The sequence below is a fragment of the Ctenopharyngodon idella genome, chromosome 7 (genome assembly GCF_019924925.1).
Source record: "Ctenopharyngodon idella isolate HZGC_01 chromosome 7, HZGC01, whole genome shotgun sequence".
NCBI classification, from domain to species: domain Eukaryota; kingdom Metazoa; phylum Chordata; class Actinopteri; order Cypriniformes; family Xenocyprididae; genus Ctenopharyngodon; species Ctenopharyngodon idella.
Window position 1 is genome coordinate 26,122,290 of NC_067226.1, and position 232,384 is coordinate 26,354,673.

Below are 232,384 nucleotides of genomic sequence, written 5' to 3' on the forward strand. Positions count from 1 at the left end.
AATAATGTTAAAGTTCTTCTAAAGGTCCCTTGGTTAGACGTGTTTTCTAAATATACATAGTATAACAATATGTCACGTGCAACTGAGTATTTTCATTGCTGGTAATACAATTGGTATGAGTTGTGAGAGGTTATATGTCTAAATGAAAGTGCAGAAATTAATTGAAGCAGTGACTTATCACTCAGACATACTTGTGCATTTCTGCTGATTCTGAAGTGGGTCAAGATGCAACTGTTCATATCCACAATCACGCTGAGACGCTCCCTTTCCATGTGTTGTACTTCTGGGAGGACAAGGCCTATATTCTCCACTCTGATTTGCTTCATTATTGCTGCCCACCCTATAAGCTGCATGGAAATCATTATTTTCATTGTGCAAACTCAACTTGACAGCTGTAATCTCAAATACTTTATGAGTCTTTTAGAGATTTGCAAGACCCCAAATTATACTCGTACTGTATACCAAAATCAATTTTTTTAAATAGAATTGTTTCTATTTATATTTCTTAAGGATGTTTAGGAAAAACATAACTGAACAAACTGATGTCGTGAGTTATGAAAGGGCAACATTTATACATTTTAAATAACATTTATCCCAAGTATTCACGTATTATTAGGAGGTAAAACAGAAGAAGACTCACTATTGACTAGCTCAGGCTCAGCTCTGTGTTGTTTAGGACGTCGATATTGAGTCGCACCAGAGCCGGATATGAGCTCAGTTTCTTGACCCCCACTGAACACACACACTCTAATCAGTAACAAAACAGTCAATATATTCTATACAAACAATATGTATAATATAATCAACCGATCACATGCTTCCCAGGTCAAACTGGACATTATACAGTGTATACAATCTATACAATATGATACACTGTATAATGTATAGTATACAGTGTCTCATTACATCTCTTACAGTGATAATATACTGCTTTTACAAATATTTAGTATAAAAGTAGGATGAAATTACTATTAACCCAGAGATTATTAACCCTCAATCTGATTGAGACTGTTGTAAATGCATAAATATCTGGATTTTAAAAGAATTTTACCTGAGCTTGTGACGCCTTACAAAGATGAAAACAGCAGCTATGAGAATGAGAAGAACCAGGACGCCACACACCAGTACAGTAGTTAGGACAGGAGACAGTCCCTGAGTGGAATTAGCTGTTGTGACAGGAAAGAAATCAGCTTTTGAAACAGAAGTGGAATCGGCTATTGAGACAGGACTGGAATCAGCTGTTGGATCAGGACTGCAATCGTTTTTTGGAACAGGACTGGAATCAACTGTTGGGTCAGGACTGGAATTGCCTTTTGGGTCGGGAGTGGCCATTGTAGTGAATGGATCTCTTCCTGAAACACACACATAAATATACATTGCCTTATAAATGATTAATACAGAGTGGTTGCATTTACAGTACTATTGCTGTTGTAACTTGAATTCTTCAAGATCAATTGTCTTTTTAGTAAGAAGTCATATTTTTAATAAAAGTTCCTTATAGGAACAGTTTAGAGAGACTTGGGCTTAAAGGATTAGTTCACTTTCAAATGCAAATTACGTCAAGCTTTACTCACCCTCAAGCCATCCTAGGTGTATATGACTTTCTTCTTTCTGATGAACACAATCAGAGATATATTAATAAATATCCTGACACATCCAAGCTTTATAATGGCAGTGAACGGGACCAATGAGTTTGAGCTGAATAAAGTGCCTCCATCCACATCCATCCATCATAAACGTACTCCACATGGCTCCGGGGGTAAATAAAGGCCTTCTGAAGTGAAGTGGTGCGTTTGTGTAAAAAAAAAAAAATCCATATTTAACAAGTTATGAAGTAAAATATCTAGCTTCCACCAGACCACTAGAAAGTGTAAAACTCTCGCAGTTCAAAAAGCTTACGCAATGTACGTCTTCCCTATTCAACTTACGGAAAAAGCTTAACTGACGTGAAGTCAGTTCAGTCTTTTTCGTAATTTGAATACGGAAGGCGGTCTGGCGGAAGCTAGATATTTTACTTCATAACTTGTTAAATATGGATATATATATTTTTAGACAAACGCATCGCTTCACTTCAGAAGGCCTTTATTTACCCCCCGGAGCCGTGTAGAGTATGTTTATGATGAATGGATGTGGATGGAAGCACTTTCTTTAGCTCATACTCAATCATACTGATCCCGCTCACTACCATTATAAAGCTCAGATGTGTCAGGATATTTATTAATATTTCTCTGATTGTGTTCATCTGAAAGAAGAAAGTCATATACACCTAGGATGGCTTGAGGGTGAGTAAAGCTTAGGGTAATTTTCATTTGAAAGTGAACTAATCTTTAATGTCGCCATGAAACAGAAGTTGCTTTTCTTCCCTATTGTGACGTAAATCCGAGTGAAACGGCTTCTTGAACAAGAAAAAATGTAGGGCAGTACTTGATTTTGACCATGGGAAATTGATTGTGAGTCATGTGAGTGACAGGTTGCCCCGCCCTTGTGCTAGTAAACATGTCATCAGAGAAGAGATATCACTGCAAGAGGGAGGGGAAGTTATTTTGATTAAAGAACATGAGGGCACACTGATTAAAAAAAAAATTGTGTACTTCGGATGAATCATTTATAATAAATACAATATTCCATAAAAAAATAAGAATTGTCGAATTTGATTTCATTTTTAATTTAAAAAGGATAGTTCTTCCAAAAAGGTTGTCATCATTTACTATAACCTTTACCTGCATGCTTATTTTTTAATTGAAAAGCAAAATCAGTCCAAATCGCTCTTTCCAAACAATAAAAGTGGGTGCTTATTTATACAAGCACAATAAAAAATATTCCATACAATTTTTTCTTGCTTGAAAAGCCACTTCACTTTGATATAACTGTTTTATGCCGACTTAAATTTTTTGTACGAGTATGTTTAGCTGGCAGAAGAATTCTAAACACAATTTATGCTTGTGTTTACACAAGATGCTTTACTAGTCATTGTTTCACCTTTGCAACTCCATCTCTCTGTTATCCTGTATTACAGACACATGACCCCTGCGGTGGACCCCACGTCCCATTTGATTGACACTCCATCTCCACAGAACCGTTCAAACACACTACTCTCCTTGACCCTCCTGCTGCTTGTAACCCCAATTTCAATAAAATTACCAAAACATTATGGACCAACTGGATTCCCAAACAAGATGCCCAAGAGCTTCTACTGGACCTAAATTTTGCCCAAGAGGACCAGAAGCCTCTTTATATCTATGTACAAAATCTAACCAAACTCAGAACCAAATGGAATTTCCTCAAATTCCATTTGGTTCCATGCAAACATTGGACATTTCATGAAGAACAACTGGATCAATGCAATGAAAGTACACTTACCGCTGTAAGAAAATCCCAGGTAAAAGCCATTCTCAGAGACGTTTCCCAAATAAAGGCCCTTAGCATGGCTCAGGTTCTCATCCCGAGGAACAGCATTGACAGGAAATGGATGCTCGACTGTTCTCCAGAGAACAGGTCTTTTTGGTCTTCTAAAGTACGGATTCTGAGTTTGGTTAGATTCTTACACATAGATATAAAGAGGTTTCTGGTCCTCTTGGGCAAAATTTAGGTCCAGTAGAAGCTCTTGGGCATCTTGTTTGGGGATCCAGTTGGTCCATAATGTTTTGGTAATTTTATTGAAATTGGGGTTACAAGCTTGGTAGATAGAGTGTGCATAGTCCTTTCCGAGCTGCATTTGTGTTTCCTTCCACTTACATTGACCAAAAGAGAAGTGAATCATTATTTTGATTCATTATTAAACATTTACCTTTATTAAATAATTCATCAGTTATGATGATACATGTTGTAATTTGTCTATTATCTGTACATACAGAATCACTGTTCAAAGGTTTGGGGTCAATAAGATTATTTCTTTACTTTTTTGAAAGAAATGCATTAATTCAGCAAGGGTGCATTAAATTGATCAAAAAGACATTTATAATGTTATAAAACATTTCTATTTAAAATGTACATTTTATTTATTTAAAAATTATTATGTGACACTGAAGACTGGAGTAATGATGCTGAAAATTCAGCTTTGCATCATAGGAAACAATTACAATTTACATTTATAATCAAAATATTTCACAATATTACTATTTTACTGTATTTTTGGAAGCCTTGGTGAGCATAAGAGACCCAAAACATAAAAAAAAAAAAAATGTCTAAAAAAGTAACAGAGATGACAGTTTATTTAGCCTTTAACTATACTTGTGCTCAAAGTCACACACACACACTGGATTTTTGTTGGTGTTAAGAAAATGCATAGCCTATTATAAAACATTTAAAATTGACTAGCCTTTCATCAGGTCATTGTTTATATTCATAAAGAACAAAAAAACACACCCCTTTAGTGGAATGACCATTGTAGTCTGCTCTGTTTGCTTGAATCAAAGATTTCTTCTAAAAATAAAATGCACTTTTTTTTAATAGTTATTTCATTTCCATAAAAAGCACACTGATGTGAAGCCTCTGTCTTACCTCTGATTGGTGTCAACTGTGCTGCGGTGACAATCCATAAAATGTAAAATAAAAAATAGAATATATTTAAAAGCAGGTTCATTTTAGTCTTCTTCCTTTATACTGACATATATAGAGGTGTGTAGTTTTTCACCATTACTTCCTAATAGAGTTCATGCTTAAGTAGGCTAGTGCTTGCTTATCGACAGTTTCAGTTCAGTTAACATGAGCGCATGTGCGAATGAATCAACTTTTTGGAACAGTTTCATTTAAAGGGTTAGTTCACCCAAAAATTAAAATTATGTAATTTATTACTCATCCTCATGTCGTTCCATATCCGTAAGACCTTCGTTCATCTTCAGAACACAAATGAAGATATTTGTGATGAAATCCGATGGTTCAGTGAGGCCTCTATTGCCAGAAACAAAAGATTCGTAAAGTTTCGAAGCTTCATGAAGTGGTGTTTTGAACAAAAAGTATTCTCGTCACTTTATAATATTAAGGTTGAACCACTGTACTCACATGAACTGTTTTAAATATGTTTTTAGTATCTTTTTGGGCATCTGAAAATGTTAATTATCTTGCTAGCAATAGAGGCCTCACTGAGCCATCGGATTTCATAAAATGTCTTAATGTGTGTTCTGAAGATGAACGAAGGTCTTACGGGTTTGAAACGACATGAGGGTGAGTAATTAATGACATCATTTTCATTTTTGGGTGAACTAACCCTTTAAGGATTCAAACGAACCGATTCTCAAAGCATTCATATTCACTCGAGAGTTAAAATAATCACATGAAGGACCCTTATTTTAATTATCCATAGAACTTATTAATAATAATTGTTTTATATTTCCTTCTTTGATTTTTGTTGCAGCGGAACACTTTAAAGGTCATCTCGGGACCCTTTGCATGAACACATCCGTTTATACTCGATTAGCCTAGATGAACTTGTGAAACATTTATATCATGTCAAAAAAGAACACGTGAAAAAGTATGCCAGGACAAACATTTTAGTGATGTTTCAACTGAAACTACTAAATATTAGTTTCAACCAATTAAATGAATCAAATTGCACCAATGAATTGATTTGCTAATGAGTTGTTAACTGTAGTCAGTAGGCTACACTCGTAAACCTGCGACTGTCATTTAGTCTGGGCCAATTTCCCCCAAAAAAGCTCAAAATATTAAGGTAAAAAATAAAATGCATTAAACATATAACAACAACACATTATAAAACTTGTTAAGATATTAGGTTAAAGGCTGTCATCATTATTTGACCCAATTACCTATTTTGACTCGTGACTCATTTGATCATAAAGTTAATTTTTTTTTCTTTTGCTGTGATTTTGTTTTTAAAATAAATCCAGTTTCCTTTTTGATATTTTACAATCTTTTTAAATTTGATTTATAAATTTGATTTAACAATTCGAATTTATATATTATTTATAGCCTATTTATAAATCAAAAGTTGTTTTAACTATATGATTCAGTGTGGCTGGCTGCCAAGTGCCAAAAGAAAAAAAAAATGACTCAATGATTCAGTTCTTCTTCTCATTCCTGGTTAAGGTTTTGTGTGTGTGTAGATGTTTTGAATGATGTGGCATATATATATATATTGAAAGAGTTTAAGAGAACTCGCCCTTATGAACTTGATTGCGAAGTGAAACTTCCGGTTAGAGTTCTACTAAATCTGCACTTTCTGTTACTGAAGTGCAGAGACATTGGGACCCTTTGCACATACTGAATCTGATGATTAAGGCATGCTTTCTTTAAAACTAAACCGCAAAATGTACCATTGTAGCCTACATACATAGATGTTCCTGTTCAATGACCACCAAGTCTGGATGCAGAATCTTAAAAACAATTTTATTTCCCAAAGACATGTCAGCTGTAGTGTGTTAGCTGACATCAGGATGTCTCAAAAGCAATTCACTGTTCAACCAATACAAATAACATCAACTAATAACATTTCAAACAAAGTGTAAACAGATAATATCAATGCAAAGAGCTGACAATCTCTAAAACAACCAGTCACTCAAAAATAACCATCACACACACACTTTAAGGGAGAAATTCTTGAAGTGCTTATTCACTGCTGAGAGTATCTGCTTCTGCATTCTGTACCATTCAAGGATGAAAGATTATGTTATATAGGCCTAATTATAATCCTAAAAAAAATTTTTTTTTTATTCAGATATTTTAAAACTAAAATGCTAACACTCAAAGTGCATGCACACGCTCTCTTTGACCAATTCTATGCATTTTATAAGTCATGTGATATTAAAGTAGGGTTCTTAAAATAGAACAGACAACCCCTTTAACAGTATTTGGAGAGGGGTCATAATATATGGAGAAATTTTGTGCAAAATGTTGTCTGTGTTGTTGACATTTATTTATTTAGGTTAGTTAAACATTTGAATTGCATAACAGAACAGAACAAAATCTCCATGTAACGGAGCAATGTCTTTTAAAATTGCCTGATCCTTCTTTCAAACTCTGCAAACTTATATTCTACGTAGCTTTGATATGAGATATCTTAAAATCACTGTGCAGCAACTGACTTGTACACACAAGTTAAACAATGAAGTAAATAACACTGCAAAGGCCACATGTATATTATTTTTTACTGAAAACATAAAACAAGAAGTGCTTACAGGACACTTTTGACTAACTGTCTATTTAAATTTTTCAAACAAAATATTCGGAGACTAAAATGTCTCTAAAAGTTAACAACTCTTAATTCACCCGAAATGAGCATTCATGCTGCTTGATGAGGACTGAAGATTCATCTAGTCACAGTCTACTTGTCATTTATTGTAATCTGGTCCACACACACCTCAATAGTCCATCAGCACAGTGTTTAAAGGGACGGTCCTGTATAAAAGCAGGTGCACAGCATCCCTCACTGCAACACACACTTCTCTTTCCGACTTCCATACTTCCTGCGCCTCATTTCTAGACCTCTCTCCAACCTCTCGTCCTCTTCAAGAGCCCTTGAGGATGACAACAGAGAAAGAGTTAAAAAAAAGAGAAAAAGAAAGAATAAGTGGGTGGTTGCCCATGCAAAAGTAGTGTCACATTGCTAGGGTGTTGCTATGCTGCCGTTCAAAAATTTGCGGTTGGTAAGATTTTTTTTAAAGGGGTCCTTGATTATGATTTCACTTTTTTAAACTTTAGTTAGTGTGTAATGTTGTTGTTTGAACATAAACAACATCTGCAAAGTTATGACACTCAAAGTTCAAAGCAAAGGGAGATATTTTCTTTTACAGAAACCTCTTTTAAGGACTACAACAAACGGCTGGTAGGGACTACAACAAGCTCTTTCCCGGGTTGGTGGCATCACTAACCCTAAAATTTACATAAACCCTGCCCCCGAGAACACGCAACAAAGGGGGTGAGGCCATGTTGGGCTGCTTTAGAGAAGAGGAAGAGTTGTTGTAGTAGAGTGTTGTTGCCATGCCGTCATTTTACGCCGGACTGCTTCACAAACGAGGGTCAATTCAACGCTGGATTTGCATGATGGATTTGCAAGATTAACATGATGGCACATGCTAGTCGATGAGTTAAATCGACTCCACAGCAACTACATAAATTTATCCTCTAACTATTCAGAATTGTCCAGATGCATTCTAAAAGTTGTAACTTCTTCCTGAATCTCTCCATCAGTGTCTGACTCTGGTTTGAACAATGTAAGGCTGAACACCGTTACTGACAATCGTCATTTTGGCTGCGTGAGATTCTCCAGCTTTGTTGTTGTTGAGCAACTGAAGCATGAGCTGTTAAAGCTCCACCCTCTTCTTGAAAGGGGGCAGGGAGCAGCAGCTCATTTGCATTTAAAGGGACACACACAAAAACAGTGTGTATTTGCTCATACCCAAATAGGGGCAAATTTGATAAGCTATAATAAATGATCTGTGGGGTATTTTCAGCTGCAATTTCACAGACACATTCTGGTGACACCAGAGACTTATATTACATCTTATCTAAAATATCTAGCTTTCGTCAGACAGCCTTCCATATTCAAGTTACGAAGAAAGTGTAAACTTGGTGTGGCGTCAGTTAAGCTTTTTCCGTAAGTTGAACAGGGAAGGTGTAGGATGTAGCTTAAGATTAGAAGACTAGACATTTTACATCATAACTTGTTAAATATGGATATTTTTTTCAGACAAATGCATCACTTCACTTCAGAAGGCCTTTATTAAAGGGTTAGTTCACCCAAAAATGAAAATTCTGTCATTTATTACTCACCCTCATGCCGTTCCACACCCGTAAGACCTTCGTTCATCTTCGGAACACAAATTAAGATATTTTTGTTGAAATCCGATGGCTCAGTGAGGCCTCCATAGCCAGCAATGACATTTCTTCTCTCAAGATCCATTAATGTACTAAAAACATATTTAAATCAGTTCATGTGAGTACAGTGGTTCAATATTAATATTATAAAGCGACGAGAATATTTTTGGTGCGCCAAAAAAAACAAAATAACGACTTATATAGTGATGGCCGATTTCAAAACACTGCTTCATGAAGCTTCGGAGCGTTATGAATCAGCGTGTCGAATCAGCGGTTCAGAGCACCAAAGTCACATGATTTCAGCAGTTTGGCGGTTTGACACGCGATCCGAATCATGATTCGATACTCTGATTCATAACGCTCCGAAGCTTCCTGAAGCAGTGTTTTGAAATCGGCCATCACTATATAATCGTTATTTTATTTTTTTGGTGCACCAAAAATATTCTTGTCGCTTTATAATATTAGTAATAATATTAGTTATTAGTTATATATTATAATATTAGTTATATATTATAATATTAGTTATAATATTAGTATTGAACCACTGTACTCACATGAACTGATTTAAATATGTTTTTAGTACATTAATGGATCTTGAGAGAGGAAATGTCATTGCTGGCTATAGAGGCCTCACTGAGCCATCGGATTTAAACAAAAATATCTTAATTTGTGTTCCGAAGATTAACAAAGGTCTTAGGGGTGTGGAACAGCATGAGGGTGAGTAATAAATTATAAAATTTTCATTTTTGGGTAAACTAACCCTTTAACCCCCCGGACCACAAGTTTATGATGGATAGATGTGGATGGAGGCACTTTCTTCAGCTCATACTCATTGGTCCCATTCACTGCCATTATAAAGCTTGGATGTGTCAGGATATTTATTAATATCTCTGATTGTGTTCATCAGAAAGAAGAAAGTCATATATACCTAGGATGGCTTGAGGATGCGTAAAGCTTGGGGTAATTTTCCTTTGAAAGTGAACTAATCCTTTAAAACTCTGATATTCTGGCTGTTTTACATAGAAGAGTCGTAGACCAGGAATCCACAAAAGGTACAGAGTATATCTTGTGAATGAACCTCACCCTCTCTCTTTGGCATCAATGTCATGCACAAGCTCGTCCCTCTGGTTGACTAAAGACACCAGCTCCTGCAACAACAGCTGCTCTCTGGTTTTATGAGCCTGGGTTTTCTTCCATTCTTCAAAAGTAACACAAAAATTATAATAGTATAATGAAGATAGCAAGATTTCATCATGCAACTGATAAAACTACTTGATGAGAGGCAAAACATCTTTAATATTTAAAAACACATGCAGATGCTCCTAAACATATGTGTATTGTGTACATAGATTTCTTAGAGATATAGTTCTCCATTTTATCACCAGTACCTAAATCTGCACTTTCTGTTACTGGATTTCAGAGATGTTGAGACCCTTTGCACATACTGAATCAGATGATTACTGCATGCTTCCTTTAAAACTAAACCGCAAAATGTACTATTGTAGCCTACATACATAGATGTTTCGTACCTTCCACAGCCATTAGATCTTGAAGTTCTTTCTTCAGCAGCTCAAACCTCCTCTCCAAACCTTGCTCTTCTTGTCTGTCACACAGAAGGAATGATAATTAGCAAGGTGTCTTAAATCAGCCACTGTTCAAATAAAGGCCATTATCTAAATGAGTATAGTGGAACACAAAAAGTAACTGAAAATAAGTGTGAAAAGACATACAGTAACTGTAGATGGTCTTGTCTTCTGATCAAAGCATTCTTCTTGTTGACCAGGGTAAACCACTCCTGAATCAGTGTCTCTTCTTCTACACGATCACTACCTGTAAGTGCATGATAGTTCTTGAACTTCATCAAGCCTCACAAATCAACTGCATTGTTTGTTTTTTGTCATTTTTAGCACACTGCATCATAATCTATGGCACAGCACAATTACTCTCCCTCACAATTACTATATATATATATATATATATATATATATATATATATATATATAATTTATTGATCACTGAAGGATCAACTGTAGAAGTGGTCTGTGTGCAAAAACATTGGGAAATAAAAGGTCTGCTGCTAGGAACAATATATGGGAACAAGAATAAACAGTGGAAAGTACCAAAAATATTATTACATACAATTTTTTTTAAAAACAGCATAGTTGGGGACTTTTCACCAATATTCCAATATTTATTCATAATGTATTTATTTATAATGTATGTATATTAATTCATAACGTATGCGGATTCAAAAATAATGGTGGCAGAACGCCATGGTGGAGCTAAAAGAAAAGATAAGTGGGAGAATTCCCATTGGACCTATAGCGATAAGAAAAAAGGTATAAGAAATGAAGTTTTGCATTGTGCAGATCAGATGATTAGCTGGCATCTCACTTTGTTGCATTGCAATAAAGATTATTTTCTGAGCCCTGGAACTTCTGACTCTGAGAGCTTTCTTTGAGACCAAGCAACTGAGGGAACCGAGGAACAACTGACACTCTATACTCATGAAATATTACAAATGAAAACTTTAACTACTGTAATCAATGACTTACCAGATTCCATAAGTCTTCTGAGTTTCCTCTCCACAGTGTCTGCTCTGCAATCGATCTGCTTCTGTTCAGCCTCCAGCGCCTGTATCTCACTGAGCACATATTGACTGATATCCTGCAAATAGACATAAACTTCATAAAAACACATGCAAATACTTAAACCCATGTATATGCATTTGCAACCTTTTCAAATATTGTTTTGGAGCTATCATGTACAAACCAAACTATGAAAGAAATTTAAATTTAGGCAATATTTCAACTGACGTTAATAAGTCACAAATAGAAAAACAATGAATGACCTGGTTTTCTCCTGCAGTTGCTGCTTCAACAATTTCTACGTTTCCAATACAAACAAGACAGAAGAACATACATGCAATAGTCAACAACATTTTACAATAGTTTACAGCAAAAACAGACTTTTTTTTTTTTTCCATAATTTCTTATACTCTGCAGAAAACATGTTCAGCATAGGTCATCAATTTAACAGTGTAAAAAAAGTATTTGAATTTAAAGTCTTTGAAAGGTGTTTTGAATCAAATCTTACGTGACGCTGAACCTCCTCTCGCTGCCTCGGTTTCTGCTTGGACTGATGCAGTCTGGGTAAAGACATTATAAAGTACAGCAGCTCAGTAATATTTACTGTTTATACAGATTAACCAGTTATATGATAATTGAAAAATAATTACCCTCACAAAGAAGAGAAAAATATATTATGCTATAAATAATACAACCTAGTCCCAAAAACAATATCTCTCTCATGACACAACACGAATCACAGATTCACAAACATCAGTTAAACAGAGAGCACACAGTAAACACGTATCATCACAACACGCCTGCTAGGTCCTGAGCTTTATATAATGATCCTGAACACTGTTCATGTTCTGTTGAAATGAATTTCATGAAAAATGCATTACACTAGAGAGTACACAGACCATTAACAAGTCTTATATCACACATTATACCCTTTTAGAGTCGTGAAAGCTGTGTGATATTATTAAAAAGCACATTACAGACAATACTTGCAATGGTTAGCTTTTAGCTTTCATGCATTATAGTTATTATTAGTCATTTTGGGTAGCAAAGACCACACTATTAAATTTAAAGGTACACTATGTAACTTTTGGCCCTCTAGCAGTTAAAAAAACAAACCGGCATGCATTTTGGTTGTGCTTCAGCTCTATGGGACTGTGCGGATGAATATGACCCTTCACAATAGATAATGCTTTTTAATGAACTCTGTTAGAGAGCTACATATGGCAATTTATCTGTTCAATAAAATACCTTACTCAGCCGCTGAGTAATAAAAACACCATCTCAGCGTCGCTTTTACAACATTTCAAATCCCACAGTTCTCATCATCTCTGAAAAGCCAAGCCAATGTTGATTTTCATTTTATTATGAGCTCTGTCGCATCAACCTTTCTCGCTCGTTGGGTCAACTAACCTATGACACTCCCACACCATACACAAGTCAAAGGAGCTGGAGCAACTTTTCTCTATTTACAGATATGAAGAGACACACACGGGCGAGTGACGTATGTACACAATTTCCTGCGAAAACCATACGTGATTACCAACGATTACCATAGTGAATCAGAGTAAGACAAAAACACATTTTGGGAAAAGGATTGATGATGTATTGACTCAATTCATTTTTGTTCATTTTGAACAAAAAAAGGTTATATAGCATACCTTTAAATACAGACTAACAATCAATATACACTAACAGTCAATATTTTGGAATAATTAAGGTGTTATTGTTTTTTTAAAGAAGTCTTTTATGCTCACCAAGGCTGCATTAAATCAGTAAAAAACAGTAATATTGTGAAATATTATTACATTTTAAAAGAAATGTTTTCTATTGTAATATACAGTGCACAGCATAAATGAGTACACCCCCTCTGAAACTTCTGAAAGTCAGCAATTACTCAATTACTTAGAAGACATGTTAGGGTTCTTTAGAGATATAATGTTCCAGCAAGTCTGCTTAATCCATTACCAAAGAAGTATGTCAAAATTATTTAGGAAAATAAGATTTTCTTATCAAGATGATAAAATGTTGTGTAGCAAAAATGGGTACACCCTCCTAAAAGTTACTAAATAAAACGAAATAAAGTTTTTCTGGTGTAAGTTTAAAGCAATGTTTGATCAACAGGTAAGTATGTTGAACCAAAACATTTAAAGAGAAGTCATTTCTTGACAAATAAAAGTGTTATGTAGCCCATTGAATCATTCTCAGACTTAATGCTGACAACAATGGAACCACTTGGGAGAGAACTGTCAGGAGACTCGTTTCTTAGCACAAAAGAGGACAGTGGTACAAGAGGATTACCAAATCATTGTTTTAAGTGTGAAAATATAGCAAAAGTAACACAGAAATTCAAAAACAATGGACTTGTGACAAGGCCCCTGAAATAATCAGGCCTTCATTTTTAAGCTTTCATTTAGTGATGAAGGATTTTTTTACTAGACAAAGAGCAGGAGAAATACCAAGCGAGTGTCTCAGAGCCAGCAAAAGCTATGAAAAGAGTGACTGTCTCACAGAGTAAGATGCAGCCTGCAGAAATGGCATGCATGGTTGTTGTTCTCACTGGAACTACCTACTGTAGCCAAAGCACAATAAAGTCAGTTAGCCATTTCCAAAGCCCATATTTACAAAATATAGATTCTAGGAATCAATACTCTGGTCTCATGAGACCAAATCAGTCATTTTGGATCTAACAGCATCCAAAATGTTCTGGTGTTGCTAGAGGATGAGTACAGTGAGAAGTGCCTGGTTCCCACAGTAAAGTTCAGTGGTAGTAAAGCTCTTATAGAGGGATGTATGAGTGCTGAAGGTGTGAGGGAGTTGTGCTTAATCAATGCTGTCATGAATTCCCACACCACTGTGTAATTTAATACACAAACTTGAAACAGAAGATGTTACCCTTTCCTCATTCCCTGCATTGTTGGGCATTTTTTCAACATGAAAAACCTTCTGTGGACATGTATTGCACTCAGTCTTAACACTCTTGAGCACCTGTGGGGGATTCTGTAGAGACAAGTTGAGCAACACTCCCCATTAAAGATCAGGGCATTTAAGGAGCTCATCATCCAGGAGTTAAACAGGACAGATGTGACAATTTGTCATGAACTTGTACACTCCGTGCCAGGAAGGGTCAGAGCAGTATATTCAAAATTATGGAGGGCATACTAAGTATTAGAATATTATACATTTGTTGAATTAAATCTAGGGTGTACTCATTTCTGCAATCCTTAATTTAAACAAAATTGGCTAATTTACTTATTTTATGGCTATTAATGACATATATTTCTCAGTTTTTATTATGTATATGTTTAATACAATTTAGTTTTGCCATCTTTCCATGAATTGTATTAGTGATCATAAAGAAGATACATCTTTTGTATTTGTTCAGAAGGGGTGTACTCATTTATGCTGTGCACTGTATGTTCAAATGTAATTTATTCCAGTGAAATGTCAGCATCATTACTGTAGTCTTCAGTGTCACATGATCATTCAGAAATCATTCTGATATACTGATTTGATCTCTTATCATGTGATGTTGAAGACTGGAGAAATGGCTGCTAAAATGCTGCTAAAAATGTAGCTTTGCCATCACAGGATTTAATTACACTTTAAAATATATTCAAAAATATTTAAAACATTTCTTTTAAATTGTAATTTTTGATCAAATAAATGCAGTGCTGGTGAGCATAAAAGCCATAAAAAATAATTAATTTCATTATTTTGAAATTAGTTTAATTATGTATTTCAAACTTTTGACTGGTAGAGTATATTTTTAATGTTTTACCTCTGTACCGCTCTGCTGTTCGTGTGGTTCTGGCTCATCCAGTGACTTCCCCTGCAGCTTTGATCTGCGTTTTCTTACAAGATCTGCATCCTTGACATGAGAAAAAGCCTTTGAGGAGTGAGTTCTAGGTGGTGCCACCAGAGGCTGAGCAGCCCCTGAATCTCCAGCCTGGCTCTGGCCCGGCGTTCGCTTGGTTCTTGGAGGTGGCACCAAACCACCAGCCTTTCCCTCCCTTTCAGGGAAGCTTCCATTCGTCTCTAAAGTGATTCCGCTGCTCTGAAGCCTTTCGGCACAGTAGCGAGCAGCGGCTTCAGGATCAGCTTCCTCCCTCTTTTCACCAACAGCATAACTGGACTCGCTGCTGTTCTTCTCGATCTGAATGACACTGAGCTCCTGGCCCATGAAATAGGTGCGGATCTGGTTGAGATACGTCATCACGATTAGCCTGTCGGGCACTGCCAGCAGCACCATGTCAGAGGGCTCTATCAGCCTGGAGATGCCCAGTTCAGCAAAGCCATCAAATGCCTATGAATAGAAGAATCTTTATTTTTACCATTTCCTGATCACAGGGGGAAAAAAAGTAATTATCCAATATTAAAAGAGGTGGATCACCTTCTTGTTGTTGCGTTTAATGTCATACGGATCCAGCATTTCATAATTCCTAAAGACAAAATGACAAACAAATAAACAAAATATTGAATAAGACTAAGTTGATCAACTATACAAAACCCGTGTAACATTTATGAAATAAGCCTAATGCCTTCTTCCACATAAAAAAAAAAAAAAAAAACACCCACACTTTATCTGGATGGAAATGATGCAGGATGGCACAGAAAGCAAGGCCGTTTCTCCATGAGGTGCTGAAGTTTGTGATTCGCACACCCTTGTAACCTTGTGTGACCTTTTGGCACCATTCCAACAAAGACTGACTTGAATTCACCAAGGTCATAATCTGGATTTGAACACAGAAAAAATTAACCACCTGCTCATTAATATCACAATGATAACAATCAACATAATAAAAAATTAGGAGATCCAATAACCTCTATTTCATTGGTTGGCGATGTGTGAGCTGTGGAACTTCCCTGAACGTCCATGGCATCTGCTGCAGCTCTTCGTTTATTACGAACAGGCACTGTGGGCTCAATATTGGCCTTTTCTGAAGCCTCAAGCTGATTGGCTGATGAGGAACTGGAAATGGAGATGTCTTCTGGGAAAGAGGCACTTAAACGTTTCTTCACACGAGGCACTGGAACAGGAAAACTTGAGGAATCTTCAGCTGCTTCTTGTCTAGATAGAAGAAACAAAAGAAATATTAAACAAAACTGCTTTCTACATTAAAATAAACCAATATTGCAAAAGCTATTCAACTCATGTAGATATATCTCTTTCAAGCATAAGAAAAATTCAGAATTAGTTACACAATGCATGACAACAAAATTAAACAAGCACCAATGTCTTCATCTTTATCATACAATCATTTATTTGTATTTACATTTTGCAATTTTTTCATAAAAGACAAACAGTTTAACTTAAAGGTTGAACATTTAATGACTAAATTAACTATACATTGGCATTGTTTTTGAAAACCCAACATTATTATTGCAACATTATAGTGAAACTACAAAGAGCACCTCTAGTGACTAGTTACAGCACTTATACAAAATAAAAACTTGCATGTGTGATGTCTACAAATGTGACAACAGTCAGTCCTACGAAACTTACCTGGACACATCTAAGACAACACATGTGTCATCTACTGTGTCCATGCTCAAATCAACCTCATCATCTCCAGAATGTACAGCATCCTTTTTGTCCTCAACACTTTGATCTTTTTCAATTTGTAGCTCTTTCACAGGAGACTTCTCCCCAATGTCCTCACAATGTTCACCAAGTGGAGCACCAGTCTTGTGTATTTCACTGTTAACTGCCACATCAGGAACTATCTGCCCAATGAGGTTTAAATCAGACTCCTTTCTGTTTATCTCTAGTTCCTTTGCAATTGTGGTGGTTGAAACCTCAAGGCTCTCCATCCCTGATTCTGCCCTTACCTGTGTGGGCACTTCACCAGAACATTGTTTATTTTCTGAGAGAGGAAGGACTTCTACATCAAGTGAATCTACAGGAGGTGGTGGACAAGTCAAGGGATCAGTGAGATCATCTGGAAATGAGCCACTGAGACGTTTCTTCACACGTGGCACTGGGACTGGCAGACTAGAATCTTGATGGTCTTTTGTTTGAAGAACACTGTTGTCTGAATCTGCTTGAGATGCAAGGGTGGATGAAGGGGCTGGAAGATCATCTGGAAATGAACCACTGAGACGTTTCTTCACACGTGGTACTGGGACTGGCAGACTTGAATCTTGATGGTCTTCTGGTTGGGGAACAATGTTGTCTGAACCTGCTTGAGATGCAAGGGTGGATGAAGGGGCTGGAAGATCATCTGGAAAAAAACCACTTAGACGTTTCTTTGAACGTGGCACTGGGATTGGCAGAATTGAATCTTCACGGTCTTCTGGTTGGAGAACAATGTTGTCTGTATTTGCTTGAGACACAAGGGAGGATGAAGGGGCTGGAAGATCATCTGGAAATGAACCACTGAGACGTTTCTTCACACGTGGCACTGGGACTGGCAGACTTGAATCTTGATTGTCTTTTGTTTGGAGAACAATGTTGTCTGAATCTGCTTGAGACGCAGGGGTGGATGAAGGGGCTGGAAGATCATCTGGAAAACAACCACTTAGACGTTTCTTCACACGTGGCACTGGGACAGGCAGACTTGAATCTCGATGGTCTTTTGTTTGGAGAACAATGTTGTCTGAATCTGCTTGAGATGCAAGGGTGGATGAAGGGACTGGAAGATCATCTGGAAATGAACCACTGAGACGTTTCTTCACACGTGGCACTGGGATTGGCAGAATTGAATCTTCACGGTCTTCTGGTTGGAGAACAATGTTGTCTGAATCTGATTGAGACACAAGGGAGGATGAAGGGGCTGGAAGATCATCCGGAAATGAACCACTGAGACGTTTCTTCACACGTGGCACTGGGACTGGCAGACTTGAATCTTGATGGTCTTTTGTTTGGAGAACAATGTTGTCTGCATCTGCTTGAGACGCAAGGGTGGATGAAGGGGCTGGAAGATCATCTGGAAATGAACCACTGAGACGTTTCTTCACACGTGGCACTGGGATTGGCAGAATTGAATCTTCACGGTCTTCTGGTTGGGGAACAATGTTGTCTGAATCTGCTTGAGACGCAAGGGTGGATGAAGGGGCTGAAAGATCATCTGGAAAAGAACCACTGAAACGTTTCTTTGAACGTGGCATAGCCACTGGCAGACTGGAATCCTGATGGTCTTCTTTTTGAAGAGCAGCTTGGGTCTTTCTTGCCTCTTCAGACTGAGACATATTGTTGACGACAGAAGACAATGTGTTCTTTATTTCAAACTCTTCACTGACTTCATCAACATTGCTGGTTTGAGCTTTACTCTTCTGCCTCTGAGGAGCACATAATTGTGTGACTTTTGGAGGCAATAGGGGAACATTTTCTCCATTGTTGCCATGACATGATGCTATTATTTCTTGGGGTGTGGGCTTCTCTTTGGGTACTGGTGAACAAATCTCAATTTTGGATAACTTTTCTGCTGCTTCTATCACTGAGGTATCATCAGGAAAAGAAGCACTTTGGCGTTTTTTGGTCCGTGACGATGGGACAGGTACATCCATTTCTAGAAATGTACCTTCATCTGCCATAGCTGAAGAACTTTGGATGGTGGTGAGTGCTGTACCTGGCTGTACATTGTGTGAAGTACTTTGAGAATAATGTTCAGTTTGTTTTATGACACAGGTGTTAGCTCTCTGAGCATTTGGCTCAGCTGGATTGGAAACTAGCTCTTGAAGAATATCTTGCCTCTTGGTCCTTCTTGGTGGCAAAGGTTCTTTTGAAGCTGAAACAGCAGTCTGTTCTGCGATAGTCTTTGGGTTATAAGGGTTTTTTAAAGACGGTAAAGACATAGGTGTTTTTTCTTCACACAGCAATTCGTCCTTAGTCCGTTGGATGAAAAGAGAGACTTCGTGCACAATACGATGTTGTGGCCTTAAGGACAAAAATACAGTATCACTACATTTATTTTTGTGTTGAGATCTGTAACGAATACAACAGCTCTCTATAGACACACTTATAAACCACAGTCAACTTATACATACTTTTTTTAGTAAGCAACATTACTGCATAAAGTACATCCAAGCAACATTACCACTGCATCCGTCAGAAATCGCATACCTTTGCAACATGCAACAAATAAATTAAAGTCAGAACCAGGGCTTAAAAACGAAAAAAAAATTCAATCGTTCCACTCCGAGCAGAATCTGTATTTTAACGTTTCTGTTCCAGCGTTCCTTCTGTATTATAAACGTTCCGAAACCGGTTTGATTAGAAAAAATAACGGTTAATAACGTTTTTTTTAAGTTTATTTTTTATTTTTGCATGTAGCCTACTTATTATTATTATTATTATTATTATTATTAATAATAATAATAATAATAATATGTACAGCATTTTATTTATTAAAAAACAAAGAGAGTGTATTTGCTGTCTTAGCCAATATAGGCCTTATCTTTTATAACAAGATTCTGTCCAAATGTAAACCTATTAAACGAAAGGAAAAACAATGGTTTATAAATTAAAGTATTTTTTCAAGATATTTTAATGTTTGCTGCATGGTTAAAAATACCGACGCTATTCCTGAGAGGAAAAAAGATAAGTCGCATAGGCCTATATGTCGCATTTTATTATTACATTCAGAAATAATGATAATAAAGGTTATCGGTAAATAAAGTAAAATGTTTACAAATAGCCTAGTCTACTTTGTTTATAAACATAAGTTATGAACAAAACTGCCCTATATTATTTTACCCAGAACGGCTCTGCACTCACTGTAGAGCCTGAGCGCGGGCATTTCACTCACGTTGGATGCGTCAGCGTCACATTTGCATAGGCTGTAGCCTACTATTTGAATTCGTGATTGGTTGACTGCCAAATCAAAATATTAAACGGAATGATAAAATAACGTTATTAATCGGTTAATGGCCATTTCAAATTAGCGTTTCTGTTCAGAACGATTAAATTTGATTTCCGTTTCTGGTTACGTTCCGGTCAAAATTTCGTTCGCTTCCGGTTTTCGTTTTCGTTCCTTGAACCGGTTCAGAGCCCTGGTCACAACAGCTGCGGATTTTGTAATAACAGCATAGATCTCAGCTCACAATCTTAGCTGAACAAACAAATGTCTTTAAGGGTGCAGTGTGTAATTTTTTTTGTTTTAAAATTCTTTTTCATCCCAGTTTATTGTGCAGATACAACAGTATGTAAAAACTGTGGCAGTTTCAAAATAGTTTCTGTCTGTTTACGGCATGATTTGGAGGCTGACAACCCTTTTTGCCACAATCATTATTTCTGCAATTCCATTTGGTGCCACTAGGGGCATTGACATAACACACTGCACCTTTATGGCAAAAAGCAAAATTAGACACATGGACATAAATATTTTGGGGGGGAAAAACAGCCATTTCAGTGCAAAATTTTTGCAAATATGAGGGGGGAAACGCTAAAAGAAAAGAAAAAGAATATAGCCATGCTGCCGTTTGCAGGACTCTGCCGTTGTTGGGTTTGAATGCAACACTCTTGATGAACTCACCCCTCCTCTCGAAATAGTGTGGTTGACACCTCATCCTTCAATGTCTCAAACACTTTACTTTCTGTCACAATCTCATCATTACCAGCTTCCTCTTGAACAGAAGTTGTACCCTCTTCAACACGTGTGTTGTCCTCTTCTTTAGTTATCTCATGAAGGTCAGCCTCCGTCAAGGGGGGCCACTTCCTCATTAGGCAAAATTCTTCATCTTCAACAAACCAGCTTTCAGTCTCTTTTGATGACAGCGATGTTTCTGAACAACCACTAACCAAACGCCACATGTAGGGTTCAGCAGAATCGAACACCTCAGGCTCTGCTGCCTGCACGGGCCCTTCCAATGAATAATCACATCCACTGGCCATGCGAGTCCCGCTGCCCTCAGGATCCACAGAAGATGAAAGGCTGCTGAGAGGATCTAAAGTGTCCGTGACCGATCCAGAGCTAGAGGGCTGCAATATTGCTGCAACTGTCTCATAACTAAAAGAAAGCAACACTTAAAATGTGAAAAGTAAAAAATAAAAATGTTTTCCAAACAATAAACTGGAAAATATGACATTAATAAAAATGAAAATAAATTACTGTAACAAAAGAACACATTTGAATATGGTTAGGAGTAATTTTATTGATTCCTAATTACATTTACTAACTAATTATTGACCTAGATAGATTTCAAGTGTTTTTAAAATAAAAATCCAAGCCAACATGCTCAATGTTTTCACTTAATTATGTACCCTCTACTTACCCTCTGTGAAAGACATCAACTATACTCTTAACAAGACCAGAAGATTCTTCTTTTTCTGTGGAAGTATCATCTGCCTCCAAAACCTCCCATCCTAACATTATAGCAGTCTCTCCTGGCTCTGCGGTATCATGGATTTTACTAGTAGACTGCTCCCCGACATGTTGCTCTTCTGGAAGAAACTTCTCCTGATGGTTTTCAATACTGATACAGAATAGTTCACTAGTTAAAAGTGAAGTCTGCAGGGTCTGTGATGCAATTCACGTGCACCATGCGTACCTCTCACGTGCATGCACCGAAAATGTTTCAGGTACAACATCCAGTGAGATGATATAATGATGTTAGTGAAAAAAGTCATATATTAGTCAGGTAATTCAAATCATGTTGAGCCATGTTTTATTAGATAATTTTGAATGACACAATGGGTGTTGTTTTTACATGAACAAGCTTGCATAAAGCTCCCATAAAGCCAAATCAATGTCAAGAAATTATAATATAATATACATATATGTAAAATGACTAAACTAAAAGAAATGTGGTCTGCATTCATGTAAAGCAAATCAAACAATGTCAAAACAATCTATTGCAAATGCAGTGATAGAACAGAAATAAAACATGCTATGTAACTCACCCTTCAACCAAGGGCATCTCATGAAAACTTCCTACTTCTTAAAAAAAAAAAAAAAAACATTTCTGAGTATACATATTGCCCAACATTCAAGCCTCACTCTAATAATGGTTCTCTTACCAGTTCCTGTTATGTCCAGTGTTTGATTCCTTTCTGATTCTATGTATTGGGTAAATTTGACTTCAAATTCAGTGTGTTCTTGGATTGGACTTGATGGAAAAATTGCACATGTAGAAGCATGTGGGAAATCAGGAAGCCTTGCTTCAACTGGGGAACATGGTACTTCAGTGACCAGGTTATTGAATTCTATTTCATCGGTCGCAGAGAATGGAGCCTCTGAAGAAGGTGGCAAGACATCTGTCATCATGTACTCTTCTTTTTTTAGCCTTTCCAAGCATGGAAATCCATAATTGCTGGCCTTATTGGGGCAGGTAGGAGTAAGTAAGAACATAGTTTTTGAATATTCTTCATAATCCTTTGTACAGCTTAAAGAAAAAAGTGGTCTTTCTTTAAGAGGTTTGACCCATAAGGGCTTCTGAGCAAACCATATTCTTTCTTGAGACTCTTCTATGGGCATAGATTTTACTGTAGGAACACCTATGATAAAAGAAACCACTGGGCAAGAATGAAAAAGGCTGACTATGTCTGGTTCTTTACTGAGATAGAATTCCTGTACTTTAACCTGAGGTAGAGAGGGAAAACCAGGTATGCGTGCTTCTCTGGGGCAGGTGGGCACTAGTGTAAACATCCTCTGCAAAATATATTTGTCTATTTCCTCATATGGATTTGCTGAATTAAACTGGATAAGCAGTTCTGATCTTGTTCTCAATGGCCTCTCCAACAGGGGCATTTCATCTGCAAACCATACTCCTGTGTTTATTCTCTCACTTGATGAGAATCCCATAATTCTTGAAGTCTTCGGAACACACTGATGAAGACCAACCATGTTAGGAGGAAGTGTAACTTTGCGACTAGGTGCATATGGGAATCCTGGTATTCTTGCCTTTGATGGACAGGTTGGAGCCAATGCAAACATTATTTCAGTTAATTCATTGAGCGAATCTACTCTGTCAATAACAACAACAGGTTGCTTTTTAAAAGATACATTGCACAATGTTTCCTTGTCAACGGACCAATCTAAATGCTCTCTTTTAGAAGAAAATCCAATAACATTAGATTTCTCCGGGCAAGCTGGAAGCATGTGTAGCATTATTGGTTCGGGCACAGATGGAAAACCAGGAGCACAGACCACTGATGGACATGTAGGTGCCAGAGCAAACATTCTATGACTGTTTTCTTTGCACATCTTGTCCATGTCCAAAACAACAGGAGGTTTCTTTAATTGACTTGACCACAAAATGACTGTACTCATAGGCCAATTGGACGTCTTTGGGATCTGGATGCTCGGACAACCAGCTATATGTGAAACCTTTGGGCAAGAGGGACAAATGTTTTGCATGTTCGGCTCCATCTGTGACTTAGGATGTGGTCTAGATGGAAAGCCAGGAATACATGATGCTTGTGGGCACGTTGGTGCCAGAGCTATAATCTGTGAGTCTTTTTCATCTTTACTGGGGTCGAAAATATCAGTCTGTCTATCTTTGAATAAATTGCATAAGATTATTGATTGATCAGTAATGCACTCTGTGCCTTCAAGGACTCTTAGAGATGGACATCCAGGGATTCTAGAAAGCACCGGGCAGGATGGAAGAAACTCCAACATATTTGGCTCGATTTGGGTTTCAGGGATAGAATCTGGAATTTGTGCAGTGTTTTCTGATATGAAGTTTAATATCTCATTCACAGGCCTGGAATCGTCCCTTAGTTTAGATTCAGCAATTATAGACTCTTGAAGATCTAATTCTTCACATGATTGAGTAATTATTTCTTCACTGTTTGCTGCAGATGGGAAATTAAGAGTTGAGGATGGCACTGTGACCATCACCATCTCTGAACACTCAACTGGGCTATCGATGTCTAAAACTGGCTTTGGCTCAGGAAGTTCTTGCAATAATGATGGTTCAATGCTCAGCCACTCCTGATGATGCTGTTCCTCTGGAACTAAGGTCTCTGAAGATGTGTCAACAACAATGGATGTTTCTGGGCAAGATGGACATGGGGCCTCTGTGAGTCTTTTAGCAGATGGAAAGCCAGGAATTCTTGCTTCATTTGGACATGTGCCTGCCAGGGACACCATATTTGCATCATAGGGGGATTTGTCCAAGTATGGCATTAACAAAATATTTTTTGTTGATTTACATGGTTCTTCCCAAATTATACTTAAATCAGTAGGCCAGTTGATTATGTCTGTTTTGCATATGCTTGAAAGCGCTCTAGATGGACATCCAAAAACTCTTGAGAACAGTGGACATGATGGAAGAAGATCTACCATGTTGGGTACACATTCTTGTTGCAGTCCTGTAGGCCAATCTTTTGTTGTAGAAGGGACCAGACTATTGTGATCTTCTGTAGTCTCTTCTTCTTTCTTTAAAGCATCAGCAAACTGTTCTGTTATGTCTTGTGATCCGCATAATATACCTTCATCCACCTCCACGTTTTCAGTCAGAGTGTTTCCGTAATTTTCAGAAGGTGGAATCTGAGCACTTACGCTTTGACAGCTGAGAAAAATAAGCATATGATCAGATGTCATATGTGAGGTTGTCTGACAATACAAGATGATTCGACTGCATGCATCATTCCATTTAGTGGCAGCCAATTCATTTTCAATGAATGTGTCCTCCTGAACACTTCATGAACCAACTGATATGCTTGACAACTATAGCAAGGCCTAAATTGTCTCTGCTACACCTTATTTGTTGTGCCTAGTTTTCATACCATTATGCACTTATGATTTTAAAGGTATAGTTGACCCAAAAAGGAAAGGGTCAACTATGTAGGGTCCACTGACTTTCATTTTATGTGGGGGGAAAAACAGACATTTTCCAAATATTCTCTTTTTTTGTTCAACAGAATAAAGAATTGCATATGGGTTTGGAACAACATGAAGGTGCATAATGTAAATGATTACAGATTTTTCATTTTGGGGTGAACTACGCCTTTAGTGGATAAATGTTATGCAGACAGGAAATGCAATTAAGGCAAGGCAAAGCAATAAATTAATACTCTATCTAATGTTTCCTTGCAAAACTCACCTCTCCTCAACAGTCAGTAATAGTGGCATGTCTGGTATGGAGTGCCACATTCTGAAATGCATTTTCCTAGAAACAAGTGTCAAAGTATTTCATGCACTATCCACTGATGTGCAATACAAAATGACTTTTTTGTGAAACAAACACTTGGGCAATTCTGAACTTACCCCCTCTCCAGAATTCCCTTTTGTCCTTCCTCACAACTTGCCCAAAAGTTGACATTCTCCTTGGTCTTCTCTAATGCAAAACTACTGTCAGACTTGTTTGCACTGAACAGGTCTATTTCGATGTCTGCTGAAGCAAGCACAGTTGAAGTTTCTTGTTTATGGCCAACATCTTCTGTAAATGCTCGACTATTATTTGTCTGATAAAGAATATGTGGAGATTCTGAATATGTGGATGGAAACCCAGGTACATTGGACTGCTTTGCACAGGATGGCATCATCATAGCCATGTCTTCTATGTGAAAATTCAGGTGATTGTCATTTGTTTGATTCAAGTTTGTTAAGGAAGAACATACCATATCAGACTCATCCCTTGAGGTTCTCCTGTACAGTTGCTTTGCATCCAGTGGCCATGCACTTGAATCCATTGCTTCATTTCCCAAATCAACAAATGGCATACCTAATACTTTTGTAAAACGCGGACAAGATGGCATGAGGGAAACCATATCTGGTGCCTTCTCAGTTTTTAGTCTTGGGGCAGATGGGAAGCCAGGTAATTTAGCACTGGTTGCACAAGTTGGGCGCAAAGCTACCATATCCCTAGTGATGGCTTTATTAATTTCTCCGTACTGAGGTGGAACGGTGTGCATGGACTGACACTTTCTGCTTAATTGTTTAACCCATAATGGCCTTTCATTTTCAGGCCATTGTAATTCCACTTCAGATATTATGCTTGATTGCATCCCAGGTACATTTGAGACTGTTGGGCAAGAAGGGACAAGATGAAGCATTAATTTGGGCTTTGGTGCAGATGGAAATCCAGGAACATTTGCTTTCACTGGACAACTTGGCAAAATAGCATACATTTCTTTAAAACTCTCTTTGTCCTGATAAGCAATGTTTAACCTCTCAGATGTGGACATTGGCGAACAACTTCTCACAAAAAAACCTTTCTCCTTTAAAGGCCAATTATTTACCAAAGCCTTATCAATTTCGCTTGGGACTAAAGAGGGGAAGCCTGGAGTTTTAGCTGTCTGTGGGCATGTTGACAGAGTACCAGATATTATTTGTGTTTTAGGCATGAGCCATGGTGCAGAAGGAAATCCAGGTGTACTTGCTTTTCTAGGGCAAGATGGTATCAATGACAGCATATTGTTAAAAACTGTAACTTCATACTGAGCTGGATATGGACAGATTAAATGACATGGCTGAGATTCTAGCGTCTTCACCCAAAATGGATTAATGTCCTTTGGCCACTTCTTAAGTGAATCTGATGTGCTTGCAAGAATTTGTATAGTTGTTATTCCAAGGACACAAGAGGCTGTTGGACATGAAGGTAGGAGTTTTGTCATACAGAATGTAATGTCTAGTTTTCGTTTTGGTGCAGATGGGAAACCAGGAGTCCTTGCTTTTCTTGGGCAAGATGGTACTAAGTTCACCATACCTGTTAACTGATCCTCTTTTAATATGTTTACAGCTTGAGGCAAACTGGACTGGTTCTTTTGTGCTATTATCAGAGATGATTCATTGTTGGATGGCCATTGTTGGATAATATTTTGACTGGCAAGCTCTTTTGCAGATGGAAATCCAGCAATGCAGGAAACATTCGGACAACATGATGAAATCTTGACCATACTTGGTGTAACTGGTTTTGGAGCAGATGGAAATCCCGAAATCTTGGGTGCCGCTGAACAAGATGACCTCAATGAAACCATATTTCTTGCGGTTTCAAAATCGATCTTCATTGAAGACATTGGCAAAATTTGTTCCTTACTTTTCTTCAAATAATATACTAAATTCTCTTTAGGCCAGATTTCATCTGTCCAAATGATTGGATATCTTGAAGGAAAACCTGGAACTACAGATAAATCTGGACATAATGGTAGAAGACTGACCATATTGAAAGGCAAAGATGGGAATCCAGGGATGCTGGCAGTTCTTGGGCAAGTTAAATGTTGTGATATCATATGTTCCACAGTGCTCCGATCGTACAATGAGCAATCCATATCTTGAATAAGTTTTGCTGGTTTCTCTTTTTGAAGGTACTCTTTCAGTACCTTCACAGACCCATCCCAAGGCCACTTATTGTCTTGAAAAATTACAGATGGCATCCCAGGTACAAAAGCAGTTTTCGGACAGGCTGGAAGAAGATATATCATGCTGGGAAAAGAAGATGGAGAGCTGTCGACATTAGCCTCTTCTCCTTCATATGCTTTCTTGCAGATGGGTAGAACGCTGAATTCCTGGTTCATTCTAGGTAGTCCATCTACAAACAAGTCTCCTTTTTGATTTTCAACTGTATCATCAGCCAATATGGATGGTGACCAAGGAGAATGGGACACTTTTGGGCAAGAGGGCAGCAAAGCGGCCATGCTTTTGGCGCTGAGGGACAGGGACATTAGAACAGAGATCAGAGGGAGGATGTAAAATGGACTTATGAATAATAATAAGCGAATGGACCGCAACACATACAGTATATGCATTTTATATGAATATAGCATAGTAAGCTTTAAATGTAACACAGTAACTATATGCTAGCAAATATTACGGTCGGATGCAGAACATACTTACCCTTCATCAATGTGATCTGCCTGGGACATTTCTGGACTTGAGAGCGGCTGTGGCACAGATTCTGGGCTGACATCTTGCTCTTGTATTTCCGCTGGTTGAAAACTACTTTGAAACAACTCTGTCTTGTCTTTACAAGGAATCATCTTGTCTTCTGTCTGCTCATGTGCAGCTAAGTGTAAAACGGCCAGCTCAGCAGAGCTCTGTGAATTCTCTGACTGATTGACCTGGATCTCAGTTAATGGGGCGACGAATGTAGGGGCTTCAGCAGGTTTTGGGACAGTTTCGAGGGCTGCAGGAGTGGATACTCTATCTGTATCAGACAGCTCTGATTTTGGCAGCTCAAAATGTGTGACATCAGTGACATTGGGTGACGTATGGTCAGTGGGCAGCAGAGAGGTCATGCTCTCTGGTCTAAGAAGAAAACACATCAGAACTGATGAGATGTGCTCAGATGATACCATGAAAGAAAAAGTTTCAATTATACTGCATGGCATCACCTTGAACCAATGTCAATTACCTTTCTCTGAGATTAATAGTGTTAATGAACACCATGCCCTGTTTCATGCCCTTGGTATGAACATAAAAATGCTCATACATTATTTTTTCCTCTGTTCACCACAGTGTGCCAACTTGTGTTTTAGCATGCAAACTAATACAAAAAGAAAATTAAGTGACTACCATACAATACAATGAACACCATACAATACAATGCAATACAATACAACAAAGAAAATAACAAAAATAAAATAAAATACAGAAAAATACATTAGGTCGTTATTGTTGCATCCCAGATTAAAAAACAAAACAAAAAAAAAACCAAGAGTGTTTGTGTTCACAAAGTCATCCATATTAGTAAATGCAACACTAAGGTATTCCAGGTATTGATACCAAATTGTCAGTGCATTTTTGGTGTCAACCAACAGCTTCACTCCTTTAATGCACTTCCTACTGACATCAACCAATCAGCAAGATTTTTCTGCATATTACTCACCTTCTTGCAGGCCGTACAACCTCAAGTCCAAAAACAGGCCGTTGCTTGTTCATAGTGAGCTCCATGTTTGGTCTTTGGTTGGCTATACTGATGACTCCGGCTCTGCGAGGGTGAGGTTCATGGTTTTGAGGAACATCTGAAGGTTTTGTGTTTGCATCCTCATCAGCTGTAGAGATATTCACAGAGATCACAAAAGAATGACTAATATGTCAATGAAAATACTCAAATTTATAAACAATGGAAGGTTAGCTATAAGAGCAGCTGTGGTGTATACTCACCAGTACACACAGTATTGGGATATTCCTCCTCTGCTAATACACTTAACTGTCTGTGTTTCTCTGAAATATAATATAACATATAACATATATAACATACAGTATAATTTGTTATATCTATTACAAAATATTAAGTACAAAATATGTAGCATCATTCAACAAGCATTCTACTGATGCATTGTTAAAGACCTCTGCTAAAGTTAACACAGCACACAATATAGAATTGAGAGAAAGCGCAATCCTTGTACGTGTTTGTTAAAGTACAGATCTGCTTGAAAGATCAGTATTTTACAAAATTCATCCAAATCATACAAGCTACATGTATGTATCAATCTAACATGTAAACCATGCATCTGTTATGATATATCTCACATCATACACTACCGTTCAAATGTTTGGGGTCACATTTAGAAAAAACATTAATAATTTTATTCAGCAAAAAAATTATAATTTTACAAAACATTTCTATTTCAAATAAAAAATGAACTTTCTGAACTTTCTATTAATCAAAGAATCCTTAAAAAAATCATCAGTTTCCACAAAAAAAATATTAAGCAGCAAAAAAGATAACTTTGATAATAATCATAAATGTATCTTGAGCAGCAAATCAGCATATTAGAATGATTTCTGAAGGATCATGTGACACTGAAGACTGGAGTAATGATGCTGAAAATTCAGCTTTGCATCACAGGAATAAATGACATTTTAAAATATATTCAAATGGAAAACAGTTGTTTTAAATTGTGTAAAATTTCACAATATTACTTTTTTTTAATTGTATTTTTGATCAAATAAATGCAGCCCTGGTGAGCATAAGAGACTTAAATGGAAAGTTCACCCAAAAATGAACATTTTGTCATCATTTACTCACCCTAACCTGTATGAGTTTCTGCATGAGTTTCTTTCTTCAAAAGATATTTTAAAGAATATTGGTAACCAAACAGTTGACGGTAGTCATTGACTTCCATAGTATTTATTTCCTTCTATGGCTACTATCAACTGTCTGGTTACCAACATTCTTTAAAATATCTTCTTTTGTGTTCAACAGAAGAAAGAAACTCATACAGGTTTGGAACAACATAAGGGTGAGTAAAAGATTTTGGGTAAACTGTCCCTTTAAAATCTAATCCCACACTTTTGAACAGTAGTGTGTTACTGAGTAGTTTTGTTCATGTGTCCTCCAGGGGGCATAACATCATGTCATTTAAGACTTGTTGCATATAATGAGTTATCTGATTGTCATTAATAACCCCTGTTTCATTTTTTTTTTTTTTTTTTTTTTTTTTTACAGAAGATTGTACTATTGATATTAAAACTCCTGTATGTTTATGGAAAAAAATCAAACAAAAAAACACTAAAACTTAAGTAAAACTATAAAATATTGTTTAACTGAATGTTGCTAGTATCAAAAACATTGTAAGTTAGTCAGAAATACTGACTGATTTAACAGTTTTATAGTTATGATGGATGTATGCAATACACTGGAAAGAATGGAATGTTTGGCCTTTTGACGGTGTACTGCTATGCAAGCAATGTTGGAGTGTAATCTAAAACAGATCTCACTAGCTCAAGCCATGTTTAAATCCTGTTCTCTGTTGATCGATATACAGCACACAACGACAGTGTGAACACACAGAATGAGAATGAAACACAGATAAAGGTTCAGACCAACATATGTACCTGTGAGTGAGTCAGAGGAAGGGACTGAAATGGAGGCAATAACAGGGGCTACAGTGGTTGTTTGGGTATAAATGTGGGGGTCAGGGATCATGGAAGAGGGTGAAGGAAGAATGAAAGGAGAGGTATAGAAAGGAGAGTTAAGGGCATCTACAGGAGAAGGGGCTATTGGCCTGCGCACATTAGGTCTAATCACTGTGGGCACAACCTGATGTCTCCATTCGGACGTCTGGAACTCTGGGAGAGGCTCTGAGGTTGGCAATGACCAGATGAGAAAGGAAGATGATAGAAAAAGGAGAGAATGATTACAAGGGAAGAATGGAGGAGGAGGAGATGAGTGCAGAGAGGAAACAAATTAAAGGGTTTGGTTTTACCCCAAAATATGTTTTTACTTTTATTCAGGCTCATATGGAAGTAAAATAATGACAAATTTCAACAAAAAACAGTGTGAAATATCTCAATTCGAAATATATTCTCACATCCTGTTGAATGGCAGCCTCCCAAAATGCAATTCTTGAAAATTCAATGCATTAAAATAAGGGTTATCATAGTTAACTCAAACTAAAACCATAAAAAAATTCTTACTTTAAAATAAACGTTAACTGAAATAAAATAGTTTAATAAACAACTTAAACTTATTTTATTTCAGCTATTTGCCAAAGCAACATTTTTCACTTTCATTTAACTTGATGTAATAAAATAACTAAAACTGAAATAAAATTAATATAAACCAAATATACATTTTAAAAAAAAATCATAAAAATGACAAAACTAAATTGCTAATACTTTAAATGATATTAAAATGAAAACAGAAAATACAAAAATAAAAAAACTAACTATAGTAACTCAATTATAATAAATTAACACTGATTAAAGGGTTAGTTCACCCAAAAATGAAAATAATGTCATTTATTACTCACCCTCATGTCGTTCTACATCCGTAAGACCTTCGTTCATCTTCCGAACACAAATTAAGATATTGTTGATGAAATCCGATGGTTCAGTGAGGCCTGCATCGCCAGCAATGTTACTGCACCTCTCAAGATCCATAAAGGTACTAAAACATATTTAAAACGGTTCATGTGACTTCAGTGGTTCTATCTTAATATTATAAAGTGATAAGAATAATTTTTGTGCGCCAAAAAAAGCTTTATGAATCTTTTGTTTCGAATTAGTGATTCGGATCTCTTATCAAACGGCTTAACTGCTGAAATCACGTGACTTTGGCGCTCCGATTCACTGATTCGATTCGTGAAGCTCCAAAGCAGTGTTTTGAAATCGGCCCATATAGATATTATTGAAAAGTCGTTATTTTGTTTTTTTGGCGCACAAAAAGTATTCTTGTCGCTTTATAATATTAAGATAGAACCACTGAAGTCACATGAACTGTTTCAAATATGTTTTTAGTACTTTTATGGATCTTGAGAGGTGCAGTAACATTGCTGGCAATGCAGGCCTCACTGAGCCATCGGATTTCATCAACAATATCTTAATTTGTGTTCCGAAGATGAACGAAGGTCTTACGGGTGTAGAACGACATGAGGGTGAGTAATAAATGACATTACTTTAATTTTTGGGTTGAACTAACCCTTTAAAATGCAAGCAATGTTAATACAATGCATAGTTTTGTTGTTGTTGTTTTTGGGGATTTGTGTGATTCAACATACTTTTTTGTTTTAAAGGCATTTAAAGGCATTTGTCATAATTTTACTTCCATAGGCTCATGTCATTCCTTTCTTTTCCAAAGCCAACAGGTTTGGAATATCATAAGGGTGAGTAAATGATGACAATTTTCATTTTTGAAAATATGCCTTTAAAAAATATGAACTTTGACTCAGACAGTGAGTATTAGAGCTTTCACAATATTCATGCTCCATTGAAAAGGCATCCGAAACCCTTACACAATGCAGATGACTTTTTTTTCATCTTAAACTCAACAGATGAAAACTGATCAATTTATTAGTTTAACACATGCAAACGAGTTCAGAGCAGTTTTTCTAGAGTGTTTGTTTGTTCTCTACCTGGCTCAGAGACAATAGATGCTGTGACCACAGGACCAACATCAGGAGAGGAACACAGAGGAGCATCAAAAACAGCAAGATGAGTAGAAACACAGGGATAAGGGGTGGATGAAGAACTAGATGAAGCAGTAGGAGCAATAGAGAGAGAAACCAATGATGCTGAAGGAGGAGGGAGGATGGCAGCTGACAGGGTTTGAGAGCAAGAAGTAGAGACAGACTCGGTGCTGAGCATCTCTGAAGGAGCAACACTGGGAGATGTTACACCAGGATTGGAAGTAATAGTGGAAATATCCATTGGTTGAGGAAGCACATGGGATGAAGACAATGTGGGAAGGGGGGCATTCATTAAGGGAGAAGTTTGTGCAGGCAGAGAGGGATTAATTGAGGCTGGATGACGCTGCTGGTTAATATGTTCTGCAGAGGTGAAGGGAGCAGGACACAGAGTGGGGTGCAGCTTGGGAGACCTCCACTCTTTTTGCCAAGATGCTGGTGTTGACCATGGTAAATAACAGAGGTTGGTGAATGACAGAGTGCATGTATGAACAGATGGGGAAACAAAGGGGGAAAAGAGGAAAGAACAAGGTATGGTTAGCATTGATTTGAAAATGTTAACATAATAGTTGAACAAAATATGTAAAAGGAGAGAGAAGGGGAATTGTAAGTGTTTAAGACTAACATTTAATCAAAGACCCCATTCATGTCTTTAATATCCAGTAGCTTTTAGTTAATGTCACAGCCATTGGCTACTTGCTTTTGTGGAAAGAGGTGGTATGTTTAAACTCATATTATGGAAAATCACCAACATTATTGGTCCATATTTCCATAAGAGATATACATAAATATCACAGCTTTACTGCATTTTTGATTAAATAAATCAGGCTTGGTGAGCATAAGAGATCTCTTTCAAAGGCATTTTACCAACACCAAACATTTGAACGGTAATGTATCTGGAAATTTTGGTCCAAGTTTTAGGAGTATACAAGTATATAAGTGGCCTCAAAGCAGACATGGACTAAAAGCTATGAATCTCTCATTTTGATTTCATGGGGTCCTAACATCAAATATGCATCTTTTTAAATCATTTTCAGAATGTTAGGAGCTGAACGTGAAAAGTGTGGCTCGAAACGACCTTTAAAACCAAATGGCATCTAATCTGAAAATGTGTTAAATATGAACATCTGCCTCATGTACCTGTCTCAGTGGCAGAGGGCATGCTCGTAGGCTTTGTGAGGGCGGAGCCTGGCTCAGCCAATGAGGCACGATATATTTTTGAGGGCCGTGGTGCAGGTACAGTCATTGAATCATGAGGGGAGGAGCCAAATTCAAAGGAGGAGGGGTCAAAAACAGAAGGGGAGGAGCGTGAAGAGGGGAAGCTGTGAGGTCTCCAGGTCTTGCTACGAGCAGCAGATAGAGTGGCTAAATTAGGGAAGAAAACGATGAGACAGAAAGGAGAAGAATGAAGAAAACAAGATCAAATAGAAGCAAGACAAAGCAACAACAGCACAGGTAAAGTTTTAAAAAATGAAAGACCAAGTGTAAATAACCAAAAGTATGCCAGCTACAAAACAATTACAACCCTAATTCCGGAAATGTTGGGACATTTTTTAAATTTTAATAAAATAAAAACTAAAAGACTTTCAAATCACATGAGCTAATATTTTATTTACAACAGAACATAGATATCATAACAAATGTTTAAACTGAGAAATTTTACAATTTTATGCACAAAATGAGTTCATTTCAAATTTGATGCCTGCTACAGGTCTCAAAATAGTTGGGACGGGGGCATGTTTACCATGGTGTAGCATCTCCTCTTCTTTTCAAAACAGTTTGAAGATGTCTGGACATCGAGGTTATGAGTTTCTGGAGCTTTGGTGTTGGAGTTTGGTCCCATTCTTGCCTGATATAGGTTTCCATCTGCTGAAGAGTTTGTGGTCATCTTTGATGTATTTTTCGTTTAATGATGCACCAAATGTTCTTTATAGGTGAAAGATCTGGACTGCAGGCAGGCCAGTTCAGCACCGGACTCTTCTACGACGAACCAATACTGTTGTAATAGCTGCAATGTGTGGTTTTGGCCCACAGGACACGACGGCGCTTCTGGACCATGTTCACATATGGCTTCCTTTTTGCATGATAGAGCTTTAGTTGGCATCTGCAGATGGCACGGCGGATTGTATTTACCGAAAGTGGTTTCTGGAAGTATTCCTGGGCCCATTTAGTAATGTCATGGACACAATCATGCCAATGAGTGATGCGGTGTCGTCTGAGGGCCCGAAGACCACGGGCATCCAATAAAGGTCTTCGGCCTTGTCCCTTACGCACAGACATTTCTCTAGTTTCTCTGAATCTTTTGATGATGTTATACACTGTAGATGATGAGATTTGCAAAGCCTTTGCAATTTGGCGTTGAGGAACATTGTATTTAATGTATTCCACAATCTTTTTACGCACTCTTTCACAGATTGGAGTGCCTCTGCCCATCTTTACTTCTAAGAGACTCTGCCTCTCTAAGATTTCTCTATAATTAGCTATAATCTCATGATTATAGCTAATCATGTTACAGACCTGATATCAGTTAACTTAATTAGTTGCTAGATGTTCTCCCAGCTGAATCTTTTCAAAATTTCTTGCTTGTTCAGCCATTTGTTGCCCCCGTGCCAACTTTTTTTGAGACCTGTAGCAGGCATCAAATTTGAAATGAGCTCATTTAGTGGATAAAAGTGTAAAATTTCTCCCTTTAAACATTTATGTCATCTATGTTCTATTGTGAATAAAATATTGGATCATGTGATTTGAAAGTCTTTTAGTTTTCATTTTATTCAAATTTAAAAAAAAATGTCCCAACATTTCCGGAATTCGGGTTGTATTTACAAGCTACAGCAACCATCTTTTCTGACTTGCGGGCAACACTCATTACCTGTCTGGGTTACATCAGGTAGAGGGGTCTGCTGAGGGGATGAGGAGGATTGAGCAGAAGAAGAGGAAAGAGAGAAGGGTGTGCTAATCCCGGGAAGAAAAGAGAGGGGCCGCGGGAGAGGGACTGCACTGCCCTCAGCAGAGCGACTGCTCTCCAGTAACTCAGAGTTAGCAAGACCTCCTGACGGCCTTTGAGTGACAGATACAGCAACTTAAAGGAAGAAGGAAAATTGACAGTATGATAAGAGATAGAGGGGAAAAATAACAACAACAACAACAAAAAAGAAAGTAAAGCTACAAATTTTGTAAATCTGTTGATCTGTGTGTTTTAATGAAGGCAAAAACACCCATTAGATTGAGGTAAATAAGGTTCATTAGATCAAGTTGTGACAGGGCAGGAATGGTAAAAGTCAGAAGCTGAATAAATAGCTAGTTTGATGAACAAATTCACAGGGTGCCTCAGCAGTTGCTATGGGGATCTATTGCTTCCTTGAACAGCAGCCGTAAAATTCATTTGTTGTTTTTATGGGGCAGTTTTCCAAAAGTCAATTAAGACTCCTTTTAATGAACTTAGAAGTCAAGTGTGTAAAAAAAAAAAGTAATTCTAGAAATGTTCCACGCTTGATACCTCTGCAGAATAAGAAACAATTTCAGAAACAGAAATTTCTAATCAATTCTTTGTTTATATCTCTTACGTTATTTAGAAACAGCTGTCTTTAGAATTGTATTCATGCAGGAATTTCATGTAGATATTCAGCATAAATTCAGTTAAAAATAAGAAATAGTCAAAATGTAAGATATAAAGTTCAAAAACAATAAAACAATCTTACTGACCCCAAACTTTTAAACCATGGTATATAAAGTTATTTTATTTTATTTACTCTATAAGGCAAAAATGTGCTTCCATGGTACTATTTGCTTCTTTAGATCTAAAACCTTTTGTAATTACTTGCTTAATGCACCTTTGAAACAAGCCAAACTATCTAAAAATATTAATGATGAAAATAAGTAATAACAGTAGAGTGAGTTTGTGGGTGATCTATGAGGTACAGACTTGTACACAGTGCAGAGATGAAGATCAGCACAGATGTGTGAGGGTCTGCTGCATTGCACTGGGTGGATGAGTGTTTGTACCTGAGCCAGTCGGCGGATGGAAGATTTTGGGCAGGGCAGGTGGATGAGCGCGTGTGAATGCAGGTATAGTGAAGGCGTATGGGGAGGGGCGTGTCTGCGGGAGACTGCCGGCAGCACGGAGGGGTTGGACACAGGAAGTGGAGAGGGGCGGGGCAGAAGGGTCAAGAGCAGTGACTGACAGGGGGCGGTACTGGAGAGGAACGTTAGGTGTAATGAAGGAACAACTCATCCGATCCGGTTCAGAATGAGCTGAGAGAAATGATGATGATCATGGAGAGGAACAGACAAAAACAGAGGAAGTAAGAGTGGATGTGTAGTTATTTAAGTATAGTTAAGAGGTTGCAGAAGAAAAAAAACCCCACAAAGACAAAGAGGAACTCAAATCTCAAAATCTCAAATGAGCAAGGAATAATTCAGAAGAGAAAAAAAAAGAGAAACCAGGAAGAGATGCAGATCTCAGATAAACTCTCACATTCACAAACTTATGACCACTGGTATGCTGAGGTCATGGGAATGTGTTATGCAATTTCACCCACTTTCTGACTCGGACAGATACAAAACAGGCCCAAAAATTCAGTCTGCCCAAATGCTGTATAGCAACACGAGTTACAAAATGCATTGTTTCTAATAACTTATTTATAGTACCTGATAAAACATAATGAAGAAGTGAAACTTTTGAAAGATTTGAAATGGTTGGCGTGATATTCATGATCTCTTTAAATTTCTGTTTTGGGTTTTAGAAGTAGTAACAATATTGTGTTTAATTAATATACAACTAAACTAATATACAATTGAGTGCACTTAAGTGTAAAATTTGTATTTTGGATTTGCATTACTTGCAGGGGTGAAATGGTTCTTGTACAAGCACAACATTTATACAAAAATACCCATGGTTTATCTATAAAATATTATAAATATAAAATATAAACAATAAGAAACATATACAATTATATTTTTTCTAAATGTTTATATTTTACAATTATAAAATTAGATAGACAGACAGACAGACAGACAGATAGATAGATAGATAGATAGATAGATAGATAGATAGATAGATAGACAGATAGATAGAGAGATAGATAGATAGATAGATAGATAGATAGATAGATAGATAGATAGAGATTATAAATGATAAACAACAAACAATAAGTATTATTTATAAATTGGTGCATTTTTCTACAGCATATAACTTAATAAAGGGGCTCACTGAAAAACAAAAAACAAATAATGCAAATGAATGGATATCAGCCAACTACAGTTTAAGATGAACAGTTATCACTACCAAGCCTCAAATTTTTTAATCATTTACCAATCTGAAACCGCCATGATACAAATCAAGCAGTACAAAATTTGAATATTAACACCTCATAATACTTCAAGTGAATATTATCATCCCAAAACTAAAATTTTGATTCTAGTGTAAAGGAAATATTTCATGGAAATATTGGAATAGTTGGAAAAAGAAGCCAGAGCCGTTAGAAAGCTACCTGTGTCAGAGGGACCTGTGTCTACAGCAGGTCTCCAGGCCTTGTCATGTATTCTCCTAGCAGGAGGAAGAGGAGCTGAGCACGGACCGAAAGAACAGAGCGACAGACAAAGAATGAAAAAGACAGAGACCATTTGAGAAAAGAATGACCAAAAAATGAGTCTAAAATGTGAATGAGACAAAACATTTTGAGACTCTATGTTAGTCATTGCCAAAGCTACTTTTAAATCTGAAATACATCATTAAACTGGAGCAAATATTAAATTCAGCTCAACACAGCCAAAAAAACAGCAGTTCTAAAAACAGCAAACAACCACCAGGCTATCTACCTCCTAGCCAAGTCACCTAAAACCAGGAAACAATGCATAAAAACTTGCCTTTCAGAACAGGAAATGCCTGTTTCTAAACTTGTTTCCAAACTTCTGGTCTTAGCTTCAAGGTACATTAGTATGCGTACATAAGACTGTAAGTGTGTGTCAGTATTACCTATTACTGCTGTGGCCATTTTCACTGCTGCACTCAGTCTTTTGTCCTCCTCTTCATCACTGTCATTGAAGTCATCCAGGTTTCCAATATCAGACTGCTTCCAACTCATCAGACTCGCCAGACTTTGCATGTCTTCATCACTAAATACACAATACAGAATACAGCACTAATACTTATTGGTTCTCAACCTTTTTTGACTCCAAGGCCCCCACTGTCCACAACAACATTCAAATATAATATTGCAGTATTTATTATAAATGATTTATCCATGTATGCGATTATTTTTTTGTTCATGTGCCATCGTAATCTTTAATTAAACTGGTCGTGACATGAGAAATCAAATTTGCCTTGATATTTTGACATATAAGAGGACTTTTACCATTAAAACATCCTGCAAGTTTCAGAGCTTAAAAAGTCCTCCTCATTATAAACAAATCATTTATTTAATCAAGCTCCAAAAACAGCTTGTTTAGTATTGAGGAATCTGTGACACATTTGCATATGACTGCCTCCTGAGAAAGACATTGACGAGTAGTTATACATCACTGCACCACAGGCCCTGCCCACTGGCATTCAGTTGGTTAACGGCTGACATTTGATTACACTGATTGTGAGCGTCAAGTCAAAAGCATATAGAACCCATTATAATTACTGAAGCTGTCTACACTGGATATAGTATACAGATGCGCATTCAGTTTCTGACATACTCCACGCACTTGGGTCTGTCGACAACAAGACAAATGGAAGAGTGAAAGAACGTTTGCTTTGAGGCGTTCAGTTTAAACAGGTCGTTTGCGTCTCTGTACGGACTTCAGAGGGATCCCAGTGTTGGAAACAAGTGGATGGATCGCGTCTGAGGATTATATGTGTTTTTTTGTGCAGGAAACTTTTTTAATATTATAAGTGAACCTCAAGAAACATATTAAAACAATAAAAAAAAACCCTTTAAAATAACTTTCCCTCCTTGTGCAGTGACATCCCTTTTCTGATGATGTGTTTACTGCCACGAGAGCGGGACATCCTGTCACTCACGTGAGATCGAGCAATAGCAAAACACAACCATCCAAAAAAAATTCCAGATGGATAAAATCATGTCCTGCCCTACATTTTTTCTTGTTCGAGAAGCTGTTTCACTCAAATATACTATGCTGGCTTACTAAAATAGACTATAGATAAGTAAAGTAAATACAATTGTATTTGACACTATATATGTCTTGTGCTTGGACTGATGTTTCTGCATCATCACACAGATCTAGGATCAGAAACACACCTTCCTAATGGAACAATGAAAACATCTGAACTCACGTAGCTTTGCCCTCCTTCAGAAAGACACAGGACAGGGTGAGTTTAAGATTGGCATCCAGCACTTTCACAGACAGAGGCTTTAATGTAAGCGCCAGGTCAAACTGAGCCGGGGTTGCACTCGCATACTTCTTCATGTTCACGTCCACTGACGCTAAAACTTTTCGTTGACCCTTTGTTTCCTGTGGATGTTAGGATGAGATGGTGTTAGACTACTTAAAAACAGTGTACTGCAAATTGAGGCTGTCTCTTGGTAGGACAAAATATTGCAAAAGAGCAATAAACACAAATGCGACAACCATAAGCTTAATAAACAGCAAAAAAAAAAAAGAGTCAAAACAGAAGTGTTTAAAGTGCTAACAGTACCTTTAATAAAAGTGGTGAGATTACAAAGTACACACACTCACATTCTCTATGATAAATGTCCAGTCTTTGTCTTCAAATTCATCTGCATTTGGATCCTATAGGGAAAGAAAAAATTGCTGACATTGGTTTCATTATTTCACCTCATGTTTTCAAATTTCAATAATGGACAACAGACATGAATCTGAATAATATTTATATAACAATGACCAAATGCAGGTTTATTATTTGTATATTAAAGAAATGTCACAAATGACCTCCATTTTACATAGCCCTGAAGGGACATGTTGATTGAAAAATATGAAATGGGAGGGGGAAAAAACATTTCAATGCATTTGCGTTCTCTCACAAAAGTTTTGTGTTCCCCTGGGAAACCTTGTGTTCACATGCAAAATACTTTGCGTTCCCTCAAAAAAACTTTTGCATTCCCCTGAGAAATGTTGCATTCGCTTGGGGGAATGCAAAACATTTGCAAGAGAATGCAAAAGCAATGACATAAAGTTTTCCTCCTATCTCATATTTCTTTGCTTCACTATGTCCCTTTGGGGGCTCCGTACCATTTCCTGTCACAAACATTACTGTTCAAAAGTTCTGGGTTGGTAAGATTATTTAATGTTTTTGAAAGAACTCTGCATTTATTTGATCAAAAAATACAGTCAAAACACTAATATTGTGAAATATCATTACAATTTAAAAAAAAAAACTGTTTACTGGTTTAATATATTTAAAAATGTAATTTATTCCTGTGATGCAAAGCTGAATTTTCAGGATCATTACTCCAGTCTTCAGTGTCACATGATCCTTTAGAAATCATTCTAATATGCTGATTTGATCCTTAAGAAACAACAAGAAGATCCTTTTTTTCAGGATTCTCTCAAAAGAACAGCATTTATTTTAAATAAGATTTTTTTTTGTAACAATGTAAGTCTTTACTGTCTCCGTTTTGAATTTAATATGTCCCTGCTGAGTAAAAGTATTAATTTCTTTAAAAAATAAAAATCTTACTGGCCCCAAACTTTTGACTGGTAGTGTACATGGAATTATTTTTACATTTTAATGCTTGCTATACCTTAAAAAGAGTGACTGTGATGTCCACACTCTCAGGAACCTGCCAAACCACAGTCCCCCTGTATGGGTTCTTGATACCCGGTTGCCAGCCATGAAGCTGATGATCACAACGAGAATACTGCTATTAACAAAGTTGGTGATACCCAAACTTATTATGGTTACACAATGAAAAAACCCAAGTCTTAACATGCAAACTGTCTGGACAATGATTATGCATGTTCTTTCATGAGCAAAATCATGAATAATAATGTATGAAAGGACTAGGCTTCTATATCAATGCAATCATTCCACTGTATTTTTGTAACAAGCAGAACTATGTGTGTTGAAAGTATGACTATATCCCATTGCCACCAATTGTTTTGTGTGTGCTAGGAGGAAGTGTTTCCTTCTGCTGTGCAAACAATTATCAATATTATACTGAGAGTTATTTTCCTCTGTAAATTTCATAAAGATTCAAGGTTGCACTTTATTTTACAGTACTTGCACTTACATGTACATGGGGAACAGGACTGTAAAATAAAGTGCTACCAGATTCAATTTATAGAACACATCCTGACTTTAACAGCAAAATACTATCTAATCTCACGTCAAACATGATTGAAAAACCGTTATTTGCTGTTCTGCACTTATAGCTGTGCTCTACCTTTACTTTCGAGTAGCTACTAAAATATTTTAAATTGGTTTGGCAGCACTTACTTTGATAAATATATTACACTGGTTTCAGGTCATATTTGTATCACTTTGGATAAACCTGTCTTGTACACAAATAATTGTCAAGTAACCACAGTCATATCTTCATATAGCACTTGAAAATGCAGAAACAGATACAGTAAAAACCCACATCCTCCTCTTACCTTGGTGCAGATGCGTCTGTTTCGCCTGGTCCAAACCACTCGCAGTTTGTCTGGCTGCCTGTGAATGATAAACAACACAAAACAAAACACATTACAATGCAGAAACACAACAGCTCCTGTTCTACACTGAAAGTAAATGTAACACACTATCATTTAGCTTGATTAGTGCGCATGTAGCTTTGCTTGAAGCTATAATGCACTTCACAAAGAACTGAAATATGAAATGACACATGAAACAGTGAAAATGTAATTAGGATTTTTAGTCATACACTTAGAATTCTCCAATGAATTGCTGTAAGGAGGTTAAGCATGAAGAAGGGGACGACCATCATGTGCACTCAGTTTGGTTATTAGGTTACTCATCTGACCCACATACAGGAAAGCATTAGCCAGCTTCATTGCATGGAATGCTGGAGCTTCTTCAAGAGCAAGTGAAATGTTCTTGTTCCTGTTCTAACACGATAACATCGTGTGTAATGTGAGAGAGTAATCACAGAAAAAATAGATCTCTACTATTTAAAAAGGTAACTGAAAGACCAATCATGGGATGCAGACAAGACAGGCCAACATCCACAGCATGTGACACATGTTAATAAAAGGTTAGTTCATCATTTACTCACCCTCATCTTGTTCCAAACCCATAAGACTTTCGTTCATCTTCAGAACACAAATGAAGATATTTTAATGAAATCTGAGAGATTTTTGTCCCTCCATTGACAGATATGCAACTACCACTTTGTCGCTTCAAAAAGTTCATAAAGAGATTGTAAAACTAATCCATATGAATTGAGCGGTTTAGTCCAAATTTTCTGAAGAGACACGATCGCTTTATATGATGAACAGATTGAATTTAGGATTTAATTCCCATATAAACATTCATCAACAAACATATCAGTTAAACGGTAAATGGAAGCTCAAACATGTTTGCTTGATGTGTGAGAACCAATGAGGTTCATTCTCGTGTGTTACGCAGCAGGTTTGAGCTTCCACAAGAACCAATGAGGTTCATTCTTGTGTGTTACGCAGCACATTTGAGCTTCCGCAAGAACCAGTGAGGTTCATTTGTGTGTTACGCAGCACATTTTAGCTTCCGCAAGAACCAATGAGGTTTGTTCTCGCACGCCAAGCAGGTTCGGTTGATCTTCTGTTTATATGTTCGCTGATCAGTGTTTATTTGTGAATTGGTAGTTGCTTAGACTGTCAATGGAGGAACAGAATTCTCTCAGATTTCATTGTGTTTTGAAGATGAACAAAAGTCAAGGGTTTGGAACGACATGAGGGTGAGTAATTGTTGACAATTTTTTTTCATTTTTGGGTGAATTAACCCTTTAAAATATGTCCATACCAACATTCTGGAGAAGCACAGCATATAACTTGAATAAATTAGATTAAAATGGTCATATCTTGAGGAATCTTTTAGAACAAAAGAGTTCATTGTAGTAAGAAAAAATGCTGTAATTTTCCTCTCAAAACTTTCTCTCCTAGTCCAAATAGATCATTTATTGAAACAATACTTCATTCTATTCTTCCACAACTTTCAGACATCAGACAAATGAATACTTGGCCGCCCATATTTAAACACCAACAATACCTATTCTGTATGATTAAAATCAGAGATTGACATTACTTTTGCATAATTTCTGGTGCATACTTTTTGCATGCAAAAAAACCTTACTACTAACATTACAAATGGACATCAGGTAAAATAGTAATAACAATAAATATTTTACCCTATATTAATAATAAAAAGATTACCTTTTTAAAAGAGGAGTGCAAGTTAATTGTAAGCTACAATGACTGAGGTATGAGGCGGGTTTCCTTTAAGCGTGGTTGTGGGAAGTATAACCCGAGACTTGTTCTACTTTTCCCCAGTGTGTGTTTACGTCAAACTGATCTCTCTCTCTTTCTCTTTCTCTCTGAATGGAGGGTGTGGTCTCTCCTTACACTAACACCATCATATTAGCTGTTTATATTACACAAAAACTATGCCATTTCCTCATGGAAGTGTTTTTGGTTCCAGTGTCTAATTTTTAACCTCTTTTTCTGTTTTTTGCCAAATTACCTATAAGCTATTTCCCAACAGCCATGCTTGAATACTTGTTTTGAACACATGACAAAAGGGAAAGTGTTTTGTCTGCATTATTAATGTAATAACACAAGTACAAGCTATGACCAACCATACACTATTTATACCTGCAGATGAATATATGCAGTTATGCAACTCTCATATCATCCAGGCTGTTCCTATAATCTTGGGATATAAAGCTACATTATTTGCCATAAAGCACCCTTTTCAGGCATCCCATGTAACCCACCTGTAACATCTATCACTCAATAGCACACCTGGAAAAGTGCTGATGAGTCAAATAAAAGGGACATAAAGTGCTTCTATAAAATAATTTCCTCAAACTGATGAAAACCAAATGACTGACATTAGACTGTCTACGCATGTTAACATGGTTTTTGAAGTCATAATAAAGGAAAGGAAAGGTGGAGAGAGAGAATCACAGGCCTCTGGGTCTCATATTGCAGGTCAGTGTCGGCAGCAGCTGTGTGAATGGATGCAAGAGGCCAAGAGACGTGGTGACAGAGTCATGGGGTTCACAGAAATAGACAGGGAAATGGCATATGTATTGATATAAAGCTGCTGAAGCACTGTGCTGCCTCTATAAAACTGCATAAGAAGGGAATCAAGTTTTATGCCCACAAACAACAATTTACACTTGAGGTAGCCTACTAGATGGTGAAATGTTTAAACTTAAGTGCATAAATGTTACACTACACGTTCTTTTTTAATGTTATGTAAAATAATAACACTAAGATAGAACAATTTCCAGAGATTAACGGTTTTATCTTGTAACACTGACCACATTTAACATTCATTGCTGAGTCATTTAACTGTTAGAATCAAACAAGCTGTTCTGAGGTCAGTCATTGAGTCATTAAGTCATGTGACTACACAGGACCACAGAAGTCAGATGACATCATCACAGCAGCTAGTCGAATCTATCCAATCTCTTACATTTTGATGAATATACTGAAAAGTTGATAATATAATATTATCCGTAAATGTTCCATAAAATACACTTTTGTCCAAAATGTTGATGTCATTATGATTTTTTTTTTAAAGAAACTAATACTTATTCATCACGGATGCATTAAAAAGATCAAAAGTGACAATAAAGACAAATATTTGTGGTTAATTTGACCTTTCTATTAATCAAAAAATCCTGAAAGAAGTATCACAGTTTCCACAACAATATTAAGCAGCACAACTGTTTTCAGCATTGATAATAATAAGAAATGTTTCTTGAGCAGCAAATCAGCATATTAGAATGATTTCTGAAGGATCATGTGACACTGAAGACTGAATCTTACCAACCCAAAACTTTTTAGCGGTAGTGTATACAATACTGTATGTCTCAACTGTCAAAAAGACAACATTGTACAGTCTTAAAGTGAACTTTTTTCTGCCAATAATAAAGGCAATTAATGCGATTTCTTTCCATACTGCCTCTAACTAAATAAAAGACAATTTCCTGTCTTTGTTGGAGGATCACATCAATACTGATTAGAAATATGATTATCCTTCAACAATCATTGTTTTAATGGCATATCAATTACTGAATAAATCTACCGTCACATGATGCTAATGCACATTAAGTTATATCTAATCTAAATTTTAAATAATCTCGATGCATTTAACATAAAGGACAATAGATCACTTTACATATCGAACAAATCATCAACATAATAAGACACAAGTGTCACATGAAAGGTCATTTTGGATTTGTCACACTGCCAGTCAAAAGTCTGGCACACTTGACTGAATTTATCTTTCTAGTGTTCATAAAAATCTTTTGATCTAAAAGTGTATACTTCTAAGCTTGAAAATAGTTTTGTAGACAAAAATAAACTGTGGACTTGATGAATGAATTGGACAGGATATACAGGAAAAGCCAACAAATGCTCAACAAGTACTCTTCAAAACTATTTAAAAGCATCCCAAGATGCACTTTAGGCAGTTGAGAAAATGCCTTGTGCAGTTGAGTGTGAAGAGCTGCGAAACAGAAGCTGGTTAACTTGAAGATGCTCAAACAGGCTATATATGATATTTTTGAAATAGTGAAAGACACAGTGAAAGAGACTACCCCATGATTGTATGGAATATGCATAGCTGAGCTTCATTTATCAACATTTGTAACTGTATGTCCCTCCTGCATCAGCATTAAAGAGTATCACATCAAATGTGCCTATGAAGTTGTGCTGTAGCTGGTAATGACAATGTCCTTGAAGATGCGCTTCATGTGAAACTATCAAGATGACTGTGGTCAGTAGAACTGAAAGTAAAACGGAAGTAAGCGGGGGTACTAACAACAAAACTAACTACTACAAACATAAATGTGCTTGCCAAAGTAAACAAGCCCTCTGATACTGTTAATTCTTAAACTTTAAAGAACCACACCACACTGACAGCTAACTACACCATGCCTACACTGCACGAGCACGAGCTTCGTTGTTTATAATGGGAGCGTTGCGTTCTAATTTTATAGCGTCGTGTCGATTGCTCAACTGGTGTTAATGCAGCTATGTCAAACTTTATGTCAGCGTATGTTAAACATATATAATACTGTATTACGCATTTATAACAACAATACATGACAATGAAAAGAAAAATCGCATTTCTTACCACTTCTTAGTGCACTCTACGGTGAGTTCTTGAAAGGACGCGGCAAACTGAAACTTCGACGCTCTTTTTCCAGCGCGCTGAAGTCTCTTCCAAACCGATGTCATGATTACTTCACTTGTATTAGACAATTCCTCACAGAAGAGACTAGTGAATTAAAAATACATCGTGGGAATTGCTGTGTCACTTCGCCTACCCCCGATGTTTCAGGGATGGCAGGTCCGCGCGCCGCCGCCTCATTCACACATGCTCCAAATGTCAATGTGAAGGCTGCAGAAGATAAGCGCAGACAGATCAGAGGAAACATAACCAACCACTTGGGTTGAACTGACATATCCTGCACTCCCATGGAAGAGTGGCTGGGAGAACAGAAACGCTGGATCACCATTATTATATTCAGTCATTTATCCAATAGGCCTATTATCCAATTATATTATGAAAAATAGCCTTATTATTACATTTAAGTTATTATTGTAGCCATTTTGATAGTCATATTAATATAATAGGGCTGAGGTTTTGATTCAAAAGTCAAGGTCTGGGGAATTCAAACTAAAATTCAGCTTTTGGGTAAACAGTAAATAATATATAAATTATAGCCTATATAGTAGTGGCCAAATCATCCAGCCAAGGAAAATTGACATCTTCACCCTTTATTGAATATAAAATTTGTAAAAGATTTTGTAAGCATATTGCATTGTTGTGCTTGGAGTCAATTGTTTTATTTGTGATAACGCAATGAAACATGTTAAATTGTGCGGACATCATTTTTGGTCAGACTGTCACAAAGAAATTTTGAACATTTTGAATCATGAAATAATAATGATTATGTTGTAGTTGATGTGCTTTTTCCTATGAGCTTTTGTCAGATAAATTCCTTAACCAAGTTTGATTTGTTCTTCAAAAATTATATAAAGAAGATATTTTCCTTATATTTTGCTGGTTTAATCAAACTTGTAGGGTCATTAAAAACAAATATCCCCTCCGGACATCATTTTTGGCCACTATTCATGAAATAATTCATGGAGCAAAAAATGGGACAGCACAGATCTTGCCTTCTATGTAAGGCTTTCTTACCTTGCTGTGGGAAGCAGTTTGTCTTGTTGAAGAGAATGGAGGTTGGCAGGGCTATTCAAAACACTCTGTTGAAGGTAAAAGGTCACAATTACCTTATATATTTATGAGCAGTTTTTACTGTGCTTTAAACAATAGCATGAAACCGCTGACTGAAGTCAACAAGAGTGAAGCATTACTTCTATATCTGATACAGTTGACCGTGAGTTCTTGTTCAGTCCAGCACAGTCATACTGTTTGAACAATGTTTAGGTGTGGCTAAAACAGCAGGTAGATTGTGCAGCAGGTAGCCTGATTCTCTGTTATGAACTGAGATCAGTTTTGTAGACATCATGATCAATTTGCTCATGATCTGGGCTGATCCTAAATCAGTGTGAGGGGGCAGGCTGAAACTTGCCCTTGCGTCTGCTGATCACAGTTTAGATTTGGCATGTGTGCCAAAAAAAAAACATGGGGATCTTTTGCATGCCAAGCAAGATAAAAATCTCTGACGCTCTGCTTTGTCACAGTCATTTATGCCCCATATAAACCCACTGAGATTCTTTTTGGAATATGACAATAGGTTAATTCATTTTAATTTGTTCACCAAGCCAAGAATAACAGAGTGATGAAAGATGGATTGGGAAAGGGAAGAGCGAGACGTAATGAAAACTCATGGATCACGAATAAGGTTCCTGCTCATAGCTGTACACTTCCTGTTAATTGAGTGTGTCGTTGTATCAGTACTTCCTGTTTTCCTGTAGCATTGACCTCTCCATGCCCAAGTACTAACAGCAGGAAATGTTCTAAAAGAAGACAAGCCTAAACAAACCTGAGTGCCATTGGTACATTTCTTAAAATACACCACATTTTCATCCAGCCATGAAGATCACGATTTAAAGGGTTAGTTCACACAAAAATGAAAATTCTGTCATTAATTACTCACCCTCATGTCGTTCCACACCTGTAAGACCTTCGTTCATCTTCGGAACACAAATTAAGATATTTTTGATGAAATCTGATGAGTCAGTGAGGCCTCCATTGACAGCAAGATAATTTACACTTTCAAATGCCCAGAAAGGTACTACAGTACAGTTCATGTGAGTACAGTGGTTCAACCTTAATGTTATAAAGTGAAAAAAACAAAATAACGACTTTATTTAACAATATCTAGTGATGGGCGATTTCAAAACACTGCTTCATGAAGCTTTGAAGCTTTCCGAATCTTTTGTTTCGAATCAGTGGTTCAGAGCATGTATCAAACTGCCAAAGTTAAATACAATAATTTTAATACACATTAAATTCATTAAAAAATTCATTCATTCATTAAAATCTTTCCAACCCCAAACTTTTGAATTGTAGTGTACAAATTATCAGCATAACAATTTGAGAGAAACATAAATTTCTTAATTTCTCCGCAGATTCTGACCGTTTAATTAAATGACCTTAAATGAAAGCAGCACCCGAGCTGACATGAACTTCAAATGTCTGTCAGACCTGATGATCATGTGATTCATGTTCTCCAGCATGATTTGAGAATGATCCAAAGAGCATCTTGTGCTTCAGTGGAAGCAAAAACATCTGACCTTCTGTACGAAATCCTGAAGATGTCACAAATGTACTTACATTTCACTATATTTCTGATTCACTCAACATTTCTGTATTTAACAATCAAAATCTTAAAACTTCATTAAATTAGATCTTGAATTTATTTTTAACATGGTTATTTTTTTCTTAGCAATTCTTACAAATGTAAAGATAAAAACAGTTCAAAGTAACTGATTTGAACAATTAATAAACTGATCAAACTCTTGGATCTGTACTATTACATACTGCTCTGCTGATTTTTTTTTTTTTAAATGAAGGACATTTGAGATTTGCCACAAACCCACAGTCCTGATGTCTAATCTCTCATATGTGACATTCATTCTAAGAGAAAACAGTTTGATAATATAAACTTAATTTCACAGGAAGATAACATTTCATGATCTTTTGAAACTCCTTTTGATCTCTCTCTAGGAGTGGAAAACTACATTGTGGTAATGTTACTCCATCTGTTCAAGATCAGAGATAACACTTAGACCACCATTATAAATATAGACATGCATGTAACACCTGCTGACTGTCAATCTGAGTGAAAGAGCAGTTGACAGTGTAAAAGTATTAGGCACTCTGGTAACAAGGTCATAGGAATATACAGGCAAGCTACATCTGTGTAAAACATGTTATTTAATACGTTAAAGCTGTTAGAATGTTAAAAATTTTTGATTTAATGAGTGCTGTACCCTGTTCAAAGAACTGTTGAGGATTTAAAGAATTTGAAGCCAGCAGGTTTAGGAAAAATGTTATTTATGCTTCATGGTCCTCACAGTAAACAAGTGGGGAAGCCCCTATAATTTTTGCAACTCATCTGGGAAGTTCACGTCACGCCTCTTTCGGTCAAGGACTCGAGTCCTGTTTTTGTTAACAGATGTCAGCAGTTCTTGCCATTAGGATAATTTGAGGGGATGCATTCTTACTCATTTGCTATTTTTATCCTATGCATTTGCTATTTTTAATCTTTCTTGGATTTTAAAAATGACAGCTTATTAAGCTACTGTTTCATACAAGTGACTAAAAATGGGTTGAGGTTTCATTACCAAGCACTGCACCAGCTTTACTTCAGTCCTGACCTAGATACAACTCCTGTAACCCCATCAAGAGGACTCAGAAGCAGCCGTTTAAATTTTTGCCCAAAGGTGACGAAAAATAAATACTATGAACGTAATATTCTTATTTTATACTTATGGACAAAAGTCACTGGGTTCTTGTCTTCTTTTAAAGGCCAAACATTATACATGTATAACATTTAGATTTTTCTATTATGGTATTTCAACTAAAGAGTGACATTTTATCACATACGAGCCTGTGCATAAGAAGCATTTTACTGAACTTAAATGCACCCTGAGCTTCAGCACAAGTAGGCTACTGCAGAATTGGACAGTAAATGACCGAAGGCCATAAAAGGAGTATATGACCTCATTGCAGAGTAAGAGGCGGAGCTTGTGAAGTATGTTTATGTCAGACTGGCAGAAGAGAGAGGCAGAGCCATCAGCGCTGGGCACAGAATCTGAGTCACCACCCCACACAAAGACACACCTGCTCCCTGTTGTAAATATGAAGAACAACATGTGAAACACGAACATCTCAGTTTGAATAGTTTTATTGTAGTCTATGTCTGGATCATTATTGCTGTGATTATTATGTTTCTAACATGTTATATGTTTGGGAATAGGCCATATTCCAGGATAACAATGTCAAGATTCATCAGGCTCAAACTGTGAAAGAATGGTTGGGAGGGAGCGTGAAGAATCATTTTCACACATGAATTGACACCTCTGAGTCCAGACCTTAAATTCATTGAAAGTCTTTGGGATGTGCTGGAGGAGACTTAACAGAGTGCTCACCTCTTGCATTGTCAATACAGGATCTTGACCAAAAATTGATGCACCTCTTTATGGAAATAACATCACAACATTCCATTCATTATTTCCATCAAAAGGTGCATGAGAAGTGCTTTAACCCTTAAATCCATGTTTTGCCAATCATTATTTCATATTCGGGTCTTTAGCAACCCGGATTATATCTAACACGGATGGCTCTCTAACTGCCGAAATAGTATAAAACTCTCTTGATATTTTAATAACATTTACAAAAGAATAAAATAAAGCATATTTTATTACATTTTGGAACTTTGAAGGGTTCCATTTACCATCATCACTGTCATCATCACATCGTCAGAGCTCTTCTCCTCTGTACATTCAGCATCCGGCTCATATTTGCTATCTCAACCATATTCTCTATCTTCAAAATCTGCAAAATCAATAGTTTGATCGCTGACAGCTTCAACAGATCCACCATCAAGTCACAATGATGCACAATGATGTCATTCTTTTGTTTTATGTAGTTTATGTTTGTTTTATGTAGTTGTTTTATGTCTGACCGCAGGAGGAATAATCTGCATTTTTGGCGGGGTTTCCCTGGTAAAATTTGCACGCAGGGGCTAAATATCATGTTATTTGTGGTCGCTTCAACCTGCAGACATGAAAAACAACCCGCAGCAACAGTGTTAAAGTAGCCCAATTCTGCAGGAAAACCCTGATTATTACGTACACTATATTGCCAAAAGTTTTGGGATGCCTGCCTTTACGTGGACATTAACTTTAATGACATCCCATTTTTAATCCGTAGGGTTTAATATGGAGTTGGCCCACCCTTAGCAGCTATAACAGCCTTAACTCTTCTGGGAAGGCTTTCCACAAGGTTTCGGAGTGTATTTATGGGAATTTTTGACCATTCTTCTAGAAGCGCATTTGTGAGGTCAGGCAGTGATGTTGGACGAGAAGGCCTGGCTTGCAGTCTCCGCTCTAATTCATCCTAAAGATGTTCTATCAGTTTGAGGTCAGGACTCTGTGCAGGCCAGTCAAGTTCCTCCACACCAAACTCGCTCATCCATGTCTTTACGGACCTTGCTTTGTGCACTGGTGCGCAGTCATGTTGGAACAGGAAGGGGCCATCCCTGGTACCAAGCTTGAATTCACTGAGCTCCTGAGGGCGTACTATTCTTTCAGAAATGTTTGTAGAAGCAGTCTGCATGCCTAGGTGCTTGATTTTATACACCTATGGCCATGGAAGTGGTTTGAATTCAGGTGTTCCATGATTTGGAGGGGTGTCCCAATACTTTTGGCAATATAGTGTACCTCGAGTCACTAACGACCCTATACAGTTTTTACAAAATATTAATTAAAAAAAAAAAAAAAACATACATTCTTTTATATTTTTTTTTTTTGTTATATTGCTATAATGAATAGGAATACCAAGAGGTTTGATATCATTTAAAAAAATGAATGAGGAGGAGGATAGTAAATAACATACCGGGTCGCTGAAGACCTGAGGTATGCGTTTAAGTATTACTGTAAAATAGTAGTACTGAACTGAATGCACTGATTTCAGGTGGTTGAGCCGTTATCAAGGCTACTTTGAAGAAGGTAGAATATAACATTATATGAGAAAGCATTTAATACGGTCCAAAAGTTTGGGGTCAACTATGCATTAAATTGATCAAAAGGCACAGTGAAGACCTTTACAACGCTACAAAAGATATCTCTTTCATTTCTATTTTTTAAAAATTGTAATAATATTTCACAATATTACCATGTTTTTGATAAATAAATGCAGGCCTGATGAGCATATGAGACGTCTTTTTGAAATCATTTAAACATCTTACCAACCCCAAACTTTTCAACAGTAGATATACTTTACTGTTTTTCAAATATTGAAAATAAAACACATATTATAATAAAGAATTAATAAGTGTGCCCAAACTTTGACTAGTAATATGTTGGACAATATTGTTTTTCAAATATTTAATAATGAATAATATATTCATAATCTTTGATTATATTTTTTTTATATTCATATAATCTGTATTATAAATGTAACTTGTTTATAAAACAGATTATAAATATAAATGCATGTACCACTCAGAGCAAGCCCAAGAGTATTGAAGAAAACAAACAAATACCGCCACCTAGTGTTTGCCAGATTCTAGTTACTAAAGCTATTATTGCTATTATTATGGAGGCACACCATTGCTGGATATTGTTTATTCTTCTTACAATGTCCAGTTCCATTATGTAGTGGACGGGGATTGACACAGATCTGGTGTGGAGTTTGGTCTTAGTGAAGGGGGTACATTTTCTTTGGAGGTCGCCATGGGTGGCATGTCAAAGATTGGTGGCAGCTCTATTGTTGGAGTGGCAGGTGAGTCTGAGAAAGCAGGGGAGATTGTGGATATAGGAAGAGTATAATGAGGTTCCTCTTCTGGACCTGTCATGTCCCAACTGAGCACAAGCTCATCCAAACCCACCCCCTTCAGCTCACCCTCCCGTGGTCCTGCGAAAAAACGCAGAATGCCTTGAACCTGCTGCAGTTCCCAGAAGCTTTCCAGAACAACAAGCAGGACAATCAGCCCAAGTATCAGGTAACCTAAATGGTGATTCAATAAATAAATAATTTTAAATATAAACTATAATTAGATCATGAATTGGTTTGTTGACTTGAAAAAAATATGCTTAATCCAACTAAAAAACACTAAGAGGAAGTGTTAGGACTTACAGGAGGTTGCGAACTCCAGCCCCTGACGTGCTGCTAGGCTTTGCGTCCTCCCAGGCAGGTAGTCAACCAGTCCAGTCGTGCTAAGTGAGATAAAACAAAAATACAGCGACTCCAGGTAACTCCAGTTGCTCTCCAGCAGACAGAGGGCACCAGCGGGTATTAGAAAGAACAATGTCGCTGTGCAAAAGGCAAGCACACTGCAGTGCAGCAACGCAGCATGGTTGCGAGACAGTCCCCAGAAGACTTGAAGGTTCTGAATAGGAGTGTGTGTTACCCGGGGCAGAAGGGCATGAGTGAGGCTTGACAGCAGCAGCATGGTGAATGGGATGCCCACAAGACAGTAAACAACACAGAACACACGGCCCTCATCCGAAAGGGGCACAGTGGTGCCATAACCTGCAAATAAAGTGTAAATATATCAAGGACTTTGAAGATATCTTCCCTTTTTGACAATTATTAATAAATGTGAGGGCCAAATTAGCCTACGCTGCATGATATACAAATCACATCAATTATCAGTCATTTTTAGTTAAGATTGAATATAAAAAGATATAAATTAAATATGAAAAACAGATAAAGCTTGTATTGAGTGTGTAGACTGAAATATTAAGATTGAAATACATAATTTTTTAATAAACTATAAATAAATAATGCATTTGGTAAGTTGACTACATTTAAAATGAACAAAAAATTTTTTTATAATTTAACAAGTTCTAAAATATAAATACATATATTATGTATTGAGTGTGTGGACTTAAATATTAAGATTAAAATAAAGAAATACTTTTAACTATAAACTATAAATGAAAAACACATTTGGCTTGACTATATACACAATGAAATAAACAATATATACTCAATTAAACAAGTTCTAAAAGATAAAAAAAATAATAATAAATGTTTTGTACTGAGTGTGTAGACTTTAAAATGATTTACTTTAACCTAAACTATACATTGTTGTGCATTGGTTGACTATACTCAAATGAAAATTCTGGATAAATTGTTCGAAAGAAATAACGAAGGAAAAAGTTCCTCAAGACAAATAAATAATGTTGAAATAAATAACTCCACTGTCCACCTTCTGAGCCGTTTACCAGCTTATGACATTACGCAGCAGATATTAGACTGTAATTGGTCCACAAGTGAGATAATTAGAATATTCGACAAGCAACTAGAGCGGTTAATGTTTGTGTATTGTGTTCAATCAATTCATAGCGGTAGTTTTCGATTTTTAACATCCAGTCAACATCTTAATTCCTATCTGACTGCTCACCTGTGGTCGTGAGGAAGGTAATGACGAAAAACAGCGACGACGTAAAGTCGAAGTTGCATTCATCGCTGTCGGATTTCAGTACGGCCACGCCACGTTTACTCGCAGAAAGCACGTTCATTAACAAACTATCCAAACTGCTTTCCTTAACACAAGGGTTCTCTGCCAAAAAACGAGCTTTTAGTTCACGGATCTCTGTAACGAGCAAATTCTCCTCAGGTTGCTCCAATATCATCAAAACAACAGCACCGATGATAATCAAGAGGCCATAGGCCATCATCATGAAGGTGAACGCGTGAGCACGCAGAAAAGTCCGAACTTTATCCGCAAAAATAGCCATTATTAAACTAGTTTTGTTTGTGTATTGCCTCAGTATGGTAGAATATGGGGTGCTTCACGTGTAACCAAACCTGGGCTCTGACATGGAGAGTTCAACACCATACTGAAAGTTTAATGCAACAGGTCAGCAGGCATCTGTGACACCATCAGCCTTCTCCTGTCTAGTACAACAGAACCCAAACCAATTATGAGGTTGCCACAAACAGGTTCAATAGTGAGATTGTACTTTCCAGTTGTCATCAGAACAGAACTTTATATTTTAAAGGAATTGTTTAAAATTCTGACATTTACTCACCATTATGTTGCTCCAAACCCATATGGAACAAAAACTGAAACATTTTGAAAAATGTATAGAAAAGCGACAGAGTAACCAGGAACAATCAAGCTCAAAAAAGGACAAAAAGCACAATAAATTTACCATAAAAGTAGTCAGTATGACAAGAAGTGTTTTGTGCTCAAAGTCTTCTGGAGCCATACAATAGCTTTGTGATGAACACCGAAAAACTTAACCTACACCATTCTCTTCACATTAGTGCATAATCCAACTTTGTACATTGTGAAGGCATCACTAGCATGATTTTCTTTCATTGTAGGAAAAACAAAACATCCAGGACCTGTTTAACCTTTTTTTTTTTTTTTGTCTCTAAGGCAGTGGTTCTCAGCCAGTGGGCCACAATATGACTTAAAATTATTTAAAATAAGACAAAGGAAACAACTAAAAAGTTATGCCAAGCTCTAAAATATTTTGTTGGGTAGAAATTGTGAGTGGTTGGGGAGGCTTTCAAATATTGTTGTGGACAATGGGGGGGGTCAAAAAGGATGAGATTAGGGGACATAGTGATGGGAAAAATAAGAAATGGGAGAAAAAGTTTTTTTTAATTGCTTTTGCGTTCACTCACAATACTTTTGCATGTAGTATTGTGTTCCCTCAAGAAACTTTGCATTTGTTCGAAAAACTTTTTGCATTGTGATATAGTTTTTCCTCCCACCAAGACATACAGGTTTGAAACAACATAAGAGTGATTAAATAATGACAAATTTAATTTCAAGGTGAACTGTCATGCTTTATATCAATTAAAATGTATAATGATTTAAGAATTATTCTCCAGAACATCTCTTTTTTATACAATTTTTAATAACACATTTTAGGGTTATGCATTAAACATTTTTTGTGCTAAATTAATTAAAGGGGATCATGGCAAATGACTGTTTAAATTTGACATGAAGCTTATTACAGGCCTAAAAATTGAAAATCATTTGCCATTATAAACAGCAGTTTAAATACAAAATAATAAAAAATATCTTGTGAGTACATTACATAATTTATTTATTTTTATAGGTCTACATCATTACAAAAAATGTTCAACAAAAAATTAAAACAAAATTGGAAAAAAAAGGACATTCACTCTCTAAATGCTCTAAACAAGGCAACTGTATAGCAGTCCCTGTAGATTCATCCTGCTATAAGTACAGTAAATATGATCTTAAACTCTGTTTTCAGGTTTCATTATACTATCTGCAGTAGATGCTGACATAACTATGAGAGAATTCAAAGTTGGTGCTACTGATCAGAATTAGAAGAGTTGGAGTAAAAACACGGTTGTTCATTCAAATAATACTTGCCTTATTTGCACAGAGCACATAGAATTTTTCACCTGTAATTACTAAGATGCAGTCAGTAGATGAGATGTCACTGGGTTCACGTTTCTCTAAACGTCACAAACATCGTCCTTGGATTTTAAAGAGGCAGATGAAGTGAGTAATGTGAACATGTCCAGCGGCGCACAGGTTTGCTGACCCTCCCTATGACCGGTAACTTGTGGGCGTAGGCACGAGGTGGGAGGGAAGTAAGAGGCGGAGTTGGAGTAAAGCTCGTCTGGAAGCGTCGTCCCTGACAGCGTCGTCCCATCTGCCGCCCGCCAATGATGAAAGCGAATGCGGGAGGTCCAGCCTGAGGTGGCGGAAAACGGGCTTTAGGGAAAATATCTCGGGATTGGCTGGTTGAACGTCCTGGACGTGATGAAGATGACCTGGAACGTGAGACGGAAGATGAGGAAGAGCGGGCAAGAGATCTGCAGACACGGGACAAAAAGAGACCACCGGTGAGAAAACGCACGATTAATTTGCAGAATAATGTAGTTTTCCACCAGGAATTCTACTGTTAACACGGTTATTTTAAAAATAAGTTGAAATAATGCGGGCTGATGGTTTCAATAAAAGCATATACAGATTAACACAGCTCACAGTGGGTCTGTTTTTAAAGGTTTATAAGTTATCATTAACAATCAGTTCCCCTATAGAGAAAATTAATAGGATTTTTACTTCCAGAACCTGACTGTTGTACTTGGTCATTTGACTCTTACCTCCCTGGGGCAGCCAGACTGGGTGGTTGTGGTTCTGTACGTGGGCTTCCATCTTGCCGTGGGCTTATGTTCATACTGGCAGTGAGTTGGGGCATTTTGCGTGTACTTTCAAGATTAGGGGCAACACTCGCTGGCTCTTTCCTGCCCTCTAGTGGTTGGCAGGGACCTGCATGTTGGGCGCCACCTAGTGGTGGGTCAGTGCTGAAGCGTACAGCCAAACTGTCTCCAAAAAAGGAGTAGAGTTCACAGTACATGGCAGGAAGAGATACAGGAGTCCACTCTTCCCATGGGCAGCCGGCTCCACCTGCTTGTAGATGGCTTGCAATGCCAAGAGGAGGTTCAGAAAGGGGTTCAGGAGGTGGGCTGAGGCCTGGCGAGTTTTCTCTGAACCCAACAGCCCCTGCGGCAGTGCCCGGTAGAGTGGCACTACCTCCTTCTGTTGCCAAGGTCAGACTGAGTGCTTTCATCTTCAACAAACGTTCTACTGCAACCTTCAGGGAGGAAATAAAGTGGTCACAAGATGCGAAACATTAGGGTTGGGAATATGGACTGTTAAGTTTATTATTATATTATTTTACAGTAAAATTCTTGTGTTGATATATAATCACAATTTATGCCAATTTAATTTAGTAATAATAAAAATAATTGTACATTTTTAATTGTTAATTTACAGTACAATTCTTTATAATTATTTAGTCATACTTATTATAATTCTTTTTTTTTTTTTTTATTATCTTTTTTTGGCTAAAATGTCTGGCCCTAATAAAAGATGTCACAGAGACTTCATATCGTAATCATTATTAGTATTTTATTTTATAGTATGATTCTTAATTTTTTATGGTCATATTGATATATCAAATAAAATAAAAAATAAAAAAAATTGTGGAACCCTAGTAACGCAATTCAATTTTTCCCAAATCAAATCATGTGGCCTTAAAAGGTTAGTTCACTCCAAAATGAAAATTCTGTCATTAATTACCCTCGTGTCGTTCCAAACCTGTAAGACTTTCGTTCATCTTCAGAACAAAAATGAAGATCTTTTTGATGACAGAATGCTGTCAGATTTCCTTTCATAGACTGGCTTTGCAACTTCCACTTTGACACTTCAAAAAGTTTATATAGAGATTGGAATAACACACAAGAACAAACCTTTTCCAGAAGCACAAACATGCTGCGTAACACATGAGAATGAACCTCATTGGTTACCCAAAAAGATCTCCATTTGTCTTCTGAAGATGAACGAAAGTCTTACAGGTGTGGAACGAGATGAAGGTGAGAAATTTTCATTTTGGGGTGAACTAACCCTTTAATGGAAGGTGTCATGGAGACTGCATACTGCGTTTCAAAATGTAACAATGTACGTGAAAAAAATAAAAAATAAAAATCAATGAATTTACTGTATATCAACATCCTGAAGAGAAACTTATGCACCATAGTCAATGTATAAAGTACTATGCTTACCAGAATGGCTCCATAGACTTTGTGGCCATCTGCTTTCACCTGAGCGTTAGATACAGAGTAATCATCTAACACAGCTTGTAAATTCGCCCAATAGGCAGGGAGGTGAGGATACAGCACACGTTCAACAGCCTAGGTCAAACACATACACACAAACAGTGTGCGTTTAGTAGTAAAAAGTGTATTTGAGTTTGTCGGTGTTGTGCTGTCTGTGGTTTACCTTCCAGCCGAGAGCATGCAGACCCACTACAGCTCCATAGTGGGAACAGAGAGGTCGAACTGGATCGGAAAGAACTTTCTGCAGAGACAGAAGGATCTGATGGTACAGCCCACTCACAAGATCACCATGTGTCCTACAAGTCAACGTGGGAAAAACCGCCAGTCAGACCAGTTTTATGAACTGGGTAAATTGATTAATTAAAGATTCAATGCAAAGTAACATTTTGTAGTATAAAAGGTTATAATTTTATAGGTTTCATTTAACTGCAGGAAGCTCAAGAAATACCAGAAAATGTGGCTGAGCAGAAGGGCTGCGTAGTCTCTCAGGGTCCAGTGATCATTGAGGGGGTTGATGGAGGCAGCCAGAGGCTCCAGGATGCAGTACATGACACTAGACACCAGACTTCGCACATATGAGCCCAGATACAAGTACGGGTTCTGCACCAAACTCTTCACCATGTGTAGGAGCCTGTTTAACTGGTCCAGATCATGACTTACTGACTTTACCTAAGAAAAAGGAAAAAGAGAAAATCATAGATTATAGGGTCAATGACATGACGTGCATATTTTTTGTGTTTTAGTACATTTAAATAATACATATTATTTTATGTTTTGTTATCTTAAACCCCCAAAATGTCAGGTGGTGCAACTGTCCAAACAAATGAACAGAAGAGAAAACTATTAAAAAGGTAGGTAGTTAATAATAAAAAATGTCCATGTCAGGTGGTACAACTACAGTATATACATACAACTATTTGGTTGTACCACCTGACATAAAAACAGTCAAAAAATGAATTTAAACACTTTGAAATGTTATTTAACAACTGAAACTTGATGAAACACATTGTTCATGCCTCAAAAATATGCATTACATCAGTTTTAAAAAGATTTTTTGAAGCAGTTACAAAAAAGGCATTATTATATGAGGTAAAAATTGAATGACGACATTTTTACTTCCTGGACAAAGCAAACTTACCCCACTGATGACATAAACGAAGTAAGGCAGGAGGGCAGCGATCTTTGAATTGGACTGGAGGTCTAGCAAAGCCACCTGATGGACAAAGAAAAATATTAGTATACTAGCAAAAGAAAACAAAACCGCTCAGTCTCAGCTGTGCTCTGGTGTATGTTTTATATTAAATGTTAAAAATTTAAATTAATGCACTACTGTATTGTACTGGGGTCTGTAGGTTTTTTTTAATGAAATATTATTACAATTTAAAATAACTGTTTTCTATTTTAATATATTTGTTTCTGTGATGCAAAGCTGAATTATCAGCATCATTACTCCAGTCTACAGTGTCTCATGATCCTTCAGAAATCATTCTAATATGCTGATTTGCTGCTCTAGAAACATTTCACCAATTGACCCCAAACTTTTGAAAGGTAGTGTAGGTACCTTCATGAGATGTGGGTCCTCTCCTAAAATGGCTCGTGTTATTTGTTGATAATACTTCAGCAGATCCTCTGATAGAGACTGAACAGCAGTGGGCACTATCAAGAAACACGCTGTCAGTACCTTACAGTTACATGTTATAAATAAACCAACACAGAAAAGAGCTGAGAGATATACTGAATATTTACATTATATTATTTTGATGATGATAATTTTTTTTTTTTAAATAAATGAATAACACTGTGTAATGATTGTAAAGTTTTTAATGTGCTTTTTGAGACTGCTTCAATACTGTATTGTATAGTATGAAATGTTTTTGTTTATACTGGGGCATACAAATAAAATATAACTAATTAATTTTAATAAATTAAAATAAAAGGAGTTTCACTATATTTAGTGAATATAGGCCCAGCCCTGATACAAATTCAACTTACAAATCATTTTAAATAAGAAGAGATTCAGATATTTGAGGTTTACCTGTGCCTTGAGGTTCAAGATTGCCTTTCCCATCAAGATATGACACATTCACTGCCGATGAGACAAAACAGATGACATAAATCTTTTTAAAAATTGCAAGATTTGAATAAATTTCACTAATGATACCTGCCTTACCTCGAACCATCGTCTCTGCACAGCCTTTAGGGATGTTTGTAGCAAGTGCCAACTCCACCAGATTTATCTCCCGATCCTCCACAAAGAAAAGCTCTCCTTCCTTTAGTGGACGAAACGGTAAGGCATCTTGCGCACCGTAGCCGCAAACGGTCTGTAATATATACACTCCATATGTTAAAGTGTATCAAAGAACAACACGTTCACATCACATTAAAAACGAATTCAAAGAGATACCTCAGTATTGCTCCACCGTAGCGCTCGATTGAAGTCTTCCACGCTCAGTTTCCTTCTCTTTGCATGTCTCATAAACTGTGAGCTGTTCTGTAGTGGGGCAAACAAACGTACAGCCTTTGGTTGCTTCTTTGCAGAATGTTTGACATTGTTTACAAAGACCTTTCGTTATAAATGCTTTTTAGAGGAATAAAAACAAATACATACAAAACATCGTCAACAAAAGCTTAAGCTGGAAACACAGACATGTTTTTTGACCATGTCACATTTTAGAGACAGTACAGTAGCACACATCCACACAGCTTTAAAGCAATAAACAGCTGCATAGATGTATAAAAGCAGGTAAAACACAAAAAGCATTCATGCTGATGTCAAATAACAGTCATAAAAGCTTCAGATGGAAACCTTCTTAAAATAGCACACATCAGAATTGCTTTAAAAGAATAATCAGACACGTGCATGTATGGAACATGCAATGCATGCACAAAAACATGTAAAAAAAAATGACAGACGTGAGCATGCAAGTGACTTGAACGGAAAAGCTTGCATGGAACAAAAAGATAGCTTTATACAGTAACATACAATGCATGTAAATATAATGTATTATAAAACCCAAGATGAAAACATTAACTCATATGTGACCTGTGTTGCCTCTCTGAGTCGGTAACACACATCCTCAGCCAGCAGAGCTGCCACCTCTTCGCTGAGCTCCACTCCGGTGCTCTCGGCCATCAGTTTGATGGATTCCCGGGGCACCTCAGCGAAGCGCCGTTCCTCCCTCTCCGTCATCTTCACGTTAGAGAGATCGCTAAATAAATACGCTGTTAAAGTACATTAAAGGTTTAGAGCTAAAGCGACAAGAATGCATCTGCATCAGCCTCTATTCAATTCTCCTCGCTAGGCTGCCCTAGCACACTTGTAATCAAAAATGGGGCTAAAAATCATGCACCGTACCTTCTTATTAGCGATTCGTGACGTACTGATTCATAAATAAAAGTTACTTTCTATTTTGCTAGCGATGTGTCAATATTAGCACAAGCAGCTAAGCTCTCCAGACTGTTTATACAACATACTGGTGAACTTAATGTAAGCACCTGATTGGCCATGAGCTTCGCGCATGCGCTCTTTCTACTAGCGGCGGCGATTTTGATTCACTTTAGCAACCGAATCTTTTGAATCGTTTCACTAATGATTCGTTTAGTAAAATTCCGAAACGAGCCAGCCATTATTAAAAGTGGTCCACAAAAGTGTGCCGAGGTCCTCCGCGGGAAAGTTCAGATAAGATTTAAAAAAAAAAAAAAAAAAAAAAAAAAGTAGCTACACAGCCTATATTTTAAATAACTCAATTTGACATGATTTTAAGACTGATCAGAAATTAGAATTGTTCTAGTCAAAATTCTCTTCAGGTTAGTCAATTTTTACACATTCATAATTGGTTTCACTTTATTGAAAACATAGCCACCTATAAAGGGGTCCCACGGGTATCATAAAGTTTGCAAACCCCCCCCCCCCCCAACTTTGATAACATCCTTACATTCAATTTCTTCCACTACTGACTGAAAGTTAGAAGTTACTAATCAAGAAAACTAGAAGTGGCTATAATCCTTACCTAAACTTTCATGGTACTACAGACATACCATAAACTACAGTTTAGACAAAAACAGCTTTCAAATGCTTTCCATTGGTCACAAGGTAGTATTACTAGAAAAGACAATTGCACATCAAATCCTTTTAGGAAGTTTTATTGAGAGCCAAGGTTGCTGATGTTTCTAAAATAATTTAGGTCATTTAGTTTAAAAAATCATTAGGTTAGAAACATTCATAGTCAGTCCTTCATATATACACAACAGTAAAATAAAGTCTCAATTTACATTTAAGGGGTTTCGTTCAGTCTGTCAAAAATAAGTGGCCTCTGAAGTACAAGACAGACTTGAATTAAGAAAATAAAAACAAATGCTTGAGAATTAGTCTCAAAAAGCAGTTAAAAATAAGTTGCAAAGAGACACTGTACACAGTAACTAATAAAAACAAGTTAAATATGAATTTGGCACAGTACAGTCACAGTTAAAGCTTATTGCAGTTAACTTCTGGGATCACCAAGCCACAGGCGTCACACTGCATCTTGAGGACCAGCATTGGCAGCTTTCTCCAACTGCTGGAGCCTAAGGGCCAGAGGTAGCAGCAGGTCATTCAGATGTTGGCTGCTAAAGGTGAAGGCATTGTTGGCCACTGCTTCTACTGATGGTGGCGTGATCGGACCAGAGCCATCAGGGAACACCGGCGAGGCCAAAGCAGATGGAGGGGAAGAGGAAGGCGGAGATGGTGAAGAACACATTTCGGAGTCGGGCGAAAGAGATCCCGTGTTGGTCATCTGAGGAGGCCAGGATGTGTGGTTCAAGTTGAGACCTTTGATTGTATTAGGAAGCCCATGATGGAACCGGCAACGGGTGCCATAGAGACAGAAACCAAAAGCACTAAAGGTGCGACAGAGGGCGCCGCGAGGCTTCCACTCTTGGGATTGTGACGGAGGCTGCCAGGTTCTCTCTTCCTCCCCACCGTCTGATTCAGAGCCACCCTCGACATGCAGGAAGTGGCACCTGGTGCCAAAAGGGCAAACTCCAAACGCACGATAGGTACGGCACGGTACATTCCTGCGCCGAGGACGGACGGACCTCTGCTCTTTAAGGTTGTGCACAAACAGACAACGGGTGCCATAAACGCAGTAGCCGGCGGTGTGGTAGGTACGACACAGCTCGGTTTTATACTTGGGATGGCGGGAGGGTACATGGAGATCGTGGAGGCCGTGGGCAAACTGGCAGCGTTCGGCATACTTGCAGGTACCCGTCTCAGCATAGCGGCTGCACAGTTCTGTCTTGTAGCGGGTGGAGCAGAGCCAGGGGGTCATTGGGGGTGATGGAGACTCAACCAAGGGAAGCAAGGCCTCAGCAAGGGACAGGCTCCCACTCCCTAAACCCTCTGCCTCAGGGAAGAAAGCCTCATTCTGGCCTTCAGTGGGGAACAGAAACAGGTCATCTTGACTGGTCTAGAAGGAGAAAGAGTTTCTTTTTAGGACTTTACAACTGCCTAGCAAACATTTTATGCATTTTACAATTAGTAGTAGTAGTAATCACTAGTAGTAGTAGTAATAATAATAATAAATAATAATAATAATAATAATAATAATAATAATAATAATAATAATAGAGTCTTACAGTTACGTTGTGATTACATTGTCATTACATACTCTAAAGTGATGGTCTTCAACAGTGTAGATAGATAACTGTACTAATTACACCAAAAAAAAAAAAAAAAAAAAAAAAAAAAAATTAAGCAAATATCAACCTCAACCAGTTGAAAACAAAACTGCTCTTAATTCTTCTAAAATTATAAAACAGCATAAATACTTGAGCAGACCATAGTATTTAAAGGGAGGTTACATTTAAGACATTTTAAATTTTAGACATTAAATTGACTTAAATCCACTTGCTTTATAGTAAGTTGTTCTAATGCTTAGAGTTATTAATGTAATTACATCAGAAGTAACCAAGTTACAGAATTTTAAGAGTAATCCTTACGTTACTTTTTTCAAGTTAAATAATTATTGTAGTGCATTACACCCAACACTGGTAAATAACCAATGTTGGGTAAAATGCACTATAAAGTAATTGCTGTTATGCAATTTTTAGTAATAAATGGACACAAGTGGTGCCAAAAAACAGACAAAAACAAGATTTTTTTTAAAGACAAATAAACAACTTACCTCAAACATCGCTGTGCGTTTTTGGACTGTTACTTTGCAAAACTCAACAGCAGCTCAACTAAGTGCAGAATTTGACGTTCAAAAAGTGACGCTAAAGCAACAAAGACACCTGACTGAACTCTGGACAAACACTTGGCTGCCTTGCCTTATCCCAGGTGAAAGACGCGGACTACACCCTGTGCCTGGCAAGTCCCACGTACCGACAACTGTTCGCCCTTTGGTTTTAAAGCTGACAGCATTCCTTTCCCGCGTCCCCTTTAAAATGTGAATCAGCTGTGAATCGTGAACGTTCAAATCAGCCAATCAGGTTTGACTTAGGTGGCCGTCAATCTAATTTGGAGCCACCAGTGTGAAGCGACGATGCGTTTGTCTGCTGCGGGTGTTTTGAATTTGATCAAATTGGGATATTGCCGTTGCCTTGTAGGCTCTACTGGAATAAACATTTGACAAGTAGCTTGATAGCCGACTTCAAAGGACAATCTCTGAATATACACACAGGCCCATGCCCATCCTGTATCAATTACCGCATCACACCTCGAGCTGTTAATTGAGCGTTTGTCTGTGAAGGGTAGCTCAGAGTCTTTGTGTTATGCTTATTGTGAGGTTTAAGATGGGGATGTAGGCCTACATTTACTCGGCACACAATAAGCAGTCGACCGTAAATTATCCTACTGAACTGATTTTAAGTCAAGTCACCTTTATTTATATAGCGTTTTATACAATACAGATTGTTTCATAGCAGCTTTACGGTGATAAATGATACAGGCCCGGTTTCACAGACAGGGCTCAGCCTAAACCAGGATTAGGCCCTAGTTCAATTAGGGCATTTAAGTAGCTTTTATAAACGTTAACTAGAGGGGAAAAAAAGAAGAAGAAGAAAAAAAAAAAAGCCTACTGGTGTACATCTTGAGACAAAACAATGGCACTGACATATTTTAAGATCTGTCAGTTACTTTCAGTTAAAACAGCTCACACATGCATTTTAGTCTAGGACTAGTTCAAGTTCAGTTTTTCATAAAGCACATTTAAAAACAGCCACAAGATTGACCAAAGTGCTGTACATTAAAATCAAACCGTAAACATAAAGAATAAAACATGAATTTAAAACCAAAGAAATGACAGATAAACAAGACCATGATACAATGTAATAAGAATGGGATATTAGTAGGCCAGATCAAACAAGTGTGTTTTTAAAAGTGACTTAAAAATGGATTGGGAAGGTGCAAGTCTAATCTCAAGCGGCAGATTGTTCCATAATCGAGGCCCAACCACAGAAAAAGCTCGATCCCCTCTACGTTTTAGTCTGGACTGAAGAACTAAAAGGAAATTCTGATCACTGGATCTTAGACTTCTAGTGGGAGTATAAAAATGCAACAGCTCTGAGAGATAACTATAGGGGCTTGGTTATGTAAAGATTTATATACCAGTAAGAGAACTAAATTGAATAGGCAGCCAATGGAGGGCCCTCAGTATGGGGGTGATGTGGTCACATTTGCGACTATTTTGGAGAAATCTAGCAGCAGCATTTTGGACAAATTGTAATTTGTGACTTTGAAATACCGCAATGTTGTGAGTTGCAGTAATCTAATCATGAAGTAATAAAAGCCTGGACAGCCATCTCTAACATTTGAAAAGTGTTTGATTTTAGACAGCAGGCGGAGTTGGAAAAACTGGAACCAATTACAGAAGAGATATGTTTGTCCAATTTTAAAGACTCATCAAGAAGGACTAGTTTAAGCCTTGTCCTTGTCTGTGTTCCTTTTAAAAGGAACTTTCGAAAATAAAGATTTCAAAAGAGTTCTTTAGTTATATAAAAAGTTATTAATAGAAGATTTTTAATCAGCAAAGCAAGGGAGGTTGATGTCGGCTACAGATTAATTTTTATAGAGATGTACAGTACAGTTTATTCAATGATATGTAGCTACTGTTTCGAGGTTTTATATTGCATTTAATTCACACAGCATGTTTTCCACAGTCACAGAAATGTTTTTTGAAATATGCATTTTCAATGTTACATCGCTTAAATCATTTAAAGTTACACAGTCGTACAAACATATTGAACCGACAGTATGCCAGGGCCGCAGACACCTTTGTGAATGAATTTTTAGATGCTTGGAAGAAGCTGCTTATGTCAAACCAGTATTTGCCCACTGCAGACACGTCGTAACTTGAAATATTTTTCCCTGTATTGATCTTTCAGTTTAGATTTGCTTTTCAACATTTACAGAGAACCTGACCTGCCCAGCAGAATTCTAATGAAGCAGTTTTTGACATCTTTGCTTTTATATATATATATATATATATATATATAAGGAGTGCCTCTGTACAAGGTCATGGCCATGATAGAATTCTTACCAAAGGAATAAGACATGGACCAGATGACCTTTCATTCTTTAGATATTTTACCTTAGTTAAAGTTTAAGTAATATTGACATATAAGTAAAAATATACAAATATTAATAACAGATTGGTGTATGCAAAACTTTTGTATTCAAATGTAGCCTATTCAATTTATTCTTTTGATTAATGTCTTTTAGAATCTTATTAATTTCTTTATGAATTCTATGTATTCATTTAATCAGCATTCATCGTTATAATCTTTATTTCACATCATTATTCTTTTAAATGTTATTGATTTCTTTAATCATTCAAATATTTTCTACTATATGCTCTGCTATGTTTGATTATTTCCAAATGTAAGCTCTTTGGTGTCTCTTCTGTGCTGTAAGATCGAGTGGGTTTATTGTCCATCAAAATTGAATACATGATGTTCCTTTGTATTAAAATATGTCTGTTTCCATCTCTGCAGACATGAGTTAATGCAAGATCTGCAGTATTCTTTTAAAGGTGTCAAAACAACACCTCGTCTATCTATTTTATATCTTTGCAACTGTAGCATTTGACTGGCCACGCCGACCTAGCCGTTACACCAACTAACCTTTTCCAAAACAGTTTAGGAGGATGTAGGTTTTCTGCACACACACACACACACACACATATATATATATATATATATATATATATATATATATATGTGTGTGTGTGTGTATGCTCATATTTTGTTCTTCACTACTTTTAATTCTACCTCTCCTTTCTTTCTGCAAATATCTTACTTCTGGGTCCTTCTTTCTCTATACTCTGATCTTCACAATCTTCATCTATTAGATAGAATATTTTTTGTTATAAACTATTGAATAAGATAGATCTTATTTTTGTTTTAAACTATTTGCTGTTACAATTTTCATATTAACTTAATTTGTCTTTACAATTTGACATTTTTACTTAATAAATTTATTCCTTATTCAAATTTGATCTCTGACATAATCAGTCTGCCTGGATCCCATTGCATCACAGAAGTTGTATAAATAAAAAGGTTATGTATCACATTTGTGTCAAGTTCTGTTTTATTCTGAAAGGTGGAGGGGTGTAAGGATTATCAGCTGCTTCAAGTAGTTCCTGTTGGGTCCGACCCATCTCTTGTCTGTCACATGGTCAATGGCATCCTCCAACAATATGTCATGGTGGAGTGGCTGACACCCTCCATGCAGTGCACTAACACCTTACACTCAAAATTAATTCATTCTACACAGTTTGTCAAGGTAAGATAAATAATAGATGATAAATGTGAGTGTGTGTGTCAGCTATTACTCTCACTGGGTTACTCAGGGTTTTGTGGATAAATTCTGAAGATGGGAATAAGTCCTTGCTGATTTCAAACCTGTTTTTCCATGACCAGCACTGTAGTAAGTGATGTTCATGTCTTAGTGATGTTCAGTAATATTTTGCCCTTGTATCAATCTTTCATTGTAGATATTCCTTGTACACTGCAGCATTTAGGATGTGGGTAATATCCATCTCCTTCAGTTTGGCTTGGTTCATTGCCATCTCTCTGCACGTGGTTTGGTATTACGTCATACATGTTGTAGACTTACTCATTTCCTATGAAGACACTGGTTCAGACCTCAGTGACAGGTGTCCAGTGCACTCTACATTTGCACATATGACGGTCCAGTTGGAAAATTCTTTGAGGGAAATGGGTTTGTTAGACTTCTCAGTGGTTACAGAAGCAGCCTGATCCTTGCCACTGCTGCGTCAGATCTTCAGACACCAGTGTAGGGCTCTTTTTCTCTGAGATGGTGCTGTTGATGTCAAACTTCATCTCTCTGTTTTCTGTGGACATGATGTCTTAATGTACTGTATTTGGTAGTGTCAGATGTTGCTGTCAAACTGTATCTGATAATGTCAGATGTACAGTTGTAGAACTGTTTCTGACACACACTGTGTCTGTACCGATAGTGTCTATAAACTTTATGTATCTCTACACCCTGAATATAGACTTGTCTGTACTCACTTTTTACTCATGTGTTTGGGAAAAAATATTTGACGTGTAATTTGACTGTTTAGTTTGTCTCACGTCCCATTACATTACAAGGAGAGGGTGGAGTTTATGACCTATACTGCATTCAGCCACTTGGGGGTGATTGAGACGCTTTGGCTTCACTTTTCAGAACTCGTGTGGCACGCTTGTAGTTGCCAAACAAACAGAATGCTTAAAGGAACAAAGGCTTATTTTCCAACTCCCCTAGAGTTAAACAGTTGAGTAATATCAATATCGGAGTAATATCATTGCGCCTGCTGCACCCATGGTACGGCAGCAAATTTCCTTGATTATTACGCCAGAATGAGAGTATAGTTCCTAGCCATATCGGCCTAGAAAATTGCAACTTTTCATTTTCCGTCGGTCTTAGTACACGATGTAACTACAGAAGAGTCAAGTTTTAAATAGGAAAAATATTGAAACTCTTTGGTCATTTTTTAAGGAGATGCTAACGGTCTAATCAGATTCAATGAACTATGCTAAGCTATGCTGAAAGTGGTACCGCCAGACCCGGAGATCGGCTGAATAGGTTCGAAAACGGTAAAACTCAACTGTTTAACTCTAGGGGAGCTGGAAAATGAGCCTATTTTCAAAAAAAGTGGAGTGTTCCTTTAAGCACATGGACTGTACAAAAGACATGGACCGGAAGTGATGCAACCTATTTTACAGAATACATAAGTTTTTTGCTCATAATGTCTGTTTGCGTTCCACTGTCTCACGCTTGTGTAGGCTGGCCACAGCCTTGTTTTCATTCGCGAAGAAATAAATATGCCGTCTACCATGGCCCACTGCAAGTGCAAATAAATCAATACCCATGTAATTGCTCTGAAGAAAGATGAAAAATTGCCTGTTTAGGACCACAAACAAAAAAAAAATCTTTATTTTCTTATCACAACATACATTAAAGGATACAGAGACACTGGAATATTAAAAAAAGTCTGAGTTGTGAGTTGAAAGAAATTTGTCATTGATTTGACAAAACTGAAATCCTTCACACCCTTGAATCAAACCCTAAAATCAACCAGTCTTCCCTCCCCCAACTCTTTCCCATAATGGAGATCAATGTTAAGGTTTTTTTTTTTTTTTTTTTTTTTTTTTTCTTTCAAGCTTTGCCAAAATATCGTAGGGTCACAAACCCCCTTCATAAAAAACTGGTGACACTTAAAAGGGGACAGGTTAACATTTATTTGTGTCTTTAGTGTGCAGTGCACGCTCCATTTGTTTAAGAAACATTACAAAACCCCTAATGGGGGGAACAATTTACAATTAAATTTTGTGTCGACGAACCTCAGCAAGCCAGGAAATCTGTCAAAAAGCCCAACCTTTCAGCTCAAAAAAGAAAAGAAAAAAGGCGGAAATATGTATCAATATCAGCCTAGTCCCATGACTAGGAAAATTTCAAAACAACTTTTCCATCTCTCAATGGATCTAGTTTACAAAAAAAAAAAAAAAAAAAAAAACGTAAGGGGGAAGAGTATGCATCAATATCAGCCTATATTCGAGTCATTACTAGAAAAACCCAAAAACATCTTTTCCCTCTCTCATTATCTACAATTGCTAAAATTAGCTTCCCAGTAGCCCACAAGACCATTATAACACAAATGCGAGTGCGTCAACATGTTTGGAAAAAAAGCAGAAGTGGAAAACAAACTTTTATGGCTTTGTTCATGATGTTGTTTTATGGTAAAAGCTCAATTATTGAGGTACAAAACAGGCCAAACTGACTGCAACATCCAACCTCCTATAGGAGACCACCTCAAACCTTACATTCATGAACACCTTCAATACTTTCCTAAAACCAGAAGCCTTCCTAAGTCATCAAAAATGTGTTTTCATTCTAAGACAAGCTTTTCAGCTAGAATCCTACAAGACCTTCAAATATCACTGACTGGAGTAGCTACACTGCAGAATTTTTGGATCCATGTTCACAAAAAAAAAAAAAACCAATATTGTGTCTGAGAAGCCAGGTCGCCATCAATAAATGCCAGCCCAACTGCAGATCCATTGAAGCGAGCAATACTTTTGCTGTAATGCCTTCCATGATACCATCTTTCCACAATTCAGCTAGGCCTGAAAGGCTAGAACCACAAGTACTGGCTGAAATAAAAGGAGCAGCGCAATCATTTATTTGTCTATATAGCATGAAAAAGGGTGATTCTGTTTTAACATAAGCAACCTAAGAAATTAAGAAAATGATGGTAAAAAGACGACATACTCCCTCACACATTTAAATCCCATTTTCCATACACACAAGAATCAAACTCTTGAAAAAACCTGTTAATATTTATACAAATAACGACAGAACTGGAGAAAAATAAAGTGTGCTTTTACACCATCTTAGAATGAACATGATTTGCTTTAAATTACACAGTTAAAAGAATTTGCAATTAAAAAAAAGCAACAGGACAGCAGGGCATCGAACCCTTAAACATTAACACTGGGAGTAAAACGCTATGAATTCTGGTGTATGCTGGTGTAAGAGTATGCGGTACGTCATTTTCCCGAGCGCGTGAGCGTGGTTGTGCGTGTGGGATCTGGGGGGACGACAGAAGACGAAGCTGATGATGGTGGGTTTAACATGCTCTGGCAATGGATGTGGTCTACTGGAACGTCGCTCAGTCCTCCAACACAATTGGCTCACTGGTGCTGGAGGGTAAGATGGGTATGGGAATCGGCCGGGGTGGCACGGGAAGTTTGACTCTGACCGGGAGGTGTGGTTTTCTGGCCGCCCGCCTCATTTCTGCCTGAGTGAGGTGTTTCCTCAGGGCTCTGTGAATCACACACACGGAATTAGTCTTAGGAAAAGGCAAACACATGACAATAAGATGTTTCTGAAACATACCTGGTGTCTTTCGTAGCCACAAACACCACAGGATTTGGAGCATCTCCTTGACTGACCTTCTGTCTCTTAATGACTGACTGGGTGGCTGCTCTCATTCCCGATGCGAACGGCCTTCCATTGGTGGAGAAAGAATGACCTCCAGCCTGTAGCCAATGAGAGCGCTTAGATCCATGTACACTATTTTCTACCTGTGAGAAGGTTAATATATATTTGTACAAGATACTTACGTTGTCGAAGGGCCTCTTGCCCAGTAGGGCGGATGCGCTCCGAGGCTGGTTGACCTGGTTACGGTTGATTGGCGTTGGAGCACCTCGAGGTGCTTTGAGTTTCAAAGGAGCTTGAACAGCTAAAGAAAAAAAAAAAAAAAGCATATCAAATGATCTGTTCTCAAATATTTTGCTGTGATTTTTGAGGAAACACTTTACCAAATAATTTAATTTGCTTTTACGTCTCATTTTCCCACTATTAAAAGGTGATGTGTATAATTTAATTTGTTAAAATCATGCTTTTATATCGATATTTTGGTTTTGATTTAATGCTAAAGCCATACCCAATTCTTTAACTATATTGATGAGGGACGGTCGAGGAATAGGGCGGTTCTTCATAGCGCTCTTTGCTGCTTTAGGAAGTCTTATCATACCTAAAAGAGAAAAAGAGGCAGTCAAAAAGAATCTGGAGATAAAACAAATTTTAAAAAAAATCCCAATTAAAAAAAAAAAAAACAAGCGTTTGCTCACACTCTGCTTTGACGGCATTGGCGTTAATGGAAGCGTAGGGGCGACGGGCTGCTCGGCGGGACTGCAGGATGTCCTGGCACACCCGACGGGCGATTCGAGTGAGTTTGGTGGTCTGCAGGATGAAGGTCTGCCGATTTTTAGCCAGAAGTTTAGCTCTTCCTGCACTGCTGGTAAATGGGGACATGCCCTGTACCTCCTGGCGGGTCATGTGACCACGTGGAGCTGCATCCTATTGGAAAGATGCATCATGTTCATTGTTTGGTTTGGCAATTTTCTGTCTTCATTCATCAATTTGTCTCTTTAAAATGACTGGCCTGAAATAAACTAGCCAGCAAGATGATGAACGAAACTAACAAGATATTCTCACTGTTTATTTTTAAGCACTGAACCCTAATATTTTAAAACACAGTAAATATGACACAAAACACAAGACAGGGTTCACATACTGAGCCAGTTCTTGTGGCGCCCTCTAGTTGGGTGGGGGTCTTAAGACCGCCATACTTCTTCCAGTAAATCCAACAGGATGCACAGAGTCTGCACTGCATGTTGGGAGGGCCCCATGCATACCACTGCTGAGACTGGGCAGCTGGAGGAGTAGCAAGTCAAATAGATGAATACACTCATTTTAATGTACATGAATACTTGAGCTTAAACCTAAATATGAGCCATAGATGTGTACAGTGCTTTGAGTTTACTCACTATGACAGCTTTCACAACTGAGTCCTTTCTGGTAGCCGGTGGCACCATTTATGCCAGGTTTATTTCCAGGTGCCATAATCTGGTTGGGGTTGGGCTTGGTGCTGAAGGAGAGAACAAAATTTAGATTTAAACCAACCAGAAAAAAAAAAGAAAAAAAGAAAAACAATCAAATAAAAATTATTTTATTTAAAAAATTAAATTATTTTATTTTTTTGAAAACAGACAACAGAATAGCTAACCTAAATAGCTACTTTTCTGGCTGTGCTAATTTTGTGTACAATAATAGTCTAACATACATTACCATTTCAAAGTGTGGGGTCAATTAGACTTAATAAATTCATACTTTTATTCAGCAAGGATGAGTCAAATTAATCAAAAGTGACAGTAAAGACTGTTACAAAGAAAAATGTATATCACATAAATCCTGTTCTTTTGAACTTTCTATTCAAAGAATCCTGAGAAAACTGTATCACGGTATTTTACATAAAATATTAAGCAGCACAATTTTTTTTTTTTTTATATTGATGATAAAATATTTATTGAGCACCAAATCTGCATATTTGACTGATCATGTGACACTGAAGGCTGGAGTAATAATGCTGACAATTCAGCTTTAACATCACAAGAATAAATTATATTTTAAAATAAATTCAAACAGAAAATAGTTATTTTATTGTATTTTTGTTCAAATAAATACAGTCTTGGTGAGCATAAGAGACTTCTTTCAAAACATTACAAAAATCTTAGACTCCAAACTTTTGAATGGTAATTCTCTCTCTAAATTACATGGGATTTGTGCCTTTATTAATTAAAAAGAACACTAAAGAGACACTGATTTGTACCATATATTTGGAAAGTGCCATTTGTATTTAGAAAAAGGTTTAAAAAAAAAAAAAAAAAAAAAAAAAAAAACAGTGCAGTGACACTAAATACTCACTAGGTGGGGATGTACACCTGCTTCAGCTTGCTGTCAGCCTCTGCTGCCTTTAGTCTTTTCTGGTGGATAAAACAAGTAACTTGGTTAAGATACATTCATATACATGAAGAAAAGTTTACATCAAAATTTATTTTGGTTTGTAAAAAAGCATGCAAAGTTTTGTACCTGCTGAATGTAACGGTCAGTAGTCTTCCACATGTAGTAGAATTGGACCACACTAGCTAATGACTTCCAGGGCAACTGCAGTTCAACAACAAATGTACATTTAAATTGTTTGAACTTTCCCAAATAGTGCAGTTTGTGTGAGAGCAAATGGTCAAGTATGGTGTAAACTCACAAAGTCTTGGCGAATGTCATTGAAGTCTTTGCCGTATTTCTCCAGAGCCTCCTCGAACAGCATGGCTTCTGAGGCGCTCCACTCCTCCATCTCATCCCTGCACAGCACTGGGCCACCCTGCGGCACCAGCGTTGACATAGCCTTGGCGAGGTCATAGCCGTTCTTCTGAAGAGTGTCCATGGCGTGGAACTACAGACAGACAGGACAGTGTGAATCATTGATGTAGAGTTGTCATGGTACCAAAATTTCAGTAGCCGGCACTAATACCAGTAAAAAAATTTTCATTCTCTGTACCAATTTTGGTACCAGAGCAAAAACTGCTGAAATAAGGTCTTTAAATTTTTTTTCCTGTTTTGTCTCATCAGTTAGTTATCACTGTCAATCATCACAGTCGCTGATTCAATCAAGCATTTAAAGGGTTATGAAACCCTAAAACACATTTTTTCAGATGTGTACAGGTTGCACATCAATGATAACAACAATAGCACTCATTATGTTTATTAAGGGGAAAGTGGCATTTCATTCTTCTGGTTTAAAAAGCAAAGTTGAACCAACATCACGAAAAGAAAAAACAACTTATATTGATTGTGAATTGTAATCTCTAAAGTGCAAACTCTGAATTCTGCACTTGCAAAAACTCCTGTTATAATAGTAATAATACAAAAAAACAGTCTTAATTGTACAATGAATCTTTTATTTACATCAAGTTTATACTTTGTTGGTTATAATAAAATGGTGTGTTTTTAGCAGTGTTAAGCCGACTAACTTACTGACTAGCACCTCTGACTGGCCATTATGTTCACGAGCTCAACAGATATGATTTGCTACAATCAATGCTTAACGCTTGTAAAAACACGCTGTAAATAGAAACCTTTGATGCTCAGAAAGTGCTCAAACAAATACGAATGAGAGCGTTTGAAAGCAGCACCTATCAGTGGGTACCGAATATAGCCAATACTACACTATTTTTTTATTTTTTTTTTTAGTACCGACAGTACCGTACGTTTTGACAACCCTACCTAACCCTGCCAGATGTGCATGACTTCATAACTGAAGTCGAGTGAGGAAGCAGGGTATGAACGAGGAATGCACTTTTATACGTAGTTAAGGAAGAGTGATTGATTGAATGCATCCATTCTCTCACCAGTGTGATGTCTCTAGATGCAGCTGCTGCGCTCATGTGCAGACTGGGTTGGCGGATTGAACTGCTGCAGTCTAGTGCACGTGCAAATGTACCAACAGCCCTAAAATGAAAAAACAAAACAAACAAACAAAAAAAAATTAAATCATGCTACTGCACAATAACATTTTAAAGCAGCAAAAAAAAAAAAAGAAAAAGAAAAAAAAAAAGGAAATACTAACCGTGCCACTACCAGGAATTGGTCTATCTGCGGATCCTTCAGCTGGTTATTAGGATCCCAAACCTTTGTCTCAAGCTTCTCCTGCACTCTACTGTCTGAATCACCTGATGATATGGAAAACACTGTATTTACTAATTAACTTAATCGGTTTTGAATTTGACCTTGAACATCCAACAGGCACTTTTTCCTAAAATGCGTGCTGAAAATATCAATACAAGGACTTGAAGTATTAATGCAATATTGTGATAAGAATCACGTCCAAGTTTTCCACATCAAAAGGACCATGTTTTAGTAATACCAAGGCGTAGAGACATTAAAAACCTTCTGACCTTCAGCCAGTTTGTCAGGAATCTCTGCCTGGTATTTGGATCCCACTCTGATCTCCCCCTGGTCAGCCAGCAGGGTCTTTTGCACTGGGTCAAACACCAGAGAGTAGAAGAAACAGTCCTGCAGAACAAGCACACATATTAGACAACACAGACACTTGATGCACTTTAATCAAACAAAAGGTGCTCACTCTGATGAAAAAAGAGAAAATATTTAACATCAAGATTACTGTATATACCTACAGTACTGTGCAAAAGTCTTAGGCCACCATTAGATGTTTTAACAATGGTATAATGACCATATTTAATTATTTCTCAATCTCCTTATTATAATATATAACCACGACTCGGCTCGGGCACGGCAAGGCTCGCCTCGCTTCACTTTTGGTTTGCTTTTCCACTGCAGTTAGTACAGCTTCAGAGTGGGTGGGATTATAGACTGATTGTATAGTTGCGCCAGCTCTACTGCCGTGGATCCGCCCCTCGTCTACCAACAAGTCTGCACCTCGTCTACTGACCGCGATACAGCCATTTCTTTTTTCAAGTTGCGTGCGACAGTCGCTTAAAGCAAGTCGTTTCGCAAACAAATGATACTGCGGTGGCTCTTACTGACTATTTAAATCTAGCGGGTTTGGTGTCTCATGTTTCAAATCCAGTGACGCTGGTAGTGACGATTCTCTCTGACCAATCAGTGATCTGCAGTGTTTACACGTCACATTTAGTATTGGTACGGCTCACTTGGAACCTCCACCAAGGTGGTACTATTTAAGCGAGCCATACCGTTCCATACCAAGATGTACCATGCAGTGGAAAAGTGCCAAAAAGTGAGCCGTATCGAGGCATACCAAACCGTACCATTCAGTGGAAAAGCGCCCTTAGTGACTCCCCTTACACTTGAGCAATAGCAGGAACCGGCTCTCTTAAACCTAAATGGAATGGAAAAAGACTGGAAGGCCAAGAAAACTTTCAAAATCTGATAAGTTTCTCAGAGTTTCTTCTTTGAGAAACTGGAAGTAGTCCAGGAGGTCACACTAAATACTGATTTTTGCTTAAAAAAAATCCCTTTTTTTTTGTTGTATATATTTCCAGTATTTTCTGTTTGTATCTTAATAAAGAGACAGAAAAATAAATATAGATTGTCATTAAAAAAAAATGTATGAAACAACAAAGCTGGTGGTGGCCTAAGACTTTTGCACAGTACTGTATATTTTTGCCATCACAGAAATAAATTGTAATGCTATTTTATCGTATTACTGTTTTTACTGCATTTTTTTAAATCACATAAATGCAGCCTTGGTGAGCATAATCTATCGAAAACATTTAAAAATCATATTGATCACAAACCTTTGAAAGGTTGTTAACATATATAATTTATGTTTGTAATGAAAACAAAAAAAAAACACATACAAATGACAAATTTAATTCAGTACAACAAATACTATCATGACATACAAATACTTTATTTTTTGATTTTTTGCATTACAGTAATGAGTGTTAAAATGAAAATGAGCTTACTGTAGGAAAATAAATGTCAATGCAAAAAGGTAAAAACATGACAGACATTTTTGTCATATTTTGTGAGAGTCACTCTAACAGGGTTGTCATGTTTTGGCTTGTCTCTCAGCTATGGCTTGTGGTAGCTTTGTGACACTCCATGAAAAACTACACAGTGAGTGCTCTTGTACTGCAGGTGGACACTTACCTCTCTCTCCAAGTAGCTAGATAAAACATCAGTCTCATTCAAAAGTGTGACGTTGCATTTTCCTCTGAATAAAAACAATAATGCACAGTATAAATAGAAATGTATCAATACAAATCAAATACCTTACATATGGAGCCCGAGTCTGGGTTCTGATGAGATTATATCATTCAATCTTGAGATGTTGAGTGTATTTACCGTATGTGCGTGGCCGGAAGAGACTCAAACTGTCGAGACAGGAACAGTTCTCTGTGCTTGAGCTGGTGTTTCTGCTGTTCTGACGTTGAAGGCTGCTTGGACTCCTCTTCAAAGTCTCCTAAAATACACACACACGCAAACATAAGTGTGAGGCTAATACCCTCAATTAGCTCTGATGTGAACCAGCTTCCTTTCAGAACACACAGACCAAAACTTAAGTTCACATATCACTTTAGTTTATTAGTAATGGTTGCAATCAATTTCACACTCATTCAGAAACAAATTGAATATCCTTCATGAGATCTGTTGACTTATAAGGGAATAAAACCATTTTAATGCAGGTCAACTCACTTGAATGCATTTTAAAAACATTACTTTTGACACCAGTTTACAATGGTGATAGAGATATTTCTTAAATAGACGCTCGTATAAGATGAGGAGACTTGGCAGGACTTTATCAGACGATCTGACCAGACTCCACCCCTGCACGGAGCCTAAGGAAACCCTGTCAAAGAAGAGGGCGGGAAATCAGACCACACCCCTTTCCATTAACCCCTCCTGCCACCCCGGTGGCCCTGCCCCCTCCTTTCTCTCCCCTTGGCCAATGCGTCCCTGCCAGCTTTACTGGGAAACCCTGTGCAACAAACCTGAGGCACCCATCCCCCCATTGAGCAACAACCCCCCCATGCACAAGTACGCATTTAAAAAAAAAAAACTGGCACAAGCTCTCTTTCACACACACACACACACACACACACACACACACACGCAGACGAGCACTCAAGACACACGTACGACAAATCCATCATACATGCACACTCTCAGAGCCAAATGCGCGTGCACACACACACACACGCATGCATTTAATAACACTTTCAGTCTTTGACAAAGACACCAGCCAGACAGCGTTAACCTAGTGTTAACCCTTTGAGCGCCGTGGCCCGGTGGGTCCCATGAAGGCTCTTTTGTTCTGAGAGCACAGGGCGGATGGCAGCTGAGGATAAGTACAGAGGAGCCCATTCAGGAGGGGGGTGGGGGGGTGGGAGGTGAGGTTGAAGGAGGAAGATGGGCAGAAGGTAGAGAGAAGAGGTGGTGATGTAAATGGGAGCCCTGATCTTGTGTAACAGGACAGTGTTGGTGCTGTAGAGTGCCACAACATAAAAAGGAGGATACGTTCAGTATTAAACGGGCAGCCAAGCTGACACTGGCCTCTCATGACCGCAAAGGATTTGAAGGCTAACTGCCCATGTCAATGCAATAACTTCCTCAACCCAAACCTGACCCTACTCTGGAAAGGATGGGTTAATGCACTGCACTGACATAATTACGACATGTTTACGGCAGTTCACGTACACAGAATTTACATATAAATGAACTGCTGCCGCATGCATACAGGTGAGATTAAGCATCTTTATCAAACATGTGGGATGCCTGCAGCTGTGATATAATAAATATACATTTAGTGATGTGCAAAAGTACAAATTAACTGTCTCCTATTTTGAAAACTGTGTCCTCTGAAGGGAGCATTTGTCGGACACATACGTCATTGAGGCTGCTTCATTTCAGTAACTGACCACAACATCCCAAAGTCATCAAGAAATAAAAATTTATGCTTCACTAGGAATAACGGTCAAGTTTATTATAGGGCTTTTCACACTTGAAATAGTTAACCCTGGGTCATTCTAAACCCCGGGTAAATGAAATCCTAGGATATCTTTATTCACATTTCACACTGCTCATGCTATACCTGGGGTTAACAGTTAGACCTGGGTGTTCTTAAGCTGCCGTTTCACACTGAACATTCCTAAACCCCGGGTTAAAGTCCTTATTTGCATATTTGTGGTGTCAGTGTTAATGACTGGACAAATGCAGCATGTGACTTGTTTACATAAAAGCTCTAGCATTTCGCGTCCTCATTGCTGACTGCAATATCAAGGTTTTTTTTGTCAATGCATTTTATGAAATATAAAGGTAAGACTGACGGTCTCTTCTTCACTCCAACTTTCGATTTTTTCAATTGCCGTTTGACATTTTTCCTATTATACGGAGATACAACTGTTTACATACATTGCGCGGTGTTTTCATGACTGCCCAAAGCATGTAAATATAAGGCACGCATTTGGTTGTTGGTTGCTAAGCATCTAGTTGTAACATTCTAACACCGCATCGTTTCACACTGTACAAGTTTTGCAAAAATGCGGAGTTAAAACTGCAAACTCTGGATCAGGGTTTCATAAACCCAGGTAAAAAGCAGTGCTAACCCCACATCTAAATTACAAGTGTGAAACGCTCCTTTACCCGGGGTTAAAAGCAGTGTTTAGAACGACGATAACCTGGGATTAAGCGCAGTATGAAAAGCACTTATGATTACTTTTCTGAAATAAGACATCCTTTGATGTATGCGCCAAGACAAATGCAACCTCTGACTGCATTTGGCAAAAATCAACTAGTCAGTGGGTTATCTGAATGACTTATCAACTAGCTTGTCTGCATAATTAGGGTTTACCAGAACTTATCAGCAAGTGTGCTCTTATTTCACATTGCGCACTTGCATAGGATGTGACGGTGTTCAAAAGCAACCAGACAGCGTGTAACAGAGCGCATTAGTTTCCTATCATTTTTATTAACGAGTATTCGCACCAGTAAAGGTCTAAAAATTACTAGTACTTAAAAGGGGATGAATTTAGTATTGCAACTTCTCAGTGAACAAATGCAGAGCTCAAAAAAAAAAAAAAAAAAAAAACTGCCCAAAAATCACTAATCTATTGTCTATAATCTATCTGTTGCCTGCATATATTGGTGTCCTTCAGCTAAGTTCTCTGTTTCTGTTGGGTGACTAGTTAACCATCTTGTCAATCCCTAATTATAATAGAAGTAATCTAGTTTTGTTGCCTGTATAGATTGATGTCCGTCTGCTAAGTCCTTCTGTTTCGACTTGCTGGCATGTACACCTGCAGAACTCCACAGAATGCTCCACAGATTTCTGAAGAATGGAAATGCACGTCATTTTAAAAAATTCTACAAATGCACTGCCCCTTTGTGTGTCCAACTAGTAATTAAGTATATATTTTGGCTAATTTGATTACACTCAACCATCAATACAAGAGTGTAGTACACTAAGCTCCACTAAGACATTTTACCATATTTAAAGTAGGCATGAAATGAAAATTGCAATCATCTTTTCTTCCCTATTGTGATGCATATCTGAGAGAAACAGAAAAATAAAAAATAAAAAATTGTAGGGTGGGACTTGATTTTGTCCATTGGTAATTGACTGGATCGTTGTTGTTTGCTAACTGCTGCAATATCATGTGAGTGAAAGGTTGCCGTTATTGTCCCGCTTCATGCTGGTGCACATCATCACAGAAGAGATAATGTTACGAGAAGGAAGGGAAGTGTTTGATGAAAGATTTTGAGGGCACATGAAGTAAAAAAATAAAAAATAAAAAATAAAAAAATAAATGATATGTGCGCAAATAAATCATTTATAATAAACATTGCAAAATTCCATAAAAAAAAAAGGAAGAGTTGATTTTGATTTAATGGTGACTTTAAATAGCAATATTCCACAGATTTTCCCTCAAACTCAGAGTAGAAATTTAATTCTGAGAATAATTATTGGTTATAAAATTATTGAGGAGTATGGTCAACAAAAATCGCGTGCTTCTTCATTCAGATAGAAGAAATCAAATTTATAAAATGCATGGTTATATAATATGCAAATTTGACTTCATTATACATTGGATTGATCCTGTTTGGTGTCTTAAAATCTGCTCCCAGTGTGCATGTCAAAGCTGTAAATTCTGGTAAGTATTTCAATGCAAATAGTACTACATAGTGACACTTCATCTTAAGTGTGAAGACGAGACGTGAACTCAAGAGAAGACTGAAACAGTTGGGTACTCACGTGCATTGCTATCGGCCAAAGTGTTGAGGTTGGCAGATATATCTCTCCGCCTGAAGAGACAGACCACCTTGGCTTCTACATTTCCATTGGCAGTCTTGGGGGAGACATGCAACAAGAAACAGTGTGAGAAAGACTAAATACAAAAAGACCATTCAGCCATTTTCTCTATACAATGTGTGAAATAATGACCTTAAGTGCTATTACTGTCTTCATGTCATAGACTTGTAAAAACCCATCATTTTAGTATAACTTTAAAGAGAACTACTTTCATCAAGTCAAAGTGGGACTGAATGACACTGCCAATGATTTGCAAGAAACTGCATCAATATTTAAGCACCAAAGTAAAAAGTTGTGAGTCCTCCTGTTAATAACTACATTTCTACTCATTTTCCAGCACTGAAAATGACCCACTCTATATGGAAATCTTACTCATTAATGCAACACGGTGTGGGTTAGAGTTGTTTATATTCAAGACAAAACTGAATTCTGACTAACATGTATACATATTGAACAAAGACACCACTTCCATTAGTTTACCCGTCCCACTGAGCTTCATAGCCCTTCAAAATTGAGGTTACATAAAAGTGTTTTAATCCCTGCTCCAGGAAACAGGCCTGTGTCATTCTCAGCATTATATAAGTCTCTTATGGCTGGGTCTTCATCTCAAACAGCCCAGCGTGCATCGGCAGACAACGGCATGATGGCTGAGCATTAGCAATGCACAACAGAGGGGAGCAGGTGACAGAGACAGTCTGCTACACTGTCATGAGTGACAATGCATTAGCAGAGAGCTGGCATGTGTCAATCATCCATGTTCAGTGTAATGTTCAAATCTCTACACATGAAATTGATGATATATGATACATGATTGGCAGACATCAAAAGCCCCAACCAATCACAGTCAGTCTGACTCTAGGCTGTAAAAATGGTGACACATCAAATTCATTATGCATGCTGTAATATTGGTGTCATACTGGTCAAAAATAGCTCATGGCCAAATGAAAGCAAAAGGAAACAACAAAAACCTGCATTCATCAAGAAAAAAAAAACATTGCTTTTGCTTAATTTCTTTAACCCTCTGGTATTGTTCATTTGAGGTTCACACTTGTGTTGTTTGCGGTCAAAAGTGACTGAACACCTGAAATGAACACCTTTTTTTTTTATTTTTAGTAAAATCAATGTAATATATTTTGTTCAATAATATATTTTCTTTTTATTTTTGAGTGAATTTCATGGTACCAATTAATATTTATGCAACAATTATCATAATTTTTTCCCCATTGAAAAAATACATTTTTTTTTCTAATTTTTTAATTAATTTTCAATTAAAGCTGTATTTCATGTTAAAATAGAGACAATGCCTTTAAAATTCAAAATTTTGAAGGCAGATTAGTGCCATCTGGTGGGAGTAAAACAAGAAAAACATCTGTAACCAATAGATTATTATATAGCTCTATATAAAAAGGCTTATAAATTCTCTAGTTGTTTTTAAACAAATACTTATTTTTATTAAGTTGTGGATTTGGATATATACTTAGACATTTGCAAAGACTACTTTTTGTCAAGGTTTAGATTTTTTTTTTTTTTTTTTGAAATGTTGATTTGAAGTGTCAGATTTTGCATTCATTTTACAAGTCAAACCTGAACACAGAGAAAGACATTTTGTTACACAACAATATAACTTTGAAATGAAAAGGAATGCTTTATCAGAGCTATATTAACTTGATTTCAACCTCTTATTTGAGTCTTCTGGCTCAATTTCACCATATTGTTACAGTCACACCACTTCAGTGTTGTGTGTGATAGTTTTGTACTCAATGTTTTAGAGTGTAAGCTCTTGCTGACCTTTTTTTTTTTTTTTTAACTGCACTGTGGCTGAATTATTGATTTTCATTTCACGCATTTGCAAAAAACTTCCTTTGTCTTAGTCACACCAGTTCATATATGTGTGTGTCTATTTTGCACTCTTGACATTTTAGAGAGTGTCACCCCTTCATTGCGTTTTTTTTTCTGCATTGTGGCCGATTTGTCAATTATTCACAAAAAACTCTCTGTATTTTCATATTTTTGCCTATTTCCCATTCATCAAGTCCACAATTTTATGGGGGGGGGGAGAGGCGGTCACATAGCAACTGTCATAAAAGTCACCGAGTTTTGTACCATTCCGATGAAGTAGTGATTTTTAACATTTCCAACATTTTTTCCGGTCTAAAATGACCGAACACCACCAGAGGGTTAAGATTGTTAAGTGATTAGACAGAACATGTTCCAAAACTCACCTTGTTGAGTTCTTCTATTCGGCGGATCAGATATGGGTTACTGGAGGAGTTTTCGAAATACACATAATCTGCAGTAGACAAAAGAAACCATCAGTAAGTGACAGATCACTGAGCTAAAATCTACAAACAAATGATTTTACTTAACATAAGAACTACTTATTGTGATGTAAATGGCACAATAAAATAACATAGAATAAGCAACAAGTTATATGATCCTGGGCTGCGTTTCCCAAAACCACCGTAAGCCTAAGTAATTGTAGAACTATTGTCACTAATGGTCACTACAGTCAACTTACCTCACAAGGCTTTTGAGAAACACAGCCCTGGCTGATAAGTGACAATCTTCCAGCACTGTTTCAGCTGTACGCTCCTATTCTATTGAATTACTTACGGTAAATCAAGACCAAATCCAACTGTAAAACAGTGTCCGATTAGACTCGACACATCGTCCATACCCACCCACCACACCCGAGATTTAGTTTCCATCGGTTGAACTTTCAAAAGAGCATTGGAAAACACTGCGTCATGATTGTGACGCGATCAGATCTCTGAAGTCCTGTAGCTTTAGCCAAGCAGCATGTCATGTCACTCTGTGATCTACACATTGTCTTATGTTGCGTTTGGGCTCGTTCAAGACCACCTACTCTAAATAAAGATATATGATCTATGGTTTACTAATATTTCACAAGTTACAAACAAAAATGTGACGCAAAAGCATGTGTATACTGCTTACACATGCATCGGCTGTGATTTTTCATAGTTTGTTCTCTAAACTAAACAAATATGCTTGTTGTATTCTGCTAGTTGAGGCGTTTTCAACGATATATGACAAGGTCTATCTGTTAATGTACATTGATTTTACAGATGACATTTCATGCAAAGCAGTTATTTTTTTCATGCTATGAAACACTTCTATTATGTCAGCTAAATTAAAAGCACTTGTTAAGTGATGGTCATATTCCCGATATTCACTGTAAGCCAAGCTTTTGAAATTGAAAACAACACCTATTTTATGTTGGTTAAACAACACAAAATAGAACACCTAAAATAACATCTATAACACCTATTTTGTGTTGGCAAGTGGTTAAATAATGTGATAACTTAGTAGCACCCCCTGAAAAAGAAGTGAAGGAACGTTGGACACTTCATGCACTCAACTGTGGCAGCTTTAATTATATAGCAGAGGGGGAGGGGCTTTCAGACTCCAATTATGAATGACAAAATAACCTTATAAATCCATACACTACACGGTTGAGTACATAATGCATAACTATATCATGTACAAGTGCGTCATTTGGGACACAACTTAACTTTTAGTGCGCATTAGATTATAGCAAATGTAATCCAAATGGAAAAATAGGGGAAATGAGCATGACAATTAAATATCCAATATCGACCAATATTGATCAATTAAAAAAAGGTCTATAATATCGTCCGATAAGGGATGTGGTTCCGATATGTTGCGCATTCTTAATGATCAATCCAATTCCAACTAATAGGAACACCTGTTATTTATGAAGTTCTCCACAACCCTTTTCATATATGGAATATTCTAGTTGATTTGATTAATGCTTTTATCTAACAACAGGAAAGTAGTACTCTATTCAAATCCAAAGATAGAGAAAAAAAAAAATGCAGATTCCATCAATAAACAAGAACAATCAAATTTCGTTATTATGTAAGAGTTCCATAATCATACAGAAAGTGACATGAGCAATGGTATGGATCAATATTGAGAACACATACGATGAGGCACGGTCAACAGCCTGTACCCTGAACACATCACTTCAGTTATGTAATAACTCTCTCTTCTGGTCTGAGCTGGTCAGCTCTGGACATTCTGGTAGACGTTGATCTTTGATCAGACTAACGCTTTCTTTTCTCGCCTCTACTCAGCCATGTTCTTAAGCCGTGCCGCAAGGGATACATCAAAATGGAGGTCTCTCTCCCAAGTTCATGAGCTTCATCAATCAGAGAGACAGTGAGGAGAGACTGAGCTGCATGGATCAATAATTTCCCTCAAGGAGAAACAGGGTCTAGCCATCTGCTCTTCAAGCAGGGATGTGCTGTATTGTTAGCTTATGGCATCTGGTGTTCAGAGACACCTAAAAATCCACTGAGGCTTGAGGATACTGACAGGGACAAAAATAGTAGTCAAAGTAAACCCATAGGTGAAATGCATAATTTTTGAGTTATTAGCATCACTAAACAGAATAGCAAAAATGGTGGTTTTCAAACAGGTTTCCTGAACAATCCCCTGCTCTGCCACTGGTCAAAGAAACAGATCCAGTCCTGTTTTAAACCCACAACATCTTTTAAGCCAGTGTTGCTGACTTGGGCTGGTCAGGATGCTGAAAAATCTGAACAAGGTTTATATGAGTTTACACATTTTGAGGAGAAAAATTTCAACTCACAAATTGTTTAAATGGTTGTCACTAGGGCTGGGTAAAAACATGAATTTAAGTTAATCATGATCTTCATTTGACCATTTCAAGGTCAGTCCTGCGAATGGACAGTGAACATTCTTGTTTCCAAATATTTTAGTGAATTTTGAGTTAATCTCTCAAGTGTAAAATAGGTGTTCATTTCAATTTAGCACATGCATGCATCTCATTTGTTATAATTAATATGCATTACATTTATTGCCATTACATTCCTTTAGCTCAAACAGTAGATCATAGTGCCAGTAACGCCAAGGTCTTGGGTTCGATTTCCAGGGAATGCATGAACTGATAAAATGTACATGTAATGTTGAATGCAATGTCAGTTGCTTGCTTTGGATAAAAGCATCTGCTCTGCTCAAGTATCAAAAATGGCCATTTAATAACCCCATACTGCTTGACCACTAGTGTAAAGCATTGAAAAACGCAAACTAAAATGATCTAGCGCACAGTCTAAAGTGCACGGCGCAAATGTCTACCCGAATCCACTTTTACTAGTTTAACGACAGGAAAAATGGTCGGCGCGCCCGGTGCATGGTCTAAAAGGGTTGTCCCTATTCTCTTAATGAGTCATGGGTGTGTTTTGGGTGTAACGTGCAATAAACCAATCAGAGTCTCATCTCCCATTCCCTTTAAAAGCCAGTTGCGCTCGCGCCATGGCGAGCGCAACTGTTTGTGTGCTGCTGCATGTTTGTGTGCTGCTGCATGTCCCTGTGTGTGTAATAAGCAGAGTGTACCCGCATTATGCACCTGCATATAGACGCATATTACTAAAGAGCTCTTTAAATAACAAAAAAAATACTGCGCCATTGACTTTAGACCAGGTTTCAGTTGGTCAATGGCGCAGTCAGGACGTGAAAATGATAACTGCGTTGGGCTGAAACTAGCAAAAAACACCTGCGTCGCATCTGGCGCTGCATTGCGCCGAGTGTATGATAGGGCACACTGTGTTGTTTAATATGATAAAAATATCTGTCTGGCAGTATATGCACATATAGAGCAGGATCCTTATTTAACAGACCACACAATGTCACCTGATATATGCATTTGCCCACATGCACATTGCACATGACCAGAAATTTCTGTCTGCATCACTAGACAAGTATCCTCTTTGCATCTTTATTAGAAGTCTCAATTAACACCCCATGATAAACAATTTAAGCTTCACTGAACCAAAACCTTCTCAATTATAGTCCTGGTTTGAAACACTTCAATTCTCTCTTGCTGACAAACAGCGCAGTTGCATCTTGCCTTGTTTGAACTTAATTCACCACAAAAGAGAAGAGGACAAGTCCTATCCTTCAGCATGCTTACTGTTACAGTAACATTTGCTACAGTTAACTACTGAACAGTGTGCTGTGTTTGCATAGGAGAGTGACATTCAAACCAAGAGTTCAGTGAGCACAAGTGACCCGGACAAAGATGATGTCTCAACATGTATTTTAGTGGTCAACCAATATGGACCTCTTAAAGCCCAATGTCAATAAGCATATCTACATTTAGATTACATTTACTCATTTGGCAGATGCTTTTATTCAAAGCGACTTACAAATGAGGAATACAACAAATGAATGATATCTAGACAGCACAGTGTGCGAGAGGGCTGACAGGTATATAATGCCAATATATGCATTCAAATTATTGACCGTAAATTAATTATTTTACACATTTTAAAATGCACTAAAAAGACTGAAAACAGAAACTTTATTATCCATTGACAAGGCTGCTGGTAGAAAATAAAGTTGTAATGTAACAGAGTCTACATTGTGAAGTGTGTCAGAGTAAAAAGGATAAACAAAAAAGAAACGATGGTTGTTGATTGGATGGAGACAGATTTAAATGTGAGCTTGCAGTTAATTGTAATAAAGGGGCGGGGTTTAAGCAGACTAAATGATTGGAGAAGCCCTGCATACGTCATCAGAGAGAAGTCTGTCATTTCACTGGAAGGTTTTCATTAAATATACATATATAATAGGGCTATATATAATACATAACATTTTCATTAAAAATTATGAGGGGAAAAAAAAAAAACACTTTCACAGAATAATCATTCACAATAAGATCAATAACGTGCATTTAGAAAAATATTAAAAAAAAATTCATTCTGACATTAAACACTTCTGGTTATCGGCCAAGCAGACAGTTATAGTCAGACGTCGACTTTCTCAAAATGGCCAAATATTAACTGATAATTCAGCCTGGCCAGTCCAGCAGACATTGGCTGATATGTTGTTCTATTACTAATGTATTCTAGGAAGCTTAAAGACAAAAACACACTCTGATCAAATGGGTAAAAAAAAGAGCATTCGGACAACATTTGAGTCACAAAGCTTCAGATCACAGAGGTGAAATGTAGGGATGCAAAAGCTTGGGGCAATAATGTGAGGTCAAGTTCAATGACCTTAAAGCAGTACCTGTGCAAACCTCCCAAAACACAGTAAAATACATTGGCAAACTATGAAAAACCATCATTACATTATAATTCTACATTGCAAGATAACTAGTTTCTTAATTGCATAAAAAAATTAAATGACTGTTCTGTTACGAGCAGATGCAGACTTCGCCTTCCTCTGAACCCAGTCTTGATAAACCCTAATACATTTTGACAAGCGTGTAATAACTGAGTTTTTCTACCAGAACTTCCCATCAAACTGCAACTGCATTAAAGCAATCAGCAGCATCTGCTAAAGCAACACAGCCTGACTGCCGTGACCTATTTAAGGCCGATTCCCGGATTTAAGAAAATAAAAGCACTATAATGTACACGGTCACCATGTCACGCTGGTGTAATGACGTTTACGCGCATGCAATATTGTTATAAGGCAGACTGCATTACAATACACTGTGAGGAGCATCACTGACAATAGATTTCAGTGTACAGTAGAGATGACAATGGGTATAAAACTGCAGCTGGATTAACTAAAGCAACTGTTATCAGCTCAGATCACATTCGCATCTTTTACACGTGTATGAGCACAGAAATAATTCACTATCCATATCTGCACTTATATTCCTACTTTTGAACTGAATTAGTCGTTTCTCTTTTCTAGGTTCAAGTTCAAAGTGTCTAAATTTCCTGATATCAGTATAAACGGACAATTATTTGGCTTTGTTTCGTTTCAAACAAGTGACAAAACTGAAAGTCTTTGCATCCTGTACTGTGAGACTCCCATATAGCTACTTCAGCTGTCAGAAGTTTGACAGAATGGAACGGTTCAGCCAACGTGTACGACAAAAACTTGAATGAAAGTCTTGAAAAAGTGAGTAAAAAGCATCATGAGTGAATAAACTAACGGCAGGGTTCTCTCATAATTAGCTCATTTGCTGGCGGCGGCTAATTACTTGAACCAAAACTACGAAGAAAAGAAGAGTTTGCGAACCAGTGCAAGTTTACATATCTAAGTGAATTTAAAAGTGAACTTTAATACATATATATAAATAAAATTGAGTTAACCCAAAAGGCGCCGTAATGAAACTAGCCTAGCTCGCTTAGCAACGGGATTCCGCTCATTGTAACTAAGGCGGAAACAGCCGCTCGCGCTAATGCTAATGCTAACCCCCGCGAGCCTGCTGCTAGTGTTAGCCTCAACAATAATACTCACCTCCAACTCGGTACATGTTGGCCGCCATTCTCTCACTCTCCTAAACAAACGCAATAATCACGGTTTCCCTCGTTGTGTGGACAAAAATGTGTATCCAAAACTGGTGCTGGTTCTTTGTATCCTCGCGTGTACTGGCGTACTTCCCCCCGTCGCGAGACAAAGCCGGGACCCGGCACGGCGCTGCCGCTGTGGCGGGTAAAAGTTTAAAGTTTCCGCTACAATGTTTCTCCGGATGGTAAAAAAATCGCGTCTTTGTTTCGGCGCTGCGATAAAACTCCCATCGAAGCCCCTCACAGACATTCACACTTCACACGAGCCCTTGATAGCCAGCCTATCTCTCTCTTTCTCTCTCTCTCACTCCACTCTTCCTCCCATCCTCCGCTCCCTGCTTCATCCTCCTCTTCTTCACCTCCGCTCTGTTTCACTCACACACATACACACACACATAAACGGGCGCGCGCGCACGCACCCCTTTCTCCAACGTCATCTTCGGAAGCTCACAACGTCACATTCGGCAAACTCTAGTAAAACAGAAACTTGAGCTCCCGTAAATAATATTATCTTTTTTTTTTTTTAATTTAAAAAATTTAAAACATATTCTTTTTCTAAGGAGCACCATGGGGCACACGCGAGACACCAAGCTAATGTGGAGAGACATAACTTTATATATTAAATTGATTATCATTAATTTATTATTATTATTATTATTATTATTATTATCATAACGAATTTTACGTAGATTAAGATGTATATGAGCACATACTGTTACAGCAGTACTTAAAATAATATAAGGAGGATACCAAAATAATTAATCCTTGAATGATGTTTTTCTTTTTTCATGATTTATTGTAATTCACAGATTGACACTATACAGGTGCTGGTCATATAATTAGAATATCATCAAAAAGTTGATTTATTTCACTAATTCCATTCAAAAAGTGAAACTTGTATATTATATTCATTCATTACACACAGACTGATATATTTCAAATGTTTATTTCTTTTAATTTTGATGATTATAACTGACAACTAAGGAAAATCCCAAATTCAGTATCTCAGAAAATTAGAATATTACTAATGACCAATACAAAGAAAGTATTTTTAGAAATCTTGGCCAACTGAAAAGTATGAACATGAAAAGTATGAGCATGTACAGCACTCATTACTTAGTTGGGGTTCCTTTTGCCTGAATTACTGCAGCAATGCGGCGTGGCATGGAGTCGATCAGTCTGTGGCACTGCTCAGGTGTTATTAGAGCCCAGGTTGCTCTGATAGTGGCCTTCAGCTCTTCTGCATTGTTGGGTCTGGCATATCGCATCTTCCTCTTCACAATACCCCATAGATTTTCTATGGGGTTAAGGTCAGGTGAGTTTGCTGGCCAATTAAGGACAGGGATACCATGGTCCTTAAACCAGGTACTGGTAGCTTTGGCACTGTGTGCAGGTGCCAAGTCCTGTTGGAAAATGAAATCTGCATCTCCATAAAGTTGGTCAGCAGCAGGAAGCATGAAGTGCTCTAAAACTTCCTGGTATACGGCTGCGTTGACCTTGGACCTCAGAAAACACAGTGGACCAACACCAGCAGATGACATGGCACCCCAAACCATCACTGACCGTGGAAACTTTACACTGGACCTCAAGCAATGTGGATTGTGTGCCTCTCCTCTCTTCCTCCAGACTCTGGGACCTTGATTTCCAAAGGAAATGCAAAATTTACTTTCATCAGAGAACATAACTTTGGACCACTCAGCAGCAGTCCAGTCCTTTTTGTCTTTAGCCCAGGCGAGACGCTTCTGACGCTGTCTGTTGTTCAAGAGTGGCTTGACACGACAGCTGAAACCCATGTCTTGCATACGTCTGTGCGTAGTGGTTCTTGAAGCACTGACTCCAGCTGCAGTCCACTCTTTGTGAATCTCCCCCACATTTTTGAATGGGTTTTGTTTCACAATCCTCTCCAGGGTGCGGTTATCCCTATTGCTTGTACACTTTTTTCTACCACATCTTTTCCTTCCCTTTGCCTCTCTATTAATGTGCTTGGACACAGAGCTCTGTGAACAGCCAGCCTCTTTTGCAATGACCTTTTGTGTCTTGCCCTCCTTGTGCAAGGTGTCAATGGTCGTCTTTTGGACAACTGTCAAGTCAGCAGTCTTCCCCATGATTGTGTAGCCTACAGAACTAGACTGAGAGACCATTTAAAGGCCTTTGCAGGTGTTTTGAGTTAATTAGCTGATTAGAGTGTGGCACCAGGTGTCTTCAAAGTTGAACCTTTTCACAATATTCTAATTTTCTGAGATACTGAATTTGGGATTTTCCTTAGTTGTCAGTTATAATCATCAAAATTAAAAGAAATAAACATTTGAAATATATCAGTCTGTGTGTAATGAATGAATATAATATACAAGTTTCACTTTTTGAATGGAATTAGTGATATAAATCAACTTTTTGATGATATTCTAATTATATGACCAGCACCTGTATATGTTAATCTGAAAATGTTTGTCTGTGTAATATACTTTTCAGATCTATATACATATGTAGGTCTTAAAAACTTTTAAGGATAACATCATATAAACATTGTAAACCTGTGAATTACAATCTCTCTCTCTCTCTCTCTCTCTCTCTCTCCCTCTCTCACAAACACTTTCTAGTAATAAACAAGAATTGGGGGAACATTTGTTTTGCGTACTTATTAAGTACATTTAACGATCTGAGGATATCAATAAAGAGTTTATTCATTCATTCGACCCGTTTCCTACCAGCTCAAAGACGAAACACCCTGACATCTATAAGTTTCAATACGTTAAATTTACACTGAAAATGAAATTTCCATATTTTATGCATACATTTGTATAATAGCAAATTTATCAGTAGTGTTCACATGGAACATAAGCCAGAATCAGGTTAGGGCAGTGGAAAAGTGGTGCAATACTGCCCTCTGTTGATTTACAGGCGGCATCACAGTCTAAAAAAAAAAAAAAAAAAACAACTCTTACTAGGTGGCGTTGGTGGTACTAAAACTCTTTCACTTCACTTCAGGGGATCACATTTAATTGTGAAACTGAAAGTACACACAGACAAAAAACATTCTTACTTTAAAATTTATTTACTGATTAAAAATAACAAAAATTTCACATTGTTTAACAAGCTGCGAAAAGCTGATTTGATCCATAAAAGACAAGCCTTTTGGACAGAGGACATTTTCCTGATGGCTAATAAAGCAATGATTATCCTGCTGCTCTTAACACAATGCTTCACAGAGACACATGATTTATAGCTAATAATGTAATGACGAACAATTACGCATGTAGTATTTAATGACTAAAAAAAAAAAAAAAAAAAAAACAGCAGTTGATTAAAATAAGCATATGAAAATCATTATGAAGTAAACAAGCACATGTAAACTTGAAGTACAGAGGAAAGCATGATATATGTAGAAACTACAGATTATTTTATTTCATGTAATACATACTTCTCTCATGATGCATTGAAATGACAAAAAATTTACTATTGTGAGAATTATTATTATTATTATTTGCCAAATGTGTGAATTTCACAAAAACTGTTAAGGCCCCAAAATTAAAAGAGAAAAATCTGAAATACATTATTTTTGCATTAAGAAAATAAAACATACTTTTCATCGAACCTTTAACCACCATAATTTTCTAGGTTTTTTATATTTTACTATTTTTTCCTTTAGGTTTTGGAGTGCAATATGACATTTCTTAAAAAAAAAATATCAGACATGTTTTTTTTTGGCTTCAACAGGGTAATGTCAGTTCATGAAGAAATGTAGGTAGTGAATAGCTATGCATTATATCTGACTTCTCAATAGTAAAACACTGTGACATGCTTCACAAAACCTGGCATAACCTTCCAAATGCTTCATGTCACAGCAGATTGTGCAATAAGATATTTCCTCCTTGTTTCATTTCCTAGAATATCTTCATGCCTTTTTTGCTCTCTTGATTCCTGGTATCTGTCTATGTGTTTATGTTCCATTTTCTGGAGAACTGGAGGAAGAGCAGACAGTAGAGGAAGAAGCTAGATGTTCCTTATGGTCTCCAGTCCCCGCCCCTTTAACTCGCCATTGGAGAATGCAGGTGTCTTTCCCACCCAATGACAGCAGGTGAATGTCTTTATGTGTGAAACGAACGTTGGTCACATGACTGCCATGGCCCTCATACTTATAACTTGGAGCCTGACAGAGAAAACGGGGAATAAATTATTGCAGTCTTGCAATATAAGCAAACACTTTTTTTTTTTCTCTTACATATCACAGGAACCTGATACAGTAAATATGTGAATAATTAACTCAGCATACAATATCTGGCCTATTATGCCAAACTTCAATACAATGTTAAGCATACAGAGTCTAATAAGATTTATTGTTTATTTCCATTCCAAAATGATAATTTCTTTGACTCGCAATGAACATTGACTGTGTTCATTGAGAGTGGCAGTGACTGACCTTTGGTTTGGGACATGGATACTGGAACAAATGAACCTTACAGAAGTCATCGGCCACTGCCACCATTCTCTCACTGTGCGAGCGACACAAGGCATTGATGTCTGTCCCATCTGATCCCTCGAGCCACACACCTAGACAGCAACACAGTTACATTTCATTACACTGTGGAATATACTGCATTGCACATGCAGCTGGTGCGAACATACTACTACTCATGAGTTACATCTTAAGTTACACTACGTAAAATTTTTTTACAATACATCATCAATCCTTCTTCCAAAACATGTGTTTTTGTCTTAATCTGATTCACTACGGTAAGCCTGTTATAAGTGTTTATATTTTAGACCTGACGGGACGGTTTTCACAGGAAACTGAGTACATATGTCACTCGCCCGTGCGTGTCTTGTCATACACATAAATAGAGGGAAGTTGCTCCGCCTACTTTGACTTGTGTATTGTGTGGGAGTGGCAGAGGTTAGTTGTCACAATGAGAGAGAAAGGTTGACATGGAGCCGCTAGATCTCAAACCTCCGGGGAATCATGGGTTTAAAAAAAAACAAACAAAAAAACAGAACAGAACAGAGGAGAGGAGAGTCTGCTGGCAAAAAGAGAATGTGACAGAGCTCATAATAAAATGAGAATCAACATTGGCTTGGCTTTTCAGAGATGGTGAGAACTGATGGATTTGAAATGTTTTAAAAGCGACAGAGATGGTGTTTTTATTACTCAACAGCTGAATAAGGTATTTTATTGAACAGATAAATTGCCATAGCTCTCTAACAGAGTTCATTGAAAAGCTTGTTACATGCTTTACAATGAACTCTGTGAAGGGTCATATTCATCCGCACAGTCACACAGAGCCAAAGCACAACCAAAATGCATGCAGTTTTGTTTTTAACCACTAGAGGGCCAATTGTTAGTGTACGTTTAAAGAGAGTTAGACATCTCTTATGTTCACCAAGGCTACATTTATTTGATCAAATATAAAGTATTGTGAAATATTATATTATTACAATTTTTAAATAACCATTTAATTGTATTTTATAAAATGTAACTTGTTCCTGTGATTGCAAAGCTAAATATTCAGCATCATTACTGCAGTCGTCAGTGTCACATGATCCTTCAGAAATCATTCTAATATGCTGATTTGCTGCTCAAGAAATATTTCTTATTAATATTGATGTTTAAAACATTTCTGTTAAGGATTTTTTGATAAATAGAAAGTCTTTACTGTCTCTTTAATTTAATGATTCCTTGCTAAATAAAAGTATTAATTTCTTGAAAAAAATCTTATTATATATTATACACACATACACACACACACACACACACACACACACACACACACACACACACACACACACACACACACAAAAGTTTGGGATCGGTAAGATTTTTAATGTTTTTAAAAGAAGTTTCGCCTGCTCACCAAGGCTGCATTTATTTAATTAAAAATACAGTTAAAATAGTAATATTATTATTACAATTTAAAATAACTGTTTTCTATTTGAATATATTTTACAAAGTAATTTATTCCTGTGATGCAAAGCTGAATTTTCAGCATCATTACTCCAGTCTTCAGTGTCACATGATCCTTCAGAAATCATTCTAATATGCTGATTTGCTGCTCAAGAAACATTTATGATTATTATCATTGTTAATAACAGTTAATAACTCTTTTTTTTTTTATAAGGATTCCTTGATGAATAGAAAGTTCAAAAGAACAGCATTTATCTGAAATACAAAGCTTTTGTAACATTATACACTACCATTCAAAAGTTTGGGGTCAGTAAGAATTTTTATTTTTATTTTTATTTTTTTAAAAGAAATTAAAGAAATTAATACTTTTATTCAGCAAGGATGCATTAAATCGATCAAAAGTGACAGTAAAGACATTTATAATGTTACAAAAGATTATATTTAAAATAAACGCTGTTTCTTTTGAACTTTCTATTCATCAAAGAATCCTGAAAAAAATATCGTACACAAATATTTTGTACAATTGTACACAATAAATGTTTCTTGAGCATCAAATCAGCATATTAGAATGATTTCTGAAGGATCATGTGACACTGAAGACTGGAGTAATGATGCTGAAAATTCAGCTTTGCATCACAGGAATAAATTACATTTTAAAATATATTAAAATAGAAAACAGTTATTTTAAAATGTAATAATATTTCACAATATTACTGTTTTGTTGTTGTTTTTGTATTTTTAATCAAATAAATGAAGACTTGATGAGTATAAGAGACTTCTTTTAAAAACATTAAAAATCTTACTGATCCCAAAATTATGAACGGCAGTGTGTATATGTATGTATATATATATATATATATATATATATATATAAATATATATATTTATTATTGCAGCTATACAGTAGTACTCTACCATTTAAAAGAGAAATACAGTATAACTGCAATAATATATTATTTTTATTTCACTTTTTTAATATATATATATATGTGATCAATTTAAATAAAAACAAAACAGCCAGAGCAAAAAAAACAAACAAGTGAAATTAAAATTATAAAACACTAGTAACAATAAAAATAAAAGGTTTTCTCTCACCCATGACATGGAATCCAAGCACACAGGTATAGGACGCCCACTCTCTGTCTTTACTTTCAAACCGGTTCCTCAACAGCTTGCAGCCGCTGGCAATGTCCCCTTTTTACACAAACATAAACATTCAAATGAATTTTAAATTATATTACTCATTGTCTTCATGAATATGTCTCTGTAGCACACAAGCACAATCCTTACAGTATAGAATTTCATAATCGCCGGAGTTAGACATGATGTATTTTCCATCTTTGGACCAGTCGAGGTGAGTAATGAAACTGGAGTGCCCCTGAAGTTACATTTAGGGAAGAGTTGAGTATTTGCATGACTTATCAAGCATTTTAACACAAACACACTGCCATAAACCACTATAAACAACAAACCACCATAAAACAGTTTTACATCATTTAGGATACTTGACCCAAATTTCTCCCAGCATGCTTTGCTTACTGTGCACTTTCCGAATCGCGTGTAGCGCCGGCCACCTTCAGTGACGTTGTAAATGTAGATGAAGTTGTCATGGGAACCAACTGCCAAAAAGCTGCCATCTATGTTTGGGTGAGCAGTAAAATAACAGTTACTGATTGCAAACAGGCTTATGAGAGCTGCAGAGCAATACGCATGCAGTAAAAGCAGCCACATTAAAACACATGCCCTATGTTCCACAAACAAGCTAGAAACAAAGATGAGCATGAGTGAGCTTTTTTTTTTGTACAGTGATTTTGTTGACCTCTGACCTGGTGAGTATCTCATTACAGACAACTGCTCGTTTCCATCAGTCAGGTCTGATACCACTTCTTTGGTTTGCAGATCCAGTACAACCCATCTATATAGGTAAGGGGTTAAAAACCACCATAAAGCCATTAAAAAGGAAACATTTCACAAGCTCACTGTAAAACTGAAGCTGTAATTGTTATCAGCTGTGCTGTAAATAAATGTTTTACCTTCCAGTACTCAGTCCAACAGAGACAAGAGCTCCGTTTGGGCAGAAATCAGCACACAGACCAGATTCCTAGAGAGATCAATGATTCATTCCAAATCCATTTTCACATAACAATAAATTTATTATAATATTGTGTGGATGTTTAAATATGCACAAATTTCCCACATAAAAGTTTTACACCTAAATAAATGAATAATAATATTGACAATAATGTTTAAAAATATATATACTCATGAGTTTTAGTGGCGTAGACAAAAACTGTATTCTACATACTATTTTACACTACTACATACGCTACTAATTTCTTGTCAATAAGCTTTCCATCGACTGGAAAAAAAATTATATTTCAAAATAAATTAAAACAGAAAACCGTTATTTTAAATTGTAATAATATTTCACAATTTTAAAGTTTATATTGTATTTTTAATCATATAAATTTACTCTTGGTGAGCACTTTAAAAAAAACAAAAAAACTTTTGAACAGTAAAAATATATTAAAATAGAAAACAGTTATTTTAAATTGTAAAAAATATCTTAAAAATCTTACCAACCCCAAAATTTTAAATGGTAGTGTAAGCATGTTCACATGACCAAATAATACTGTTTACTATAACTCAGTAACACCCATATTATCAAATACTTTTTTACTTCATTAACTGATAATCAAAGTTTTTTTGCATCATGCAGCATCCATGCCAATAGACTACCCAGGGATGACGTGTTTTTGTATGCAAAACCCGGAAGCGAGTTAGCATTTTAGCACTTCCAGTTCCATCGCCCTAAAGTCTATGGGTTTTTTGAATGGGTTTTTGCTAAATCGCCTGAAATAAGGTCTGCGGTTAACAAAGCCTCTAAATATTTTCACGTTTTGATCTATGACATAAAACACACCAGTTATAACCTGCTTGTGATTTTTTAAACCTTTATTGTGTCTTAAAAACGGCAGTTGCTAAAAAGTTGATAAAAGGGACTACTTCCTTTGGCGGGGACTTTAGACATCATTATGACAAACAGGACATTTAGACAGCATTTCTCATGAAAAAGTGGATAAGTATTCATACACAGCGCAGATCATAATCTGCGAGCATGTTTTTAAATAAAGTTGTTTTTTAAATAAAGTTTGAGGAAGCTTGGTGGTGGTGACGTTGATCCGCGACCATGGTGTGCTGTAGTCCGTTTATAGCCTACTGTTAGATTTTTATATCTTCCAAAGATTTTCCAAAAGTCAATGGGAGAAATACACAGGCTTTCGATCGAGGGAACCCATGCGCGCTAACTTCCGGGTTGGCCTACAAAAACACGTCATCTCTGAGGTACTCTATTGTGTCAGTATATAGTGTAGTTTAAAGCCAGTGACACGCACAAAAAATACTTAGGGGGCATTTACATGACACCGTTTTGAACTAAAAATGGAAAACTTTTTATGCGTTTTGACTGTTCATTTAACATGACAAAAGTGTTCTGGGGGCCTGAAAATGCGCACTTTTGAAAACGGGTTTCAGAAAGTGCAAGTTTTTGAAAATGATACCATTATCGTCTCTGTGTAAACTAGAAAAACACCAAATTGTGAAAATGATGACAAAATGTGCATGCGTGTTACATGTTCAGTCTATAGGCACATAGTTTTTCTTTACAAAATGACATTGCCAACTACTGGCCAGGCATGAACAATACAGCGTGTGAACGGGGATTGTTTTGAAAATGTTGTCATCTGTACACGAAACCTTTGAAAAACTTTTCCGTTTTTAGTACATCGTTGCCATAAAACATACCCTTAGTTTGCCTTAAATTGCAGTTATAATTTTCTGTGACCTCTCTGACCTCTAGTGTTGTGCACCAGTCCAGTTTGTGGTCCTCTGCGTTCCACACACACACTAGACGATCATTTCCACAGGTAAGAAAGATGTTCTGAGAGGGGTGTGTGGCCAGACCCCACATTTCATCCAAATGTCCCTGACGATTGAATGAGCATTTTTAGATCCACTTAAGAGTGCACTATAAGATCAAAACTGGATAATCCGGTACAAATGCTTAAGACAACTAGTGGCAACTATATTAAGTTTATTTGCATATAAATCCAATCAATCTACCTGTACAATGGCCACAAACCCATCTGAAAATGTTCCTCTCAGGATTGCGTTTCGTGTTGTGCCAACGAGCAGCTCATCTCCATCTACATCTGCAATGGTGCGTACTGCACCAAACTTCTCCGGAATCTAGAAGAACACACAGCATTCAAGAGCTTTTTGATATATAAACTCATACAATGTACTTTCATATAGCTACAAAAATGCAGTTTCAAAAATAATACAGACTCATGTTTCACCTCGCACTCTCTTTCAGGTGCCAGGTCTGCACTCCAGCGGATGATCTTGCGGTCCTTGCCGCCACCACTGAGTATAGCTCCGCCCTGCAGGACGCACATAGTGAAAACGCTGCCTTCGTGAGCACGCGTCTGCTTCATGATCTGAAATGTCTCTGTAATTGGGGAGAGCAGAAAAGGTGGCAAAGTAAATTTAAAGAGATTGACAATATCTATAGAGTTTCAAATAATGAATACAGACTACATTAAAGCAATATTTTAGTTAAAATCTATTGACAGCATCTGTGGCATATGGTTTACCATAATGCATAATTCTACTTATCCCTCAGTTTTAAAAAAGTGAAGAAAAATCCATTGTACATTATTACAGTAATACTTCTGTACTGACACGGTTAGCACAATGACCAAAACAATGACAAAACCGGCAGGGGAATAAATAAAATGAATAGCTTTAAATGCTACAAATGAATTTAATCATCACAACATTATAACATTATGAAAAACTTGCTAAAATTAAAGATTTGCTAATGATTTAGAAAGTTGCAATGTAAAAGAAGTGTTTCATGCGAGTAAGTGTAAGAAAGGGGACAGGGTTTAAGCAGACAAAATGATTGGAGAAGTCGGGCATAAGTCGGTCATTTCACCAGAAGATCGAGACATTTGCTATGATAGGATGTCCCACCTGCCTGTCAACATATGTATTTCCATACATCCTGCTCACGCAGATATCACACATCTTCAGCGCGTTCTGTAAGGCTATGCAAAGTTTTACAGAGAGAGTAACCGAGTGCCGCAAACAAACAGCAGCCGCCTTTTACAGTTCCTCCTGAACCAAGACATTGAGCTTATGCTGCATTCACGTCATGTCGTAATTACCGTAATTACGAGATGGCAACCTGTGATGTTCTACCCTCCTCAGACTTTTTTGACCTGTTTATACGGCACCACTATCAATGCTGAAATCTGCTCTGGTTGTGCGCGTTCATGTGTTTTGGAGGAGGCGTGGCTTAGGAGATGCTCTGAAGGGAGGGTGGGATCTTTTGCGTTCAAAGCTAGATTGCTATTGCTAGCCTCTCCAAAATTGCCCACCCTACCTTTAAATTACCATAATTAGTTTTTAAATTTTAACTTAAAGTGAATACTAGATTATTTAAAAAAAAATCAGTGACATAAGCATACACAATTTAATATCCAATATTGGGTGATATATCCAAATATCGGCAAATTAATGCAGAGAATTAAATAATAAATAAATAATCATAAAAATAAATTGTATGATAACTGATACAGTACTGATATGTGTTGTGAATCCATAGTAATAATTGATCAGGCTATCAAGCAAAAAAAGAAGAAATCATTTTGCATACCCTTTGCTCCTTTTCCTAATGTTTTGATATCAGCAGCTGATTTTCCCCATGTGAGAATGTTCCCCTCAGAGTCTCCCGTCAACACATCACCCGTAAGACTGAACACGAAGCACATGATGAACTTGGGCTTTTTGTATTTCTGTTTAAGACACAATAAACAAAAATCACAAATACTGACAAACGGCAAACAAAAAGTGAATACATTATGAATACATTACTCAATGTAAGCCTTTAAAGCTAATCATAAGCTAACTATGCAGCATGTTACTGTAAAATAGAGCCTGATTTACTATATAATGATATAGTGATGATATCTCATGGAAATACCAAAGTACCCCAAGGTACAAAACTTCAAGTCTGGAGTCAGTTTTTGAAAGAAGTCTCGTACCAAGACTGCATTTATTACATCAAAAATACATTAAAAACAGTAATATTGTGAAATATTATTACAATTTAAAATAACTGATTTCTATTTTAAAGAGGACCTATTATGCTTTTTTTGTGTGATGCTGCTGTTTGAGCTTGAAAAGGTCTGCAAAGTTACAAATCACAAAGTCACTCTAAAGGGAGTTACTCTCTATATCAGTGCTCACTGTTTCTGAACTCCCTGAAACTCCTCGACTGTAATCTTGAGTTTTCTTCCAGGAAAGAACACGTCCCAGTATTCCTCATTTAAAAAATTCCCACCAAAGTCATACACAAAATAAAGGGGACAAGGCCTGGTTGAGTTGAGTTAGTAGTGTGTTGAAACTTGCGGTTATGGCAAGGGACGTGACATTTCTGAAACATGGTCAAAGCGGTTGACCAATCACAACACACTGGTACAGCTGGCCAATCAGAGCACACTGTGTTTTTCAAAAGGAGGCGTTTCATAGAGACAGGAACTAAACAGAGTGTTACTGACAGACTGGGAAGAGAGGTGCTGCAACAATGTCAAATATAAGAAAAATAAGGTGTTTTTTCGAATATGCATGAAAACGTATTATAATAGAGCTAAAAAACAAAATCAAGACTTAGTACAAGGTCATAATAGGTCATTATTCCTTTGATGATGGCAATCATTACTTCAGTCTTCAGTGTCAAATGATCCTTCAGAAATCATTGTAATATGCTGATTTGCTGCTCAAGAAACATTTATTATTATTATTATCAATATTGAAAACAGTTGTGCTGCTTAGTATTTTTTGGAAACTGCAATACATTTTTTCATTTATGAACAGGAAGTTCAAAAGAACAGCATTTATTTGAATTAACTCTACTGTCACTTTTGATCACTTTAATGCATAATTGCTGAATAATAGTATCAATTTCTTTAAAAAAAAAAAAAAAAACACAACAACAAACCCAAATAGTAGTGTAACAATAACATGATATTGTGAGTTGTGTTTTTATTTATTCCCATTTTCGTGCATGGAAAAGCATACGATACCAAATTTACAGTGGAGGACAGTCAACTTGGTGACCAAATATGGACTCACTCCAAAGATGCCCTGTTTCTTGGTCACTGTGCCAGCACTCATGGTCCAGAAGTAGACGTGGGACTTGCCGCAGGAGATGATATTGTTGGTGTCAGTAGGGCTGAACTCCACAGCCAAGACTGCCTCATTAGTGCTCTGAAACAAACACACACAGTCAGGCTTGTTTTGCTATCTTAGTGAGGACATTCCATAGGCGTAATGGTTTTTGTACTGTACAAACTGTACATGCTATCCCCCTACACTACCCCTACTCCTGAACTTACCCATCACAGAAAACATTCTGCATTTTTACATTTTTAATAAAACATTGTTTAGTATGTTTTTAAAGCTATTTTAAATATAAGGACTCATGAAATGTCCTCAAATTTCATGTTTACGTCATAATACCAGTGTAATACCCATGTCATTATACAAATTTGTGTCCTCAAAAATCACAAAAATGCGCACACACACACACACACACACACACACACACACACACACACACACACACACCATGAAGACATATGGTTTTCCACAGTATATATGACTGTGCCAGTGGCTCTGTGTTATTACAGGAGAAAAGCTGCAATTCAACATCAAACATCCTGTCAATCTTCAGCTGCAAAAGCAGCTCATGTCAGTTTAATGACAAAAAATGACTGTAATTGTCCTGTATTATTAAAAGGTGTAACCCAGAAACTGTAAATACCTTTTCAAAGTTCTCCAGAAGATAATGTAATTGCTTATGATTTCTAAATTGTCCAGGCTCTTTAATATTCTTACAACAACCATGTTCTGCGTATTCATCTTAAAATAATTATTGTTTCCAGAATTTCACCAGACAATACTTCTGAAAGGCTTGCGAAATTCTGAATAATATTTACCTCATTGCAAACTGACTTAAAAAAAATAATAAACCAATTCATACTGAGATGAATATCTAGATTAACTCAGTCAGCAAACAGAACTCCCCTGACAAAGCGTCATGCTATTCTAAGTCCAACTGCTTCCTAAATCCATTACTAGCAGCACAGTCCAAAAATAAAACACGAGGAAGAAAAATTACTTCATACAAATGGGCAGTCTTTAAAATGCTCGCAATCACTCACACAAATCTACTATAAAATATTTAGCTGCTCCCATAGCAACCCTGCTCAAACCGCTCATGCAGAAGTAGAAAGAAACATTTAGGACAAAGGGTCACACAGAGATAGAAACTATCCACAATAAAGCTGACAGTTTTACAGAACACAGGCTAGAAGCAGCTGAATATACAGTATATTCAGTTAAGAGCTGCTAAAATAATCACCAGGATAATGTATCGTAAAAGGTAAAACACATTGTGAAACAATTTAGGAATCTTTTGGACATAACGGAGGTTTTTTTTTAGGATATACTGAGCATGTGCTTGAAAAAAAATATATTGTTAGGCTACTAAGCATGAGACTGTAAACTAGATCCATGTAGCATAATGTAGATATTGTAATGGTATAGATACTACTGAGAATGTGTGTGTATGTGAACCTACCTTGACTTCAGCATGCTTTATATTTTTATTCCAGTCCCACACGGAAAGCATGTGTTCATTGGAATCATCGATCACACACAGGAATGTACCAGCATCCTATAGCAAGAAAATAAAAAATAGAAAGGAATTATATTTACATAATAGGTGTTCCAATCACTTCCATGGCCACAGGTGTATAAAATCAAGCACCTAGGCATGCAGACTGCTTCTACAAACATTTGTGAAAGAATGGGTCACTCTCAGGAGCTCAGTGAATTCAAGCATTGTACCGTGAGTCTATTCGTGAAATTTCCTCACTACTAAATATTCCACAGTCAACTGTTAGTGGTATCATAAAGTGGAAGCAATTGGGAACAACAGCAACTCAGCCACGAAGTGGTAGGCCACGTAAAATCACAGAGCGGGGTCAGGGCATGCTGAGGCACACAGTGCGCAGAAGTCGGCAACTTTCTGCAGAGTCAATAGGTACAGACCTGGACTCTAGAGCAGTGGAGACATGTTCTCTGGAGTGACGAATCACACTTCTCTGTCTGGCAATCAGATGGATGAGTCTGGGTTTGGCGGTTGCCAGGAGAACGGTACTTGCCTGACTGCATTGCGCCAAGTGTAAAATTTGGTGGAGGGGGGATTATGGTGTGGGGTTGTTTTTAAGGGTTTGGGCTTGGCCCCTTAGTTCCAGTGAAAGGAACTCTTAATGACAATTTCATGCTCCCAACTTTGTGGGAACAGTTTGGGGATGGCCCCTTCCTGTTCCAACATGACTGCGCACCAGTGCACAAAGCAAGGTCCGTAAAGACATGGATGAGCGAGTTTGGTGTGGAGGAACTTGACTGGCCTGCACAGAGTCCTGACCTCAACCTGATAGAACACCTTTAGGATGAAGTACAGTGGAGACTGCGAGCCAGGCCTTCTCGCCAACATCACTGCCTGACCTCACAAATGCGCTTCTAAAAGAATGGTCAAAAATTCCCATAAACACACTCCTAAACCTTGTGGAAAGCCTTCCCAGAAGAGTTGAGGCTGTTATAGCTGCAAAGGGTGGGCCAACTCCATATTAAACCCTACGGATTAAGAATGGGATGTCATTAAAGTTCATGTGCATGTAAAGGCAGGCATCCTAAAACTTTTGGCAATATAGTGTATATATATATAAGGACTGTCAATAGATTAATTTTTCAATCACGATTAATCGCACACTTATCGTGAAATTAAGCATACACCATTCATCTTGTTTAATGCGTCCATTTTGCCATCATTGCCTATATCCAGCAAAGTAACCATCAGATTGAAGTGCGATTCTCACAAAACTGTATTTTTCAGCTTTTTTCAAGGTAAATTTAGATGTCTTTCTAAAAAAGGACACCAAATAACCAAATATTTTTTCATATAATTCATACATTTATGTACACCAAAGCACCCATGAAAACAATCACAGGAAAAAACGTTTCAGAATTCACAGTGTATAGTATGTGCAACAGCAAAGAGCTTGTTTACATTTTAGACAAGTCAAGTTGCGATACTGAACAGGACCACATGGAGATGCCAAAAGAAACCTAAACCAACCGCCTTGACCTGCACATATATGAAGTACACATCAACATACACAGGACAAATCCAAACATTATCCTGAATGTGTGTGATAACAACGTGAATGTACTGAAATGTGTCTGTACATAAATACAATGTGCGATCAGTGCATTGAGAGCACTCATACATGATTTGTTTGCCCATCAATATAACAGACTCACGCGTGCTTAATGTATGACTCCTGTACGTCACCGCAATCTTCTTTACTTTGATTGCAATCCTCATCCATCAAAACTTTCACAGCAAGAAGCTGGTTTGCTTTATCTAGCCAAGAAACATAGTTTTCATATCATCTGGCCATACAGCGGTGGGATGTTTCAACGTTCCATTCAGACAGGAACAGCGCGATGCGGGAGGGCTTGCGCTCTTCAGATACAATGACACAATATGACAGAGAGTTTGTGTTTTAAAGCGAAACAGACACTGGAATGAATAATTCTCTCTGCCATCTCTGATATAATCAGCATGGACTTTCAGATCATCTAACTGCGTGACGTAAATTACGTTATGACGCAATTTCACATGCTTCCGTATTTTTTAATTATTAAATATGCGTTAAATTATTTTAACGCATTAAGGATTTTGAATTAATCGCATACGTTAACGCATTAACGTTGACAGCCCTATAAATATATATAACTATATATATATATATATATATATATATATATATATATTTTTTTTTTTTTTTTTTTTTTTATTAGACCACCTGTCATAATAAATAGAAAACACAAATATTTTAGCAATCTGTCAAAAACTTTTTAAAACTAGTTTAAAACTAAAAATGTTATTGTCATTTACTAGGCAAATAACAAACTGAAACATCTAAATGTTCTTTATTCACACATAATAACCAACAAAATTATATATTTTATTTTTATTTTGTATGGCCTCCTTTGGCCTTGATAACAGCTTGCATTCTTGCTGCCATTGCCACAGTCTCTGTTGTTGTTGACTTCCACATAGTTTCTAGTTGTTTCCAAAGACTTGCTTTTGATGAAACTTTTGTGCAATCTATCTTTGAATCCATTAAATCCCAACAATAATTATATTTTAGCATTAGAAACACTACTGTTGACTAAAGAGCTTACACATACTGGTGTGGATTAACCATTACAGAAATCACCTGTGGCACAAACATTACATTGGGTGGTGGCCTAATAAATTTGTTAAGCACTGTACATGTTACAATGTTTATTTATTTACAATTAAAATTCTACTATTCAAAAAGACTGACGCAGGCTAAAAGTCAATGTTTCCAGTCTAGAAATGCTTCACAGTCCAAAAGGTCTGGATCCTTGATTATAGTATTATTTTACATATTTTATTTATTCGTTTTTTTGATATTTATACTTTTTGCACATGGAAACAGCACTCTATTCTCTCTGTCTGCGGTGTTTCAACTGGAAAGAATGCAAAATGGGAGGCAATACTCACTGAATTGGAAAACGCTACGGATCCGACACCTCGCTCAAATGTGCCGAGGCCGATCTGCTGCAGTGTCACTAGTGTGTTGGAGTCCCAAATGTGCACAAAGGGCTGAAGAGGCTGACAAACACACATAACCAGCATAAACGCACAGAAAACATAAGCGGGTAATTGATGCACAACATAGACATTGAGTTTGTTTGTTATTTTCCATTTTTTATGACTGTTACACTATTTTTTTAAATTTGTTTTTATAATTTTAATCATCATTTTTCCTTTACAAGTTAAATGAAATGGGCATGTGATGTGACAAATTAATTTTAAAAGGAAAAAATATTACAATTGCATATGAGGCCATGAAATCTACATGCATAAACAATAAAAGAATTTGCAAAATGCAAAATGTATATATTATGTTATATATGTATATATTATATGAAGTATAGTACATCACACTAGAATTTTGACTTCCCAAAACTATCTAAAGTCAACTACCATACTAATTAGTTGCAATGTAAAGCTAAAAAAAAGACATGATCATATCACATCTTGTTAATTAGTGGAATGTGATTTATTCACCTTGCCATCTTTGTCTACCCCTGCTGTCTGTCCAGATGCTACACGCACCTTGTCCGGGTGGATGGCAAGACTACAGGCCAAAAAGTAAGAGGAAAAAGTAAGGACATAATAATCAGAAAAAAATTAGGTGCTCATCTAAATAACTCTCTAAACTCACCATCTGACACAGTCTGTGTGCTTGCGATAATGTCTTTGCGTTTGGTTGCTGATATGATACAGAACCACCACGCACGCAATAAAATAAACTGCTTCTCCAGACGGCAACAGGTAAAGGTTTGCTCGACAGTCCCGTCCCCTGTAACCATAGCTGGAAATAAAAGGATCAAGGAACATTTGCGAAAAACTATGCATTATACAAAGGAAATCTAATTCACTGTGTTTGGCAATGTGAGGTAATATAAGATTTTCAGAAAAAGATGATTGATACTGTTTCAAAAATAATCAAGAGAACAGGTCCTTCGTTCCGAATTTTGCATCATGGGTGCACTCCCCAAAAATATGAAATTGAGAAGTTAAATGTTCAATCCCTATGTATTGGAAGAATATGTCCTGTCTTTCAATAAGTTAATGGTTTAGTTTTCTTTTTTTTTTTTAAGATTTATTTTTGGCAAGTTTTGCCTTTATTATGATAGGATAGTATAGAGTGGACAGGAAGAGAGGTTGGAGAGAGAAGGTCCCGGGCTGGGACTCGAACTCGGGTCGCCCAAAGCACAACAGCGCTATATGTCGGCGCACTGCCCACGAGGCTATTGGCGCAACGTGGTTGAGTTAACAAATAAATATATACATATTTGCAGGTACGCAATAAAATTACATATTTTAATTAATTAATTTATATGAAAGTAAATAAAGTTTTATTTTATTTTATTTTCAATTGTAATACATTAATAAAAAAATAAATGCTAAAAAAACAATGACAAAAGAATTGTTTTAGGATACACCCAGTCGAGATCCAGTTTCTGTGAGGGAAGATCCATTTTCAGCTCCTCGTAGTTTAGAATGTTGGAAGGAATGTACATGGTGATTGGTCGTCCACGGATGAACATCTTGATTGACTGATCTGTAAGCAAAATGAATGTGACTTGAGACATGTGAATGCACAACATGAAAATGTGAAAAAGTTACAATGAGCACTATAGCTTGGATTTTTTCACTTTAGTGGTGCAACATATTATATAACACAAAATTATTATTTTTTTTTTTTTTATGATAAAATTTTTAGGCAACAATTAGTTAGAATTTAGTCCATGATAGAAACCTACTCTGAGTTCCCCTCCTGGATCCCTGAGAACCTGTTAAAAGATAAAACACAAACAAACATTATCTCTGCAGCTGCAAAACACATTAGGAATTCCTGCAGCCCAACTGCACTCCAACTATCTCTACAGGGAGCTCCTATGAGAACACCTCTCTGACTCATCGCTCTCATTGTCTGGACCTGGTTTTGGACTATATCGACAGGGAAAATTCTGTTTTTAACAGGGCTTTTTAAAAGAAATGAGGCAAGCAAGTCAATCTGTGTGTCCACTGCAATGGAATGATAATAAAAGCAACAGCCAGAAACCAATAAGCAAAGTTTGCGTCACAACATCACTGACAACTGAAGATCTTTTACATAATATGGGTTGTTTTGAAGTGAAAGTAGGAATATCTCGTATTCGTTGGAAGTTTTGAGTTTAAACTATATACGACTCCGGCAGGACCGCTATATCAATGTTATCAGAGAGATGTCGCCCAGGTGACGCCGAAACAACATTCCATAAATGTGTCAGTTTCATCCCAGAGGGAAAAGACAACATATGTTTGATGTTGAGCGCAGTCACGATATTTCAAATAAAACCTCCCATTTATTTTTCCCATTCATTAAAGTGCGCAGGTGAATAAATTATTGAAACGCCACACGCACACAAATGAGAAGGCCAAGGCAGGGCTGTGAAAATGTGGTGTGAATTTCTGGCACGCAGGGAAAAGGAAACAGACATCCATCATCCTGGTCAGAAAAGTCGAGTAGTGCGGTTGCTTAACCGACGAGAGTAACTTTCCAGTGTGAGCACAAGCACTCCTGTGTCTAACTGCTCAAGGAAACATGCATAATGAATAAACAAACAAATAAATATATAAAGACTAGACATGAGACCACTAATGGCTTATTATGGTAATTAAAATTCGCCTGTGCTCAGTAACACTTACTCATAAATGTTTATATGCACAGTGACCTCACTGCACCACATTGCATTTGGAGAGAATCTGTCCTCTAATCTAGAATTTTTTTTGTCCGGGATTCATGAAGGTACTGCAGGGGGTCTGTGGATGGATACACTACCGTTCAAAAGTCTGGGGTCAGTACGATTTTTTTTTTTTTTAGTAAATTAATACTTTTATTCTGCAAGTATGCATTAAATTAATCAAAAGTGACAGTAAAGACATATATAATGTTACAGAAGATTTCTATTTCAAATATCTGCTGTCCTTTTGAACTTTCTATTAATCAAAGAATCCTGTAAAAAAAAAAAGGTTTTTGAGGAAAACATTCCAGGATTCTTCTCCGTATAGTGGACTTCACTGGGGTACAATGGGTTGAAGGTCCAAATTGGTTTCAATGAAGCTTTAAAGGGCTCTACACAATCCCGGACGAGAAATAAGGGTCTTGTCTATCGAAACGATCAATCATTTTCTAAAAAAAATAAAAATGTATATATTTTTTAACTACAAATGCTCGTCTTGCACTAGCTCTACGATGTGCCACGCGTTACACAATCACGTTGGAAAGGTCACGTGTGACGTAGGTGGAAGTACGGCGGTAGGGCGAAAAACTCAATCTAATTTTCTTCTCCAACTTCAAAATCGTCCGACATCATTTTACCTTTTTTTGTAAAGGCCATTTGACTTAGTCTTTGCACGTTCACTTTGTAGACACCTGATTGGTACTCCCGCCTACGTCACACGTGACCTTTCCATTGTGATTACGTAATGCGTGGCGCATTGCAGAGCAGTGCAAGACGAGCATTTGTGGTTAAAAAGTATAAACATATTAATTTTTTTTTAGAAAATGACCGATCATTTCGCTAGATAAGACCCTTATTCCTCGGCTGCGATCGTGTAGAGCCCTTTGAAGTTGCACTGAAACTGCAATTTGGACCTTCAACCTGGTGAACCCCACTGAAAACCACTATATGGAGAAAAATCCTGGAATGTTTTCCTCAAAACCTTAATTTCTTTTCAACTGAAGAAAGAAAGACATAAACATCTTGGATGATATAGGGGTGAGTAAATTATGAGGAAATTTTAATTCTGAAGTGTGGTGTTCTTTAAGTAGACACTAGCTATGTTTGTTTGTTTGTTTGTTTTATTTAACAAAATTTAAAACATAATATAAAAAAGTCCAAAAAAAGACTAGTTCATACACATTTCAAAATTGTTGAGGATAAAATACACAAAAAAGCCATTAGGCTTATTTCCATTGTGGTCCTCGGTATCTTAAAAAAAAAATGGACGAACAAATCATTAATGGAGTGCAATTCACATTACGTTCAGAAACTCAGTACACACAAACTTCAAAGTTCAAACATCAATGATAAAACAACCATTTTTTAACTTCCTTTCTAAAAATACTCTCATCTTGTATCTCTTGGATACACCTAGGTAATTTATTCCAAGCAACAGAGCTAGTAAATAAAAAATAATTTTTTCCCATTTCACTCTTAAACCTACAAGGATATATATCATTTCTACTCACCCTTGTAGAATGACAGTGAACCTCTCTTACAAATACATAATATTCTAACAGATACTTTGGAACCATTTTCTTTAATATCTTAAACACCATTACTAGTTTTAAAAAAATTACCCTTTTTTCTACTTTTAAAAAACTAATTTTCTTATAATGTTCCTCTCGCAAATACATCCGTGGGTGTACTTTCAAAATAACCCTACACAACTTATTTTGAGCAGTCTGCAATTTATTTTAATTTCTTTGAAATACCGCTATACCAAAAAATTGCAGCATAATCAAAGTGTGTCTGCACTAATGCACCAGCCAACATTTTAAGAGTTTCCGTATCTAAAAAACCTGACTGTCTTGCTAAAAATTTTATTCGATTACAAATTTTTGAGTGAGCTAAAACAGCCATCTTTTCTCCTGTCAAATTACTATCCAAAACACAACCCAAATATTTTACTTCTCGTTTAGGTGTAATAATTTGATCTCCAACCTTTACCTCTAATCTAAAACATTTTTTCAATTTAGCAGCCGAGCCAAATAATATAACTTCAGTTTTCCCTAAATGTAAAGACAGTTTATTATGGCAAAACCACTTAGAGACCCCTTCAATCTCTCTATTTAATTCATATTCAATAACATCCTTCCTCTCATGAGAGACAATTATTGCTGCATCATCTGCATATAATAAAAGCTTATTTGAACAAGCCAAATTTAAATCGTTAATATATAATAAAAAAAGTAAAGGACCTAATACACTCCCTTGTGGAACCCCATATGAAATGTTCAAACAATCTGAAAACACCCCATTTAAATCTACTATCTGACACCTATTTTCAAGGTAAGACTTAATCCATTTACAGGCCATATTACTAAAACCCATCGCTTTAACTTTTAAGTGCAAAATACTGTGATCGACGGTATCAAATGCTTTTTGCAGATCTAACAGTACCATCTCACTTAACTTCCCTTTATCCATTTCTTTCCTTATATAATCCATTAAAAATAAAATTGTTGTCTCAATGGAGTGTTTTTTCCTAAAACCAGATTGAAACTCATACAATATATTATGTTTGAGAAGATAGTCTTCAATCTGCTCAAAAATAATATTTTCCATCACTTTAGATAAAGCACTCAGAATTGACACCGGCCTATAATTATTACACTCAAACCTACTACCCTTTTTAAAAAGAGGAATAACTCTTGCTTTTTTTAACTCGTCAGGAACCTTACCTTGACAAATTGAAAGATTTATAATATGGGTAACCATTGGAGTAATAAAATTGGCTGAATCCTTAAGAAACTTCACTGGAATATTATCTAACCCTGTTGCTTTCCTACTTTTAAAATTTATTAATTTATTAAAAACATTACTCTCCTTTACTTTGGTAAACAAAAAACCTCCCAGTATAATACCGCATTTAGCATAAGACTCCTTAACTAATTTATCATTAAATATACCAATTTGTGCTGGAAGCTCATTTACCAATTTTTCTGCAACCGTAGTAAAAAATCTATTAAAATGATTTGCTACCTTTGTCTGATCCGATATCAAACTTCCATCTACTTTAAGGCTAATTTTAAAACATTTTATCTTAGTCTTTTCCTGATACCCTAAATCTCTTAATGCTCTCCATAATTTTTGAGGATCTTGCTTCCTTTCACTAATCATGTCCTTAAAAAAAGTTTTTTTTTGCCTCTTTTACCTTATCTCTTACTTCGTTTCTTTTACGTTTAAATACCTCAAAGTTATCATTATTTCTATCCCTTTTAAAAGCCTTAGAAATGTCATTACGCTCCTTAATTGCCTTTAAAATACTATCATTCACCCAAGGTTCAGTCCTTTGCTTAATTCTTATATCCTTATAAGATGCAACCTTATTCAAAACTTCTAAAAAATTAATCTTAAACCTATCCCAGGCCAAATCCACATCATCACACTGCAACACCTCAGTCCAATTAACCTTACTAAGTTTTTCTATAAAATTTTGTGGACTGTATTTCCATCCAAAGGTGCAAATTCAACTTATGCACAAAATTGGAATATTGCATAAAACATTTGCGAATGAAGTAGTGTTTCCAACCCAAGAACAAAATCATCACTTCCTGAGAAACTGGTTCAAAATATTTGTAATAAAAATGGAAGTTGCTGTAATTGGGGAAGAAACTGTGCCTCTTTTTTCAAACATCATAAATGACTTGTGTCTAAGTGTCTCAGAGCACGCAGAAAAAAAACAAAAAAACAATGAACGCTGTCATGTTATCTTGCATTGGGATGCCTGGTGTTTGTTAACGCAGTCATGTGAGATGCTTCTGGAAGGGAATTATACCAAATCATTCTGATGACAGACTTTGGCTTCAGCTGGTCTGCTGCATCATCATTTGATTAGGTTGCCTCTGTATAGTGTATAACACACTTTAAACAAATGTAAATATCTCTCAGATTATACAGCGGCACAGTAAATCCAGGACATGGTAAAGGAAGTAGAGATACACAATGTAACAATCAGCATAATGCAATAATATTATTTATGAAAGTAATTATAGAGGCGTAATGAGAAAAACAAGCGTTATTACATTAGTGGGTTCCTGGGCTGGCTAAGACTGCCTTGGTTAAAATGGTAGATAAAAAGCTGAAAAGTTGTTCCCATTATTATTTTGAATCCATAGGTGTATGTGTGAGGCGTTGATGAGAGATTCAAATATATTATGTTGCTGATTCTTTAAATATTCTTTTCCATTCTTTAGCTGAGGGAAAAACATTTTATTCAAGAAATTGTAACCTGACACTCCTGACGTTGAAACTGACAATTAAAAAACCTGAAACTAACAATGACATGATGACTACATTATGAGTGACATTCAGAAAGGTTAAAAGCATGTTGTTTTCCTAACACATGACAGCTTTTCCAGTAATCAAACGCACTGCAGGGCATGAGAATAGAAAGGAGCATTGTAAACTGCATAAATAGTGTGACAATAAGAAACTGAAGATCTCTATATACAGGGCAGAGGTACCGTGGGAATTTAAGTAAAAAATGGGAAAACATCGACCTAATGCAAGTCTGAATTATGACACAGGCTGCTCAGATAAGAATAATAAAGAAAAAGAAGGAGAGATGAAGTGAGAGATGCCTTACCTGTGCTAGAGATAAGATCTTTTGCCCGGCTATGGAGACAAACACATCAATGAAATAATGAATGAATCATTTAACATACTGAAAACAGATAATATATATTTAAACATGGCAATCACATCAACCCTTCAACACAACAAGAAATGTGTTTGTTTTTTTAACGGCATGTCAGCATCTTTAGCTATTTTATCACAAAAACCATACTTCAGTTATAAAACTACATTATTATAAATTATTATTTCGTTTTTTTTAGAAACTAAAGCTATTTAATACCCATTTTACAATAAATGTGCATTCAAATATTATATAACTTAATCTCTATCGAAAGCATCTGTGGCATTCTGTCAATTTGTCCTAAATCATTTTCACTTCCTACTTTGAGTGCCCCTGTTATGCGAAAATTACCTTTCATGTAGTGTGTAATATAGCTGTCTGTGAATGTAAAAGGTCTGCACAGTTTTAAAGATCAAAGTGCACGACAAATAAAGTTATTGTCTCCTAAAAGAAAACACTCAGGAATCAAACACTGAGGAAGCCTCCAGAGGTGAAATTCAGATTTGTTAATAGGCGTTTCGTTTCCGACACGCGCTGTAAGCGGTAGGCCAATCACAACAGACTGGACTGCCTGACCAATCAGAGCAGAGTAGGCTCTCGGAAATGAGGGGTTTAAAGAGACCGAATCGTTTATGGAACCATTTCAGACACTGTGAGAAAAGAGATGATGCTGAAATGTATATTATGAGAAATGTTATGAGAGTGTTTTTTGATATTGGATGCATGTAAACCTGTTGTAGGAGACAAAATTAGAAACATTTAAAATAGCACAATAGGGGCACTTTAAGTTTAAGAAAAAAAAAAAATGGAGATACTTGGGCCAACTGATAAAACTTTATAAAGTAACTTTTTACATGATATCCAAGCAAGGATGGACATAACACAACTAATCCTACATGGAGCAAACTCCACTGACAGGAAAGGATGATTTAGACAACTTTACAACTCAAATAACAGAATCATTGTAAATGCTTGAACGATAATATGAGCATCACAGTTTTTATTTAAAAGCCTCTAAAAGACTTGACCCAAAGACATCTATTGTATGTGCATTACCACAACAATCTTTCTGTTGTTTCTATAAACTGAGGGATGAGTCATAACGATTTTCTGTGGTAATCGACAGCATCATAGATTGTGCTGATAGAGATGAACTTATTATTTACTCTGAAATATTCACTTATGATAAGTGATAAGTTCAGAGTATGCTTGAACTGAAGAAAACGTCTCTCACCTCTCTAGACTCGGAGACCGTGTGAGTAAGTTTGTCGAGGAGGCCGCTTTCTTAGAAAGCCGCTGTTTGGTCTTGTCTTGGGAGTCCTTACTTTTCTCACTGTTCCTCCTGACCCTGATTTCAAGAAGAGACATTCGTCAGTTACTGCATGTGGCATGAAATCAGATTCACAGAGCGCATGCAAGCAGTAATCAATGCAGATATGAGCATGTTAACATGAACATCACAGAATGTGCTTAGCATGTTTTGAGTTTCCCATCAAGTTTGGACAGCATGCAAATGCACCTACATTATCAAACCCACTACCCACAATCACCCACAATCAATCAATCATGCAGACACACACAAGAAAACCATGCAAAAAAAAAAAAAAAAAATTAGAAATCAGTGAGTTAATGCCACTAGAGTTACAGTGAATTTGCCCCATATACTTATTGTGTGTGGGAGTATGAGTCTGTGCTCAGTGAGGGATTGTTTCCTCTAGCACGCCCTATTTCCTGTTCTTCTGAATACCCTTAGAGGCATCCAATAAAAGCTACACGAAACAGGAAATAACTGTGGTCATGTGATCAATGATGATACTTGCGGTGACAGACAGAGAAGTGAAACGCAGCTGATAAAGAGGACTGTCCACTCTTAAACAATGCGGAAACCCTCACCCTGTCACACTTTTAACAAATTTTTTTATCGTAGTCGGAATTAACAATAAAACATTTTCCCTCAGTTTCACAGAAAAGGCTTAAGCCTAGTCCAAGACTAAAATGCATGTTTGAGCTGTTTTAACTGAAAACAACTTGTACTAACATATCTTAAAATATGCCAGTGTCATTGTTTTGTCTCAAGATGCACACATGTTTTTTTGGCATGTTTATAAAAGCTACTTAAATGTTCTAACTGAACTAAGGCCTAATCCTGGCTTAATCTAAGCCCTGTCTAAACCTATATTAGCCAGGCTGCTAACTCAGACAATATTTGGATATTTAGAGACAGTCTTGTAAACTGATAATGCAAAAATGTTTATAAATATTAATTTACTATCAGATGTGTCTCATTTTCCATCACATCTACCGTTAAACAGTTTGGGGTCAGTAAGATTTTTTTTTTTTTGAAAGAAATTAATTCTTTTTTTCAGCAAGGATGCATTAAAGTGCTCAGAAGTGACAGTAAATACATTTTTAATGTTACAAAAGATTTATATTTCAAATAAATGCTGTTCTTTTGAACTTTTTATTCAAAGAATCCTGGGGGAAAAAAGTATCAGTTTCCACAAAATATTAAGCAGCACTGTTTTTAACATTGATAATAAGAAGAAATGTTTCTTGAAAGAAATGTTTCAAATTAGCATATTAGAATCTTTCCTGAAGGATCATGTGACTTTTTAAAATATGTTAAAATAGATAAATTTTTTATATTATTTTAAATTATAATAATATTTCACAATATTACTGTTTTTACTTTATTTTTGATTAAATAAATACAGCTTTGGTGAGCATAAGAGACTTCTTTCAAAAAGTGTGTCTGTGTGAATATATATATATATATATATATATATATATATATATATATACACACACACACACACACACATTTTGAATTTGTATATATATAGTAGGCTACAAAATAAAATGTGTGTGCATATTGTATTTGTTGAAAAATAACCATTTAAAAAATTATGTGTTTCCTAACTTCATTTTAAATGTAACATATGGTCAGTGTCTGTTAAATCAATGCATGGAACTTGTCATGCATCTGACTGTCAAACTGTGCCAGTGTGGTCCATGGTACGGCATTAGTTTCAGAGTTTTTCTGCACGGGATGTTTTTAAAAAATGCACATTTGTTTTCATTCAGTGCTAATCCAGCAGAAGAGTGACAAGTTACAGACTACCATCTGAAATGGTCTTTAACAATCTTTTCTCCTGCTGAAACTAAACAAAGCATGAATCTTTAACGAAGCAAGCATTGTTATTGTTTTTGTCTGGTGCTCTGTTGCGCAACAATCTGCCGTAAGACTCCAGCACCACAACGTAGACTCGATAACCCTTTTCCCTGATGTCCATGCAAGGATACCAAGAAGGGACGGCATGTAACTATCTGTAAAGCACTGTTTACATGAAACAAAATCCACCCAAGAATTAAACCATTACATTTGTGGGAACCAAGAAGTTACACAGATATTTACACATACCGAAAGACCACCCAAAGCATGCATGCAGATAAATCAGTCAATGAATCAAGAGATTTACTTTATTTATAAGATTAAGTGAGATTATTTGATGGGTTAGTATGATTTTAATGCCCCAGCATGGCTCAATCATGAGCTTTTGTGTTTCTGCAAAACCGTGTTACAGCCAAGATTCCCAGAAGCTGTTTTGACATATATACTCAAGGATTTCGACATTCCTGTCACACCGACAGCTTTTTGTTTTAGAAATGATCTCATATGTTCCGTATTCACCTGAAGGGGAGTCGACAATCTCGATGACATTTACAGCTGCATTTACTGTGGAATGAGGCACTATTCTTGCAACCGTATTAACGGACATGCATACCAATACTGTACCTAAATCATACCATACCTACCCTGCTTAAATCAACACTGCAACTGAACAAACACTTCACGTCAACTGTCCTCCCCTTTTCCATTAAAAACTCAAAGCTAAAATTTCCAGAACTCTGACATCTGCCTCAACAAATCACAATGCATTTCCAAAGTAGTCAAATTATGAACTAAATCCAAAAACACATGTAAAACTTGTTGGCACAGAGCTGTGTTCTTTAAAAGAGATGAATGAATGCCAGAAGTACAATAATTCAGTCAAATTCGTCATCTTGAAGTGCCCTTAGGGATACAAACGTCTTGTGTCTGTTACTACTAAAGTACAGATACATTACTGTAGCTCAAACAGCATTTTAAAAATATCTTTTGCAATGTTATTTCAGTTAATGTTTCTATATGTACTTGAAAGAGTTATAGTTAACGTGTTTTAGTAGTAGTATGGTAAAACATTTATAAATGTGATCAGGTGCATAATCTATAGCTAGACACTTTCGTGCTTTTTACCACAGTTTAAACAAACAAGAATTTTCATAACTTAAAATGAATCAGTTTTAAGTTGTACATCCACTGCCAATGCATCCTATCAAACAAGTAACAAATTTCATACTTAGGGGGCGTCTACACAACTAAAAACTAAAAAAACCTTTTATGCGTTTTGCCTGTTCATTTACACGTCAACGGCATTTTGGGGGCCTGAAAACACGAACTTTTGAAAAAGTGCAAGTTTTTGAAAACAATACCGTTATCGTCTCCATGTAAATTACAAAAAAACGAATTTGTTAAAATGGTGGCCTCATGCGCATTACGTGCTCGATACTTTCACCATCTTGATTGTATTCACCGCTCTGTAGAAGAATACATATGTGCGCAGGCGCGTAGTGTTTCTTTACAAAGTAACAAAGTCGCCGACTACGGCCTGGCATGAATAACACAGCGCTTATAGTCGTTTTCGCAGATCTGTGTGAACGGGAATCGTTTTGACAAAGTTGTCTTCTGTACGCGAATCTTTTTTAAAAACTTGTACCCTCAAACATCTCAAGTAAAACCAAATCTGACCTAAATTGCACGCTACAAATGATTCCTTTATTATCCACTAATGCTTCTATGCAAATAAAGCCCAATCTGGGTGCCAAAACCGGTTTAACAAGCTGTAACTTTGGTTTGTGCAGTAACGCAAGCATTAGTGTTAGGATTAATACCAAAACCAGAGGCAGTGAATTCAAGCAGCCAGCCAACGCTTGACTCCACTTTTGGGGGTCAACGCACAGTGCTTTCTCTCCCTCCCGAATGGGGGAGAGTGGGCCTCCATGTGGGCTGGAGGTCAGCTCTTTTGGGGGGGCCGGCGAGGAGGACGTTGGGGTTTGAGGGCATGAACCCTGGCTGTCTTCACTGCCTTTGCTCAGTTGTTGCTGGAGGGTTCTGATGGTGGTGGGCTGGATGGCGTCTTCTACTAGGGAGCTCCAGGTTTGGTCCTTCTCCCTCTCGTCTTCATCGCCGTCTTCCTCCTCTCCACGAAGCTTGGTCAGAGTTTCATCAGCAAACGGGACGCCTTCAGGTAATGCATCCTCCAAAGACAGACTCTGGCTGGCCCGTGTCATGGCCAGCGGGACGGTCTCATGATTTAGGATCCATGGTTCAGTCTGAGTGCACCTGTCACTAGTGCTCGGTTTGTGGCTGGAAATGGTTTTAGCCCCGCCCTCCCCATTTTCAGCTGTGTTTGAGATATGGCTACAGATACACAAACAAAACAGAGTGTTTGAGATGAAGATTGTCTGAAAATGCTGCTTGTTGGTTAAAGTGAACACAACCCAAAAATGAAAATTTACTCATCATCATTAATATTTGTTGCACGATGGCAATAGCTCAAGCTTCAGTTCTAGTGGGGTTTAAACCTACAACCTTTCAGGCACAGCTCAAACTAATCACAATACAATAATGCAGGCCTGTGGTAAACTTAAAAGAGGAACTGTAATTTACATTTTCCGGCATACAAATAAGAAAATTTCACTGAAGTAACAAAAAATTATATTGAACACAAATAGCACAGTTTTCTGTCTTCCCCTTTTCCCTGGATGCAGTCCACAATGTCCCAAACATGCAGTTTGCCAAAGAATGTTGCTCTGCTTCTTTGTATTAAACTCATGTGGGCATCCAGACTGTTTTTCACAGAGCTTTTCTTCTCAGTATCGTCAAGCATATCTGCAACTTCAGCAAGATGTTACTGCATTTCATTTGTAAATGACAGTTTATTTTAACAAATAACTGTGTGACTGTGACTTGACTTTGTGTTTTCTGTTAATCAGCCCTGTACTACAACTCCACATATAAATGTACTGAGACAGAAAATTGCTGTGTTATCTTTTAAGCTAAATATTAAAGTAAACAACACTACCCAGAATCATCTGTACCTGTTTGATGTGTGGTGAAATCCATCAAGAGAGCTTGTAGACAGTCTGCAAGGTTTAGAGAATCCATCCACGTAACAGGAATGATTTAACACTCGGGCTGCAGCAGGGTTCACTGATGTTGTACACACAAACACACACACACACATGTTTGTTTTTGTGAATTGTGGGGACATTCCATAGGTGTAATGGTTTTCATACTGTACAAACTGTACTTTCTATCGCCCCACACTACCCCTACCCCTAAACCTACCCATCAAGGGAAACTGTGCACATTTTTACTTTCTCAAAAAAACTCATTCTGTATGATTTATAAGCCTTTTGAAAAATGGGGACATGGGGTAATGTCCACATAAGTCACCCTCTCCTTGTAATACCTATGTCATACCCATGTCATTATACAAATTTGTGTTCTGATATGAAAAACAGAAACAGGCATGTTTGGTTTCCATGTTTTATGCAGACTTTCCATATACATAATGATTTTTTATACTGTACAAACTGTATATTCTATCCCCTTACTACCCATCACATAAAACTTTCTGCATTTTTACTTTTTCAAAAAACATCACTTAGTATGAATTATAAGCTTTATAAGTTATAAATTATAAGTTTTCCTACTGGGCACCAAAATGTCCCTACAAGGACAAGGATTTTGTCCCCATAACATAGGGTTTACCAGGACCACACACACAGACACCCATACTTGAAGTCCCTTTATTTATAACTTTAATTTAAAAACAAAAACAAAAAAACAATGCAATAAAATCTGATGTTGCAATAAAAAACCTGTTGCAATAACTTTACAGTAGCACACTGAAATCATTAACAAACCTCTTACCAGCAATCAGTTGCTGCTTAAGCAAGGGTATCTGTTGTTCATGGAGGCGAAGTTTGCGTAAGGCGTCGGCCAGTGAGGACTTCAGTAGCGTTATTTCATCTTCCTGTGCTTGGAGGCGCACCTCCATTAAAGACAGCCTGTCTGGAGATCCTGTGCTGCTTTCTGCTGACACATCATCTAGATGAGAACAACAATGCATAAATATAGAGATCTCACAAAGAACGCGTCTGGGACAAATGCCACAACAAAATAAAAATGTATACTTTTAATGAAATAAAAAAAATAAAGACAGTACAACATATACTACAATTTTGTATAATTACTTAAATACTTCACAAATTGAAAAATATATCATTATTTATTTGCATTACAGTAATGAGATGCAAAGAATCTTAATGATCCTAAAAGGATTAATTTTCTTAATGCATGATAACTGTATGGTTTTGGTTATAAGTGAACTTTTTATAACCTAAAAATGAGCTTCTAAAAGAAAAAAAGAATACAGCTCCTTAATGTCTTAAATTCTAGAATGTAATAGAAGCTGCATGAGAGTCATTAAGTGTCTTAAGTGCAGCAGGTACAGCCTGAATGTTCTGCCCTCTAGGCCTCAACATACTGTGCTTGTAGTATTTAAAAATGGATATATCTCTGTTCTCTTAGTTACAATAGGGCAAAGGGCGCCTTTGACAATGGTATTCTGTAAAAATGAAGACCATCTTTTTTGCATTCCGATTCTGACATCCAACGGCACAACGAGACACTTTTTCTCTTATTCCTTGAATCTCGCCCGTTTACTTCCACTTGTTACCACTGTATTTCTGCCATCACAATGTGCACGCAACTGCAGTGATGTAACTGTGACGTCTGCTCCCAAATGATCTATATGCTAAGTTGACAAAATGATCTTTTAGCAAATATATCCACCAGAATGATTAATTGCTCATTCCACCTATTTTACTAGTCCAAGTTCATCTACCAACAGCCTTGTTAATGAAGTGTCTGTTTTCAAATAATAAATATTGTGTAAACTAATGTGTTCAGCAATTTTTGTACATTTTATTTGGCATCATTAAATTTCAATTAATATAGTTTATCAGCATTGGCCATTAAAAAAACCATATAAGGGACCATCTAAGTGCATGTCAGAAAATCTGACAGTGGGATAAAACAACAACAAAATAAGATTAAAGGGATAGTTCACCCTAAAATGAAAATTTGATGTTTATCTGCTTACCCTCAGGGCAAACGCGTTCTGATGACGGAAGTGATGTCTCGCGCTTATATTTCAATGAGTGCGAGACATCACTTCCGTTGTCAGAGCGCGTTCAGACCTCACCAACCGGATGCGCTCAAGGCAGTTGGACATAGTGGTGTTTTAGAGGTAAAAAAATGATATAAATACTGTTCGGTTTCTCGCACAAACAGATCGTTTCGTGTCTTAGGACATCAATGTGTCGTCACGGGCCGCAGGGTTTAATTTGGATTTGTCTGTGCATGTTTTTTTTTGACTCTTACAGATGGGAGTTACCATTGACAAGCATTATACGACTGACAGATCGCAACGGTTGGAGTTAAAAATCATCATTTGTGTTCTACTGAAGAAACAAAGTCACCTACATCTTGGATGCCCTGGGTGTAAGCAGATAAACATCAAATTTTCATTTTTGGGTGAACTATCCCTTTAAGCATCGAAAACATAAATAAACAGCCAACTTTTTAATCATACATGTCAAGAGAAGCCTTACATATTGGTGTTGTGTATGGCTTTGGCTGACAACCTGCATCAAAGTGATGCGACTCGTATTCCTGATATCCACTCTCACATACTGGCCTCATCCCTACAGTACACACCTATTTCATCATGCTACAATGACCTGGAATCTGGATCTGTTTCTGTCGCAAGATTTTTCAAGCCTGAAGCATTTCTTCTTCAGTGATAACAGATAATAATTTCAACCTCCCCCTTAGTCTCTATTTAAACATTCAAATAGGGGTGGGCGATATGACCAAAATATTATATCACGACATGAGTAATTTTACTTTAAATAAGGTTTTTATAATATCAAAATTTTTGATACTGTAGAAATTTTATAATTTTTGTCAACCAATGTCAATAACAAAAATCTATACTAGCCTGACTAAATAAAAAAAACAAACTCAAGCTTACTGAAGACATGTAAACAGTCAGTGATAAAATAAGAACAAATAAACTCATCAAAGAAAAACAAAATATCGCAATGTAAATTTTTTCCAATATCGTGCAGCCCTAAAATTAAATTTGCTCTTATTAAAGTTACAAAAAGTGATTTCTCTATTGTTGTTTGATTAACATGAATGACAGACAGCAGGAGTATTAGGCTGCTGTCACTTTAAGAGCTGCCCGGATCCAAAATACTGTTACACATGCATTTCCTTTCTCAACTGTTTATGTTCACTTAAGGCAGTGGTTCCCAAACTGGGGTACGCGTACCCCTGGGGGTATGTGACGTGACAGAGGGGGTACGCGAACATTTCATTTCATTCTTCCCCATCTTAAAATAACATTAAAACCGAGCATGTATTTCATGACACAATGACGTAAATACATGACATCCAATCAAAATACCACATCTTTTGCGGTCAAACTGATTAAATCCATTTCCACATAAGCAGCGTGTATATGGGTGCTGATAGGTTACGTCAGAGTCTGCTGTCTCAGCAGCTACATTACTGCCGTTATCGACAATGTACCTGTAGATTTAGCACTTACTAGCATGAAAAACAAATAGCCTGGCACAGACGGTGCATGTAGAGATCAATTTAAGATTTAAACTCTTGATACAACACATATCTTGTTTTTAATGTTGATAATATTATATGAGCAAGAATGCAAATCCAATCCACACGTTTGCAAATGTGACATTGATTTTATAGAACAGTTCAACAAACAAATGGGTAATATTAAGTGATGTTCTTCACAGTATTGTCAGTATTTACTCTATTTTGCAATGAAATAATAGTTCCAACGAAAGCCACAGCAGAACTACAACAGACACAGTGGTGTTATGAATCTGCGGCTTTGAACAAATTGTTCGTGAAAGTCATTGATTCAATGATTCTTTCATAAATACAGCCACTTGCTTCATTACTGAATGAAAGAATGACTCTGTGACTTACCGCCACCTACTCGCGGTTTTAGTATGTAAAAGAACCACTTTGCACGTTTATATCATCATTGCTTGTTTTACTATTGAACTTTTTTTTTATTTAAAACATTATAATTGTTGTAAAGGTATTTGGTATTTATAAAGATAATAAATGCACTGGAAAGTCAATTTAGGGGGCGAATATTGTCCCTTAATGGAAAAGGTGCAGTCTAAGTGGAAGAGAGGGGGTACGCAGAAGGATGGTAAATGCCTCAGGGGGTACTCCACTCTAAAAAGTTTGGGAACCACTGACTTAAGGCATAAATGACTGAATACTTGCAAAGACAGGATTTTGACACATACAAATGTGTGTATATTTAACCGATCAAGGCAAATAAAGCGACAAAAATAACTCAATTCAGTACAAACACGCTCACTGAGCAGCAGCGTCACCTGCGCGCATCTCGCTGCCTATTGCGCTTTAAATCACTTGTTTTTAAACCACAATGTTTAAAAACACATGCAGAAGATCAGCTTTCATGATCACGCACACAGCACAGTAACGTCACGTGAGTGTAACCGTGATAGAGAAGATAGTCCAAAATCTCTACCGGTTCACAAATTTCTAACGGTTAATCATGTCTACCGGTATATCGCCCACAATCAAAATTTATGTTTACAGCAATGCACCTGCAACAGAAGTTATTGGGGCAAGACATTCCAGAGGGTTTAAAGTCGGCATAAAACAAGAAAAAATGTAGGGTGGGACTTGATTTTGTCTATGGGGAATTGATTAGACAGTTGTGGTTTGCTATTGGTCGATCTCATGTGAGTGACAGGCTGTCTCGCCCTCACGCCAGTAAACAGATCATCAGAGAAGAGGGGAAGTCGCTGTAAGAGGAGGGGAAGTTATTTTGATTAAAGATTATGATGGAACATGAATTAGAAAAAAAAAAAAAAAAAAGAAGCGCACAGATAAATCATTTATAATAAACACTGCAATGTTCCATTAAAAAAAATTATTGCCAATTTTGATTTCATGGGGACTTTAAAAGGTAGAAATGAGAAGCTCAGGCAATATTATTCCACATAAAAGACTGTTATTTGAGTAAAATTGCCAAAATTGGTATAAATAAACTGCATTATCAATTCTAGTAGTTGAATTACTCAGTACTGTATAGATAGTTACATCATATTCCATTCTGTTATACTTGTATGCACTGTGCAAACTAGCAGCTAGTAAGTTTTATCACACTAGTTGGTTGTACTTTATTTTACAGTACGTGCACTTATGTGTACTTACCTAAGAAAGTACTGGTAATATAAGGTAACTACATGGGTTAAGGGTAGGTTTAGGGTTAGTTATTACCCAGTTATTGCAATTACTAAAATAAGTACACTGTATGTCCATGGGGAACAGGACTGCAAAATAAAGTGCTACCAACTAGTCTTATATGAACTTATGTGTTATTTTAATTCTGGTGCAAAGCCTTTCCCCATAGACTTGGGTGATTATCATGATTTATTTTTACAAACTGAGCGACAAATCTCATTATTTTCTGTGATATTACAAATCAATAACATTCCTTTGACAATTACACTCTTAGAAGTAAAGGTTCTATATAGAAACCTAAAGGGTTCTATCAGGGGTTTCATATATAGAACCTTTTAGGGCATCATTTTATGGATTTAGTTCTAATTCATTTTAAATTAAATTCTATGAATGAAACTGCATGTAAACACACTGAAATAACCTGTTAAACATTCACATATTATGCAATCATTTAAGACATTTCTCCTTAAATAGAAACTTTTTGGCATAAAGCTTTCTTTAAAACTGAGACAAGAAGGGTTCTGCATAGAACTACATTGAACCTTTTTTTCGATGAGTGTAAATTATAGTGTGACATTACATGTTTCACTCAAAAATTAATGTATCTCTTACAAAGCAAGGAGAGACATGATCTGTTTATTAGACAAGCTGCTGCAAATGATTGACTCAAGTTCTTTGAAATACAACAGGAAGTGCGCACAACCAAAGGTCCAGACATCCTGAACCACAACGTGAGGCGTTTTGTGTTCTTTCAGACAGGGACAAAAAAAATGAAGCCTTACTTTAACTCTTTTTTTCTCTCTCACACACAGAGACTTATAAACAGGGCTATTCAACGCCTCTGGATGAAAACCGTGACTCCTCTGCTCTCTTCCCACAATGGGTTCATTGAAGATGTAGGACGCTCTCATCTAGCTAACATGTTTTTCAGTTTCACAAAACCAACCAGCGTCCAAAACCACAAATACACCACACAGATTTAACCAGGGCCAAAATGCTACGAGCGCACAGCGGCCACAAATATGGACTAACAGTGAATCTACTAAAAGAGCCTGAGAATCATGAAGCACTATGAATGCTACAAATCTTGTAATAGCCCTGTTTGCTTTAAGTAACTGCATATGGTAATGAATCACATTTGTGGACAAAATAAGATCTTTCTGTATAATCAGTTATCCTTTTTGGGTCACCTATTCCTTTAAACAGTGTTTGTCTAGAAGACTTTACATTAAAAAAGGGTTAACAAAAGGAGTTGAGTTATAAACTAAGAATGCTTGCCAACTACAGGGCTGCATTGACGATTTAGTCTGACTTTTCAACAAAATTTATACAGTGAACACAAAAATTAACTAGGATGTGGCAACAGATCTACAGTATATTTACATCAAAGTCAACCTCTGGCTGAACTCCATGTGGGCCAACGGTCTCTTAACAGACTGAAGACAGGCAGATACATGCACAAGAATCAATCAACTTAAGATCTTACATGGATAGGCTAATTTTAATGCAAATCTGCCAAGATGTCATAACTTGTCATTCCATGCTGATATCAAATCAGTTTTTATACACTGAGTATTTCCTTTAATAACATATATAAGTTATAGAAAGGTTTATGAGTGAGCTATAGAGAACTATTTTTTACATAAGTACAAGAATGTTCAAATGTAAAAATCCTATAGGCTACAATTTGCATAAATGCAATAAAGCCAATGGTTTAACAATTACAAACTTGATCATCATGAAATTTACAACACAATGTAAAAATGTAGTAAAACAACAAGATTTACACCAACTACAATTAATCTACACGAAACGGAACTTAAAAACTGTAGCTATGATTTAAAATGCAACTTGTGCCCCTACTGCTGTGTTTTAAAATAATGGGTGAGTAGTATGGAATATTGTTTCCGCCACTGAATAAAAAATAAAAAAAGTATAATTGCAACTTTTTATCTCATCTTTTCTCAGAATTGCGTGATATAAAGACGCAATTGCGAGCTAAAGTCAGAATTGCAATATTTAAACTCACAATTGCAAGTTATAAAGTCTGAATTTTGAGTTATAAAGTCAGAATTGCATGATATAAAGTCGCAATTGCGAGTTATAAAGTCAGAATTGCGAGAAAAAAGTCAGAATTGCAAGTTTATATCTCGCAATTCTGACATTATAACTCGCAATTATGACTTTATTTCTCGCAATTGTGAGTTTATATCTCGCAATTCTGACATTATAACTCACAATTGTGACTTTATATCTCGCCATTCTGAGAGAAGTAGTCTCTTTTAAAAAATTACTTTTTTATTTTTTATTTAGTGGTGGAAACAAGCTTCCATAGAGTAGTTCCCTACAGTATTTTGTTCCTTCATAAAAGGTTTTTTTTTTTTGGTAAAAAATGTTGATAAATATAGGTTAAACGTGTCTTCTGCAAAGTTCAGCATATTACAGTGCAAAAACTCTACTTGCAGCTCCCGCTATTGTGAAATGGGCACAGAAATAGTTAGTGGCATTTACATGTGTGGTGTAAAACAGATCAATGATTCCAACATTAAGACCACCTATGTTCTCTCTGTGGTAGATTCAATGCAGTCACAAAACAAAAGGTCCGAGTTGCCAAGTACATTCTGTGTCAGTACAGCGAATTGCAGTGTAACACAATACGACCCGACTGGTTTGGACCGTAATCAAAAGAAAGGAACAAAGAAGTGCTCTATTTTTGCATGGTAAGTTCATCATTTTAGCTGTGTGTGGGGATTATACAGATTCAATTCAGATGCCCAACATATACAGATCCAAACTATAATTCACCATACTGTCTAAACACCTGTTTGAATGAGAAATACCAAATGGTTTATAATGAGAGACAGATGTCTCAAGAATCCAGTCTTTCCACATTAACTTAATCCATTCTTCCCTTTAATCTGTGAAGTTCCCACATTCTGACTGGTGTAAAACTTCGAAACTACTTCTAGATGAACAGTATAGTATGATGTGATGTTGATATGATGTTTCTTAGATGTCCAGAGTGGTTGTTAGCATGTCGGTGCAGTTGCTAAGATATTCTGGGTGGTTACTAAGTGGCTACTGGCCCAAGTCAGAAAAGCCCACCCCAAGTGTCTATGATATTCTGGTAATAAGATATAACTTAATGCCTCTTTCGATGTCAGTCTATTGGATTTCTTGCCCATTTTATCATCCACCATGAGAAAAATCAAGTTGAAAGCTCAGAAAAGTAATAGCTCAAAAAAAGTTTGAAGTATCATATATCTCCATAGCACAAACTGCAAGTTCAGCCCAAGTTTAATACTTGGGGTTTGGTCAAATTACTAACCTTAAGTATGAGCAATAGTAATAGTCATGAATGCCTTAGAATACAGCAGTAATAAATCCAGTTTGCAAACCTAACAAACTCAGATATGAGTCACATTAATTTCACAGTTCACACACATTAATTTCTGCATTTCAACAGCGTAACAAGTGTTTCTTGGTGGCCACTTAGTCTACTTAAAGTGTCCCTTTTATGCTTTTTCGAATATTTTCTTTCAAGCGAATGTGTAATATAGCTATAAGTGAATGTAAAAGGTCTGCTAAGTTTTAAAGATCAAAGTACACAACAAATAAAGTTACTGTCTTCTAAAAGAAAGAATCGATTCTGAACTGCTGAAACGAGTTGTCAGCAATTACAGTCTCACTTCCTGTTACAAACCTACGTAACAATGTAACAAACTTGCATAATGCCAGTCTATGGTCCTAATCGGCTGCCTGTGAGCAATGTCTACTTTGACCCTCAAACACAGTAGTTGTAGCTGAGACCTGGAAGAGTTTGGTTCATGTTGTCGACATGTTGAGAAGACGCTGTTTTCAGCGCTGCAAATCCACTTTGCATGAACTTAAAAAGGATGAGGACTCATGCTGGAATTGATATGGAAAACCATCGTTCCTATTCATATCATTGTGCATCAAGCACTGAGGAAGCCTCCGGAGCTGAAATTCAGATATGCTAAATAGGCATTTTGTTTCTGACATGCACTATATGCAGTAGACCAATCACAACAGACTGGACCGTCTGACCAATCAGAGCAGAGTAAGCTTGCGGTAAGGAGGGCTTTAGAAAGACTAAATCTTCAAATGAGCCATTTTCAAACTCTTTGAGAAATTAGGTGATGTGTAATGTATGAGAAAATCAGTGGTGTTTTTTGACCTTGGATGCATGTAAACCTATTGTAGTAGACCTCCAAAATCAAATCAGAAAGCTTTAAAATAGCATAAAAAAGGCACTTTAAAATGCTACACGACTATCTAAATGTAGTCCTCTAAGTACTAACCTTATTGCTGCTATTGTGGTCAAGAAGCACACATAAAAAGATATTATACGGGTCTTTTTTTTGATTGCACCTATTAAAATCAAGCCAGTACGCAGAAATGCAGAAAATGCCAGTAGGCTGGTAACGCTGGAACTAACAAGGCTGCGATTATGTGGCACAGTCTGTCTGCCATCTGAAAAAAAGAGTGGGCGAGAACGGCAGAGATAGCAACAGGCAGTAAAAAAGACTTAAATTGGCCTCCATGAATTTACAGTACTGTCATTTTAGAAACCAGAAGCATGAGGACAATTGTTGAACAAAGATCGGTCAGTTTGGCCATGTTCAGACTGCCAGCAAAAATCTTTTTTTTTGTTTTGTTTTGCATATCCAGATTTTTGGACAGCAAAAAAAAAAAAAAAAAAAAAAAAAACACATGAAATCTGATTTTTTAAAAATCTGATTCAACCCACATATGGAGGCTGCTTGAAATGCATTTCCAAACAGATTTGTGTCAGTTGTGTCTCAGTCTGGACACTCTGGCTGCTTAAATCGGATTTCAGACTTTTGCAGTCTTTTCGGTCTTTTGTGTCTCTCTCAACGCGTACACACAATGACAACGTCAAAACTGGTGACGGAAATGCAGGAAGTATTCAAAAGGTGTTCAAAAACTTCAAATGTTATGTCCAAAGATTTCAGAATTTTCCTGAGTGAAAGAGGAGTTCTGCACCGCAACTGGACAGGCCGCTTATCTGGAGAGCGAGATGATGCACCTGCATTTTTCCTGCATCCATTTTGAAAGCCTCGTCACATACACAGGTATGACTACGTCATTACCAAAGCAACCCATGCAAATCTGGACACACAAATCTTCTTTGATTTTTATCACTCGAAATTGATATTGCGGACAGTCTGCCTGAAAAGATTTGTTTTGAGAAAAAAATCTGATTTGCCTGCAGTCTGAACACAGCATTTCATTAACACCAGACCAGTTTCTATCTGAGGGTTTCATAAGGTCTGACAGTTGTGCTTCATGCCAAATCTATCAGACGATGTGAGCAGGCCAACTGCACTCCTGAGCACATGAGGAACCAATTAGTGGTTTGTGCTCATCTGGATTAGTTTTTTTTTTTTTTTTTTTTTGGTTTTTCGTTCAATAGTTTTTGCTTTCTCTCTGCATATGAAAGATTGCAAACGAGCCTTATAGGTGAGAAAGAATGCTTGAGAGAACTCACTCTCACTTGCCAGTTTTCTTGTTTCTTAACTGGTGTGTTTTGTCAATAACTAAAGACTATAAAAAAAATTGTATATATATATATATATATATATATATATATATATATATATATATATATATAATATATATATATATATATAAATATATATATATATATATATATATATACACACACACACAACTATATATACAATTGTACTAAAGTATAATTATATATACATATATATATATATATATATACATTTATTAAATGAAAATTAATTAAAATAATTAATTTTAAGTTTAACTAGGAAATAAATAGAAAGCTAAATATAGAAATATATATTTTTAAACAATTTCTAAACTTAAACTAAAATTAAAATTAAACTCAAAATATAAAAGTAAAATCTGGTCTCTGCAATTCTACTTATTTTTGGTTCATTTTTGTAGTATACTTAGCTTTCATTGCTTTACAAATTTGTGTTTTTACAGAAATATTTTTTCACTAGTATTTTTTCCCCTGACAGTTTCTGTTTGAGATAATAACCTTGACACGAGCACAAAGCAAACAATTAATATTCATAATAAATGTTTGTGAGAGACATCAGTATCTCAGCTGAAAATCTTCAGATAGGTGGAGCCTGAGACCATTGAAATGAGCCCAGTGAGATTTGCAGGGCCAGAGAAGCAGGCAGTCTGTAAATGTTTATGAACAAAGAAGACTTTTTAGCTGAAAACATTTGGAACATTGAGCACATTTAGAGTCACGTTGATATAAGAGAGAAAGTGACAGAGGAAAAGAACCACAGAGATGCAGGCACAACATCAGATTTGTATATTCATGAAAGAGAAACCAATCTGGATTTGGCCTACGTGGTTTCTTTGAACGTCAAAGCCAACCCATGTCCCAAATTACATTCCCTTATTCCCCTTCCGTTTCCCTAAATGCTCTGCTCTCACATTCTCGCTAATGCAAACCATATGCAAAAATGTGTTTATCAAGCTATCAAGTTAGTCTAAACAACTAAAACAAGTGTTGTTTGCACAAATGAAACATCATATAAACATCTTTTATATTACAGGGCTGTTGAATGCTTGAATCTGATTGGTTGATGAATGTTCAAGAGACATGATCAAGAGAGTCAAGAGGCATTTATTTATCATTTGCATAGTAAACACTGGGGAAAACGGGGCATTGAAATGCTTCTTTATACATCACTTGACTTTATACGCTTAAACAGATTTAATTTAGGCTTTTATTTACATATAAACATTGGGGGTGTGGCGAGGCAGTTAGCTCACAAGATGAGACGAGACATGAGATTGAGTTCTCGAGACGAGACGAGATTTTTTACACAGTATTTTTAAGAAATCCTCAATGGCGAAATACATGACTAGAAAAATAGTCTGCAGGTGCATTTGGAATGGTTTAACTAATCATTTTGTAATGAATGTCATTTCAGTTATACTTTTTGAGTATGAATTATCATATGCTGTAAAAGACGAGACAACGATACTCAAGCACTGTAAAAAGTTTTGCCACAAACTAAACTGACTGGCTTCTCTCCTGTATGATTTCACATGAGTCTCTTCAGACCTTAGAACTGCACAATTTATGAGCTTCTACAACTTTTGACCTCCTAACTGAACTCCTTTCCACTAATTGATCATAGAAATAAAAAATGAATAGCATAGTTTTCTTTTAGTCTTAATAAGTGCAAACAATAATTGCAACCATAATCAAAGTGCTCTCTCAATATCCAAAGGGCAAATATAAACCAAATTTTTCTTCAAGCAAGATACAGAGCTAAGAGATGGTTACAGCTACACAGCCCAGCATAATATTGGGAGATATCTGCATGCATCAGGGAGCCACTTTCAAAATGCATGGTATTGAATTTGCGTTAGAATGCGTGCTCGCGTTTTACTTTCGCTTTTGATTTCGCGATCGCCCGTACTCTGTGAATAGCTGAGCGCGCATTCTGTAAGATCAGACATTTTTCAGACGCTTTTAGGCTCTGTTGCACAACGAATCCTCCGCCATGGTCTTGTCAGTCACTTACTCTCGTCATGTGATCAGTGAAATCTGATTCCCGCTGCACTACGTACGGTTCTGCAGCTCGTGTTGGATGAAGCGACCATTATCCAGCTGAATTAAATGTCTTTTATTTCTATAAAAAGCAAAATGACAGTGGAGGCGTAATGTAGCGGTGGCATATTATATCCTAATTTCACCCTCAAACTCCATCATGGCAATATCGCGAGACAGCTTTTCACCTCGACGAGAAATCTTGTGGCACGAGATCTCATCACACCCCTAATAAACATCATTAATGCACACATTAGATATCGTAAATGGAGTCTCAAGCATGTTTGCTTGATGTGTGAGAACCAATGAGGTTCATTCTCGTGTGTTATGCAGCTTCTGCAAGAACCAATAAGGTTTGTTTTCAAGCGTCAAGCAAGTACGGTTGATCTGTTTATGTTTGCTGATCAATGTTTATATGTGAATAAAAGCCTAAATTCAATCTGTTCATCATATAAAGCGATTGTGTCTCTTGAGAAAATTTTGACTAAACTGCTCAATTCATATGAACTTTTTGAAATGTCAAAATGGTAGTTGTGTGGTCTGTCAATAGAGAGTACAGAACTGACTAAGATTTTATTAAAAATATCTTCATTTGTGTTCCAAAAATGAACAAAAGTCTTATGGGTTTGGAACAACATGAGGGTGAGTAAATGATGAGAGAATTTTCATTTTTGGGTGAACTAACCATTTAAGACCATTAAAAGACCACTAAATATTTTGCCATTTTTGGCTTGGCCCATCTTTTTGCCCAGGAGTGCATATGAGCGCCAAGCCTACTTGACAGAAAATCATAAGCAGATATCAAGATAATGTACAATGGCTAGTTTGTTCATGATTTACTGAAAATTTCTTAATGCATTGTTTAATTCTACTGAACTGTTTCCCTGTCTGAAACATAAAAAAACAAATAACTTGCACTCTAAAAAATAAAAGCACAAAGTCAAACAGCTCAGAGTAGCTGTAATCCCAAAGCAAAAGAGCATGCAGAATCTGCAAGCCCAAATAAAATAAATGTTAAAATAAATGAAACACTAAAAATAAATTAAACACTCACGAGCAACTGTATTTCAACCGTGGTTTACAAAACCATATGCTCCATCCAAAACAGTTTAGCTGAACCATGCCTGTGAATCATTTGGTATCCACCTAAAACTGATTTTGCAACAATTTAAACAAACCATGGGAAAATCTGGATTTCCGCAAAATCTAAGCTGAATTAAAATCTAATATTAGTATGTCTGTTTTCACTTTGAGCCATGATAATAATAAACGAAAGTATCATAAGCCCTATGTGGTACTTCTCCACTTCAGTTCGCCCACCTCTCGCTGCTCTCTTTCCTGTCAGTGTTGCGTTGCACCTCTTATGGCTACGGCGGAACTTCCTGTACGGCACTGTCCGCCCCTGCATCTTCATTCTTACTCAGAAACACAAATTTACCTCCCACAACGAGACAAAGAACATGAAAAAACTTGATACAAAAACCTTCATGACTTATTTGAAGAAACTAGCTGGGAGGTTTTGTAGTGTTTCACCAAACAATTTCATCAGTTACGTTTATTTGTTTCTACAGGATAAACAGAACCAAATGAGACTGATTCGATCCAAATTTTCCATTAGAAATGGTTTCATCCAAACCTATTCAGATCTGTTTCTGTTCAGTCAAGTGAGTTATGAAAGAAACATTACGTCTCAACAAAAATTTCAGTATTAAACATGATTAACTCAAGCAGTTCATATCTTCCAAACTCAGACAAACTCTGTACACAAACTATGTAGAGTTTCAAAATGCTATCAAGATCAACGAAATTTAATTTTAACACATCACACAAGAATTATATTTAAAACAGATTCTGTAAATGTAAACCAATTCTTTAAAGTCAACATGAAACAGAAGTTGAGATTGTCTTTTCTTCCTTATTGTGACGTATATCTGAGTGAAACGGCTTCTTAAAAAAGAAAAATGTAGGGCAGGACTTGATTGGATCGTTCAATATTTGTGGTTTGCTACTGCTGTGATGTCATGTGATTGACAGGTTGTCCCGCCCTCATGTCAGTAAACAAGTCATCAAAGAAAAGAAGAGATGTCGTTGCAAGAGGGAGGGGAAGTTATTTTGATGAAAGATTACGAGGGCACATGAATTTAAAAGAAAAATAATGATGTGCATGGATAAATCATTTATAATCAATACTGCAATATTGCAACAAAAAAAAAATGAATCGTAAAATTTGATTTCATGGTGACTTTAATAATCTTATTCAAGGTCCTTGCTTGTATCTCATCTAAAATTTAAAACCTAAAATCTATGTATTTACAAACTACCAAACAAAAACTGCTCCCACAGAAACACAAATTTTCTGACATGTGGAAAGTCAAACACTTTGACACAATGTCAAATTGTCAATCACTGCAGTTGCACCAACCAATTATCTGATATTTTGGCACTCATCACCTCTGACGCGATCCAGACTTTGAGGCACCTGAGACAGAAAGACAAGCTGGGAGAAATTAAGCATCTGTGGTAGAAGCATGATGCCAGAAGGCTTCCGCTATGATATTTACTGCTCTCCACTGGCCCAGCATGTTACCAGACAGTAAACATAACAAAAGCACATGTGGTGTCACCGTTACAGACATCCTTTCAGTGCTGAAAACCTACACTGCAAGCAATCACAAACTACAACACCCTCATTATTACCAAATCAACAAAGCTTCCTAGACAACAAGCAAGCTATGGCAAGCGGTTTAAACATTTATTACTTAAAATAACTAGTATTTATTTTATGCAACTAATATTTGTTTTTAAAATACTGGTAAGTAATCCAACAGTGACTGGTATCATTTTCAATTTGACTAATAGCTAATTTTAGTATTTATTCCAGTTTTTCTTGTAGCAACTTAATAGACAGTATATTCTAGTTGTTACTAGAAGCATTTTTTAATCTTACAAGCAAAGTTTTTAATTGAACTATGAATTAGTCATTCTGAATAGTCAATACATATGACTAGAAAAAACAACTGTAACTAGTGAGGTAAGAATTGTTAGTAGCACGTACTGGGATAAATACCAAGGTAACAGGGTGAAAAGATTTACAAAATAATAAATACTAGTATGAAATGAAAAACTACTAGTGGCTAATTGAACAGATACTAGTCTCTACCGAAAAAAATAATTAATATATTTAATATATAATGTAAATAAATAATAAATTAAAAATTCATTTAATTAACAAGTACTAGTAGTTAATGAAGAGTTAAGAGTTTTGGATTACTTATAAACCTTTATTTATTTATTTATTTATAAAAGTACTAGTAGTCAACCATAAAAAGGAAACTGGTCAGTGCTAAAAATTAACTGTTAAAACGGAAAGAGACAGTGTGATGAGAGAACTATGAAGGCCATCAGAAGAAGCGAGACTTGGCTTGATTTTTTTTTTCTTTTTCTCCTTACAAAAATGACGCAATGAACTGCGGCCGTTGTTGTTGTGGTTGTGTAATTGAAGACTGAATGACATTAAACTAAAATATGATAAGAAAATACATAGAACAATAGATTTTATATTAATTTGATATCCAATAGTACACAAAGGGCTGCGTATAACAGTATCTTCTCAGAAGCAACATAAACAAAACGTTAAAAATAAGTGAAATTGCAACAACTGCAAACGCTAAACTGCTAAATACAATAGTTTCTACAGCTAGTGTTACTTTAAAGCATAATAAATTAATATGGGACCCTCAATTTAATAAGTTATCAGAATTTTCTTTAATTTATTTTTTTATTGGCAGTGTTCTAAGATTGTGTATTGGTCTCTCAGCTTGGCCAGGCCTGTTGTCTGGTTTACAGAAAATTTGTGCACCTTTCAGCTAGCCAGACTTGCCTAGCCAGGCTAGGAGACCAGCAAAGACCAGAAAACAAGTTTAGGCTTGTTTAAGAAGCTGTTTTAGCATTAAATAAAATCGCCTTACCAGTTTTCAATAACTGTGGTAACTATATGTTGTCGGAAACCTGGTTACTATGGTATATTATTGCGAGGAAAGTGTGATATGTCTGTTACACACTGCAATTATCACACACTTCAAACTATTTTGAAAGTGAACAAACTGTCCATTTGTAAATACTGACAGATTGTATTGGCTTAGAAATTATGTTGCCAAAGTGTTTTGCAAAACTAGTTAGTTGGTAAGTTTGTCTGTAAGTTTATCGTTTTTAATTATATTATATAGACATAAACATAGTAAGTTGACAAGGCCAACAGTATTTAGAAAACTCACCAAGACTATTCGTTGATCCATCCATGTCTGAGTCAAACACTCCTTACAGATCTCGCAAATATTGGATTATTCTAGAATATCCCATTGGCAGAAACGCAATACATATCTCCATATATGCTGTCAACAGCATTGCCAGGAGCTTACGGGACCCTCACACACACCAACACACCCGTGGAGGTGCCACTGAAGATTGCAGAAGTTGCTGTAACTGTGAAATCACGAATCCAGGAAATGAGCAGAGAGTGTATCTGTCGCATGAGGCAAGTGCACGCTCTCACGGGCTGGATTTACTCCAGGAACCGCGTCCATGTAAAGTTGATTGAGAGCGTGAGATTTCTAATTTATCCTTCTAACTGCTCGACGCGAAACTGAAATAAGTCGCGCTACTTCCTTTCTGTACAATTCCCCCTCCCAAATCCCGTGTAAAGAAAAGGTAAAAACATAACTTTGACAGCTACATCTGTAGTTTTCATCCAATATCGTTCTGCCATCTAGTGCCGATTGCGTGAATAACACACTGAGGCCCGGAACCAATGTGAGTGGAATGTTCTTCATAGCGTTTCAGGGGGAAGTTGAAAGGCGACGCACCAGGAAACCAGCCGGTGCGTGTTTGAAGGAGACTTGACAGCAGAATGAGATCTGAGTGGATTTAATGGTCGTGAGTATTGATAAAGTATTATTTAGCGTTCTCTTGCAATTTAGAATTATTTTATTGTATAGACTAATTACATTTATAGAAAAATACAGATGTAAATATCATAATAATGTAATTTAAATTATATAATTCTATAGGCTATAATTATATTTCTCTGAGAGATAGATAGATAGATATCACAATAATGTGAATATTATTGCATTATGTAATTACTCTAAGATAGATAGATATTAATGGGTAAATTATTACATTAAAAAAGCAGTAATACTCTGATAGTGATTTTTTGTATGTTATTCCTTTCTAGGTTTATTTCAGCACATTTGTGATTCATCTGCTGTGGTTTGTGATGTCATAATCATGAACGCCCCTCGTCATCTGTTTCGGATCCAGTGCATTGGGTGCGTTGCACGGTTTTTGGGGACGCCTGTACAACGAGTGATCCTGACTGGTGGGGCACATCTGCAAACCCCTGGATCACAGCACAGCAATGGCCAGGTACCTGCTTACCTCTGAATAATGGTGGTTTATAATCTGTGGGCACCTGCATTAATGCCTGTGTTCTTCTGTCGATTTATTTTTTCCCAAGTTCTTGAGGCCATTCCATTGCAGTGCAGTTTGTTCCACGAGTCGTCCAAACCAGACAGAGTTTGAAAAGGCAGTTGAACATCAGACGCAGCATAAAGACAAAACTTTGGTCACACATGATGATTTATTTGAGAGAGCTGCTAGAGACTCAAAGACCAAGGCTGATTTTAACAGGGTCGTGGATGTTTTCAACAAGGCGGACATTCGGCGACGAGGACACGTGGAGTTTATTTATGCTGCCCTGAAGAAGATGCCAGAATTTGGAGTAGAACGAGACATTACTGTTTACAACAAACTCCTAGATGTGTTTCCGAAAGAGGTGTTTGTGCCACAGAACTTCATACAGAGGATGTTCAACCACTACCCGCGACAGCAAGAATGTGGAGTACAGCTTCTGGAGCAGATGGAGAATTATGGTGTGTGTTTGTGTTTTTGTAAGAGAGAAACCAAAACTGGTGCATGGCTTTAATGATTTGCCAATTCTTTTCTTTCTCAATTTTAACAGGTATCATGCCCAATGTAGAGACAAAGGTTTTATTGGCTCAGATATTCGGGGAAAAGAGTCATCCCATGAGGAAGTACCAGCGTATCATGTACTGGTTTCCCAAATTCAAGCACGCAAACCCCTTCCCCATCCCACATGTGCTCCCCAGTGACCCAGTAGAACTCGCTCGATTCAGTCTTACCCGGATTGCCGATGACCTGGATGCTAAAGTAACAGTCTATCAGGTGACTCTTTAACTTACTACTTTAAGCAGTCGTAAAAACCTCAGTTAGCAGTGCATCACTCTAGCAGAACCTGTTCAGAAGTTTGTGATCAGTAAGATTGTTTAATGTTTTGCAAAGAAGTCTCTTATGCTCAGAATTTGATTTTGATCAAAAAACACAGCAAAACAGTAATATTTTGAGATATTATTACAATTTAAAAAAACTGGTTTCTATTTTAATATATTTTAAAATGTAATTTATTGCTGTGATGGCAAAGCTGAATTTTCAGCATCATTACTGCAGTCTTCAGTGTCACATGATCCTTCAGAAATCATTCTAATATGCTGATTTGCTGCTTAAGGATCATTTTGTTAACACTTCACAATAAAGTTCCATTTGTTAACATTAGTTGACATGAACTAACAATGAAAAATACTTATAAAGCATGTATTAATTGTAGTTAATATGATTGATTTTAATAATGTATTAGTAAATTAGTACATTAACTGATTAATAATAGCTTTAGAAGAATCTGTCATTGTTAGTTCATGTTAACTAATGTAGTTATGTAATGGAAACAAATGGAAACTTATTGTAAAGTGTTACTGACATTTCTTTTTAATATCAAGGTTGAAAACATTAATATTTTGTAGAAACTGGCATCCTTTTTTCAGGATAAAGTAATATTATAAATGTCTGTACTGTAATGTTTGATCAATGTAATGTGTCCTTGCTGAATAAAAGTATGAATGTACTGAAAAACAAAATCTTACTGCCCCCAAAATTTTCAACAGTAGTGTACATCTTTAAAGTATTTGGAAATAAAATCTTAATAAATGTATTTTATTTCACTCTTGTAGTATCCATCAACAGACATCACAGAGACAGGAGAAGAAGTTACACTTCCCCATATTATAGGTATGTAGCTCTTACCATTAAGGAATATTCTGGGTTAAATGCATGTCGTCTGTATCTCAGAAAATAATAAGAACTCAAAACTCAGTTTGTAAACACAACATGCTTTGGCATTCTTTACAAATGGATGCTGTCCAACTTTTTGGTATTTAACCTGAAATATTCATTTAACTATAATTTGATCACTGTGCTAAGAACCAAATGTAATGCTTTTATAAGAAACATTTCTATTTTGGAATACAAAGTGTAATACAAGTGACTGGACACTTTTAAATTGGAAATTGGCATTAAAAGGAATTTTAAATACTGTTTGGTGAAATAAAATAAGCACACAAAACTAAGCCCATTGTATCTTGCTTGTTATTAGGTATTCAGAGTCCAGACCAGCGCTCTCTTCTGGCCAAACACAATCCCTGCAGGCCTGTGTATGTGGAAGGCCCATTTCCACTGTGGCTCAGGAAGACTTGTGTTCATTATTTTCTACTTAGGGCAGACCCTATACCGCCTGAGGAAAAGGTACCATAATTGGGCTAATGATGGCATTTAAAGAATTTGCTTAAAGAGGACCAATTATGCTTTTTTTTTTTTTTCCTTTACATTTACTTTCTTTACTATGAAATGTTGTTGTTTGAGCGTGAATAAGTTACAACCCAGCCAATATTTCCATGTGGGTTTTTGATGGGGTGTCACTTGGGACCTTCATGGGCAACCCAATTGGGGGCCAGAAAATGTTTTCCATTGGCTCCACATGGGCCCTATGTATGTTAGACCATGGGGCACATGATGGGTCCATAGTGGGCTCTAAGTGGGGCCCATATAGATGTATGGGCTCACTTGGGTCCCAAATGGGTGCTAATAATGGGGTCAGGGTGGGCTACACACAAAAACCTTATGGGGCCCACATGGGTAATCACACTGGACCCATTATGTTTTTGTTTTTTTTTCCACAGTGAGTGAAAATTGGGCCCCATTTATTAATTTCTTTAAAGATTCCAGTGGGTCAATTAATGAGCTACTATGCATAATTCACTTTCAAACCACCTGTACCTGACTAAACAAAGAAATCCTAAAATCAGCTGATTTTATATGGTGCTCTATATATTTTAAATTACAAGATCATCAGCTTATTAGAAGAGAGCTCCATGAACTCAATTTAGTGTGTCAGATAAAGACATTCAAAACTTGATAGTTAACTGCCAGTATTATCATTTTCATTCTTTACATAACGGTTTAGCTGCGCTAGTTTGGCTGGCTTTAAGTTCGTTAATTCTTGAGTCTGCTGTTACTTAATTCTAAAATCTTTTAAAATTATTTAATAATATAAAAGCAACAGTAAAACTTGGTTAATATAAAATAAATTATACATATCTTACCTTGATAAAGTGTTTTTTTCCCAAATGAGAAGGCGGGATTCGCGGGAAGCACACATGCCAATCGTTTTGGCTTGTGGGGAAGGTGGTGCAAGTGCTTTCGTTTTGAGCAAATTTTTTGTAGATACATATAAATAAAAAGAAATGAGTCATGGATCATGGATTATTATTATATATTAAATTATTACACAATCATATAAAACAAATGAAATACTTCAAATTTAATTAATTTAATAAATCGGTTGAAAATGTTTATACAATTATGGCAGTTACCCATAATGTTATAAACCAAATCAGAAAAAAAAACAATAAAAGTAATTATAGCCTAATATAGCCAAAATGTAGCCCATATGGGACCCTCAAATAAACAATAATGGGCAACCTAACTGGGGCCCACAATCAGCCCATTAAAGTGCTCACTCTGACCCCATGCCCAGATGACACCCATATAACCCAGATAAAACCCATGTGGGGCCAACATGGACATGTTAGCTGGGAAAGCACAAAGTCACTCAAAAGGGAGTTCTTCACTATATCAGTATGCACCGTTTCTGAACTCCCTGAAATGCCTCTGTTGTAATCTTGAGTTTTCTTCTGGGAACAAACACATCACAATTTTCCTCATTTCAAATTAGGGTAGTTTACATGACAACGATGTACTAAATTTTTTGTGTGTGTGTGTTTTTCACATACAAACGACAACGTTAACAAAACTATCCTTGTTCATACGGATCTGTTGGCGATGTCAATTTGTAAAGAAACACTACACGCCTATAGACTGAACACGTAACACGCATGTGCATGAAGTCACCGTTTTCACAAATTTGTGTTTTTGTAGTTTACACAGAGACAATAACAGTATCGTTTTCAAATTGCACTTTTTGGAAGGCTTCATAGAGACAGGAACTAAACAGAGATACTGACAAACTGGGAAGAGAAGTGCTGCAACAATGTCAAATGTGTGAAAAATGTTTTTTGAACATTCAAGCATGAAAACCTATTCTAGTAGAGCCCAGAAACAAAAGTCAAGACTGTAAAAGGGCATAATACAGCCTCTTTTAATACATAATACTTAAAAGAATACAACAATAGATAATAAAATTAAGAATTCATTCTTTAAGAATTTACATTCTCGATTATGTATTAGCATCTGGTTTTCTTGTAGGTTGAGGAAGACTTTGACCCTGAGATGATTGGTCCGGAGCAGAGTCTCTTCTACCCTCAGCGAGTGGAACTCGACCTGGAAAGAGACTTGGGTGATGATGAGAGTTTCTATGTGGACGACGGTGAGACTCGTATTGCTTTGTCAGCTTGGCTTGAATTAAGTAATTTGCATATCACCAATTATATACAATGATTTCTGTTCATTTGATCCTGCAGTGGAAGAGGGGCCGATTTACGCCATGTGTATGGCCGGTCAGGGTGACCAAGCCACTCTGTCTCAGTGGATTTCTGGTCTACAGGAGACCTGCCCCATATTGGGCCAAATCCCCACAGTGTTCCGTTTGGAATCTGGACCTAGAGAACTGCAAACCTCGTCGGATGCACAGCAAACCCCTAAGCAAGAGGTTGAAATAGATCAAATTATTGAAGAGGAACCACAACGCTCACAAGGAGTGAACCAGTGAGAGTCGTTTCACAATGCCATGCATTTTATCAAGAACTCAATGGAGATCTACCAGAGCATGGTAGTTATACATGAATCTAAAATGATGAAGCTCATTGAATTAACTTACCCGATACTGATTGATGTTTTGTCAGTTACACACTATTTTTGAATTGAGATCTGTCTACATTATGCAAAGTTGCTCTATGATGCGTAGATATGTCATAAACTGATCTGGCAGTGCAATAAAATATACATTTCTCCATTGTTTTGATTTTGCGTGCATTTTTTTTTAATCTAATAAAAATATTTTAATGTTTTTTAGTGCTCATTTTAAGTTGGTAAGTATTAAGTGTTCAGAACAATTTTAGTTTTACTATTCTAAGAAAAGTAGACCTATATTTTTAGCCAAACGTCTATGCAATCACTGCAACATTTAACAACATCTCGGTCATAAAAAGATGTATATAAGGCATGCTAAGCTAATTAACACATTTTAAATTAAGGACAAGCAAGCAAAAGGAATTATATGGTACAACAGATGTGGATTGATGAGGGAAGCAGAAATTATTACAAGTTTAATTGTCCTTGTTTTAGACTAACAAACTGTTTGCTAAACTATATATGATCTGATTCTCACTTTTTTTAAAAGAAAAAAAAAAAGCTTTTCAAACCAGTGGTCTATATGTATAGCATTAACACCACAGATAATTTAGCAGGTTAGCTAGTATTTTACTACACGGGACTGATTTAAAATTTTAGTAGATATTTGTCCAACATAAATTACATTAGATTGTACATTTATAAATTGCCATGAGGGAGAGTAATCAATCACCTATTCAGACGGAAATTCTTAAGATCAGTAAAAAAGAACATTATGGAAAGTCAAAGTAGGAAAATGAATGAAGTACAAAATAAAGATATCAGAATAATATATAGTGTACATTATGCAGTGCAACAATTTATTACAAAAAATTTTGAAAAGTGCACAATCTGTACAGATACTGAAAACAAATGGTCAAAATGCAATTCTTATATATTTTCCAGTTGTTTGTGCATGTGAGAATGTTTTTACATACCTGTCTTATTTTGTTACCTCATTTACAGGTCCTGCACGGTTTTGAATATTACCAGAATCTAAAAGTACATTTAATGAGGCTCAGTAGTACATCAGAAAGAAAAAGGTTGAATCAATATTTCAATATTCTCCTATCAAAAAAGATATTAATCTACTACACATGACTACAACAAAACAGATAGTACTTACAAATTGTAAGAAAACAGAATTTTTACACACATTTGTGTAAGGTAAATCAATAAGTCAGGAGAAAAAAAATATTTAAAGTCAGGTTTCAGTGGAACAAATGATAAATATATATTTAGAGTACTACTGGTATGTGTTTAACAAAAGCTATACCCATAATAATAAATAAATCAGCCATTCCTTGGCTCAGCTCTGGTTTATAAAGGAAGTTAATGCAGCAGAATAAATGGATGAGTGAAATGTGTTTCATCTCTTCTGTCTTCTGCCAGTTCACTCGAAGACTTCAGCCTCAACTTTATTTTCAGTTTTAACCTGGCAGTTGAAACTCTGTTCAGAAACATTATTTATAAAATTAATTATTTCTTATTTTCTAAGCCAGACTGAATGTAGAATTTTCGTTACCTATAGGAGCTCTGCATCGCTGTTGAAGCTGGTGGGTGATGGAGTGCTCGCGGACGGCCACCTGTTTATCCCAGGCATCAAGAATGCCTTGACGTTCAAAGTCTCCCAATGATATTGTATTAGGATGAACCTCCTCAATGTGAGCCTTCGCTGCTTCCACACTGAGGGAGTACTGCTGCTCTCCACAAACCATACACACCAACAACAGGTTGACAGGATCAGAGTCCATGAGGTAGACGTTTCTCCACTCAGCCTGTGACAACGGTCCCTCCGTCACATCATTTGGTGCAAAGCTTGACTCCTCTTAAAATGTGATAAAAGATATAGTAATATCAGTTACCAGATATTCATTTAAACTGTTTGGCAAACTGTAATGTGTGTATTAGAAAATGTATTTAAAAAAAAAAACAACCTTTGAGTGCAGTTTGACATGGCTCAGCTAAGTAGCCTAGTTGGTCTTCTGATTTTATGCTGTTTGGAAAAGGAATCAACATTAAATTTGAAACCAAGATCTACATTCAAAAGTTTAAATATAAGTTTTGAAAGAAATTAACACTTTTATTCAGCAAAGACGCAATTCAATTGATAAAAGGTGACAGTAAAGCCATGACAAAAAAAAAAAAAACGTATTAGTTTCCACAAAAATAAACAGCACAATCATTTTCAACATTGATAATACGACATGTTTCAAATCAGCATATTAGAATGATTTCTGAAGAATCATGTGACACTGAAGACTGCCGTAATAATGCTGAAAATTCAGCTTTGCATCACATGAATAAATTATGTATTAGTCATTTTAAATTGTAATAATATTTCACAATATTACCATTTTTATTTTTGATCAGATAAATGCAGTCTTGGTGAGCATAAGAGACCTCTTCCAAAACCAAAATATATAACATCTTACTGACCTCAAACTTTTAAACAGTAGTGTATTAAATGAAAAAAAAAAAAAAGGCAACTTATTAAAAACAATATTTTTCTTTCCTACTACTCACCTCTGAACAACTACTGAGCAGAAACTGGTGATGTTCTGACCCTAGAAGGATTAAAAAAAAAAAAAAAGCAAGGATAATGTACATTAAATGACCTTATTTACAAACATCAACTGTAGTCAGCAAATGGCAACAGCTAATCTTAAACATGGTCCTTGTGAGAGCCATAGCTCATTTGACCAAAGGGAAAAAACAAACACCAATAAAAATAATTACTGGAGGTTTAACATGTACAGTAAATGCATGATGTAGTAGTTGTAGTTTTATGGTGGGGCCCTTCTCTGACTGCAACAGTGGACAAAGGTTTGCTACATTTTGATTGGATCTTGTTGGATTAGCACAAACAAATGTCTAACACCATCAGATAAGGATGCTAGGACAACTGCCAGAGACCTCTTAGGCTAAATCCCAAATGGCACCCTAAACACTCGCGGTCCTCCTACGAGTCCGCACTTTTTGACGTAACGCCGCTTTGACTGCCGGTCAAAGTCCTTTGCATAGCTCGCAGACTTGCAGGCTCAGCTGAAGTGTGCATCGAGGGTACATAGCGGCTGCAAAGGGGGCGCTCACAAGCACCCTTCTAAAACCTAAAATGCTGAATGGGACACCATACTTAACATGGACTTAACGGACATGCGCACACGGCAGCCATTGTAAGTCCACAAGACTGAAAGTGCATAGAAGTGTGCCATTTGGGATTCAGCCTTAGAGGGTAGAAGAAGACCCCTAGGACCAAGCCCTGGAAGGACAGGACTTCTCATTGGTCCACATGCGGTTACTGCCTTTCACGTTATTTGAGACTAATCCCTAAGGTTTAGGACCGAACTGCCATAACCTTAGGTGACGTGTGACCAAAACGCAAAACATATTTGGTGCCTTGAGTGAGAACCCCTACATAACTTGTGCCTTGTGTCAGGTTAAGTTAAACTGCTACATAGTCTAGTAGTCTAGTTATTTCTGCCACCACGTTTAAGACACTTTTTTTAACCTATAGTAATTGGTCAATTTAACCCTTAAATTGCACCTGTGGCATACAAACATTTGAGAAACCGGGGGAAGGAACAGTGAATAAGGAGGCACAACTCCAAAGAAATAAAATTAAAAAAAAAAAAAAGTTAAAAGGGCCTCCTTCCCTGCAAATATTCACAGCAAGTTACTTGGTAGAAAAACTCTGATATCTCACCATCTCTATCTAAAGTAATCTAAATCAGCATACAATGCCTAGGTAAATGTTCATTTCTTTTTTTTTTTCAGATATATTTTGAAGATAAACATGACCATTCACTATTTTTACTGCTAAACCCATCACTACCATGTTGTCCTGAAATGTTTTCCCTATGTTTTCCAGGTCTCTACAATAAAACCGGAGGACAGATATGCCTGGAGCCACTGGGGCCCCACACATGGCCTCTGTACACAGCCCCAAGCCAAAACAGGCCTCCAAAATGTTTCTGTGATATTCTGGTGCTGAGGTATGGCTGGGGCCACACATGGGGCCCTGTGAACACTGCTGCAATTCAAAACAGCCTACCCCCATGTGTCTGTGAAATTCTGGTGCTGAGATATAGCTGGGGCCCCCAGGGGACATAAAGCATGCAGTGTTATTATTACAGGGTTTTGGTGTACCGTGATGTTTGGATCTCAGTGTAAACTCACCCTTGTGTAATTGCAAACCTGTATGACTTTCTTTCTTTGGAACACATAAGACAGTAAAAAATGTTTTGTTCATACAATGAAAGTCAGTGGGTCCAATGTTGACTTGCATTGTATGGGCAAAAACAGTTGAAATGTATTATTTTTGTGTTTAGTAGAAGAAAGGAAACCATATAGGTTTGAAACAACATGGGATGAGTAAATAATGATCCATTTACATGCATGAGCCCCTGATAGCGAAGAGCAGATCAGTTTGCACAGTGCAGTGCAAACCACAAATTGGTTAACAGATGTCACAAAAGTAAACAAATGCATGATCAGTGGGATGTGTGCGTGGGTATCGCAGTCCCACTCAAACTCACAGCGGTACTGCACTTTGCACTGTTTTTTTGCTTTTGCTTTTATAACAATCTGTAAAAGAGGGGGATGTTACTGCTGGTTTTGAAATTATTGTGCTTTTGTTTGCAGCCCTTTCTCTATCTGCAATTAGACTGCCATTCAAAAGTTTGGAATCAGTAAGGTTTTTATTTTATTTTTTTTGAAAGAAGCCTCTTATGCTCTTATAATCTGCATTTATTTGATCAAAAATACAGTTAAAACAGTAAAATTGTGAACTTTTTTAATATTCAGATTTGCTGCTCAAGAAACATTTCTAATAATTATTAATGTTGAAAGCAGTTCTGCTATTTAATATTTTTGTGGAAACCATGAAACATTTTTTTCAGGATTCTTTGATGAATGGAACAAAAAACAACAGTATTTATTTTAAACAAATCTTTAGTAACATTATGAATGTCTTCACTGTCACATTTGATCCATTTAATGCATCCTTGCTGAATAAAAGTATTCATTTATTAAAAAATTTTTTTACTGATTGCAAACTTTTGAATGGTAGCTACTGTATATAAATAAAATTAAATAAATCTATAAAGGTCTAAAAAATCTTTACCGAAGTCTGGCCTTGTGGAGGGAGCATCGTCTGGCGTAGCTTTCTCTCATTTGCTGCCTTTCTAGCTCTCTGCTTCTGTTTCTTGATCCTCCATTGCATGCGTCTTCTACGTATAACCTCCTGTGGATCAACTTGTGGATTTGGCATGGCCACTGTCTGGCTTCTGTTAGTTCTTGATTTATCTGTCAGCTGTGCCTGTGGACCTGCAGGTTTGGTGCACCTTCTTGTTTGCTTCTGAATGGGGATCTGTCTGCATATGGAAGCGTCCTGGGACATGGCTAGCAGGAGAGTTGTGCTGGGTGTCTGAGTCTGTGAAATCAGTGTAGTTTGATTACAGAAATGATTCTAATGAATTAGTTCTTGTTAGTGAATCAAACACATACAACTTTCAACTAACTGTAAGATTTAAATCTGTGTAGTTACTGACTAGCTGTTCATTTGACAACATATAGTTAACGATAATGACATTATGCAGTTTGTCAGTGGTATTTTATTGAACTAAATAAATGAATGAAGTGGTACCACTGTTTTTTTTACTCAGTATTTTTGTTTTATCTATAATTAAGGCCAAAAGGACTGTGAATAGTTATTAAAAGTCATATATGTAAGCATTACTGGTAGAACAGTTTTAAATTTATTTATTATTAAAATTATCTCATTATTTGTCAACCAATGAAACTGCCCCCCATTAAGGAACTGGGGATGGGGAAAAAAAAAAAAAAACACTCACTTGACCCAGACCCAACATCAGTGCTAAGCAAAAATATAAATGAAACTCACCTGTGGAGCCAGACTGCGAAGAACTGCATCTTTGTTGGCTTTTTTGGCCCGCTGTTGTCTCTTCATTAGCCTCCAATACTCTCTCTTTCGTTGAAGCTCATCACTCTCACCAAGCTGCTGCTTTTGCGAGGCCTGTGAAGGGCAGGGCTGCTTGTGATCTGCTCCATCATCACTGAACTTCTGGGTGTTTATGCACTGAGGTTGCACAACCACTGGAGAAAGGGCATGACTTTCATCTGCAGCCTGCAAGTTATTAGACTTATGATGGCTAGTGTCTTTAAAAGTTAATGCTTGAGGACTCATTTTGATATCTTTAAGGCTTGTATCCTCTGAGACATCACACTCTAATAAGACATTTTGTTGTAAGGTAACATTTGGCTTTGCATCTTCAGATGTAAGGTCATCTTTAGTTAACAGAAGAGGCTCATTTTCACACTTAACATGCATTCCAATGGCATTATTGTCTTCGGGTGTGCAAACTGATTCCTCCAGAAGCATCTTCATGGAGGCCACAGCCTGAAGAGTGGTGGCATGATGGTTCACAGCTGCTGGGGGTTCAATGTGTGACTCTAAAGATGGACAGGGTGAAGGTTTGCCATCTTTAACACTAATGCAAGGGGTAATTTCTGGGATGGAAAATACAGCATGTATAGGAGGATTGATGTTTTTTTGTATACGAGTTGGGGCACTGGATGGGCCAACTGTTTTGTTAATGGATGAAGTAATACTTTCTCTTTTGTTTGACTTCTTGTTTTGCTCTCTCTGCTTTAACACTGAAACCTTCGACCTAAGCAGACCATTACCGAGCCGAGCAGCCTGACTAGCCCTTTGCTCTCGTTTCTTAATCATCCAGTACTCCCTCAAACGGGCGATCCTTTCTTCCTGTGTCTTATTTGCATCTTTGCCTGCATCTTTGTTGGCTTTTCTGGCCCGCTGTTGTCTCTTCATTAGCCTCCAATACTCTCTCTTTCGTTGAAGCTCATCACTCTCACCAAGCTGCTGCTTTTGTAAGGCCTGTGAAGGGCAGGACTGCTTGGGATCTGCTCCATCATCACTGAACTTCTGGGTGCTTCTGCACTGAGGTTGCACAGCCACTGGAGAAAGGGCATGACTTCCATCTGCAGCCTCCTGACAGAAGTTATGAGGCTTATGATGGCTAGTGTCTTCAAAAGGAAATGCTTGAGGACTCATTTTGATATCTTTAAGGCTTGTATCCTCTGAGACGTCACACTCTAATAAGACGATTTGTTGTAAGGTAACATCTGTCTTTGCATCTTCAGATGTAAGGAGGTCATCTTTAATTAACAGAAGAGGCTCATTTTCACACTTAACATGCATTTCAGTGGCATTATTGTCTTCTGGGGTGGAAACTGATTCCTCCAGAAGCTTCTTCATGGAGGCCACAGCCTGAAGAGTGGTGGCATGATGGTTCGCAGCTGCTGGAGGTTCAATGTGTGACTCTAAAGATGGACAGGGTGAAGGTTTGCCATCTTTAACACTAATGCAAGGAGTAATTTCTGGGATGGAAAATACAGCATGTATAGGAGGATTGATGTGTTCTTGTATATGAGTTGGAGTACTGGTTGGGGCAACTGTTTTGGTAATAGATGAAATAATACTGTCCCTTTTGTTTGACTTCTTGTTTTGCTCTCTCTGCTTTAACACTGAAACCTTCGACCTAAGCAGACCATTCCCGAGCCGAGCAGCCTGACTAGCCCTTTGCTCTCGTTTCTTAATCATCCAGTACTCCCTTAAACGGGCAATTTTTTCTTCCTCTGTCTTATTTGCATCTTTGCCTGCATCTTTGTTGGCTTTTCTGGCCCGCTGTTGTCTCTTCATTAACCTCCAATACTCTCTCTTTCGTTGAAGCTCATCGCTCTCACCAAGCTGTTGCTTTTGCGAGGCCTGTGAAGGGCAAGACTGCATGGGATCTGCTCCATAATCACTGAACTTCTGGGTGTTTATGCACTGAGGTTGCACAGCCACTGGAGAAAAGTCATGACTTCCATCTGCAGCCTCTTGACAGAAGTTACGAGACTTATGATGGCTAGTGTCTTCAAAAGGAAATGCTTGAGGACTCATTTTGAAATCTTTAAGGCTTGTATCCTCTGAGACATCACACTCTAATAAGTCGTTTTGTTGTAAAGTAATATTTGGCTTTGCATCTTCAGATGTAAGGTCATCTTTAGTTAGCCGAAGAGGCTCATTTTCACACTTAACATGCATTTTGGTGGCGTTATTGTCTTCTGGTATGGAAACTGATTCCTCCAGGAGCTTTTTCATGGAGGCCACAGCTTGAAGAGTAGTGGCATGATGGTTCGCAGCTGCTGGAGGTTCAATGTGTGACTTTAAGGTTGGACAGGGTGAAGGTTTTCCATCTATGACACTGATGCAGGGAGTAATTTCTGGGATGGAAAATACAGCATGTATAGGTGGATTGATGTGTTCTTCTTTAATAGGGTTTGGGGCACTTGTTGGGGCAACTGTTTTAGTAATGGATGAAGTAATACTGTCCCTTTTGTTTGACTTCTTGTTTTGCTCTCTCTGCTTTAACACTGAAACCTTTGACCTAAGCAGACCATTCCCGAGCCGGGCAGCCCGACTAGCCCTTTGCTCTCGTTTCTTTATCCTCCAGTACTCCCTTAAACGGGTGATCCTTTCTTCCTCTGTTGGGGTTTCAGACTGGATGGTGACTGTCATACTGCCCATAACTGCACCTCCGGCTAAGCTAGATTTTACCAGAGAGTTATGGTGAGCCTTGGAAACATTGCATGGAGCGGAAACTAGCTTTGTGACTTGTTGAGCATCTGAATATAGGGGCGAACTTACTTGAACCTGGAGTCTTACCTTTCTGACACATTTCACATTGGAATAGTCGTGGCTCTCAGATGTCGTCTTCGAAGTGGAGACTGTCACCGTGCCATCTTCTTTGATAAAACCACCAATTTTGTCTGAGGAACTTGCAAATGCACCTGCTCTATTCACTTGAACCCCACACATCTGATTGAAACTGTTGTGGTAGCGTCTCCCACAATGCTTAAGTGCGCTTTGTTCCTTCAATTGTGCTTTGACTGCTGTAGACAGCCTTGCTCTCTGTTCACGCTTTTTAATTCGCCAGTACTCCTTCTGTCTGGCATGCCGATCCTCAGGAGACTCGACTTTGGAAGCACCAAGGAAAGACTTCCTTGTTGGCTCTTGACAATGTCTCTTTTGAGTGTGTGCAAATTGCGGCACTTTGGATTTACTTGAGGATGGTTGCAAAATACCAGAGGATAAGGATGCATGGTTTGGTTTTGTGTCCTGAACATGTAGTTGTGTCCGAGAACCGATACATTTTACTCCAAAAGACTGTTGATTGAGGCATTTGGGATTCGCTGAGTTGAAGTTGATTCCTCTCAAGGCCTTACTGTTGGCAGGAGATGAAGCATTCACGATACAGGAAGATTGTCCTTGTCCGAGACTCCCTTCTCGGTCCTGAGCCAGCTTTGCAGCACGCTTTGCTCTCTGTTCTCGCTTTTTGATGCGCCAGTTCTCTCTACGTTTAGCAGCCATCTCTTCTTCAGTCATAGCCACTGTGGTGTTGTGCTTTGAAGCAAAGGCACATGTTCTTCTCTTAGAGATGTGACTGTGAACAAGGCTCTGCTCTTTATGAACCTTACATTCTGCAGAGGTCAAGGGTTTGAGACAGTTCTGAGGCTTATTTTGGTTGTTGTGCACTGGTAAAACCATAGAAACATGGCTTTGAGGAGATGTTGCTAATTGCTTGCCATTTAGGGATGACATGCCTGTTTTTGTTTTTTGAGTATGAGTGCTATTTGAATGGAACTCAATGCATGTTGTAGTCACTGAATGGCCTATTGGGCAGAGAGCCTCTGTTTTAGCATCTGTGTTTGATGACCCTGTAAATGAGGACTTTATTTTTTTATTGCCCATTACACCCTTCAGGGAATTTGTGCTTGTTTCTGGAAATTTAGGTAAGACATGGTTGAGCTTAGTCTTTTGAAACCATCTTTCTTTTTGGCATGGCACCATAGTAACATTACACTCAGATACTGATAGACCTGAGCTGGAAGAGTTTCTAGGAGCATCACTATCTTCCAGTTTGCATGAAATGTCATGATTATGTAGAGAGGGATCATTGTCAACTTTGGGAATCTGCAAGGCAGGTTCATCACTAACAACGGACATGCACAACCCCAGATTTTCATTTCCGATTTTTTTTTTGGCAGATGACTTTCTTGCCCTCTGCTCTCTTTTCTTGCTCCTCCAGTACTCCCTTTTGCGGGCAAGAGTGACATCATCAAACTCTGCTGCTGGCTGATAACGACGTTTAGAGAAAGTCTTGCTGGACATGGCGGCTGATTACTTACACCATCATACTGCTGGTTAACATCAACCGCTGGATTACGTCTTCTTAGGCAGGGCAAAACCTGCTCTAAACAGGATTTCTGTGGGGTCACATTTTTCATTTATGCGAAGCAGTCTCACAAGGTCTTTCTGTTTAGATGGATTTTACATGCAGTGCTTGAGGCATACTGTCCATTTTTCTGAAAATCCAAGAGTAGGTGACCTGTAGGGGAAACAAAAACATTTGATGAATTAATCAATTTGATGAGTTTGATTTGATGAATGATGGGAGACAGATTTGTAAAACACATCATCATCTCAGAATGTTCACTAAAGCTGGGCACACACTACAAGACAATTTTGGGCCAATTCTCCTCTTCCAACAATCCTTGGTAAAGTCCCAATTATCTTGATGATTCTACAGATTATCATATTTTCCGGTAGTGTGATCTGTTAAGAGTGACTAAATCTGCTCCGAAGAACGATGGGGCCACATCAATCTCTAATTATAAATATCCAACATGATGAATATTTACAATCAGAAATCCTGTTATGTTGGGGGAACCTCTGAGGACACGCTCTGTAGATTGTCATGTGGAACAAAATGATACCAAATCAGAAAGAGAGCTAACAGAAGCATAACACAACTTCATTCAAGCCTTTTTCTTTTTTTCCTCAAATTTTTCTATAAAAAGCAGTCCAAACACTATTATTGCATTACTTGTTTCCGCCATGTTGGTTTACACTAGTCACGTTTTATATATGCAAAGTTGGTGAAAAAAAGAGTGGCTTGTGTTATTGTAGTACGTCAAAAATAGAAACAAATTATCAAGCAAGTGAAGGCAATGAGTGCTTCTATCAATGCCCTATTAACCATTTAATACATTTTAGCAAACCTACTACCCAGAACTCTAGCCACCACATACCACTGCCATAGCAACCACCCAGAACACGTCAGCAATGGCCTAGTGATGCAAATACACGTGCCATATATAACTTTCAAACTGTGTCAGAATTCAAACTACATAAAGCCCAAATAACCTAAACTACCCAAAGTTTTTTTTGAAACATTAAAACAATGATTTTCCAAACCATAATAAATGTTACTTTTTATAGTTCACATTAAAATTTGAGTATTCCAGATGAATCCTGGTTAAGGGTTAAAAATAGTGGCTGTAAAAGGGCCCCTGTGCTGAAGGATGGGGCCCTACAGTGCACTTTGTTGGGGGTTGTGACAAAATCCTCAACTGTGATATATACGTGATTATGAAGAAACAATAAGTTCAGGGGTCCCTGTAGTCTTCCACAGGGATGAAACTCAGGTTGGGACTCAGAAAAGCCCTCCAGTACATAATGGGCTTCAGTACATTTAGTCATTTAGCAGATCCTTTAATGCAAAGCGATCTACAAATGAGGAACCTTGCAAGTAATTTATCATAAAAGCAATATATTATGCAGTAAATAATGCCAGGTTTCAAGTGCAACCTGAAGTAATACATACAAAAAACAAGACTCATGTGGGGGGGAAGGGGACGTCTGGGGCCCCGGGGAATGTGCCCCACATGCTGCATCTGCAATCCTGATACGAATTTATGAGGAACGTCAAGCACTGCCTTGCAAGCATTGACAATAAAGCAATTAAATGTAGACCTATGCTACAGAAAAAGTAGGGACAAATTTCAAGAAACTTTATTCAATATTTTTTTGTCACAAATTGTTCTTCAGTCTTCAAGAAATGTCTGAAGACTACTGATCCCCGCATATGACATGCAAGAAAAAAAATTAAATCGTGCACACGATTTACTATTTCGTTCCCTCGATTTACTAAAACGTGATTAAATCGAGGGAACGAATTATTAAATCATGCGCACGATTTAGCCTACTATTTTTCTCCTGCATGTCATGTCCGGGGCTCCGTAGAAGACAACTGGAATATGGTCTGCAACCATTAAAGCATTTAATGATCACTTTCTTTACCTCCATCTTGGTACTTTGTGCTTTCCAAGCCAACTTTGGGATTTTGTATTGCAGCACTTTACTTTTATGTTACTATCTCTTTATGAGGAATCATATTTTAGTACTGCTTGCAAGTCACTTTGTATAAAAACATATGCAAATATGAATAAATTATATTATGTGCATCTGCTTATGATTTGCAAAGTGTGCTATTGCATGACATCTTTTGAAGCAGCTACTGACAAAACTACACCTAGTTTATTTCTGGAAACTTACCTTTATACAGAGACTACTTATTCCTTCCGTCCTTCAGTTATCGCAGATGAATCAGCCGATCACTGTATGAAAACAAAACCATAGTACAGAAAGATTACAAACTTCAAACTTTCAAACTGTGACAAACAATGACATTGGATGCCAGTAATCTTGAGTCATCTTTAGTGCACAAACAACAAATTTGATATTTGAGAACTATGACAGGGAAGACTTTCATCAAATACTTAAATTTCAGTTTGCTCCCCATAGCCACCGGTTGCTTTTTATTTCACTATATTTTTATTTTTTATTCCACAGAATAAGTAAAATCATACAGGTTTGGATTCCTTGAAACAACACGAGTGTAAACAATGCCCAATTTTCATTTTTATTAAACTACTCATACTGCTATGCATTGCTAAAGAAAAGGGCTATTTACAAAATTAACTGAACTGAATGAATATAAATAAGCTAATATTAATAAAATGTGTAGTAAAGGATTGCTTAAGTAATCTAAAACAAAGCTCAAACAGGGGACAAACATTACTGTCACTTTAAATCTTGTCTCACAATCATAGGCTGATGATGATTTCTGTTGTGAGTCTCTACCCAACTCTGGCGTTTTGACTACGATGGCAGCATTATTAAAATGTAAATATTTTAAAAATAATAATATAATAAGGCATCCTATAAACACTGGAGTGATTTTACTGAGCACGCTGTCGCTATTTCCAGCAGTGTATGAGAGAGACAATGTTGTCTTCCTTAATAGCGCTCATGAGCTGCTGTCTGTCTGCGCGTGGACTGTCGTGTCTTTATAGTAAAAGCACTCGCGACATGACAACACCAAGTGCGTGAAGCATGCGTTTATTTTACCTGGTAGTGACACCTAACTTTCTTTAAGCTCAGTCTCAGGACACTGCAATCTCTTCCCGTTGCAGCCTTTCTTTCTATCGGTTCCTTGAAAACGGTGAAAGTACCAGGATGTAGGATCTTTTACAGCATGTGCAGATAGAATCTTAAAGCAGTAGCGTCCCTCACTTCCTAAAAACAATTACGTTTTGCAGTTATAAAAACAGAAAATATGAATCACGTGCATATAGCTTAGCAGCCTAATTTTTGATTTTATATATACATAAATATATATATATATATATATATATATATATATATATATATATATATATATATATACACACACACACACACGCACACACATTTTAAAATAACACTATATTACGTACCTTAGGGGTATTTAGTTTAAAGGTAGGAAAGCATTTCACATAAAGTTAAAAAAGCAGATGCACGGTTCAATAGTTCGATATACACTGATATAAATAAACAAATATAATTGGTCAATAAATATAAAAATTACATTAAAATGTAATTTCATGTAGAATAATTGTATTTTCTAAAAATGTATGTCTGTTAATAATGTACCAGGAATAATTAGAAAAGAAAACATAGCCTATTTAATCCCATTTTATGATTAATGAATTAATTAAATATTAGATTGTATGTACAAAATGCACACCTTTGTTTACAATCTGGTGTAAAATATAATATTAAGATAAAACATAACAAATGGGCCCCCTGGTGCAGCCGTCACTACATCATAGACGCTACTGTCTCTTTAAATTTACCCAGGAGCCCCTAAAGGAGCCCCAGGGGCCCCTAGCTCGGCTCTCCACCCTGAAGACAAGCAGAACATCTAAATACAATCAGGAGACCGCCTAAAGTCACCGACATTTGACAGATCTTTCCTCCAACTTCGATCTAAATGCGACTTGTATCGTCACGTAAAGTTAAGTTTACTTAAACCAAAAAGCAAACAGCGGTGAGGCTCCAGTGCAGAGACAGACACTGCACACACTGTAATGGGTGAGTGCGTGTTTCAGATATTTGGTCAACCACCCGACGAATGCATCTACGAAATCCTCCGGTTGTGACATTTCTACGTACAAAGAAGCGAATCCTGTACGTTAAAATAACACAACACAGGTATGGATGAAGCGGAGTCCAAAGAGTCGGTGCACAAAGCTGAGCAGACAGAATCTCGCTCATTAATAATAAAAGCTGAGGAAGAGGAGGCGACACCGCAGCGGGGACACTTGGGGGATCTCTCAGCAGGTAAATGTTGTGTTAAGCATTGAAGTTTGACCATTAGATCGACGGCTCTATGTTTTGAAGCGTTAAAACCCGTGACGAACAATAGCACGCAACGGCATGGCCCCTAATCTTTCGGGCTCCACTATAAACAAAGGCTAAATAACCATGCTGCATGTATACGCGATGCGCTGGCGCCATCTAGCGGAAATAAAGCGCTACCGTAACCATGCCGCCGCCCCCTTGTTGTGTTTAAAATGGTCCCGAAATGACACATTTTCACTTTGATATTAATTTAAAATTTATTTAAAATTATTAAATAATTATTATAAAATGATGCTAAATTATTTTTCGCTTTAATATTCGTCTGAAATGTAAAAAAATAATAATAATAATAATTTGAATGATTTCAGCAACAGACTAATGGCAAAATTAAAATATTATTACTATTATTATTGTTATTATATAAATAATAATAATACTTTGAATATATGCTAACAGATTATTTATAGGCTTATGCACAAAATTGGCTTTAATATTGACTTAATATTCATCATGACAACAAGTCGTTTTTAAAAAAAATATTTGTCTGGAATACAAATTAATTTGCATATTTTCCTATAAGTAACTACTAATTTTGCTATTTCAGCCTATCAGCAATAATGTTACATTTAAAATTCTACTACTTATATATATATATATATATATATATATATAAATTTACATTTGTGCTGACAGATTTTTAATAGATTTATAGATTTAAATATACATTTTATATTCATCATGGCACCATTTTTAATATTTGTATTAAATACTACATACAAATAAAATAATTTGTATATTTTACAATATAAAATAAAAAAAATATATATTTTGCATATTTGTCATTAAAGTTACTTTATTGTTTCCCTTCAGTTACATTTGAGAATGCCTTTCAGCCTATCAGCAACAGTCCTATTTAAGTAATAATATATATATATATATATATATATTAATATATATTAGTATATATATATAATATATATACATATATATACATATATTAATATTTAGTTTTACATTTCCCTGTAATTGAAAACAATGTAATATTTTCCCATGATCATATTTGATATTACCTTACAATTCATCTGTGACACACTCTTTTTGCATCCTCCCCAGGTCAAGAGGACATGACCAATGGTCTCACATCTCATGATAGCCAGGAAGTTCCAGTCACCTCTGTTTGCTCCCCAGGCACCAGTTACTGGTGTGTCACTGAGAACACAGACACCCCTTTCCTTCTGTCCCCCATCCCAGGACCATCTACGCAGGAACCCCCTCCATTTAAGCTCGCTCCTGGCCGAGACCACAGGCGCTATTACCATGAGTACTGGCGCAGCGAGTACCTCATGGACTTCGACCCACAGAGACAAGGGATGATCTGTATGGTGTGTGGCAGTTCGCTGGCAACCTTGAAGTTAAGCACCATCAAGAGGCACATCAAACAGAGGCATCCGTACTCCCTGCTGTGGACCGAGTCAGATAAGGATGTGATCAGGTCGGGATGGGAGAGTCATTTGGGTCGGGACAACAGCCAGAGGCCGTTATGCCCTGATCCAGATGTTCCTCCGGAGTCAGAGGAGATTGTGGATGTCGACAGGCACTCCACAGGTCTGTGTTTGTATTTCTTTGTGCTTTTGTATGTATTTTGCATGTATTACATGAAACCTGACAAAGCATGTCTTAAGGTTCAACCGAATCAATAACAATAAACAATAATTGATTTATTAATAATAATATATAATAATAAAATAATTTTGCTTAAAGACAATTAAACGTTTTTGAGAAACATTATTCCCATAAAATTATTTTCAACTAAGCACATTTACTTCTAAACATCAGTATCATGACTCATACAATGCAGTATTATTTTAGCATAATTGAGAAACTATTCTAGTTTTTATTAACATTTTGAATTAGTTTTTATTTGTATATTTTCCGGTTTGATTTAAATTTTATTTCAAATGAAATAAATTAATTTTGTTGTATGTTTTTGAATTTTATTTTTTTTATTAGTTTAGTTTTTATTTCAGTTTTAATTTTAGTATCAAGTTAAACTAAATTAAAATGATAAATGTTGCTTTGGCAATTAACTGAAATAAATAAGTTTTTGTACATTTTACTTCAGGTAACGATTTTTTTATTTTTATTTTTTATTTATGGTTTTGGTTTTAGTTAACTATAATAACCCTAATACAATGCATTTAAAAAAAAAAAAAAAAAAAAAATTATATATATATATATATATATATATATAAATATTAGAAACAATCATGAATAATATGAGAAAAATATAAAACATATATATATATATATATATACACGTATATAAAATACATCATGGTAAAAATGTTTTGCCTTGGATGTATGCTGATATTTTATTTTTTATTTATTTAAATACAAAAAATTTTGTATGGGCAGGATCATTTTCATTTCTGTGATGAGAATTTAATGACATTTATGTTTAAACATCCGGATGCAGGAAATGTGATTGAATGTGATTGAATGTCACAATGCAAAAACCTAAAGCTTAAAATGCAACTTAAGCAAAATTACTTTTGAAAATGAGTGAACATTTCTTTTCTTTTTTAAATTTATTTCATAACATTTAATTTAGATTCATTTATTTTATTATTACTATTTTTTCATCTCTTTTAGATATGTTTTCTTTTTTATTGTATTGTATTGTAAGAGCGAGAAAGGCATTTTATAAATAAAAAATTATATTTTATTATTATTATTATTGTTATTATACTTTTAAGACCTTCCTTCTTCGTGTCATTCTAGGCAAGCCTGGTGGTGCCATCTCTCCAATTCTTCAGACCCAGTCTGGGTTTAGCAGGGTCACGCCATCCCCTCCAGCCTCCTCGGTCCAGGAGCTCCCAGGCCCCACGGCTCAGGTGATGGAGCGATACCTAAACGACTCTCTGCACGCCTGGTTCCGTCAGGAGTTCCTGATGGAATACCAGGCCGAGGAGGGCCGTCTAGTATGCATGGTATGCAGCTGTCTGTTGCCTTCACTGCACCTGGATCACATCAAAAGTCACATGCTAGATCTGCACCCGAACTCTCTGCTGTACAGCGCTGAGGAAAAGCACTCCATCCTGCAGACCTGGGCCAAGATGCACGGTGAGGGTAAGAGACAAAACAAAACAGACAAATTTAGAGAATTTAAAAAGAGTATAATTGTAAATAATAAGTTAAATAAAGCCCTAAAATGTCATGGATTAAAGGGTTAGTTCACCCAAAAATGAAAATGATGTCATTAATTACTCACCCTCATGTCGTTCCACACCCGTGAGACCTTCGTTCATCTTCGTTTCATTTTTGATGAAATCCGATGGCTCAGTGAGGCCTCTATTGCCAGCAATGTCACTGAACCTCTCAAGATCCAGAAAGCTACTAAAGACATATTTAAAACAGTTCATGTGACTACAGTGGTTCTACCTTAATATTATAAAGCGACAAGATTACTTTTTGTGTGCCAAAAAAACAAAATAACGACTTTTCAACAATATCTAGTGATGGGCGATTTCAAAACGCTGCTTCGAAGCTTTACAAATCTTTTGTTTCAAATCAGAGGTTCGGATTGTGTAAACGAGCCTCCTTTACTGAAATCACATGACTTTGGCGCTCCGAAGCACTGATTGGTATCCTTTCTGGATCTTGAGAGGTTCAGTGACATTGCTGGCTATGGAGGCCTCACTGAGCCATCAGATTTCATCAAAAATATCTTAATTTGTGTTCTGAAGATGAACGAAGGTCTTACGGGTGTGGAACGGTGAGTAATAAATTACATTATTTTCATTTTTGGGTGAACTAACCCTTTAATTGGTGTTTAACTGTAAAATCCAATTAAACAGAGGACCAGATAAATGTGATTTTGTTATAGTCTTTAGCAAAGGTGCAATTGCTTCCAAATATTATTATTTAACACCTGTAAAAAGCAAAACAAAATAAAGTTTGAGGAGTCGGTCAGATATTCTACATGCTTCTGTGAAATCCGTGTAATTGAAAATATCTTGTCAACCTAAATACATCTCTTTTTGCATTTCTTTGCTTTTGTCATGCAGAATCGCACTCTTTACAACCTCAAATCAAATCGGAACCACTTACCAAAGAAATAAACTTAGATGGTTCAGCCTCCTTTTTCCCTCTGAACGTGGATCCCATTCAGGGAAACTTGGGGAGTTACACAAAAGGAGATGAGAATCCACCAGACACTGGCCAGAGACCCCAGTCTTTACCTTATTATCCCCGAAAGAGAAGACTGAAATACGGGAGTCCCTGGCGTCTCCGCCTGGATTATTTGGTGGCATACGGTCCTCCGGATAACCCGCTCTGCTACTGTATGGTTTGTTCTGAACACCTGCCTGTGCCGAGGGTCAGCAACTTCCGCAAGCACATCCAGGAGTGCCATCCGGAGACAAGTGGCCTAAGCCGAAGTGAGAGAGATGCTGTGGTCAGTGCCTGGACGAGGGAGGAGACTATTGACACAGCCACACTGAAAGGGGATGGTAAGCACAAACAACATCAGATATATAGAGAAAAACAGATATAGAGATATAGAGACCAGAAACAAAATATCAGTGTAAATGCCATAATGACCATTTTGTATTAAAAGAAAAATCATATAAACAAAATAAACATCAGACGTTAGAACCAATTAAGTTCTTAAACATCAATTTTGTCTTCGTCTCCCATTAAAAAATCTTTAAAGTAAGATTAATTTATCTGAGAAAAAAAGCGATTCTCTGAAAACTAAAGGATATTTAGCTTCTGAGGTATATTTATCTTGTTTTAAGATTGTAGAGATATTCCAGATGTTTATTGATCATGATAATATGTTCACCAATGTCCTTTAAATTACATATTATATATCACGTTATATGTCATAGTGTTTTCAATTAACCTTTGCTTAGCAAGCTAAAAGCTTGAAAGCTAAAGATTATTTAGATTCTCAGGTAGATGTATCTTGTTTTAAGCATGTAAATATAAATCTAATGGTCGTTATCATGAAAATATTATCATTAATGTCTTTTAAATGACATACTACATTATATTCCAGAAGCTAAAAATAGTAATTTATCTTGTGCTTTTTATTTAGCATTTGCTTAGCAAGCTAATCGCTTGTAAACTAAAGATTATTTAGCGTTACAGGTAAATTTATCTTGTTTTAAGGTTATAAAGATATTCATGATGTACTTAAGCTTGAAAAAGTTCACAAATGTACTTTAAATTACACTGAACATTTCTCTTTTCCTTGTGTTTTCAGTTAGCCTTTGCTTAGAAAGCTAACAGCTGAGCCTACTGACTAGCGTAGCGTTAACTGGTTAAGAAAAGTGTGAAATTGCTTAAGGTTCAGATATCAGTATCTTACAGTTTATGAGTGAACTTTTGCATTGTGAAAGGAAATCAAGTCAATAATGTATCTTTTTTCTTTTGTTTGGCACTGAAGACCCACAAAGTGGCCCTGTCACTACAAACACAGCTGTTGACAAGCAGGCGTCACCTGTTAAAACCACAGAGCATAGAGGAGAAACAGAAGACAATAATAGCACAAATATCACACCATCAACACAGACGACTGGACGGCACAGGCACTACCCAGGAAAGGACCAGAGGCGCAATTACCAAGCCCGCTGGAAGATGGACTTTTTGATGGATTACGACTGCAGTAGGCACGGATTAATCTGCATGGTGTGTGGCGCTACGCTCGCCACGTTAAAGGTCAGCACCATCAAGAGACACATCCTACAAGTGCACCCTCACTCGCTGGACTACAGCCCAGAAGAGAGGCAGCTGGCCCTGCTTTGCTACAACCAGATCTCTGCGCACTTTCATTCGGAGGACTGTTTTTCGGGTTCCAACCACGGCCATAAAGAAAATGCTAATAGTAATGCTTATGTTAATGCAGAATGCACTTCGAGCCAGAGCACTTAATTGAAAGAAAAGGTGTAGGGATGAGGTTTTGACATCCTGTTTTTTGTTTTCCTTCACTCAGGAAGTTTGCTGTGGGGTTAAACCAATTTTTTTTTTTTTTTTGAAGGATGTGACATTGTTGGAGAATAATTGTACTTTTTGTCTCCAACAAAGTGAATAAAAACATCTGAAATGTTTGATATGTTTAAAAAGAATATTTATGCTTGAATCACTTTTGAACGTGAAACCAGAAACCGTGAGTGTCATCAAGAATTTATATAGTTCCCAAAAGGCGATTTTACTGAACTCATATTTTGTTTTTTGTGGATTAGCACTCTAAAATGCATTTGTACATTCATTGCTTTTTTGTAGACTGTGGCAGGACTGTTATTGATTCAGCGTGCTTGACATTTTGCATGATGTCACACATTACAGTGGTCAATATTATTTTACTCACAGCACTTAAAATGTGTGCTAGGTACAAGTTTTTGGGACTGTTACTAAGCAAACAAATCCACCATTTCACTTACCATTTTGTCAATCACATTTTGCCATTTTGAAAGAAAAAGCATAAATATAATATATGATTTATAATGTTAATGTTATATAATACTGGTTCAGTTCACCAAAAAGATATATTGAAATAAAAATCTTATGGACTTTCAGTCCGGTTTCTTCTAAATCAGATCCTTGTCTCAGGGAGTGGGTTTTATTCATCAGTAATTTTCTGTTACATACTTCTGCATTTATGAATCATGGTCATTTTGAATATTGAATTTAATCATAACGGTGCAATTAAATTCAAAATGAATCCATGCTGAATGGGCAGATAATGCATGCTTTAATCTCTAATCATTAACACTTCCTGGTTGCATTTACTTAAAGATATACTGTACAGCATGAATTGGATCATTAACAAATGATTTGTTACTCATCACGTAGATATGTTGGACATTCACATGTCTATGACAAACAGTCATAAAGGTTCAGTTCTCTCTTTAACCATGTACAGAGTGAACTGAAACTCATGTATCAGCATCTTCAAGGGGTTGACATCACATGAGAACAACCCCTTCTTTTAATGCAATTTTTCTTGATCAAATGCATTTTGGAAGCACTTTTACAGTTTGAAGCGTCCCTAACATCTTTATATGGAGATTCCTGAAAAATGACACTCTCTCAGGGTTACCACATTGTTTAGGAGTAACATCAAGAATTACACAGTTGTGTACACATGGGCCCGGTTTCACAGACAGGGTTTAGATTAAGACTTAGTTCAATTAGGGTATTTAAGTAGCCTTTATAAATGTACCCTAGAAAAAAAAAAAAAAAAACATTACTGGTGTGCATCTTGAGACAAAACAATGGCTCTGACATATTTTTAGAGATTTCAGTACAAGTTGCTTTCAGTTAAAACAGCTCAAACATGCATTTTAGTCTGGGACTATCTTAAGCCTGGTCTGTGAAACCGGGGGATTGTGTACTACATTCATCACATGTATTTGATGTATATATATACACACTTATTGAGTTAACAGCCATTTGGATTATTTAAACATTCCTTTTGAGTTTCTCTTGTATAATTCACTGCAACACCAATAAATAATAAAAAATAATGTCCAATCTATCTGATATGGAAAGCCTAGTTCTTTAAATGATTAATTGTAAAAAAAAAAAAAAAAAAATACATTTTTAATATTTCTCTTACAAGTGATAAATTCAGATGCAATTCTATTTGCACAAATGTAACTTTTAAACTATTTAAATCATGTTGTTCTCTTACCGTAAGAAAACAAATGTTTGAGTCTCATCAAGGCTACATTCAAAATACAGTAAAAACAGTAATACTGTGAAATAATAAAATTTTTAAATAACTATTTTAATACATTTTAAAATAGTTTATTTTTGTTATAGTTTATAATTTATTTATGTCATGGCATGATCATGGAATTTTCAGCATCATTACTCTAGTCTCCTTCAGAAATCATTCTAATATGCTGATTTGAAACATTTCTTATTATCAGTGTTGAAAACAGCTGTGCTGTTTCATATTTTTGTGGAAATAATACATTTTTAGGACTATTTGTGAGCAAAAACGTTCCGTTTTTGTGTCCCTTTAAATGCAAATGAGCTGCTGCTCTCAAAAAGAGAGGGCTGAGTTTCAAGAGCTCCTGTTAGCAGCGCTGATTACCTCATGCAGACTCACTGAAAATGTCAGAAACTGTTTAGCCTTTTATGTTCAAACCGGAGTCGGACAATGATAGAGAGACTCAAGAAGTGACAACATGTAGAATGCAACAGGACGTTTCCTAATGGTTAGTTGATGAATTTATGTAGCTGATGTGGAGTTAAAGACATTGGTTAGCATATTCTGTCATGATAATCTAAAAATCGCTAGTGTGGGAACTGTTGTAAGATCTTACAGAGCCAGAGAATATATGCTGCATGAAGATAGAACAGGTGTAGTTTAGTTTAATTACGGTTATAACTTGTCATCTTACTTTTATGACATGCTATTGTATTTGTGATATGTACTGTATTGCAATAACATGGCCTCACCCCCTTTGTTGCGTGTTCTCGAGGGCAGAGTTTATGTAAATTTTAGGTTAGTGATGTCACCTACCCGTGAAGAAGCTCGTTGTAGTCCCTACCAGCAGTTTGTTGTAGTCCTTAAAAAGCTAATTCTTTAAAAGAAAAGACCTCACTTTGCATTGCACCTTGCAGATGTTGTTTATGCTCAAACAGCAACATTATACACTACCTAAAGTTAAAAAAGTGAAATATTAAACCACCCCTTTAAGATATATATATATAAATCTTTTATATGTACTGACACCAAACTTTTGGACAGTGTGACTATGAATGACTTGTTAGTGAATGTGATTATTAAAAAAAAAATAAAATAAAAAAAAATGTAACGATAAGATCTACTGAGAGGGGTAAAAAAAAGCTCAAAGACTATAAATGCTTTTGGCATTTTTATTAAGTTCACTTTGACATCATTACAGGGACCACAAGTTTTCCTGTTTGCATCGTTTCCCCCAAAAGCTCCCACACATTCACTTAATTCAATAAACTGAATGTAGATGTTAGTCACCACATCTAGTCAAAAACAAAAAGAATGTGACCTCCATCAACCCTTCTCAGAGAGAAACACAGGAAAGAAACAGCAAACATGCTAAAGAACTACAGGAATAAGTTAAAAAAAATACCCAAATATTAAACCGAAACTCAGTAGAGAAGAAAGCACATACAAAGACGTAGAACCTAAACAGAGAGGTCTGCATCTATTAAAAAAAGTAGTTATATAGTCATAATTTACCCTTAATTTGAAAGAAAAAAAAATGTGGTAATACAAATTGTCAGAGCTTGACCTGTTCTTCAAAAGCAACACGCACGTGATCTCACCTGTGGAACATGCCAATTAAGCAACACAGTGACACAGACACTTGCGCCTGATTCTGATCATGTGTGTAAACATGCATAAAGGGTGTGTGAGAGAGGAAAATTAAAGTTTATGGAAAAAGGGCCATAAAAAAAAATCACAGAACAAACTCTTAAAATGTGAAGGGACTTGTTAGCGTTTAACATTTTCAATGCTATGCTAATTTGGATATGCTTCCAACTGCATCAGCTGGAATGTTAAACGAACGGAACAATAAAACCATTGTGAGCTGACAGACTACGTAGTAACTAAAGCAACAATATGAATGTAACTATTGACATACGGTACATATTCCATTTATCACAACATAACTGCGCACCAAGTATTCTACGTGCAGTGCACATCTGAAGCCATTTTTACCATGTTTACCCTTCCCTTTAAGAAATCAATTTACTCTTGTAGTTGTCTCTTAAAAGTCAACAGTGTTTGCAGTGGGATCTTGACTTTTAAGCAAAAACAGTGTTATCACATGTGATTAGTAAGTGTAATTATCCAGCTTAAATAATGGCATGTTCTTTGCAGCCTTAAACACATTAACTATTTAAACTTCTTCAGTGCCCAAGGGGATAAACAATGCCCCAAAATGCTGACAAAAAAAAACAGTTTTACCTTTCTAAATGACATGAATGATGACCATTGGCTGTGTTTCAACAAAAATCAATGACTTGTGGGGCCAACTTCACATCTAGCATAAGATTATTGCCTGTATTGTGGTGCTCTGACGATCCTACACATAAAACTCAATCTTACGGTTATTAATAATATTTATTGTTACGAAGCCAATGTCAGACAGGGGACTTAAAGCAGCCAACCTAATCGAGATATAATAACTATTATGTGAAGAGTAATAAGAATAACATTTACATGTGAACTCAACTCAGACGACTGAGTGCAAGAGAGGTGCGAAAGAGAAATATAAGAGCTGTATATTTGTTTTTTTAAATATAAAAAGCAACACTAACTACTTCACAGCAAAGAGCCTGTTGTAATCGAACTATATATACATACACAAAATTAAAAACTGCGCCAATAACAGGGAGGATAGTGAACTAGACCGAATTATCACTGCTGGTTGCGTCCAGATCCATCCTGAAAGATCAAAACGTGCAAGACTAGTAATGTTCAGTGCATTTCAGATAAATACATACACATTTTTCTAAGAAAAAAATGGGGGGAAAGTATGTTTCAGAACGTTCTTTTTTTTGACAGCATTTTTCAGTGAAATGTGATTTTTGAAAGTACAGACATTTGCTTTTGAGTCCAAACCTGTCTTTATTCATTACTACTGCACAACCCAACACTCAAAACCAGGTCATAAGTTCAGTCTAGTTCACAAATCCTTCTATACACTGGCCATCAAAACGGGCATCGAGTAGCATTTCATCACTTCCTGTGTTGAATAACACCAGCTCCCGGAGCCCCGAGCTTCTTTGCCTAACGCTCATTAATAAGCTGCAGAGTTAACATCAAGAAGCTTTTTAGATTTTACATACTAGCTGGTTCAGTGCAGATGGTTGTTTTAAGGTGTGAGGGTTAAACAGGAGAGGAGAGAAAGGGGGCGGGGCTTAGAGTAAAGGGAGGCGGCTAAAGATAGAAGGATGGTAAACATGGCAACAATTGATCGGAGCAGAGAATCATTCTGCTTTACAGCGCTTCATGGATCCTGGGAGTTTCTCTTGAAGCCTGAGGGAGAAAAAAATGAGACAAACACCCATTAGGTATTATATTACTATGTACCATAGAGGCCTCACTAATTGGCAGCCATTTCCAAGACTCAATTCTTTATAGATAAATAGCATGAACACTAAGTGTACATTCTTACTTTATTTTTAATACTTTATTACTCTACTCAAAGCATACTTACTTGGCAATTGTAGTGTTGAATTGAGTGCGTACAATGTCGATGTAATGGTCAATCTGAGTCTGTGGAAATAGCAAAGAGATGTTGCATTATAAGAAACAATATCTGTAATATTACTTCCATGAACAAATATGCTGTCATAATGCTAGGATGTTGTGGGTGGTTTCCAATGTGTTTTTAAGTGGTTGCTGGAAATAGAAACTGACTTTTGCTTTTGTAAATTAGTTTTTTAGTTTAGTTGCACATTATAAATTATATACAATAAAAAGCAAGAAAATACAATCCATATACAGTGCGGCGAGGCAGAAAATATATATATATATATATATAAAGTGTGTGTGTATAAAATTACAAGACAGCAATTAAATGATCTTTTAAACATCTTTTATAACATATTAAAGAAGAACATTTCTGCCAGATGGCATAAACCATTCCATAATTTGATATAAATAGATCTGACTGGAAAAAAAAAATCATGAGTTGGATTGATCAATGTAAGGCCTGTTTCTGAGCAGGGTTATTATAGTTACCTGAAAAAAGGCATAATATAACAAAAAATAATATTTCAGGTAGTTGCCAAGGAAACATTTATCTTTTTATTTAGTTTAACTTGATGTACTAAAATAACTAAAACTAAAATAAAAATAAATGTAATACTGTATAGAAATATTTAAAAAAATATATAATAAAAAAAAAAATGACAAAAACACAACAAAATTACTAAAACTAACTGAAAGTAAAAAGAAATGGGAAAATATTAAAATAAAAACATACTAATAAATAATAATAATAAAAACTATAAAAGCATCTCAATACAAAAACACAGTTTCTGAGCATTATGACTTTAATTTTCTCATTGTGAAGACATTAAAAACTGGGTTACTGCAGTTTTGAGGTCAGTGCGTAGTGCTCTGCGCCATGGAGATTAAAGAGACAGTTGAGAGTTTTGTGGCACCATTATGAACACATCATTATTTCCGTACATTATCTTCATTAGCGCTGTATTTAATTTAAAAAAGGTCAGAAGGGACTCAGGCATCAGGCACTCATTAACAATCACTGTTACATAAGAATTTAAGACTTGACAAATGCTTTAAGAAAAGATTATGACAAGTCTTCAGAAAGGGCTTACATAAGACCCCTCTGGTGCAATAATCATACATACTGATTACTGTTCAGTCTGAGTGGGCTGCCTGTTCTCAAACACTAACTGCATCTGAGCAAATGTCATCTATTAAAAGATGCTTTTCAAAAGCAACTTACTGTAAGTGTGTTTTAAAATTGTGTACAGTGAAACTTTTTTGTGTGTCATTAAAGATCATGAGTAACAAGAGTAACCTGTAATACTAGTTAACATAAGAATTATTTGTTAATACATGTAGGAACATGAATACAACATATGCTTCTCTGTCCTGTTTTGATTTAATTAGAATTGATTGCAATTTACCGGTTTCAAAGAAATGTTAATTGCTTGCTTTTAAGTTAATGCCATATAAAGATGTTTGAATACCATCACAGGGTTAAAGGTGTAAGATTAAAAAGACACACCAAGTAACAGTACCTCACCTAAATTAGTTACTATGTAAAATGTCTTATATATATATATATATGTGTATGTATGTATGTATGTATGTATGTGTGTGTGTGTGTAATATTATATATATATATATATATATATATATATATATATATATATATATGTGTATGTATGTATGTATGTATGTATGTGTGTGTGTGTGTAATATTATATATATATATATATATATATATATATTTAAAGCTATAATTATATATATTTGGATTTACAAATATAGATATAGTAAAAGTATATTTATATATACTTTAATATATACACAATAGTAAATATATATACTAAGGTACAGATAAATGCATACTTATGATAATAATAATAATAATAATAATAATAATAATAATAATAATAATAATACTACCATTTAAAAGTTTGGGTTCAGTGGGATTTTTTTTTTAAAGAAATTAATACTTTAATTCAGCAAGGATGCATTAAATTGAATAACAGTGACAGTAAAGACATTTATAATATCACAAAAGATTTCTATATTCATTATTATTACACAATCTCTTATTTGGAACCCCACAATAAATACTTTTAAGAGCACACAATGCATAGTTTGAAAAGCAAAAAAAAAAATCTGACCTTGTTTTTCTCATAGATGGGTGGTACACTGAATAGCAGGATGTCAGCTGGAAAAGAAAACACCCAGTATCGGGTGATTATGATCATTCTTAAACTCCACATGGTATAATTCCAAAATGGTCAGTCTCTATAACCAAATATGAAGCAGTTTTGCTCTAAAAAAAAAAAAAAAAAAAAAAAAAAAAGTGGTATATTTGGCCTACCGAGAATGAGGATGGTGATGCCATTGAAGACAGCTCCAACATATGTCAGCAGCCACATAACCACTGCCAGCTGAAAACACAAGGAAATATGGGTAAAAAGAACAGAAATCCTTTGTATCCCTCTGATACCATAAAACATGAGAACACAATTTTCTAAATGGACATGAGTGTTTTAATAAAAATCAGACAACTAATATAGTTAAGAATCATAAAGGAGATAAATGTTCTTTGTTGCTTCTCGTCATTTTTGGAACTTAAATATCCTTATAAACATGTTAAGACATTACATTCCTTAAAATATCCAGTATTTGTATCTACAGAAGAAAGTCATACAGGTTTAGAACAACATGAGAGCAAATAAATTCTGAATGAACTGGTAAACTGCACTTTTAAATCTCTTCATTTCTAATTGCTGGTCTGACACTGACCTTGAGGGAATCCACCAGATCCTCGACCAGAAAGAGGCGGCTCATCTGTTTGAGCACACGGTTGACGTGGGTGAGACAGGCGTCCACGTGCTTGCGGAAGGTCTCGGGTGGCACGGTGACATCTTTCTCCATCAGAGCCCTGTCAGGCACATGGGTCAACCCAATTAGCCCTGCCACTGCATACCCACACACTGCACTCAAAACCAACCTCTACTAACACTGAGCATGACAATAAATGCCAAACAGACCTATATGTTAACAGTGAAATGTGTAGCGTGTATTTATATATAAAAAAAAAAAAAAAAAAAAACACTTTCTCCTAAACCAGCTTAACATACACAGCCAAAGATTATAATATGTTAAATTAAATAATATAAATTCTATTTTTATTACATTCTATATTGTAATTATTATATTTTTATATTATTATTAATAAATCACATTATAATATGTTTTTACATATACAGTTTATCCATATAAAAAAAATATGTATATATTTTATACAATTATAATATATTATTAATCATTATATATATATATATATATATATATATATATATATATATATATATATATATATATATATAATTTACACACACACATTAATGGAAAAAGTGATGTTTGTTTGTTTTTAATTATAATTTAATTACCCTACAAGTTTGATTAAACCATCAAAATATGAGGAAACTATTTTATATTTTGTAAATATTTTAAATATGAGAGAAGAAAAAAAACACTAAACTTGATTAAGGTATTTATCTGACAAAATTATTTGGCAAACGAAGTCAAACTACAGCTACAGGAAAAAACATACAATGACTAAAACATAATCAGCTATTAATATTTCATTGGTTCTCTGTTGTTTTTGTATATGTTCATAATTCATTCAATGCAAAATGTGTTCATTTTGTATGACAGCCTGGCCAAAAATTATGTCCACACAAATTATGTGTCTCTTTTAATAAACAAATTTTTAATAATATTTGAATTAAGGGTAAAGATTTTCCTTAACGGACATCACTTTTGGCCACTGCTGTCTAACAGTACTAGTTGCCCAATGTTTTTTAAATATATAATATACAATAAATATATATCACCTCTAATAAGAGTAAGCTGTTTTCTCAAATATGTACAGGGCAAACAGAAAGATGAGACTCTTACTTGAAAGGATGTCCATCGTTAGACTTCTGCACAGCCTGGATGACAGACTTATAGATGCGGAAAGAGATGGTGACACAGAGCAGAGCCAGCAGCAGGTAGGAGATCACGCTGATCACGCTAAACGCTGCCAGAGAAAGCAGCAACAGCAGTGACACGCCAAACACCACACCTGACTTCTTAGGGTCCCGCCAGTGTACCAGGTCATTCACTGCACGACAGAAAGAGCATGTGAAAAACGTGTGCGTGGTGCGTTTTGATGAACGTTACAGGAAATAAAAACAGCAGATGACAAAAATATTGATTGGTGAAAACATTTTCAATCCAGAGCTTGCAGCAGTAGAAGGCGGTAACACCATATTTTAATGGGTTCTTTTTTTGTATCTGAACTGTAAAATCATTAGTTCTGTCATAAATAATACAGAGCTCATATTTTCCATACAGCTGTGGTTACATAATGCAGTTTTCGAGTGGTTGGTGATGCAGCCTGAAAGGAACCTTTTAAAGAAGCCTTACATAAATGGCATTCTCCACATGGAGCGATGCCTTAAGGGGGTTCGGTTCTCCGTGTTTCCATTTCTCAGGAAATCACAGACGCATAAATAGTCTATGGTGGAAGATGGTGGTATTCAAAACATCAAACGTCATAAGAATGTTCTGTACCACAAAAGAACAAGGCAATACACCCATATGTATATATATATTTCCTGGCAAAGACTCAGTGTTTTCAAAACACTTTCTTCATTGATGAGGAATTCACACTTGGCCATGTGTGGTGATGGGTCCTGTAACACAAGACCTTACACGTGCACGCGATGACTGGTTGAAAACACAACCACGTCTTCCACTGTTACTATGTTTGGTCTGTCAGCTTTAATATATCACCTCAAGCACAGATATGGCTCTCCTACTCCAAGAGACTGTAAATTCATTCATGCATTCACTTCAAGCAATACATGGTCAGGTACAGCTTTTCTTTGTTTTCAGAGAATGTTTAAACTCTGAAATATACTGTAATGCAAATATTATGTTTTTGTTATTTGAAACTAGTTTATCAAACATAAATGAATATCTTAATGAATATCTGTTAAATAGTGTATATAAAATGACATTTTTGTATGATTTAATTATAGCCAAGGTCAAGACCACTGAGAAGGTTTATTAAAATTTTTTTAAAAAAAAATTATATTATCATATATATATATATATATATATATATACATACATACATACACACACACACACACACACACACACACACATACATACATACACACAAATTAATTAAGGACAGGAGGAAGGTACGGAGTCGGAACTAGCTATTTTTACGCTAGGTTAAAATAATATTAAATAATAGGTAACATGCAGTTCAAAAGTTTGGGGTCAGAAAGTATTTTTTCATGTTTTTAAAAAGTGTTTTCATGTTTGTTTGTTTTTACAGTATTTGATCAACAGTAATATTGTAAAACATCAATAAAATTTAAAATAACTGTTTGTATTTGAATATATTTTTAACGTAAAATTCCTGTGATGCAAAGCTGAATTTTCAGCATCATTACTCCAGTCTTCAGTGTCACATGATCCTTTAGTGTCACATGATCCTTCAGAAATCATTCTAATATGCTGATTTGCTGCTCAAGAAACATTTATCATCATCAATGTTGAAAACATTTGTGCTGCTTAAAGCGTTACTTCACCACTGGCAAAATGGGCTTTCAATAAAACTTGGCTGCCCATACAGCAGAAAGGTGAAACACATGTGAAATCGGTGCTACCTGACTAGAGAAAACAAAGAAAAAGGCTTTGGTCTTCCCATTTGCCAAATAGGTAGGACAACTTCAACACCCATAATGCACTGGGCATGTTGCTGTCCAAGGCCACTCCCACCAGTCTGCTATGGTTACGTTACTGCATAGAAGGAAATACTTCTTAGCAAACTTTTAGTCATAATGGGGTCGACTTGTATTGTTCCCGGGTGCAAGAATTCAAAGGGTTAACGTTTAGAGGGAATGAGTTACTTTCGGTTTCCACTGAAGGATCCAGAGCCATGTAGGGAGTGGCTAAAGGCTGCAAAGAATCGTAAATATGGAGACGCCACGACAAAAAATCTGTAAAACCTCCATGTTTGTAGTCAACTTCAATCTGGATGACCACGAACAGTGTTTTATGCCAAATGGAGGGAAAAAAAAAAAAAATCTAAAAGCAAAATACCGTTGCATACAGATAAGAAAGCTTTTGCCATGCTGTTCCATTTTTACCACAATGCTGTTTAAAGAGTAGACAAAGTAGGCTATGATCCAATTTTCAGCGATAACCCTACCCTTACAGTAACTGTTCTGTTAATAACCCTCTGTCAATCCGACTGTCCGTAGGCAGGGATACAAAAATGTGAAATTATAATCTGTAGTTTTCATGAAAGCCCTGGAGATGTCAAAAGTCTTTTGCTGACAAATAAATGTGAATTTCTCAGTCCATGTATCACAGAGAACGAGTAAACAATGTTAATTTACATATACTACCAACATTGAAACAATACAAAGCTGGTTGAAAATCGGCGAACACTTTAATATTTAATATTTTTTGTGGAAACTGATACACTTGAGAAAATTTGATGAATAGAATGTTCAAAAGAACAGCATTTATTTGAGATAAAAATCTTTTGTAACATTATAAACGTCTTTACTGTTACTTTCGATGAAGTTAATGTATCCTTGCTGAATAGAAGTACTGATTTCTTTTACTGGCCCCAGACTTTTGAACAGTAGTGTATGTTCTCACAATATGGAATTGTACCATGAATGCTATAAAAAATAAATAAATAAATAAATAAATAAATAAAAAAATGTCATGGGACACCAAAGTCACCAAGCCAGTCCTCAAAATTAATGCAAAGACTAATTTTATAATGAATACCAAATCATTTTAAATATCTGTTTTGTACTCAACCATTTTTCATTAAAAAAACAGGTACATTAAAAACAACATAATCTGGATTTTCAAATCTAGATGAGCTCTGATCAGTTGCATGCTGTATTTTGAGCGGAACTGGGGGAAAAAAAAGTAATATAAAACAAGAATGTTATTGAGCAACCTGAAGAAGAAAAATTGTTTACAACAACAGTCAACGTGACATAACTACAGCACAATGGTGTGTGGCAAATAATTCAGAGCCTGAGAGAGCACTATTGTTTTTGTCCACTCTGACTGCTTGGGGGCTAACACTCAGTGAATGTGAGGGGTTTCCTCCTTGCTCACTGCAGGGGTCTGAGTCCCTCCCAGCATGCTTTGCTATTGCCCACAGGGCGGCAGCCTAGGCTGAGAACAGTCATTCGCTATCATTCCCTCCCTCCCTCACCAGGGCTAGTGGACCCAGATACAACAGCATGTCCCAGTGGCTGCTGAGCCGCAGTGGCCTCTTTTAGTTCTCGCATAGCTCAGCTCTTAAAGGTACACGCACCATATAATGCATTTGTGCGAATCCGTGTAAGAGTCCACGTGTGTCTGAATCATTTAAGAGTCATGCATGAAATTATCTTCACCCAAGCACAAGAAAAAAAAACTAGCTTTTACTTGTTACAGCGAGTGCTCATTTGTATGTTCAGAAACGAACAGTGTGAGCCAATTTTCATGCAGCGAAAACCTAATGAGGTCAGTTATTTAAAGGCTATTGGCCATATTTATACACTATGTTCTGTTTCAGCATGCTTAAAATGTTTGCACTTGCTTCTTATCCTTTTAAAGTCTTAAGTTAATTAAACTAGTATGTTTTACAAGGCAGAACATTTGTAAAAATTCAAATGCCTACCGTGAATATTTATTTGTAGTTTCATATACATAATTCTGAGTACATAATATAGTGATTAACCAAACCTATGCTTGAGTTTACACAGCTTCATGTTATCTACATCTCTGGCAAGCCCAAGTGGAAACCAACACACCCATTAAAACAAACTTTCACACCACTAGAAAGCTCTGTTAGCTGTACTTAAATGATTGACAGCTAAAATACCAAGATACAATCATTGTCAAAAAATTTCACCCACAGCAAACAACTCAAGTAGAGACTGAAAAGTGAGACAAAGAATATGCTCTAGATCTGTTAAATAGCCCACTTACTCTGTTACAACTATATCTGGCAACTGGCACAAGAAATTAATTACTGTCTATATGAAAAAATAAATAAATAAATAAATAATAAATAAAAAAATCAGAAAACATTAGGTAGGGCTGGAACCAGGGGGTCACATTAGTTGATTTGCGTGGAATGCGACGGTTTGTCGGGCATGCTCAAAAAACAGCCATTATTACAGAAATATCGAGCCCGATCTAAAGTATGTTATTTTTTTTTAACAGAGACCAAATAAATGGTGCTCTGCATGATCTGTAAAACTAAAATGGCAAACCACAGCAGCACAACTTCTATGCAAAAGCATCTGAAAAGAAAACATCCCGGGGCTCTCCTACCTCAAAACGACGAAAAGACAGTGTAAGTTTTTAGACTATTACAGTGAATTTTTATACAGCACTAGAATATGGTTGTCAGTCCCATATTTTGTGTATAATATGGCTGCGTTCATACAGCATTCTCTTTTTTATGAGCTGCCGTAGGTGCGAGATGCGTGGCTCAAACGTACTCTCTGCAACCAATTACAAAGCATTTCACGCTGTTGTTTATTTAGATTGTTTAGCTAGATTATTCGATTAATCAAAAAAATAATTTATAAATTAATCGACTGCGGGGAAAAAATGGTTAGTTCCAGCCCTACTTTACAGTAAGGTTAAATACACTAACATTAGTTACTTTTACAGCATTTATTAATTTCTACATATACTAAAATATATAAGAATGAAAATTAATTAACAAAAGAATATATTTAGAATACAGAATATTTATAAATAAACATTATCCTGTAAATTCTGCAAAAAAAAAAGTTGTTCATTGCTAGTTCATGATACCTGATGAATTAACTAATGCTAACTAATACTTATTGTAAAGTGTCACCATATGTGCAGGTTTTACAAACAAAATAAGTACTTTAATATATTTAGAAATTAATAATCCATGCTTACAATAATCAAGGGAAATAGTCAACAATTTTTTTTTTGTTATAATCATGTAGCCTTAATATAAAACTCAGTGTATTTGTATTTTTCAAGAAAGTGTCTGCTGAGAGCATAATTGTAAACTTCGTAACAGTCATTCATGGTAAATGAAGGCATGCAGAAAATGTACACGCTTCAAATAATGAGTCAGACGTTGAACCTTTCTGTCTGCATATTTGTGAAACAACTGCAAGTCTTACAGGGCCATTTGTGAATAATTATCTTTTCATGTCAGCAAAACTAAAGGGGGAAGTTAAATATTGTCCTTATTGGAAAGGCCAAGCATTTCTCCCTTTAAGTGAAAAAAATTGCATAAAACTGATTATTCTGCAAACACTTTCTCTCTAGTCTCACACCAGATCAGTTCACACATAATAGCCTACTATCTGCCAAATGGAACATAATAATACTCCTTTTAAATGACACATTCACCCTGACTTCATTCCCAATGGCCTTCCTGTAGAAGGCTACATAAAAAGATGAAACCTGAGACTAGACATGAACTGTCACCTGACTTCAAGGGCTGTGCATGCCACACAGCCACCCTGAAGGAATGTTTATATCCATTCCTTTTAAAATTATACCATCAAGTTTTTAAGGTCATGAGACATGGCACAGAAAAAAAAAAATACAATTTAATACATTTAATGTTATGACTGGTCTAAGCTTATATGTTTATTAAAACTGCTCACAATTAAAGTTAAAGATTTCCAAACAAACAAGACATGTAGAATCTCCATAAGACTATTGTAATAACTTGAAAATGTTCAGTTTTTGCCATCTTTTCAGAACCATACATATAGGTTAGTGCTGAGTAAATTCAAGTTGAGTTATAAAGTAAAAGAGGTAAGTAAGGTCTAGTGTCTGGGCATACTATGCGTGCAGGGTCAGCAGGCTGCTTGCCCAGAAGAAAGACATGTTACCTGAAAGGTGGGTTAGTATTGCTGTCAAGACATGCTCTGCAAGGTGGTAGGCCTCTGCTACCCAAAGGTCGATTGCCTCTACCTCTTTGGGAAGTACTGGCTGATACTCATTTGGAAGAGTTTGAGAAGATGAGGTGATTGAAGCCTCAGGATTTGGTGTAGGAAGTGGAGCTTTATCAGGTTTTAGGACAGTCTTCATTGTGGGAATATTCTCGTCTTCCTCTTCTTGGCTGCTCCCGAGCTCTTTCAAAGCAGAAATTGTGAGGCGCTCCTGCTCCAAGTCCATGATCATTGCTGGGGAGGATTGAGTGGAAGGAGGAGCATCAGATTTGGGATTTTGATCTATAGTTTTTTGTCCGGAACTGAAGCCCTCAGGTTCCTCATCCTGCCGTGACTTAAGACACTCCCTCATGAACTCCACAAAGCTGTCAGTCGCTGCTGTTACTGAGCATTCTGCTTCAACCATTTCTGTATCACTCATGGTCTCTGGCGAATCTGGTCTATCTAAAAGATCTTTGGGGGTCACACCTTGAGGTTCAGACTTCGTTATCACGGATACCTCAGCAACCTCATTTGTCGCAGGCTCAGAAATAACATTGATTTTGTTAGACTGCTCATTGTGGAAAGAGGGGAATGGTGCAGGTGGGTTCTCTTGAACTGGGGTTTGTCGGTCAATGGACTGCACTGGCAACTCCTCCTGTTCCTGCAAGGTAGAAGTCTTGATTTCCACTGTTGACGTTTGATCTTCTGAATCAACACTTGGCATTTTGTTTTGAGAGAGAACAGTCTCAAAATCATCAGGAATGTCAGATGAAGTGTCAAATAGGGAAGGCTCAGGCACAGATTCATAGTCTAGTTTGCATTCATTGGGTGTCTCATTGAAATTATCAGTAACATTATCAAAGGATTCTTGAACAGGAGCACTGATATTTTGATCATCTGGAAGACAGTTTGACTTTGAAAGCTCTGTTTCCTTAACTTTACTCTCCTTAAAATAAGACAAATTCAGCTGGTCTTTTAAAGCAAGCTCTTCACTGGCGTAATGATCCAGGTAAGTCTCTATATCACTGGGCTCATTTGAGGGGGAACTGATGTCAGGGGGAAGGTCAGAAAGTATTTCTGCAGTCTTTTCAAGCTCTTTATCAAGGGATGACTCTTTAAGGGGTTCAAAAGACACTAAATTCTGAGACATATGTGACTGCTCTTGAGAGTCCTCGAAATTCAGGCCTCCTGAGTCTGGGGAGGACTGGAGGAAAATGCCACTTTCATAATCATCGTCAATCACCTTGTGTTCAGGAGAGTGTTCAGCATCAGAGTCAGTTTGTTTTGTCTGAGAGGAAATGTCATGGTCAGGTTTATGTTCTTCATGTAGAGTTTCCACAGATGCATGTTCTGAAACTTCTGAGTGGTGTTGCTCTGGTGACCCTCTGCCCTCACCTTGCAATATCTGACACTTTTCACCATCATCCTCCTCTCCTTCTACCTCATACTGTTCTTCTTCCTCATCACTTAGCACTTGTTCCTCAGTTTCAATAACATTAATAATAGGTACCTGAATTGTCTGTTTCTCATTGTTTGTCATTGTCTCCTCTTCCTTGTGGGGTTTGGTGTCAAGGTCCTTGTTTCCCACTGTTGGGATGCTCATGGCTTCCTCAATCACTGTATCATCAGACTCCCCAGAGCTGTCTACCTCCTGGATTTCAGCAGGCTCCAAATTTCCTTTCGAAATGTTGGAATGTTGTGTAGAAGAAGGCTCAGCTTGTTGTGACACAGGAGGTGATGGAGACTCAAAATCTGTAGGAGGAGCAGGGGTGGAAGGAAGCTCTTGATTGTCAGGGAATATCTGATAGCCTTGAGTGGCCGTATCAGATTTCTCTTGCTTTTCCCACATATAGGCTGTTGGTAAAAAGTTCAGGTCAAATTCAGAATCTTCCTCAACACTCTCTTGTTTTGATTGCTTGTTGTCATCATCATCAATTGACTGATTGATGTCATCTGCAACTTTGATAGGACTGTCCATAAACTGATCAGGAACTCCTGCAAAAGGTTCTGGAGCTTCAGCTGTATCAACATTGTTTGCTTTAATCACTTTGGATGGACTCTCTTGCACAATGGGAGACTCATTTTCCTCATCAAGATCTGGATCTTCAATGTTGAAATCTGGTGCAGGAGGTAAGTGAGCTCTCATCCAGTCAGCGGTGTCCTCAAAGTCACTTCCACGCCTTGCCTCACCAAGCACTTCGAAGGGTGATTCAGGAGATTCCTGTTCATTTGACGTTGTCCTTTTCTGAAAGGACAAGCGGGAGGAAATTCCATGCGATTCTGTAGGGGACTTCTCATAGTGACGCTCTTTAAAATGTGGAAACCCCCCATCAAAATCATTCTTCTTTGCAGCTAAAGCTTCCAATGCTTTGATTCTCTCAGATACTGGGGATGTTTTTATAGGCGAGTCCTGCTTTTGAGAGCCAAAAGATGAGTCAAAAAGCTCCCGTTTTTCTTTGAAGGTACGATCTATGTTGTCACCAGGTGATCCTGAAGATTCAATTCCATAAGCAACTGGAGAAAAGGAACTTGACTGAGAAAAGCGAAGAGAGGTAGCCAAATTCTCTGAAGGCTTGTCAGAGCCCAATACCACTCTTTTGTCTGCATCCATCATGCAGCAGGAAAGAGGAGGAAAAGGAGGGTTGGAAATAAAGAAAGGCAAACTCTTACCTTAATTCTGATTTGCTAAAGCAGGGGACCATATTTGAAGCTCAGGTTTGCCTTTAACAAATTAAGAGCAGTGCAATTTCAAAGCCAAAGATCCCAACAACTTTAGCAATCAGCAGCTACACTGGTACTTTATGTAGCATTCCCAAGATGCTTAATTGCTTGCATCCATTTAACTGAAGCTAAAGCGGTCATGCACACACTGCATGGTCCCACATAGTAATGGATGGAGTTTGATGTCTGCATGCCAGCTTGATAATGTGCTGATACCATTGAGGAATCTCAATGACACATACAACACTTCTTAAAGCTTTTAATGTATTTATCATGTAGGGGCAGATTTACACAACTGATTAATTCAGATGACATCCATAATCAAACAACAACCCCCAAAACAAAGAAACAAACAAAACAGACAAACAAAAAGTAGTACTCCATACCCTCAGTAAAATAACCAAAGAATTTGTTAAATGATTAAAGTATTGTTATTGTGGAATCTTTTAAATGGCTGTCTGAGCTATGCCTCAACTGTCAAACTAATAAAAAAAAAATAAATAAAAAAAAAAAAAGAGAAAGAGGATAAAGAAATCAAATTATGGTGCAGATGACACAATGAGGCCAGAATTACAAGAGCACAGGGAACGCAGCAAAGTGAATGCTGGACACATGCTGAAAATGGAAATCCTGACCATTTTCCCATGCAACACAATGGCTGTGTCCAAAAGGTGGAAAATTATGCCTTCACAGGCAAGAGGAGGTAGACAGGTAACAAGGCACATCCAATTACAATGTTTGCATCACATCCTGTCTACTAAGACGCCTCAATCTGGTTGCGTGCAGTTTGGCAATTTGTGGAGAAGTAAAAATGCTGTCTAAAAAAAAAAAAAAAAAGTGTATTAGAAGATTAAATTAATTTATAAAAATAAATAAAACAAAAAAAACAAAAAACAAAAACAAAAAAAACTTTTTCCTACTGAGAAATAAGCATTAAAATAACTAAACATATGCATTAATTTTAATTTGCTTTTGTTATACAAGATGTTATGGTGCCTTGGAAACCTTAGGAGGTACCTTCAAACACAAACACAGCCTGTGAAGTCATACACTGACTGGGCTGTGAGGCAGCAAGCCAGTTCCCTTTCGAACACAACCCCTATGTTTCAATGTATGGCCTCACTGATTAGCATAACATTAGCTTTTCAGTCTTGGCTAAATGGTGCTGACTACAGATTTGAAATAATAATAAAAATGGTAAAAGTAATATTGTCCTAAATTAACAATAAGCTATATGCTAAGCAATATTTTTAATATAATTTCTCCTGACTCTTCTGTAGGGTGAGATAAAACAGGTTCCAGAGTGACAACCACATTCTAATCATTTTTGTTCCTTTCCAACCCTGCCATTTCCTGGTTTTACTTTAAGATATAATCTTTGAATTTGCATGCTGTAGGCTACATTTAGCACTAGTCAAAAAAAACAAAAACCTTTCACTGACAGAAACTAGTATTTTCCTAAAGCCGTTTGAAAATAAAGCCATGTGAAAATAGATTCAATGTATAATAGTTTACATGTTATTGCTCACCACTGTTAAAATTGAACACTTTTGTCCCTACAGCTTTTCAAGTTAAGTATCTGTTCTCATTGTGCAAACTAAGCATCACGATTATGATGAACCATTAAAACAGTAATGTAATTTAGACTAGATGCCTGTAAACTTCATTAGGCATGATGAACTAAGACCCAAAGACTTTATTTTAAAAAAAAAAAAAAAACTAAATATTTTCCATAATCAAAATACCTAAAAGTTCTAGGTTTTACAGTTTTTAAATAGCTAACATTAACTGAAATTAATTTCAAGATAATGTTCTGTGTCATTGTAGGGATACTTATGATCTAAAGATCTGAACATAATGAACATACTTTATTCTAATGCTTCCTACATATAAATGCTAAAATAAATGAAAGTAAATAGACAAGAAACAAAGAACAAACAAACAAAAAGACTAAAACTTGAGGATTTCCTCTTACTCTGTGGTAAAAGACAACATGCAAAATGCATGGAAAAAGCAGGTGAAGAGTCAGCCGCAGCAGTCATGGGGAAGTAACCCCCGAGCAGCGTCCTGTTGCTAGATCCCTCCCCAGTGTCGCTCTACCTTCAGGACCAGTGCGTGTTGGGGTTGGAGCTCCAAACACGGCTTGTTGTGGGGGAGGGGGGACATCAAGGACAAGAATCCTCAGGGACACCAACCTGATCCATTTTTAGGATTCTGCTCTCGCACAAAGTGAACTTGAACTTCTCTGCTATCTTAAAATAAGGTGGCAATCTTGGGATTAAGCTGGACCCACAGTAACGCTGACCTAAATCATGTTTGCAGTGGGTAAACTGGAGCCGATTGAATTTCTAGCATCTGTGGGGACTTAGCTTTCCCATTTTTAATCAGTGAACCGTGTCAGATGTGGGGTGTCGACGAAATGACAGGGGATATTAATGGTAAAAAGGGGGTAGCCACAAATTGTTGCCAGTATTCATTCTGGTTGTTGAGTGGCTAAGTTCAACTTTTTAAATTGGGAAACCATTTATTACAGGGTATTGCTGGTAAATGTCTGGATTTACAGAGTCAAGAAGAGACCATGTTAGATCAAATAAGCTATCAGAAAATCAGCCACAGAAATGTGGATGACCTCAATTGAAGAACATTCATGAAGTGAATCCAAGTTTGAGGATTTCAGAAACTGCTGAAAACAGGAGTGACTTGGCTGTTATTATGGATTCCAACATGCATGATTGCAAGGGGTCACCATTAGAAACAGCAAGGGTCATGTTACAGAACTGCTGGTCAGGGAGGGTGGTTGGACTGCACAGTACATGGTCAAGTGGCGTGCAGGTGTGAGGCTAACTATTAGTTTGTTCGTTAATTTTTTAGGTGAGAACCGAGTTATCACGACCATACAGACTGAAGGAGAGGACATTTTGATGATATTCCCCAGAAGTGGGTTAGCTTCTAGCTACATAGATAAAGATCTAATTCTTTTGATTCCGTGAAAACAGTCAGTAGATTCCCTCTGTGTCCTCTGCTTCATTTCATATACGCCTAAAAGGAAGAACTTCAAAAGAAGCCACTACTGCGAGCATCTAGTCTGGTATAGAGGAGGAGAGGGTCACTGGCGAGAGGGATGGAGAGTGTCATAGCAGCAGCCCAGCGGGAAATAGCATACTTAATAGAACAGAGATGACAGAGGAGCATGAAAAGAAAGATAAAAGGTAGAGAAGCAGGCGAGCATCAGAAGAGAACTATACACTTGCCTTGAGGAGACTGAATGAGAGATACAGGCGAAGAAAAAAAGGAATCTGAAAAAATAAAATAGGACAGAAGAATGAGAAGAAAAGTCTCAGTATCCTTCTTATACTCTACATTTGAAAGGGGAAAATGTTAGTGAAATGCCCAGCGAAGCACCTTTTACATCTCAAGAAACTAAAAAAGAAGAAAAAACAGCTGATAGCAAAAAAAAAAAAAAAAAACAAAAAAAAAAAACAGCACTTTCCTTGACAACTTACATGACTTAAAAGGATAGTACTAGGCCCAAAAGTAAAAGATTTGTCATCATTTACTCACCCTTTGTGTCGTTCCAAACCTGTACAACTTTTGCGGACCATAAAAAAAGATATTTTGAAAATGTTGGGGGTCCAAACTACATTGGACCCAATTGACTTTCAATATATGGACAAAAAACAAAAAAAAACCTGAGACATGTTTCAAAAGGTCTTTTGTTTTACAGGTTTTGAATGACATAAGTGTGATTAATAATGACAGAATTGTACTTTTTTGGTAACCTATCCCTTTAATCTAAAATTCAAATATGTTCTATGAGATAATCAACCATAATTAGTGTAGTTGACTAAATATTTCTGTGGTGTGGCATGCTCTACTCTCTCTAAAGCTATTTTAAAAAGCATTCCTCATTATTCCTCAATGCATGCAGCATATATTACTTGAAAGACTACACAGAATACTGTACTTTTAAAAATGTATTTAGTGAAGGCGAAAAGGTGTATGGAAGTTTTTTCTAAGAAAATTAAAATTATAAATTAAATGTTCAAATGCTAAAATAATAAATAAAATTATCAAAATGGCCACCCATAGCTCTTAATTAACAAGGCTCACAGGACCACTTTATAACACGGGTATCGAATTATAGTTTTAATTATGACTGCTACCACAAATGAGACAATTAAACAGCATTTGAGCATTTTTATTAATTATTTGAGCATCCATTATTACAATTTAATTCATTATTTGAAATTTTGAACATTTTATTTATCATTAAGTTTGTTAGGAAAAAACTTCCATTAAGGTGATTAAAAAAAACAACAAAAAAAAAAAACCAAAGAAATGCTGACCAGTCAAATTACTTAAAATATACACTTTTGTTTATACATTAATATAAATTTTAACTTGATGCTTATTTATAAAAAAAAAAAAAACAAACATAAAAAGTTAATTCATGTTATGCATCAACTACCCATAGGCACTTTTTACTTAGCACATACAGAACTAATAAAATACACACCACCCCTCGATGATTCAGCTGCATAGCGTACAATACTTACTCACAATATTCAAACGGTGGAACTTTCCCATGGAATTTTCAATGATCCCTCCCATTCTTTCTGACATCTAACCCCGCAAAGCACCCACATGTTGCACCACTGTGTTACGTAACCTGTTAAGTGAAGCCATTTTCAGCCACACTTCAAAAATTCATGTGATTTGGAAGCGAACAATATTTGCATTCATCCAGAACTATAGCCACTTTCAACAGTTAGGTCAATCATCAAGCTATAGAGGCAACCCTGGGTCACCTAAATGGGATTAATCTATGTTGGAATCTCAACAGAACAGGGAGTGCCAACAGTGAGAGTGGTGAGAAAGTTAAAGAGAACAGGTTGATCTAGAAGCACAGCAGTCTTAAACAGGGCAAGCTCTACTAGTCACAAATAAGGAGTGTACCCCTGTTTCACGGCATTCCTTGCCCAAACCACACCCGAATGCTTTGACACACCTTGCACCACTGATGTGGACACCAAAACCCTGACAAATCTTCACACCCTGTCATATTGATTGAAGTTTTTTTCCCTGCTTATGAGTCAGCCATATAGAATCTGCTGGCAGCAATAACCATGTGATGCAATTAGAGCATCACAATCTGACATCTTAAGATGGTTGCCTGGTAATGTTTAGTTGGCAAACATTTAAAGTGTTAGTTCACCCAAAAATGAAAATAATGTCATTTATTACTCACTCTCATGCCGATCCACACCCGTAAGACCTTCGTTCATCTTCGGAACACAAATTAAGATATTTTTGTTGAAATCCGATGGCTCAGTGAGGCCTACATAGCCAGCAATGACACTTTCTCTCTCAAGATCCATTAATGTACTAAAAACATATTTAAATCAGTTCATGTGAGTACAGTGGTTCAATATTAATATTATAAAGCGACAAGAATATTTTTCACCAAAAAACAAAAAACAAAATAAGGACTTATATAGTGATGGCCGATATCAAAACACTGCTTCATGAAGCTTCGGAGCGTTATGAATCTTTTGTGTCGAATCAGCGGTTCGGAGCGGCAAAGTCACATAATTTCAGCAGTTTGGCTGTTTGACACGCGATCCGAATCATGATTCGACACAAAAGATTCATAACGCTCCGAAGCTTAATGAAGCAGTGTTTTGAAATCGGCCATCACTATGTAAGTCATTATTTTGTTTTTTGGCGCACCAAAAATATTCTCGTCACTTTATAAAATTAATATTGAAAGACTGTACTCACATGAACTGATTTAAATATGTTTTTAGTACATTAATGGATCTTGAGAGAGGAAATGTCATTGCTGGCTATGGAGGACTCACTGAGCCATCGGATTTCAACAAAAATATCTTAATTTGTGTTCCGAAGAACTTACGGGTGTGGAATGGCATGAGGGTGAGTAATAAATGACATTATTTTCATTTTTGGGTGAACTTACCCTTTAATTAGGAAATAAGGTGAAGGACCTAATAGCTAGATACTATCTATTGCAAGGGCAAAGGTTAAATGCACCAAGATTACTTGTGTTACAGGGCAGCGCTTTAAGTGGGAATAGATTGGCCTCTGACACTGGAAGAGCCTGTGTGGCATCTCTGTCATGCCAGCAATATCAGCTCTATTCCTGAGGGGGACTGAATCATGACACCTAAAGCTTTAAGACTGCTGCCTCAGCCAGCTGTACTGACCTTAGACATCACTCCCAGAGAGAAGAGAGAGGCCAATAAAGGCTGACAGTATTGATATAAGATGAGTTTAGATGATCACAGTTAAAAATCTCTTGGTCCCATTTAGAATGACATATTTTTAATGGATTGTTCTGGGTTGAATACAAGTTAAGGTCTACCAACAACATATAGGGGTTGTTGACATGCCCTGCATTGTGGAATGCTATAATATCATCTAAAGTTAGCAAAATGCACATATCAATATATACATGAATTAGCTTTTTTTTTTTAAATTATGCATGCAGCTTTTATATACAGTACCATTCAAAAGTTTGGGGTTGGTAAGTCTTTTTTTAATGTTTTTGAAAGTATCTTATGCTCACTACAGCTGCATTTATTTGATCAAAAATACAGTAAAAACTGTAATATTGTGAAATATTATTACAATTTAAAATAACCATTTTCTATTTTTATATATTCTAAAATGTAATTTATTCCTTTGATGCAAAGCTGAATTTTCATCATCTTTACTTCAGTCTTCAGTGTCACATGATCCTTCATAAATCATTCTAACATGCTGATTTGAAGCTCAAGAAATATTTCTTATTATCAATGTTAAAAAAAGCTGTTCTACTTAATTTTCAAAACACATTTTAGTATGATAATTATGTTATAATGTTAGTTTGTGGCTGGTATGAGACACTTGTTGCACACTGCAGTAAGCTAAATCGATATTAGAATATCATATTAATAAAAGCTGGATGACTTGTATTGCTAAATGCCAGCAATTAATTTTAAAATATATTGTATGGTGGAGAAAATACTGTATTACTGTTATACTGTAACGTGGATATGACGTCATTGACTGGCGACGCAATGACACAGGCCGTTACACAGGTTAAAATTGTTTCTGTTATGAGTAAGCTACATCAAGTTTGACAAATCATTGACTCACAAACAAATGCACTTACAAAGGAAGTCTATGAGGCAACTACTGCATGCTTGCTCCACAGATTTCCAAATTAAAGTGCGTAACTGTTAATTCACAGTCACAGACGTATTGATTGAGCTTAACTTGAATTTAACCCAGAATACTGCATTAAAACAACACTTGGTTAAGTATGACATTTTTACTACCTTACATACTTATGTAGAATTTGTGTAACATTATGATCCGTCCCCAGTGACAATGGCACCCGCACAGGCATCGCAGATTGTGTCTTGGAGGGCCACTGCAGCTAAAATTTAACCATCTGGTTCAATATGTCACCTTCACATATGATGTCTGTGATAATAAGCCTGTAAGACAGTCATCATGTCAACATCATTCCAGTCATGTTCAGACTGAACTCGGTGTGCCTAAGCTCAAGAGCCAAAACAGCAATTGAAGGCATCAAACATTTTAAACCGTGCTAAAAATTCAGAGCAGGGTGACGTCATGAGTCTTAACTTCACGTTCTAATTCAATTAGATTCCCAGACGCCTTAATAAAGCCAAACCAAGGAGGACAGAAGCTCCATGTATGCTGACGACCTAAAAGCACTGAACCAACATCCCTAGTCAACAAAAACCACGCTGCATTGTTTTCACAACGGAAAATATGCAGGACCCGAAGGACATCTTGTCGTTTCATTGTTTTCAAAACGGAAAAATATACACGATCCGAACAAAGCGTTTCATTTCACACGACTGAAAATGTGTAAATGGACAAACTGAACTGCATTTATTAGTGTAATGGGGTTTGTTTACATTTCTAAAATATAAAAAAATATCGCCTTTAAGACTGTTTATACTACAGGCAATATGACAAGCGAGAAGAAATGATTAACAAAACCATTTTTTTTGTTGTTGCGTGTGCTTAGAATTGACAGTAGCGATGCTAGGTCCGACTCGTTTCTGCGAATCGGTTCTTTCATATAGTTCATTTTAAAGAACCGAAAGAACGCCATTCACGTAATTACGTCACACTGACTTGGCATATTACATGATTTAAAAGTTCTAATATAGCCATATATAGGCGTATAACCTTTTTTTTTAAAATGTTTTATTTATTTAAAAAAATAAATACATTTAAATAAATCATTTACTTTAATTGCATGTGTCCCTGTTCAGTATGTTGCAGCCATGATTCAGTTCATAAAAACAAAGTAATTTAGAATCCAAATAGTATGCAGTAATAATAAAATTATTTTAAATCTAATTTAAAAATGTCTAGGGTTGAATCAAGAACCACTCGGACCGATTCAGTTCTGAACATAATCAATCGATTCTTTGACAAGAGCCGACTCAAAAGAACGATTCATAACTGGTTCTAGACAGCTCTATTGATTATTCTTGTTGCTTTGTCACGTCGCTAGAAATGTAGATGGGGTGTGTATGTAGGTTTTTCCCTTCATTTACACCGTCCTCCAGTTTCGGATGCATCTGCACTGCAGATCATCAGCTGAGCCGCAACATGTGCCCATTTCAGTTCAAAGAAGGTATTATGTGTCCCCATATTTCTCCATGGCCTTTTCCTAAAAATAAACGTCAGGTCAAAGCTGTGGATGAGAACACATTCATTCTGAGTCCAACATCCGCCATGCCATGTATTCCTGCAAAGTGTAGAGTCAATAATCTTTCTATGCCAAAAGGAGGCGATATGGAAAGTGTACGTGAGAAATAAACAGTGCATGACTATTACATAACGCCAGAGAGTTACAGTATTACTTTCAAGGCATTTTAAACATGTGAATACATTCAAATAGACTTTATCAGCTCGTATCGTCCTTAAATGCACTATTCAGCGCAACCTGCCAAATTATTTCCACTGCTATCATTTAGAATGTCAGTAAATACATATCCTAAACTTAAAAACAAACGGAAAAAATTCAACGAGACTGTTGGATGGCGTTCACGTTCTCTTACCGGAAAACTTTGAGTCTTTGGACGCTGCAGAATGTCCATCGTTTAGGCCTTGTGACGACGAAATCTGAGAAGATTGGGTCATTGGATCTGCCATTTTTGTCGTGTTGCTCTACAGGATCTGTAGTACAGAAGTGTCGTTTGAGGTTGTGGCTGTTGATTGATAACCTGAAGGTTCCCGATTCACCGAGTATTTCCCAATACAGCAGCGGCGTCACCGAGCCTGTACGAGCACATTAGGTGAACCTGCCTGAATGTTGCAGTGGATGGGGGCGGTGGAAGACAAACAGGGCGGGTACATGAGTGAGTGAGTGAGTGAGAGAGAGAGAGAGAGAGAGAGAGAGAGAGAAAATAATTAGGGTGAGAGGTAGATGTTTTTTAAATTAAGGGGTTCGTTGGTTTGTTTAAAGGGGTTCGTCATAAAAGTATTTTGATTTTGTGCACGAAAGCTTCAGTATTCTTCCACAAACCGCCATTTTCTCATTTTCACCTGTCCCATACAGACCGCATCATGTGTTGTAAACAAATGCTTTCTGCATTAAAGTATGATCTAAACCTATTATCTGTGATTGTTATTAGTCATTAGAATAATCTTACGATAATATATCAACCTGAATTGCTACAGTTCCTCATGTTCTGCCGTCTCGACCATCCAAACAGTCGTTATTAACCCTGAAATGAAACCTACGAACAGTTTGGATTAGGTTGATGTCTAATCTATCCTTTCTACTTAGAAAATATACAGTAAACACTATGTAACTATATGGGCCGTGATTATGTAATGTTTTCGCATTTGTGTGCACTGGAGATATTTTCTACCATGACAATAAATGCTGGGTCAGTATTTCATTTCTTGTGCAACAGCGCCATCCTTTGGTTGGCAACATACATGTCTTCACCATGTTATGATGGTGCAGAAGGGCCTAGATAAGATTTCCCTCCGTTTCGTATGGCATTTACTGAGGTACCAGACTTTTGTTTTTACTGTGGGTACCAGAAGGCAATGAAATAATAGACATAATGGCTATGCAAGTCCTAAAGCACCTGATGGTTGACGTACAAGTCAAGGGAGAAGCAAAAGGAAAAACACATGTATTACTACGAAGTGGCACACAAGTTTAGTTAGCGTAAATCATGTTCTACTAAATTATATTATTATTAAATAGCAGAAAGTATAACACGCACGAGTAGGTTAGGTAGATCCCGTCGACGTTTTAAACTCCAGTCCAATTGATGGCGATAATGCACCAAAAGCGGGTTCACCAACCGTCGAAGATGAAGTAGAAGACTACATTTCCCAAAATGCTTTTAGATAACAGGAAGTACTTTTATGTCGCTGATATGTTCACAATAGGAATAAGCATAATTCAGCCGATTTACCGTTTTGACGTACGAACAGATTGAGTGTGTCTCCGGTGTTTTGTGGGAGTGTCTGTCTCTCGACTGCGCGGCAAAAGCACGGGGCAAAACAAAAGCATGTGGATGTAATTTCAACAAAGGTATGTTGTAAGAATGAACCCAAACAACGCTTTATTGTTTAGAAAGTAAGGAGAGACGAACATGTTCACTGTAAAACGCCATTTAAGCAGGAAAAACACCAGAAACGGATAGTATTGTATAAGCTAGCTAGCTGCAGCATCATGACGCAGATGTCCGCACAGACTCACATGGGTTGCAGTTGCGTTGTTTTCTTTGCTCAAATTCCAAGCACTGGCTCCTTTTTTGATAATATCTGGGTTATTGTTATAGTATTATACAGTGAGACAGCTGGGTTAAATTTCTCCCTTCGGTATCAACATAGTATACTCTACGCATCATTTAACAGGTTTAAGTTAACATATTCAACCAGATTAATGTCATTTTCAGCCAGTTCATAAGCTTTATTTTGAATTTAAACGTTTACTTGTCACATTTAATGTTAAATTTCACATGTAGGACATTACCTGTGGTCTTACACGTGTCTCTGGGAATTCCCCTAGCCCTAGATTATATTGACTTCTTGGCATCTTTTAAACCAAAAGGTTTGGACGTTTACTAATATACACTTTGAAGTACCTTGGAGTACCATGTCAACAAAAAATAAATGGCAATTATGCAGTACCTTGGTATATTTTATTGTAATGTAGTATAATAGAACTGTAACTGTACTATAGCAATGCCAAATAATTATTTCCTAGTAAGCAAAGAATAGCCTAAACCCCTGGCCACACTATCAGACACTTACTAAATAGATAAGACACATTCTTTGTATCTACAGGACACATGGAGGGAGTACACTGGGCTGAAATACGTTGATTAAAGCTGTTACTGGGGCGTCACTTCAGTTAAAAACTGTTGTATCGTGTGTGTGTATGTATATATATGTGTGTGTTATATTATTTATTTATTTTTTAAGATTACATCAGACTGGGATTGAACTCAACCACTAACCATGGGGATTCGGTCGGCTCAGAAGAAGCATTTCCCTCTTCGGGGCATCGATGGAGTGGTGCAGCTTTTCGAGTCTGAGCTTAACAACCCAGAACCAGACCTGGCCTTGCTGTCCCTTGTGCTGGGTTTTGTAGAGCACTTCCTGGCTGTCAACAGAGTTGTTCCCGTCAATGTCCCGGGCGTTCGCTTTGAACCTCTTAAACCTGACTGTCCCAACTCTTGCTTCCCCACAGTCGAGCTGAATCTCATATCTGCCCTATATGAACGCTTCTTGGCCCAGATTCGTGGTGCCGTGGATATGTCACAGTACCGCAAACCGACTGGTGTCTCCAGCCGTGAGCTTGTGAAAAAGGTCTCAGATGTGATCTGGAACAGTCTTAGTCGGTCGTATTTCAAGGACAGGGCACATATTCAATCCCTCTTCAGTCTTATCACAGGTAGACCTTCACAAAAGTCTCTGTAAGAATATTTAATGACAAATCTGCCCATGTATTGTAGATTAATATTGCATTTGTTTCTCTCTCTTTCTGTAAGGCACAAAGCTGGACAGCTCAGGGGTAGCTTTTGCAGTGGTAGCTGCATGTCAGGTGTTGGGCCTAAAGGATGTTCATCTCGCTCTCTCGGAAGATCACGCCTGGGTCATCTTTGGCAAGGGTGGGGAAGAGACTGCAGAGGTCACATGGCATGGGAAGGGCAACGAAGACAGAAGAGGTCAAACTGTCAGTGCTGGAGTCAATGAAAGGGTACGTAATGTTCTATTATTCATGATAAACAATCATTCATAAACACCATGCCATTCAAACGTTTGATGTCAGCACAATTTTTTTTTTAAAGAAATTAATGTTTATTCATCAAGGATGTATTAAATTGTTTAAAAGTGACAGTAAATCCATTTATATTACAAAAGATAGTGTTATTTGTGCACCAAATCAACATATTAGAATGATTTCTAAAGGATAATGTGACACTAAAGACTTGAGTAATGATGCTGAAAATTCAGCTTTGCATCACAGGAATGAATTACATTTTAAAATGTATTCATTTATTTAAATTGTTTCACAGTATTAATGCTTTTACTGTACAAATAAATGCAGCCTTGGTGAACATAAGAGACTTTTTTTCAAAAACGTCAAATATCTTTCTGACTGACGGTAGTTTCAATAAATGTGAGACAAATCTCTAATTTTGAGATTTCATGCTGTAAATCTGTGCCTCATATATGTTATTCTTTTTCTCCTTTAGAGCTGGTTATATCTTAAAGGCTCCTACATGAAGTGCAACAGGAATATGGAGGTAGCATTCATGGTTTGCGCCATCAATCCTTCTCTAGATCTGCACACAGACAGTACAGAGTTACTCCAGCTTCAGCAAGTATGTCTTAAAACCGATTTTTTTTATTTTTTATTATTATTATTTGTTTTAAACTTTTATTACATCATTCTGTTTCCTGCATTCTATTGGCTGATCTATCTATAAATGTAACTATGTTTGCATATGTGTGTACACATGCATATTTATGTATCTATTGTCATCCAGATCAGTTTCTCAACACATTTTCTTTCTCTCTTCAGAGGCTGTTGTGGCTGCTGTATGATCGAGGTGATTTGGAAAGGTGTGGCACATTTCTTATAAATCAGAGCAGGGATGTAACTAATTTGATCTGATTTTTGTATATAACTCTTTCTGAATGTGTGTTGAAGGTATCCCATGGCAATGGGCACTTTGGCTGACCTTGAAGATCAGGAACCCATGACTGGCAAGGAAAGCCCTCTCTCTATTCACATTAAGGTATATGATTACAGCTATATCACTGTATCACTGATATTTACAATTTTGTCATCTATTAAATTGCATTAATCTGTTTTGTTTTCCCTAGGCTGTTGACTCTGCTAAAAAATATTACAACAACGAGCACATCTACCCTTTCATGTATCTAGCAGGGTACTATTACAGGCACAGAAATGTCCAGGAGGCTTTGCGTTCCTGGGCAGAGGCTGCATCAGTGATGCAAGAGTAAGTCAAGAACCACAGAAATCTGAACATTGAATGATACTGAATTTTCAATTGTGTCTCTTAAAGTATTTCACTTTTAAAAATGCAGCAAATATCTTAACTTTAACAGCAGGGGGCAGTGTTCATTTATAATAGCCATATACACGTTTTATTGCTAATTTTGCTAAATTAATTAGTTTGAAACACATTTATGCTTGTAATGCTTTCTTAAGTCAATAAAATGATTTATGTAAAAAGGCTGAATCAGTCTCTAATCTAAAATGTGTCTGTTAGTCATGATTAGATGACAAGATAACTTCTCAAGCCTCTTAAATGTTAATGCCTAATGGAAAATGTGATGTTTGCCAGCATTGTCTTTGTTGCCTCATGCTGTGCGTACTTAGTCTTTAGAAAGCTCATTCCTGTATTAGCCTTGGCATCGGTCCCTGTCGACAGAGACAATCTGTACTTTTCTCCCTCTAAACACAGTGCAGTGGACGGACGGGTGCTAAAAATACTTGATTCTAAAGTCCTGAAGGATGTCTGCACAAAGCACGCCTATAACTAATGCTCACTCCCATCCACTTCCTTTTCCTGCTCTTCCTGTTTCCTCTTCCTTCATGACAACATTAGCTATCTCCTACCCTCTGACGTATCTTCATTTTGTTTGTGTGCTTTGAACTATGACAGCCTTGCTGCATTTTAAGCAATGCAATTATCAATAAACGTTGTATACTGTATATATGCTTTTAATTTTAATATATATGTATATCTATGTTTTAAGATTTTTTACACACACACACACATATATATATATATATATATATATATGTATGTATGTGTGTGTATATATTGCATGTGTATATATGAAATATTTATATTGTCATGAACAAAATATAACACATAATCCCATAAACTGTTTTTCCTGGTCTACAGTTACAACTACTGCAGAGAGGATGAGGAGATCTATAAGGAGTTTTTTGACATTGCTAATGATGTCATTCCCACCCTTCTTAAAGAGACAGCAGCTGCTGCGGAAAGTGGTGGCGAAGGGGCTGATGAAATGGAAAAAGAGGTCTTGTTTAATTAAACATGAAAGAAAACATTTTTATTTTTATTTTTATTTTTAGAACAAGGTTGTGAACAAGTCTTTCCTCTGTTCATGCTTTTACCTCAAAGGACCAGCCCAGACAGGTCGCTGCTTTGTCTGCCCTTCAGGACCCAGAGTGCTTTGCTCACTTACTCCGGTTCTATGATGGGATTTGTAAATGGGAAGAAGGAAGTCCCACGCCAGTGCTTCATGTAGGCTGGGCCACCTACCTGGTTCAGTCCCTTAGTCGATTTGACGCACAGGTAAAACTCCTAAATTTTCTCAATAGACCCTTTTCACAGGCTGTGATGACACGTTTCCACAGTTATCAAGCTGTCTCTTCATATTTTTCCTCTTGCAAAGTTGTGGAAACACTATCATGGATTTTTTTTCCTTAGCCGTTGGAGCTGATAGGAATACAAAAATTATATTTGCTGTCATCTCTCATTCACCACTAAAGAAGTTTACCCAACTATGACAACTTCCGCTTCTAAAAACCCTGGAAATGTGAAAAGGGTCCATTTCAAGTTTAATTAAAATGGCATTTATAATCAGACTCTGTATTCACTCTTTCTCAGATTAGGCAAAAAGTGTCAATCATCACCAAAGATGCAGAACCAGTGGATGACGATGACCAATCCAGTGAGGACCCGCGTGAGGGGCGTAGACGGGGCCCGAGGCGAGAATCAAAGTTAGATGAACAAGCAGGACCGTCGTCTCCAAGTGCAGCATTGCCTGCACAAAATCCAGTGCCCAAAAAGGTGGGCGGAGAAGGAGGGCGCCGTCGTTCCTCTGCTGGCACTCGAGGTAAAGAGTCCGATGGCAAAACTGAGCCATCATCCCCAAGTCCCACACCTTCACCTTCCCAGCCACCTATAGTGCAGGGAGGGCCAGTGGTGGTTTTCCACAGTGAGAAGATGAAGGGTATGAAGGAGCTGCTTTCTGCGGCAAAGATCAACTCTAGTGCCATTAAACTGCAGCTCACGGCTCAGTCTCAAGTGCAAATGAAGAGACAGAAACCCGCACCTTCTGGAGATTACACCTTGTCCTTTATGAAACGCCCTCGCAAAACTCTTTAAAACTTTTACATTTTTACTTTTTCATTTTCACCTGGAGTGAAGTTCATTTGTTTATCTGGAAATGACAAATGTTTTGATAAGCTGATGCTGAATTTATTTAATTCACTTCTTTATAACTATTACAAGCTGAAATCAGAAAACTTGTCTATCATGCACCAGCAATTTCGTTTTATTATTTGATAGTATAAAGTAATTTTATTGATTTGCCTTAAATCTGTTTAATTACGATAAGTTCCAAGTTCCCAAATTACCACAAGCCAAAGTGATTCTTTTGTGTTTATCAGGTTTTTAGAAAAGATGCAATTCTTTTCTCTGCAATACAATGAAACTTCTGAAATTTCTTTGCTTCACAAGTCTGATGTGTTTAACAAAATACTGGGATTCCCAGCCTACATGTGTAGGTATTGCACTTGTTCTGTTATTCTCCACATAACTGCTGGATTTCATAGGTGGTCTCAAGGTTACAGTAGTGTCATAGCAAGTATCCTTTTGAAAAATGTGCAGTAATTGTTTAAAAATTATTTTCTCAAGTTTAAAGTGTATTTTCCACTAAATAAACAAACTGAACCAAACTATTGAGCGTTTTACTGTTTTTTATTTACTCACGCACGCTGTGATTGCTTGTTGTAAGTAGTTTGCACATGCGCGAAGAAGCCGGCTCTTGTCCACGAGTCGGTTCTTTTGAATGGTTCATTTCAAAGAGCCGATTGAAAACCTATTCTTTTATATGCACAGAACGTTAAAATAAAGTGCAGACATGTAGCATATTGTGGTTTATTTTTGCCGCTTCGTATACTTTTCGTTGAAAAGGTGTTTATTGTAATCCCACAGTTCAGTTTGTTACTGCCATGATTCAGTTTATCAAATCATGGTGGAACCTACCGCATTTAAAACAGTAGCCAACTAAAATCCATTTACATCTTTTTTTTATTTTATTGAAAATTATTTTTGCACGTTTATATACAAATCTATTAAAACTAAGTCGTAGGTTGTAGGCTAAATGTGTTGTTAAATGGTTCTCGCCTCAGTGCGATTCGGACATGTTCGAAAAAGGGATTCGTCGAGAACTGCTCGGATCTTTTCAGTCTGATTCGTTAATGAATTGTGTTTTTGCGAATCGGTTCATCTAAAAGATCCGACTCCAAAGAACGAATTTCTACTGTGACTCCACGGGCGCGCGAGTGTGAGAAGGGCAGGCAGAAATATTACAAAGCGAAAACAGTGATTACTCTAGTGGACTGGATGTGAACATTAGCAGTTTTCTTTGCTTTGCATTACGTTATAATTAAATCTATAGTCTACAGTTTTATTATTAACTCTCCTTTTCAGCACTTTTGATGACAGCGCATCAGGATGAGATGAGTTTACTGCACATCAAACTGCGTGACAGCTGTCATGAATAAGTGAAACAAAGAGATCTGCGGCATGAATACTATAGGAGTTTCATTTTTGGATCCCTTGGATGATTATGAGATTATTCATCAGATCGGGAGCGGCACCTATGGAGATGTCTTTAAGGTGAGAATGAAGCTTAGGTGATCATTTGGAAATTGCTCGAAGAGTTTTAAGCATTAATCTAACGTTTACGTTTTAATGGATGCTGCACTGTAAAGATGTTAAAACTCAAACATTTTGCCTTTTGGGTTACTAATAAGAATCTACCAATAAGGACTGTATTAGCTACCATTTTTTGGACATCAATGCTGTATTTTTATACATTTTTCATGGTAGTGCCATTATAATACTATGGAATATGGTTATTTATCAGCACCATGTTAAATGCCGAATCTGATGCCATCATTGTACCTTGGTACCGCCTCAGCACTTTTTTGTAAGGGGAGTCTTGCTGATGTTGACATGATTTTTTTTTTCTTTACTCACTTGTTGTTAATTTTTTGTGCTGAATATTTCAAGAAACCCGACCCATGATATTACTTGACTGACTGGACTGTTTAGTTTTCTAAAGTGATAGTATTCACAGCATGTGTGCAAAGACACACACTCCATCCAACACATTAAACACTAATAGATGCACACAGACATGTTATGATGATATGTTGCACCTATACTTTCCCACAATATTTATTTTTATTTAGTCTAGATGTTAGGGCATCTAGGTACTTTTCAACAAAATATGTAACTGAAGTCAATCTATTTTCAATGTTTACATGCAAAACAGCCCTTTACAAACAGAAAAGCATAGTTAAAAAAACAGATGCGATATAAAGTAGTTTGTGGTTTTAAAGTAGGATAGCATATGGTTGGCTCAGAAATTTGGCTTGACTGAAAAGAGATCTTACTAGCACAACCGCAATTTGTGGAATGTTACAAATCTGGACCTCAACACCAAGACTCTCTCAGGTGTGGTAGTGTTATTCTCCAAGACGTTTGTAAAGTGCAAACGTGTTTTCATGTGTATTCTTTCTCTTTTATATATGTATGTTTTATATAAGTAATGTGGAGATTGTGTCACTCTTATGTTGCAATCCCTAACACAGTCCACTTGATCATAATTCAGTGGGTGAGCCAACAACCCTTACAATGCCCATCATACAATGCACAAAGAATCCTTTCTAGTGTCCTCTAGCTCTCTCAACTTTGAGTTAGAAAGTTCTCAAGATCTAAAATATTTCATGGTGAGGATTCCCAGCTGCCATCGAACAAAACGGTCTGTTTTGCATTTGATGGACTTGTCAGGCCTGACTATGCCAACATAAAGAATAACAAGCTTTGGGGTTTTTTGGCCAAAGTGTGGACAGATACTGAACCCGAGCCATTGTTCTTGGTTTGTGGCTGCGTTATTTCAGGTTGCACAGTTAAACTATTAAGGGAATGTTGCACTGTCGCTTTAGTCATGACAGGAAGCCCTCTGGCATACCAGGAAAAACAACAGGAAAGCAGCTCAGTGAAGTTCCAGGTTTTGTCCAGAAATGCCCAATTTGTTATGTTTATCAATAGTCCAAAGCAAAAATGGAGGTTCACTTTCCTGGTGAACTTTTTTTTTTTTTTTTTGTGTGTGTGTGTCTGATCATGGGTATTAAAGGGGACTTATTATGCTCTTCTTCAATGTCTTGATTTTGTTTTTGGGGTCTACTGGTATAGATTTACATGCTTGAATTTACATGCTTGAATGTTGCAGCAGCTCTCTTCCCAGTCTGTCAGTATCTCTGTTTAGTTCCTGTCTCTATGAAGCCCCTCCTGCTAAAGCACAATGTGCTCTGATTGGTCGGCTGGACCAGTGTGTTGTGATTGATCAACCGCTTTTACCGTGTTTCAGAAATGTCACGCCCCTTGCCATAACCGCGAGTTAACCGTATAACACATTACGAACTCAACTCAACCAGGGGGGTATACCAGACAGCAGGGTTATCTTACCGTCAAATATACCCTGAACTCTTGGTTGATTAACCCAAACCTTGCTTACTCGAGGTATGCTGCTTCCAAAAATTCATCCGGGAGTAAGTTCAGATGCTTCGGACGCTAAGAAAAAGTATGCCATACTACTACTATCTTCTTTTGTTTAATGGCTATAGTGCACATCGCCACCTATTTGGTGGATGTGCAATCATTTTCAGTCTTTTCATTTAATAATCTTTAATCACTGTGAATAAGAACTATATTGTTTGTTTGATGCTAATTATATAGTAAAAATTGTGATTAAACTAAATAAGCAGGTTAGTTTCAGAGAGTAATTTGCTATGGTATACTTACATACCCTGAAAGTTATCTCTGTTTTACCTTTAAACATACCTAGGTATGTCACATAACCTGTTTTCTGGAATACCCCCCAGGCCTCGTCCCTTTATTGTGCATATGCATCGGGTGGGAATTATATAAATGAGGGATACGGTGATGAAGGTATTTCAGGGAGTTCAGAAACAGTGCTCACTGATATAATGAATAACTCCCTTTGGAGTGATTTTGCACTTTGTATCTTTGCAGACATTTTTCATGCTCAAACTGCAAGATTAATTTTTTTTGTGCAACACACTAAAGAAAGTTGAAATGCATGATAGGAACCATTGAAATGAACCACCGTATGTATAACACACATTTAATGTGCTTGAGTTTCCCATTTTATTCCAAAGCTAAATGTATTTGATGAATCTTTTGCAAGTGGTGTTAGTTGTTTTATAGTAACTTGATAAAATCTAGACTGTATGATACTGCACCATCAGTTAATCATTTATAAGAGTGATTAATGGTGCAGTATCTTATGGTCTAGAAAAATGAGGAAAGAACATCAGCTCTTGGCAATGGCTACAGAACAAGGTTACAGTGAAGGACGCAGCAGGCTGCCACTGACACTAGGATATTTGTCATTAAGATGCCTGCCAGGAGAGCTGGATCTGTTCCTAGCTTTTCTACAGCATCCCAAACATTTCACCAAAGTAAACATAGCCTTAAAGTCACATTTATTCACCTCTGTGTTGCATTTGTTCATTCACATACAATGTAAAATGTTTATTTGAAAACCAGAACAAAAATATATAATAATATAAATGCTGCAGTGATTTTAATATGGCTAAAAGGTGTTTTTAAACCTAAAATCCAGTACCTGAACTATAGTAAAGTTACTACAGCACATTGTCTCTCGTTGTTATATGGTAAAAGACAACAATTTTCTATTAATTCCTTTTAAATAAATAGATTTTTATTCATAATAATAATCTGAATCAGAATAAAACAATTCTTCCATGTAATACAGTGAATTATTGTACTGTAAGTGAAATTATAGATATACACTACTAACGGCATTAAACTAATCAAAGATGACACATTTATAATGTTACAAAGATTTGTATTTCAAATAAATGCTGTACTTTTGAACTTTATATTCATTAAAGAATCCTTAAAAAATGTTTCCACAGAAAATATTAAGCAGCACAACTGTTTTCAGCATTAATAATACTAAATGTTTCTCAAACATCAAATCATCACATTAGAATGATTTCTGAAGAATCATGTGACACTGAAGACTGGAGTAATGATGCTGAAAATTCAGCTTTGCATCACAGGAATAATTAAAAATATTAAAATAGAAGGAAGTTATTTTAAATTGTAATAATATTTCACAATATTAATGTTTTACTGCACTTTTGATCAAATAAATGCAGCCTTTGTGAGAATAAGAGACTTCTTTCAAAAGCATACAAAAATCTTACTGACCCCAAACATTTAAATGATAGTGTAAGGACTTAATATAAAATATGTCCATATACATGTACATATAATGGCTGTTTTACAGCAGTTGAAATTTGGCTCTTCTGATTTCACAGTCAAAATTGTTCATTTTATAATTAATATTTTTGTAAAAGCCAAAGTACAATGTGACATTCCATTTCATCATGTGACATTATGTATTTTCTTTCAGGCTAGAAACATTAGGAGCTCAGAAATGGCTGCTATCAAAATTGTTAAACTGGATCCAGGTGTGTGAGTAGTTTTATTGCTATAAGGATGTAATGTTATACACATTTGGATATGCGTGCATTGGACATTTTCATGTATCTGTAGTGTAGAGAACATACAGGCAACATTTAGAGGCGTGTGCTGTTTCTAACAAATCCCTCAAAATTATAGAGGTTTTATTGGATCGATTCCTTGTATGAAGGATTTATATTATAATGAGCACTATATTTGCACATAATTATAGTTCTCAAAAGCCTCCCTGTCAAGACACTTACTAGTAAAACTATTTTAAAATGACTGGGCTCACATGAAATAGTAATGATTGATTAAATTATACAAGTTATTTTTACATTTCTCTCTAGAATATCTGTTTCTGATTTGTCATTCTCTGCATTCTGAAGTAAAATACTATTTTGTGATTATGGACAATTACTTATTCAGTATACACTCTTTCTCTCGTTCTTTCACTCCTTATTTAGGTGATGACATCACCTCCATCCAGCAGGAGATAACAATGATGAAGGAGTGTAAGCACAAGAACATTGTGGCCTATTATGGCACTTACCACAGGTACAGTAATGTTTGTGTCTTGCCTGCCTGGTATTTCTCCAGTAGTTGTCAGGGCATAGAAAGGTGCATTCCAACACACGTTTTATACCCTGCAGGCAGAGTTACGCAATCAGATACAAAGCACAAATCACGCAGACGCATTTTATAGGATTTGTAAATAGTTACCGACATGTGTCAGCACATGCTCTAGATGACTTGTGCATTCCTGCATGGTATTTCAAAGGCATGCATTCCCACTCACAAGCTTTCAAAATGTTTATGAGATTCTTGTCATGTCTGTAAGTTATGGGTGTGTGCATATGTATCTGTTGAAAATGTTTTGTGTGCAAAGACTGTGCACTGAACTGTTGACTTTTCAGGAACACTAAATTGTGGATCTGCATGGAATACTGTGGTGGAGGATCATTGCAGGATATCTACCAAGGTATATCCTGAATAAAATTAGGCCTGGTTTCACAGACAGGGCTTAGATTAAGCCAGGACTAGGCCTTAGTTCAATTAGGATATTTAAGTAGCTTTTATAAACTTCCCTTTAAAAACATTACTGGTGTGCATCTTGAGACAAAACAATGGCACTGACATATTTTAAGATATGTCAGTGCAAGTTGCTTTCAGTTCAAACAGCTCAAACATGCATTTTAGTCTGGGACTAGGCTTTTAAAGGGTTAGTTCACCCAAATCCCATAATTTACTCACCGTCAAGCCATCCTAGGTGTATATGACTTTCTTCTTTCAGCCAAACACAATCTCAGTTATATTAAAAAATGTCCTGGCTCTTCCAAGCTTTATAATGGGAGTGAATGGTACCTTAGACTTTGAAGCCATACGGCTCCAGTGGGTTCTGAAGCGAAGCGATGCATTTTTGTAAAAAAAAAAAAAATCAATATTTATGAATTTATAAACTATAATAACCAGCTTCCGGCAAACATCTGACTTACGGTGGAAGTATAACCTCTGACCCGACGCATGACGTATTGATGAACGCGGAAGCACAGAGGATAGAGCAAAACAAAACACTGGTCACGAATTAGAAGTCTAAAACGAGAATTTTTAAAGAGAAATGTTGGAGGAGCTTGAGTTTGTTGCCCAGCCCTATTTGTTTGAACCGCGAGAGGTGTCTACTCTCACCTAAGCTTACGCTACTCCTACATCCTACGTCATGCGTCGGGTCAGAGGTCACTCTTTCACTGGAGCTCGACTTGCGTACAGCAGTTAACGAAAGCCAGTGATTACAGTTTATAAAATTATAATTATGGATATTTTTCTTACAAAAACACATCACTTTGCTTCAGAAGGCCTTTATTAACCCCTATGGAGCCGTATAGATTACTTTTATGATGGATGGATGCACTTTTTTGGGCTTTAAAATCTAAGGTACTATTCACTCCCATTATAAAGCCTGGAAGAACCAGGATATTTTTTCATATATCTTCGATTGTGTTTGTCTGAAAGAAGATAGTCATATACACCTAGGATGGCTTGAGTTTGAGTAAATTATGGGATAATTATTTTTATTTTTGGGTGAACTAACCCTTTAAATCTTGTCTGTGAAACCAGGCATTAGCATGTTATGCAAGCATTTAAGACTATTTATAATGATGGTTGAACAGTTATTATCAAGAATCTTAAAAGAATACTTCACTCAAAAAAGAAAATTTGTTACTCACCCTCATATTTTTTTTACTACTAAAAAGTAATTTGCGATGAAAAAACATGATAAAAGCAGAGGAACATTTTCCATGAAACAGTATTTCAGTTTGTTCCTATCAAAAATACCATCTCACATTTTTGAGGTGAACTGTTCCTTTGAGATAGTTCAATGGCTGCCTTTAACCACTGCTCTTTTAGTTAAGTAAGAGTTAATATAATAGTCAAGTCAATTCACCTTTATTTATATAGCGCTTTTTACAATGCAGATTATGTCAAAGCAGCTTTACAGTGATAACTGGTAAATAATTTGGCTGCACAGCAGCTCTTAAAGAAAATGGTGTCATTGTCCAGCTTAAGTAAATTCAGTATTGATTCATTCCATTGTAAAAATCAATAATTAGTTAATTTGCTTATATATCAGCACTGGAGAAAACAGTGAAGTCATCGTCCAGCTCAGTTCTGTTCGCATACAGTGGTGTCAATGCAGGCAGATAAAAAACATTGTTGTTAATATGCCCTCTGCAGTAACTGGACCTTTAAAGGAAAAACAGATTGCTTACATCTGCAGGGAAACACTCCAGGTAAGACTAATCAATTATTTAAAAAGATCCTCAGAGGCACCACTCTTTCTAAATGACACATGCCTTCGTTTTGAGAAGACTTCTGTTCTTGTCTTACTCAGGGTTTGAATCATCTCCATGAGACAGGCAAAATACACAGAGACATTAAGGTGAATGAGGCATTTTCTATGACATAATGTACACTACTGTTCAAAGGTTTGGGGTCAATAAGATTTTATTTTATTTTTTTCATGTTTTTGATAGAAATCTCTCACCAAGGTTGCATTTATTGGATAAAAAATATTACAGTATATATTACAGTAAAATTATATTTTAAAATGTAATTTATTCCTGTGATGTCAAAGCTGAATTTTCAGCATCATTACTCCAGTCTTCAGTGTCACATGATCCTTCGGAAATCATTCTAATACGCTGATTTTCTTAATATTTTTGTGGAAACTGTGATGCATTTTTTCAGGATTCTTTGATGAATAGAAAGTTCGAAGGAACAGCATTTATTTGAAATAGAACTGTAAAAAATTAAAAGTATTTACAGTCTCTTTAGATCAATTTAATGTATCTTTGTTGAATAGAAGTATGAAGGTACTAATTTCTATATAAAATAAAATCTTACTGATCTCAAACTTTTGAACAGTAGTATATGTTGGTGACAATAGTACGTATGGTGATTTTGATGTTTAAAATAGTTAAACAAAAATATGAATCTCTCTTCTGATTTAGGGAGCTAACATTCTTCTTACTGATCGAGGAGATGTTAAATTGGGTGAGTTATTTTATGTGTAATTGAACCCTAAAGTACAGAGTGCACATTTCAGATTATTGTTTCCCTCTCTGTCTCTCTCTGTAGCTGATTTTGGGGTTGCGGCTGAGATCAGTGCCTCTGTTGCCAAGAGGAAGTCCTTTATAGGAACTCCCTACTGGTGAGCCGTCTGAGCAGAGATCCTGCAGAATCACACTGTCTGAATTGTCTTGTTTCAAAACAATTAGCATGCTGTCTCTTATGAATGCTATTGTTGGAGTAGTTTACCCTGGTGTCCACAAAAATTTTCAGCATTGACAATAATAATAATAAATGTTTCTTGAGCAGCAAATCAGCATATTATAATGATTTCTGAACTATCATGTGACACTGAAGAATGGAGTAATGATGCTGAAAATTCAGCTTTAACATCACAGGAACAGATTTTTTAAAAACATATTCAAATAAAACTTCTTTCAAAAACATAAAAAAAAAACTTACCAATCCCAAACTTTTGAATTTATAGACAGACAGACAGACAGACAAACAGATAGATAGATAGATCTATCACCCCTTTACTCTTTATATTATCCTGAAATATCATCAGACTGCAGGGTGTGATGTATCTAATGGAAATGTTTCTTTATTATGTTAGGATGGCCCCTGAGGTGGCTGCAGTGGAAAAGAAGGGTGGATATAATCATCTGTGTGATATCTGGGCAGTGGGCATCACCGCCATAGAGCTGGCAGAGCTACAGCCACCTATGTTTGACCTTCATCCCATGCGGTTAGAATGACGCATCTAATTCATTTACCAGAACAGAAAATATCCTGATAACAAAAAGCATTTTTGAACTGAGGTTTTATTTTTTTCTGTTTTAGAGCTCTGATGTTGATGTCTAAGAGCAGCTTCCAGCCGCCCAAACTAAAAGACAAGAGCAAATGGTGAGGTTCAAAACCTCACAGAAAGAAAAGTAAAGAAAAGTGCAAGGTTTACTGTGAGGAGCTGACATGATTTGTGTCCTTGTCTTTGCAGGTCTGCAGGTTTTCATAGCTTTGTGAAGATGTGTTTGATCAAAAGTCCTCGCAAGAGGCCGACAGCAGAAACTCTTCTCCAGGTGAAAGAATAATCAAACTCAAGAATCATATTTGTGTTTGCGTTCCTGCTGAATATCATGTACATATAACAATTCCTCATGTGGTCAGGAGACGTGTTGAAGCTTTTAAGGCACAAGGAACTGTGTTTTTTTAAATGTTTTTGAACGAAGTTTCTTATGCTGACCAAGACTACATTTATTTGATCAAAATACAGTAAAAACAGTCATATTGGGAAATATTATTACAATAACTGTTTTCAATTTTAGAATATTTTAAAATGTAATTTATTCCTGTGATGGAAAAGCTGATTTTCAGCAGCCATTAATTCAATTCAATTCAATTCAATTCACATTTATTTGTATAGCGCTTTTCACAATACATATCGTTTCAAAGCAGCTTTACAGAGAATGCATGTTAACATTACAATTTGGAGAATGCAGTTAGCTAATAATGTATTAATTTAGGCAATTAATTTACAATCACTGTTAGCAATTTAATTGAAGGTAGAAGCAAAGAGCTCATGGAAAAATTAGTTACATATTAACAATAATTAGGGCGTCCCGAGGTAAAACGGAAAAGCAAATGGAGAATAATTAGCATAGCTGCTGTTCATAACATTAAGCAAAGATAGTCATGTGCAATTGATCTGATATGAGATTCATTATGTGAATGCTTGGCTAAAGAGATGCGTCTTTAATCTAGATTTAAACTGGGTGAGCGAGTCTGAGTCCCGAACATTATCAGGAAGGCTATTCTAGAGTTTAGGAGCCAAATGTGAAAACGCTCTCCCTCCTTTAGAGGACTTAGCTATCCTAGGTACAACCAGAAGTCCAGAGTTTTGTGATCTTAAAGAGCGTGAAGGATTGTAGGGCGATAGAAGATCGGTTAAGTACGCAGGAGCTAAACCATTTAGAGCCTTGTAGGTCATTAGCAGTACTTTATAATCGATACGGAACTTAATAGGTAATCAGTGAAGAGATGATAAAATTGGTGTTATATGATCATATTTTCTTGATCATTATATGATCATATTTTCTTGATCATATTACTCCAGTCAAAAAAAAAAATAGTACAAAAACAAAAAAGGTACTGGTAATTTTCTGCCAGCACATTTTGCGCTAAGTTTATGGCCATTTCCTTTGACCCTAAAACACAATACATAATTAAAATTATGGGAAAAATACCTGTGAAAAACATCCTTCATGTTCACAGTACATTGGACCCTATTTTTAGACTTTTTTAGTGCATAATCTCTCCAGAAATCATTCTGATGGTGATTTGGTGTTCAAGTAGCATTTCCTATTATTGTCAATGTTGAAAACAGTTGTGCAGTTTAGTATTTTTGTGGAAACCGTGATAAATTTTTTCAGGATTCTTGCAATATTGTTAGATATCTCTAGAAACACACCTGGACATAAAATAAGCAACCTCAGATTTGTATTAGGGAGCAAAAAACGTAATATAATAAAGCAATTAGGGCAAATCATTCAATGTAAAACATTTAAATATTATATCAATATTTTTAAGTACAATTAATTGAGTTTATTTGAATATCCATTAACCAAACAGTAATTTTGTCATTACATTATTTAATCCAGTTAAGAGTGATTGTGAGAGAGAGCTTAGATATAACACATCTAAGAATAAAAGCTATGATAAAATCAAGATTGATCTTGACCAATCAAGAAAAATCTGATATCATTTTTTGCTGTTTTTGCACTACTACAAGGAAACGTGATCTTAAACGGACAATACTACAATTCAATAAAGTTTGTATTTCTAGAAAAGCTGATAATTATTGTCACTTTCTTTCTCCTCAGCACCCGTTTGTAACACAGTTACTGACCAGAAAACTGATGATTGAGCTACTGGACATGGCAAATAACCCAGACCTCCACCATCCCTCCAGTCCTGAGGAGAATGAAGAGGTGAGGGTAAGACGTGTTGGGATTACTGTAATTATATGAGATGGCAACTCTATGAGCTATTCATGTGGCTCAGAAATTAATCATTTTTATGGTAAATTTCTTATGCTCCTTATACATAATTAGGGTAATTCTGACATGAAATGAGCACAGAATCATTCTGTTTGTGACAGTTAATTTAATTTCATCATAAATCATTAAGCAATACAGAATTTCCTAAAAGCCTTCTTGAGCCTTTAAGCCTTACTTAGAATTCTAAGTATTTTTTAAGGATAAGATAAGTAAAGAATAAATAAAAAACATCATAAGGAGTAGCATATGATGCAGGATTATTGGGAAACTTTGCTATGCCCTAATTTAAGAAGTGAAGTCATTTAAATCTTTTTTTTTTTTTTTTTTTCAAAAATGCATGTCAGAGTTCAGTTTGTCAAAGTGCACAAATATTTGTTGCAGCAGTATTTGTGTGTGTTTGTGTTAAAGGCAAACGACACAGCCCCAGATAAAATCCAGTCTAAAGGGAAACGTATGCCAGTGGAGAGGAGTTTGTCTGAAGAACAGTGTAAGTTCTGGTTAACATTTCCCTTATTTGCAATGTAAATTTTACACAAATATTTCACAAAACATTTTCATATTCTGATCAAAAAACACCATTCAGTTACCATACATTTTTAATGTTATTTTATATTTTTATATTAATCAGCTACATAAATGTGCCTAATTATGCCAAGTATGCAGTTAATATTATGGTTACTAATATTAATATTGTATACTATACTATATTAATATTATATACTATACTATATACTGTTATACTTTACATTTTCTTAGAAAAATAAAAGGTTCTGTGGGGTTTTATATTGAACCCTAGGGTTTTTGACTCAATTTAAAGAACAAGGTCCTATATAAGGAAAATGACTTAAATTATTGCATAATGTTTAAAGGGTTAGTTCACCCAAAAATTAAAATTCTGTCATTAATTACTCACCCTCATGTCGTCCCACACCCGTAAGACCTTCATTCATCTTCAGATCACAAATTAAGATATTTTTGATGAAATCTGATGGCTCAGTGAGGCCTGCATTTCCAGCAAGATAATTTACACTTTCAAATGCCCAGAAAGCTACTAAAGATATGTTTAAAACAGTTCATGTGACTACATGACTACATCAACTTTAATGTTATGAAGCGACGAGCATACTTTTTGTGTGCCAAAAAAACAAAATAACGACTTTATTCAACAATATCTAGTGATGGGCGATTTCAAAACACTGCTTCGTGAAACTTTGAAGCTTTACAAATGTTTTGTTTCAAATCAGTGGTTCGGAGCGCCAAAGTCACGTGATTTCAGTAAACAAGGCTTCGTTAAGTCATAAGTGTTTCAATATTTCAATGGTTCAAGTGACTGATATGCGCTCCGAACCACTGATTCGAAACAAAAGATTCGTAAAGCTTCGAAGCTTCATGAAGCAGTGTTTTGAAATCGCCCATCACTAGATATTGTTGAATAAAGTCGTTTGTTTTTTTTGCCACACAAAAATAATTTCGTCACTTCATAACATTAAGGTTGATGTAGTCATGTAGTCATATGAACTATTTTAAATATGTTTTTAGTACCTTTCTGGGCTTTTGAAAGTGTAAATTAACTTGCTGTCAATGGAGGCCACACTGAACCATCAGATCTTATCAAAAATATCTTAATTTGTGTTCTGAAGATGAACGAAGGTCTTACGTTATCAATCATTGTCTGTAGAAATGGAGTAATGAATGTTTAATGTGTTTTATAATTGTCATGTATTTATCATTCCATTTTCTGAAGTTCACAGCCACTCCAGAGTCAGTGCCATATCTATTTTCATTGCAGCGTGTGCATGATTAGAAAGTTTACTGTATGGATGTGTAGCAGAGGAGGTGCTGCTTTAACAAGGCAGCTATTGAGCATAGCTTCAGTGATGTCAATAGGCACACACACAACTCATAGAGCTGGTACTGTTTAGCACACATCTATGGCATGTCCTTCTCCATCCCCCTCATACACTCACTCGCGTGAACTGGATCCAGTGGTCACATTCAAGGCGAAGCGGAGAGTGCGATGCGTGTGTGTGTGTGTTATCGTGTGGCAAGGCGATGCCGCGGTTACTGAGAATCCATTGTCACACATCTTGACTGTAAGATTACAGCATTCACAGGCAGACAAACCAGATAGACAGTGTTTCCATCCACCTATTTTTATGTGCATTTTGGGATATCACATAAAAAAATGATGAATGGAAACGGCAAGCTTTGGTGAGCATAAGAGACTCCTTTCAAAACATTAAAAAGTCTTACGGACCCCAAACTTTTGAAAGGTAGTGAAAATATGTAAATAATGTATATAAGTGAGTAATGTGTATGTTTGTTTCAGTTGACCAGATCAAGTTTACCCCTCCCAGGAGGAAAGAGACTGAACCCTATCCTGACCTGGTCAGTTTTATTGTTCTTACACAGTAATGTTCTCTATGAGTCAATGAGACACAAACCACATTTTTCACACTTCATAGAGTATTCTGCGTCATAAATTATGGTTATCGCTCAGAAAAAAAATGAAGTATGTTTATCTTAGGGATCATGTGATGATTGGAGCATATCTGGAGATGAACCAGAGTCACCGTAAGTGTTGATCGATTGAAACTGACTTATAATTGCATTCATGGTTTTACACAATTTTTATAACCTTTCATTTGAACTGTATTCATTGCTGCAGGGGACTTTTGGAAAGTGTAGAGGAGGAGTTACAGCAGAGGTGAGACACGCTTATGTTCTGGCGCCATCTTGTGGAGTTGCATCTATTGCAAATAAAAATACACCCTTTTAATCTTAAAAATGTATTAGTAAATGTTGAGATCAACTTTAACTAAGATTAATAAATGCTGTAGTAGTATTGCTCATTGGTAGTTTATGCAAACTAATGTTAACAAATGAAGCCTTATTGTAAAGTGTTACCTTAAAGGGTGATGAAAATTCTGTCATTAATTACTCACCCTCGTGCCGTTCCACATCCATAAGTCCTTTGTTCATCTTTGGAACACAAATGAAGATATTAATTCCAACGCACTTAGCACTTCCAAGGTCCAGAACGGTGGGAAAGACATCATTAAAGTACTCCATGTGACTCCAGTGGTTTAACCTCAATTTTATGAAGCGACACGAGTGATTTGTTTGTGCAAAAAACATAATTTACCACTTTATTTACAAAATAATACTATACAAAGCGTTCATGCAACAATGTCAGCTCTCGCAAGAACACAAAATGCATGTGTTATGTGCGTTGTGTTAATGCGCAAGTCTGAACACAACACGCATGCGTCGTGAAGCTCTCATGAACGCGTGTTGCAGATCAATATTTTCATAAATAAAGTGGTAAATTATCTTTTTTGCACAAACAAAGCACTCACATCGCTTCACAAAATTGAGGTTAAACCACTGGAGTCACATGGAGTATTTTAATGATGTCTTTTTCCTACCTTTCTGGACCTTAAAAGTGGTAGTTGCGTTGGATCTCTATGGAGGGACAGAAAGCTGTCAGATTTCATTAAAAATATCTTCATTTGTGTTCTGAAGATAAACAAAGGTCTTACAATGTGGAACGACATGAGGGTGAGTAATTAATGACAGAATTTTCATCTTTGTGTGAACTAACCCTTTCATTTGATTTTTATCTTTTATTGAATATTCTCTTTGGTTTCTATTATGTTAGTATATGTTTTTTTAAACAGGAGATAACATGCAGAAAAATAATTTGCACCATGCGTATATGTATGTGACAAAGATCTTTCTCTTTCAGGAGTTTGACAGTAAAAAGACTCTCATCTTTTGAGGTATGAAATTCGAGAAACTGCATAAGTCAATGATTAATTTATGATTATATGAAAATTAATGTAAGGATGTAAATGATTTCTGATGTTACACAGTGGAGTAAGAGGAAAAGTGGACTATTCAGCCCACCACCCGTCTCCGCTACGACATCACTTCCTCCCATGAGCTCTTTAGACTCTCATCTGGAGGACAAGGACCTAACGCTTCGACCTAGTGCTACTCTATGCCCTGAAACTATATTAAGTCCAAAACCAGGTATCACCATCTGCACATACATGGAGAAATTCACCATACAAAGTTTTAAAAGTTTGTTCTCTTTGTGTTTTGTCAGTGCTGTTGAGGTGTTCAGCTAGTCAAGATGTGCGGCAGTGGTGCAGTGATCCTTGTGTTCCTGATGGTAAAGATACACAGGAACAACAGAGGACTCTTACAAGGACTCTCAGCAGAGACACGGCTATCTCCCCAGAGTGGAGCACCATGAGGAAGAAAACAGAGGACTCTGTGAGTTACAAAATGTTGAATGTTACAAATAACAGACTTACATTTATGTGTGTTTATATCCTGTACATTAATTTCCTTATTAAATCATTTATCAATCATTAGCCATTGAAAAACCTACACTGGTCAATCACTATTACGTAGTTTTTTTAATTAATTTAATTGGTTGAAACATTAATAGATTGAATATTTGGATGTTAATGCATTACATCTAACACATACTGTGTTAGTGTTATTCTAAATGTTTCAGCACCATGGACAGAGCTGAAACACATTTCGTATGTTATTTAAATCACATTGTGTGTTTTTTTTAATTATTTTGTCGAGTCACTAAAAGCATTACTGACAGACTAAAAGAGATCATATAGAAGCTGTTTCTTGTTATTTTAACCTTTAATTCATAGAGAGCCGATACTCACGGACTTCCTCCCACTCCCCAAGTCTATGTAAGTTTAACCACCTAATTGTGCCTTTTTAATGTGTTAAACCTGGCTATTGCTAAATCAGAGTGTGACAAAACACATAATAATACATAATTAATGACTAGTTTGTCATTAATGCACTTCTAGGCCCGGTATCTATATGTATGAACTTAAGAATTTATCTTAAAACAGTAGTTACATCTGATGTATTGTATTTACGAAACATTTTAATACTTCATGTTGCATAGATGGGGGCCTGTTTTACCAAAGTCTTTAATGGATGTCCACTGAAAATTCACTGTGCAGAAACATGGGTTTTGCCCAAAACAAGAGGTACAGATATCTGTCTTTCCTACTACTTTAATGAAAACACAATCTCATTTAAATATAGATTGAAAAGCTTTTTAGTATCAGTAATACAGAATCAGAATATTGTGTTCTGTTGGATTTGATTTCTCAATCATTTTCCCATAGATCAGTATTTAATTCTGGGGGCAGAGGAGGGTGTCTACATCCTTAACTTGAATGAGCTGCACGAAGACACCTTAGAAAAGGTACTGCTGCTGCATCTGTGTGTATGACAACATCATGATTTAGTGTTTGACCCAGTAACTGTTTGTGTCATAAAGTACAACACAAATGAGAAAGAAACATCTTGTTTTTAATGCTTAATATGTTTCTACCTCCCAATTTCCACTGCAGTTGCTTCCACAGAGATGTACTTGGCTTTACGTCATGAACAATGTCTTAATGTCCATCTCTGGTACGTATCATTTTTACAATTACATGGTTGAGGTTTCTGATGTTATGGTGTGATACCAGTAACAGCCATACAGTTTAAGAAATTACAAGCTCAGAAATTACAAATTTCTAAAAAAAGATAAATTAAAGAATTTACTTGCTTAGACACTATTTTTTTTAGCCAAATATCTTAAAACCATATTGCTATTATCTAAAATGAATATAACTTTTCTAAATTTTGAACACAAGTTGCAAATCTGTCAAACCTTTTTTTCAAAGCTCTAAACTCATGTGCTTAAGTAGAAATCAATCAGTGTTAGGGAAAGTTACTTTTAAAAGTAATGTGTTACAATATTGCCTTACTCCCTAAAAAAGTAACTAATTGTGTTACTTAGTTACTTTTTTAATAACAACGACAACAACAACAAAAAACCCAAGTTCTATTTTTGGCAAATGTAAAGGCCCTTTCACACCATAAGTGAAACGAATAAGGAAAGGAATGAAGGAAATGCAAATTCATGCCTGTACAGTAGAGGGTGCAGCTCAAAAAAAAGTTCAACGCTAATTTATCAATAAAAAAGAAAAAAAGAAACACAAATGTGGTTTATCTAAAGTAATTTTTGCTTATCAGTAAGGTTGAATTGGATCATCGAAGGTCAGCAGCAATGACAATGGTTATTAAAGTGAGATTAAATACATAAAGTATAAATATTTAACATGCGGTATTTAGTTATTGCAGGTTTGCGTAATATTCAGTTTGCATTTCACCTTTTTTTATTATTTTTGAGTGATACTAAATCTGTTTTTATGCAAGTGAGATGAGTAAATGCTTGTTCACATTTAGTCTAGAATTAACCATCATATTTACACACGCCTCTGCACATACTCACAATTTCTCTCTACATGGGGACAGAAGAAATTGAACATTGAAAAAGTAATTCAGATATATTGTTGTAAATTTAAAAGTAATGCGTTAATACAAAGTTCTGGCATGAAACTCTAATGGGCAGGCTAATAGGTCCTTTAACTCAACCTGCTAATAATCACATCATTATCTATAGGTCACGGATGATTGGTTCCTGCTGTATTAGTAGCCAATGAGCTTGCGTGCTCAATCTTTAAATACATGAGTTAGCATTTGCTTAGCAGTGCAGCGTGCTTCAGAAACCCTCCACCTTCCCCAGCTCCACCTGTATAGATCTAATTAATAATTTATAATTCATGTACGCTATATTGTACAGCAGCAGCATGTCTTACTTGCTCACAGCAGCGTGTCATGTATGTATTGGCAGTAGCAAGTCCCGTACTTGCTCTGCAGCAGCAATAAAGCAGCAGCAGCATAGCAGATCTATTCCGCCAAGACCAAACATATCAACATTGTCATACCCATTACCATGCCAAACACTCTGAGAGTTGTCATGACAGAACTTTACTAGTTACTTGAAAAAAGTAGTCTGATTACGTAAATCACGTTACTTGTGACGCGTTACACCCAAAACTGAAATCAACAGCATTCTATAGTCTATAGTTACATAAAATTGAGAAAAACTGTAAAAGATAATGTATACAGTTCCTCGGTGGTCTTTAAACTGCTATTCTATTCTATTCTATTCTATTCTAATTCAGTTCTATTCTATTCCTAGGTAAGTCCTCTCAACTCTGCTCTCATAGACTGACAGCTCTGTTTGAGCAACGAGGACACTTACAGAGGAAACAGGGTCACTTGTCCCTCGGCACCAACCGCTTTGCCGAACGGATTATCCACAGGTCATATAAACCGAAGACTGACATCTTTAGATTTATAATTCAGCTTATATGGTGTTCATTTGCAACTCATAATAATCTTTTCACAGGAAGTTTGCTGTGTCAGTGAAGATCCCAGACACTAAGGGCTGTCGAAAATGCAGTGTGGGTGAGAGCCATTTCTTGCCTCACTGGATCAATATTTATTCATTATATCCTAATGCCTGTCTTTGCTGACCTCCTGTAATTGGCTAAGATGGAAAAAAACGATAATGAGGGCATGGATTTCAAATGCCCTTATGCTTTTCTTGATTTTTCTTCATTAGCTCGTAACCCATACACAGACAGCACGTTCTTATGCGCTGCTGTTCCCTCTGGACTTGTTCTGCTGTTGTGGTATGAACCGCTGCAGAAGTTCATGCACTTGAAGGTAATAATCTTAACCCTACAAAGCTGTATCATATTTGATACACTCATTTCTAAGGCCTCTAAATTAAAAACATCATCAAAACTTGGCGAAACCAGTTGTACACAAACCTTCTGTCATCTGATGAATAGTTTATATTTTTTTAGCAAGTAAAAGCCCTTTTATTATAATTCTAAAACTGTACCTTCAGATCACCTTCTGATTTTTATAAAGTAAATGTAAGAATACATTTTATATGGTTAATAATAGTTCAAGATGATCACTGAACTGATTCAACTTTTTGTAATTTCTAACATAATTTTTAGAAAAATGATGGTAAAATGTGTCAAATATGATGCATCATGACATAGTTTTGAGGAACTTTCTTTCATCTCAGTCATCATTGTATTGCATTGCATTAAATGTTTTGCCCCCTACAATTAAAACTAAGTGTTTAAATATTATCTTACTAAGACTATTTGGTGACTATATAGTGACCACTGATATTTCTATGCATTTTATATACATTGTCCTGCTATACTGTTATAAAGATCTCATTCATTAACATTACAAGCTATTAGAATTTAATCTTACTTTAATTCATATAAATATCAACATCTGCACCAAATTGCATAGTTTTGCTCAGTTTGGGCCTCTAAATTAAACCAAAGTGTTTTTTCCTCTTTGAGTGTGAACGTATTCTTGATATATGATACTATATGAGCCATAAAAGCCTGATAAATAAGACACTCAACAAAAAAGAAAAAACTTAGGCAAATCTTTTTTTAGATTGTTCATTAAGGTTCAATAAACTGTTCTATTTCGTATGTCAGGCTTTAATAGATTTACTAGCATAGGCAATATAACATTAGCTTTCTTATGCTGAAGTTGAATTTATAGTTATGATATAGTATAAAGCAATTTCATTTACAAGTAAATTACTGATTGCTACCAAATAAAATAAACATGTAACATCTTGTTTATTTGTGTAACATTTGATGGTCATTCTCTCATTACATTCTTCCTTTCTTTTTATTTTCTCATTGAAGCACATTGCTGTGCCTCTGCCAGACCCATTGCCTATCTTTGAGCTGCTGGTGTTAATGACAGATGAGCTTCCTCAGCTCTGTGTGGGCGTCCAGGAAAGCCCCGGACAGCAAAATGAGCGCCAGCTAAAGTTTGACATTATCAATCTGAATGGCATGCCAAACCCTCAACCAGGTAAATGAGTGACTGCTGGTCTTGCACGAATTAAGGGCTGAAGAATTTCACAGAAAGCACATTTTCAAAGTCTTGATTTTGTTTTTGGGGTCTATTAAAACAGGTTTTAATTTTTGAATGTTAAGAAAAACATGATTTTTCTCATATTTTACATAGTTGCAGCACCTCTCTTCCCAGTCTGTCAGTATTGCTCTGTTTAGTTCCTATCTCTATGAAACCCCTGCTTCCAAAAAGCACATTGTGCTCTGATTGGTCGGCTGGACCAGTGTGTTGTGATTGGTCAACCGATGTTTCAGTAATGTCACGCCCCTTACCATAACTACGAGTTTCAACAAACTACTAATGCAACTCAGCCAGGCCTCAACCCCTTTAAGTATGCCTTGGGTGGGAATTATTATTAATACTGCGACGTGTTTGTTCCCGGAAGAAATCTCAAGACTACAGTCGAGGTGTTTCAGGGAGTTCAGAAACAGTGTGCACTGATAGAGTTTAACTCATTTTGGAGTGACATTTTGCTTTGTAACTTTGCAGACCTTTTTCATGCTTAAGCAGCAACATTACACACGAAATAAAGTCGAAAATATAAAAAAGCATAATAGGACCCCTTTAAACCAATTTCTATGAATTCCACAGATTCTCCTCTCACAATCAGCAAAGAAAATATAAAAAACAGGCATATTTTGTATGAGCCTACTATGTTTTGATGCTGTTGTTGTTAACAAGTTGTTGAATGTGTTATCTTTGTGTCTTTCCTTAGACAGTGAGACAATAAAAGCTGTACAAGTGACACAGTTGGACAGAGACACAGTTTTAATTGCGCTGGAAAGTATGTATGAATAAATAAACTATTAAAGTATACACTGATATTTGTATTATAAATGAATCCTCGCTGTCATCTTCTAGAAACAGTGAAGATTGTCAATATGCAGGGTGTTCCCAGCAAGGAGTTAGTATCTGAACTGGATTTTGACTTCCCTATCGAGACTTTAGGTACAAACCTGACAGATGAAAATATACTATTTGTTCACAATGAAATTATACAACAAATGGAATAAGTTTTACTGTGTTATTTTTCAACAGTTTGTTTAGAAGAAAGTGTTTTAGCTTTCTGGAAACATGGGCTTAAAGGACAGAGTCTGCACAACTGTGAGGTAAAGTGTTATGATGTGTATCATATCGTCACTATTTGTGAATTTTAATAGTTAGTTTAATAGTTAATACATTTACTATGGATTAAGATGTAGGTCAGAATCTAAAGTCATCTTCATGTGTCGTCATAGATAACACAGGAAATCACAGACGAAAGCAGAGTGTTCAAAGTTTTAGGCACGCACAGGTATTGACTTTCTTTCACTTCATCTCATAGTTTTTCATTTTAACTTGAATAAACATCTGATTTCGTTCTTGTGGATGCCTTTTCTTACATATTTTTCCTCAAATCTTGGTTTACAGAGACATCGTTTTACAAAGCACCCCAACTGAAAACCCTTCAGCCACTAGCAATTTATACCTTTTGACCGGTCACGAGAGCAGCTACTGAGGAAAACCAGTGGACAGAACCTGTAAATAACATGCATCACAAAGAGATGTCAAAGTGCATGTTAATACAGAGACTTTAAGAACTGTGCTTCTGCCTAATGTGTGTTCAAACACACACCTTCAGTCGATCTCACTGGTACATATTGTGAGGATACAGAAAGGAACGCCCAATGTCCTGGTTCTTTTGTTTGTCCCTCTAAAGGTGTTTTTGTCATTGTTGTCCGTGAACTCTGAAATTACCTGAATTAGACAACTGTATTTAAATTAAAAAGATCATGTGATAATTTTGTGATGAAAGGATTGTAATAACTACTAATAAACTGATACAGTGAAACCAGACTTTACCGTCTTAATAATCTCATCCTGAGGTTGATGCATCTGAGTATTGTTTGGTTTGTGCCATCTAATGCCCTTTTGACATTTTAATTCAAATGTTATAATTCTTGTTACTTTTAACATCTTTCAGGAAGAAATCTGCTCTATGACCTGATTTTTAGTAGCGAGAATGCAAGTAACAGATGAGTTTGAAGAGGTTTACAGGACTGTGTGGAAAAAGCTGAATTTTAATTTATCTTCCCAGTTTAAATGCCCCTATTATGCTATTCTAAAGGTCTCCTACAACAGGTTTGCATGCATCAAAGGTAAAAAAACCCTTTAATTTTCTCATAATATACAGGCCTGGTTACACAGACAGGGCTTCAATTAAGCCAGGATTAGGCCTTCAGTTAGGATATTTAGTAGCTTTTATAAACATGCTTAGAAAAAAAAAAAAACATTACTGGTGTGCATCTTGAGGCAAAACAATGGCACTGACATATTTTATGATATGGCAGTGCAAGTTACTTTCAGTTAAAACAACTCAAACATGCATTTTCTGGGACTAGGCTTAAAGGTGCAATATGTAGTTTTTCCGTCCGTTAGAGGTCGCCTATTCAAAACAAAGGTGTAGCTTGATGACGCCAAGTTTGAGCGAGGAATCTTGGGACATGTGGTCTTCAGCTCAACGGCCGGTGGAAAAGAATCAGGATAGGACTCGTGCAGAAATCATGTTCATGGATGCGATTATTAGCGTTAATGTAGTATGAAGCAGAGCAGGACCAAGTGTTGTGGGAGCTGAACGAGGCCGCTAGAGCGATTGATAATGAAAGACGAACGCAACACACGCCTCACGAGCAGCGTTTTTCCGGTCAAGTGTATGAAGTAATGCAGCTCTGTTTATCATATTAGATACATTTGAGTGTGTTGAAAATAATGTTATACCATTACTCTGTGCGTTTGCTCGGCGGCTGCTGTGAGACACTTGTTGCACACTGCAGCTAGATCGATTTTAGAATATATTAAATGCTGGATGGCTTGTGTTGATAAATGGCATGCAAACAATTTTAAAACGTATTGTATTATGGAGAAAATTCTGTATTACTGTTACTAAAAATAAAGTTGCATATGATTATGCTATGTTAGCTACTTGACAAAATAGTGTTTTTCTCTGAGGCATGGTAGCATGGTTCTCTCGGAAAATCAAGAAAATTAGATTTAAAAAATCAGACTACATGTGTTGAGCTATACAACAATTTCTGTCTATAAATGTAACCAAACAGTTGTTCCCTTGTCTATTAAAACATGTAATATATTAAAGCTTCTTTGGTGTTTCCATGGTTTCTACAAAATAAAACCGGAAACTGAGGGTAACGCAGATATGACGCAAATGACAGCCGCCTCCCTCACATGTCCCGGATCCTTGGTTAAAATAGCAATTTTCTCACAATTTACAAATAGTTGGAAACATTTGGGATATTGTAAGTACTCAACTGAACCAAATATATAACTCTGGCCAAGTGGTTTTTGGATATTTTACTGCAAAAATTTTACATATTGCAGCTAAGCCTTGTGAAACCGGGGGAAAGAGTCTGAAACAATTCGTTCTAAGATTCAGTCTCCCTAAGCCCCGCCTTTCCGAGAGCTACTCTAATTGGTCAGATGACCCAGTCTGTGTGATTACCATAACTGAATTTCAGCTCCGGTGGCTTCCTAAATCCTCAGCGATCGTGCACACTGTAAAGACAGTAAGGCGTCAGTTTTACCATATTAGTTCAAGCTCGAGTCCGGTGATGAACTAGTTATTCAACCGGAATCTCCATCCAAAAACGACTTGAGCAGACCATTTCAGTGGTAAGTTTTTACTCATTGTCGTACATATGAGATGTTGCAGCTGTAATTTCTCTACATCAGCATTAAGTGTATGTCCATCAACAAGCCGATGTGTATTTCTAATTTATTGTGCACATGTGGGAACTTGTATTATTAACTGTATCAAAAATGTGCATACGTTAGCCTAGCTAGCACTAACGTGAATGACGGATGTAACATTACAGTTTGTAAACGAAAACCTTACTCCATCCTTTATCGTTACTCAAAGTAGTAAGAACGACAGACAATCTTGGGTAATAGTGGACACACAGCTGATCAGCAGAACTAATGTGTGTTAGATGGTTAGCCGAAGACCTACACAATATAAACACAAAACTATGTATATCTAGACGTTTTTTTGCGGGCAGCCAATGAAGACCATACTGGCATTTTGCAAATTTGTTACATTGCTACGAAAGTAAGACTGGAATTCCTGACGACTCGTTTAAGCACACTGCATGAAATGTAATATCTGAAAAAGAAATAATGCTCTGTATTATTTTATTTTATTAATCATTAGCTGGGTCCATCCTCAAGAGGGAGCTAAAGCTTAAAAAATAAAACCATTATTTTAAAGCGTTAAGACAAATATTATTATAATAGTTAATATGGGGGTCTGTGAAAACATTTTAATATATATATATATATATATATAATTTACATTTGTTGTTTTATTAAACTTCTTTTTAATTTTAATTTTACAGGAGAAATCTACAGGCTGATCAATTAATTCCTTTTAAATAACATCAAGAAATTTACATAATTTGTGTATATATATATATATATATATATATATATATATACATTACATTTTTTTATATATTAGATTTTATATTATTACAAATTAGAGAGTATTTTATAATATTATGTAAATATTATTATATATAAACAGCTCTCCAAATAGTTGAATAGCAGTAGATGTACTGTATAAAAGCATATTGTTCAACACTAGTGTAGTCAAAGTTGGAGTAGGTTTGCTTGGATTTATTGTTGACTAGATGACCTAAATAAAAACTTTGATTGTGCCTGTAGATATATGGATTCTCATCTATAAGTGTGCTCTTTTGTAAAATGACATAGTATTGTCAAATTGTGAAAAAAAAAAATATAGCTGTAGATTCAAGCTTAAATTTATAGTCTCATTTAGTCATCTGTTTTTAACAAAGGTTATAGTTTTGTTCCACATAGTCACATGTTTAATATGTGGTTGTCTCAAACACCCACTCATGCACACTTGCAGTGCTGAAGAGGTCTGAATATGCAATGGTCTTTCTCACTTTTCCGATGAAAACACTGTGGTCGTGAAACACTTCAGAGACAGTCATACCTCATGTTTTAAGAATTGCGCTTGCACTTTCACTCACATGTGCACACAGGATGTATGTCCGTCCTGCTGTGACCTGTTTCTCTATGATTACTATATATGGTGCTGATGTGGTTGGTGGTCGTTTCTGATGGCCATCTTGACAAAAACAAGAAAACCACAAACTGTTTTCACACAATGCAGCATTTCATCAATACAAAACAAACAAACAAACAAACAAACAAACAATCCAACAAAAAAACTCTGTTTTGTGTTTAACAACAGTTCACATATGTGCATTTTGTATGCATTGTGTGGAGTCTTTGATTTATCTCAAAGGTAGAGACATTTGAGATCAAAAATACATAACCTCGATAGGTGGATGGATGGACGGACGGATGGACAGACAGACAGATATGTGATATTCACTGTCAGTTTTAATTTTTGGAGTAATAAAATTATACCCAAAAATTTTAGACTCACTTGATTCCAGTTCTGTTCTCTTGGAGAAAATTTTGCCACCAGTAAATATTGCCTACACATGAACACATGCCTAGTTAAATTAACTTTTTTTTTTTAAATGTCATTTATTAGGACTTAAAAAGGCTCTTTGGAGTACTTTTGTAGGCATAATTGGGAACATTCTGTGAGATTTACCACTGACTTGCAATATGTAACATACTTTCACATTTGTCTCTGTATATTTCAATGTAAATTTAGAGTCTGGGCTGGCATGTCTAAGATATGATAGTGACACCTTTACAAGCTGATCTGTCTCCCTTTACATTTGACTACAGCCATGAGCAGAGCAATTTAGCTCAACAAAACCATATTATTTTGCATACCATGACTTTTGCAGACTACGCAGAGAATGTAGAGACAAAGGCATTGATCATCACCTCATATCTTCAGAAACACTTTTGCTTCAATTTGGGTGTGGGGTGAGAGACACCAGGGTGATTTCAACCAATCTTATTCAAGTCTTGGTTTGAAAGTGACCAATCACATCACATGCAAGTCTTCTAAAGAGCATTTTCACACATCCATTGCTTCAAACATGATCATTTGGGCCATTTTGATCTTTTGGGCTCGTAAGTAGCTTATTTTCCTCTTTCCACTATTTAAATATATTTGTATTTATTGGTCAGTTCCATATATTGCATATATTTAGTGTTTAAAAGAAATCTCACTGTTCTGTTTTAGCTGGAGTCCGACCTAATCACAATGGTGAAAATGTCTCGTTACAAACATTCCAGCTGGGAGATGATGTTACAATCAAATGCTTCTCGATAAAAAGTTTTGGCAACACAATGGTTTGGTATAAACAGAGCATTGGGAAGATCCCTCGGCCTATCGCAATATCGTATAATTATTTGAAAAATATTGAATTTGAGGATAAATTTAAAAATGGGAGATTCAATATTTCAGCAAGTGAAGGATCTTTTCACCTGAACATCACAGCTATGACCAAAGAGGACATCGGAATATACTATTGTGGAACAGTCTTCTTGAATCAAATAAAATTTATCTCTGGAGCATATCTGATGCTAAAAGGTAAAATATATCCAATATGCTATTGTTTTATAGATTTTGTGTTGGAGTAAACTATTTTAACTATTAACATTTCTTGTTTAAAACCAAAAGAGTCTCAACATGTTTATTTGCTATTTCAAAGGAAGTGAATCTAAAGACTTCAATATGGCATGTGGGGAGAGACCAGTTGTGAATGGAACCACTTTTAAAAATACTGGTAATTCCTAATTTAATTACTATGACCTATAGTTAACTACCTGCTTACTTGGTAACTTACAACAGTGACCTCAAAAAGTATTTGTATTCTTAAGCCGCACTTAAAATTGGATGAATTTCATTGCATTAGACAACAAAATATCAAACCAAGTGATTTTTGCAAACAAGAACTAACTGCACCTTTTTGGGCTATTTTCCAGTTACTTTTCATCAACTGATCACACAAGGTGGTTTTTAGTAAATGTATGAAGTCAGTTCTCCTCAAGTTCACAGTTAGGCAACTGTTTTATCAATCATAGTGTAAATGTTTTTGTGAAATGTTTTGCTCGAAAAGTGTGCTTGCACTATCTTTCTTTAAAATGAATCCCACTTGGTCTGACATTTTTAATCTAAAGCAATTTTTGGGCCACTGTATACAGTTTTAAGTCATGGAAAAGTATCTCTAGTAATGTATATTCACAGTATTTAATAAATTACTTTACTATGAGCAGAATGCTGTGCTTTATTAAATATTTTTTTTGGTTCTTTTTCTCCATTTCAGACAACAATAATCAAAAAGCATGGGATCCTGTGCTACTTTGTTTGATATCCTCCAATGTTGTTTTTGTGATAGTGATTATCACACTCCTTGTTGATCACTGCAAACGCTGGGGAAAAAGGCATAAAGGTAAAATTCCACCCACACTTTCCATCAGTTAAGCAGAGTTTAATTGGATAGGCTATTGATCCAGAAAAAGTCTTATACAGTCTAATATACAAATATGTTGTGCAAACTCTTTAAATATTCAGTCACAAATGTGCATGGCAAAGTTTAACTATAAATGTCTGCACATTTTGAAGGATCTACAAATCTAACATCTCCATCATGTGAGGTAATTTTCTTTCTTTTTTAAAAAAAAAAAAACAATAACAAAAAAACAAAATCAATTATCTTCTGTAATATAATATATACTACTAATACTTTAAATATTACAAATGTTGATTTGGTTCTCAAGCAGAAAAAAAAAGCTGTGCATTGTTTTTTTTTTAAACAGATTAGAGATTCAGATGTGAATTATGCAGCTGTGAGTTTTGCCTCTGCTCCTCCAGCCAGAAGATCAAACAACAGACATCTGGCTGAATACAGTGAAGTGAACTACAAGTCGACAGATCATATGATTTAACAGAATATCTCCACAAAATTATTTGCCTTTCTGTAAACATTTATTATTGTACTGATAAATATATTTCAAAAGCATCAGTTACTGTAAATATATAAACAGAGTTCATCTTCTATTCACAAAAAATACACTGTTATTGATCAAAGAAATTAAAGATAATAAAAACAAGAATCTGTTTGTATGAAAATGACATGCATACTATAGTAATAATAACTGCATGACAATAATAAAATTGAAACATGCATCAGAATGCCTTAAATATTAATCTCTATCCTGTTGAGTCTTGTCATATTCCTCATTGCTGGAAACACTTGCATAGTCTGATGAATGATGCCTCTGATACCAGTCGTGCACTTTAGCCAAAGACATCTGTATGTCCTTGCCATCGACGCATGAGGACATGTCTGTTATAAAGAAATAAAACAAAGCTTTGGTCTTCTGACATTCTTGACAGTTTTTCAAAAGAAACTTAAGTACGTAACTTGGAAGTTGAATTTGCAATTTGTTTGTTTGCAAGCACAGAACTTTAGCTATCAGCCACTCATGCCTATGAAATTCAACCTTTGAAATTTTTCAAAATTAGTGAATCATATTTTCTTGTAACTTACCATTGGCCTCCAGGTATTTTTGTTTAAACTGGATTCGAGAGCTGTTTCTTGCTTCCCAACGAATCCATTCTCTCTCAAGTGCATCTTTTAGCTGGTGTTTGTTGATAAATAATTCTGTATTTATTGCTTCTCCACTGACTGTAAGCAAAAGCATAATAAGGCAATTAAAATGAGCTTAAGCCACAGACCAAAATAAAGTTATTGCAAAAAAAAAAAAAAAAAAATTAAACATACAATCAAGAGGTAACTTTATGCTCTCTCCTCGTTTGACAGCTCTTTGTGGGGTCATTGTTTTCAACATCTCTATAGTGTCACTCCTGTCCCATTCTTCATTTAGTAATTTTTTTACATCCTTAACTGGAAGCCACTCAGATAGGACTTCTCTTTCTTGAGACTTGTTTTTCTTTCCCTGATGTTCATCATTGCTTTTCAGCAGAGCACTTTCCATTATAATTTCCTCAATCTTCTCCAGGAACTGATTTACTTGGGTGCGATCCTCTCTCATGCTCTCAAACACATGATATCTGTTCCCGCACATCTCAACGAGTCTCACAAGGGCGTCCCCTTCACGTTCAATGTGGTACTCAATTGGTTTGTTTCCCAATGATCCTCCACTTGTGAAGAGCACCATGGTTTGCCTCCAGACCTTTTCTCCAAGTGGTCTCATGTTTTCTAATATGACTTCCAACTGCTCTTCTAAGAACGATGTGTCTGCTGGTATAACCAAGAGGAATGCATGGGGGGAAGAATCCATTGCCTTCAAGATCTCAGTTTTCACTGAATCTGCGTTCAGTTGATGCGGAAGGAATTTCCACCAGCTTGGTGTGTCCACCACAGTGATCTGTCGTCCATTCACTTCTCCACATGTTCGGACACACTTCGCAGTCTTGTCAAATGAAATGTCAGCGCCCAAGATGACACTGCCAGCTAATGTCTTGCCTGACAGGACCCAGCCCAGCAGCACAATATTCAGAGGTGTAGCATCATTTCCTGCATCTGTTTTTTGTAATATATATAAAATATATATTGAATTAATAAATATTTATAATTATAAATAAAATATTATTTTATAATATTGTAATAAAATATTTAGTTATATTTATAAATATATTATAAATAAAATATTAAAACATAATTTTATTTTTATAACATAAACTGATAATACATTCAGTAACTTGTTTCAGTTAGAAACTCTAGTATATTGTCACGGTCATGTCTTAACGTTTTTCTAGTTTAATTATGTCGTTCTGTTTAAATTTATTGTCATGGTCTTTATCTGAGTTCTATTTCGAGAGCAGTCACTTCAACACTGCTTAAAATGGTGCAGGAAATCCCTTTCCTTCCAAATTCTTGAATATTATAGGCTAACGGCAGTTAGAAAAACTAGCCAATTGCTGCAAATCGCATGCAAATACTGGTGGGGTTACCTGGCAGTATAAAAGGCGAGGAGAGCAGCAATTACCTCAGAATCTCTTCCTTCATGCTCATCGTCGAAGTTGCACCTGAGGATTGACTACTTCTTCACATCCGATGGCGACTTTCTGCAGCATCTGTGCGGGCCGTGTCAACCCGCCGGATACCCACCCTCACTGCGTGGCCTGCCTGGGCCTGGCCCATGCTGAGGCACCCTTCCTGGGCCTGCCGGTGCGTATTCTGAGAGCCAGGAGGGACTACGCATGTTCTGTTACAGGAGCAAGGCCCACTGCCACCAGTGAGCCGCTGGTGAGCCCTGCTCATGGAGACGACGTCGACAACGACAACGAAGATACCTGGGACCGCCGTCCTCAACCATCTCCCTGTTCTCCTGTTGTATTCATGGGAGAGGCCTTCCGTACTCCTCCCGCCGTCGCCAACTTCGTCTCTTTCGGCGTGGCCAGAGAGGACGACTCTATGTCCATCTCTGCTTCGGAGAAGGATTGGGCTGCATCCGAGCCCGACCGCCCGGACTTCGAAGGCCCCTTAGACCTCCAAGAGGAGCTCATGAGGGTGCTGGAAAAAGCAGTTAGAGAGCTAGACCTCTCATGGAGTGCTCCAGACAAGCCAGCCAGGAGTAAGCTGGACTCTTGTTATTTCCAGACAGGCCACCACCAGGCCGCTCCGAAGAGGAGGACGGCCTTCTTTCCCGACGTCCATGACCATGTGGTTAAGGTACGGCGCGCATCCACGCATCCACCCACGCATTCTTCTCCCACGTAGATGGGGCGGAGACCCACGGTTATGTGCGCATACCCCCCGTCG

The 232,384-nt window shown here is 36.6% G+C and overlaps 13 protein-coding genes across 39 annotated transcripts; 5 read left to right on the forward strand and 8 right to left on the reverse strand.

Annotated features, from left to right (window-relative positions):
* Positions 1–6,326: 6,326 nt before the first annotated feature.
* On the reverse strand, positions 6,327–47,647 carry ehbp1l1a (EH domain binding protein 1-like 1a). 15 transcript variants are annotated; one of them, XM_051898581.1, is made up of 33 exons: positions 47,348–47,639; positions 42,658–42,715; positions 41,805–41,900; positions 40,780–40,833; positions 40,376–40,554; positions 39,071–39,210; positions 38,586–38,660; positions 37,099–37,347; positions 35,966–36,175; positions 34,237–34,461; positions 33,046–33,531; positions 31,028–31,273; positions 29,351–29,410; positions 29,073–29,238; positions 28,082–28,492; positions 25,514–27,892; positions 25,350–25,415; positions 22,318–24,815; positions 22,201–22,237; positions 21,573–21,773; positions 20,834–21,307; positions 16,864–19,236; positions 16,182–16,428; positions 15,936–16,090; positions 15,751–15,799; positions 15,139–15,663; positions 11,869–11,920; positions 11,624–11,658; positions 11,328–11,439; positions 10,503–10,602; positions 10,302–10,375; positions 9,856–9,970; positions 6,327–7,472 (listed from the first exon to the last, which is right to left on the reverse strand). In XM_051898581.1, the coding sequence occupies exons 1-33, from the start codon at positions 47,449–47,451 to the stop codon at positions 7,382–7,384; spliced, it is 12,342 nt and encodes a 4,113-aa protein (XP_051754541.1). In that variant the 5' UTR covers positions 47,452–47,639; the 3' UTR covers positions 6,327–7,381. The 15 variants fall into 15 exon arrangements, 14 of the variants coding, with proteins under 14 accessions (XP_051754541.1, XP_051754542.1, XP_051754545.1 ...); XM_051898582.1 differs by lacking the exon at positions 38,586–38,660; XM_051898585.1 differs by lacking the exon at positions 37,099–37,347.
* A 5,656-nt stretch (positions 47,648–53,303) lies between these two features.
* On the reverse strand, positions 53,304–57,138 carry kcnk7 (potassium channel, subfamily K, member 7). The gene is made up of 3 exons (XM_051898623.1): positions 55,824–57,138; positions 54,551–54,946; positions 53,304–54,421 (listed from the first exon to the last, which is right to left on the reverse strand). Exons 1-3 carry the CDS (start codon positions 56,158–56,160, stop codon positions 54,066–54,068), a joined length of 1,089 nt encoding a protein of 362 aa, XP_051754583.1. The 5' UTR covers positions 56,161–57,138; the 3' UTR covers positions 53,304–54,065.
* A 328-nt stretch (positions 57,139–57,466) lies between these two features.
* taf6l (TAF6-like RNA polymerase II, p300/CBP-associated factor (PCAF)-associated factor) lies at positions 57,467–63,560 on the reverse strand. 2 transcript variants are annotated; one of them, XM_051898611.1, is made up of 12 exons: positions 63,393–63,560; positions 63,081–63,259; positions 62,442–62,528; positions 62,208–62,358; positions 62,073–62,123; positions 61,599–61,693; positions 61,176–61,250; positions 60,486–60,706; positions 60,201–60,333; positions 59,984–60,112; positions 58,523–59,013; positions 57,467–58,231 (listed from the first exon to the last, which is right to left on the reverse strand). In XM_051898611.1, exons 2-12 carry the CDS (start codon positions 63,225–63,227, stop codon positions 57,898–57,900), a joined length of 1,914 nt encoding a protein of 637 aa, XP_051754571.1. In that variant the 5' UTR covers positions 63,228–63,259; positions 63,393–63,560; the 3' UTR covers positions 57,467–57,897. The 2 variants fall into 2 exon arrangements, with proteins under 2 accessions (XP_051754571.1, XP_051754572.1); XM_051898612.1 differs by having other exon boundaries at positions 63,081–63,227; positions 63,393–63,537.
* Positions 63,561–64,164: 604 nt separating this feature from the next.
* On the reverse strand, positions 64,165–66,410 carry cth1 (cysteine three histidine 1). The gene is made up of 2 exons (XM_051898625.1): positions 66,199–66,410; positions 64,165–65,481 (listed from the first exon to the last, which is right to left on the reverse strand). The coding sequence occupies exons 1-2, from the start codon at positions 66,205–66,207 to the stop codon at positions 64,549–64,551; spliced, it is 942 nt and encodes a 313-aa protein (XP_051754585.1). The 5' UTR covers positions 66,208–66,410; the 3' UTR covers positions 64,165–64,548.
* A 5,016-nt stretch (positions 66,411–71,426) lies between these two features.
* mta2 (metastasis associated 1 family, member 2) lies at positions 71,427–92,422 on the reverse strand. 2 transcript variants are annotated; one of them, XM_051898610.1, is made up of 18 exons: positions 91,942–92,422; positions 85,899–85,966; positions 83,620–83,713; positions 79,713–79,830; positions 79,518–79,581; positions 77,819–77,936; positions 77,491–77,593; positions 77,273–77,372; positions 76,129–76,317; positions 75,957–76,031; positions 75,792–75,850; positions 74,855–74,955; positions 74,602–74,741; positions 74,156–74,384; positions 73,969–74,058; positions 73,646–73,764; positions 73,475–73,561; positions 71,427–73,345 (listed from the first exon to the last, which is right to left on the reverse strand). In XM_051898610.1, exons 1-18 carry the CDS (start codon positions 91,967–91,969, stop codon positions 73,214–73,216), a joined length of 1,914 nt encoding a protein of 637 aa, XP_051754570.1. In that variant the 5' UTR covers positions 91,970–92,422; the 3' UTR covers positions 71,427–73,213. The 2 variants fall into 2 exon arrangements, with proteins under 2 accessions (XP_051754570.1, XP_051754569.1); XM_051898609.1 differs by having other exon boundaries at positions 73,419–73,561; positions 91,942–92,418.
* Positions 92,423–95,024: 2,602 nt separating this feature from the next.
* eml3 (EMAP like 3) lies at positions 95,025–140,810 on the reverse strand. 2 transcript variants are annotated; one of them, XM_051898604.1, is made up of 24 exons: positions 140,475–140,810; positions 124,140–124,316; positions 123,302–123,413; positions 122,160–122,621; positions 118,335–118,448; positions 117,050–117,078; positions 111,454–111,483; positions 111,131–111,251; positions 110,349–110,498; positions 110,192–110,261; positions 109,622–109,732; positions 106,598–106,693; positions 105,088–105,222; positions 103,610–103,748; positions 102,246–102,397; positions 102,010–102,135; positions 101,741–101,872; positions 99,921–99,988; positions 99,714–99,802; positions 99,427–99,524; positions 99,178–99,265; positions 98,983–99,081; positions 96,409–96,539; positions 95,025–96,138 (listed from the first exon to the last, which is right to left on the reverse strand). In XM_051898604.1, the coding sequence occupies exons 1-24, from the start codon at positions 140,497–140,499 to the stop codon at positions 95,929–95,931; spliced, it is 2,964 nt and encodes a 987-aa protein (XP_051754564.1). In that variant the 5' UTR covers positions 140,500–140,810; the 3' UTR covers positions 95,025–95,928. The 2 variants fall into 2 exon arrangements, with proteins under 2 accessions (XP_051754564.1, XP_051754565.1); XM_051898605.1 differs by lacking the exon at positions 122,160–122,621.
* Positions 140,759–146,580, forward strand: ecsit (ECSIT signaling integrator). Of its 2 annotated transcripts, none has more exons than XM_051898620.1 (9): positions 140,759–140,907; positions 141,032–141,132; positions 141,434–141,624; positions 141,716–142,130; positions 142,220–142,443; positions 143,283–143,340; positions 143,705–143,853; positions 145,873–145,993; positions 146,088–146,580. In XM_051898620.1, the coding sequence occupies exons 3-9, from the start codon at positions 141,487–141,489 to the stop codon at positions 146,333–146,335; spliced, it is 1,353 nt and encodes a 450-aa protein (XP_051754580.1). In that variant the 5' UTR covers positions 140,759–140,907; positions 141,032–141,132; positions 141,434–141,486; the 3' UTR covers positions 146,336–146,580. The 2 variants fall into 2 exon arrangements, with proteins under 2 accessions (XP_051754580.1, XP_051754582.1); XM_051898622.1 differs by having other exon boundaries at positions 141,032–141,129.
* A 669-nt stretch (positions 146,581–147,249) lies between these two features.
* Positions 147,250–156,712, reverse strand: si:dkey-28a3.2 (uncharacterized). 4 transcript variants are annotated; one of them, XM_051898599.1, is made up of 7 exons: positions 154,031–156,712; positions 152,360–153,139; positions 151,580–151,888; positions 148,981–149,021; positions 148,392–148,450; positions 147,980–148,282; positions 147,250–147,904 (listed from the first exon to the last, which is right to left on the reverse strand). In XM_051898599.1, exons 1-7 carry the CDS (start codon positions 156,710–156,712, stop codon positions 147,885–147,887), a joined length of 4,194 nt encoding a protein of 1,397 aa, XP_051754559.1. In that variant the 3' UTR covers positions 147,250–147,884. The 4 variants fall into 4 exon arrangements, 3 of the variants coding, with proteins under 3 accessions (XP_051754559.1, XP_051754557.1, XP_051754556.1); XM_051898597.1 differs by having other exon boundaries at positions 147,250–147,889; positions 152,360–156,712; XM_051898596.1 differs by having other exon boundaries at positions 152,360–156,712.
* A 3,426-nt stretch (positions 156,713–160,138) lies between these two features.
* Positions 160,139–168,616, forward strand: zfta (zinc finger translocation associated). 2 transcript variants are annotated; one of them, XM_051898614.1, is made up of 5 exons: positions 160,139–161,047; positions 162,182–162,673; positions 163,850–164,191; positions 165,136–165,579; positions 166,521–168,616. In XM_051898614.1, exons 1-5 carry the CDS (start codon positions 160,921–160,923, stop codon positions 167,003–167,005), a joined length of 1,890 nt encoding a protein of 629 aa, XP_051754574.1. In that variant the 5' UTR covers positions 160,139–160,920; the 3' UTR covers positions 167,006–168,616. The 2 variants fall into 2 exon arrangements, with proteins under 2 accessions (XP_051754574.1, XP_051754573.1); XM_051898613.1 differs by having other exon boundaries at positions 160,143–161,047; positions 163,850–164,197.
* A 1,333-nt stretch (positions 168,617–169,949) lies between these two features.
* rtn3 (reticulon 3) lies at positions 169,950–194,464 on the reverse strand. Of its 4 annotated transcripts, XM_051898600.1 has the most exons (9): positions 194,155–194,450; positions 188,296–188,340; positions 182,282–184,924; positions 176,259–176,466; positions 175,098–175,236; positions 174,670–174,739; positions 174,467–174,513; positions 172,294–172,352; positions 169,950–172,112 (listed from the first exon to the last, which is right to left on the reverse strand). In XM_051898600.1, the coding sequence occupies exons 1-9, from the start codon at positions 194,246–194,248 to the stop codon at positions 172,064–172,066; spliced, it is 3,354 nt and encodes a 1,117-aa protein (XP_051754560.1). In that variant the 5' UTR covers positions 194,249–194,450; the 3' UTR covers positions 169,950–172,063. The 4 variants fall into 4 exon arrangements, with proteins under 4 accessions (XP_051754560.1, XP_051754562.1, XP_051754563.1 ...); XM_051898602.1 differs by lacking the exon at positions 182,282–184,924 and having other exon boundaries at positions 194,155–194,442; XM_051898603.1 differs by lacking the exons at positions 182,282–184,924; positions 188,296–188,340 and having other exon boundaries at positions 194,155–194,440.
* A 975-nt stretch (positions 194,465–195,439) lies between these two features.
* Positions 195,440–201,314, forward strand: men1 (multiple endocrine neoplasia I). Its single transcript, XM_051898615.1, has 10 exons — positions 195,440–195,650; positions 196,547–197,018; positions 197,116–197,324; positions 197,824–197,952; positions 198,153–198,193; positions 198,282–198,369; positions 198,458–198,594; positions 199,510–199,648; positions 199,753–199,926; positions 200,242–201,314. Exons 2-10 carry the CDS (start codon positions 196,583–196,585, stop codon positions 200,740–200,742), a joined length of 1,854 nt encoding a protein of 617 aa, XP_051754575.1. The 5' UTR covers positions 195,440–195,650; positions 196,547–196,582; the 3' UTR covers positions 200,743–201,314.
* Positions 201,315–201,898: 584 nt separating this feature from the next.
* On the forward strand, positions 201,899–223,478 carry map4k2 (mitogen-activated protein kinase kinase kinase kinase 2). 2 transcript variants are annotated; one of them, XM_051898606.1, is made up of 32 exons: positions 201,899–202,260; positions 206,117–206,174; positions 206,634–206,724; positions 207,084–207,148; positions 208,900–208,955; positions 209,057–209,104; positions 209,676–209,718; positions 209,803–209,875; positions 210,350–210,481; positions 210,577–210,639; positions 210,731–210,812; positions 212,613–212,726; positions 213,198–213,276; positions 215,119–215,177; positions 215,317–215,363; positions 215,458–215,496; positions 216,538–216,571; positions 216,665–216,824; positions 216,901–217,070; positions 217,472–217,513; positions 217,738–217,822; positions 217,964–218,043; positions 218,192–218,252; positions 219,874–219,997; positions 220,084–220,142; positions 220,300–220,403; positions 221,429–221,600; positions 222,358–222,426; positions 222,504–222,590; positions 222,681–222,751; positions 222,881–222,936; positions 223,053–223,478. In XM_051898606.1, the coding sequence occupies exons 1-32, from the start codon at positions 202,168–202,170 to the stop codon at positions 223,138–223,140; spliced, it is 2,604 nt and encodes an 867-aa protein (XP_051754566.1). In that variant the 5' UTR covers positions 201,899–202,167; the 3' UTR covers positions 223,141–223,478. The 2 variants fall into 2 exon arrangements, with proteins under 2 accessions (XP_051754566.1, XP_051754567.1); XM_051898607.1 differs by having other exon boundaries at positions 212,613–212,720.
* Positions 223,479–225,108: 1,630 nt separating this feature from the next.
* Positions 225,109–229,980, forward strand: LOC127515215 (uncharacterized). The gene is made up of 7 exons (XM_051898630.1): positions 225,109–225,308; positions 227,489–227,720; positions 227,833–228,183; positions 228,305–228,379; positions 228,920–229,045; positions 229,219–229,250; positions 229,413–229,980. Exons 2-7 carry the CDS (start codon positions 227,687–227,689, stop codon positions 229,539–229,541), a joined length of 747 nt encoding a protein of 248 aa, XP_051754590.1. The 5' UTR covers positions 225,109–225,308; positions 227,489–227,686; the 3' UTR covers positions 229,542–229,980.
* Positions 229,981–232,384: the final 2,404 nt, after the last annotated feature.

Bases quoted from the DNA above. Each gene is read 5' to 3' on its own strand.
- ehbp1l1a (XM_051898581.1), bottom strand. From the start codon at position 47,451: ATGACATCGGTTTGGAAGAGACTTCAGCGCGCTGGAAAAAGAGCGTCG. The intron at 34,462-35,965 runs GTAATGAGTGTT...TCCCTAATTTAG, and splicing joins ACCTGATGTAACCCAGACAG to CCACTCTATCTGCTGCTCGT. The intron at 21,774-22,200 runs GTGAGTTACATA...ATTCTGTATCAG, and splicing joins GAGATGCCCTTGGTTGAAGG to TATTGAAAACCATCAGGAGA.
- kcnk7 (XM_051898623.1), bottom strand. From the start codon at position 56,160: ATGGCTATTTTTGCGGATAAAGTTCGGACTTTTCTGCGTGCTCACGCG. The intron at 54,947-55,823 runs GTGAGCAGTCAG...CTTTATTTGCAG, and splicing joins TACCTTCCTCACGACCACAG to GTTATGGCACCACTGTGCCC. The intron at 54,422-54,550 runs GTAAGTCCTAAC...ATCACCATTTAG, and splicing joins GCTGGAGTTCGCAACCTCCT to GTTACCTGATACTTGGGCTG.
- taf6l (XM_051898611.1), bottom strand. From the start codon at position 63,227: ATGACGGAGAGGGAGGAACGGCGCTTCGCTGAGGTGCCCCGGGAATCC. The intron at 61,251-61,598 runs GTACCTACACTA...TTTGTCCATCAG, and splicing joins AGGACCCACATCTCATGAAG to GTGGCTTTGCTAGACCTCCA. The intron at 60,113-60,200 runs GTAAACCACAGA...TGTTTGACCTAG, and splicing joins TGCATGCTCTCGGCTGGAAG to GCTGTTGAACGTGTGCTGTA.
- mta2 (XM_051898609.1), bottom strand. From the start codon at position 91,969: ATGGCGGCCAACATGTACCGAGTTGGAG. The intron at 74,956-75,791 runs GTGAGTATTTAG...TCTCTCCTTCAG, and splicing joins CAGGTGTACATCCCCACCTA to CACCAAGCCCAACCCCAACC. The intron at 73,346-73,418 runs GTATGTTTCAGA...TGTGATTCACAG, and splicing joins GTGGCTACGAAAGACACCAG to AGCCCTGAGGAAACACCTCA.
- eml3 (XM_051898604.1), bottom strand. From the start codon at position 140,499: ATGGATGGATCAACGAATAGTCTTG. The intron at 122,622-123,301 runs GTACAGATGATT...GTGTATCTGTAG, and splicing joins TTTCACCACACATCAAACAG to CCATATCTCAAACACAGCTG. The intron at 101,873-102,009 runs GTAGATTGATTG...TTCAATCGTCAG, and splicing joins GGTTTGTGGCCATTGTACAG to GGACATTTGGATGAAATGTG.
- ecsit (XM_051898620.1), top strand. From the start codon at position 141,487: ATGAACGCCCCTCGTCATCTGTTTCGGATCCAGTGCATTGGGTGCGTT. The intron at 143,854-145,872 runs GTACCATAATTG...GTTTTCTTGTAG, and splicing joins CTATACCGCCTGAGGAAAAG to GTTGAGGAAGACTTTGACCC. The intron at 145,994-146,087 runs GTGAGACTCGTA...TTGATCCTGCAG, and splicing joins GAGTTTCTATGTGGACGACG to TGGAAGAGGGGCCGATTTAC.
- si:dkey-28a3.2 (XM_051898596.1), bottom strand. From the start codon at position 156,712: ATGTCCAGCAAGACTTTCTCTAAACGTCGTTATCAGCCAGCAGCAGAG. The intron at 149,022-151,579 runs GTAAAGATTTTT...TAATCCTTCTAG, and splicing joins CTCCACAAGGCCAGACTTCG to GGTCAGAACATCACCAGTTT. The intron at 147,905-147,979 runs GTAACGAAAATT...GTTTCTGAACAG, and splicing joins GCGATGCAGAGCTCCTATAG to AGTTTCAACTGCCAGGTTAA.
- zfta (XM_051898613.1), top strand. From the start codon at position 160,921: ATGGATGAAGCGGAGTCCAAAGAGTCGGTGCACAAAGCTGAGCAGACA. The intron at 161,048-162,181 runs GTAAATGTTGTG...CATCCTCCCCAG, and splicing joins CTTGGGGGATCTCTCAGCAG to GTCAAGAGGACATGACCAAT. The intron at 162,674-163,849 runs GTCTGTGTTTGT...GTGTCATTCTAG, and splicing joins TGTCGACAGGCACTCCACAG to GCAAGCCTGGTGGTGCCATC.
- rtn3 (XM_051898600.1), bottom strand. From the start codon at position 194,248: ATGGCAGATCCAATGACCCAATCTTCTCAGATTTCGTCGTCACAAGGC. The intron at 184,925-188,295 runs GCAAGTGTATAG...TGATGGATGCAG, and splicing joins TCTCATTCAGTCTCCTCAAG to ACAAAAGAGTGGTATTGGGC. The intron at 176,467-182,281 runs GTAACATGTCTT...TCTGTCGTGCAG, and splicing joins AATACTAACCCACCTTTCAG to TGAATGACCTGGTACACTGG.
- men1 (XM_051898615.1), top strand. From the start codon at position 196,583: ATGGGGATTCGGTCGGCTCAGAAGAAGCATTTCCCTCTTCGGGGCATC. The intron at 197,325-197,823 runs GTACGTAATGTT...TTTCTCCTTTAG, and splicing joins GTGCTGGAGTCAATGAAAGG to AGCTGGTTATATCTTAAAGG. The intron at 198,194-198,281 runs GTGTGGCACATT...TGTGTGTTGAAG, and splicing joins GATCGAGGTGATTTGGAAAG to GTATCCCATGGCAATGGGCA.
- map4k2 (XM_051898606.1), top strand. From the start codon at position 202,168: ATGAATACTATAGGAGTTTCATTTTTGGATCCCTTGGATGATTATGAG. The intron at 212,727-213,197 runs GTAAGACGTGTT...TTTGTGTTAAAG, and splicing joins AGGAGAATGAAGAGGTGAGG to GCAAACGACACAGCCCCAGA. The intron at 222,752-222,880 runs GTAAAGTGTTAT...GTGTCGTCATAG, and splicing joins AGAGTCTGCACAACTGTGAG to ATAACACAGGAAATCACAGA.
- LOC127515215 (XM_051898630.1), top strand. From the start codon at position 227,687: ATGATCATTTGGGCCATTTTGATCTTTTGGGCTC. The intron at 229,046-229,218 runs GTAAAATTCCAC...CACATTTTGAAG, and splicing joins CTGGGGAAAAAGGCATAAAG to GATCTACAAATCTAACATCT. The intron at 229,251-229,412 runs GTAATTTTCTTT...TTTTTTAAACAG, and splicing joins TAACATCTCCATCATGTGAG to ATTAGAGATTCAGATGTGAA.